The sequence below is a fragment of the Homarus americanus genome, unplaced genomic scaffold, assembly GCF_018991925.1.
Source record: "Homarus americanus isolate GMGI-L3 unplaced genomic scaffold, GMGI_Hamer_2.0 scaffold37032, whole genome shotgun sequence".
Lineage (NCBI taxonomy): Eukaryota > Metazoa > Arthropoda > Malacostraca > Decapoda > Nephropidae > Homarus > Homarus americanus.
In genome coordinates, this window is record NW_024731852.1 from 7,790,632 (window position 1) to 8,068,131 (window position 277,500).

At 38.4% G+C, this 277,500-nt stretch overlaps 7 protein-coding genes across 31 annotated transcripts in view; 6 read left to right on the plus strand and 1 right to left on the minus strand.

The window, feature by feature from the left end:
- Window positions 1-25,974: 25,974 nt before the first annotated feature.
- On the plus strand, window positions 25,975-35,317 carry LOC121868009 (keratin-associated protein 5-3-like). The gene is made up of 7 exons (XM_042368220.1): window positions 25,975-26,339; window positions 26,516-26,612; window positions 30,006-30,041; window positions 30,441-30,584; window positions 31,153-31,281; window positions 32,387-34,286; window positions 34,700-35,317. Exons 1-6 carry the CDS (start codon window positions 26,112-26,114, stop codon window positions 32,620-32,622), a joined length of 870 nt encoding a protein of 289 aa, XP_042224154.1. The 5' UTR covers window positions 25,975-26,111; the 3' UTR covers window positions 32,623-34,286; window positions 34,700-35,317.
- Window positions 35,318-48,585: 13,268 nt separating this feature from the next.
- LOC121868010 (protein O-linked-mannose beta-1,2-N-acetylglucosaminyltransferase 1-like) lies at window positions 48,586-63,176 on the minus strand. The gene is made up of 17 exons (XM_042368221.1): window positions 63,057-63,176; window positions 60,354-60,449; window positions 60,001-60,146; window positions 58,449-58,525; window positions 58,045-58,230; window positions 57,353-57,590; window positions 57,004-57,134; window positions 56,592-56,662; window positions 55,193-55,348; window positions 53,769-53,879; window positions 52,522-52,717; window positions 52,130-52,323; window positions 51,195-51,303; window positions 51,031-51,105; window positions 50,399-50,637; window positions 49,593-49,703; window positions 48,586-48,842 (listed from the first exon to the last, which is right to left on the minus strand). The coding sequence occupies exons 3-17, from the start codon at window positions 60,104-60,106 to the stop codon at window positions 48,764-48,766; spliced, it is 2,079 nt and encodes a 692-aa protein (XP_042224155.1). The 5' UTR covers window positions 60,107-60,146; window positions 60,354-60,449; window positions 63,057-63,176; the 3' UTR covers window positions 48,586-48,763.
- Window positions 63,177-63,906: 730 nt separating this feature from the next.
- LOC121868011 (eukaryotic translation initiation factor 2 subunit 3-like) lies at window positions 63,907-83,001 on the plus strand. Its single transcript, XM_042368222.1, has 10 exons — window positions 63,907-64,012; window positions 65,928-66,102; window positions 68,627-68,750; window positions 71,130-71,239; window positions 72,365-72,523; window positions 74,099-74,328; window positions 75,724-75,871; window positions 79,042-79,211; window positions 81,948-82,120; window positions 82,549-83,001. Exons 1-10 carry the CDS (start codon window positions 63,977-63,979, stop codon window positions 82,598-82,600), a joined length of 1,377 nt encoding a protein of 458 aa, XP_042224156.1. The 5' UTR covers window positions 63,907-63,976; the 3' UTR covers window positions 82,601-83,001.
- Window positions 83,002-92,398: 9,397 nt separating this feature from the next.
- Window positions 92,399-103,387, plus strand: LOC121868012 (carbohydrate sulfotransferase 11-like). The gene is made up of 7 exons (XM_042368223.1): window positions 92,399-93,403; window positions 94,610-94,770; window positions 95,946-96,045; window positions 98,180-98,310; window positions 98,884-99,000; window positions 100,261-100,437; window positions 102,576-103,387. The coding sequence occupies exons 1-7, from the start codon at window positions 92,780-92,782 to the stop codon at window positions 102,685-102,687; spliced, it is 1,422 nt and encodes a 473-aa protein (XP_042224157.1). The 5' UTR covers window positions 92,399-92,779; the 3' UTR covers window positions 102,688-103,387.
- A 1,754-nt stretch (window positions 103,388-105,141) lies between these two features.
- On the plus strand, window positions 105,142-175,186 carry LOC121868013 (SWI/SNF-related matrix-associated actin-dependent regulator of chromatin subfamily E member 1-like). Of its 24 annotated transcripts, none has more exons than XM_042368229.1 (14): window positions 105,142-105,457; window positions 115,802-115,880; window positions 119,545-119,574; window positions 127,919-127,978; window positions 132,862-133,022; window positions 133,758-133,838; window positions 139,838-139,969; window positions 153,847-153,922; window positions 158,850-158,978; window positions 159,725-159,897; window positions 160,097-160,204; window positions 162,202-162,456; window positions 167,022-167,061; window positions 173,748-175,186. In XM_042368229.1, exons 1-14 carry the CDS (start codon window positions 105,398-105,400, stop codon window positions 174,353-174,355), a joined length of 1,992 nt encoding a protein of 663 aa, XP_042224163.1. In that variant the 5' UTR covers window positions 105,142-105,397; the 3' UTR covers window positions 174,356-175,186. The 24 variants fall into 24 exon arrangements, with proteins under 24 accessions (XP_042224163.1, XP_042224167.1, XP_042224158.1 ...); XM_042368233.1 differs by having other exon boundaries at window positions 132,874-133,022; XM_042368224.1 differs by lacking the exon at window positions 119,545-119,574 and adding an exon at window positions 122,844-122,888.
- Window positions 175,187-184,419: 9,233 nt separating this feature from the next.
- Window positions 184,420-192,358, plus strand: LOC121868014 (zinc finger protein 239-like). 2 transcript variants are annotated; one of them, XM_042368252.1, is made up of 3 exons: window positions 184,420-184,464; window positions 187,675-187,779; window positions 190,626-192,358. In XM_042368252.1, the coding sequence occupies exon 3, from the start codon at window positions 191,064-191,066 to the stop codon at window positions 192,252-192,254; it is 1,191 nt and encodes a 396-aa protein (XP_042224186.1). In that variant the 5' UTR covers window positions 184,420-184,464; window positions 187,675-187,779; window positions 190,626-191,063; the 3' UTR covers window positions 192,255-192,358. The 2 variants fall into 2 exon arrangements, with proteins under 2 accessions (XP_042224186.1, XP_042224185.1); XM_042368251.1 differs by having other exon boundaries at window positions 184,425-184,486.
- A 13,091-nt stretch (window positions 192,359-205,449) lies between these two features.
- LOC121868015 overlaps window positions 205,450-277,500 on the plus strand; it is a 119,942-nt gene continuing 47,891 nt past the window's right edge. The window contains exon 1 of the mRNA XM_042368253.1: window positions 205,450-207,916. Within this exon, the coding sequence (XP_042224187.1) occupies window positions 205,512-207,916 (2,405 nt within the window). The 5' untranslated portion in view covers window positions 205,450-205,511. The remainder of the gene's footprint in view (window positions 207,917-277,500) is intronic.

Sequence of the window (277,500 nt, forward strand, 5' to 3'; positions counted from 1 at the left end):
CTAACATATACACAACATCACAGCTGAAGTCATGTAGGTGAGTAATCAGAACTTTTAACCCTTTCAAGACAATAAATTAAGCAAAATAACTTGAAGGACGACAGTTTAAGCCACATCATCATCAAAGGGTTAAACCATCTACTTCAAAAGGTTAAACCATCGTCCTCAGAGGGTCGGGAACGAACCAGTGATGCTATGGTGTTCTTGTCTGCATAAAAAGTTTAGATACTTCAGTGCTGAGAAAAAACAAGTCACATTCTTAATTTCACTTTTAGATTAATATTCAGATGTTTTGAATTCGTGTAGTTTAAGGTTAACTGAATGTGTGATTACGATCTGAAAAACAGGAACGTATCGTCAATTGTTTATTGTTGGAATAATAGCCTGAAGTGAGTTGAATGTTATACCACCCAAACATTCTCCCAGTAGTTGGCAGGAGGAAACATTTACAAACATTTCCTAGTGTTTTGGTTAATTACTTTCTATCGAGGACTTTAGAGCCAAGAACTTTCCCAAACGTTTTGTCAATAATAAATTTAGTTGTGTTTCTTGAGGACACAAATGAACAGCAGGGATTTTACGTCAAAATTCACCAGTACCGTCGATTTTTAACTGTGTTTGCTACGTGTGATGTGTTTACTGTTTATCAGAGAGTTGATGGTGAAGATAAGAGTCCTGTAACATTATAGTCGAAGTTCCCAGTCGATTGTATCATAAAGCTAACTGAAGACTCCTGTTCATGTACCTCAGGCAGCATGTATAAAGGCTCTGCTCTCAAACTTGGAATATAAACGTATCTGAAATCTGTTACACGACGACACCTTTAAAATAATAATAAAAAAAAATTAGTTTGTCATCCAACGTCACAAAATGATCCAGAAGAATATATTCTGTCTGTTGGCTGATATTATAATAAGTTTATCGTTATTCTCCCTGACACAATTTCTAGTCTAACGTAAACATACAAGGGAGAAAAGAACTACTGATACTGGGTTAAACATCTTTAGTAATTTTCACCAATATTAGTCTCTCTTGTACAGTGATTAAAACCATTAGATAAATTATATAGATAAACCTGAGTTTTTGTTTGAAAAGTTAAATACAGATATGTCATGACATACTTAAACACTTTATATAAATAGTCACTTTTGCATGTTTCAGTTAATTTCAACTACCTGATCCTTTTGAATTATTGTTGTTATTATTATTATTATTATTATTATTATTATTATTATTATTATTATTATTATTATTATTATTATTATCATCTTATACATAAAAATCTTAGGCACTAAAAACATCTGACCCTGATTCCTGTTTACATGTTGCGTCGCTTGCACTGGCATGACCATTGACATGACAGAAAACGGGAAATTAAAATGGCCAATATCGTTATCAGAGTAGTTCAATGTCAGCCGAGACCAAATAATTATTGAAATCGGTTTTTCTTTCCAAATCCACAGCCTTTCCAATATACACAAGTTAGAGAAGTCGAAAATCAATGCTTGTTGTTGATGATGTGGTTATCTACCCCAACGTATTGCTTTAAGTGAAATGACCATTGCTTAAATTCCGACATGTTATAAGTACGAATTCATCGATAATCACAAGTCTTTAATGCCGAGGATGAGAAGTAACATTGAGTCACACGTGTATATATTTAACTAATATGTTAATTAAGCATGGCGAGTCAAAAGAGTATTTGTTCCCGCGCTTGGTGTCGAAATCTGACCGGTGACGTAGAACACAGTGAGAGCTGTATACACACCCAGAGGAATAACAAGTCCAACAGAATTCAAGATATTGTGGTTTGATTATATCCGTTCCGGCTATTAACCTCAACGCAACAAGGGATAAGCTAATTGAAGTCTCCCTAAAACTTCATTAAAGACACCGTAAACCCTTCCTACGATAAGTCATGTATCTGAGAGTACTGTTAGGAGAAAGATGTACTGTATTGGGTGAAGCAGGAGATAAGTCTTCAGTTTACTCTCAACAAATTACTTAATAATTGTTTGTGTTAGCAATACTTACCATAAATAATAAAATGGTCTAATTCATGGATCTGTAGAACCAAGGAAATTCTTATCATTGTCACCGTCAACTAGAAGTCTCTATCCTCTATCACCATGTGTCTATCCATCTATCTATCCTACATTTTCTCTTTCTTCCTCATTCCCTTTTATTCTACTTTCTCTTTTCTTCCCTCTCCTTCTCCTCCTTTCTTCTTACCTCCCCAATCCTCCTTTCTCTCCTTCATTCTCTCCAACCCTTCTCTCCCCCTCTCCAACTCTCCTTCCTCTCCCTCTCTCCCTCTCTCCCTCACTTTCCAACAACATAATTTTCTCTCCCATCCAACTCAGATTTTCATTTCAAGCTACAAGATAGACAAATCCCATAAGCCGAGACAAAAGGATTACACAGGATTACAGGCGATTACCCTTAGTTCCCAGCTGACAATCCGCCCTGTTGTACGAGGGTAAAAAGGGGATTAGGTATAGTGTTACGTTAATCCCTCAATATGGCAATTTTAGGATTAAGTAGAATTAGGATTTTCTTTGGGGAATTTTAATGAAATCACTTGAGTTAATTTTGTTATATTTTGTTAATGAGTCAAGTTGAAAGATTAATTATTGTGTGATGTTATGTTACTGTGTTATCTGATGTAATTATGGTTTAGTTATTATATTTGTTATTGTTATTATTGTTGTTATTATTAGTTTTGCTAATTTATCACTGTTACCGTTACTAGTCATTACATGGTTTTCATCTACTACTACTACTACTACTACTACTAATACTATTACTGCTACTATTACTACGACTACTACCCTCCTACCACTCACTACCATGCCGCCAATACCATTACCACTCAACACTACCACCACTACCCACCACCACTCCACCACCCACCACCACCCACCCACACCCACCACCACCCACCACCCACCCTACTTACCACACTAATCTCTCACATTTATCCCTCCCTCCTCCCTCCAACTACCACCTCCTAGCCCGGTCGCACATCCACGGTTGACTGACCTACCCCAAGCAGGTCGGCCAGGCGTGAGGAACACAGTATTTCCAGGAGGTGTGGCACTGATGCTGGTGTGTGCCTCCCAGATTAAGATTTAGACGTGGCACTGTTTGCATAAATCTAATGTCAATTTATGTAGAGCGTTATTTTTATTTTTTTGGTGGGTCTGTGGTAAGGGATGTATAATATGGTATTCAATTGTAAACGTATTTATTTATTAATGTAAATCCGATAGACAAAGGGGATACTGGGTTAAATGTAGTCTCGTGTGCGATTCAGTTAGCGGAAGAGTAAAATAAATGTGTGAAAAATTTGACGTGAATAAAATGGTATTATTTATTTTTATACAAGTACTACGCTTGGTCATGAAATATGTATGTTCCCCTCCTGAACAATACACTAAATTATGAACGGTCAAGTGCTCTCAGCGGTGTGAAACTCGAACGCAAAATATAAGCGACCCGCGAAGCATTACAACCACAACACCTAAATCCTGTTTTTCCCCCTAAAGTTTTTATACTGTGTCAACAATCCCGCCCTCCGTGGTCGTACTTGGGTCCAGATCCTCAAAAACGGCTTCATCTGTCTTTTCCGGGAAGTCAGTATAAGAGAGCGTGTGAAGTTACATCTGAGTCTGAGAGGGGGGGGGTATTTTGTAGTAATTTTAGCCGTAATTATCACGTCCCATCTCATAGTTCGTCAGAAATATACATAACTCTTAAAATAAAACCCAGAGCACCAACACTTCAATTAATGGCCATAAATTTGACGTCTGATGTTAATGCTATTTTCGAGGTAAAAAAAAAAGCTGTTTTGGAATTAATTAAAGAAGAAAACGAAAAGCTGTCCCATGATGCACCCCGAAATGCCTGGGTTGCCAATGACGTCATGAAAGGCATTAGTGTTGAAGTTAGATTAGGTTAGATTAGAGAGAGAGAGACACACACATCCTGAAGTGACGCTTAGTGTGACTCAGCTCGTGGTCGTGGCTTCATTCTCACACTTCAAGCTTCATCTACCTCCGAGCTACAGGTAGACATGAATTCCTAGACAATCCTGAGTCAACCTGTGCAAAGACACACATACACACACACACACACACACACACACTCACATAGATTGAAAGAGAAAGAAAACAATGAGTGAAGAGAGAGAGAGAGAGAGAGAGAGAGAGAGGATAAACAGTGGCAGTAGAGAAGTAATGACCCGGGGCTGATGTTAAGCTGTAGTAGTAATGGTGCGTCAAGGGGGATTTTCTGCATGGACCCACACCTAGCCTGGAGGGTGTAGGTCGGCCTCTGTCCCTGGAGTGTGAGAGGGAAGGTGAGAGGGAGAGAGAGAGAGAGAGAGAAGGTGTGAGAGAGAGAGAGGGGAAAGGTGTGAGAGTGACAGGGAATGTGAAAGAGTGAGAGAGGGTGAGTAGGAACGCCTCTGTCTCTGGAGTGCGTGAGAGAGAGAGATAGAGTGTGTGTGTGTGTGTAGATCGGTCTCTTGTTACTCCTCACCCCTCATCTCAACACTGCGGTAAAAAGTAATATATGTGTAAATGAATCAATAAAATGAAGGAGATACAATTAATTTACTTTATGTATGAGTGAGTGTTGTTGTTGTTGTTGTTGTTGTTGTTGTTGTTGTTTGACTTTTTTTGCTTTTGTTACTTTATTCATAGATCCTCTTTTTTATTTATTATTTTTGTGGTTGTTGTTGTTCTTCTTCTTCTCCTTATTATTATTATTATTATTATTATTATTATTATTATTATTATTATTATTATTATTATTATTATTATTATTATTATTATTATTATTATTATTATTATTATTATTATTATTATTATTATTATTATTATTATTATTATTATTATTATTATTATTATTATTATTATTATTATTTATTATTATTATTTAGACGTATTTTTCACCTATATTATTGCCATTTAATCCTATTTTCGAACATTTAAATTCATCTTTATTTTCTTTGTCTTATTTATTATTATTTAATATTGGGAAAACAAAGAATTGGTTTATTTATTTAAGTCATTTCATGTTTGTATTTAAATTTCTGGAATGGAGATGAGGAAGACAAGGTAGATGAGGAAGACAAGGTAGATGAGGAAGACAAGGTAGATGAGGAAGACAGGGTAGATGAGGAAGACAAGGTAGATGAGGAAGACAAGGTAGATGAGGAAGACAAGGTAGATGAGGAAGACAAGGTAGATGAGGAAGACAAGGTAGATGAGGAAGACAAGGTAGATGAGGAAGACAAGGTAGATGAGGAAGACAAGCAGATGAGGAAGACAGGGCAGGATAGAGGAAGACAAGGTGTAGAGTTGAGGAAGACAAGGTAGATGAGGAAGACAGAGATGGAGGAAGACAAGGAGATGAGGAAACATGTAGAAGAGGGAAAGACAGATGAGAAATATGTAGAGGAGGAAGACAAGGTAGATGATAAGACAAGGTAGATGAGGAAGACAAGCAAGATGATAAAGATGGCAGAGATGAGGCATATGTAGATGAGGGGAAGACAAGGGATATAAAGACAAGGTGGAAGGAGGAAAGACAAGGTAGACAGAGGGAAGAAGGATGAGGAAGACAGGGGATAGAGGAAGACAAGGGACAGAGGAAGATGTTGGTAGAAGAGGAAAAGACAAGGTAGATGAGGAAGACAAGGTAGATGAGGAAGACAGGGTAGATGAGGAAGACAAGGTAGATAGAGGAAGGTAGATGAGGGAAGACAAGGTATAGAGGAAGATAGGGAAGTGAGAAAAGGTATGAGAAGACAAGGAAGGAGGGAAGACAAGGAAGGAGGAAGACAAGGAGAGGAAGAAGGGGGATGAGAGCAAGGAGATGAGGGGAAAGATGGGGTAGAGAGGAAGATGTAGATGAGGAAGACAAGGAGATGAGGAAGATGTAGATGAGGAAGACAAGGTAGATGAGAAGACAGGGTGGGAGCACAGAGGAAGACAAAGGTAGATGGAGGGGAAGAAGGTAGATAGACAAGGGAGGAGGAAGACAGGGTGGGGAGGAGGGAAGACAAGGTAGATGAGGAAGACAAGGTAGATGAGGAAGACAAGGTAGATGAGGAAGACAAGGTAGATGAGGAAGACAAGGTAGATGAGATAGACGAGAGACGATGCTCCTCTGATAGATGGTGAAGGGGTTAGAGTTGATGGATTGGCGGATGCGGGGTGATTGATAGAGCGAGGAGGAAGGGCGAGAGAAAGAGAGAGAGAGGAGGTAAGATAAAGTGAGAGGGTAGAGAATAAGAAAAGGATATCGGTAAAGAGAGAGAGAGTGAAATAACAGCTGTTGTTATGGTCGAGGTTTCTCCAGGAGATCACTAAAGATCTCCTCTATAGACAAGCATCATCTCCTAGCAGGTGAGGGGACGCTGGCGGTGAAGTGAGGTGAGGAGAGGTGAGGGAATGAGGCGGGAGGAAGACGGAAGGGGTAAGGAGGTGAAGTGACAGAACGGGAGGAAGAAGGAAAGGAAAGGTTAGAGAGGAAGGGGGAAGTGTTATGGAGGCAGAGATGGGATGAAAGATTATGGGAAAGGGAGGGGAGGATAGGAGGGAAGGGGGGTTAGGAGGGAGTAAGAAAGGGAGGGGAGTGGTGTGAGGGAGGAAGGTAAGTAGGGAGATATCGGATAGGAGTCAATGGGAGGGAAAAGGTAGGTAGTGGGAGGGAAGGAGGGAATCAGGGAGGGAGGGAGTGTGAGGGAAAGGATAAATAGGAAGCAAAGGAGAGGAGAGGAATAAATGGAATTGGAGATTGAAAGAGAGGAAGGCAAGGGGAAGCATAAGGTAGGAGGAGGAAGAGAAGGTGGAAGAAAAGGGGATAGAGGCAATGAGAAAGGAGTAAGAAAACAAAAAGAGAGAGAGAGAGAGAGAGAGAGAGAGAGAGAGAGAGAGAGAGAGAGAGAGAATACAGACAAACAGACGATTGAAAGAAAGAGAAAAGGGCAGACAGACAGATAGAGAGACAAATGGTACCCTATGCCCTCTGCATGCACCTCCTCGTACAAAATCTCCCTTTTCCCTGTACAATATCTCCCTCCTCCCTATACAAGATCTCCCTTCTCCCTCTACAAGATCTCCCTCCTGCATAAGGGACAGGAGAGAGTTATCAGCGCGTCAGGGAGCTTCTTACTGGTCGTTTATTATATCAGTCTCTTATGATCCTCACACCCTCTTGGGGAAACAAAGAAAACGGCATAAAACGCGTGAAGTTTTGGGGTAACTGAGATAAGAAAAATAAAGCTGTAATAATAAAAATAAAGCTGTAATAATAATAATAATAATAATAATAATAATAATAATAATAATAATAATAATAATAATAATAATAATAATAATAATAATAATAATAATAATAATAATAATAATAATAATAATAATAATAATAATAATAACAATAATAATAATAATAATAATAATAATAATAATAATAATGATAATAATAATAATAATAATAAGAAGAAGAAGAAGAAGAAGAAGATTTCAGTAAAATTACCATACAAGTTTACAAGTTGATCGGCCGTAATGACCCAGGCGTTGACGGCCAGCAAGTCAACTCATAAATCAAACAATTGGTTAAGCAAGTTTATAAACTACTGTATGCAGCTATACAGTTCAGCATGACTACAGACACTGTAGGTATATGGTGCACGTAGGCCGTGGGGGGTATACAATTACCTGTGTGCCGAGACAGTGCAGGTAAACGACAATGATAAACAGTAAGGCAACTTGACCAAGGATAGCCGACAATGCTATCAGGTGTTTATTTCCAGTTGGGTCCTTTACTTAGGCTTACGCTTGGTCTTTAATCAGTAATAGTTTGTTTACAGGAGTATTAGTTGAAGGTTTACTTGACAGAATTCGACAAGCGTTACATTGCTCTTGGACCATTGGAGGCTGGCGGATCACTGCCACAGTTTTACCTTCTGTGTTTTAATAATTAGAAACTCATTCTCTTCTCTTGCTGTAGCCTCATCAATTATGTAGACATGCCTTGGTTAAACTTTGAATTGTTCAATACCATAACTGGTTTTGATTTGATCTATGACATCATTAAAGAAGAAAGTGTTTTTTGCTTGGCTGTAGACACCAGATACCATAAAATTATGTTCATTCCCTCTAGTGCCCCCCGGTTCATATCACTAGTCTTTGCAAAGTTTGTGAGATACTCTGGGCACAGTCAGTTGAAAATCCTGTTTGCATGATTTAGTCTCAGCTGCTTCACTCTATCCACCACAGTTAACATGGTCAGTGATTGAAGAACTTCGTGACCAACCAACGTGATCCCCTGTATTCATGCCAAGAATGAACCTCACCGAATTGTTTTGAATAATTTGTAGCTTTGATTTTAGCTTCTGTGCTAAGGCAGAGTACCATAACGAACAAGAAAAATCTAAGATAGGAAACGTAAACATAGAAAAAAGCGAATATGTAATGTTATCTACTGAAGCAAAATGATATGTGAGCAAGAATATGTTAAAAAAATAGAAAAATGGAGAAAATGAAGTTTAACCAAGAAAGGAAATTAAAGAAAAATGTAAAACAATAGAGCGACAAAAGGGTAACTGTGTGTATAAAGAAACAGAAAGAGAGAAAGGGGTAACTGGGGGGGAGGGGGAGAGAAATGTGGTGAGATATAGATATAAAACGAGGAAGGAAAAGGAAAGGGAAAACTAGCAGAGGGAAAAGAAGAATGACAAAAAGTTAGTGATAAGTGTAATTAGGGGAAACAGAGGGTGACTGGACTGATTAACTGAACTGACTGACTTGGCTGATTGACTGGATCGACTGACTGGGTTGACTGTTGAAAAGAAGTGTGGTATTCCGTAAGTCAGGGTTAAACCCTTTACGATGTGTGTGTGTGTGTGTGTGTGTCTGTGTGTGTGTGTGTGTGTGTGTGCTTCTTTGCCATGTGCATAAGTCCATCGGTTTTGCTAATCAGCTCTTGCAGACAGACTGACAAACAGACAGACAAACAACCTAGAGAAGAAAAAGCAGTTCAACTCAAACATTATATCAGTCAATTAACAATCATGGAGCTTCTGATGCATCATAAAACAGCTCGGCGCTAAAAAGACCTTAAAAGAAAAAAATCTTGTACGTATTTCGGGTCGAAGTTTAAGGAAATCTTGTGAGCCATGAGCTTCCTCCTTGAGAAAATCTGAGGCGATGTTGTGGGTCATATATCCACATAACAGTGATGCCCCGAGGCCAATATTTCTACATGATATTGATCGTGAAGTATAGAGAGGCGATAAACCTTTATAAAGTGACCCGTAAAAATCCTCGTTTTTAGCCCAAGTCGACCCATTTGTGGGAGTTAGCGGCGTGATGTTGAGGCTGGTGAGGGTGGGTAAATTGCTCTCTCTCTCTCTCTCTCTCTCTCTCTCTCAATATATATATATATATATATATATATATATATATATATATATATATATATATATATATATATATATATATATATATATATATATATATATATATGTTTATTTATTTATTTATTTATTTATTTATTTATCTATCTATTTATTAACTCCTTCATCAAACAATTTTTTTTTCTTTTATAATTACAAGCTTTTGTTTACTGTATTTGGGTCCTGTGTAGTTAATACTCGTGACCCCTTCAATAGGATACCAACCACACAATATATTTTGGAATCTTAATATTTTGAGTGCGATGATTTTCTCCCTTAAATACGAAGCCTTATTTCTTTGAGTAAGAAGATTTTTGCCCTTTGAGTACGATGACGTTATCACTTGAGTACAATCACTTAATCTTCTTGAGTACGATGTCTTACCAATTTGCATACGATCAACTGTTCACTTAATATGTACGATGATTTTGTACTCTTGGGGATTTTCATCGTACTGAAAGGGGATTAAAAGCGAACATTTATTACTATTATTATTATTATTATTATTATTATTATTATTATTATTATTATTATTATTATTATTATTATACAAAAATATCTCCAAGTTTAATGCTCTATAAACTATGATTGTGTCCGATTGTATGTCTGTTTACTCTTGGGTGTGTTAAGGTGTTAAAGTGTTAAGAAGAGAATAATGAACGGGTGGAAAAAAGAATACCAATAATGAAAATAATTATGATAACAATAAATCAGGCGAATCTGGAGCAGAGAGCGAGAAGGGCAGATGGTTTCCTTCTTGCCAATCATGAAGCAGTTGTTTTTTTTATCGGGCCAAAAAATAGCCAATCAGGCGCCTGAATACAGCCATTTTTAACAAGACGGACTAAGATTCTATATTTTTTCCCAATTTATATCTAAACAATAACCAGTGGGTCGCACAGAGCTGCATGAGAGAGGAAGAATGCAGCAATTTCTACCAACCCGTCGCACACACTAATTTTTTTCGTTCAGTGTCAGTCAAGTAGAGTGGTTGAACTGTGTCCCTGTTAGGAAAATGATACGGAGAAACTTAATTTAAATATAAATGTGAACGCTAATTACTCTTATTATTATTATTATTATTATTATTATTATTATTATTATTATTATTATTATTATTATTATTATTATTATTATTATTATTATTTGTTACACACACACATACTCGATCTCCATGAATATCCTATACCTACACAACCACCCCAAGAGTCCCCAGAGAACTACATTCACCCCCAACCCCTGACAGTTGCGCCCCCAGAGATCCCCGCGCCGTCAGCTAACTCCTGGCTGCCCCTCTGACAGCCACCTCGTCGGCGCCTCCTCCGGGAGTTTTACCGTCGGTGTCGTTGCTAATGAGTTTGTAGGTGAGTGTCGGGGAGTATACATATTGCACGACTCCCGGCCACAGGGACCTTTCCTCACCTGCAGGCTGTGCTGGAGGTGGTGAAGGGTGGTGTTGGTTATGGTGAGGTGGTGGAGGGTGGTGTTGGTTATGGTGAGGTGGTGAAGGGTGGTGTTGGTTATGGTGAGGTGGTGAAGGGTGGTGTTGGTTATGGTGAGGTGGTGGAGGGTGGTGTTGGTTATGGTGAGGTGGTGAAGGGTAGTGTTGGTTGGTGGTGAGGTGGTGAAGGGTGGTGTTGGTTAAGTGAGGTGGTGAAGGGTAGTGTTGGATGGTGGTGGTGGTGAACGGTGGTGTTGGTTATGGTGAGGGTGAAGGGTGGTGATGGTGAGGTGGTGAAGGGTGGTGTTGGATATGGTGAGGTGGTGAAGGGTAGTGTTGGCTGTGGTGAGGTGGTGAAGGGTGTTGGTTATGGTGAGGGGTGAAGGGTGGTGTTGGTTAAGGTGAGGTGGTGAAGGGTAGTGTTGGTGATGGTGAGGTGGTGGAGGGTGGTGTTGGTGATGGTGAGGTGGTGAAGGATAGTTTGGTGATGGTGTGGTGATGGAGGGTGGTATTGGTGATAATGAGGCGGTGAAGAGTGGTAAAAAGGGGCGTACTGATGATGAATAAGGGTGGTAAGAGGGAAAGATGATGGAGTGTTGGTGAAAATAGAGTCGATGGTGATGAGTAGGTGCTAGTGGTGATAGGTAGGTGCTAGTGGTGATGGGTAGGTGCTAGTGGTGATGAGTAGGTGCTAGGTGGTGATAGGTAGGTGCTAGTGGTGATAGGTAGGTGCTAGTGGTGATATGTAGGTGCTAGTGGTGATAGGTAGGTGCTAGTGGTGAAGGTAGTGCTAGTGGTGATAGGTAGGTGCTAGTGGTGATGGGTAGGTGTTGGTGGTTATGGATAGGTGCCAGTGGTGATAGGTAAGTGCTAGTGGTGATGGGTAGGTGTTGGTGGTTGTGGATAGGTGCTAGTGGTGATAGGTAGGTGCTAGTGGTGATAAGTAGGTGCTAGTGGTGATAGGTAGGTGCTAGTGGTGATAGGTAGATGCTAGTGGTGATGGGTAGGTGTTGGTGGTTGTGGATAGGTGCTAGTGGTGATAGGTAGGTGCTGGTGGTGTGGGTAGGTGCTAGTGGTGAAGAGGCAGGTGCTGGTGATGGGTAGGTGCTGGTGGTGATAGGTAGGTGCTAGTGGTGATGTAGGTGCTGGTGGTGATAGGTAGCAGTGCTGGTAGGTGCTAGTGGTGATGGGTAGGTGCTAGTGGTGATGAGTGTTGGTGGTGATGGGTAGGTGCTAGTGGTGATGAGGTGCTGGTGGTGATGGGTAGGTGCTGGTGGTGATAGGTAGGTGCTAGTGGTGATGGGTAGGTGCTGGTGGTGATAGGTAGGTGCTGTGGTGATGGGTAGGTGCTGGTGATGGGTAGGTGCTAGTGGTGATGAGTAGGTGCTGGTGATGGGTAGGTGCTGGTGATAGGGTAGGTGCTGGTGGTGATGGGTAGGTGCTAGTGGTGATGAGTAGGTGCTGGTGAGATAGGTAGGTGCTAGTGGTGATGAGCAGGTGCTGGTTGATGGCAGGTGCTAGTGGTGATGAGTAGGTGCTGGTGGTGATGGGGTGCTGGTGGTGATAGGTAGGTGCTGGTGGTGATGGGCAGGTGCTAGTGGTGATGGTAGGTGCTGGTGGTGATGGGTAGGTGCTAGTGGTGATGAGAGGTGCTGGTGGTGATGGCAGGTGCTGGTGGTGATAAGTAGGTGCTAGTGGTGATAGGTAGGTGCTAGTGTGATAGGTAGGTGCTAGGTGATAGGTCTGGGTGATGGGTAGATGCTAGTGGTGATAGGTAGTGCTAGTGGTGATAGGGTAGGTGCTAGTGGTGTGAGCAGTGCGGTGGTGATGGGTAGGTGCTGGTGGTGATGGGTAGGTGCTAGTGGTGAGTGAGTAGGTGCTGGTGGTGATGGGTAGGTGCTGGTGGTGATAGGTAGGTGCTGGTGTGGTGATGGGTAGGTGCTAGTGGTGATGAGGGTGCTGGGTGATGAGTAGGTGCTGGTGGTGATAGGTAGGTGCTGTGGTGATGGGTAGGTGCTGGTGGTGAGGCAGGGTAGGTTAGTGGTGATGAGTAGGTGCTGGTGGTGATGGGTAGGTGCTAGTGGTGATGGGTAGGTGCTGGTGGTGAGGGTAGGTGCTGGTGGTGATGGTAGGCTGGAGGTGATGGGTAGGTGCAGTGGTGATGGGTAGGTGCTAGTGGTGATGAGTAGGTGCTGGTGGTGATGGGTAGGTGCTAGTGGTGATGAGTAGGTGCTGGTGATGGGTAGGTGCTGGTGGTGATAGGTAGGTGCTAGTGGTGATGAGTAGGTGCTGGTGGTGATAGGTAGGTGCTGGTGGTGATGGGTAGGTGCTAGTGGTGATGGGTAGGTGCTAGTGGTGATGAGTAGGTGCTGGTGGTGATGGGTAGGTGCTAGTGGTGATGAGTAGGTGCTGGTGGTGATGGGTAGGTGCTGGTGGTGATAGGTAGGTGCTAGTGGTGATGAGTAGGTGCTGGTGGTGATAGGTAGGTGCTGGTGGTGAGGATGAGTGTGCTGGTGGTGATGGGTAGGTGCTGTGGTGATAGGTAGGTGCTAGTGGTGATGGGTAGGTGCTGGTGGGTAGGTAGGTGCTGGTGGTGATAGGTAGGTGCTGGTGGTGATGGGTAGGTGCTAGTGGTGATGAGTAGGTGCTGGTGGTGATGGGTAGGTGCTGGTGGTGATAGGTAGGTGCTAGTGGTGATGGGTAGGTGCTGGTGGTGATGGGTAGGTGCTAGTGGTGATGGGTAAGTGCTAGTGGTGATGGGTAGGTGCTGGTGGTGATAGGCAGGTGCTAGTGGTGATGGGTAGGTGCTGGTGGTGATAGGTAGGTGCTGGTGGTGATAGGTAGGTGCTAGTGATCGGTAGGTTAGTGGTGATGGGTAGGTGCTAGTGGTGATGGGTAGGTGCTAGTGGTGATAGGTAGATGCTAGTGGTGATAGGTAGGTGTTGGTGGTTGATGGATAGGTGCTAGTGGTGATGGGTAAGTGCTGGTGGTGATAGGTAGGTGCTAGTGGTGAAGAGATAGATGCTAGTGGTGATAGGTAGGTGTTGGTGGTTATGGATAGGTGCTAGTGGTGATGGGTAGGTGCTAGTGGTGATGGGTAGGTGCTAGTGGTGATGGGTAGGTGCTAGTGGTGATAGGTAGATGCTAGTGGTGATAGGTAGGTGTTGGTGGTTGGGGATAGGTGCTAGTGGTGATGGGTAAGTGCTGGTGGTGATAGGTAGGTGCTAGTGGTGATAGGTAGATGCTAGTGTGATAGGCAGGTGTTGGTGGTTATGGATAGGTGCTAGTGGTAATGGATAGGTGCTAGTGGTGATAGGTAGGTGCTAGTGGTGATAGGTAGGCGCTAGTGGTGATGGACAGGGACGGCACAGGTGATGGGCACTTTTCTACCTACATTATCAACATCACCTTAAAAGACAAATTCAGACATTTACAAGACGAACGTGAAAATTTATATTACAAGATCACTTTGTTCTGTAAACCATAAATTACTTATTATACCATAACATAAAACAATCGACTCTTAGAAATATTTGTAAACCATTTTGGACGCCACTTTTTTTTTTCTCATTGGTTAAGAGAGCCTGTTAGATATATTCTCAGTCATAAAGTGGCAGCCCTATATACCGTCAGAAGGATAGATGAACGGGTTTATACTGAGGGTCCATATTTACGCTGTTTATCCGTGTGTTCCTACTGCCACATGTCGTTATAATTATTTACAGGTGATAAGTTTGTGTATGATGTTCAATTTTCTGAGATTAAAATTAAAAATACAATTTGGTAAGCTGCTTATCAATTTTGCGCCGTATTTAGCCACGATCGACCTCACAAAACATTAGTAGTCGAGAAAAAAAAAGGGCAGGACAGCATTACCGGGAAGGGAAAAAGAAGAGCCTAAGCGTACCAGCCGTAACAAAGAGTCGCCCAGAGCTTTTCGGATAGTCGCTACTGTTGTTTTAATGTAAAAGTTATAATGTGAGAGAGTAGAGAGAGAGTGTAAATATGAAGGGGTCAGGTGTGTAACTTGGTGTAATTCGTAGACATATGCGCTAGTAGTGTGAGAAGTATCGCCAGGGGTCCTCAGTGTAAAGGTTTGCTCGTTAATGACCTCTACAAAGTGACTGGGAACACACTTAACTGGCTCTCTTAAGTGAAGACACAGAATTTGTAGCTAAAATAACGATGAGTTTGTCTGGAGCCTGGAGAGTGGTGTTTTAGAGAGATTATTCGTAATGTTCACTCGCCATAAACGTTTGCCAGCGACGTTCGTTTGGTGGGTGATCGCAACACTTTCTTCTATGTATTTATCTTAGCAGAAATTTCAATATTTTCAATCCAGGGAACAAATAGATCACATCACGAGGGACCCAATTTGTTTTAGAAATACATGAATGATGCTCTATGCTGTTTCATCTCTTATATATTAGATTAATTTAATATAAACTACGGTTGAGTTTGTTACCAAGTTGTTTGATAGTATCGTTTATCATGTCTTGATATCACCGTTTCGGGGACAGATTTCTCGCCCTACACACTCTTCTTATACTCCTCCTCTTCCATGCTCTTCTTATACTGTTCCTCTCCTTCTCCTCCACTTCCCCCTCCTCTCGCCTCCTGCCTATTCCCTCCATACTCTTATTATACTGTTCCTCTCCCCCCCTCCCCTCCTCCTGCCTACTCTTCCTCCTTCTCCATACTCTTCTTACACTCCTCCCCCCCCCCCTCCACTCCTTCCTCAGCTCACGTCTTGTACCCAGTGATCATCAGGCGCAGGAAACTCCGCCATCCATCACCCCGGCCTACGCTTTGCCCCCCTCATTTGTTTTGGTAAGTTGTAAACAAACTATATTCCGTCATTCTCTCTAACTCAGTTGGGATTTCTCACTCTCCCTTGGTACATTTAGGCTCGTGCGTGTGCCAACGGCCCTTTTATCTGTTCCAGAAGAGCGCTGGTCCAGGTCGGGTCGTTTTGCCTGCCTCTCACATGTAAACAAACAAACAGATGAAGGGAGATATACGTAGAGTCTGCCTCGGCTGAACTCGGCTCATCTTATAGATTGACTCCAGTTTTTTAAGAGCCAACTCAGGCTGTAATTGAGTGCAAAAACAGGACTAGAAAGATGTCCATCACAGCATGAGACTGCGACCTGGACCTAATATTAACAGCTATATTGTTGTTCCTTGGTCAAAATTCATTCCAGGTGTCTTGTAAGCCATTCAAGTTGTATGTGTTTTTAACACACACACACACACACACACACACACACACACACACACACACACACACACATCCTTTACATGTATCTTTTGAATTATTCCTCTCTCTCTCTCTCTCTCTCTCTCCTTTTTAAGCCCATCAGACACTGAGCAGCCGACTTGCTGGCACAGTTCCTGCTCAGTTCCAACAATCTCCTCACGATTTTTTTTTTCACATCCACGACGCTTCCTGCACCCGGGGAATACACGCAGTCTTTTAAAATGTCTCTGGGGAAGAAATCAGACCAGTCACAGTTTACTGATGTTCTAGAATAAATTTATGCACAACATTAGCATTTTGATATAAGCAAAAATACCCTCTCCTTTCTCCCCCTACCCATACTCCGTTCTTCATTCGCTCTCTCTCTCTCTCAATTATCTTCTTTTTCTTTCTCTCTCCATTCCTCTTTTCTAATCTCGTTCCTTCGTTCACTTATATTCATTATTTTAAATCCTCTCATCTCTAACCCCCCTCCTCTCTCTCTCTCTCTCTCTCTCTCTCTCTCTCTCTCTCTCTCTCTCTCTCTCTCTCTCTCTAAATTAACTTGAACACAGATGATTGCTGGATTCCAACTACAATAACGATAGCCATTTACACACACACACACACACACACACACACACATACACACCCACACGGATCTGAGCCAAGGCATCTCTTCATAGCTCTATCTTGGCCCGTATGGCAAGAGCCTTCATGAGTGTTATAAGGATGAAAGTCTTGCGTTTTGCAGATCTAATTAAGTCTTTATGAATTATGAATAGAGGAGAATGGGTTGTTAATGTTTTCTTTTTATTTTGTTTTTGTTTACGTGATTATCATTTGCTTCATCATCTTAACTTTTTCTTCTTCTTCTTCATACTTATTATTTCTTCTTCTTCTTCTTTCAGGCTCTGTATTTGTACCGTTAGGGTTCTATATTTGTACCACCCAGGCTCTCTCTCTCTCTCTCTCTCTCTCTCTCTCTCTCTCTCTCTCTCTCTCTCTCTCTCTCTCACAATAGACACTGTTGTCAGGTACATTACTGGGCATGTACTGACTCCAGACTGTATCCGAACCAGCTCCAGTGTTGATAAGTCTGATTTTGAATAAGGTCACACTCGGTGCTGTCCCAACACTGGTAGATTTCTCCAAGAGTTCACAATTCTCACTCCTAAAAAGTTTGTCCTGATAGTTTTCTTAAGTTGTGGCTTCTCCCAGGTATGAACACCTAACTGAGTAATGTCCTCTTGAGGTATTTATGGACTTCTCTTCTGTCGCCCCTTGCCCGCCTATAGTATAAGCTAGGCAACTGCAGGCGTTCCAGTCTCTGCCATTATCCTACTTCAGTTTGATTATCACTGTAGGAGTAAAATATTTAAGGTTTGAAAATAGATCTAGGTTCTCATGAATCTTGTTTTGTTACTCCTACACTAATACCATTTTCTATGTTAAATACAATTTTCTCTGAGTACCTAGGAGGGGGGGTTCATTTATTTATCTGTAGGACATGTTAACCGGAATTATACGAAATAATCTTTATATTTATTTGTGTGAGAGGTTTAAATAATATACCAGGTTCTTTGGAAACTTTAGTCTTGTAGCGTCAGACAGTGATTGGCACAGACAAGCTCCCGCCTTCACACATGGAAAAACATATCTTACGATGATACTCCATCTTACACTCACAATTTGTTATCTATATCTAGAAGTATCATCAGTAGAATATTTATCTAGATGATATTTTGTGTCTAAATCGAAGGTCTCCGACAACGATGTGGGAGACCTCGCACATCAACATGTGAGGACAATGATGCTGCTGTAATGCAATCACCACGAACATTTGTTAGGTAGTGTATTTATACCGTGTGTGTGTGTGTGTGTGTGTGTTTCACGTCCAATGGAGAATTATTTATTGTTTCATCATTAGATAAACAAGAAGAATAACACCATTAAGATGTTCATACTTTCACGGTTCTAGGTCGATAGGGGTCATCTTTGATAGGTCCTAGACTTAAGAGACTGTGTACGTATATACTGTACAGTATGTTCCGCTGATGGTGAAGAGTCAACTAGCGTTTTACAGTGGCTAGAGGAGACAAGTCCAGGACCATAGGGGGCGGGTTAAGAAAAGGTGAGGTTCTGGGGCAACAAGGGCCCATCCAATACATTAGACTGTTAATGTATACTTACACACCAAAATAGCAAACTGTTTTATATTTGTATATCATATAAAATAAATGTAAAATCGTAAATTTAGCATGAAAATTTAGGGTAATAGCTGAAGATCATGTACACATTACCCTATTAAGTTAGTAATTAATGAAGGTATATTTGTTCAAATTAATATTGTGGTGTGTTATTGGGCATTACAAACAAGCACAACGATCACCCATGATGTCATGCTCAAGACCTAACGAAGCGCCAAGGATTCGAATCTCTTCATGAACGAAGCTACAAATCAGGAGTCATGGTGCTGTGAATCCAGTTTGTCAGAATCTTTATTTATGTAAACCAACTCGTGAAATTTGTCTTAGTAAACATAACTCAGGGTGTTATAGTCCTATTAGACATTTACACGTTGTAATATTTCTTCTTTGATAAAAATTTGTTTTTTTTTACGAATGATGTTTCAAATGGAAATGCTTCAGTTTATTATGAGTGAGTGAATGAGTGAGTGAGTGAGTCATTGAGTGAGAGAGTGAATCATTGACTGAGTGAGGTGGCTGTAGGGGCCGCTTAAGACTTAGTAAACTTGAAAATATGGGCGGCGTAAGTTGGTGCAGTCGCGCGTGCTCATAGTTCACCCTGCCGATATCCTGCCGGGCCGGACTACGTCACACCTAGAGTCTATTGGCCGTCTGTTGCAGATAAGTAAATGGGATTGTGTAGTGCTGGGGAAATAATTGTGGTAGTAATGGGAAAGTGATTGTGGTGGTGTTGGTGCTTGGAAGTGATTGTGGTGGTGCTGGTGCTTGGAAGTGATTGTGGTGGTGCTGGTGCTTGGAAGTGATTGTGGTGGTGGAGTGTGTTGTGGTGCACTGGAGGAGGAGTGTGCGTGTTGTGGAGTGCTGGAGGAGTGTGTGTGCGTGCGCATGCATTATGGAGTGCTGGGGGAGTGCATGCGTTGTGGTGTGCTGGAGTAAGAGTGCGTAGTAGTGTAACTTCCCCGTAGCTTCATTGTAACTACTTCTGAAGACTCGCATTTAATTAGAGAAGTACCAGATATTGTTCACAAAACCCACCGTCTTAGTTCACTTCTCCGAGATGGGTGGACGGATACAAGTCGTTATATGTACAGATATATATTTATACTTGTATCTACAGAGAGGCTGGCCACTTGATCTGAGACTGAGGACTGTGGGCTTGAGAGCAGAGTTAGAGATGCTATTTAGATCTGCTAGGACTGAAGGTGTGTCTCAGTTTACTGCTCAGTGGTAGATCAGTAATGTGTGGTGTCCAGCTAAAGACTGCTTAGCTCTTCCAGGGCGAACCTACCCCGGGGCTAATTGACAATGACGTCACGAAGGGTGATGCATGGGTTCAAGCTTCTAGAAGCTTTACCAGCAGGGAGGGTCGGTATGAGTCAATTCCTTGGCATGAACACCTGAATCAGTGTCAGCAGCGTTACTGAAATAGCTGTTTGGAAATGATCTCGTTAGAGCCGTGAATCATCCTTAATTGACGTTGCAAATATCTAACTGATCTGACTAATAATTTACATCAAATACTCGGAGGTCTACCAGTGATAATAACTGTACCTGGTTATCAAGTAGGGGTCATTAATTTAATAAGTAATGAGCTTCAAAGGTGATATCGTCATACTGAGACATCTCTGGTGGACACACTGTCGCCAGACCGTGTACGCGACTAAAGCAACTGCGTCTGAGCAGGCTAAATAAATGCTTACTACAGATTTAGATTGCACCCCCTTACATCCTGTGCAAGGTGAAGCGCAGAAGCGCTTACAGTGCCCATCTGGGAAGCATGCGGAGTTCATGCTTGCCTTTATGACTCGTGCATTAAGGGCGTAAAAGCCTGAAGGGTCATGGGTTTTGTCAGCAAGTTACATAAAGTGACAGAATGATGAGTGTGTGGGAGGAAATTTCCTGGGATATTGATTGTGGTGTTGGAATAGTATTGATTGTATGGTGGTGGTGGTAGGATAGGGATTTTGTGGTTGGTGGTGGAAGAAAGGGATTATGTGGTTTGGGGTAGTGGTGGTGGTAGTGGTTTGTGGTGGGGAAGGAATTATGTCAATAATTGCTCTAAAAATTCAAAACAGTGAAGATATTAGTAAAAATTTAATGTCTTTGTCACCTGTATATGTCAAATGCAAATTGACTACAGGTTTAAGGTCAGCTGCGTGAGATATTTGTACAGCTGACGTGACCCCTGTAATGACATCACTGACCAACCTCAGTGCCTAGAGTGAATGTTGGGTCATTACATGGATGTATAGATAAGAAATAAGTTCATCGAGAGGTCAAGATTACTCCTGAAGGTCAATGTTTGTGACCTGTTAAAATTTTTTAGTATATAGGGGTGTTTTATGGTGCATGGGGGTGTTTTATGGTGTATAGAGGTGTTTTATGGTGTATGGGGGTGTTTTGATGGTTTATGGAAGTGTTTTATGGTGTATGGGAATGTTTTAATGGTGTATGGGGGTGTTTTATGGTATATGGGGGTGTTTTATGGTGTGTTTTTGCTATGTATGGGAGTGTTTTATGGTGTATGGAGGTGTTTTAATAGTGTATAAGTGTTTTATAGTACTTGAGGTGTTTATAGTGCATAGAATGTTTTTTTATGGTATATAAGTGTTTTTATAGTGTATAAAAGTGTTTTATAGGTGTATAGAATGTTTTAATGGTGTATAGAGGTGTTTATGGTATATAAGTGCTTTTATGTAGTATATAGAGGGTGTTTTGAACATAGAGTGTTTATATGTTTCTAGAGGTGTTTATGTTATATAGGGTGTTTATAATTGTAGTGTTTATAGTGTGTATAGAGGTGTTTGATGGTTTATAGAAGTGTTTTATAATTGTATTGAGGTATTTTATATGGTGTATGGGGGGTGTTTTATGGTATATGAGGGTGCTTTTATAATTGTATAGGGGGTGTTTATGGTGTATAGAGGTGTTTATGGTGTATAGAAATTGTTTTTATGGTGTATGGGGGTGTTTTGATGGTTTATAGGAAGTGTTTATGGTGTATAGAATGTTTTAATAGTATATAGGGGTGTTTTATGGTGCATGGGGGTGTTTTATGGTGTATAGGGTGTTTTATGGTGCATGGGGGTGTTTTATGGTGTATAGAGGTGTTTTATGGTGTATGGGGGTGTTTTGATGGTTTATGGAAGTGTTTTATGGTGTATGGGAATGTTTTAATGGTGTATGGGGGTGTTTTATGGTATATGGGGGTGTTTTATGGTGTATGGGGGTATTTTATGGTGTATAGAGGTGTTTTATGGTGTATGGAGGTGTTTTAATGGTTTATGGGAGTGTTTTATGGTGTATGGGAGTGTTTTATGGTATATGGGGGTGTTTTATGGTGTATGGAGGTGTTTTAATGGTTTATGGGAGTGTTTTATGGTGTATGGGGGTGTTTTGATGGTTTATGGAAGTGTTTTATGGTGTATGGGAGTGTTTTATGGTGCATGGGAGTGTTTTAATGGTTTATGGGGGTGTTTTCTGTCGCCCGCCAGCGTTACGTTTGCCATTCGCTAGGTGCCTGTAAAGTAGCTGCTTTGGCAGTCAACTGTCGTCCAGTAATGGAAGCTACCAACACCTTTGTTCCATCCTGGAGTCGTCGAATGTTGAAAAGTCGTTTCATCGGCCAAGAAAATGGAAAAGATCGTTGGTGCCAGTACACATACACACACAGAAACACACAAATATACGAGTCTATGCACACACACACACACACACACACATACATACATACATACATACATACATACAGACACACACGCGGATACACACACACACACAACACGCGGATACACACACACACACACACACACGCGGATACACACACACACACACACACACACCTACCTACCTACTGGGTCGCGTGGGTGCAGGCAGTATTCTATAGGGAACAGGAGGATGAGTGTGAGAAATATTAAAAGAAATAAATTATGGCCAAAATAAAAAAAAATCATATCACTTAACGTTTCACTTTCTGTGTGTTTACGTCTCTTTCTCTCTCTGTCTTTCATCATGTTTAGTTATTTATTTTTGTCTCCGTCTGTCTACCTGTCTGTCTGTGTGTTTTTCATTATTACATATCGGTATAGAGAGAGACAGAGTGTAGTGTATTGTTACAGCCTGTTACTGTCTATGATTGTTTTGATACGCTTTTCCTTACCATTTCCTTCCCTACCACCCCTCCCCTACCATTTCCTTCCCTACCACCCCTCCTCTACCATTTCCTTCCCTACCATTCCCTCCCCCCACCATTTCCTTCCCTACCATTTCCTTCCCTACCACTTCCTTCCCTACCACTTCCTTCCCTACCATTCATCCCCTACCATTCTCTTAAGTCATCCCGCGCAGAATGTGGAAGATGAGGAAACATAAATAAAATAAATAAATGGAAGGGAAAAAACCAGTTGGTATGATCAAAGGCAAGTGTCAAAGCTAAATAAGGTAACGAGATAATTGTGTAGTTTCGTGTTACTGTGGTGTTGTGAGGGACACCTGAGCTCCAACTGCTGGGGTAAATAGCCTCACACCTGCCTGCCACCCCACCCCCTCCCCACCATACTTCTCGCTTTGATGTGCTGTTGCACGTGTGTGTGTGTGTGTGTGTGAAAACAAAACATGATTATATATTATCATATATGCGTGCTTGTGTGTGGGTGTGTGTGGGTGTGTGTGTGTACAATATAGTATATCAACTCCAACACGTGTCGACTGTAAACACCATTACACCTGTACAACACACAGACACACACTAACACAAACAGGCACACACACACAAACACACACATACACACACACAACACACACACACACAGACACACACTAACACAAACAGGCACACACACACACACACACACACACACACACACACACACACACACACACACACACACATACACACACACACAAACACACACACACACAGACACACACTAACACAAACAGGCACACACTAACACAAACACACACACACACACACACACACACACACACACACACACACACACAAACACACACACACACAGACACACACTAACACAAACAGGCACACACACACACACACACACAAACACACACACAGACACACACACACAAACACACACACACACACACACACACACACACACATTGCCCTGTGCCCTGCCATGTGTCAATGAAGGTAACAAAATATCTAGACGAAGATACAGTAAACACAACCATGACTTCATCTATCATGTGGGACGCTGCTACACCTCAGACTTAATGTATTCACACAGTTGTTCATACTCATGAATACGAGGTCAACCACCGCGCTCTTCTTGTAAGGTTCTGCCACGTGTATGGTGAATCTTTCTCTCCTCTATAAGGTCCAGAATATAACTTTCTAACATAGTCTGTTCACCCTCCCTAACCAACAGGTATACAGGATCTCTAAGCCAATCATAACACACGCAATGATCATTAGCGCCACACAGGTGTTCCCTGTTATCTGCTGTACAGGTAAACACTCTTATTATTCCTCTTATCTATTTTTCTGCCGGATATTCTGTATTTATTTTTTCACTCTTTTCCGACCGAGAGGATAGAGTAACCGGTGTAAACGTCTATCTGTTTGTCTGTGTCAATTCATTAAATGGATTTTCTCATTTCTTGGTACAGTACATTTGTGGTTTAACTATATGTTGATGCCCAAATAACTCTGTTTCAGAAATTTTAGGAGTAGTGATGACCCTCTGTTGTGTTATGGGGGGAGGAGGGAGGCTTGTCACTTTTATAATACTTGTTAACTTGGCGAATAACCTAAAGGTGATAGTCTAACGTTATTTCACCTTCCCGTGGACCATACAACATGTTTGTTTGTTTGTTTTTGTTACGCTCAACTCACACGGGCTCAGAACTGCGTGAGGAATGACATTAGTGTTCACCCACGTATTGAAAACTTCCAATCAACAGTTTAAATTTTACTCAGAACTTCCCAGGAATACTTAGTGAAATATTTATGTCAGATGTTAACTAGAAATTCCCAGTGAATTTATGTATCAGTAGAGTAATAGTCAGTAAATTTTAGATATTAGATTTGGGGAAGGTAGATAAACACAGGTATACAAATTACATCAATAAAGTAAGTTAGGTCTTGACAAAAAGCCAGCCCTACGCCTGGTATATTCAAATGCACAAAATGATAAAATCGAAACAGTGATAAGAGCACTGGGGGGGTCTCGTATAATGGCCCTCATAAAGTACTTAAGTAAGAATCTCGAACTTGGTATAACTAATAAATGAAACTTAATGGTAAAGGTTCACTGGCAAGAGAACGTACGTCACATAATAAGCATATGAGTATCACCTAAATACCACATACTGCTGAAAAGGTCACTAAGACGACAAAGGTAAAATACATAAAGATCATTAAGCCGTAACGTAGCTGACACGAGACAGATACGAGCGTGGAGTAAGTCTGAGGATTCCATAAACAGGCTGTTGAAGGAGGGAAGAGGAGAGCAGAGAGTAAATGAGGGAGTGTGTGCTTGAGAAGCAGACTGACAAGGCCAGTCATGTGTGCGCGTACGACCTGTGTTGTAATGGTCAACATGCTCGCCTTGCAAGCGAGTGAACACACAGGCTCGATCTCCGGGCAGGGTGAAACTATGGGCAAGTGTCATTACACCATTTGTCTCTGTCTATATGTCTACCCAACACACACACTCATAACTTTGATGACGTGGAGGCGGATTCTGTAATCTATATTCCCGAGTATATCTTAAAACTTACATTCTATCGTATTTTTTTAATATTTATTTCTCAACGATTTACAGAGGGCTATGGATACACAAGATAGAAATAAAAAGTTATTTGACTGGTAATCATAAAACATGTGAAATTATCGTACACACATTGTATAGCCACCAGAATACAAGTGTTGTGAGTGGAGGTTCTGTGTTCGTCTTGGTACCTCCAAAATGTTCTATACTACTGAAGGTATACACAAACACTTGTTCTCTTAAAAGTAGGTTCTTATTCTCGTACGGGAGATATATATACAAGAGACCAAGAAGCTCACTTCCGCATCACAAGGACTGGCTGTCTTCACTCTCTATGTATTACTGCGTGCTTGCATGTACAGATGCCAGCATTCACAAGTTGAATACATACAATGTAAATATGATAATTTATATACATAACATGGTGCATAATAAATGGGAATATTACATAGAATTAATACATGTTCTGTAATACTTACTATACATAATTAATTGAGTAATATAAGAGTAATATAATAATACACAGCTTAAGGTATTACTTTGTGTACATATCATACAGAGGTGATGGCAGGAGTGTGGGGATGGAGGGGCCTAGGGATGAGGGAGGGACAGCGGGAGGGATACCAGGAAAAGAAATGAGGGTGAAAGGGACACGGAACTTAACAGGAACAATGAACAGGGAGAAGATGGGGGTTAGTAAACAGGTGAAGTGAGCGAAAATTAGAGGGTGCAGGGTGGAGGGGAGGTGGGGGATCGGGAGGGTGGAGGGGAGGTGGAGGGTCGGGAGGGTGAAGGGGAGGTGGATTCTCGTAGAGGGGTGTGGGAGGGATCTGTGGGGGTCGTAACAATATCATATCAGTGAGAGATCAGAGCTGTACCTTCTCACCGCCAGTATATAAGGAACGGCTGTCATCATCACACACACACGAGGACCTCCCTGACTCTCCTTCTCTTTCCTCCTCCTGTGTGTGTATCTCTCTACTTTACTTCGTTCACGCCTCCTACACGATCCATCATGAGGCTTTGTGTCATGTTCTCGTGTTGCCTCATCGTCTTGTTGGCTTTTGTCTATTTCTCCGACGCCGCCAGCAACGACAAACCACGCTACTCTGAGACCGAGGAGGTTCGACGACCCAAGACCCCAAGGAACTCGAAAAAGTCCGAGGGCGCTAAGACCAAGAAAAGGCCCGGCAGTCCCAAGTCCGGTTTATCTTCACATAAGGTCGCCAAGGCCAAATCTAAGGTTAAGCTTTTTTCCAATCAAAACTCTTTCTCTCTCTCTCCCTCTCCATCCATCCATCCATCCATCCATCCATCCACTCATCCACTCGTTTATTTATATGCATATACCTATATTTCATACTCTTTCTCTCTTTCTCTCTCTTCCTCTCTCTCTCTCACTCACTCACTCTCACACAGGGATGTCCCGGCCAGTGCATCGAGTCCTCAGCAAAGTGTTCGAGTAAGAAGGTCCTGAAGAATAAGTGTGACGAAGGCTACAAGTGCTGTCTATCGGGTGAGTAGATGGTAGATGAGAGGGTAGAGTAGATAGTGAGCAGTGTGAGAGTAGATGAGAGAGTCGAGTATATGGTAGAGGAGAGGATAGAGTAAATAATGAGTAGTGTAAAGAGTAGATGGTAGATGACTTGAAGTAGAGTAGATCGTAGACGATTGGATAGGGAATGGGTTTGACTCTAGATGATTTTATGGGGGGTAGATATGAGTTGATGAAGAGTAGATGGTAGTTGAAATAATGGAGGGTAATGGTAGATGGGTGGAGGGAGAGATAAAGATCGATCGGTTGAAGGGTGGAAGACCTAAAGTAGATGCGAGAGTAGATGAAGTAGATAACGGTAGGTGGTCGGTAGAGGGTAGACTTAATCCCAGAGAATACATAACAAAGTTGTAGTGTCGGGCGGGTCGGGTCGGGTCGGGTCGTGTCGTGTCGTGTCGTGTCGTGTCTCTGTAACAAAGAGATTGTAGATAACTTTAAGTGAATACAAACTGGCAAACAAGCTGGTAAGGCGCCACTGCCAGCAAAGACCAAGTCGTGTCATAGGTGCCACAGAGACTTTAAATTTTATTTATTTTTTGTGCTTTCTCAAGGACTGAAACTGTGTCTATAATACATCATTCACAGGGAGATACAGTGTACGCAGTGATAGCAGAAGACAACTCTATAGGTAACAGGGGAGGTGGTTAAATCCAGCAGTGAGCAGTTAAGTACTGTTCTTTTTTTTAAATAGGTGTAGATCTATACACAGTCTGCACCCCCCTCCACACAACAGCAACAACCATGAGTATGATATGTGATTACTGCAGGGGGACGTCGGATATGGAGGATACAGGCCTGACTAATGCTACGTTTAGGAAGATGCTAACTGTCGTAAAGCATGAAGGCTGTTGCTGGTATTGCCCTGACTGCAGAGTCAAGGTGAAAGAGGCGATTGCAATCCATAAGGGAACGAGTTCCCTAGGGACGAAAATAGATGAAGCTGGAGCCCTGCTGGTTGCCAAACTAGAGCAAGTTGGGAAAGAGATCCTTCTGAGGAAGTAGCCAATAGAATGGAGGTGGTTGCTAAGAGGAATTATGCTGAGGCATTAGCAGGGCCACGGGGGGGGGGGTGGCGGAGAGTAATGCAGGATCGGAACAGGTTCTACAGCAGCTAGGTATTCTGAAGAAGTGTGTCTCAGAACTAAAAATTAATGGACCTACTGTTAGGGGAGAGGAGGAACAACGGGAAAGTTTCCAGCGCAGGAACAATGTAATAGTTTTTGGAGTCCCCGAGAGCCAGGCGGAGAGAACTGAGAGTAAGTAAGGTAACACACGATAAGATGCAGTTTCAAAATATTTGTACAGAGGTTCTGAAGATGCCATCAACCCCACAGGATGTGAGGAGGCTGGGACAAAAGCAGGGGAATAAGCTTCACCCCCTCAGGATCACACTAGTGAGCGAGGAGAAATAGGGAGTTATTCGGCAGGCAAAAAACTTAGCAAGGAGCGAGGCATCTCGGGGTGTATTCATTCACCCAGATCGCACGGTAATGCAGAGGGAACAGCACAAGAAGCTCCTGCAGGACTTGAAGCAGAAGAGGGAGGAGTCAAGGAGGAACGGGGACGGGTGTACATGGGTTATATTCAGGGGGAGGGTAGTGGAAGCAAGTGTGCCGACACAGGGCCAGGGGGCAGCAGTGCACCCTCCACTCGCTCTACCCCCCACCCGGGAGGCGGCACCAACTCCGCCTACCAGACAGGAGGAGGCGAGTGCCGTGTAAACAATGACATTTCTAAACACACCCTGCAAAATACAGTGTACTTAGCAAATGCTGCAGCTTCTGAGAATTGGGGAGTGGGGTTACTACTAAGAGCAGAGACGTTACCGAGAACAAATTCTGGCTTGAATATCATGTACACTAATACTGACACGTTCCTTGATAAGGGAAAGGGGTTTGAAAAACTACTGAAGGTACACCAACCAGGTATTGTAGGAGTTGTAGAACTGTTGTACAAGAACAGGAGACTAGACCCAGAGGAATGTTCGTTCAGTATTGCTGGATATGACTCATTTGCGAACCTTTCTCAAGAAACTTTGCAAGAGGGGTGTGGCTATCTATGCTAGGCAAGACCTAAGGGCCAGCCAGGCGAGGGTACAGGGAGAGGGTGTTTTTGAGGAGTCCAAGACTTAACGTGACGTAAATAACACAAGAGAAAAACATGACTAAACCATAAGAATCACCGAACGTTAAGCAATTTGGCGATACATACACAAGATTTATACACACCAGTTAAATTGCCCATGTACAGAACACATACAGTAGATAAAACACAGGGGAAAGCTAACGTAAAGACTATTTCATTTACTAATAGTTGTACTACTTGTAATTTTTGGTGTTAATGTGTTTACTATGGTCTTTGAGTGCTAGCAAATACACTGTTCTAACAGCATTTAAACAAAGTATATGAGAAATAAAACTTCTAATAATCCTAAAATCGGTTTGTTTTGTTATGACTTCATCACCAAATGTTTGCTATGACATCATCACCAGCTGTGGCTATGACATCATCACCAGCTGTTGGCTATGACATCATCACCAGCTGTTGGCTATGACATCATCACCAGCTGTTCTCTCCAAACAAAGAAAACATCATCAGCTGGTTACTCTCACAGTACAGTGAGACATACCTATTAACCACACCTGTCTCCTGCCACATAATTCATTCGCCACACCCACGTGCCAACCACAGCTGTTACCGGCCACACCTATTATTGACCACACCTGTTACCGGCTACACCTTTTACCGGCTACACCTGTCGCCTGCGAGCCACACCTGTCACCTGCGAGCCTCACCTGTCACTTGCGAGCCACACCTGTCTACGAATACTATAATACCTACCCCATTATTTACCACACCACCTATCACACCACCTACCACATTACCTACCACACCACCTACCACACCACCTACCACACCACCTACCACACCACCTACCACATTACCTACCACACCACCTACCACATTACCTACCACACCACCTACCACATTACCTACCACACCACCTACCACACCACCATACCACACACCACCTACCACACCACCACCACACACACCTACCACACCACCACCTACCACACCACCTACCACACCACTACCACACCACCTACCACACACCACCTACCACACCACCTACCACACCACCTACCACACCACCTACCACACCACCTACCACACCACCTACCACACCATCTACCGTACCTACCATACTACCTACCACACGTCATACTAAATAGCTATATAGATAGATATAGCTACTATGTACGTGAATCAACAACTCAAAGTTTTAACTAAAATTTAGAAGAAAAAAAAGGAGACATTTCTAAATTCTTGTTTCACTGTTTCCGTCAACAGATCAAGCTCGGGTGGAGAAGACCTACGCCAAGAGAAGTAAGTTCATTTACTTTGTGTGTGTGTGTGTGTGTGTGTGTGTGTGTCCTATGTACTGTATACCTGTGTAAACAATTCTATACTGCATAATTATTAATATAGTCTATTTCTCAGCATTCAGTAAGAATTTTTATTACCTACTGTACTATTCTTTACCGTCCTTAAATACCTCAATAAACTACTGAACTACTGTCCTTAAATACCTCAATAAACTACTGAACTACCTCCCCCTCTCTTTACCCGTCCTTAAATACCTCAATAAACTACTGTACTACCTCACCCCCACCTCTTTACCCGTCCTTAAATACCTCAATAAACTACTGTACTACCTCACCCCCACGTCTTTACCCGTCCTTAAATACCTCAATAAACTACTGTACTACCCCTCCTCTTGTACAGAATGTCAGACCCTCGAAACCTGCAATAAATTGGTCGGGAATTGTGAGGGAAAGAAGAAAGGATGCGGAAGTAACCAAACCACTTACAAGAATTCAAAGAAATTGAAATATTGTTCCAACAAATCCTGCGTCTGCTGTGTCGATTGTAAGTACTGTCTGTGTGTTGAGGGAAGTACTTTTTGTGTGTTGATGGAAGTACTTTTTGTGTTGATGGAAGTACTTTTTCTGTGTAGAGGGATGACTTTTTTACGAGTTAAGGAAAGCACTTCTTGTGTGTTAGGGGAAGTATTATATGATAAGAAAAGTACTGTTTTTCTGTTAAGGGAAGTACTTTCTGTATGTTAAGGGAAGTTGTTACGCTGTGTTGTGTGTAGTACCACTGTGTTGGGGAAAGTACTGTATGTTCAGGATAGTACATCTGTATATGATAGGAGAAGAACTATCTATCTTAAGAGAAGTAATAATATATGTTAAATAGTAAATGACAAATTAAAAGGAATATCACAGGAGTTGAAAAAGGAGAACTATTGTATCTCAGCTGAAGTAGAGAGCCATAATGAGTGCCAGAACAAAAGTGCCAATAGGTGAAGTGGTACTATGGCACTATGTAATATACTTTATAAGATAATTAAAACATCCACTGAACGATATATTATGTTTTCTGTGTAAATTATAATTATAGTCTATGTTTAGCTTTATTTTCCTGGTTCCAGCTACATGTCCTACCAAATGTACTAAGAAAGGAGGCGTCTGTCAATCTCAGTCCAGTTTATGTAATGGTAATCTGAAGAAGGGTAAATCTTGGTGTGGAGGCAAGACCTGTGGGTGCTGCCTAGCTAAAGGTGAGTTATATACGGTTAAAGTTGAGTTATATACGGTTAAAGGGGAGTTATACACGGTTAAAGGGGGCTATATAGTTACAGTTGGATTGTATGTTTCTTACAAGTGTACGATCAAATGAATAGATAGCCAGTCACTTTTGGTTTGCTTATTCCTACTTGACAAAAAAAAACACATCCTCATTGTGAATTAAACTGCTAAACCTTGACTTTAAACAAATGAATTACTGTTGCAAAAAAATGGAATATAACAAATAATAGGAATCAAAATCTTTTGATATTCAGCCAAAGGAAAATGGGTTAGAATCCCTTATGTGTCTATTAGCAAAGATATCAGAAACCCAGACTCGTGTTTGAGTAACCAATGCGTTTTTGTTTTGTATTGTTTATCCATTCCAATTATTATTATGGGCTTGTATTTTCCTTTTCAGTCACCATTATTGGCTTTTATCACTTTGATCATATGGCAATATTGACTACTTTCTCTACACAAACACATTAAAGATTTTTCCTCTTGGGCTCCCTTCACAGGAGCATTCTTTCACGCCGTGTGAAAATATACGCTGTTTAGAAGTACATAGAGTTCAATAGTGCCCTTCACACGGGTATAAGGAAGAAAATGCCGTCACAACACTCCTATGCTGCCAACGCTCGGCGTGAAAAAACACGCCGAGCGTGCTAGAAGTGTTCATATTGATTTAACACCCAACAGTCACCAATATTGATTTAACACCCAACAGTCATCAATATAGATTTAACACCCAACAGTCACCAATATTGATTTAACACCCAATAGTCACCAATATTGATTTAACACCCTACAGTCACCAATATTGATTTAACACCCAACAGTCACCAATATAGATTTAACACCCAACAGTCACCAATATTGATTTAACACCCTACAGTCACCAATATTGATTTTAACATCCTTACAGTCACCAATATTAATTTTAACACCCCAAAACTCACTAATGCTTTTTTAACACCCCTTGCAGTTACAAATATTGATTTAACACCAATAATAGCATTTTCACCATACAGTTATCAAAACAAGTGTCCTTTCCCCCTTATATTCACCAATCCAAATTCTTTCCCCCCAACACAGGGGCGTGCACTGCCAAGAACACATGTAAAAAGGAGGGAGGTGTGTGCCAGCCGGCCTCCAGCGAGTGTGATGGAGAACTGAAGAAGGACAGGAAGTACTGTAAGGGCAAGTCGTGTGGATGCTGCGTGCCTAAGAAAGGTGAGGTGATGCCCGCAGGTCATCTTATCTCTCAAGATTTAAATTTTATTTCCTCTCTTTTTTGTTTTAGCATCTTAACTTACGACTTTTTAGCCTAAGTATTTTGTTTTTTAAGTAGAAGGTAAAGTATTGTTTTCTATTAAGTGGAAGTTTTAGTGATACTTAGAATGATTGGTTTATTTAAGGTTTAATTAGTATTTAGTTTTAGGTTTATGTTACAAATGATAATACAGGAGTTCAAATTGTCCATCTACAATACATTTACGCTACTGATAATATTACATATGACTGCTACTAACGACAATTTAGTGGTTAATGCAAGATACTAATGGATTTTTTTTTCATATTTCAGGGCATAGTCTCGAAGCTGGGGTTTTTCCCGCTTAATATTTAAAGAAAAAAAGTTTGGGGTCGTCTTTCACATTCAGCTGTTAACTGAAATACGATTTTATTTTCTCCAGCGAGCCGTGTGTCATAACTGAGCGTAATTGGTTCCTTGACGCTTAAATACGATGGTTCATTCTTTCGATTTTTTTTTATTCAGAAAATACGTTCGTTTATTATCACTGGTCGAGACACCGATTCAACTTTTTTTTTTTAAGGTCACAAACTGTAAAGATTTTGTTTGTGTCTGTCTCAGTTGTTTGTGTCCTTGTCTGCAGTCTGCTTGTGTTTGTGTCCGTCCTTGTCCGTCTTGAGTTGCCTGTGTCCCTTGTCTGCCGTTCATCATTTGCTACATAAGTCTGCGGCTGTTTTGGTTTCAGTGCGAGTGCTAACGCTGGTTAAGAGACCAGAGTGAGGGGTTATCCAGTGTCTTGCATATGAACACAGTAAGACATGAAACTTCATAATCTGGAGAGGAGGTAACACTAGATTCTTCCTAAGACAGTTTCTTCCCCCTTCACCGCTTCTCGAGGTCTTCACAGCTTCTTACACTGGTTCTTTTCACTACTAAGGCTACTGGATAATTTCTAATCGGGTTTCAACGCTTTTTTTTTCGCGGCTTCATTTGCTTCCTACTTTCTTCTTTATTTATTTTTCTTTAAGTTCTTCTGATCTTCTTCGCGTTCTTTGCTCATCCTTCGATTTTCCTTCAGTTGTTTTCGGGTTCTTGTGGTCCTTTCTTGGGTTTTATTTTATGCTCTAATAGCCCTTGATTTCTATTCGTATTCTATTGCCCTTCTTGATTTAGCCCTTGGGGTTTCTTTCTTCATATTCTGATGATCTTTGCTGAGTTTTTTCCTCTAGTGCTCCAACGTTCTTTTTTATCACTTCCTTCTCCCTTCTATGAGTTCTGTTTTATTCCTACTGTCCTTTCTCGAGTTCTAAACGCTAATAATTATTTTTCTTCAGTTATCTTCTTTTCTTCCAGAGTTCTTTGCGTACCACCTACGACCCATGAGAGTTATTTTCAGGTTTATAAGTTATTTTGAGTTTTTTTTAGTTCTGTTCAACCCCCTACACCCCTAAAGGAGTTCTTTTCAGGTTTCTAAGTCCTACATGAGTTCTTTTCAGCTTCCTACACTCCATGAGAGTTCTTTTCAGGTTTAACGGTTCTTTTGAGTTCTTTTCAGGCCCCTTAAACCCCTAAGAGAGTTCTACCCAGGTTCCTAGGCCCCTTGGTTCACCCCGTGACTCCCTGAACCACCTGTAACAAGTAATGAGGCCCTCACGACGGTATGACGTCACCCATATGGATGCGTTCGAGCACGATTGAAGGCGTATCAGCCTCCGTCGGACTATCGCGTAACATGAATAAAAAGTAAAGTAAAAAGTAAATTAAGTAAAAATATTTAAGTAAAAAGTAAATTAAGTAAAAGTTAAGTAAAAATTAATTAAGTAAAAAAAGGGATAAAGTAAGAATAATAACAAATGGAATCTATTCCCAACAGCACCCGAGTTAACCCCACCTAACCAAGCCTACACACACACACACACACACACACACACACACACACACACCCATTCTCAAAATAAAAACATAACTATACCCTCCTTTTTAGTTCAAGCAAACAATATATCAGATTACACAACGGGGCCCAAATACGTATAGATACTGCCATCAAAACACTATAGGGTCTACATGTTGTGCTACATGTTGATTATATGTTGACGTTAAGTTATAAGGTTATGTATTCAGTATAATATAAAAGCAATTACTTGTTTGTCTTACAGTTTAAATAACGTCTGTATTGGGGTGTCCAGGCGCTCTACTTAAGAATATAAGATTGGAGGAAACTGCAGCGGGCCTATTGACCCATACTGGGCAGTCCCGTATGCACCCAACCCCTATCGCTCATATATCCATCCAACCTACATTTGAAGCAACCCAGCAACAACTAGTAGAGTACAACAGCGATTGAAACCACAACAACCGTAAAGAAACAACCATTGGAACTACTGTAACCACAACTACCAGTACCGGAATAACGTTTATTGAAACAATAACCATTCGAACTGATACAACAACTATCATAACAATCATCACTCTAACTACAATTAATACAACACACAACCATAACTAGAACCACTGTAACTATACACCACAAAAACAACAACCGCTACAACAATCCAACTATCAAAACAATATCTAGTACCATAACTACAACAAAAACAACATCAACATCTTTCACTAGAACTACAACGACCATAACAACCATTAGTAAATCTACTACAACTACCATGACTACAATCAATACTACAATTACGACAACTACCATAATAACTACAACAACCATCACTAGAACCACTATAACTCCCACAACACAACCATTAATAGAGTTAGTACAGCTACCACCACTGCTACCTTAACTACAACTACCACAACTACCACCATAACAACCATCACCAGTATTACTGCAGCTACCACAACTACAACGATCACTATAACTACAACTATCACAACAACAACCATCACTAGAACTACAACAACCACCACAAGAACTACAGCAACCACCACAACAACCATGACAACTATTTCAGTAACAACCATTTCTTGGAAGTACCACCACAATAACCATCACAACTATTGCAACAATAGAGTTTGATTGCCAATTAATAAATATATATAACAGGTAATTAGTGTAATAGAGGAAATTACGTAATACACTTAAATCCTAACACTGTAATTCCACTGTAGAAGATAAGTTACAGTGTTCACGTTTTTTCAGTATTTTCTCTTCTACAATACTATAGTGGAACTTCTGCATTATACTGTATAATCATAATAAAAAATTTATATATTTTTTTACTCATTTTTTTTTCTGTAGCGAATTTTTATTGGTGGGAATATTGAAGTAACATCGATATTCTGTGCCGCCATATTGGTCGTTGTTGTATGTCTGTCTAAGGTTCACTATCCCTTGTCCTATTCTGCCGCGTGGCTGTGGCTGTGCGTGTGGCTGTGTGTGTGTGTTTGTGTACTAACAATAGAGACCCTGAGTGTAAGCCATATTCATAAATCGAAGATAAACACCAGAGTAAAAAAATTCTAATATTTGTCATTTATTTTTTGCTAACATTTTTCAACCTTAAGTTTCATCCTCCGGGATTTGACATTAGGAATACTAGTAGAACCAGATCGTCAGGTTTCTAATGTTGGGCTTCTCGGTGTAGGAGTGAAACCACAACACGAGACGCAGGTTCAGCCCACATGGGAGCTTGTGGTTGTGACGGGATGGTCGGTCTCATGTGAGGTGACCGGAGAGATACCCACAGGACAAATAGTCACAAAAAAAAATTGGCTACATTAGGTCAGATTAGATGAGTTTTTGCGACTTTCAATACTTTTACTTTTTATTTACTTTTATCCGCTTCACCGCTTGGGCGATCGGTCACGTCTCTGTTGTGCACTGTTGGCAAGTACTGGACATGCACTGTCTCCTGAATGTATCTGAACCTGCTCCAGTGCTTGTCAAGTCTGGTCTTGAAAGAACTCACACTCGGTGCCATAACAACACTCTCTGGCAGATTGTTCCAAGAGTTCATAACTCTCACTCCGAAAAAGTTACCCCTCACAGTTTTCTGGACCTGCGGCTTCTTCAACCTTGAGCTGTGACCCCTTGTGGGGCGAGCATCTGCTAGCTCCAGGTAAAGACACTCTACTGAGTAGTGCCGTTTGAGATGTTTATACACCTCAATTCGGTCCCCCTTTGCCCGTCTGTAGTATAAGCTAAGCAATTGTAAGCGCTCTAATCTCTCAGGGTAGCTGAGGTGCTGAAGTGCTGCCCCTGGTGGCCCTTATTTGGACATTTTCAATCAACTGACAGTCCCTAGCATGCCTCGGGAACCAGACCAGGCGGGGATGCACCTCACTCGTGAAGATAGTCACGAGGGATACCTGGACGACCTTATAAGACCCAATAATTTAGTTGCCTGATTCACCTTCTTCTCACACTGGCCAGAGAACTTCAGTTCTTTGTCAACATACACACCTGGGTCCTTTTCACATTCAGTCTAAATTAATGCAGTTAATTCGTCCCGTTACTAGACTATCCTTTGAGAGAACAAAACAAGAGGCTAGTGTAAGGTATTCGTGTCTTCGTCTAAATAAATTCAACACTAAACATAGTTCTAACACTACTACATACAAGTATTCCTGATACAGTGCAGTATTGACACACACGGGAGTCGACGCTGATCACAGAGCACTATAGTTAAATTGCTTTACTAACACATCGTAAGCAGAATTATGGTAGCTAACTCGGGTGTGCAAATAAGTGTAAATATATTTTATCTGAATGCAACATTATAAAAGACATTTGCAAAGTGTTACAGCGGTACAGCAGTCGAGTGTTACAGCGGTACAGCAGTCGAGTGTTACAGCGGTACAGCAGTCGAGTGTTACAGCGGTACAGCAGTCGAGTGTTACAGGGGTACAGCAGTCGAGTGTTACGGGGGTACAGCAGTCGAGTGTTACGGGGGTACAGCAACCGAGTGTTACAGGGGTACAGCAACCGAGTGTTACAGGGGTACAGCAACCGAGTGTTACAGGGGTGCAGCAACCGAATGTTACAGGGGTACAGCAGCCGAGTGTTACAGGGGTACAGCAGTCGAGTGTTACAGGGGTATAGCAACCGAGTGTTACAGGGGTACAGCAGTCGAGTGTTACAGGGGTACAGCAACCGAATGTTACAGGGGTACAGCAGCCGAGTGTTACAGGGGTACAGCAGTCGAGTGTTACAGGGGTACAGCAACAGAGTGTTACAGGGGTACAGCTACTGAGTCGGTACAGTGCTTGCCTCATGTTCTGGAGCTCGCTGGTATGTGCCCATCTGTGAATGGCTCCTAAACTTTACATTTGGAAAAGTGAACACGATAAAGTGCAGTGCCGGCCACATTGTTTGTAGTGTATCGAAGGCTTACACTACAGCTTCTCGCCCACACACACTCCCCCGACACTCATCACAAGGTGTTAACAAAAGCCAGGAATATACCCACCCCTTGCTTCAGTTTCTTAGTTACTCATTGAATTAATCTGTGTGCTCAGGGAGGCTGGTTATGAGACACGAGTTTGAGAATGGTGATGATTAGATAACGAATACGAGTGTAGACCGTCAGACCAACAAAAAGACGAATGAAAGGATTTCTTATCAGGCTACGGAGTAAATTATTTAATGGACTTTGTACTGTACAATACATGTAATTTACGCCCCATTTGTGAAATTGCCCTGTTCATGAATAAGCAATTTTGCAAATGGGGAGTAACGTACACACACACATGTGCTTGGCCATCAACATGCGAACATAATCACATACGTACATATATATTAGTACAATATTCGTATACAAACTCGGTGATGTACAGTACTGTACACTCTTCCCCCCGGCCCCGATGGGTTTCAAAATGAACACTATTGACTCTTGTTGTCTAGGTATAGGGTTAGTTGGTATTCCTGATTGTGAGATGATGGACTTCTTAATAATTACGATATCGGTTCAGTATAGCTCTTCTTTATTAAATAAAGAAATGGAAAATTATGAAATATACTAACCTTTCGAAAAAGAAATACAAAAGTGTTAATGACGATGTTTTATTCACAATTGAAATTATTTCCGTCCCAAGGGTTGAGTTGTCTTATAAGACTAATACCTACTATGAGAGGCTTGAGAGGCTTTAGTGTAAATACAATACAATGATGAGAGAGGAGCTGCTTCACGCCTCGGAGGCTCAATGGTGTCTTTGAAGCAGTGTTCCCGCCTACATTAAACATTGGCGGAAATAAATGACTTTGAATATTGTTTCCCTTTTCTATAAATGATTACCAAACTAACTTCGATACACATGAATATAAGGGCTATGAGACTGGAGTTTTGTCGTTTACTTATTTTCTTTGCAGGAACCTTAGGTAAACGTGTCTCCCCGTCCATCATGACACACAGCCCTGCTCTCCACTCCCTAAAATGTTCATTTCCATTCACTTACTTTAATATAGTGTGATAACGACCATCACCACCCCCGAACCTTCTAGAGTCTAATGTTTCGTAATTTCATAATATTATTCGTCTTACATCATGACTGACAGACGAATAAGATTACAGCTACTATCCTAATATTAAGATAAACATGAATGGGAATGTGTGTTTAACAATGCCACTTAACTTGTCAATGATCATAGGATATTTTTTCACTTGTATATTCATTTAGTATCTTACGTGTTTTGTTTTGTTTTTTGTTTTTTCATATAATCTTGAACACATTTTGTAAGCGGCAGGAAAGATAAACTAATTGCCCAAATTTCCTCGTAGTCGTTGGCATATCAGGAAAGTATTGAAAACAATTTGTCCGTTGTGTAATATTATAGCACACTGAAAACGTGAACGTGCACACCTACGTCCATTCCTGTGCACAAATACGCACACTTCACACAAATACATATTCACACAAGTACACATAAAATCAAACTCATATGTCGATAAACACACGTACATACAAATACATACATACATGCTGTAACATACAAAGGTCACTTTCCCCTGCATATACCCGGCAATATCACCTCTACCTACTCGGCACACTACACCTTATCATGAGCTGCTAGTTAGCAGTGCTAACTAGGTGAAGGCAGGCACGAGTCGGAGATGGCTGCCTATTGGTGGAAACACATCACCAGCTGTTGTGAGCGCCCTCTAGGGTAGGTGAAGACTACTCTAACCCTGGGTCCTGTGACAGTCTCCTTGACATTAGTGGCTCTCACTCTCGCCCGCGACCCTTTGTGTGTGGTGAGCATACTGTGGGACTGCACCCTGCTGACGTGCTATCGGGATCTACCGGCCAGCTGCATTTTTAAAGAGTATCAGTGCAGCTGAGTATAATTTTTCACCCCTGTACTAATCCTGTTATTTTGATGATTGATAACAGATTGTTAGACGAAGAGGAAGAAAGGAAAAGAGAAGAAGAACAATGTCTTCATGTGGGGTCACCAGGGTCATGTACAGTACGTACACCTCTTGTTTGTGGCTACCTGTTCCTCCCAGGTGTACTTCTGTGTGTTCATCACACTCTCCTAACTTGTAGATGTTGAGGGACCAGAGGCAGTACATTAACTTAGACACAGAGAGGCGCTGCTTTTTCTCCTCCAGTCTCTTCATTTCGTCCAGTTTATTTTGGCTTTGCTGTCCAATAAAGACAGTCTCCTCCCTCCAGCAGTCGATATGTTGAATCTTTAAGTGACGCAAATGCAACAGAAATGACCCGAGAATCTTTAAAGTGCCTTTCCATAGTTGTTCTGGGGCAAGGGTCGAACTTCATCGAGACAGGAAGTCAACTGTCTTTCGTCACCAGAAGAATGTTATTAAATGGAAACAGTTAGGAATGAGCTATGAAGGAGAGGAATCGCTCAAGCCTCACTCTGATAAAGGAAAAGCTCTCCACAAATTTAACATTACATACGGAAGCCAACGAAAGCTTAGAATGTAGAAGTACACAGACGGACAACAGACCTGCCTCTTGGTAACTGAGTGACATTGGCAGACATCTTTAGAGAAGTAAATAGTATCCTTAGGACTGTAATATGAAACTTGTGTATATAAAGAAAGGAAGTGTGTGTGTGTGTGTGTGTGTGTGTGTGTGTGTGTGTATGTACTGTTAAATAAAACCTTCTCCGTAAACTTAACCGGAGTCCTCGTTCTCTTTTATTACGTTTATGTTAAACAATCATGAATTAACATTTATAATTTTATTCCTGAAACTTAATAACAGTGTTGACGTAGTTACTATAAGGTGTTCCTTGTCTGGGAGTACTTTACAGACTTAGAGCCCGTTCACACTGAGGCCAGAACCAGACATATTCTGACGCAAATTGTCTAGAGACAGACGATATGTGACGCCGCGGTGGGTATTATGATTTTTCTCGTTTACAACACTCGCTGTCTTTCTAGGTAGAGGGAAACTGTCTTCCTTCTATGATAAAATTTGAAAGATGCGATTTACGGTAAATGTGATTCGATTATACTGTAGTGTGAGATATGTGTTGTGTTGTTAACTTGACTTGCTCGTACGGACAATTTGCACCAAATAATGCCCGTTCCCGCTTTGGTGTGAGTGCACCCTTAGTTTTAATAAGAGTGTGTGCGTCAAGCAAACAACAAATTGCCCTAAACATTTGTGGTCTAGAGATCCTTTTTAGAACATGAATACATTATACCGAACTTTGCCTCCTGTAGTCAATTCGCACAAGTTGGATGCCTTACTAATATTTTACAACAAAATATAAACTTCAAAATGCTGAAACTCTTAAAATGATTGGGTATTTATTTCTTATAAAAACTGTACAGGGTGGACAAACATGGAAACATACATACCTGCCCGGTACTGTACTTCAAAACCCACCACTGACGCCCACTTCCACAACCTTAGTGTTTAAATTAATGATACAACAAAAGTTGCTCTAAATATTGTTTTACTTCTCAATTAAATTTTATATTTGACTGAAATGATGAGAAAAGTTGTTTAACTCGACGCTTTTGTGATGACGGAGAACCATGTGTCAGCGTTTCTTGGCCAGCTATTCACACTCTAACGCTCAATTTACAAAAGTAATTTCCAGAAATCTTCTGGGGAAAAGTTTATATATATATATATATATATATTTATATATATATATATATATATATATATATATATATATATATGTATATATATATGTATATGTATATATATGTATATGTATATGTATATATATGTATATGTATATATATGTATATGTATATGTATATATATGTATATATATATATATGTATATGTATATATATGTATATATATATATGTATATGTATATATATATATGTATATATATATATATATGTATATGTATATATATATATATATATATATATATATATATATATATATATATATATATATATATATATATATATATATATATATATATATATATATATATATATATATATATATATATATATATATCACACAGGAAAAGGGGAAACAATGGAGCACCTTAGCTTTCGTCTTTATTCAAGACATCTTCAGAGGCAACTGAATTACAAGGACCGAGAGAGGCTTAAGACGATAAAATATAATGTGAATAAAATACAAAATACTTAACATGTCCGATTGTCCTATATTTTTTTAAATAAATAATGTTCTATAAGTGCATTATACTGCTAAGCTTATCTGTGCATTATTCTCCAATGTTAATAGCCCTAGAGATATAAATTACATGATTTCTGAGACCCTTATTAACATCATCTCCCATCTACTGGACACCTGTGAATTCGCAATTTACCCTCATCTCTAGACGCCGAGTTTAAATGTTCAGAACACAGGTTTCCGCAAAGTTGATTGTGGCTGAATTTCTTTTGCAATACCAAGACAAAAAAATTTGCTTGTTATGCCAAAAGTCCGGGTGAGGCCATTGGTGTCAATTTCTACTGGAATATTCCTCTAATTTCTTTGTCGCCTCGTTCGTATTGTCTTGTTTCTTAGGGATTTTTAGAAGAGGTTGAAGAGTTTCGAATTTTTAAGTCGTTTTTGTGAGCACAAAATAGTCATTCAGTCGCTATGTGAGGACTTGATAGTCGTTCAGTCGCTGTGTGAGGACATGATAGTCGTATAGTCGTTGTGTGAGGACATGATAATCGTTCGGTCGTTGTGTGAGGACATGATAGTCGTCTCCTTTCTTACTTGTTTTCATTATTTTTATTTTGAATTATTGTTGCTTTTGTTTCAAACATTCAATTTTATATTCTTTTGATAACTTCTTTATCGTTATTTAACGTTAACAATCTCTTCTTATTTTTACTAATCATCAATCTTGTTAGGAGAAGAGAAAGATGTACAAAATTACCTTTATACAGATATTTTATTTATGAACAAGAGAGACAAATTATACAGTATATAATGTAATTACAGTGTATCATAATTCGTGCATTAAGCTTATCTTCTATGAAACAGCACAACACAAAAATAGAGAAGGTGGCAGTTTGAACACAAATTAAATAGGTAAGTGTTCAGGTGGGCCCCAGTCCTCATAGGCACCAACGTAACTTAACCTAACCTAACCAGGTATTGGGCCCCAGTCTTAACAGTCAAGCTTCTTTGCTTCCCCCGGAGGCACTAAATTAACACAAAAAATCGACAGAGGAACTTATAAAAAAACATTTAAACTTTGTCTTCTATTCTGTGTTTTCTCCTATACAAGATTAATCTAAATATGCTTAACAAACTCTACAATAATCATTGATTAATATACAAAATTAATTATAGTTACTTAAACATCCTACACATAAACTTCGGCAGTTTAGTTATAATGTCAATCACATCTCTCCCTCATCCAGCACAATCTGAATTAACACACCCATATGCTCTCATGTAATATGTAATCTGGGGTTACAGTTCCACATAAAGCGGTGCATAACAAAAAGATGCGCCAAAACCTGAAAAGCTGTGACGGTGTTAGATGGTTAAAAGTTCTCTGCATGAGTTACTAAGTGGTTGGTAAAGTGAGCCTACAGTCCATTAGATAAATTGGTATTAACTCGGCAGACTAGCGTATTTATAAATGCTTAGTTATTGTATGAATGCAAGATGGCAGCAGCTGGTGCAGAGAATAATTATTCCTGTATAAAGTCACAAGTGCTTCTTCAACAAACTTATAGACGAGTTACTTTTTTGTTTACGTCTTTGTATAACATATCATTACCTCGTTAAACCCAGTCATTTATAGCAATATTATATTGCTCTATGATGTAACTCGTAATGAGTGTGTGGGATAAAACTATCTGAGGAAGCTGTAGTGTACACCTTAATTCATTAACGGTGACCAACTAGACAAGTGTTTTCCTTAACACTTTCCTTCAGATTGTTAATACTCCCGAAGGAGACGCGCTTTTGGCTGGGAAGTGAAGGAGTTAATACACCTCCACATGACAAAGTTGGAGTGTACCGGAGTCAGGCGACACCTCTCCCGAGATGAACCTGGCTGATACAGCCTTAGGAGACTGTATAAGGATTTCTTGACTTTCGTACGCTCTCCCGGGAAACTCTCCAAACTCATCGTAGGCACTGAACCCTGTATAAGACTCCAAAGGCGATGTTCCCACTCGCAACTTTAAGCCATACATGTTGTTATAAGCATTGGAATTTGGCTGTGCGACGACCATAATGTGACTGAAGGTTACTACTGCTCCCAAATCTAACACAAACCATTTTTCTTCGTCGGCTGAATCGGACTGGAAACAAGTTTTTATATCAAAATAATATATGCCATCAACTAAGTTCTCTTTTGTTTTACTTGCAACAGCATATTGTAGACCAGCTATGATGTTTGCATTGGTGGCATAGTCCTTGGGACGTTTGGTGTAGCAGAGGATAGCATCGCCATTGTAGGTCTCCCTGTAGGTGGGCATCACGAAGGTGTTGTAGAAGGTGCACGTCCTGGCGGAAAAGTCAGGGTACCAAAGGTTACACCATCCCAGTTTTATGCAGGTGTTGCCGCAGGTCCATATCACAGTGGAGTTAGTAGACAAGGTAATTTTTTCAACCTTCTTATATGAAGACACCTTGGCGAGGGACACCAAAACTTGGTGCCATAGATGCAGCTCGCCACCGTCCACAGATGACAGTGGCAGAAGGAGCACCATAGACAGCGTCATAACCCACACGGAATACAATAACATGACGAGATCCAACACCTCAATGGTTTGTGTATGGTGAAACAACAAAGTCTGGAGAACGACTGTGTAGATACAGTACGTAGTGTCGGTGATAAAGTAGCAACACCCAGACAACCGCTGTGCAGACAGGCAAGGTGGGGTGGTGTTGCACCAACGGAGTCCTAGCTGCTACTAAAACATATTGGTTTACAGACAATAGTGTTCGTCAGTCACAATGTTTTCTCTATCATACGGAATTTTCTATTGATCCCATCTGTGTGCATGATAAGTGAGTTAGTGCGAACCCATGCCGTGTGTGAAATCATGCTTTTATGCTTTTTATTAATGTGTGTGTGTGTGCTAGGTTGGAAGGGTCTTGTTTACATACTTCATATTTATTCTATTTATTCTTCTTTTCTACTTCTATTCTTAGTCTTTTCTTATATAAGTATCTGTCTTATATTTCTTGGCTCATATTTTCTAAGTCAATATTCTTTTCTTTACTTCATTTTTTCTTTCATATATATTAAGGCATTTTCTGAATTCTATGTCCTTACTTTCTCTCAATTATATCCTGTTTTAGTTATATTCTAAACCATGAATTAGTCTGGGAAACCATGTCATTCTTATTATAACACTTATTATACTTACAACGGTAGCCTGCCACCACCCAGACTGTTATTAGAACATAACATATCTTAGTGAACTGTTAGGTAGCGTGCTAGCGAGCTTCTAGGCACGTAAGTTAAGGTTATTTTCTGAGAACCAATGGGTAGAAGAAATAGAGCGGTGAGACTTGAAGTTTACTTATCCAATATTTATTAACATATGGAGTGAACAAGATGTTAATTAATTACACTCAGACAAGCCTGGACCACTTAGGTCTTACTTTACATTAATAGCAAAATAGATCTTCATTTCTTGATCACAACATTACACTCTCATTATATTACTTCATTGTCATTACAGATGATTATATAACACACTCAACAAGATCCAAAATTAAGATATTATTAAACACATCCTGTTAGTTCGGGATGAACAACATGGCACCCTGGTTGGTGGACTCATCTCCTATAACAACGGTATCACTAGTAACACCAACATTCATGGGTGTAATGCTCAACCTGGGATAACTATATTTCTGCTAATTATCCCCAATCATAGATACCAATACTGCTAAATACATATAACCAAGGTCGTTGGAGAGGACAAGACTGAGTCCACTGGTCGCCGCAACACAAACAGCCGAAGCTCGTTTGCTAGTCGTGCCCTGGGGTATACTCGGTGCAGTATCTTCACTGTGTTCCCTGAGTAGTCCTGTCCTAAGAATTTTAATCTCGTCATATTAAAGACATCCTTCAAGAATCATCTTGCCCATAGGCGGCTAGGTAGTGGTGCCAACACAGACAGTGCCTGGAGATGCGTTCAGGAAAAGTCACGAGCGTGTAAATTTCTAACTCAAATACTCATAACTATACGTCTGGCAGCAATACAGACGACCTTTACTTTACTCGAATTACTTGGCACATGATTATTTTACTGTTGAAACCTGAGCGCTGATACTCACAAAATCGACTAAGTTAAACTGACTTAACATGGCGGCAGGAAACAATCGTTCACATACCTGGATATGCGTTGAGGAAGAGTCACGAGTATGTGATTCTTCCTTGTGCATTCGTATATATGTGAGCCTGGGGCAATTCCGGCCTACGCATACATACCAGAAAGGCTAATCTCACCAGCAACATAAATTCTATTCAACTCTGTTGCTGTACACTCAACTAAGAAAATCAGTGTCACGGGTCAGGTGAATTTCCCACGTCCATTTTTATAATCTAATACGAGATTGAGTTTGTCAGGAAAAAGTGAAATGGACGTTAAACATGCACTAACAACTCTACTTTCCAAACAACAACAAACCGCAGTCAAGGAATTTTCCCTGGGGAGGCGTTAGGTCTTGGAGATTTTGAGTTTGACAGAATCTTTTTAGGAGATTAATGACTTACTTAAATAGACAACTGACACTAACTAAACTACAAACATCCGATTCTCCGATGTTTGGGCATCAAAATAATCTAACTTCAGTAGCACTTGGAAACTCATGGCTATCCCCAAGGACGATATAAGGATATGCCACTCATACTGACAGACTCGGCACTCACTTACTTGACAAGTTTTACCAACAATAAAGACAGTTGAATCCTTAAACATCACTCACAATGGATCTTGAATGTCCCAACTGTAATCAGACATATCTAAGTTGCCTCAACATATGAAACCACAGTTGCAATTTCAAATTCTGTGTTATTATACTAAGGAATAACGAAGTCTCGGGTGCACTCTACGATTGACAGAAAACGAAGGACTCAGGCGTCCTGAATCGATGAGAAAATGGACTCCTCAGACGGGGGACTCAAATAAAGAAAGCATAGCTGCATGTTTTGTGGGCTGTTGAGCGTAATGTGAATCGTCTGATTTTACGTTAACTGACGTGTACGACCGTGGTCATTACAAGGTGAGGGACGAGATAAAGCGGTTATTGTAGATGCACAGAATAGCTAACGCGTTAGCTATTCTGTCTGAGCAAACGCTTCTGCTGAGTTCTGCGCATGACACCTTGAGAGGGAAAAGCAACCACCTTGATCGGGCTTTAGTGTGTGCAGCTACCGAATAGCTAACAACCAATCAACGAGTTTCTCCAGTTGGTAAATAGGAGGGACACGTGGTTGTAGGCCGCCACACTGCTGGTGTTGTGGGAGGGACACGTGGTTGTGGGCCGCCACACTGCCGGTGTTGTAGGAGGAACAAGTGGTTGCATGCCGCCACACTGCTCTTGTTGTAGGAGGAACACGTGGTTGTAGGCCTTTTTTGCCATTTATAGCGGCTAGTTCATTGTGCACCCAATACCCATCCTGTGAGCGGTAGCGCAAAAGGATTACAGAGCCCAATTCACAAAGGGTCTGTATAACTAACCCCGGTGGTCAAGATATTACGGCGTTGAATGTCACAGAGTATTTCGAATAAATTCTTTGTTTAGTTCCATACGTCATAGAGGGTAACTTATTTGCAACTGCGTGAGTACAGCAGTGTGTCTGGCCTCACACTTTGTTATTCACATTTGCGTGAGAGGTATTCATTCACAGTGTGTGTTGTGTTCCATACATGGAAACTGATATAGCTACTTAGTGCACAAAAGTGGATACAATCTTAATATGTCGGCTATTTTACCATTAGAGATAAAGTGTTGCGCCATTTCACACACAGTGTGCTTGTTCCTGTCCCTAAAAGGTTCTATCTTCGCACAGTCGAGGACGTAGTGTTGGGAGTGTGTGTGGCCATATGTATGGCCACACACTTTACATTTAGTCTTGCTCACATCTGCTTGAGGAACATACTGCCAGATGTACTTATATCCTTACCTTACTTTAACGGTTACAACATTTTGTAATCTAGTGATCTTGTTACTTACTCCATATGCATGTTTCACTTGATACATCTCATTATGGTAAACACTGGATTGACTAGTGCCTGTTTGCACTTGTCTGCTTGCGTCAAATTCATCAACTAGTTCCTTCTTAATTACAGTTTTAAGGGTTGTTTTTGACAGACCCAGATTGTATTCAAATGTCTTTGTTAGGCGCGAGTTTGGTGAGGGCATCAACTCTGTCATGTTCTCCGAGGCCTATGTGAGAGGGGATCCACAATAGCTGCAATATCAAATGCAGCTTTTAAGTCAAGAAATGTGGTGTATCTGTGCTTTTCATCCCCATGCACATTTAGGAATGTATTGAAGCAGTTATGTCCAGGCCTTAGAGTCTAAGGCCTCGACATCGTCTAAGGCCTGACACAGTCTTAGGCTTAGACTGTATCAGGTCACCGAGCTTCAAACTCACGCTAATGGATAAAAGATCTGGAGGATTAAAAGGTAGAATGAGGGTCAGTTGGTTCTCACAGCCCCAAGCAGTGGCTTTATTTACACTTTGTTGTCAGACAGAGATCACCAGACAATCATCATCTGCCTTCCAATGAAAACTTTTTAGTGTTGCAATACACAACAATATATTCACTGCTTGACGGTTGTATCTCTTCTGTACCACGCTGACTGTGTCAGCCAGGACGTCAGCCTCTTAGGGGAGTCGGTTCACTGAAGTTGTTTAGCATAAGTTCCTCTTCGGAAGTCTCCGCTGGTACCCTCACCCTGTAGACCAATAATATATCACCTGGTTTATGCAGCTAATGTAAATACTGACTATCAAAATAAATTGATATACTGTACAAATATAATAATGATAATATTTATCATTGTAATAATTACAATAGCAAATATAATATTAATAGATAACCGAGATAAATTTTAATCCATTGATTGGTAGGGATTTCTCTCAGCTGAATAAAATTGTTTGACGTTTAACCAGAGTGCGCCATTACTCCTTAAGGAGTTAAGCCAAAATCATATAAACAAATTTGAGTAAAATTCATCTTGACAGAATTCCAGACGAGGAGCAAGTTGTTTATTGTTCAGGTGTTCTGGGGAGTTGGATACTTACCCACTACATACTAAGAGGTACAGTAGATCAAACTCACATTACAGTAAAACATGGTTTCTATATACACCATTATATATGTCCGTACACCATCCTCGCCACCGTCTCCTGCAAGATGCTATTCGACACTACAAGCTCAGACTGATCGCTATAAGAACAGCCCCATTCCAACCATTGTAAAAACCATCAACAACTCATAGATGACTTGTTTGTTACCGTCCTGCCCTGCCAGTCTCACTTTTGTACTGTAACTGTGCTGAAAGTTTTTGTCATTATATATATATATATATATATATATATATATATATATATATATATATATATATATATATATATATATATATATATATATATATATATATATATATATAACACGGAATAGGTAAGGGGTGGCCACTCATTACCTCTGTATCCTGGACGTGTCAGCCATTCTCCTCTGTTGCGCCACCTTAATCGCCTCCAGCACCATGGGCATCGCTGGCACTGCCCAGTCACTAGTCCCAGCTGAGTACCGACTGTCAACACAAAATATTGACTCATAAATATATCTGCATGTGCAGTTGTGGCTGTGCTAATACTTGTGCCTCTACCTCCATGTGTATCTGTATCTTTCCCGATACAGTATCTGTACATGTATCTGTATTTGCACCAGTAGCCGTAGTTGCATCTATATTTAAAACAGTGCCTGTAACTGTACAGCTGGCTGTATTCGCATTTGCACCAGTACTTGTACCTACAGTTATACCTATACCTGTATCTGCACTTATCTTTATATTTTTATCTGTACGTGTATTTATGTCCTATGTGTGCTTTATTTTTATATGTACCTACACTCCTATCTGTATCTTCACATTTATTTGTATCTTACCTGCACCTGTACCTGAACTGTCGCTTGTGATTTTATAAAATTATATGAAGTCGCCTCATTATCTAGAGATCATCTTCTCTAAAACAGCAGTTTCTAAAACTGAATATGGGAGAACACTAAGTTATAATAATGGTCATATTCTGGAAGACAGAAATATATATATATATATATATATATATATATATATATATATATATATATATATATATATATATATATATATATTCTCTTTCCAGTGTACTAGCATTATAATCCAGCGAGGACGTACCGGAACTTTTTTAATAATACTGCGCTTTAAAATGCTATCACTGTGAGATATATAATGTACTGTATATCCCTCACCAGTACTTAGATAGTGGACATCCCACCAGGTACAACACCTGCCATGCCTCCTCCGTCTGCATCGTGAGGGTGAAGTCTTGACGGGTGAGGGTATGAACCTGTCGGACGTTGTGGGCATGAAGGTCGCGGAGGTTGTAGGTGCGGGCCTGGTGGGTAAGGTGGTGAGAGTAAGGGTGAATCCTAAGCCGTATCACGCCCTCATACAGCTCCTTCACCTCCTGGTCGTCGGTGCCCAGACACTGTGAGGCAAGAACCACCAGTTGAAGCATAGTAACGAGGAATTCCTTGATACTGTGGTAGACGTCACGTCTGTTTACCTGTGATAACAAGAGCGACACCCGACTCGGCTTCTTTTTAAAGAAGGTTAAACAAGAGTGACTGAGAATAAAGCTGGGTCAGCCAGGGAAGGACAAATGGTTTTGTTTAGTCAGCCAGTTAACTATATTAGGTTGATATTGTTAAGTTGACTTGCACATCAAGGACTTCACAAGACAATAGTCCACTAGAAGGGTCAAAAGGACCCTTCTAGTTTCTCTCAGTAAGATAAAAGTATATGAGTAGTTAGTGGATGTGTAGAGAACAGATACTAAGGGCATCTAAAGAGTCACTCAGCGTACCAGAGCGCCACTCACCGCCTGCATGAGGTAGAAGCTGAGATATTGGTCTGAGCGGCTCACCACACCCAGGTACAAGACGAAGGGTCCAGTCTGTGGGAGAAACAGAGTTAGTATTGCTCTCTCTCTCTCTCTCTCTCTCTCTCTCTCTCTCTCTCTCTCTCTCTCTCTCTCTCTCTTACCTTGTTTTTTGGGATGACGTGGACGTGGCAGGGGTGGTCGAGGAGGTGAATCTTGGTGGCGTGACGTATCTCATCCTCGAACCAATGAGAGTAGTTCTTGGCCACCAGTCTACAGATATATAAATACATATATATATATATATATATATATATATATATATATATATATATATATATATATATATATATATATATATATATATATATATATATGCAAGTAAATCACTGTAGGTGCGCGTGATCTAGGTATATGCTGATAACCACAAGGAAAGAAGAAAACACGAAGTTCCCAAGCGCTTTCGTGTAATTCACATCTTCAGGGGTGAGGACAGACTAAAGAGAAGTACAAAACAAGGTGTATATATACAGAGGAGGGTGAGGAGCGCTTGGGAATCCAATGCTCTGTTTGTTCATTTAAGGGATAACAAGCATTGCATTGACTGGGATAATGCTTCCTCAATATTACCTTGCAATTCAATTGATAGTAGGAACATCATAGAATCTAGTCTTATTAAACATACCGAAGCATTCAACATGAATTTGAGTAATGGCCTGTACAAACTGGACAATTTTGTAATTAAGAAGATTTGTAACCAGGTGAGAAAGTTGGGTCACCTTACCCTCAGACCTGACCACCAACCGTTGTGTGCTATTTAAAGATTAGTAGGGTCATTACCTAATACCTGACCATTGTGGACCTGGTCTCACCCTCCTCTGTATATATACACCTTGGTTTGTATTTCTCTTTAGTCTGTGCTCACCCCTGAAGATGTGAATTACACGAAAGCGCTTGGGAACTTCGTGTTTTCTTCTTTCCTTGTGGTTATCAGCATATACCTGATCACGCATACAGTATATTATATATATATATATATATATATATATATATATATATATATATATATATATATATATATATAACCATGCACACACACCTGTGAACGTGCTTCAGTTCTACGTCAGGTCGACGGTTTAGTAATCTGGTGCTGAAGAAGAGGTGCTGCTCCCAGCCCGTTACGTGGACCCCAGCCGACCCCCCGTGAGCCGTCCTAGACACCTCCGGCACCACCGCCTCCATACCAGCACGGGCGCCCTCGGTGTACAGCCACCAGTCCCAGTCGCGGCCGGGCTACAGCGAAATAATGTAAGAGAGAGAAAATGAGGAGGAGAGACAGAGTAATTACGAAAACAGAAAAAGAGAGAATGACTATAATCTACAGTAATCAGAACAGACGCCCTCAGAGTACGCCCGCCAGTGAATGTGACAAAGAAAAAGTTAGAGAGAATGGGAGACTATTAGAAAAACTAAAAGCCAAGTGCTACTAACCCCGGGAGGCACCCAGAGAGGAAGTATATTCTCGACCCAGCGCCTGCAGGTCATCCAGCCGTACTGTGGGTACATCTCGGCCCGCAGCACGGTTGAGGAGTCGCGAGCAGTATTTGGATACGAGTTCTGGCCGAAGGCGCTGACAAAGTTAAGTGTCGGGTCGAGATTCAGCGCCAGCGCCGCCTGGTGGAAGTATCTGAGGGCGAGGAGGACGGGGAATTAAAGATGAGAGGACAGGACACACAGGCGCAAGAGACACTTTCATCAAATTATATCACCTGTTAACCAAGACAGGTGATATATTCTTAAAGTGGGTTTTTTCACATATTTTTTACTCTTACAACTTTTAGTTTTTTTTTTTAGGTATGTAAAAGGACACAGAATAAGGACAGTAAAAATTACAAGAAGCTTTAAGTGAAATTATATAATAGTAAAAAAAACGTGGCACTATATTTTCGTCCAAAAAAATAAAATTTATGAGAATAGAAAATTCAAAGACCAAGGGTCCAGGATATAAAATGTATGACAGGATGGAAGAAATGTATACAGAAAAGAACATCGGAATGATAGTGGACTGTAGGATGAGTTTCTCGACCATCTGGCAGAAAAATATATTAAATCAACAGTATTGTGGGGCTTATAAGAAGAACCTTCCCATGTCTGGACGAAGAGGTATTAAGTCTGGTGTCCATACCTAATAAAAGTTACCGAGACCATAGAGAATACGCCAAGACGAGCAACCAGACGAGGACAGTACCAAGACTGGAGCAGTTGTCTTATAAGGATAGATCAAAGAAGCGAAATTGACCCACATCGGCTTACAGAAGATCTGGAAGTGATATGTTGGAAACCTGTAAGACCTTGTGTGGTGATGATATATCTATTCTGCGGGGAGAGTCATCAACCAGGCCACATTTGTCAACGAAGTACTCGATTTCATATAATGAAAAATCTTTCTGCGGTACAATTATAAATAATTTGAATGTTTTGTTCCCATACATCATACATTCAGTACACTGAGAAGTTTTATGATTTTTTTATAAAGCGCTGGAAAATTGGGAGTAAAATATATAGTAATGGAGTAAAAACTCATTGTATGATAACAGCCTCGACCACCGACACGCTATAATCGGTTATCAGTGATGTATCAGGAGCCGAAGCCTCGCCTTAGGGCCTCTTTCAGAAAACACATCTGTAAGTATCTGTAATAAATAAAATAAAATTCTGTTCTTTGTAAACAGGCTGACCTTAGTAAGTCCGGGGCCAAGATGAGGTCGTCCTCGAGCAAAATGACCTTGTCGACGTGAGGCCATCTGTTCAGCCCGCTGTACAAGGCGAAGGCGATGTTCATGTTGATCCTACAGGGAGAAGTGATGGTTAGTATACAGTAGCTGAAAAGTTTTTCAAATCAATTTTAATTTGCTGTCCTTCAAAAGGTACAGTTATCAGTTGTTTGTAAAAATAAATACAATCGGTGTAAAATATTGTAAACTGGCAAAACGAGCGTCTTTGACCACCTTGAATGATTACTTCCTGTATGTTACCCATTAGAAAAGTTTATGTAAATCATTTTGCGTGCATGCATACCTTCCTGGCTGTTCAAAAAATTACCATAGATTTTTATATTGTCTACAAACTTGATTATATAGTTCTCTATCTCTTCATCAATATACTGATACAGTATATTGTACTGCATCAGCAGGGTTGGTTCCAGAATAGATTCTTGAGGCACTCCACTGGGAACTCCTTTCCATTCCGATTTTAATCCATTTTTTGACCATTTTCATGTTCCTGTCTATGAGTAATTCACTCCAACATTTTACCTCTAATGTCATGTGTATAAACCCGTAAAGCCAACCGTGTCAGTGCAACTTTGTCAAACGCCATCTACAACGCATTCACTGGTAAACCTGGTCCACGTAGTCTGTTACTGTTTTAAGGACTGTGATACGACTGTTCACTGTCAAGTGTTCGATAAGAGCGATTTGTGATCCATCCACTCCTGGAATTGTGAATTAATTTAAGCTGGCTATCTTTTTCTTGACGATTTCATCTGTGATTGCTGCACCTCTTAATTCATTTTCAACCCCTGAAGTATCTCTCTTCTTAAGTGTTGAATGTGATCGAGTATCTTCTGTGTGAACATTGATGTAACATATTCATTTAGAGAAAGAAGGCCAAAGGTATCTTTCGTCAGCATTCTCTCTCTGGTATATATACATAAAAGAACTAAGGATCTTTCTAAATATTTTGGGCCAGCTTCCTCAGGACAAATAATGTTGTTGATCTTATTTCTTGACTGGTCACATCCAGAGGTCTTTATTGTACACTATATTGTCCCCGTAAACTGTTGTGACTCGGTTTTTCTTCCGTCGATGGTATTTTCTTGTAATGACTCGCTTGATCACCTTGAAATTTCTGTCATGCCTCCCCTCTGTCTGATTCTTCAATATCCCCCCCATTTTATGCTTTATAGTGTTACTATAATATCTAGACTCATATATAACCAAACTAACTAATCTTATCTAGTAGGTTACAATCTATTGCATTAGTGAAAAATTATCAGCATATTCCTCCACTCATTTGTGCGTGTGACTGTGCAAACTTGGAAAAGACCAACAGTAATTCTGCATACAGGTACCTAAGTGTAAATGAGGGCAAGTTGACTCACCTGGTGTTATGGCTGGGTTGGCCCTGTGGGATGTGGGTGACAGTTTCTACCTGGAAGACGTTGGTCAGCTCCAGTGTCTCCCGGTGTGGCCCGTCTACCACCACCAGTACTCTAGTCTCCTTTGAACCAGCCAAGGATTTCAGATTTTTTAAAATCCTGTTGGAAAAAGGAAAAACAATTTTAATATTAAAGTAAATGTATGAAAAGGTCGATAATTCGAGGAAGAGCATATGCCGCATTTTTACTTGTTATCTTAGTTGTTTCTTGTCATTTTTTAGAATTGTCTTCGAGGTACAGATCCTCTTCTGACTTTTAACCAATATAGAAGCTTCTATTGTCGGCTCCTCACTATCCCAATAATAACTAACGTCGCCATATCCAGTTTTGGTTAGAGTTTCACGATAACAACTGTAAAACGTCTAGTCTGCTCTATAGTTGTCCACGTAGAGGAAATCCACAAACAGCAACTAACGAGGATCACCAACAATGTGGCAAGAACAAGATCAAACAGACTCGCCACTTATCTCAACAAACACCAGCTACCTCTCTTGGCATTTCACTTGAGTGGGTGCTAATCTTGGGTACAGAAGTGTGTGCACGATGATCTCCCAGAACGCTAACAGATGCAATGAAGGAGAGGCAGATGGAAGCTCCTGGGTGTTGTTGTTGAGAGATGAACAGGAAGGCAGCGAATTCTTATGCAGCATTGTGACAGACTATGAAAACAGAGTGCGCCATTGTGACCTACAAGGCAAAAGACATTATGATTCAGAAGACAGGATTCGTTAAATTCGCTCCGACATTCAGATACAATAATTCTCCTCCAATGTGACAATGCACGGGGCCTCATAAGAGTGCACTGAAGACTGAATCAATTCGCCGCTTTCGTTTCACTATCTTGAACCATCCACAATACAGTATAACCTGGGCATTACTTCTCATCACGCCTCGTAAAGTTTATAGTGACTATTATTATTAAATATCCTTTTCACTGTTATATTTTAGGGAAGCAGAAATTAATTCATGGTTTACTCCCACCTGCTGGTGTCTGAGCTTGACCTGGGTTTACATCCCTTGAAATCTCGTGTGAGTCGCGGCGGTCGAGCGGATTCAGAAGTCTGTGGTTCGATTCCCAGGCGCTCCCAGTTTACCCAGCTGCAAATCGGTACTATCTAAGTTTACAGCTTGGGGAAGTGAAGGCGGTTGAGTACAGTACCGGCCATGCTGCCTCCTTGTATACCGAAAGGCTTAGTATACAGTGTGCTGTATCCACACTGTCCCTAACGAGCAGTCATGCCTATGAGACCCACGTTCGCATCCCGTGTATTTGGTGAATAAATGCCCAATGCATTACATTATAAAAAATACAAACTATATCTTACTATATGACTTGGCTTACCGGTAGAGGTAATAAGGTTTGTTGGCCGTCACAATCACTACCGGTATCTCCTCACTCATGGGTATACTGGGCTGGAAAAACATTTATTTTATTAGAGGGATATATATATATATATATATATATATATATATATATATATATATATATATATATATATATATATATATATATATATATATATATATATATATATATACAGTATGTTTTATATCCCAAGAAAGACTATTCTTATACACTTCATTAATACTGATTTTTTACTTTACTTTTCATACTTCTGCTTTCTAGTAGTTAAGTGCATATTATATGATTCACGTGTTGTGTGTGTGTGTGTGTGTAACGATAAATAATTACTCTGGTTACATTCAAGTTAAGTTCCAAAAACACTACAGCAGGCATCACAAGGTGTACTCACGGGCGTAGTGGGTAGGGTGGTAGGGGTATAAGGTCCCTCACACCTACACAGTTCTCCATAACCCTCATAGGTGTCACAGAACCTCCACTGGGCCTCTTGCTGCGCCGCCCACGACCCGCCGCACCACCCATCTGCACCACGACACAAACAACCACGATTTAGTACATAAACCGCACCCCCATTGTATACCACCAAACAGTTCATGGGTGTACAGCATCTCATGAACAATACCCATCAACACCACCACCCACTGTCAGTACATGGACCAGTCAACCACCCACACGATCCGCCTACACCACCACCCAAGAGAGTCAAACAACAGAAATAAGGGTGTGAGGCAAGGACCTACCTGACGAGGCCTTGGGGAGGTCCACCTGCAGTTGAAGGTTTGTTGAGGATCTGCCAATCTCCTTCGTGGCCACTGCTTCCACTAGTACCTTGCCGGGAACCAGAGTGAGGCCCCTGGGGTGCCCCGTGATGGTGATCATTCCCCAGGGCTCTCCGTCGGCTACCCGGGGAACCAGCATCGACCCCACCCCCACGAGGACCTCCACGCCCTTCCTTTCCAGGAATGTCATGAAGTTTGGCTGTAACCAAAATTTTAAAGTGTACATTGAACGTGTCACTATTTTTCTTCTTTGCCACAAGTTGGCTCCATCTTAATCTGCAGAGTATTCTTATGAGATTTTTTTCCCACCAAAATGAATAATTTCGACCCTGTAAATCTTTAATCGAAATTCATTTTGGTGGGTTCTGGGGGGCCAATGATCCCTCTCTACACAATATTTTTTTTACGATGATTTGGAGCTAACGAGAAAATATTTCAGAACTATTTGGACGCCAGGAGCTAAGTTTTTCCAAACATTTGGACCTCAAGAACATGTATTTCAGAATGAAATCATCAGGAAAAAAATCTAAATATATTAAACTCTATGGATCAATATTTCATATCTATTTAAACCCCCACAACTAATAATTTTAAACTTCACTGAACTCAAAAGCAAATATTTTGTAACTCTCTGGATCCTAGGAACTAGTTACCTGACCCACGAGTATGAGGGCACGGCCGGACTGAAGGGAAACTAGGCAGGCGTGCAGGTTGTGGCGCTCGGCTGGCTGGTAGGTACGAAATCGACGTGCCAGCATCAATTTACCGGTCCGGGAGTGCAACACCACCACGTGAACGCCCCCGCCCCATCCATTCTCCAAGCCTTCATGTTCGTACACCTGTGAACACAAGACATCTGAGAAGCGCACGACTGACACACGAAGGTAAATGTGTAGTTAATCTCTGGTCCTGCATTTTCGTGATATATTTTGATGCAGTAACAAGCTCCCTCCCCAAAAAAATACGAGTGTCCCCTCATTGATGAGTGGGCTTCCTATTAATGAGTGGGCTCTCTTTAATAAGTGTTTCCCCCTCTGACCTGTCGCCGAGTACTCACAATGGTGTTCTCTCGTAGAACCAGGACTTGGTTGTGGTTGGCCTTCACCGTCAGCGACATAGTGTCCTCCTGCAGCTCTAAGGATTAGTCACGATAAAAATATGAAACGTCCATTAGGCATAAATAATTTAAAAGCAATGTTACATGATTAACTTTGTTACTTTTATTACTGTGGTTGTCATTACTATCTATCTCAACTTTGGTATTATTATTCATGTGTAATACTTAGAATGATAACAGTAATGAATTATACGAAATTTGATAACTAGAATAATACAGATCTCGGCATAAGTCATAACAAGTAATGTATCTTTATCAATAATAAGTCACAAGGTTTTCCTCAATCGCGTAGTCTATAATTTATTTCTGAGTCATATACTGTATAATACTACTCCAAGAAACTTTGCTACACACACACACACACACACACACACACACACACACACACAGTAATACCCCCATCACCCAACCGGCCTGTTACGTGAGGGGGCACAGAGCGGTGATTTTATCGTCACGAATACCATCAAAAAGTTTCCTCACAAACGCCACCCTGAAATGCTGTCGTTTTGACGTCGTCACGAATACCATCAAAAAGTTTCCTCACAAACGCCACCCTGAAATGCTGTCGTTTTGACGTGAAATTAATTGAACAGTGAACACCTGCCTGCCTAGAGGATCAGAAATGGACCACATAACTTAAGAACTATGTTACAGAAACAATAAACATGTTTACATATTTTGTTGAAAAGTACACAATGATATCATGATGTTTTAGGGAGCTAGCATTTTTCTTCCAACCTCCATCAACTCTTATTGAAGAACCAAAGGGAATATGTTCCGTTAAGTAAGCAAATAATTATATTTTTCTACTAAATAATCACTGTGTTACTTCGAGAAATTATTCATCTGTATCTAAAGTTGGATGTCAATAATCTACTGACAATATATAAATAGTTTTCTTTTAATAATCTGGCGTTATCTCACAATATCATGTAAGGCGCAATGGGCTTAATGGGCTTAAATGTGCTTTATACTGTGCTTTATACTGTGCTTTATACTGTACTTTATACTGTGCTTTATACTGTGCTTTATACTGTGCTTTATACTGTGCTTTATACTGTGCTTTATATCCGCTTGGCGACGCCACCGTCCAGTAAGCCATCATCCTAGAACACAATCTTTTTGCATAGAGGGTCACAATAAAATCATATGATGCATGATGGGCCTACACTCATTAGCTATACAGTATTGTTTTTAAAATTCTAATTTAATGAAAAATTTAAAGGAACGGAAGTCATGAACTGTACTAGAGCTCTGTAAATTAATCAAGAGTGAATGTAAACGCTTCTCTAAGACCGCTGACCTACCCGCAAAAAAAAAAACGAACAGTAGACGACGCCTCCAGAGAAAACCATAGCATTTCGCTTGTTTTAAAACCAGCTGAATTATAGGAAAAGGAATCTAAATTTCCAATGACTTTACTATAATAGCTGCTCTGGTGTGACGGCCAAAACTAATAAGAGTAATTACCTGTATTAAGTAACCATCTCACCTTTCATTTTTCTCCATCTTTGTAATGAAATATCAGATGCCTCCCACCTTAATGACGTCACACCCCCTATTGCCACCATCATCACCAGCAGGTAGATCATCTTCATCACCTCAGCACCACCAGGCACATCATCACGTCGTCAACTTCTGTTAATCATAAAAAATAACTGTAATGTTTGTGTTTCTGTGATACTGACATGTTATTTACTGTGCTCCAACAACTAAGGTCTCAGTCCGTAACGAGGTTAGTAATACACTCGTCCAAAAACATTAAAAATTATGAGAGATATGTGTATGTGCAAGTGTATGATGTTTCTTCAATGACAATAAAGTCAACACACTATGCATACTTACACACGGTAAAGAGGTGGAAAGATGTAAAACTCTTTCCTTGCATTTTTGACGAGGTCTTCACTGATATGTTCTTTTTATTGCATTGAGTTATTTCTGCTGTGGAAACAAGGAACAAGGCGAATTTAATCTCACGATAACCAAATTTTAAATCTCCATACGAAGCGTATACTTGTCTGCGGTCAAGCGAAAAACACTTTCTTCTTTAATGCTATGACAGACTGAAACAAGTTACCAAACCACATCAAAACCAGTTTCGGTATTATGCAATTCAAAGCCAAAACAAGGCTTGTCTACATAATTGATGAGGCTACAGCAAGAGAAGAGAGTGAGTTTGTAATTATTAAACCACAGAAGGTAAAACTAGTAAACGAAGACTGTGCTCATTAGAAGCATTTTAGTGAAAAGCTAAATCATGAGTCATCAATTGAACACGTGTTCACTTAAACCAAATGGATTGAGGTGAAAAGAAGGTTGTGCTCAATGAATACCATAGATACACGCATGTTACAAGACTTGAATAAAGAAAAGGAACATTGACGATCGGTTCTAACACGTATTATAGCAGTTGTGCAGTACCTTGCTGAGCACAACTCTGCTTTGGACAAGTCACTGGATGTTGGAAATTCTCACGTTATTGACGAAGCAGAGTTGATTTCATAAAACAAAACATGTACTTCAAGTCCTTCAGTTTTTAAAATCTCCCAGTGGTTCCTTCCTTAATGCAGAAATAGTGTACAGGATTTTGTTGACAGTTCCAGTCGCAGTGGCATCAGGGGAGCGAAGTTTTTCTAAACTCAAATTGATAAAAGCTAGTATATCTATGGACAACTATGTCTCAAGAGAGGTTGAGTGGACTGGCTATGCACTCCTTCGAATGTTTGCCGATGACGCCAAGTTATTTCGGGAAATAAAGAACCAAGCGGACTGTGAAGAGCTGCAGAAGGACCTCTGTGGGCATCAGGAATGGTCGAAGAAATGGCTGCTGAGATTCAATGTCACGAAGTGTAAGAGGATGCACCTGGGGCATACCAACGGTAAGGAGGCGTATCATATGTCCCAACAGGATGAAGAAACTGCACTAGTTGAGACTGAATGTGAGAAGGACCTAGGTGTGTATGTTGACAATGAGCTGAAGTTCTCGGGCCATTGCGAGAAGAAGGTAAATCAGGCAAATAAATTATTGGGTCTTATAAGAAGGTCGTTCAGATATCCAGACGGTCCGTCCCTCGTAACGATCTTCAGGAGTGAAGTGCTTCCCCATCTGGAGTACTGTCACCCGTCTGGTCCCCGAGATATGCTAGGGACTGTCAGTTGGTTGAAAATGTTCAAAGGAGGACCACCAGACTGGTGCCTGCACTTCGGCACCTCAGCTACCCTGAGAGATTAGAGTTCCTGAACTTGCCTAGCTTATACTACAGACGGGCAAGGGGGGACCTAGTTGAGGTGTATAAGCATCTCAGGGGGCACTACTCAGTTGAGTGTCCTTACTTGGAGCTGGCGGACGCTCGCCCCACAAGGGGTCACAGCTCAAGATTGAAGAAGCAGCAATTCCAGAAAACTGTGAGAGCAAACTTTTTCGGAGTGAGGGTTGTAAACTCTTGGAACAATCTACCAGAGAGTGTTGTGACGGCACCGAGTGTGAGCTCTTTCAAGACAAGACTCGACCAACACTGGAGCGGGTTCAGGTACATTCAGGAGCCGGTGCATGCCCAGTATTTGCCAACAGTGCGTGACAGAGACGTGACCGATCGCCCGGGCGGCTAGCGAGCCAATCTTTTGGTGAAGAAGATAAATGAAAAGGAAAAGTAATCAGAGACGTGGCCGATCGCCCAAGCGGCTAAAGAGCCGAACAGTGGCGAAGAGGATAAAAGTAAAAGTAACTGACAGAGTGGCACCGAAGAGCAAGTATGTGCGATCGTAAACTGATAGAAGAGTTTGCTGGAAAAAAAGCGAGGAAGGTTAATTTCGAAAGTAGGCTGTTTCTGTTACTTCGCAAATGTTTTACAGTATGAGCTGCAATAGTAAATTAAATTAGTTTTCTTTTAGTTATTAATTATGTTACCAAGAAATTTTTCAGTACAGTGCATACAGACTATCTTATGACATTTGTCTTGTTTATATTACAACATATATAAAAAAATAACGTTTTACTTCCCGTGTTTTTTTAATATAATCTTTGCCGTTTATTTTTAATTTATTGTTACTCTTATTTTATCGCCCCCCCCCCAGGCCTCGTTGTGGGTCAGTGACCTATGCCGGGCGGCTCTTCCCCGTAGAAATATATATATATATATATATATATATATATATATATATATATATATATATATATATATATATATATATATATGCAATAATATCACCAGGTAATAAATTTCATGTTTTTCTTGTGTACTTCCGAATCTCATTTTAAATATTTTCACAACTTCCAGAGAACAGTTATCACATACGGTCTCAGGGTCGCAGATCTCTTTCGTTTTCTTTCCATATTTTGTGGGTAATACTATAAAATTATTACCTGTATCCATTACTTTAGTTTTGTAAATATCAAAATAAGCCAGGATATTTTTTTCTTAATTTCACGACTGCAAGCTACGTACACCGTATACCTACAGGTGTATTGTCTGTGAGTACAGTAATCCTGAACTGTCTAACTGCATGACAACTTTACTGAATAAATATTATTGTTACTATTTTCACTACCAGTTCTATCACAGCACCGTGGTTGTATCTTCCTTCATGCCAGGGAACAAACTACGTGTACGAGCCAAGGATTTATTGCTGTGTTTTCCTTATAGTCTCCCCATGGCTTTTGGCAATACACGTCGCTCTCTCGTTGTAGCATCTTTCATATTAACTTGTGTAAATTATCTTTTCATTTTGTTTAATTTGTGTGATAGTGATGTTCCTTCATAAATGTATGAATTATTTTCAGGCAGAAAAAATTCTTTCGTTTCATTTATTTCGTTTAAACATGTCAGAAACTTAGAAGAATTAATTAAGCGTAAGTTTAGCACGAGGGGACATAAATTTTCATTATAATGCATTTTATATTGAATATTTATTTATTTTATCTCACAATAGATTCTTCTTCAGATATCAAACTAAATTTGTTGATACGTTTTACCTGATTTGCGTTTCATACTTTAAAGTGCTGGTGTTGCGTCAGACAGATGTTTATCAAGCAGAATATGGTAACAACATTTTATTTATCCCAACAAGTGTGCTGTCTTAAATACTTCTTGCACAAACATTGCATATTTTCTCCCATTTATATGATGCAGCATATAGATGTCACATATGTCATTGCGCTTCTCACCCTTCTCCTTTATTAAAGCTCATGTGCTAGCAATGGGCGAGATGTGCGTTTAACAAAATATATTAATTCGACGATTTATTGTGTAAAAAAGTAAATTTTCTATCAAAATTGTTTCAACTGTTAAACTTTAATATAGTATAAGTATATAGAATGTTTTTTGAATCACTGTAATGTTTTAAACCTCATTAAGGTTCTCTGCTTCATATTTGGCCATTCAGTAAGGGTTTAAACGAGTCTTCACCCGGTCTGTACACACTGTGACTGTTCTCATGGACGTGTGGGAGACACTACAACAATATTAACTATGGCAAACTTAGCGGTCCAGGACTTGAAAACTTTGGTGCGTATAAAGTGTCAATGTGATGTTGATATATGAATCTAAAACGTAAAATAGGCTCTCTTGTTATAAAGATTGTGTGAAAGTGAGACATTTACTCTCCGCCCAGCTGTCATGTGTAACTTTATTTCATTATGTTATACCAGGCCTGAGGTGCAGTGTTGTGGTGTAGCTTCAGTGAGTGATAGACAGTGGCGAAATTAAGGGTCAATTTATAGGAGAGGACCTAAGTTCAGACAAAAACATACAATTTTCATCTCTAACACTGGCGCATTTTAATCATAACTGAGATATCGGGAGTTGAAAGTCGGAAAACCACTAGAAAAGCTATTTATGTATTTGTTGTCAAATTAAATAAGGGATTTTTCTTTGCAAATATTAGTTTAGACAATTCTAAGACACCTTTCCTCGATGACGTTTCCTCGCAAACGACTTAAAACTGAGATATTTAATGTGCTGGGGAGGGGTGGGGGCAAACTATACAATGATAGTTACTAAAGTGGTCTAAGTAGTTAGGTAGGTTTCTTCTGTTGGTTAAGTCAAGTTGTATGGGAGGGGGATAAGTCCAAAGCAACTCATTTTTTTTACGGAAATGAAGGTCAAATTCAAATGAATCACACCAGATACCATGAGAAAAACTAAATTTTGTGGTCGAACAGTAGTTGTGGCTGAAACTGTAAATTTACCAAGAAACCTACCTAATCGAACCTAACTTCATAGCTGGGAGGCAACACACCCCCCCCATCCCCCTCCCTCATATTAAACAGAAAGTACTTCGCCAATCAGAGCACACGCATGGTAAAATATCCACTTCATGTCCAGGATGATTTTTCTTAAGGTCTTTTTTTTTCTATCCAATTATGATAACCATTTCATTTGCCAATGCTTCATTATTGAGACATGGCCCCTGTCTGCCTCCCTCGGCCCTAGTAGGTACCAGTAAGTTTACTACGTAAAGGTTGTTTTGGTTTGCTATGCTTTTTTTTTTTTTAAGTTAGGCTAGGTAGTTTAGGTTAGTATTTGGAACACTGCTGCAGTTTACCTTAGAATTAGATGTTCATACCACTATTACCAACTGCCAAGCACAGTGAAAGAAACACGATAACCTTAAAAATTAATGTAAATAAGTTAAGTACAGTATTATGTTTTTTATGTTTTTAATCCCACATTTTCCCTCCTCTTCAAAGCCAAGCCCACATTGTTATCATTCATTTGTGTGCCAGCTATAGTGGCTTTAATTTTTATGATGAGGCTAACACCTGGAGTTTTAATCACCCTCTTCCATTGATGGTGGTCATTGTATTTACAACCAATTTATAAAAAATGAGTTATGAAGGACACTGCACTTCAGTGCTTAACGGGAAGGTGTGGTGGTAAAATTAACTACTCGGTAATACCAATATTATAAGTTAATTTTACCACCACACCTCCCATCAAGCACTGTAATGCAATGTCCTTCATAACTCAGTTTTTTTACAACTCTGGTTGTAAACACAATGACCACCGTCAATGGAAGAGGGTGATTAAAACTCCGGGCATAAGTCGTAATGTTTAGATAACTTTTTTCTTGAATAGTTGGTACAGTACAACCTGTTAACCTGTTACTGTAATATTGCATTAAATTTTTAGGTTAACCATGGATTACTGTAAAATAACAGTGCTTGTATCTGTATGCTGTATATTTGTTGGCAAAATACCTCACTTTTTAAAAAACAGTGATTTCATTCAGTTTCAGACTAATAGTTACTACTCTGCCTTCAGTGGATGATTTTGATTTACAGGAGGCAGTTTGGTAATGGAGAAAAAGTAGCCAGTGCAGAAATTACTGTATCCTTTGAAATATATCAGCTGCCAACTTATTTGAAGCACATGGTATCTTAGCATAAAAATAGATGAGAGTATATATTCTGTATTTCAGGACATCAGCAAATTAACGGCACTTTCACCTGAGGTCATCAGTCGGCAGGCCACAATCAACATTGGTACCATTGGTCATGTGGCTCATGGAAAGTCTACAGTTGTCAAAGCAATCTCGGGAGTCCAGACTGTTAGATTCAAAAATGAGCTCGAAAGGAACATCACTATTAAATTAGGTAATATTCTTGTGTACAGAACTGTGCTAGATATGTACAGTATACCTTTATTTTAAGGACAATGTTTAGAGAACAATCTAGTGAACCATATTATCAACACAGTACAGGCAAGTCCTGAGATTCAACTATTTGAGGTTTGTCCAGTTAACCTTTTTGACCATTATCACTTAATACTGTATCTATTGCCCAAGTTTCAACTGTGTGAACTCACCAATTCAACAGTGTTTTTTGCAGTTGTTTTTATACATCTGCAGCATCATTTTCAGTCTTTCCAGTAGTACAGCTATTCCTCGACTTACGGCATACTTGACTTAAGACCACCTGGATGTACTACCGCCTCGGTCGTACCAAAATTTTGTCAAATTACATATTTTCGAGTCCCAACATTAGTGATTGCGCTGTGTACTGACAAAATTTTCGTTTGTAATTCACTGTAAAATGGCTGGCAAGCTTAAAAGTGAGAGGTTTGTGGTGCTGAGAAGAAAAAGAGACGCCCATTTTAGATTTTCTATGTATTATTTAAGCATTTTCGACTTACGACCAATTCGACTTACGACCTGGATTTGGGTCCCTAACCCCTTCTTAAGTCGAGGAGCAGCTGTACTTGTGTTCAGTGACTACATTGATTTTTATATTGTAAAATTTATACTACAAATCTAAGTCATCCACTCTATTCATCATGGCCATTAATACTGTTGATATTTAAATAAAATAGAACTCATACAGGCCATAGTTATGAAATAAAATTATACTGTATATAATAAAGCAAATTGAGAGTGGTGAATAACTTGCCTCCATTTCTCTATCTCTGGGAATCTATCCAGCTCTTTTTAAGCCTTGTCACAGAAGATGTCTGGTGAGTACTGTACGTGTACTTTATCTATTTTTTCCACAGTAATACAGTATATGTAATTTGCCTGGGGGGATGAGAACACATCTGTCGTAATTATATTATTTCATATGGGGAAAATTAGTTTGACAGTTCAACTGCATTTTTTGGAACGAATTTTGGTTGAATCTCTGGACTTGCCTGTGCTGCTAATGAACTTTTGTTTTATACAGCAATTAAGCCTTAGACGACATCAAAACTTTATATAGATTGTCCTAAAATGCGGCGAGGCTGCAGTACTGTATACAGATGCCTTTTCAAATAATGTTGCCTTTAACTATTTCTTAGTGAAGTCTTTGTATAGTCACCCATTTATTTAGAATAGGATGTTGATGAATTTATGGATGATATTAGAGTTGATGCTGAATCTGAAAAGAACAGTAATGGCATTGTTAATGAACCGCAGCTTACGATTACAAAGGATTTAGAAGATATACGGTCTAGTAATCACGTGAGGAAGCTGATGATGACCGTATTCAGATTAGATAGATGTGCAGTTATCCTGGAAGTAAAGACAGATTTTCATTTACTGTACTGGAGACAATGTAGCTAAGTTAGTGTTGCAGGATCCTGAACACAGCTTCACCTGTGGGGGCATGAGTGACTCCAGATACCTACCTTACTTGTGAATAATAATTATATAAAAAAATGCATAATTTATTGCAAAAAGTGCCTTTGCTATTTTGATAAAATGTTATATGTATTTATATATACTGTACACAGGCACTTAACAGAAAGGGTTCTGGATTCTTTCAGACCATTTTAACTAAAATTGGGTCCATTAGGCCATGGTATTTTTATTTTTTTAATTTTGAAATAATTTATAAAATTTTAGGAGCATTATCATGGGAAGCATAGATGTACTACCGTGCACAAAAGTCCTTTCCATTAATCAGATCTGTGCGAGTCTTACTCACATTAAGTTGAATCAACAGAGCAGCTGAAGGAAGTGCCTTGAGCTGCTTAACTACTCGTAATTCAACCTCAGGTGATTCAGACACTGAGTGATTACTGGAAAGGACTTTTGTGTGCAATAGTACATAAGTCCATATGTCTTAAGGACTCAACACTCGCTTTGTACATAAATGATTATCTATTAAATTCCCAATTAAAATGGATGACAAGGATTCCACCTCGCATATTGCAGTACCCTTGCACACAATGCAACCAGATGAGTACAGTATTGCACATTACTGAATATACTTGCTGATGGTGAAACAACACTCGTGGCTATCATCTTGTGTAGGGGATGGAAAAACACGCAAGCAGCTGAATAATAGAATCATGGGATCAGTACCTACCAGCTGTTATCAAGAAAAGTCTTGTATGCACGAAAACTATTAGTCCAAGGTTTTCATAACATTTATTTAGATAATGACAACGATCTTCTAGTTTCTATAGAAATCTAATGTAAAATTTTTTTCATGGAACAGTGAGGGATATACAGTACTGTGTTTTACATGCTTGTCAAATCTCCTTCTCATGATTTTTGCACAAACTTTGTCATGGAATATATTTTTTTTTTTAATGCATTAAGCAAAAATTTTGTCAGTCAAGAAGGATTCTGCTATATTGATTTCTGTAAACCATGTCAAAGTCATCAGAAGCATAGCAACACCTGCTTCATCTCCTCAGGTTATGCCAATGCCAAAATCTACAAATGTGACAATCCTAAGTGTCCACGGCCTGCGTGCTTTATCTCTGCCAGTTCCCACAAGGAGGATACCTTCCCCTGTGGTAGAGCCAACTGCCTAGGAAGGTAAGCAAAACTACACTCCATCATTGTGTGACATTTCTCTTCTTTATCTTCCTTTTTTCCTTGTTTTCCACCTTAGTTATTTATTTACGTACCCATCTCATGGAAAACATTCTTATTGTATCACATTCTCTTCACTTTACTGTCTCTGAGTATTTTTTTTATTTTTCAATTAGCTGATTATTCTGTCCTGCAGTCCCTTTATTTCTCCAAGTAAAAAAAAAAAGTCGTTTGGATTACCTGACTGACCCTATTCCTGACTGGAGGTTTTTACGAAATTTAAAAAATCAGGTGAAGGAACAATATCAAAAAGGCATACGGGTGAAGCTTACTGTACAGTATTTACTTATGGGGAGCATCCGGCTGAAGCACGAAATTCGTTAATAATTGATCAATCAATATCAATTTCCTGTCGGCAATTAAGGATACCAGATTCATTGTTACTATACCCCTGAATCAGTTCTGCCTAATCCCTGATACAGTATCTGATTTAATCCTTACATTCTTATCAGTTTTCAAAATCCTACTTCTCCATAACTTCTCTCTAAATTACATTGAAATCCATGTGGAATATAGTTAATTTACTCTTCTTGAACGTGACATATAGATATTTTTTATTATCGCTTTCTTATTGGGTGAATGAATTTTTTTCCAAACAACGCTTTTTCCTCCAAATATTTATAAAGATAAATCAGCAAATAATAAACCGAGCCAAATATTCAGAAAATCTATATATGTTGTGCCATACACAGTATGTTATTCTACTACTATACTTGGTTTCATTTTATTAGAGTGAGCCTTAGGGATTTGAAGGTTAGATAAACTCGTTCTGAGATACGGGCCGATAAAGGTGGCGTGAAAGCAACTCGCAATCATGCCTCACTCTCACCTGTTTGATGTGTCGGTGACTCTTGATGATGGTCTCCTGTGGTTAGCTAGCTAAGAAAGGTGCCAGATCCTGATTTTTACCAAGTGATTGGTATTACTTTTCACCAAAGTACAGTATTATTAAAATATTTTTCTACAGCTTTTCCTATGTAAACAGAAGGGCCCTCTAAATGAAGGGGGGTAGAACAGTATGCATAGCTACATAAATATACAAATTACGCAATAAAAATACTTCGGCATATAGCAATAGAACAGCTTTCCTCGGGAATTTTTCTGAATATTTTCGAAATTTTCCAATTTTCATCATATTTTCAGTCGGACGCTCCCCTTAATGGCCACTCACTAGAGGTGACCATGCCAAGGGAAATAGGCCAGTGGCCTGTGTAGGGTCCTTCCATTTTTATTTATTTATTTTTTCTCCCAGTACAGGTACTGTTAGTGATTCCACAGCTTGGGCTGGTAGACCATTTCATAGGTCTACCAGCCTCTATGTGAAGAAGTATTTCCTTATGTTCATTCTCCATGATAACTGGGTGAACTTGTAGTTGTATCCCCTTGTGATGGTGGTGCATGACATTACAAGGAAATGGCCTGGGTTCGCATTTTCCATCCCTTTCAGGCAGGGTTGTTATGATTTAAAAGAAACTCGTACAAGAATTTGTTTTATTATCATTCCTTGTGTTGTGTGTTTTTACTCTTACACAATGAAATTTATCTAAGGGACCGTATTTTCAAAGGTTTAATATAAAAGTGGATGATATTAGTCAAACTAGTAGACTTACTGAACCAAATGAAATGTCAAAAAAATATCTGTCCACATTGTGTGAAACATTAGGAGACCACAGATGATAGATATTGGGACATGCATTGACTTTGGTATATAGTTTAACATGAGTAATGCAATGTCATTTATTTCAGCGTAATTTATATGATGTTTGGTTGCCAAATGTAGTAGGATCTGTATGCCACAGAACCACACTTAACAACCCTCCCGGGACATCACGAATTACATGTAGTATTTCGGAAGTCATTGAACCCATCCTGGCAAATGCTTTTTTGAGATATTGTACTTAAATATATAATCCTGTACTGTATATTACTATTGTCTTATGTTTTCCTGTTATACTTTGTCCTGAATCAAGGGCTGTTGGAAGGATAGCAGTTATTTATTTAATTATTATTAGTATGAAAATGTCCAATTACATTAGTAATTAGTAGGGATATTAGAAAATCTAGAAGATAAAATAAAAAATCTAGAGATGCTGCATCCTCAATATGTTAGAGAGAGAGCACATTGGGGGTGAGTGAGTCATATCATTCATTGAGTTACACGTGGTTACATATAAAGAGATGATTACCTTTTCTGATGAACTCTTTTTTTTCAACCTTAGGGTGTATTGTGCTTCATTTATAGAGAGAGGGAATAGGGGAGTCCAAGTGACATCTCTGAAATAAATAATAATAATCTGTATTATAATATATCCTTTTTTTCAGGTTCCGGATAGTGAGACACGTATCTTTTGTAGATTGTCCAGGCCACGACATTTTGATGGCCACTATGTTGAACGGTGCCGCTGTAATGGATGCTGCACTTTTATTAATTGGTATGTTGCAAATTACCGTATTTAATGCAAAACAACACCTTCAAGTAAGGGGTTTTCATTACTTTTTTAAGATTATATAATTTTAAATAGTACAAAATTAAGGAAAGCATGGGAATTTGGGCAGTAAAAATACAAATAAAACTTTGGCTACAGACAAGTTTAGCATTCATTTAACTTTCGCTAGAGAGCTGGACTAGCTTAATTCACAGTATTGACAACAGGCACTTAGCTGATGAACAACTTGTTGGACATCACAACAGAATAATGCCCCACCGTCCTTTTCTGGCACGTGGGTTGGAAGATTGTTGTGCTACTAACTGAATCATGGTGACCTCTAAGCTGAATAACTAATTTATCAAACACATTTTACGTCCTCTTTAGAGATTGCCGTCATATTCTTTGGGTTGTATCCATCAGTTTTATGAGAGAAACAATAATTGTTTTTAATTTTAAATCAGCTCCACTTAAATTTGATGCGAGTCAGTTCCTTGTTTATGCATGGTATGGGCAGCAAGATGCAGACCCTGGATCACTTCCATGCTTTGGTTCATTGTTAAGACTTGAGGTTTTCAGCCCTGAAATGAAGTCTCTTCATTGATTGAGAAGGAGAGTTGAGCATTGGAGACCAGGGTATTAATTGATTAAAAAGTTACATTAAGGGAAGTGTACAGAGTGAGAACTGTGTGAAAGAGGTGAAGTTGATGAAAAAGGAATTGTTGTGTTGAGTGATTGCTGTGTAAGAGTGAATTTTGGGCTCTAGGTGCAAGAGGAAGAAGCTTGTTAGAAGCACCAGAGATAAGTCTTGAGAGCAGTATATGAATAGATTACAAAGTAGGAGAGATGATGTACAGTAATTAGAATAAAAATTTAAAATTCACTTGAGAAAGAGTTAACCAGGGTTTGCTAAAATAGAATGGACATACTGAGAGAATGCAAAAAAAAAAAAGATTAAACCGCATAATGCTGAGTCGAGTGGCAGGAGGGAAAGTTTTTAAGACCAAGAATATGGAACGATTGGGTTTAGGAACTACAATAAATAAAGGTTGCAGGAAACTTTACGAAGAGTGAAAAAAATAATTAAAAAAAGAAAATTTTTTATTGATTGTTCTGTGAATTTCCTTACAGCTGCAAATGAGACTTGTCCTCAGCCACAAACCTCGGAGCACTTGGCAGCTATCGAGATCATGAAGCTCAAGCATATCCTCATTCTTCAGAACAAAATTGATCTCTGTAGAGAGTCACAGCTTCGAGAACAGTACGACCAGATTCTTAGATTTATTCAAGGTAAGATTGCATAGCTGTTTATGGGTAATCCATTACAGTAGTTGTTCTATGTTCTTTCAAGCATGCATTAACCACAGTAGAAGACCAATTGCCTTTCCTCATATTGGTATGTCTCTATCTACATTTGGCTTTTTACTATATTATATGCCTGATTACTTCCTTGTAGTCTGAAAGATTAGATATAATATATGCCCTTCTGTAGTTTATAATCATTTGTAGCTATTCTGTAATATATAATTATGAGGGCAGAGGTTGCGTGGATACAGCACTCGCCTCCTATTCCAGTTCAATTCTAGGTCACTCCCGGTTCACCCAGCTGTAAATGGGTACCTAAATTTACAACTTGGTGAAGTTAATGCGGTCGAGAGCAATACCAGCCATGCTGCCTCCTTGTGTACCGAAGGCTTAGTACACAGCGTGTAGTATCCACACTGTCCCTGATGGCCAGTCATGCTTATGGGACCCACTTTCACTTTTCAGTATATAATTAGATAAAATATTTACCCTTCTGTAATATATAATTGGACATCTGTAATATACTGTATAATCAGGTGTAATATGAAATTCTCCCATTGTAAGTTAGATATACAATAGTTCCTGCTTGTAAAATCTTTAAGGAATAACACTGTACTTACCTTCTGTAAGAGAACTAGGTACAGTAGTCCCCAAATATAAGATAATGAGGTAGGATATTCCCGCTCTGTATGGTGAGGTTTAAGATTCTTTTTAAACAGTGTAATGAAGAATAATACTCTCCTTTGTGTAGGATGAGATGTAATGCATTCCTTTTGTATAATGAGGTATTACACTCAATTGTAAAATGAATGATAATACTTCCCCTATTCTTAAGTGAGTTATAATACTTCCCTTATTATTCATTGAACTATAATACTGTACTTCCCCTATTCTTCAATGAGCTATAATACTTCCCCTATTCTTCATTGAGTTGTAATACTTCCCCTATTCTTCAATGAGCTATAATACTTCCCCTATTCTTCAATGAGCTATAATACTTCACCTATTCTTCAATGAGCTATAATACTTCCCCTATTCTTCAATGAGCTATAATACTTCCCCTATTCTTCAATGAGCTGTAATACTTCCCCTATTCTTCTATGAGTTATGATAGAGTAATGCCCTTCTGTAGGACAATATATAATACTACAGTACCCCTTTTATATGGTTTTTAGGTTCCAGTCAGACATGTTGGTACCCAAGGGCCTAGGGATTGAACTCCCTAAACTTGCTAGCTATAGAGTTGCTCAATTCCAACTGTCATGAAAGTGTCCTGTAGTCTCCCTAAATAGCTCTAGTGTTAGATGGGTAAGGAATTAGAGAATACTGTACTGTAATTCCCATTTCCAGTATCACTAATCTTAACTTAATTTGGCAACTAACTCCCTTAGTCATTTTATTTAGTCAAGTCACTGCTCTAGTGGACATATATACAGTAATGTCTTCATTACATTTTAGCTTTTTATACAGAAATTCTAATTATCAGTAGAGAGGAGTGCAGTATAGTTAGAGAATGATATCAGTAGTAAACTCAACTCTATGACTAAATTTTCCTGACAGGCACAGTGGCAGAAGGTGCACCAGTTATCCCCATTTCTGCACAGCTCAAGTTGAACATCGATGTTGTGTGCGAGTACATCATGAAGAAGATTCCTATCCCAGATCGTGACTTTATGACAGAACCGCGACTCATTGTCATTAGGTCTTTTGATGTCAACAAACCTGGGTGTGAGGTTGAAGACCTGAAGGGTGGTGTGGCTGGCGGCTCCATTTTAAAGGGAGTACTCAAGGTGAGCTCATGTTTTTGACTGGCTGTTTATAATATTAATGATGCTTCAGGTCTCAGAATTAAGCTTCATAATTGCTTTTTTTATCGAGGTCAATGTGACATGGCTGGCTGACATCCCAATTGCAGCCCTATTAGAGAAAAAAGAGTAGTCAACCAACAGTGTACAGCATTATATGTACTTGAATTTTTCATATTCCAGCTTGTCTCGGACTCACATTCATTATTGTTTAATGTGTCCACTAAGTACCAAAACTGTTGTGCCACCTTTCCATCAGCCACCAATAAATCAAACTTGATTTATATTACAGTGGTCCCTCGGTTAACGAACACAATCCGTTCCAGCAGGTTGTTCGTTAACCGAAAAATTCGATAACCGAAACCATTGTTTCAATGGGTTTTTGGGTAATTGGTTCCAGCTCACTGAAAATTGCCTAAATTCAACAAAAAAGGGAGAAAAGTTCACTTACTTTGAGGTGTGTATGTAGAAGGCTCCTGGATGATGATGATGATGATGGGAATTAGAATGGGGGTGGAGGAGAAGGAAGAAGAGAAGGCATTGGGGTGGAAGAGAAGTCACCCCATGGCACCATTTCACCCATAAAATTTTAGTTCTCTTGGTGTATTTCAAGATTATTTTCTTTAAATCAACACTGCACTGCATTATATATTATCAATATGTAAAATATATTTCAAAATGACCAATAATTTGCTTGGAAACACAGAAAAAAGCGTTAAGTTGAAGAGAGTCTCAAGCAAGATGTTACCTCCAGTGAAAACAGAGAGAGACTAACGCCTGTTTGCTGTGTTAAGAGGCTGGATGCCGCGCATTAAACTAGTCACTTTACCTTCAATTATGTTCAATAATTGTTAAAATGACTTGATATTTACTAAAATAGTAAGGAATTTAAGCCCTAGAACCGATTAATGTATTGGCGGACTAATACTAAAGCTGGTTGACCGGCCAGTGCAAGCGAAAACATGTTGAGGTCGGTTCGTAAGAAATTCGTTAACCGAATTTTTGTTCATTAACCGAATTTAAGAATCTTATGGGAGGCAGTTCGTTAACCGAAATTTCGTTAACTGAGGCGTTCGTTAACCAAGGGACCACTGTACTTTTAGTTACTTCAAGGTGTAGTGATTAGAATATAGAGCTAAAGTCTTAGCTGCTCACCATCCAGATCTTCAATAATTACAGGCATCCCTCAGGTTGTGCAAGGGTTTCATTACTTAAACAATCTCCTTAACTCAAAATCCAGTGACTGAAATTTTTTTTTTTCATTGACTTTTATTGTAGAATTGGAGATGCATTTATATGGAAAAAATACCCCCCCCCCCACACACACACAAACAAAAATTAAATGTCTTTGAGACTAATTTTACATACTTTTTTGTCCAGATTGGTCAGGAAATAGAGGTGCGTCCAGGAATCATTTCTCGTGACCCAGAATCTGGCCGTGTCGTTTGTAAGCCAATCCGATCCAGAATCATATCCCTCTTTGCCGAGACCAACGAGCTTCAATTTGCCGTACCTGGTGGTCTTATTGGTAAGTACGGATGTCTGTGCAGATCTTTGTGTAGATAAGTTATGTATTATGGACGAATAAAAATTACAAAATACAGTATATGGACACTTCGCGGGTTTTGTTCCTGGAGGCTATCCATAAGCCAAAAGTGGCCTTTCCATAAGTAATCATTGAACACACATGGTACACATAATGTATATACAAATACCGGTGCTATCTAGGTATGGGAAAATTTATCCTTGATGCTTGGGACCTGGGGGTTGCCAATAGAGAGTTACTTGGGAATTTGGAGTGCCAGACCTAAAAATGAAGCATCATAGTAGGTGGCAGAGGCATGGTAGGTGACACAGAGGCATGGTAGGTGGCCAGATATGCCGAGATTTTCCCAGATAAGTTTATAAATCTCGGCATCTCCCGAGTTATACAATAATACATTCCGAGACTATATCCACGCTGAGTTATATGAAATTCCAAGTTATCAGATGCCAAGTTACCAAGGGTTTACCGTATATACACACACACACACACACAGTAAAACCTCATTAAGGCGAACCCAGCTGAGGCGGATATCGCTTAAGCCGGACAAAATTATTTGCCAAAAATTTATTCAAAAGTTTAAAAAATCTAACAAAATTTGTCCTCAGATAACATGTCCACCTTGAGCCATAATTTCAAGGGATCAGTGCACAGAACACAGTGCCAGAGAGTTGTCAATTGTTGTTTGTGGGAATATTATTTCATTCACTCTAGCAATGATACATTGTTTCTTATTATGTTATTGTAGATAAGTGCATGGTTTATAGAAAAAATATCACTGTGCCTGTCAACATTCTCAAATTAGACTACAAGATATGTATTTGATATGTATTTTTCCCTTACGTGTTTTGATCGTACTCCTGGCAACGGGAGCAAGTGAGTGACCACTAGTTAGTGTCGTCTGCTCATGTAACTCCTCACTCCCTGCCATATTTCACTGAATTTACTGTTATTATTAGTGTTTACTAATATAATAGTGCTAATAGTGATTACTCATGGCATTGTAGCCAGGTTAAACTCATCGCTGTAACCACCAGGCAACTGGGCCATGCTGTGAGGTGTTATGGTTACTTTTCAACTTCTGTTTTTGAGTCGATATGTGTAACTGTCTATTTGTTTTTACTCGCATACACACCATTCTACATACATACATATTGTGAAAAAAGTAAAAGAAATAATTGTCCTAAGGGCAAACATGTAAAGAGAATGTACATTTCTTTGCACACAAGTTAGCTGGCTCAGTGAGGGAGGGGGGTGGGGAGCGTTGCTAGAGAATCGGCGTCCCAGCTGATATCTGTTACCATGGTGAAGCAGGGAGTGTATGCAAATGGTGACTGTGTTAAACTTTCATTTGGCTTTTATTTACTGATTTGACAAAACAGTATTTTTTGTTGTAACTTATCTATTGGTATTATTTTTATATATTCCTCACATTTCCTGCTACTGTATATATTATTTTAATAAAACTATGGCTGCAGCAGGAAAACACACTCAAAATTTTTTTCCAAAATACTCCCTGCCATTAAGTACAGTACAGGAATGTATTTACTGTACGATGTTTTTTAAATCATTATTTATAATTTTTTTAGATACAGTATACTGTAGTACATTCACCGTGGGCTGAAATAGCATTCATAGTTTTTGCATTATTATTGAAAAATTAAACAATAACATGGTCCCTAAGAAAACGTTTAGCATCCATAAGGGTGGTGAGAAGGTTCAGTCTAAAACCTTATTAGTGAACTGGAAGTAAGTGTTCAGTACTTTTTGTACATTACTATTTTTAATTAATTTTTATTAAAAAACGTGTATTTCTTTTAAAAAATTGGATATATTGGTGTTGTAGTACTGGTTTTTTTTTTTTTTTTTTTTTAATATGGTGGTCTTTTTGGAAAAATTTCCGCTAAGGTGAACAACTTCTTATCCCGGACACCCCTTCCCCCCAATTAGTTCGCCTTAGCTAGATTTTACTTTTTTTCTGCAGGTAAGATTGAGTGTATGCAACTAAAATAAGAAAATTACGTATATCTACCCAAAATATGAGTTAAAAAATAACCATAGCATAACATAGAGCTCACACATGGGGTATGGTAGGAAATATCCCTGCTCAATCCAGGAATTACTTGGCGCTCATTCTAAATAAAACTTAGAGAAAGTGTCCATAACCTGGGGAGTGTCTATATACAGTCATCCCCTTATATTTGGAAGGTAAAGTTCCATACTGTTTATTGAACCCATTTTTCCAATATGCTCCCATTATATATATGGAGATAGGATCCTACATAACAAAACATTGACTCTACAATGTAACAAATAAACATCCAGGTAATAACATAACATAACAAACTTTTTTATACTCTCTGAACATAAACAAACATATTAATGCAGCAATTAAACCAGTGGAAGAGAGAGGAGGTGCGTGTGTGAGTACATGAGTAATAATGCTATAAATATCCCCGTAATCCCTCTAACACATCGCCAGTCAGCTGTGAGGTGGCTACACAGATTACCATTATTTTCATATAATGAAACTATAGAAGTTGTGGAAACATTACTGTTCTTCAATACTTTACTGTGACTAAAAAACAAAGAAAATACAGTACATGTACAATTTAAAACTATAAATAAGAAAAATGAAGAACATGGGTGTGTATGTGTGGGAAGTTAAAGTAATGTGTGCGTACAAGGAGTGGGCTGTACTGTAACTACAATGCCAGCCTAGCCACACTCCCTCACCTGGGGCCCGATGTGACATCACAGTTCACTGTAATTTTGCAACTAGTTTTGATCAATACCCAAGTGAAACTAACAACAGAACATAACAAAGAGCGTTAGTGAGCATGTGGCGGTGAACAGGTTCAGCACCGATACTATGTATATACTGTATCTGCAGACATATTTACCGTTATAAAATGTAATTATCTGCAGATGTACGTTGGGGACAAATAAACCTTGGCTGATGGTACCTGTCAACCCTGATTTAGTAAGGTGTGGAATTCTATGAATAAACTCTTCCACCCCAGTTTAATATTCTTGCACAGTTCATTTTAACATTGAATGTGCTTCCTATTTAAGATTCATCAGTTGTTCTATTGTTATCATGAAATTCAATTAATCAGATTTTTTGTGATGTTAATTTCTTATAATGTCAACAGGTGTGGGCACAAAGATCGATCCAACCCTTTGTCGAGCGGATCGTATGGTGGGACAGGTGCTGGGAGCTGTGGGTTCTCTTCCTGAGATCTTCACTGAGCTTGAGATTTCTTACTTCCTTCTCAGGCGATTGCTTGGTGTTCGCACAGAAGGTGATAAGAAAGGGGCTAAGGTAAGATGTGTAATATTGTATATTAGGTCTCTTTGTCTCTCTCTCTCTCTCAGAAAAAAATCATTTTCATGCAGTCTTGAGTGTTTAGGCACAGGGTGGGTGGTGAAGGTGATTCACATGCACTGTATTTGAAGAATATTACTGGAATGATAATGTTCACTGTTACTGTAATGTGAATAAGATTTGATTGTGGATACCATACATTCCAAATAACGGACATCTTTTTGCCTGGATATTTCTAACATTATTACAGTATTACCTTTGAGTGATACATAATGGCTCAAGTTTGCTACTTGTGCACTTAGACTGCTGTTTAATGTTTTATCAGATGAATTTGCAGATACATAATCAGAGTCGTAAAAAGTTCCGGACTATATTACTTAAGTAAAGGTATTGTTACATTGGCAAAATGTTACTTATGTAGAAGTAAAAGTATTCAAAGTTCAATGTACTCAAGTAGAAGTAGAAAAGTATCTCATCCATAAATTACTAAGTACTGAAAGTAAGCAGTAACAACAAAATTATTAATCATCTCAAATATTAAAATAAATCTGCAGTAAATCTTTCTGTTGAAATTTATCAGTAGCCGATTCTCAAAATTATGGCTGTCCAATTGGGATCTTTTAGGCCTAAACATAAGCCCGACATAACTAAACAGGCACTCGGAAGTAGCAGATGTGAAGAAACGCTTTTGATTGGCTAGCTTCTAAGTTTGTCTTAGAAAACCAGACTAATAAAAGTACTGAAAATTTTTAAGTACGTACTTATTAAAAAATACCCCAAAAGTTACTTGAGTACAGTACTCGGGTAAATTTACTTCGTTACTTTACAACTCTGTACATAATACCTGTACACAATATTTTTTACTAAGTGCTGAAGATGTGTTGTGGTAAGCATGAGAGAAGGAGAGCACTGGCAACATGGTGAGAGAGGGTTAAAACAATCGGCTGTTCATGCTTTGTAAACAAGGACCAGGAATTTAATACAACGCAATGACTCATAATAATATATCAACCCAACACCAAATGAACCTAAATATAAGAATTGTGGTGAACTTGCATAAAGGCGTGTTGAAGGGGTCCTGTACTCTCATTTCAGGATTTTTATTACTAATATTTTTATTATCATTCATAAAGCACACATAAATTCTGCGGTTACCAGTATTTACACAACACTTTACCAAACAAAACGGTCATATCAGTGAAATCGGTGGTCTACAATCAGACTTATGACTGATTTCTTTGAAATAGTCCAGGTGCTGTAAGCAGGGTTATTGCTCACTCCCCTCCATATCAATTCTCCCCTTTTTTCGCTTTTTCCAGACCGAGGTCTGCCTCAATTATTCCGGTGTATTAAGGTACTACTGTATAGCAAGATATTATAAAATAATTTTCCCATTCAAACCCACGTGATACAATAATGAGTTAGTATTTAAATATAAATCGGTACACTACTGATAATGCAGGTGATTTGCTTGTCTTGGACACTAGATATTCCTTATGTAGATAAAATAGACGTGAATAAGTACAGGTATTGTTCGATCCTGTTTAAAGAGCTACAAGTTGTGGGTTTACTGTATTATTTTTATTATTATTATTTAAAGTATATTATATATTTAGTAATATTATCAGTACAGTGGTCCCTTGGTTACCGAGCCCAATTCGTTCCAGAAGGTTGCTCGTTAACCGAAACCATTGTTTCAATGGGTTTTGGGGTAATTGGTTCCAGCTCACCGAAAATTACATACAAACTAAAAATAAATGCAGTGAAGTACATTTACTTTGAGGTGTGCATGTAGAAGACTCTTGGTTGATGATGATGGGAATTAGAATGGGGTGGAGGAGAAGGGAGAAGAGAGGGCAGTGGGGGTGGAAGAGAAGTCACCCCATGCCGCCATTTCACCCATAAAATTTTAGTTCACTTGGTGTAATTCAAGATTATTTTCTTTAAATCAACCCTGCACTGCGCTATATATTATCAATATGTAAAATATATTTCAAAATTACCAATAATTTGACTGGAAACACAGAAAAAAGCATTTATGTTCAAGAGTCTCAAACAAGATGTTCCTTCCTCTGAACTGGTAAACAAACTGACGCCAAGCTTGGTGTGTTGAGTGGCTGTTTGGCGCGCAAAAAAATAGTTTCCTGTTATATAAATTATATAAAACTTTTAAAATTATTGAATAGTACAACCTTCTTGATATTTACTAAAATGGTAAGGAATTTAAGCCCTAAAACCGATTTCTGTATTGGCGGACTAATACTACAGCTGGTGGGCAGCCAAATGCAGCCGAAAACATGTTGGGAAAAATTTGTAAGGAATTCGTTAACCGAGGGTTTGCTCGTTAACCGAAGTGGAGAATCTTATGGAAGGTAATTCATTAACCGAGGCGCTCGTTAACCAAGGGATCACTGTATTAAGCATCTACCAATATGTAGTGTACAATGGGTCGGTAAGTGGGTAGTGTTTGATTACCTCAGGGAGTTACAACCCTGCCTTGTCAGCTGTTCTCACCTTGTGGGTTGGTGATACGATGGGCATCCAGCCATAAAACTGCTTCAACATGCCAGATGGCAAATTTTACAAAATTCTTGAATCCAGAACACCCCCAAAATTGAGTATCTACTGTATTAAGCTTTTAGAGTTGAAACTAGTCTAGGGGAGTTTACCGAAAGTAAAATTTAGTCCAAAAAAAGGCAGAAATACACTAACTGTACTGTTTTAATTTTCTAGGTTCAAAAACTGACAAAGAATGAAATGTTGATGGTGAATATTGGATCTTTATCAACTGGTGGACGAGTTTTGGCTGTTAAAGCAGATTTGGCCAAGATCACTCTCACACAGCCTGTATGTACTGAAGAAGGAGAAAAAATCGCCTTATCCCGCAGGATTGATAAACATTGGCGGTGAGTACCAAAATCTCCATAGTAAGACAGTTCTAATATTTGTTAATTTTTTCTTTAATTTGAATAAATTCCCCAGTGAAAAAATATATATAATAAATAAGGTGAGAAAATAATGAACCTACCTATAGATCTTTCATCTAAAGTGCCATTCTTTTTAAATGACTCTTCTACTGTTTCATTTACTGTATAGCATTTGTAACCTCACATCAGATGTTCATGGCTGATACTAATCTGGTTATTACCAGTATTTCTCTCGTAATCATTGCTCTTAAAAAAGGGATAAATGTCATCCCATAGACATGGTGGATACAATACATGATTCTCCTTCCCTAACTATGTTGTAAAATGGAACATCCTAAAACAACCAGCCATTTTGTGAGTTCTATCGTAGGATGAGAACGGTAATCTTTACTTTCTTTTCTTTTCAGTCTAATTGGTTGGGGTCAAATCCGACGAGGTGTCACCATAAAACCTGAGTAACCTGTAATCACCAATAAAAGGGGGATTTGGTTCAAGGAATATTTTTGCCTTGCAAAATTAGGTAAATTAACAATTGAAGGTTAAGTAAGTCGATGTAGGATATATTACTATTCTAAAGAAAAGAACTAAAGGGCGTAGATTATAAAAATTTTTGGCTTTATCATCATATTTCAACAGTGCTCTTGTAGCTGAGTCCCTATATATTGACTGGATTTTAAGAAATTGTTTAGTGTTTTTTATATAATATTTTATAGGGCCTCAGGGAAGATACACCTATCCTTGGCAACCAGGTTTTGTCATGTTCTCAATTATTTAAAGAAATACACTAAGAGAGGAAAACATCTTTCAGGTTCTGTATGGTACCTTGTCATCTAAATTTCTAATAAAATATTTACAAGTTGTATAAATGTTTTTCAACCAAAAATTTATGTAGCAAGTTTATAAGTGTCTGAAACCCAAATTAGACAATAATTTTCAGTATAATTTTTTCATACAGTATAATGCTAGCCAGTGTTGGTTTTTTCCCTTTAACGCCACTCATATCTGGTTGTTATGCCTAGTATACATTTGTCGACGTGCCATCTGAAACTGGAAGTCTGTCTGACAGTATTGGTCAGGCTTGCCAGATGAGCTGTACACACCAGCAACTATCGTTCATTGTCTGACCACGGTGTTGCAAGCAATAATTTCGCCCATTGATCCTTAACCCTTTCAGTGTGGTAATTAAACATTATGATGGCTCTCCATATGCTTTGTTAATTTGAGAAATTAGAATTAAATAATAATATTAACCAATGTATGTCAGATAATTTATCCCAATTATCCTGATTCTCCCAGAAACACCAAAAAAAAATTATACCATCTAATATACTATAGGAATAGCCATGTGTCTGTCTGGGCAGTCGAAACAGCACAATCGTTTTTCATCAAACTTGTGGAAAAATCACAAAAAATTTGTAGAGTGGAACAAACCTGGTCCCATGTCGATGGTTTCTTTAGGAAGGCATTAATTAACCATTTTATTAACGCTGGAAAACGATGCAAGTCTACGGACTTGGCGCACCCTCATTCTCTGTACGCTGTCAGCCGGACGGCAGTTGCGCGCTAGCCAAGCACGGGCGTTCAAACTTTCACCGGGCACGAAGGGCCCGCGATCACTTGTGTATGAACTATACTACAGAGTTTTCAAGTTCCGAAAATGTCTACCAAGTGCTGTGCGCCGCGCTGCCAGACGTATGATACACACGTCTGGCAGTGCACAGCATTTGGTAGACATTTTGGAAACTTAAAAACCCTGTAGTATAGTTCATACATGGTATAAATTTTTGGGGGTTTCTGCCAGCCATATGATAAACACGCATACCTCTTGCAATTTCTTATTGTACAAAATATCAATTACATTTTCAGTGTCAAATTGCTCCGAGAACTTACAAAAAATGTACTATTAGCCAGACGTAAATTGTCTGAATCTTACTTTCCAGTATAGTCCAATACGTGGTTCCTGATTGGTGACTTGTGTCAATGTGATGTACATATATGCATATACGGGTACATAATAATAATAATAATAATGGCAAGAGAGAAATATAGGATTGTAATATCAGGGAGGGAGGAAATGGTATGGTAATTTACTGTAAGAAAGAGAAGGAAAGTGTAGTATATGACGAAGTATGAGGAAGCGAGGCATTGGGGAGGAAAGAAAGACATAGAGGAGAAGACAGAAGGGAGGGTGGGATAATGTGTTTGAATGTGTATGTGTGTATGTTTGAATGTGGGTGTGTGTGTTTGAATATGTGTGTGTTTGAATGTGTGTGTATGTGATGTTTGCAAAATCAAATTCTGTTGAAAGACAAATGAATACAAAATTGAATACAGTATCATAATTTTTATCTCAATTCCTACGTTTTTACCCCTTTGATTTTTCTTTCATTCTTCAAAAGTTGTCATTTGTATGGTACTCTATGAAACAATCTGGGAGGCAGAGACCAACATCACACTCAGTACACATCTAACGAGTGGTTTGGTGGCGTCTGTTACGCCTTACAGTGTGTGCATATACATGACACCTGCAATCTGCATGGCAGGGACTTCTGCCGGGAAGTGCCGTGGATACACTGGTTTATTACAATAACTTGTAATAAACCAGTGTATTCACTCCCAGTAAATACTACTACTTGCACTGTCACTATGTTGAAAAGCCCTGTAGTTTGAGCTTTTCCCCATGTAGTTATTATATATCTTATTTATATCACTTTTTATGTTATTTGTAATTCGAAAACCATTCCCCAATTATGTAACTGTTTATTTTCAGCCTTCTGGCTGCCAAGCTCTTTCAATAAACTGTTAATTATTATTATTATTATTATTATTATTATTTAGTCTTATGGGGTTTGACAGCAGTTGAACTCCTACCAGGCCTTGTGGTATGAATAGGCAAACTAAATTTTGCAATCATTTGCCTTATAACTGCTTTACTGAAGTCTAGCAGTGGTGGCTTTTTGCCTGTTGTCACAAGAAAGGTGTAGTAAGTATTTAGTACTGACAAATCAAGGATATGAAAAAAAAAGATTTTGTACCACTTTAGAGATTTCCTCATGCAATCGACACTGGTGAGCATCATGTCAACTTTATCAACAGGTCCAGCTTTGCATGTACAGTGATCCCTCGGTTAACGAATTACCTGCCATAAGAATCTTCAATTCGGTTAACGAACAAAAATTCGGTTCACGAAATTTTTATGAAATCATGTCAACATTTTTTCGCTTGCTCACCAGCTTGAATATTAGTCCGCCAATACAGTAATCGGTTCTAGGGCTTAAATTCGTTCCCATTTGAGTAAATATCAAGAAGGTTGTACCATTCAATAATTTTCCAAGTTTTATATTAAATTTTTTAGTCATTTTAACACTTATTTAACATAATTGCAGTACAGGAAACAAGATTTTGGTGTGCCAATCAGCCACTTGACTCACCCAGCAAGGCGTCAGTTTGTATCTGGTCAGTGGAGGTAACATCTTGCTTGTGGCTCTCTTGAACATAAACTATTTTTACGTTTTTACAGTACAGTTATTGGTCATTCTGAAATTTATTTTATATATTGACAATATATAGTGCAGTGCAGTGTTGATTTAAAGAAAATAATCTTGAATTACACCTAGTGAACTTAAAATTTTATGGGTGAAATGACGGCATGAATCATGGGGTGATTTCTCTTCCACTTCCTTCTCCACCCCCACTTCTAATTCCCATCATCATCAACCAGGAGCCTTCTACATACACACCTCAAAGTAAGTGTACTTTACTGCATTTATTTTTACTTTGTATGTAATTTTCAGTGAGCTGGAACCAATTACCCAAAATCTCATTGAAACAATGGTTTCGGTTAACGAACGACCTTCTGGAACGAATTGTGTTCGTTAACCGAGGGACCACTGCAGCAGGTTTCTGTATTACTTCTCCACTGACACCATTTCTTTTGGCTGTGTTCACCATTTTGTCCTCATGTATTGATGTACATGGACATCACGCGTGTCACGCCACTTTATACACATTATTTTATTATTGTGATATGACACTACCTCACCACGATTGACAGGTGGTAATTTTAGCATGTTTTTTCTATTTACTTGAACTGTCCCACATGTTCCACTGTAGTTGAGATGAAGAAAATCAAACAATTTTGGACTGGTATACCAACTATCAATGTAAAGGTTGTGTCCCTTACCCAGATAAGGTGCCAGCATTCTCTTCACTATTGACCTAGAAAAGCCAAGTTCGTGGTCAAATTTTAATTCTGTCTCAGTACCAGTACAGTACACAAAATGTAATTAAAAATATAGCCAATCTTTACATCACAAACTTAAAAAAGTTTCTTACCAAATTTATGGCATTTCTGAGGCATGCACTGGAGAAAGGATAATCTGCCTCGCCATAACACAGGACTTTCATCAATTCAAACCTCTTGATATGGTTTGAAATTTGAAGAAAAATTTTCCCTAATATCATCAAAAACCATTCTAATCTTTCCCATTTTGTCACCTGGCAGTTGTGTTCTGTTATCACCTAAATGTAAGTGTTTCATTGTTAGCAGAAACCTGTCATAGGTCATCAGCTTTACAAATCCTGGAGTTGAAAATGTTGTATCCTTCGTCCAGTAGTCCTTCATGTGGTGCTTTTTTAGATGAACCATAGCCATGGCTATACAGAAACAAATACATTTCGTTTTTATTTGTTGGAATCCATTTGTGTATTCTACTAAATGTTGGAAATATTTGTGTCTGAATGAGAAAATCATTATAACTTAGTTTCCTGCACAATTTTGTTCACGAGGTCGTCATCAAAAAATTCCACTGCATGTATCACATATCCCTACATCCTCGTGAAAAGGGAACAACTTAGGAGTGAAAGTACTGCTACTCCAGCATGATTCATCCTGTCTTGTGATCAGCTTCCTCGACTTACCCATAAAACCTCTTGCTCCTCCACTTCTTCAGGTACCTGGCTGGACTTCATTGTGCTCGTCTATAAATAAAAAAATAGCTGATACCAAGCCATACTAGCCCTTAAAAAATATGTTAACAAAAATTATGAAAAGATCACGACGCTAGAGTTTGGAAAATTAGGAATACAGAATTGATCAAAAGCCAAGATATATACAGTAATTCATTATGAGAAAAGGACTTGAATGATTTTAAATAAAATATTACATTATTTTGTTGCTATAGAACTTCAGTCTAGTTGCATTTATTACACAAACCTGAAAAAAAAACATAAATTGTAAAATAGATATACGAATATATTAAGACAAAAGAGTTTAAAAAATCTGTATCATAGTTCTATTATCATTTCTTTTCCAACATAATGTACAGTCTCGTTCAAGATTCTTCAAACACTGCTGGAGACAGCTGGCAACTCAAGGCCGTTTGTTTACTATAGTATGTCGTAAAATTATGAATAAATGTAAAAGTGATCGGTGATTGGTTACTTGGTTCCGTGTTGCTTAATTTACTGGTTGGGCTTTGTTGTTTCATATTATATTATACTACGTACTATAGTAAACAAACGGCCTTGAGTTGCCAGCTGTCTCCAGCAGTGTCCGAAGAAACTTGAACAAGACTGTACCTTATTGAGTTTAAGAATAATTTCATTTACAACATCCAGTATAAAACTCTATTCTACCAACAGTGTAGAGCAGTTGTTTCTGTTGTTTTTTGTGTAAGAACATAACTAGTTGAGGGATATGTGAATGGTGTGGATTGAGCAGTGTGAAAAGTGAAAGATGAAGAAAAAGTGAGTAGGGAAAACGGTAAATTTGCATAAGTGCACACAACTCTGTTAGAAATTCAAAAATATGTTTTCTAGTGTATTTATGTGTATTTAGATCGGTTATGACCTTCATTTCCGTCAGAAATTGGCTGTTTTTTTCTTGTTTTTTTTTTTGGGGGGGGGGCATTTTCCGACAAAAATTACAGCCAAGGGAATACACAAAAAAATACTAGAAAAACATAAACCTGACCTGACCTGACCTAACCTAACTGACTCTCACCATATGATGGAATCACTTATTTCTTACCTTATTGGCCTGGTTCTCGTTCGTTGTTGGAGTTAGCACAATGCCATGTTGGTCTTGACGATATTTACATTCGTTCTTGCACTTAAGACACTTTACTGAGGTCAGGAGAACACCATGAGATCGAAAAAATGCTATAGTTTCTTCATTTTTTTCCTAAAAACTCGCAATCAGCTCCATATAATTGAAGTGCCACCCATCGCAGACTTCCATGGTTGGAAATTAATTTTAATTTCAAAATATGTGACCCAAAATAAAAGTCGAATTTGATTGGGCCAAAAATACCACAAATCATTTTCATTGGTTGCCCCCAAAAAACGCTTTTGATTGACAGCGTGATGTGTACGGGATTGCATGGCATGATGATTTATGAAGGAGACGCAGTGAGGCAGGCGATAATGGCGGAAGATTAATGGAAGAAAATAGAGAACATTTTGGATACGCTATCTCCGTTATTATACATTTGCGACGGCAATTTAATAGAAGAAATTTGTATTATAATTAGACGTCTTATTCGAATATGAAAATAGATTAGGGGTAGGAATATTGTGCGCGGAAGTGCAATAATACCGAGGAAACTATGAATGTTGAAGTGTACTGTGTTATATAAATGGTAGTGTTGAAAAATGTTAGTGGCACATATAAAGTGAGTGGTAAGGACTGAGTGATGATAACTGTGAGTGTAGGAGTGAGGACAGTGATGCTTATCACTGGCTAATTGTGGCTCTTGTGAGCCAAAGTCTGACCTTCGCTTTGAAGAATACACTGGGAGAGAGAGAGAGTCTATCTACCTATCTATCCAACTATCTATATTTATATCTATCTATCTATCTCTATCTACAGTATTATATATATATATATATATATATATATATATATATATATATATATATATATATATATATATATATATATATATATATATATATATATATATATATATATATATATATAAAATCACAGTGAAAAGGGAAACAACGGAGCACCTTAGTTTTCGTCCTTATTCAAGACATCTTCAGAGGCAACTGGATTACATGGACAGAGATAGGCTTAAATATACAGGGTGACCTTATTAAACATGAGGTCAGGTCATAATGATGTTGTGGGGTACTGTTGTTTGGGTTCACACTCAGGATGGGATGGAGAAAGGAAACTCACAATGTGCTCTCTGTATACATATTGTATTGGGTGTACAATGCAGCTTGGTGCTGGGAAGGCAGCATGGTTACAAGCGTGATGTAGAGAGAACTGGTTGGTGAGGATGCTCAGAGGAGGACCAGCTTGTGGGTCGCCAAGCTGGCAAGCTCGCCGGAAGGAGCGAGGGCCGCCAGGCAGCGGCGGAGGAGGTGGTGTTGCTTGCTGCGGCTGTAACTAGAAGAAGAGAGATAGGTCACATGACATGAAATGCTAGTGACAGGGGGGAAGGAGGTTCAGGGGAAGAATAAAGGGAGGATTGAAGTGAGTTTTAGGAGGAGAGAATAGATGCATTGACTAAACACCGCTTGCGTGAGGGAGTATAAGATGGAGGCAGCAGCAACGCGGCCGGGAGGCGACAAGACAGAGCCAGGCTAGCGTCAGGTCAAGCGTCAGGTGCGTGTTGGGTTGGGCAATGGATTTTCAGTGCTTGGTCGGCTTGATTGTGTGTGTTGGTTTCTTGTGTGGAGGGAATGTCTTGGTCTTCTTAGCTTGATGTCGATTTTCTTCTCACTCTCCTCCTCTTCTTGCTCTCTTGAAGTGTCCATTCATTTGTGTTTGGGTCTTGTTGTTCGTCTTCCTCGTGTTTTAAGTCCTCATAGGTGTGGAAGAAGTCAGAGACGGTGAGGTTGACCACGTGGGCTTCAGCTCCACGGGCCTCGTGGTGTTCTTGGTTCTGTGTGGTGGGTGTCTTCTCTTGAGTTTTCTTTTCTTGGTTTTTCTTTTCTTCTGGTTTTTTTTTGTCTTGGGAGCGTACAGCAAGGAGGGCCTCTTTGTAGCTCAGTTTCTTGTCAAGACGAGCCTTGGCAATCCTGCATTCCTCCTTCCATTTCGGGCAGGTACGATCGGCGGAGGAGTGTGGGCCACCACAAGCAGCGCATTTTTTTACAGTGTTGGGGCAGACCGTGTAGCGGTGTCCGGGGCTGCTACACATGGAGCAGGTGTCCTCCTGCGCCTCACACTTGTTTACAGTGTGTCCGTAGTGCTGGCATTTGTAACACCGTTTCGGTCTGCAGTAGAGCTTGACTGGCGCAGTTACCCACGCCAGTTGAGCCTCCTTGGGTAAGGTGGAGTGGTGTCCGATGAGGGCAGTGGTGTCGGACAGCTTCTTCACAACTTGGAGTTGCCCCTTGAGGAGCTCACTCAGCTCTGCTTGGTCCACGTGGGCAATTTCGGCGTGGGAGATTACTCCCAGCTTCAGGTTGTCCCACATGTAGGCAATCATTTTAAATGGAATGCCGTTGATGTCTGGGATCTCCGCGAGCTGTACGGGCATGCCCTTCTCGGCGAAGGTGATCTTGATGTCTCCATGGAGCTTTAGACGTTCCACCTTGGTGACCCCCACGATCCCATTAGTTTCAAAGAACTTCTGGAGAACTAGGAGGTTTAATTTCTTGGGGCAGGTCGGCGTATCCGGACGTATCCGCGCCACGTTATCAAACTCGTAACCGTTCATGGTGAGAGAGGGTTAGAGAGTGTGCTGCTGTTGAAAGGTCACCACGAGGTCAGGTCTTATATAGCGGAGGTAGGCTTGGCTTAATAGTTGACCTCCGTCATGTAAGGCGGCGCTGGTTGACCTAGACCACGAGGCATACACTGGGGAATTTGCGGGGTTGGCTACTCAGCGACAAAAGCGTTTGTAGGGGAGGGATCCACTACAATGTCATCCACTAATCCCCACTCCAACAAACAAACTTTTTAATTCTAGCGATAAGGGACAATCCTTGAAAAACTATGAGAAATATATCGAAGACTGTAATTACTACCCTCATGGGACTTGGCCAGCAAAACCAGTAACGAAAAAGAAAAAATCTGTGGCACATACGGGGTAACGTAACCACCTCAATCATGAGTTGACAGTCGACACAAGCGTGCCGCAGCTGTGAAAGGGTTGAGCCTTCCACCTGGTTGATGGGTCATAGGTGATGCACCTGTGACTTATTAAATAAATGTTCATATGCCTTCAATGTGAACTACCCACACATCTGAATAATAAAGCGTCTCAGAACTTAGTGTATATTCCTATATTTAAGTTAGGTCCGTTTACGTATCATCAGTACATATATTCGTCAATGTTAAAATTGAATTTTCTAAAATTCAAGTTTCTTTCATCGAATAAGTTATTATTTCTTTCATTTGTTCCTATTTCAGAGAACAACTAATTAGTTAGTTGCTTATTGACATTTCCTGTGTGTAATTCTATAATGCAAGAATCATTAAACAAATATAAATACATATAATACTTATAATAAATTGAAGGCAGAGAAGATATATAACCATGTCTACATAAACAAGTGATAAACAAGTGTAAATTTTCTTCTCAAGTCAATTTTGCGAAGGTTACTCATTTGATTTTACACCCCTTTCAACATCAATCCAAATTTGGCATTACCGCAGCCAAAACATTTTCGCCCTGAAAATAGTTATCATCAGTGTTTTCAGGAAGGGGTCGCGACACTATCATCAAAAGAAACAGATGTGGCGCTTGGTGTGTGTATGACTAGTTCCTATGACACCATTTTGATGAAGATTGCCATTAAACCTCTGCTACACACCTGTCTTCCCCACACTTGTAACTACTGTATAACTTCCCAGCTTGCAAATATTAACATTCGTAACATTTTTCGCTGAACTAATACTGAATAATTTATATTCTTCTGAAGATAATAAAATCATTGATTTATATACTTCTTATTTTTTTCATTTAATTTTATATTAAAGAACAACTATAATATGTACACTGACAAGTTATATTCTTTGAGTCGTTGTCTGTCTATTTGTCTCTTAATCGGTGTACTGTATTGACTTGTCTCCTGTCTGTATAGTCGTGTAGGGGTAATTGTAGTGGATGTCTCCTCTACAGTCGAGTGTCTGGGTGTCTATAAACTTTTTCCTATCTGTAACACCAATCTTGTGTCACTAATTATATTTTGATGAAGCTTCGTGTTAATATGTATCGTCACCAGATAAACTACAACGCACACTTTTTTCCTAAATGCCCCCGAGTCACCCTCATTTAGAAATCGAGAAGCAGAGGCCAGCGTTCACAGAGAGAAAACCGTCACCTGCCTGTCACTACTCTCGTGCACCCTACACCTGTCGCTGCAGAAGCTCCGCAGCACTCAATACAAAAAGAGCGCCGCGCTACCTCGACCACCAGATGAGAGCAATCGTATCATCACAGCCTTTATAGGTGGACGTCTCCGATTACTTACTGACCGGTGACACTGGTTTTACCTTCACTTGTTGTGTGACGTACTGGATTTTGCTTTACAATACGTGAAGTGATGTAGTGTAGCTGACAAGATTTATCTGTAGGATGTAAAGAGTTCATAAACGCAGAGATAAGACGTATTTACAGCCGTATATGGACTATTAGATGTTTGCTTGTTAGCACATCCACTTCTCAGGCCAACATGACCAAGGTGAAGACGAAGGTCCTGGTGGTCCTCCTGGTACAATCTATAGCAGTTGTTACACTGTGGTTCTGGACCAAGGACTCGGGCACGGACCTGAAGGTTGGGGACTCAGCTAGAGAACTAAATTATGAACTGTGGACGAGAGACACGAGCAGAGTACTGAACCTGCAGGATGACGACGGAACGAAGACCATCCGTGAGGAGGTGACGGAGAGAAACGAGGAAGGAGAGTCACATTCATGGTTGCGAGTGTCCGAGTATGGACAAGAAAGCTCTTACGTAAACCATGAAGGGTCACAGTCAGAGCAACACGACAGCCCGAGTTATGTCAACGATAACCAAGAAGTCGTTGTCTCTGTAGAAAGTGAACAAAATGAAACCTACAACCAGGAGACCTTGATCATGAACAGTATACAAAACGGAAAGTCTGTACCAGGAAATGCGAGGGAACTAGGAGCAGATCAGGAGGAGCTGTATGTGGCTAGATATCTCAGACAACGACGAGAGCTGATCAAAACCACTTGTGAGAGGCTTCACCCAAGCTGCTCCCTGAACTCACCGCTCGTGAGCAGGAACTACTACTTCCACAACTATAGTACCACTGTGTGTACAATAGCCAAGGTAGGCCAGGTGGAAAATGCTGCACTCTCTCTCTCTCTCTCTCTCTCTCTCTCTCTCTCTCTCTCTCTCTCTCTCTGCTTCTCTGACAAGAGACGTCGAGGCTGAGTATGTGGTGTTCTTGTCCACAGCTACGTGAGCAAGAGAAACAGAGAAAGGAAGAATATGAACAGGAGACGATAATATGAAGATAAAGGTATAAAACAGGGACGTCATAAAACTAAGTGTCTTTTTATATTCTTTATATAACATTTCTTATTTTAATGTACAATACGTGCACTGCAATTAAGGATCCGACGTCGAAACATAATAGAAAACAACAAATTTCACTTTTCGTCTCTGAAAATGTCTTCCGTGGTGCTGTCTGAGAAATCATAACACAGTACAGTACTTCTTTTAATACAGGCAATACGAAACAACCTAACCTGACCGTATGTAACTTGACCGAAAAAGATTCTAGGATCCTTAGGTGAAGTTAGGTTAGGTTGGTTCTTTGGCCTGTTTTAAAAAAGAACAACGGTGGTCGAAAATTTATTCTTTTTTTTAGATCCGACACAGGTTAGGTTAGATTAGGTTAGGTCGGTTCGTTGGCCTATTTTAAAAAAGAACAACTGTGGTCGATTTTTTGTTCGTTTAGATCCGACACTGGCTAGGCAAACTACAAATACAGTACATTCAAGTTGACAAAAACACCCAAAATTTGAGCAAGGAGAACTGAAGATTTATAGAAAACACACGAACTGTAGTTTCATTTGTGCTCGTGTCTACTTGTTTCCGAACTGGTACTTATTCATACAGTACATTCACCAATCCTTGTACATGAACCTGTCCTTGTATCGGTATTTGTACTTGTAATTGTAACTCTACTCGTAATTATGTCATTATCTGCCCAAGTACCTCTACCTGTCATTGTACTTGTTTACTGTACCTGTCGTTGTACCTCTACCTGTCGTTGTACCTCCTGTACCTCTACCTGCCCCTGCCGTTGTACCTCTACTTGCCCTTGTACCTCTACCTGGCCTTGTACCTCTACCTGGCCTTGTACCTCTACCTGGCCTTGTACCTATACCTATCCTTGTACAGCTACCTAAGCTTGTATTTGTGCTATACATGTATCTATACCTACACATATACCTAAACAGTATATATGCATTTATGCTTATATACCTGCACCTATACACGAGTTTATACCTGCACTCATTGTTACAGGCCGGGTCGTCCACCTGGAGGGCACACCTGCGGAGGATCAACAAGGGACCACCATCTCACCTGCCCATCTTCCAGGACCCCCTCAGGGATGAATTCCTCGCCCGACCCCGCCCTGACGTTATCAGGGATATCCAGGCCTCAGCCAAGATTATAACTGTCAGGTAGGTCATCCGAGGTCCTTACCATCAGTTCGGTGAGACAAGGTCATCGCCATGAGGTACGTGAGACATGGTCATTACTATCAAGCAGGGAGAACAATAAGCATACAAGAGTAGTGTCGTGTAGAGATCAACAATGTCATCAGTGTTTTGTCTTGACATAAACAAGCTAAATCACTTCAGAATGCAAATCGTATAAATCTAATAATTTTTCATTTGTTTTATGTTGAAAAATTGTAGCTCTTTCTTTATACACAGTAAGTGGCCACTACTCTTTATAGCTCCAGTAGCGGAGTGGTTTTTATATTGGCCTTTAGTCCTGTCACGGGTACGAATCTGCATCACTGATATCATGTGTGAGTTATTATTAATAACATAACTATTCCCCACTTAAATGTTGTAAATAACCCAAGTGATTCACAGATATCCGGGTGTCAGGGGTGGAAATAAATGTCTTGTCTCACCGTGTACTGTATGTGGGTGGTTATGTGACACTCGACATATGTCTCACGCCCTGGGTTGACTGGTAAATGTTCACAGTATGACTATGGACCTTCCCTCTCCCTTCAGTCCACCATGAAAAGAAAAACTGTCTTCGGTACCTTGTTAGTGATCTGGGCATGAAAAAGTACAATGTAGTCCTAAAGCCGGCAGGACATACGTCTAGGTTTGGTTTGGTTATGCTTATTGGATAATAAAGTCAATTTAAGTAAGGCTTGGTAGACTAAAGTTTTGCTAAGGCTAAGGAACACTTAATTGTGAAATACATTACGTTAGGTTATATTTAAGTTAGATTAGATTAATTTAGGTTTAAGAGAAGGTTTATTTGGATTATATTTATCTTAAGCTAGGATATGATTAAAATTAACCTTCAGGTTTAGGATGTACTAAGTTTCGAGTTAGCTTGGCTTTTATTGGTTGTCCCTCGTAGTCAGTGTGATTCGACACCTTACAACCAAGATTAATATACAGTAGGTGGCTTTACGTTGTCCGTAAACTGTTGTATTGTAGTGTAGTGAATTCATCTTGTACTGTATTATACCAAATTGTATTTCACTGTATTGTATTTTGTGTTGTAAAGTGTTAGTATATTATAGTATACTGCATTTATATTAATACATCGCATTGTGATATTTGTGATATATTTATTTTATTTGATGAATTTTGACGCCCCACAGACATCCCCTGACGCGCCTGGTGTCCTGCTATCGCCAGAAATACAAAGATGGCAAGAAGCTGCCCTACCACCACACCAACCTCGAGAAGCTCTACCATAAGGTGAGAATCTCCATCACAGAGATGGGCAGTAATGTACAGTACATTACTTGGTAACTACTTAAATAAGTATTTGAATACAATTTCAATTTCAATTCTGTATTAATAAATATTTTTCAGATATCTAAATACGTCTTTAAATTAATTAATAATTGTATTTTGTAACTATAAATACATATTTTCAAATTCATCTGCAAAAAAAAATAATTTTATGCGACGTGGAGGAATTTTTTCTACTATTGGGAATACAGTATTTTAGTCTCATTGAGAATTTAATTATTTAACTGTTCCAAACGTTACTGTGTTATGTTTATATGATTTATTTGGTCTCTTTTGCTGGTGTTGGGAAACAAATGAAAGGGGGAAGAAATGCCAGGTGTGAGCCGAAGAAAAACTGAAGATGGGAAATAAATGTAAAGGGGTCAAAAAGGTTAAAAAGCGCACTGTACTACTTTCGTCTGATGGTGGACCCTCAAATATGCATCTAACTCTTACGAAACATTTACTCATTAATATTATTTATATACTGTATTTCATTTCATCCTGGGGGAATGTGGGAATGTTTGCCGTGTGTTTGTGTCGTCCACAAACACCTTTTTCCTCGAGTTGATTCAACGCAATCAACTGTTTGCATTGAATTTGAATGCTTTCACTAACAATCTAACCTTGACGAGAGCGATGCAGGAATAACTGCCGAATTGATTAACGATTGTTGGAATGACACTGGTTGTATACCGTCGACACAACACGAGAGACAGCTCCCAGCCAGGCCACAGTACCGTCTCCAGGACAGGTACCACTGTTCCAGCACACTCGTTAACTGCAAAAACCAGTCAACCCTACTTAATACCTAGCAACAACCACCATGCCCTTTTGATTCGAAATAATGCTATGTCCACAACTTAAATACCACACTGGAGACATACCTCTTTAGTAACGTTGTCAGACAAAATACAGCAGTAACAGTTTCCTTCCATACACGATTATCGATGGCGATCCATGCTGCCTCGACCGCATTTTTTTTTTTCTTTTACGTGGATTAGCCCACCCGGACACAGGTCAATGACCCACATCGGGGCCGGGGGAGGGGACGGGGATGTAATAATAATAATAATTGAAAAATAAAATTCATATTAAATAAAAATAATGAAATAATAATAATAATAATAATAATAATAATAATAATAATAATAATAATAATAATAATAATAAAGACATCAAAAATGTAAAAAAAATCAAGAGTGAGAAACAATATATGTATGTTGTATTGTCATAGTAAAAGAAACATTGAGACCCTGCAATTGTGTGTAAATGAGGCAGAAAGACAGATCAGCAACCTGGGACTTGGTCACAATTTCGTGATGCCATATAGCAGCAGAGTCTACCATTAAACAACACATTATGCTTCCAATATCTTCCCAGGCAGTAGTACCTCCCAGTTTGGTAGCTGCCTATTACCTACTACCTGCTGCGTGACTCGCGCTACTGTAGGCAGCTACCAAGCAGGGAGGTACCACCACCTGCGAAGATACTGGAAGCATAATGGTAGACCCTGCTGCTATATGGCATCACGAAATTGTGACCAAGTCCCAGGTTGCTGATCTGACTTTCTGCCTCATATACACACAATTGCAGGGTCTCAATGTTTCTCTTACTATTGACAACACAACATACATTTTTGCATTTATTTATTATTATTATTATTATTATTATTATTATTATTATTATTTATTGTATTAATTATTATTATTATTATTATTATTATTATTATTATTATTATTATTATTATTTATTGTATTAATTATTATTATTATTATTATTATTATTATTATTATTATTATTATTATTATTATTATCATTATTATTATTATATTTCGCACTCCAGGCCCTGATGTGGGTCAGTGACCTGTGCCCGGGTGGGCTAATCCCCGTAAAAAAAAAATCGACTAAACTCAGCGACCAACTCCAACCTAACCCGAAACACTAACCAAACCCAAATGAACCACCACCAAACCAACGAAGTCTCAAAGTTGCTACTCGTCCTGACAAGCATGTATTGTTTTATTTATATTTTAAAAATATAATATTAAACTTGGTGTATGCATTGACTCACACACATTTGTCTTTTTGTCGACAGACACACGCTGGTGCGTATTGGTCTGACAAGGTGCACCAGTTCTGGGTGCCCGCCCTCCACAACAATGGTCTTATACCTCACGACTTACACCTGCGTCTCGGCCTCCAACAACCCTTTGACCCAAAGACCAAGTAAGTTCCTGTGAATTTTAATATTTGACCCCAAGACCAGGTGAATCACCAAGGTTGCTGCTGACATTTGACCTCAAGATTCAAGAACAACAACAAGTGCAACATCTGTGGACGACTCTGCCGGTCCCGTATCGGCCTCTCTATTCACTTCAGAGCTCACCAACGAAGGTGACATCCTTAATGACTCATATCATGTTATTATAGATAGATGATTGTCATACTTGATTCCGCGTGACAGCAAAGTAGCAGTGTGTGTGTGTGTGTGTGGACAGCGGTGAATCGTGGTGGCTACAAAGTGTTGGGATGAGCCTCAAGACTAAGACAGTGATATGCAAGTATTACATCCACTAAAAAATTATAGGGCACCCGTGTCATATTGTATCACGCTGTAAGAGTGCCGAATAATTTTTTAGTGGGTATACATTGGCGTGGATATGTGCCTGGATGTTAATATAAGTTGTTGGATCTATGTACACCCACTAAAAATTATTCGGCACCCTTACGGTGTGATACAATATGACACAGGTGCCGAATAATTTTTAGTGGGTGTACACCAGAACCCTTTTCACACAGGTACACGACGGAGGTGTATGAGAAGCTTCAGAAAATCCTGCAGCCGCGTATCTCCTTCACACAGTTCCTGAGACACGTGATAGTCACTTACAGGGACAACAAGCCCGACGCCCACTGGTGAGCTCCTCCAACACTAAATTGGCCCCTTTTCTTTTTTCTTTTTTTTTTTACGTGGATTAGCTCACCCGGGCACATGTCACTGACCCACATCAGGGCCTGGGGGGCGAAAATATAACAATAATAATAATAATAATAATAATAATAATAATAATAATAATAATAATAATAATAAATAGAATTTAATAAAATTATAATAAATAAAATAATAGCAATAATAAAAATAAAAACCATAAATAATACAAAAATAAAAAATAAATCAAGAGTGAGAATCGACATGCAATATGTATATTGTGTTGTCAACAATAATAAAAACAATGAGACCCTGCAATTGGCAATTGTGTGTAAATGAGGCAGAAAGTCAGATCAGCAACCTGGGACTTGGTCACAGTTTTTGTTGTGTCATGGCAGGAGGGTGTGTCATTAGACAACGCATTAGGCTTCCAATAACTTGTCGTACACATTAGGTTAATTTCGTTTTCTAACTGGTGTAAAGTTAAAGTAACTAAATGAGATAAGAGTGTCAGTGTAATTCTAATGGCATTTTACTCTATAGCTTAAGTCAGCCAGTAATAGAAGTTTTGATATTTTCTGTCAAGAGGAAAATTTAACTAACGAACCACTGAAATTTTTATCCAATATTCATAAAGTGAACAAAAGCAGATACATAAACTTTTTCAGGGATATCAACAATAGTCTACACATCTGAGTTTGAGGTACAGTGTAATGTTCGTTTAGTAACAATGTCAAGAAAGTGGTGCTTTTAGCTACTTACAGTATACAGTATGTGGCTGAAACTAATTATGTTGTTGTCTATGTCGTTATTGTACACGTTTTGTACAGTATATAATAAACAGAAACGGTCAGAGTACATTTACTGAGCTTCGGGGTACACAGCACTTGTGACGTTTACCCTAGTTAGATTTTATGCCGTTAATGCCATTTACCGTTACTTTCCTTATAAATTTATAATGAGGGACCTTATCAACGGGTTGTTAGTCTAGTTGTAGGTATGCCACATCATAGTAATGTCCATCGTACACAGATTCGAAAAATCTTGAAAAAATTATACTGAAATAAATTTGTCAAGACATAAACGCCCTCTTTAGTAAAAGCCTCGCTGAGTCATTAATGAATTTGTAACTACTTCGAGATCATATTTAGATCTTCCTTAGTAAAAACTGATAGAAAATATTTATTTATTGGAGGTGGCAAGAATTGTGTTGTGTGTGTGTTGTGTAAATCACCTCTTTGCTGCAGGGCAGACTACAACAGTCAGTGTTGTCCCTGTTATTTCGACTACGCGTATGTGACCAAGGTGGAGACGCTCACGGAGGACCTACAGTACGTCTTCAGGGTGCTGGGACTTCCATCTGACCCATCCGTCTCCATGAACCAACTACGTAGAAATCTTGACAAACCGTATAGTGATTTTTGGTTAGTGGTCACCCAGTACTGTCGTTACCTAAAATTAAAATAAAAGTAGTTCAAAATAAGTTATTTAGTATAGGTATATAATAATAATAATAATAATAATAATTTAATTTTGGCCGCAGTGTGATACTCATGTTATTTACAAATATTTTAATAAAACTTAAGTGAACATGTATTATCACTATTATGGGGAGAGTGAAGAACACAAAACTGAAATACTAATAAGAAGTCAAGAGCCATCGGTGAAGGTATAGAACATGGGAAACAATATAACTGATATACAGTAGGTATAGTATTTTGATTAGGTGTTTCGTCACTGATAAAATATAGAATATCACATTAAAGTCTTTGTGACACAGGTTAAGGTCACAGAAAGGACAAACGTCAATACCCTGTCTAGAGGATAATACTTTTATCAATGAAGATATTTTCATGAAATGCCACCTGTATGGTTATCACGAGGACATTGTGCAGAGCCAAGGTTAACTTTTGAAGATCCTCAGCATAACTCTTCGTGTCCAGTAAATATTTTGATGAATTTCAGATGAATATTTATTATCATTAGACAAAGTGCAAACATTAAACTCAGATCCCTTCGTCAAATTCAGCGTTACAGTCCAATGTAGTGCCATATTTTGCATATTCTATTTCTGATAGAATTATGCATTTTAACACATTATATCTTTGTTTTTCAATCCTACCTTTTAATCTTTTTTTTTCTGAAGACAAAAACCATTTCACTCTGTAAGTTACAGCTCGGAGAAAATATTTTTTTTGTGAAATGCATGTTACATCTCTCCCCTCCTTTCACCGCTTAACCAGCTTCCACCACTGATACCAGCGGCCAGGGTCGTATGTACAGAAGCAGTAGAAATCTCACAAGAGTTGTCGAATTGCCACTGGTTGTCCCGTCAGTCCCCGGTAACTTCCCGACGATCGGTATCAGTGTACAGACAAACAATAGGCAGGTAAATTTCCACCAGGTCACTGAAACACACTTGTGCACTGTAATCTTCTTTAATAAAAACAAATTCTTCACAACACTGGTGACAGTCTTCACAGCTTGACTCCACACTTCGAATATATAGTCAGCACACTACCAGTGTACAATTCCTTAGTCTTCTCACTTTATATTAATTACAACACTTCCACAATACTTGCACAACAATTGTCTTCAGTTGTTTGTTAGACTTATTCTTTACACTATGAACAGAAGTGATTGACTAACTCTACTAGGTTTTTAGTTACAAGTTTAGAAGCTCCAAAAACTTTTTGGTAGCGAAAGGCAGAGCGGGGAAGATGACAGAGGAAGGAGCAGGAGGTTAGGACGGGAATTGTAGTGGGAGAGATAGTGCCGTGGCTTTACACGACTGCGTTTATTTGGTTAGCGCATAGCGCACGTATTGGGTTTTTGTCTGTGTTTTGGTGTGTGATCCTCGGGTCACCTCCCCTCCGGATTGTGTTATCCACTCGTCAGGCTTTTCTCGAACATTCTAGAATAACCCAGAGACGCCTTGGAGATTCTACAACGTTTTACTCTGATCGAGGCTTATAATAATAAGTAAATTGTAACAAAAATGATGCAATGCATTCTAAAATATTCTTACATAAGTAATACAGCACGTATATACACGAAAATTTCACTAAATTTGCCAAAATAACTGCTGCATGGGACAGAAAACAATCAAAACACCTAGTTTATAAAATAATAATACGAAATTATGACGGCATAACATTCTTTTTTTTTTATTTGAAGAAATGAATTCGTATCTGCACCATCCCATTTAGGCTGAATTCAAAATTAATTTTTTATTTACTTTCTAAATGTGAGATTCGTATTACTGAACGACAATATTTAATTCATAGTCATTTTTGGTGGAACAGTACCTGCATTTGTAAACTTTTTTATTACACTCCTGCCCGTCTCATATTTCACGTCCAATCAGTCTTACCGATTCTTCTTCTTCTTCTTCTACTTCTTCTTATTATTATTATTATTATTATTATTATTATTATTATTATTATTATTATTATTATTATTATTATTACAGTATTATTATATGATGATGATGATAAAAATTATTGATGTGATGATATTTTTGTGTACTGATTCAATATTTTTTATTATATATATTTTTAAGGTATTATAGAAAAGTTCCTGTTTACTTGAAGCGCCAAATTTATGAGATCTTCAAGTTGGACCTGGAAATGTTTGGGTACCAGTTGCCGCAGAATTTCTTACCTGACGACTGACACACACACACATTTAGTAAGTAATGTGGGTGTCTAGATGAAATACCGCTGTCATCTGTGGACTAGTAATGATGTTGTAGCACTCCGCTTCTTCGATTTGGCGCAGAAAAAATATTAAAACAATCAACAGTAATGAAATTAACAGAAAACTTTCAAGACTAGTGTAGTGGCTAATAACTCTTCCTACAAATGCTCTGCCTACTCGCACAAGAACCTGGCTAGAGGTCGTCACCCCTTCCTTGAAACAATGGCTACTGCAAAAATAAACATATTTTTAACTAAATGAAAAAGGCTTGAGAGCTAGAACCTTATCACGCAAGATGTAAGTTCAAATATAATTATCATGACCTCAGCATATCTAGTTGAGCCCGGATACTGTCAATCTCTTACTTTCCTTCAAGTTTCCTCCCTCTTTTCCTTGATCCTAAACCAATCCCCCCCCTCCCCCAAACTGCCACCAAAGAACTTCCAATCCTAATCCCGGCCCTCCCACCCAGCATTACAAGCAATAGCCTTCTACCTTATCTACAGACGTCAAGTCAAGTCTGCGTTCTCCGCCCGACAACACCAACTCTCCTGAAGCTCCTCAACCACACAGCAACTCTCCAGCAATCTACAGCATTTTATATACAATATACTGTACGTGGAGTTAACGCAATTTTGAGTTTCCTTTCTCACCTCCATCCTGAGTACGAGATCTCCCTTGAGTTACGTGTATATGTGGACCCAATAAAGAGAAAGTGGAATAAACTGCACCACACACACGCTACACTAGGCATTCAATTCAATAGTTTAACGCTTTCCTTAATCTATAGATGGTAACACGAGCAGTGTTCTGACAAGTTGCGCTCAAAGGGGCAACCACCATCCACCCTCAATTTGCTTACAAGCGCATCTGGGAGGCCCCATGACTTTTCTGTTAAATTTTCAATTTTATAGAACCTCCACTTACCAAAACTAAATTTTATCTCAGACTAAAATTCTTTGGAACTCCCTGCCTATGTACTTTCTTTAAATTACAAATTATTTAAAAATTAAATAAAATATATCCTGAACACTTTGCTCAACGGGTGAGAAACTAGCAGAAGACACAGTGAAGAACTGACAACTTAAGTGAACAAAATGACAACTTCATTAAGCATCCACCAGAGAGTGAGTAGCGTCCAAAAAATTAGCCTGTGACAATAGGTCCCTGACAGTAGAACAATTGAAGCAATAGAGTAGGCCCGCGGTGCCCACCGTTTCCGTGTGGATGTCGGTCACACTAGATTCTAGAATAACCCGTTATAGTAGCCTCTATCCTTTTTTCCTGACAGCCAAAACTGTAGAATGCTCTGCCTTCTGTGTTTCCATACTCTTACAATGTCACACTTCAGAAAGCTGGTTTTCTGGCATCTTCGTGGTGTAGATTAATATAGTCTTTTTCTTTTCTATTTCTATTTTATTTTTACTCTGATTTTTTCGCCCCCCAAGACCCGTTGTGGGTCGATGACCTGTGCCCGGGTAGGCACAGGTAGGCTTTTACTTGCTGTTAAGTCAAAATACTGCGATGAACAGGAAGAATTTAACAAATTAAATTAAGTGTATGAAAGCTAAGTTAGGCAGTGAAGAAAAAACTTAAGAACAATAAAAGGGGATTACAAAAATAATTCGCTTCCTTCTGCAAAGACTAAAAATAATTTGAAGTCGTTCGACTTTAACAAGGATTCACATACATGAGATTAGAATCCTCTTTACCTTTACTAAGGGTATCCATTTATTTACTTTTTAATTTATTATTTATCAGACTGTACACACCCCATAACAATTATTTTACTTCTTTCAGGATGTACTAGTTTAAATTATTTATTACTCTTATTTTAAATATAAGGTGTGCTAATCCAAGAGAGGATAAAACCTTATAATGCTAAATCAATAACTGAAAGAGGGAGAGATTTGGCACCATTAAAGCAGGGTGATGACACTCTATTGGTCTAGTGATTCCGGTTACTGTACTCCTGAGATTTGGTATTTCAAATTTAATATATGATAAGATCAATCTTGATAAAATCACACAGGAAAAAGGGGAAACAATGGAGCACCTTTGAGATAGATGTAGGATAGATGATTAGTGGGTCTATAGTTAATTCACCCTTTCTTATAAGCTCCTCTTGTGTTTGCGGTGGTGGTGGTGTGAGGATTAGTGGATGTCATGTTTTTGACCTAACCTCATGCTTTGTAAGGTCACCCTGTGTACAACCACTAAAAAATTATTCAGCACTCATGTCATATTATATCACGCAGTAAGGATGCGAAAATTTTTTTTAGGGGGATGTGCTTAAAAAAAAAACTACCTTGTGAGCTGGTTATTCTACATTAGCTTTTCAAATCCTTATATTAATTTATTATTATATGTGATATTTTATTTGTTATTTTAATATATAGTTTATGATTGTTTTCTCAATTGTAAGTTGTAATAGGTATAGAGCATCACCAGCGACGCCATATCTCGTTTGTTTAGTCCCCCAGTTGGCGTCCCATTCCTTTATTTAGTCTTTTGCTCCTGTGAGTATTCTAACTTATTCCATTCTCTCCATGTTGATTTCAAAATTAACGGTTTGACCCCTTAATCAACTGGATCTCTTAAAAAGCTCATTTAGGGTCCCGGAACAAGACGTGGTGAAGTACAGAACGGCAAAAGTCCCGTTCTGAGGTAAGCCCCGGCAAGACAATGACAGCTGATATCAATAGCTCCAATATAAGACCTAGGCCTGTTCCAGACGCTTTTGCTGTAGGTGAACTTCCGTGTTTCGTTTTAGACCCAAGGCTCCACAATCTGAGTGTAACGCAGTGGTTATTACTAGTGTACATAGTATTGCGGCAAATGAAGTATGTTGTATAAATTTTAAGATTCCCCGATGTATGTGTAGTTGTTGAGGACTTGTGATATTTGTAGGGTCATTGATAAAGTAAGAGTGTTTTAAGATTTAGATTATAGAACATTTGGAACGGTTAATTTATAATAGTGCACCGTTCTTACCCTCTATGTTAGTTCACCGTAGTATCTCTTGGTGTTAGAAGTATGTTTTACGGAATGTTTAGACAATTCTTCACTATTTTATCTTCTATGATATTTCCAATACCGAAAGAAATATAGCCTAACTTAACCTACCCCTTTTTCTGTGTAAAAAAAAAAACTTAGAAAATCACCCAAAACCAACCAAACTAACCTAACCTAACCTTCATTTCCGACGAAAATATCATAGAAGAAAAATGTTGTAGTATTGTCTAAAAATTTGGAAAGACATATTTCTAACACCGAGACATAGAATGGTGCAGTTATATAAAAAGACCTTTGCAACTTGAATGGGTCAAGTTGTAGAAGGCCTGCATTATTTTTCTTTATTTTCACAGAAATTTCACCAATGATTGATTTAGTGTATATATATATATATATATATATATATATATATATATATATATATATATATATATATATATATATATATATATATATATATATATATATATATATATAAAGCAAATCTGGTGGCCAGGCAAGAGGAGTACTGATTTACTGAAGTGGCCAGTATGCTGTGGCATCTAGGCCTTCAGTGCTTCTGCAATTTACAAATAAAAAAACTTAAAGCTTTTTCTCATTTTAGCCAGAGCAAACCATTACTGAGATTGTAATAAAGTTTGGGTATTACTTTACAACAGTTGTGTGCCTTAACTAGCAATTTGAGGAAATTGCTATTATTGCAATTTCACTCCCACTTGGCTTAGAGCAATTTAGGGGGGGGGGGGTTGATAACTATAAACGACTTCGATGTAAATGAAGGTAAAATTAGAATGTATCACACTAAATACCACGGGATAAAACAAAATTTTTCGTCAAAAAACAATTGGTAGTGAAACTGCAATTTTACCAGGAAATTTTTGGGTTAAGATTCAGTAAACGACAACCATGGAACTCTATATTGATTTGTATGTAATTATTGACAACTGAACTGCCGGCAATTTTGCAAAGTAAACACTTATGAAAATACAGCAATTTCACTTTGTTTTATAGAAGACACTTTAGTTTGTGCAAATGTTTTCTTCTTTTTATTATAACCCAACACCAACCTAATCTAACCTAACGCAACCCAACCTAACCTAACCTATTTTATTCTAACCTTTATCTTAACCTAAATAAACTAAACTAACCTAACTTAACTTAACTTAACCTAACCTAGCATAACTTAACACCTGCCGTGGGCTAACTTACTGTTTCTGAGACAGGGTGGAAGCGGTGAGCCACGGCGTTGAGGAAGTGGTGAAGGATTGTGCTCTGGTCTCGGTGAATGTGGCAGAATAGGTGCTGTTGCTTGTTACACTGGAACAAATTCCTCTCTGGCTGTAAAACACAGGGATACCCGCTGTCTGAACAGTCTTTTGGAAGGAAAGCTGCCGTGGTCTTTGAAAAACTGGAGGGCGAGATCGTGTTTCCCCCTGAATTCGCAAATTACGGCCATAAAAGACCAGCAACACCCTTCATATACCATGGTGAAAATGAAACTGGCGCAGGAAAGCACAGCAGGGAGTACGGCGGCATGTTTTGAAATACATCAATATGATTGGCTGCTTACATAATGGGGATGAGACGTCACCGCCAGATTACCACCGAGAAGATAAAGTAGTGCACACCTTAGGCCCCTAAATATCTACCAAACGAAGCATTTGCATCCGAAATGGTTATAATATCGGTACTCACTGATGAAAATATAGTAAGAAAATAAACACCAACACAAATAACTCGTCGGCGGGTCAATTGTCAATATTAGCCAATTTGTATAAGGGAGGTTGACAGAAAAAAAAAATTATAGATGGCACTTTTGTTGGAAATTTATATTTTTTTATTTTCTTTGGCTTTTCGATCTTAGGTTTGTTTGTTCAGGTTCCTTTGGTTTTTCTTTTGTCTTATTGGGAAAGGTTAGGTTGACATGGTGGGGGGTTAGGCTAGACATGTATACAGATATTCGAGAATTGTTAGGTTAGGACTTGATCTTTTTGTTTGGCGAAAGTTAATCTCAACCATTTTGGGGATGTTCTTGATAAACAAGTACTTTTCTTTTATTGGAAAGATTCTTAATTTGGTTCCTTAACTTGTGCACCTTGTTTAAAAAAATTACTCTTTTTAAATTTTGATGTAGTACAGTCCTGTAATTAGGTTAGATTTCATAAGTTTTTTGAGTGGTTTTACCCCACAATTTCCCTCTACTTCAAAGTCCTGCACACTGTGTTTGGTAAAAAATGCATATTTTAAAGTTAAATTGAAAAGTATAAAAAGAATGGGAAAAAAAATGCTATGGAGTAAAGTATTATTGTTTTTTGTTGTCGCCTTATATACAAATCAGTGTAGAGTTCCGTGGTTGTCCTCTTCTGAATCTTGACCAATTTTTCTATAGAAGTATAATACTGTACAGTACTGTACTATTTTACCTCAAGAAAAAGTGCTTAAGGGGGATGGAATAAGTTTTTTGTAATATTTTACAGCATTTTCTGTCCTGAATGTAAGTACAGTATTGCCTAACCTAACATAAATAATGAACTTTTTTTTAGTAGAGGTAGCGTAAATAATGAACTTTTTTTTTTTAGTTTAGGTATCTTAGGTTGGTTCATCTTATCAATAATAAAGTATATAATATAGCGGTTGCTGGAAGTGTTTTTACTTTTTATGTATGGAACGTTTGCTGGAAGTCTTCATTTCCAATATGAAATGATTGCCTTGTAACCAGAGAAAATTACATCTTTGGAGTCTACATAAATTAGTGTACAGGTACAGGAAAAAATTCAAAGATTATACAGTATTACATAATTTTTTAATCTTATAATTTTGGGTGGTTATGAGCATACAAAAATGTCCCTTGTTTTGTATTAACCCTTTCACAGCGGGAGGTTACCCTAAGCTGAATAAAATCATCTGGCGGTAGCCAGAATAAAATGGCAAGTGCTTGACATGCGGTGAAAGGGTTAAGTTGCATTGTTTGTTTTCCACTTAAGTTAAAGTAGTTTTTCCATGCCTCTCACTGGATTTACATTTTAACAAAGACTTGTAAGTAAGATGAAGTAAATTAGCATAAAAAAAAACATTTTACCTCTGATGATATGGTAGTACAGTACTGCACTGTATTCAGTTGTGTTTTCAACTAAAATCAGATATAGTTACTATTATTTTGCTGAATTGACGAAGATAGTGAAACCAAGGTGTACAAACTGATTTAAAATTAAAATAGATACCAGTATGTTTCTTCCGTCTCTTGACTGGGTTTACTTTTTATGCATTAAAACAGATTTTAAAGGAAAATTTGTAGATTTTTTTTATTAATGGTGCAAACCTGAAAGACACATACCATTAATAGGTCCTAGTAAGATAGAAGTTTTGGGTAAACTTGAGGGAAAGGGGGCTAATTTTGTGGAGTGTAATTTATATAGCGACGGTAAGAGACATTGCACGAATATTGACTTTGTGGTTTGAATCATAACCAGGTGATGAACAGATGATATCTCCCCTAAACCTTAGAGCACATGGTAGTGGGGAAAGATACCAGTACAGTATGTACCACAAGGAAATTATGGATTGAAATGAAAGAAAAAACTCAAATTTTCCTTAACTTTACCGACTTTTATTAACCCAATACTGTGTACAGTATTGTACTGTATACTTTTCCTCATCTCACATAAAGACACATGAACTAGTGAAAAGCAGGCCACTGTTTATGTCTGCTATGGTTTGTTGATAAAAGCCACCAATGAACATTATCTAATTTTAACAAGAACCAAATAATTTTTGAAACCATGCAAGTACTTTTTGTTTAAGTCATGAATGCACCTTTCTTTTCTTATTATTGTAGTAGAAAAAGTGCTGCTTTATGTCCATTGGCTTTCCATTAGGCCTATGCTCCATAGCAAACTGTATTGACAAAGAACTTTGATGATGTTGATTCTCCAGCTTCATTAAAGTACATTGTCCAAACCCAATTTTGGTTGGTGCACCTGGCATTTTCAACCAGAAAGCGCTTGAGATTTGGATGACAACTTGCATCATCGGTCAGCAAGAGGGTGAGATTTGTCCAACTGTTGATAATGCGAAAGAGTAAATTGCAGGATGGAAATTGACAACTTTGATTGAGGGGAAGTTTGGGATTATGTTAATAAAGGAAGAGAAGAACAAGTTATAGTTTATGGTAACTGAAAAGATACTTACCCAATAAATAACACAATCCAATGTCATGGTCTCAGTGCTTCCAGTCCATGGAAGTGGTATAAGGGATATTACAAGCCATGTCTTCCGTATTTGTTTCTTGAATGGGCGTATTTACTTCATAGAAAGCAATTGACTGAGACCAATTTAGATTTTTGTTATCAGTTCCCCTTGTAGTCTCAGACTTCTTTCTGAAAGATTCAGAGTTGATAGTTGCACTACTGCACATGTAGAATTACCAAGATGACAGCAGGGGCTCCATATACAGTATTGTTTGTTGAAAATTTGGTTATTTGCTTCATATGTAGCTACAGCATTTTATTCTCAACTGTAATCATGAACATAGGACTGGAGTTTTTGATGTATATACACATTGCAAAAACATGATTACTCATTGCCCTAACCCTGCCTTGCAGATTAAAAACAAAAACAGGCATGCAAAGAAATATGCTTCATTTATGACTTGCATTGCTTGCTTCCCACCTTTCCAGCTTTATCTCTACATTTTAATTATATGTTGCCCCTCATACATACCCCACATTATTGATGATAACTTACTTTAACTGGTTTTCAATTTCTTTGAAAATATATTAAAAGCATGCCTATTATTATGTATAACTTCTAATGATAAGTATGGAGTAATTTTGAGGGAGAAATCTATTGCATTTATGAGCATTCTTTTCATTTGCAGCTATTTATATTTCATAATGCACAGCTTCATTGCCTTTAAAAAGATTGTACAGTTTTTCCTTCAAAAATTTTCTTAGTTTGCAACACATTTTTTGCTTGCTATCTGTCCATTATGCAGTTACTTGTCATGTTTCTATTACTCAGTGCCATCATAAAAAACTGCAGTTCCACACTTTTTCAGCAAATTAATTTGTGTAATATTAACCACTGCGTTATTAATGTGTAGCCTACTTTGTATAAGATTAGTAAAGCAGTAGTAGTATTTTTATAAGATATTATACTTGTGTATACTGTAGTACTGTATATATTTTATTTGTGATGCTTACTTTCAGTTATTTTATATTGAGTTACTGTGGCAGGGGCAGTTCATACTAGACCTCTTGTTGATGCAGGAAAAGGTTCATACAAGTACTGTACAGTACTGTATTGGGTGTTCACTTCATGTATGGGTACTGTATTTCACTGTATTGGTCAATCTGTAATACAGTATCTTGCTCTTCACAGAATTTGTTAGGAATAGTATTATTTTTTTTTATTTAAGAAAGCTGGTTCACTTGGGTTTTGTTAATTAACTTGGCCAGACCTACATGAACCCTGAGATAAAATTGATGCAATGTGATTTTGAGATTCGGTACATGTACAGCACCTTTCTTGGTGTGCTTTCTAATTTCTAATACTGTATTAATGTATACATGTACAACCATTCTAAGTTGAAACAGTGGTCATTTATATTCATGTTCATCTAACTACCACCTGCTGACATTTTTAGGACTTATGCAGTGGATTGGGTGACTCATGTACATTACAGGCAATAAATCAACAATTTGACATGGGGGATTCCCAAGACCACTAACATGTGACCAAGACTGAATTTCAGAATAATCATCCTATCCCATCCAACACAACCATAGCCCCCCACCTCATGAAAGAGGTTCTTAGAAGCATCCGTTGCCAATCTGGCTGAAGGCTGAGAATCTATACTGCTGCACTGACACACAGTACATGCACTTTGCCATTTGCTTTTGCTATTAGCTACAAAATAGACAGCACAATAAATATTTCTTCTGTGTTTCCATACTCTTACAATCTGTCTCACTTCAAAAAGCAGGTTTTGCAGCATCTTTGTGGTGTAGATTAATATAGTAGTCTTTTTCTCTTCTATTTTTAATTGCTTTTTACTCTTTATTTTTTCGCCACCTAGGTCCCATTGTGGGTCGATGGCCTGTGCTCGGGTAGCTATTACTTGCCACCTTCCTGGCAGTGCTGAGGGAATCTTCTCCTGGCTTCCTTTATGTTTCGTTAGCTAAGTGTCTCCTGGCATATTTTGGACACTTATCTCCAGGTAGACTGTTTGCTGTGCACTAATATGCTGGGAGTAGTGTTTCTATAAAAGACCTGTACAATACAGTATAGGTTAAGATGGGTTTCCATAGTAAAAGGGGGGGTTCCATTGCCTGTTACATCCAATTCCCTTGTCTATGAATTATTTTGATTACTATACATTATACTGTATATAGTTTCATCATTTGTGGTCTGAAATGTAATACAGAATCAATGTTGTAAGGTGCTGTTTAATTGAATGATGTCACAATTTTCAGAAACTTTCAATCAGAAAGTGGTATCTGGCAGCTACCTGTACCAGACTCGTTTTATTTTTGCTTTTAATTACTCGAGGCGGAACACAATTTTGTTAAATAGTAACAGAAATTAATTAATAAATGCTGAAGCTGTTTTTCATAAGATTATGTAAAAACAAACCTTAGAGTTAAAATATTTGTATATTTTGAAAAGAAATAATATGACATTAGAGATTATTGCTCAAGAACGTTCAGGAAAAAATTTTGGAGTTATAATTGGACTTGAAAATGAAAAGGTATATATTGTGTTAATTGAGTAAAGCTGAAATGAATATTGGATGAAAAGTATGATTTAAAATACAGATACTTATACCTGTACTACGTTTATGCCATGTCTTTCTTTATGAATACTATGTGAACAAATAATCCATATTCATCACCTCAGTGGACTATGACAAAAGCCAGGAAACATCAACAAAACAAAATTTTGAGCTTAATATAAACTATATGCTTAAATAAATGTTTCTTGATACCTTTTCCCCTAGTAATTATAATTATAATAAATTTAATTGTCATTTATATTATAAAGGAATTGTATTATTTAGCACCCAAGAATAATATATAAAACTTTAACATTCCTATTCAACAGTCATTGTTACAGATGAAAAAATAAAATGGTTAAATTGCTAACTTCTGTAAAACCCTATTCAACTCAGTAATAATAAGTTTAGTGTAACAAATACCTTTCATATTAGTCTAAAAATAAAGGAACTTCTAAACAAGGAAATAAGCCATGTGCAGAATATTCTACACTGGAAGTAAGTGTTATCGAATTGTGTTACTGTATAATCTTGGACTGGCTGTCTTTTTTTTCTTCCCCTTCATGCATTTTCTTCATCTTTGAAGCATGGGATTGGGATATAGCTATTTCACTTTTGTTACTCATCTTGAACCCTTTTACTTGCCAAAATATGAGGGAATTACACATATTAAGGTCATTGAATTCTAAATGCTGGGTTGTATGCTTCTCACACACATGACCTTAAGGAAATTGTGGCATCCTGAAGCTTTAAGTTATGGCATTACTGTAGGTACATCTTTTGGAGGGATGCATGCGCATTGGCAAAGGTTATTATTGCATGTTATCCAGACAAGACTCTTTGATGATTGGATTTTGTAGCTCTTGGGAACATGCAAATTCCACAATTGTTTTAACTTAGATTCTGATTAGGAGTGTGATGGCTGCTAATTCCTGGAGCTCTTTGCAACCATCTTTCTCTTATACTAGCTGGCTTTGTGTATGAGAGTTTTCTGATCCCTGACAAATGTTATAAATGAAAGAATGCTCTTTTAATCCTTTTATTCAGTACAGCCAAGTAATGGTCCTCCCTTTGGGTGCTGAGATGAGCTGGAACTGAATGTGTTTTTTTTTATTGTCTTTATTGTAACCAATGATAAAATTGGATCATGTAGCACATACATGATAGCAAAGTTACAAAGGCTCTCAGCTTTCAGCCTGACTGGGAACTATTGCTTCCAAGTTTCCAAATAATTTTAAGGGAAGTTTTTCTTTCTATTTTTATTTTTTAATTATTTTTATTTTCTTTTTCTTTCTCCGTTTCACCATTTCACCATTTATCAGCTTACCAATCCTTTGGGTGAGTGGTCTGTTCTTGTTATTTTGTTATGAGCTTAATTTTCCATTGTTAGTACAGGAGGAAACTGGAGCACCTGAAGGACGCCTGTGATGTATGGTAGGTTAACACTGGATAACACCCTTCTTACATCAGTCCTGGGCTAGGACTCGAGGCCAAGACACAGTGTGTTACCATTGTACCACCTACCACCAACATCCTAATTTGTGTTGGAAAAGCTAGAATATTTTAGGGGACCTTGGTTGCCAAACTGTTGACTCATTGACCTTGCATTAGCTCCCACATCCGTGCTTAGTTTTGAAATTGATTTTCAGAAACATTTTTCAGTTAAGTCACAAGCATTTGGTAAACCTCACAGACACTCCCTTCATGTGTTACTTCTCTTGGTTTAGTTAAAATGCCTCTTCTGATATTTGATCATGTTTAATTAGATATATCTCTTCTATTTCTAACAAATTCTACTTTTTTTTATTCCATTGACGTCCATGATTGGCACTATGCTTGTTCCTCATTGGCAGTACAGTACAATAAATGTAGCTGATGCTTCCTGTGGCTCTATGTCCAGTTCATCATATGTGCTACATGTATTGCTTACTGCTACTTTTATTTTATGCCACCTTTTATAAATTTGGGTCATCTGTAGTAAAGTAGTGCTGTACAGTACTTTGTTATATAATTTTTTATTTATTTATTTTTTTTTGCATAATTTTCCCCAATTGCTTAAAATTTAGATTATTTTCTTTTTCATTTACTGAATCAATAATGCTAATTTTTACAGAAACATGAGAGAATGTCTCCCACATTAGGTGCACTCTCTAATCTTAAATTGGTCATTTTTTTTTAGCTTAAAATGCAGTGAGTTTTATTTTATCCCTTCATTCAACATATAACTCTCTACATCATGGCCAGAATAATTTCATTCTTGTTTCATCTCATGACAGTGTCAGGTGCCCAAGTATGAACCTCCAACTTAACGACACCCAGACACACGAACTGGGTCTAGGAACAGCATCCTCTGCCCTGTTACTAGATATTACCAGGGCCGTACTTGAGGCAAAAGGGGTCCAGGGCAAGGGTTTAATTTTAGGAGCATTTTTGATAATTTTATATGTACTGTACAGTAGTACTTATCTTATGTTACTACAGTACCCATATGATCTTCTTTGCCCAAATTTCTTAGCTCATTATATTTTTTTTCCCAAGATGTATAGGTGTGATAAAAAAGTGAAACTCAAACAAGAACTGTATACATTACAGTATTATTCATTATACAGTTTATTCTAACTCCAGATTTGATAAAGTTTTATCCTATACTTTAAGAAAGAAAAATTGATTAATACTGTACATTTTCTTTATTTATTTTTCATCTAATTTAATGTTACTGTATTTTTTATTTTTTTTTAGTCCTGAGCAGCTAACCTGTTTGTCTTGCCTTTAATTGGGCTGTACATACAGTACAGTATTACAAATTATTTTGTTCAATTACAGTATACCCATGACCTTGTCAATTCAGTACCAAGAACTTATCGACTTTTGACTGTGACCATTAAGGTATCTTTTGGCATTTTTGCATAATTGGTAATAGTAAACCACACATTCACAATGTTCACCACAGGAAATCCCAGACTTTGCACAATGTACCTGTATCAATCATCACAAGAGTACAGTACACCTGTACTGTACTGTATTTTAGTTTATTTGTGGGTTAAATAGGGTTTTGTGGGCTGGTTTGATAAACTAAACACCATGTAAAACATTTTGTCAATGGGCATTGTGTTTTGAGCTTTGAACAAATGACTACGAACAAAATTTTTGGAATGTGACCTGTTTGTACCTCAGAGACTTCATGTACTGTATTTTGTGGATTAAGGTTATGGAGTTCTTTTGACTACTGTACTACTGTAGTTTCAACTTCTTACTAGTATGTCTCATAAGAATTCACCTGTAATGTGAAAACAAAATTTCAGCCTGGCCTCAGGATGTCCTTGCCGACCAACTACCGGCAAGTAGCCATGATGGGCCCGACTCCTACGCCAGGCCCTACACGTAAGTTTCCTGGGTGATTCAGATGTTGAGTCATTGGATAAAGCTACTACATGTACAGAATTTCACTCAGGAATTTTATAGTGAAATCTGATTTTGCTTATTATTGAATTTACTGTACAGTAGTGTATTCAAATCATATTGAAGTGTTATGATAATGAGAGTACTACTTGCAGTATGTTATGAAATATATATTGTGATAGTGTTTGATAACATGATTTAAAGTTTAAATATACAGTATAGAAGTACTGTATTGTCAATTGATGACGTTTAATTCAACTTCAGCATGCAGTTGAGTAAAACTGTACTACAGTATATTATAATGGTTATAGCAAAGCTTACTGGGGATAAGTACAAGAGGGGAGTGAAGGGTAGTTATAGAAAAGTGTGCGTGATATGACAAATGGAAATTGTATGAAAGACTTGGATTTGCGATTCGATGAGATTTGTATCTTGAATCCATTTTTGTGGACTTAAATAGACACACATGTGTTGAGTGAAGATTTGTATATCACCCATTAAGTATGTACTCTGGAGAGTATAGTAGTGATGTTTGATGCTGCTGAGATGGGATGTGAATGGGTTAGTGTTCTGTCATATACTGTAGGTGCTTAGTGAGAACTATAATTAGATTCTTTTTAGCCTGACATGGATAGTCACAAAAAAGGGAGACAAAATTGCTTATAAGTAACAACTCAAAAGGTTTGGTTATAAGTTGAGTGATTTAAAAGATGGGAAACATTGATACTGTGTTCTATCCAAGAAATTTTTAGAGGTTATTAGGTACTAGAAGCTCTTGAAAGGTTATACTGTACAGCATTAGCATAATATGGAGACCTAAGGTCTAATGCACTACCTCAGTTCAGTTAAGTTCTTACATTGTCTTTCATGCAATTAGCAAAACTAATTAGTGACCACTGTTGTTGTAGGAGTCATTTGATGTTGGTTTCTTGAAAATATATCTGATACAGTGAGCAAATATTGTCACACAGTCTGACACATGTTTACAGTATTTGATGAAAATAAATTTACACAATGCCGAGCTGGTTATAATTTTGCTGTACGTATATTAATTCCATTTTGGTTTTACTAAAAAAATGATGATATGAATTATGTCTAAATACGAGAACAATACTGTTTTGCTTCCTTGATTGCAAGTGTGGTAATCAAATACATCTTACCAGATAAATACATTATGTATATACTGTATTAACAGTCTCTATGAAGTCACTCTCATTCCAGCAAATAAGTACAGTACAGTATCTGATTTGATATACACAGTACAGTAGGGTCTCAAAGTATGCCAGGGTTATGTTCTGGGAACATTACATAAAAGCAAATTTTGCATACCGGTATACAGTACTGTACTGTATTCAGGTCCCCCTGTACATATACTGTACTGTATATGTAAAACCCATTTTCTATACTAAAGTAACCCCTACTCAAGGTAAAGAACTGTGTGAACTCCCACAAGCCATGTACTGTAGCCTGTACAGTATAGAAACAGCTTAAATGATCAATAAATGTACAGAAATATTATAAATAGAGATTTTATTAAATCCAAATCAAAGGGGTTTTCGTATCTCGCTTTCACAATGTTTGATGGAGCATACTGATGACTCGTTCATGTGGAATCTCCGTGGAACTTCTCACGGTATGGGCTTTTTTATATTTCTCGCACCATCACTCTTCATTGCTGCCTCGCATCAGCTGTTGTTTTTTGTGTTATGATTATTTAAATGGTGATATTTAGGAATTGCTTGTATTTGATAATAGCTGCCACATTACTGAATCTAAAATCACTCTTACAAAAGTTTTGTCTGTATAGTATGCCCTCACAATTCGCAGACCTCAATTATTCGCGGATGCACCCAAGAATGTCTTAATGGTAGTTTTAAAGTTGCTGGCATTTTTGCAGCCGGTACACACATACATGTACAGTATACAATATACAGGTAAAATAAATACTTGTCCTAAGGGCAAACACGTAAAGGGAATATACATTTCTTTGCACATGAGTAAAAAAAAAATTAAATAAAAATAAATAAAACCATACCTTTCAAGCTTTGACATGAAAATGGCAGCCAATGTAGTACAGTACAGTGTAGTATTGACATTGTACTGTACAGGTACTGAGGTTTTGTGCTATGGGCCTTGAGATTTCAAACCCAGGTCTTCAGTGAATAATGTAGATGCTAGTGCCTAGCGTCGCAGTGATTAGAAAGGCATTCAGATATAATATTATTGGTAATTTCAGTGGGGTAGTCTGTAAAGTATGGAAGGATGAATGAGAAAGGTATGTCAAAGAAATTGTGTAAGTGTGTGTGTACCTTGTGTGACTTAGGTAGGATAAGTAGAAGAGGCTATAAGAATGTTAGGAAGAAGAGTGAACCAAAGGATTGTGCGTGTGCTTGCATATGGAACATGACATGAAGATTATTATTGTGCTCTTCTGTTGTATTTACTTATTTTGTTTGAATGGTGTTGCTGTCACATTGTCAGGCATGTGAGTATTTGTAAGTTAGTGGAGCAAATACTAGTGTTTAGTACCCCTGTAGGGTTTTTATTTTATATACAGTAGTGTACTGAAAATAGTTTCCCAAGAGCCGAGTGACAATGTAGTATACAGTATGTGATACTCTTTCTGTCACAGTGTTGGATCCAGATTTCAAATTTGACTGATGTAATCTTTCAGTTTTTGTAGTTGCAGCCAGCCCTGATTTCAAATAGTCTATAGAATAGTACACCTCATTCTGCAACACCGTATTTTTAATCAATACTATACTGTGATTAACTAATATTTACTTGGATAAATGTATGTTAAGCCAGATATTTCAGCCTATATTTTTTCATGAAATAAAACAAAGTGGTATCTGGCATAGCGTGGTCCGCCTTAATGAGGTTTTACTGTAGTAATTCATATTTTATTCCTATAATTCATCTTAATATTAATTCATATTTTATTGCTTTACAGTAATTCATTCGTCTTAATATAATTCATAATATAATCCTATAATAAACACAGTATTTCTTATAAAATTTGAGGTGTATGGGTGATTTTTTGTTATAATTGTCCATGTGGAAATCTTTTTTCTGGGAATCATCCAAGTGGGATGACAACATTTGCACTGAAAAAATTATTTTTTGAGTGATGTAAGTGCATTGATTACATTGGCCTGGATCCAACCCTCTGTCATGTATCACTTCCTAAATCTTAACAAAATTTACTTTTGTAAGAGGAAGATCATAGGTCCATTGATACTATTTGTCTTGGGGCACAGGTAAAGAGCTAAATTTAAATTTGAAGAAGGGGATCTAGTGCCTAGTTTAGTATGATCTAAAAATTTATTGATTTGAGTGAATGTTCAATAAAGGTTTCAGTGAGTGTGATACAGTAATTAAAGAAAACAATGAACTAGAGACTTAGAGGTGTAAAAGGACAAGCCAGAAAGGAATTGTTTATTGGTCTTCTCAAAATGTTTGAATACTGTATATCATAAACTTTTTCAAGAAAACTATAACAGGTACAGCACATGGTTTATTTAATCATTTATTTAATCATGAAGGGAAATTTTGCAGTTATTAAATTTTCATATTAGGAATTAGATGTACAGTAGAGGAAACACCAAGAAAATATTTCTAACTGATTGTTTTTCCTTTGTCTTAGAATCAGTTGTGCCAGGGGGAAGAGTTAAGGGTTTGACATTTTACCATTTGCATTTGATTCATTAATAAAAACTTTTTTAGTCATTATTCAGAATGGATCACCTTTTGGTGATAAGTTACCTACAGTACGGTATTCTCAAATTCTGTGTTATCCTTCAAATATAGCAGTTTTTTATTCATATAGCTTTCATTTCTTATTTTTCTGCCTCTGTCTTTATCTTGTGTACGTCTATGTTCCTTGTCTTTGATATGACTGAGTGGCATCAGCTTGGCATATATGAGAGTAGAGATATCATTAATTTGGTGTTTATTGCTTATAAAGAGATTTTTCAGTTGAAGCTTCATGATCAAGAAGACTTGTAAAATACTCCTTTGAGGGCTTGTCACTTAACATCTTCAGATATATATTGTATCTTATTACACTTAAGTACCCTAAGTGTTGAAAGTGTTGAGAAATGTTATACTGTAAAATGTCATTTAAGTAATTTTGAAATTATCTTTTATCAAGGAAAGTATTTTTAAAAGGTTTTTGTAGAATATTGTTAAAGTCAAAACAACTAGAAATAATTAGTGTGTCTAGAACAAGCTTATATTTATTAATGTTCCATTTTGTGAATCAATACTGTAGTAGTTATTGCATACTGTTTCAGTTGAGCCCCCCCTTTAATTACTGGGTAACTTTAAGCATTCGTGGTTCTGTGGATTAACTAATGATCAAAGAAAGATGATACGAGTAGGCCTCACATCTAAACCCCCTGAGTGAGCCTTTTTAGCACGTGTAGGTGTAATACATAGTGAGTATACCGTCTTAGCTCCTCCCCCTACCTATTATACACCATGATTCCCCAGGTTAGTGGTTTTTATGTAAGTAATTCCAGCTGCTTTTCTTGAATCCCACCCCCTTATAACTGGCAAAAGAAAATTTTTTCAAGCATATGAATCACAAGGTATTGCTAAGTTACTAACATCTTGGAGGGAAATTTTGATGGTGTGAACAACATCCAGTAGCAGCTGATGTGGTCAGTCTTTTGACCATGTATTGGATGTTGGGTGAAAGTACTTGACAGGACATTACTCTTTTGACATTATACAATTTTATTATTAACATGATGGTAAAATATAGAAGTAGAAGCTCAATTATACTTAGAAACAGAGTTGAAACTTAACTTCATGATGAAACAACACGAGGTCTTTTTGGAGAATTATTCCATTTACTCTTCCAGCACTGACGTTACAGGAAGAGGACAGTTTACAGCACCAATTACTTCAAGTTAAAATGGTACCATTAAACGAACCATGAATGAAACTGAAGAATGACATTAGATCCAAGTTCTATTGCTATTGTTCTTTAAGAAAATATACTTTGCTGACCTAGAAAATATGTTATCAAATATCTTAATATTTCTCACAAAAACTAGTGTAGCATTTCAAGTAAATGCTCTTGATTGTTACTGGTTTCAATTATGTATACTGTACAGTACAGTACAGTATTAATAACTTGCATGATGTATAGCACGTATAAAAATATATAAAAATAATTGTAAAGTTATGTGACTTGCAAATAAGTAGTAACAATGTTTCTTCTTAACCAGAAGTAAGATCTGATATCTTGACCTATTTGGGAGAGCTGGATGAGTGAATAATTTTTTGGCTTTTACATATGTACTGTACTGTACAACACTTTACAGTTTCAGAAAAACATGACATTAAACCTTTTTTAGAGTATGTTATAGAATTTAAAAATCTGTTAGAGAGCCCACATGAGTTGGAATGTTGAATAGAAAAGGGGCAATGCTTTAACATTTCACAGAGTTATACTGTGCTTCCCTGTTAGTGAAAAATAATTTGTTGCCTTTATAATGTTCCCTCTCCACTAAATAAGTGACAGTGTCCGAGGCAAGAATTTAGTCACGGTTTTTGACCTGCCGTGTACATATCAAGGCTAGTAACACTTAGCTGACTCAATTTATGATTAAATTATCTTGATGAATTTAGACCTGTCTCTTATTTTATTATATTTGGTGCATAGTTCCCCCTCATTGTAATGCAATTTAATAAACAAAGAATTCCATACAAAAGTGGAGTAGGTGCTAAAGTTGACTGGTGAGTCTTTCTATAAGAAATACCACATCCTTGAAGTACTGTACTAGTCAAATGATGTGTGAATACTTGCAACCATTAAGCGTGCAGTATACTTATTATAATGTAAATGATTATGCATTGGCGAGACTTGAATCTACTTTCGGCACAGAAAGCGTTTGTTGTGTAATGTTTTTTGTTTTTGTTTTTTTTAGTAAGTACAGTAGTACAATATTATTAGTAGTTGAACAAATATTTGACTTAGCAGTATTTTTTTTTAATTTGAACTATAGTACAGTATCCATCGTTCTGAAGAAAAAAAGAAAAGCAAGTGAGCTTATGTTCTTTTGGAAAATTATCCATATAGAGTAAAGTTAATTGAGCTTCTACTGATTTTGTTTTAATCACTGAAAACTTAATTTGCAGAGAAATATTAGACCCATATTAGTTAACCTTGTTGTTCACCCATCATCCAGACACATGTAGATACTAAAGCCACAGGCTGACTGTTTCATTGCAGCTAACATGGTCTCTTGCCGTTTTGCTTATGTCACCAGTCATCATGTTTTGGAGTTTTCAGTCAGTTGACCATTTTGCTTTATGTGTAGAAGCATTTCAAAGATGACAATAATTGCTTTACAGTATAGAGTAATCACTTTTCAACATTTGCATGATATGGTATTATATTTTGCAAGGTACTGCAGACTTCACATTTTTTTGTAAGCAAAAACCCACGAAGTGCAGAATATAATGCATGGAAGGGGAAAAGAGTTAATGCATGAGGAAGACATCAATCCCCTGCAGGACAGAAGTACAGTGTGCCATTGCTATCCAGGTGCTAAAGAAACCAGAATTTTGATAATGCTAAATATTTACATTAAGAAATTTCCTATAATCAAAATTCTGGTTAACATGATCCCATTTGAATGAGATATTTGCTCAGAATACCTAAAACTTGCATGGTGTACTATATCATTTGCTTTTAATTTGCTTATATCTATATGCATCACAATTAACATAACTTACCATACTGATAACAACATGACTTACTTACCTGTCCTGCAACAATGTTCCAAGTTTGATCTAAACAAAAGTCAGGTATATTTTTCCTGATTTGCGGATGTACTGTATGTGAAATCTTGCACCCTTGCCCATCTCACCTTATTTGTTATGTTGCGAGCTTATTTATACCATTGACCGCTTGCCTGTCTGTTCCTGTAGATGTTTACATGCCCGCGTCACCATTGATGAGCAACATACTGAAAGGTTAGTTGGTTTCCTGCAAGTTTCTTTTTTATATAAGTACATTAATCAAGTTGTTATTACTTATAGTTTAAGTATTGTATATTTATATGTAAGGTGTGTGCTTGTATATTGGGCCATTGATAGGCTGAGGTAATTTTTAAAAACTTCCATTCCAGGACATTTCTCTATATTTTGTTCATAAAAATACTTTTCTTTGTCGTATTTCATTTTCTTTTAAACACAAATTACTGGCAGCAAGTCTGCTTGTATTATGCACCTTCTTTTGATTTGACCCAAATGAGTGGATGTGTTGTGTGATGCTTTTGGACCTTTTTGGCTGTCTTGTGTGTTTCCCTAGCTAAAAGAGGTGTTGTAAGGTCAGCTTTTGTGAGTGTCCTAGCCTTTTGTCTTGAGTCAAGCATCTCTTAATACAGCCAGCCCAAGGCCCCTGACTTGTGTGACTCATAATAGTTAAGATTCAAATAAACTTGAGAATTAGGAAATCGTTCACCTTCATACCTTGTCCCTGGAGGTACCCTGCAAGTACTGTATGCTAAAAATGGAAAAGGCTAAGAGTTTTAGTGCTCAGCATAAGCACAGGTAATTTCATGTGTTCATTTGTTGACATTAAAAGAAAATGAATATCAGGAACAGCTTCAAATCGAGTTGTTCCTCAGTTCTGTGTGGATGTTGTATGCCTTCTTTAACATTACATATATCTATGTAGTTTCATATGCTTTTGGGACACTTACATATGGTGTGTATTGCTACCATCGAATTCAAGGGGTTAGGTTATAAATTTATGGATTTATATTGTGCTGGGAGGGAGTTTACTTTGTTAAACAAACCCAGTTGGCAGATTTATTATGAGGCCATTTCCACCTTATGGTTAGATACTTCTCAGTGTGTTGATCAGCTCATCTATTGTAAGGTAATTGTGTCTCGTATGTGGGGCTGGTCTGGGGCTAATAGTTAAAGAGGATATTCCACTTTCTGAGAGGATTTTTTTTTTGGTGCTGAATTTCAGGAGTTTTCATGTCAAGTGTTTACATTAGGAATCCTGGTTAGGGAGAGATCATATCTACACATACACATTTTTGGGATTTATTGCATATTCCAATGTGTTTATTATTGAAAATATTGGAGTCTTTTAGAGTATTTGAAAGCCTGCTGCCTGGAACTGGTTTGTTCATTGGGAGCAGTTTAATAAGTTTCAGGGTAATAAGTCATTTATTGGCAACCTGTGGTGCAATGGTCATCATACTCGCCTTACAAGTGTATGATCCCAGGTTCAATCCTTTGGCAGGAAGAAACTGTTGGGAAGTTTCTTTAAGCCATTTGCCTCAGTTTATCCAACAGCTATTGGGAACCCTGATGTTCATTGATTTGCGAATTGTATTTTGGCGTAATGGGTTATGCCCCGATAATGGATCATGCAGTGAGTTAGGTTAGGGTGTTGTTAACAGCTCCACCTTAAACAAATTGGGTGCCTCAGGTGGCCTTAGGGCTGGTCACCTTTCAAACATGAGGGGATACATCTTCCTCTATTTAAAGGCCATTGTCCACACTTGTGTGGGTTAGCTACAATTACCTGATAGTGGCTGTAAGGTAAAAACTGAATGGGATGTGTCCCACTGCAAGTCCAGGAAATGTAGCAGATACCAACTCCGGTGACGTGGTTGCCATCAGGCATGCTGGAGCAAAGTTTTATGGCTGGATTCCCTTCATAATGCCAACACACACACAGGGTGGGAACAACTGGTAAGGTAGTATCACAACTCCTTGAGGTAATCAAAGATTACCTCATTGTGGATGGTAGTTATTTATGCAAAGATGCAGAATTTTAATCTTTTTAGCCTTAAGTGCCATGCAGTTCTTAGTTTAGATATGGGTGCTTCTTACTCTGGATATATATTATACTATGTATTGTGTATCTTTAAATTTAAATTGAGTTGATAGAATTGTGGAGTAGCTTTGGTATCCAGGTATTAGACTAGATTAGATGAATGATTGCCTCCATGCAATGACTTGGGTGGTTGTCCTGGGTTGCACTGGGAATGTAAAGAGTCTTTCAGGACCAGTGTTATATCTTGGTTTGTGACTATTTTTTGAATGATGAGGTTCTCTAATTTACAGTTCAAAATTGAAATTAAGGAAATGATTACTGATTAGAGCAGCACTTGCCTCCTGTGTTCAAGGTCACTAGTTTTTGCTTGATCTTTGCATTGGGTAGCTGACTTAGTTAGGGAAGTGCAAGGCTGACCACTTCACCTCATTGTGTGATGAAGGCTTAACCACACTGCCCCTTTGGAAAGTTTGAGTTTTGAATGCCCACATTTAGATAATCTTGTAATATTTAACCTGGGTTATTCTTCTGATTTTCTCACAGTGGGGGGTAAAATTTGATGATAGGGGATGGATATCTAACAGTAGGTGACATGTTGACTCATTTTAAACAATTCTGGAGTAGGATCTTTTTGTAGTTTGTGCTTTCAGGTGTATCAAGGTAGGAAAAGCCTCATGGTGACTTGGCCATGAATGGGAGGCATTTAGATATCCTGCAGGGTTATACAGCTTAAAAAACTGCTAAAGTACTTTCAGATTTTTTTTATATATCTTATTGCCTTTGAATTGAATCTAAAGTGAATTTTGTTCTCTTGTTTTACTTCATAAACTTTTTTTTTTAATTTTATGCTATACGTACTTTCTTGGTGTTATGAAGGGATGCTGTCCTGTTTGTCACTTGCAAATACATAGGGCATAATCTAAATCTATTTACTTATAATATTAAAGAAAAACAGTTTATGAAGTAAAACAAGAAAGTATTTTCCTTAGGTTATGCTCTGACCTGTTAGGTATAATATCATGTCGCTAACACAGAGGATGCCTCATACATACCTGAGAGTCAATAAAGGGTTCACAATGGGTATACATGGTGCATGTTTGTAGCAAGATATAGTTCTCATGATTTTGGACAAAGCTTCAGTGTTAAGTGTCTGAAATCTACTCCTCTTCCTATGATATTTTTTTTTATGCTTGTTTGCCTCTCTTACTCAGAGCTGGGAATGGCTGGGATAAGACAGTGCGTCACCTAATATATTCTTTCATCTAATGTTTATAGTAGTGCACCCCGTAGAAGTTACATGCATTACTTGTTAGTCGAGATTTCTGTTACAATTGCACTGTTACTAAATCTGAAACATTTAACGGTTGATTGTGGTAGTTACATCCCTGACAACGCAACAGCTTAGATCATATGTCCCCGACATTTAATGATGAGCTAAACTTGAGCATATCTGAGCTTTTCATGTTTGTCTGTTTCATCACACATCCTAGGGTGTTTAGTCTTGTGTATGAATATTATATAGATTAAAAGAAGAAAAGCATCAGGTTCAAATAAGTTTAGTTGTCATGCATCAATATCAGTACCACCAGGCGCTAGTGTCTTTCAGTTTCTGAGAGGTGAATTTAAAAAGAAAAAAGGAGTTTGGTAATGCCTTTTGCATCTTTAAGTTGAAGAAATGCAAGGCAATGATAATAGTGATGTACAGTATTGCCATTTATTTTGCCCCCTATCTTTCTTTGGTCTTGCACACTTCAAATTACCATAGTCAGTGATTCAATGATTAGCATACACAATATTAACAATATTTTGTTTTTTTCGTAAATTCATGGATACGTTCCCAACAGTTGGAAATGAGTTTGAAGGAATGATGTTAGGGCAGCATCAGTTAATAACAAGGTAAATGATGAGCTATGGAAACTACTGTACGGTAGTTTACTTTCTTAGGTGTACTTGGTGAATTTTGTAGATTTTCTCAATTTGGGCATGAAGAAGTCATGAGTATTTCACCACTTTGGTAGGTAGGAGCTTAGGAAAGCGGAAGTTCAGTTTACTTTCAAGCATTTTAGCATAACATCTGCTCTTGTGATGATAAGAAGATGACTCCATAGGCACTGATTGATGCAACTTTTAATGCCTCATGTAATATTGTTGATTCTAGTGTTAACTTGTATCTTATTTTATTATTTTAGTGACTGCATTTGTAACAGAAACTTGACTTTGTTAATAGGACTGATATTTGCATTATTGTAGGTAGTTAAAAAGGGTTTTTTTGTTTTGCAATGGAATACTCTTTAAAAAACTATGTTTTTTTGTGTATGAAGATTGATTAGTAAAAAGTGAAATTTTTTATTAAAGTAGCTGTAGCTCTCAGTAGGAGTATACATTAATTTAACTCTCCTAATTCTTGTGAAATCTTTCACCTTAGTGTTGTTCTTTCCCTGTCACATTTCTTCCAACCTCAACTTTAATTCTTTGCTTCTGCAAATACTAAAATAGCCAGCAATTGCTTGGATTAATCTTGTTTTGCAAATTCCATTTGTTTTGGTTTTCCCATCAGATGAAACATCAGCAAATTAGCACATTTTCATGTGCAGTGAACAGCATACTGTACTTTAGTGTTGTGCCTTACAGGCCAGTCATCACAGTTTACTAAAAATCAAGCATTCATTCTAATATTAGATTATTATCATTCATTCTAATATTAGATTATTATCATTCATTCTAATATTAGATTTATAATAAAGTTCCTTAGTTGATTTCCTACAAATGTTCCTGGTTTTCTAAATCAATTATGCAATGCAGATATAGAGTACTGTACTGTACTTGCCAATTTTGAGTGAAAACTACAATTGCGAGACATGCATATATTATTGAAATAACCACTGCCCAAAAGGTATATCTAAGGATATGGTGAACTATACATCAATATACCCTTTGTCATTATGTTGGTTAGTCAGTTATTTCTACGTACTGTATATGGTTATAAATTATATTATGTCCAAGCATAAGCTACCGGGTCAGGTTTTGTCCTTATCCAGTCTCTGCATAGTATACTCTGTTCATCCTCCTCCCAAGCGCAGGTATTACGTCTTATAAAATATCCTTGGGCATGCAACAACCTGCCAGCATTAACTGGTGCTTGATGACACTCCCCCCGTTAGGGACAATTTAATCATCCTCCCCTATTTTTCTCTCTCCCCCCAAGCCACCACGACCTCATCCTCCTCCACCTCTTCTGGAAATGGAGGCTCAGGGAGTTCAAAAGGTAACATTGACAGTCCCATGAAAGCAGCAGCTAGCCCGTCTCGAGCTTATCTTACCTTGAATGTCACCTGTGGTCCCTCTTCTGAATGTTGCAAACTTACTATGAATCCCTTGTGAATGTTATTGCCATTTGCTGGCCACTAGTCATTATTGTGCTGCAACAGTGTCCCCGACCTGTTACCTCTGCCTTTGCTCATTCGGTTGCAAGCACTACCTCGCTGATGATAAGACTAATGATACTACCCCACCATCCAGGAACATGTACAAGTATTATGTGGTACAGTAGAAAAAAGAGGTATTGATTGCATATACTAATTGTTGATTGTGTAGTCAAGCAAAATGTATACATTACATTGTGTAGGAAATACAAGCCTAGCTTGTCTTGCATGTTGCTGTCAGTGCATGACTGCATTTGACCTAGAAAGCAAGAGATCTCATTCATATGGCATGTATTTGTAGTTTAGCTACCATGTATGTTGGTATGTTTTGTGTGTTTTCACATGTCTTTATGCATGTATCTTTATATGCCTTTGTATGCACACACACTTGCATGTTTGTGTGCATCACAAAACACCTTTCAAGCAGGCTTCTTTGTTACTTACTAATTAAACAACTAGTACAGTACAACTTTGCAGTTGCGCACAAGTTTTCAAGAGGGGTCTGGGAAGTGAATATTTATCACTTAAGGCTGAGAGCTAAGTGCATCATGCTGCCACAGCAGCTTGTGCATGCAAACCTTCCCTTGTTAATTGTCACTCCCATTGGATTTTCAGTATCAAACCAGTCTTGCTGTCATCCTGCTTAAAGCAGGGTATATCTGGCTAGCTTTGTTTTAAAACAAAGTTCGTTGTGCTCATCCCCCTTAAATTTTCCCAGGGGATATATACACTAAATAACTCCTGTATTACTTAAATAGTAAGATGAATTCCAACCATTGCTTAATTTTGGTTGGAAAAGTTACTGGCACTGACCTTGTCCAGTGGATAAATCTGAGCTTCACAGTGTAAGTCCTGGAACTCATCTTATCACCTGGTCAGTATTTTTTTAGCCAGATGGGCATTTAATCTGTATGTTGAAAATAACCAATCTGATGGTGAAGCTGAGTTAAAAGAAGCTCTATTATGAATATTGGTTAGAGGCTGGCAGGTATTATTCTCAAGGGTATGTGGCCTTTGCAAAATATTTGCTATTCATTGGGTATAGTATTCTGTGCATTTTATTTCCTAGTGGAACTCCAGAAAATTCGTAACCCTTTGGATGCTCTGTATCTGCAGAGAAAAGAGTCATGTATACTAATAAATGCAGGGCTCAACTTTTCTCTCTGTCTTTTAAAGAGTGCATCCCTCTCCTGCTCTTGTGTGGTAGATGGCCGTTTCAGTAGTTGTTGCCTTAGGGTGACAACCTCACCTATAAACAGTGATCCACTTCGTTGATTGCCACCGTCCATACTGTGATGCATTTATCTTTTTGTCCTCATTTTTACTTTGTTTTCACTGTTATTTAGATACAGTATGGGTGTTAAGGTGTTTAATTATCATAATGCAAAAATAAAGATATAATGTATAAGAATGTAAATGTTCATGAGTTTGCGGCACGTGGCTGTATATGCACATTTAAGTTTTTCCTCTATACATTACCTACCAGTGTCTTTCATACATCATAATACAGTACTAATATAGTTAGTAAATGTACTGTTTTATTTTCTTTACCAGAAATCAAAGGACATGACACAATATTTTTTGATGAAATTTACCTCAAGTCTAGTGTGAAAACTATTATATTTTTGATTTACTGTATAGAGTAAATTATATTGCATGTAGTGCCATAGTATTGCTTTAACATATTTTGACAATATTTGATATAATGTTGGCTAATTTTTAGCATAAAATGAGGAATACATAAATACTGAATTAAAATCTGTTCTTAACATTTCTTCCCTCCTTTGTTGCTTTTAAGAAATGTTAGTGCCAAATATAGAAACTTTATGGTTTTGCCTTGATAAAAAAAGCTAAAAAGAACCAGTTGTCAGTTTTATATTTGACAGGTGAATTGGCACTCCTTGGGAATGCATTTTGGAAGCAAATTACGTGTCAAATATTCAGCTGAAAGTGTTTAGATTATTTTTAATGGGAACAATAAGGTTTTGAGTGATATAAAAAATAACTTGTTGAAGCCTTGTTTGTCATATGTAAGTACCAAAACAATCTGTGTAATGTAGGATGAAAGAATCTAAACTTTACGACTTAATACACCCTCTAATAAAAGTGTTTTTTTACCAGCAGGTACCGTACAAAAACTGAGCGATATATGTTTTGGTAAAAGTTCTTTTTGGTTGAATTCTTATTCAGTGGGACCCATTTGGCTATAGGATCCCATATTAAAAGTTGAGATACATTCCAGCCAAAAATTTTCAACCCAAAACCTTATGGTACAAACTTAGGTAGATGTGATACAGCCCAAAAATATTTGACCCTGAAGCCTAACCTAACAGGATTAAACATTGTCAACATTGTCATAGTATATACTGTACAGTGCATGAATTGGGCTAACATTGTTGGTTGAAGGTGTGATGAACTTCTCTTAAATGTTGTGAAAGTGGAGAAGATGTTTGACAAAAATATCTTGTGATGTCGGTCTGTACAAGTATTTTCTGTTTCTTTCTAAACACATTGTTGTAGCACTCATTGCCTCACATTCTTCATGAATTACACTAGTTGTATGGACTCATTTGGGGTCTTGCCAATTATAGATGTTTTGGGCACTCCCAATGTGCTTCTGTGCCTCAGAAGGGCTGATTTGGTGGCCAGGTCTGCTGTGTCTTGTCCTGCTCCTTTGTGCTTCCTCCCTCACAGAGATTTCTTCCCTGTGGTCGGGTCGGCTATCCAGGCCACCTGGCAGCTGCAGTGGGACAATGTGTCTGTTCCCAACAAGTTGTGGGAGAACATGGTAAATATCTTTCCGTGAGAATGCCACAGATGCCCTGCCACTGTGAGACTGCCCTTGATTGCCTGCATATTGGCCACACTCACCTCACACAGTTTTCTTATGGCTGGAGAACCACAGCCTTATTGTGATGACTGCCTGGTGACTGTAACACTTATTGGTAGTGCCCCGGTCATGTGGGCTTGAAATATCATGGGTGAGTGCCTGCAATAGGATGGCTTCTTTATCTCATTAGTGCTGAGAGGGAGAAGTTCAGTACCTGAAGGTGGACTTCTTAAAATATTAACTGCAATAGGGGTGCTCACACACTTGTAATTTATATGACTTTTAAATTGAATTACAGTGCTGTATTTACCTTATTTATATCATAGTTTTAACAGGCTGCAATGTATCAGACATTTTACCCAATTAATCAGTCACTCTTTCCATTAGTATCATTCTCACCCAACAATTCTCGGTGTTCTTCCAGCTGTACCAATTCATCATATCCTCTACATCTGTTTTGGTGACCATCCGCAAGATAATGAGCTGTAAAGGCTGCAGTTATCCTTTGATCCTTTCCACCACATGAATTTGTGCCAGAATGCCAGCACTGACACTTCCCCTTCCCCCCTACTTCCCGGGAGGGGGGGTCGGCAAATGTTACTCGTGGATTTGGATATTCGCTGCCATTTTGAGAACCTAACCCCCCCGCGAATTTTAAGGGCATGCTGTATTAACAAATTTCGTGCTTCAGCTGGACGCTCCCCTTAAGTTTTGACATAAAATATACAATTATAAAAAAAAAAAAAAGACTACGTGTAATATAATGCAGTATGTACAGTACAGTGAAAAGAATTAACACTATCCTCTTGGTAGGGGTATGTGGTTGTGTCAAAAAACTTACTTTCACTAGATGGCAGTGAAGTGGTGTGGGTTTGTGAGGTTGGCAGTGAGTGGTGGTCTCTTGGTGTATTAACTACTGTATCTTGTACAGTCTGTGTGTACAGGAGTAAGTTAGTAAAATAATAAAGTAAATATAGTGGTAAGTATGTGTATAGAAGTGCTGAGAAGTGTGCATACCCGGTATGTGATGTGATGAGGTGGCTGTGACTGATACATTACCAGGTGCTTGAGAATTTAACTATACCCTGTACTGAAATGACCTATAACTCTGAAATATTTTTTTATTTTCTTTTATTTTCTCCTTTTCAAATCTTATTTAAATCAGCTTAAATTAAAAACTTCAATATCTGTTGTAAATTGGCCTTTTTGTCAGCATTTAACCTTACTGAAGTTATTAAAAAAAAAAGTTTTGTCTATATCTTATAAGCTACTGTACTGTCTACTGTATTCTTTTATGTTATGGCTGTGCAACTGCTTGATGTTTGGCCATTTCCCTCTTCTACTGTGTATTTCTTAACACATAAGTGGTTCCTCTGTATTGACCACTATTTTTTTTTTTTTTTTTTTTTGATATTTACTGGTTTTCCCTCAAATGATACCAATATATCAGTAGAGTATTTATTTGTTTGTGTTTGTTGGAAGTGGAGTTGTTGTGGTGGAGCATGTAAAATTAACATACTTTACATCTGGATTAATAGCCTGAGGTGTTTTTTTTTTTTTATGCCATTTTTTTATTATTATTATTATTATTATTATTGATGCTTTCGTAGAAAAGGAATATAAGTCAGTATACTCTTACCTTCTGTCAAATTAGGTTTTGATATAAGGGTGTAGACATCTGTTGCTTTATTGGCCTTGATGAAAGACATCTCTTTTTGTCTATCACAAGAATCTTGATGAAAATTTAAATAAACAGAACTCAAATACTGTTTTTGATGGTTCATACGTCTTGTATGTCTAGGATAATGGAGTCATTCACATTTTGTATAGTACTTGGTGTGTCTAGCAAGAATAGCAACACCTGTGAATTATTATGTTTGTTTGATTCCCCCATTGGACGTCCTACAGACCGGCTGGCTCGCACTCCCAGCACCCCCTCGTCTACCTCGAAGGGGGTGGGGGAGGCTAATGTTCCCAGTCCATTCACACCGCCCGTTCACGGAAACCCAGCCTTCAACCCGCAGAAGATGGGGACGGGGAAGGGAGGGGTGAGTAAGGTAACTTAAGCCATCGGTGCGTCACTAATGCTTCTAACTGACAGACATGATGAATGCTTATAGTGTTAAATATTTTTAACTTATGCTATATTTGAATATGCTGGTTATATCTTTTGATTTATGTCTTGAATATAAAAGTGTTATTGTGTGAGAACAAATATATACTTCAGAATAATACAGTACAGGGTATATGGGAAATTATAATTTTATGGTACACTGTTGATTGTCAGAGAAAGATGATTACTGTATTCTCAAAACTAGTGTACAGTACTGTATACCTGATGCACCTGATAAAAAAATATTTTTAATTAAAGTGTTCTTAAATAAGATTTTTTTTAAATAATGGGTTTTTAAATAAGAATTTTTTTTTAAATGAAGGGTTCTTAAATATGAAGAAAAGCTCTTGAAATAAAATGTTCTTAAATCAGAAAATCTTGAAATAAAATATTAAAAAAAAAAGTATTAATTGATAAGTTTAGCCGTCTCCTGTACTGCGGTAAGTACACAATTTAAAATTGTGGAAAAGTAAATACAGTACAGTATTTGAAACTTAACCTTAATTAATTTTTTCAAAATAACTTTCTGTAATTCATCAAATTTATATGCTTACTGATCAGAACATACTGCTGGAAGAAAAAAATAAATATGAAGGAGACACTCAAGTACATTTGTTCTTGTTCAATAAGTTGTCAGGGTGTGAACTAAACTGACTGTCTTCACGACTCTTACTTCTAGCAAAGCGGCGAAGGGCGAATCCCGAAACCACCAAAGGCACCAGACAAGCCCCTCATGCCGTATATGCGGTACTCTCGCAAGGTAGGTTTTATGATATGTATCTTACAATTTTGACATACTTAGATATTTTTAATTCGGTATATTGAGTGCAGTACAGTATTCCTGTTAATGGTATTATAGTTTTAATAATTTGCTTTAAGTTACTAATTACTATACACTGTACAGTGGTCCCTCGGTTAACGAGCACAATTCGTTCCAGAAGGTTGCTCGTTAACCGAAAAATTCGTTAACCGAAACCATTGTTTCAATGGGTTTTTTGGTAATTGGTTCCAGCTCACCGAAAATTACATACAAACTAACAATAAATGCAGTAAAGTACACTTACTTTGGGGTGTGCATGTAGAAGGCTCCTGGTTGATGATGATGGGAATTAGAAGTGGGGGTGGAGGAGAAGGGAGAAGAGAAGGCAGTGGGGGTGGAAGAGAAGTCACCCCATGCCACCATTTCACCCATAAAATTTTAGTTCACTTGGTGTTATTCAAGATTGTTTTCTTTAAATTAACACTGCACTGCGCTATATAATATCAATATGTAAAATATATTTGAAAATGACCAATAATTTGACTATTTGGCGTGCAAAAACCTAGTTTCCTGTACTTCAATTATGTTCAATAATTGTTAAAATGACTAAAAAATTAAATATAACACTTTTAAAATTATTGAATAGTACACCCTTCTTGATATTTACAAAATGGTAAGGAATTTAAGCCCTAGAACCGATTACTGTATTGGCGGACTAATACTACAGCTGGTGGGCAGCCAAATGCAGGCGAAAACATGTTGGGAAAAATTCTTAAGGAATTTGTTAACCGAGGGTTTGCTCGTTAACCGAAGTGAAGAGTCTTATGGAAGGTAATTCGTTGACCAAAATTTCATTAACCGAGGGATCACTGTATTTCAGATTTTTACCTTTACTTCTGCAAATCATCTTTACATCCACTCATACAGAATCCTTGCCAAACAGGTTGTTGTTATACATTACGTACTGAATATCTTTATGCAGGTATTTTGTGTATCTTTGAAATAGTACATTTTTCTTCTTTAACTATAAGGACACAAGACCTTTCATTTCTGTATAGTAGAGAAAACAGCATTCAAACAAAGGCTCCCTTGAACATCATGGTGGTTCTGGCTACAATTACAGTAGTTTCCCATCTTACACCGCACTCCTATACCTCATCACTATATGTAGCTCTTCTTATTATCTTGTTCATCTGTCTGTACCTGTCATCACACACACAGTTGTTATTATTTTCATATATGTACTGTACTTTGTATAACGTGTGATACTGTACCACGGAGATGTGCCATTTCTTCATATGGGAGCCATCATATGATATTTTTTACTTCATAACAAAATTATTGGCTGTTTTGAATACAAATATTTATGGGCAATGGATACAGAGGTATATAATTTTGTAATTGTCATTACAGTACAGTACTGTATCTGGGTTTAAATTTTGCAAGATTTTATTCAATGATGGTGATGGTTTTATTTGACAGTACAGTAATTGTAAAAAGTACCCCAAAATTACTGTTACATAATATCTTTAAGTAGTTAATTTGTAAGATATATAGAAAAAATAATAAAGATAACATTATATGATATGTATCTGATATTGTATGGACATACTGTACTGACCACAAACTTTTGATGGATTATATGCAATAAAACCTGATGACTATTGTTGTTGTATTTCCTGTTACTGCTATTGAAATATTTACTTTATTGTTGATGTTTTGGAGTTAGGTGGCAGTGTTACTGTTCCTGTAAATTGTCCCAAGTTTCCAGAATTTTATTAATAGAAGGCAACATCCTGTATGCTCTCTTCTTTTATTTTTGAGGATTACATCCTTGAAGATGGAAGGTTTAGCAGGCCTGGGTATGACATAATAGCTTGATCACACATGGTAGTAAGTTAGGAAGTCCAAGAAAAAGCAATGAGAATGTATGGGTGAGGAGGTCTCAAGACAAAATATTGCTGATTTATATTGGTTAGACATACTGTATGTTGGTGTGTGTAAAGAATTTTTATCCTAATACACTTTATATATATATATATATATATATATATATATATATATATATATATATATATATATATATATATATATATATATATATATATATATATATATATATATATATATATATATATATATATAACTATGCAGGGTGGCCAGAAAAAAAGAAAGAGCCAATACTCTCACTGATCTTACCTACACTTACTATCATTCATCCATTCATACCACTGTTAAGGAGTGTGTTCTGCTATGTTATTACCATTATCAATCAAGTTACTAAAATATGGTTTTCCCCAGTTTGTTTACTCAAGCCAGCATTATATGTTGGCAATACATCCTATATCCTTTCCCCAATCTTTCACAGTGCCATACTCACACACTGTTTCTTGCTGGGTATTTATCCCCCTTACTTATATAGCATCCTTCAACTTATTCTTTCATCTCCTTGGTCATCCTTCTTGGTCTTTCTCTTTCCCTCTTTTTCTCCTTCTTGGTCTTTCTCTTTCCCTCTTTTTCTCCTTGGTCTTCTTATCTCCCTCTTATCTCCTTCTTGGTCTTCCTCTCTCCCTCTTATCTCCTTCTTGGTCTTCCTCTCTCCCTCTTATCTCCTTCTTGGTCTTCCTCTGTCCCTCTTATCTCCTTGGTCTTCCTCTCTCCCTATTTTTCTCCTTCTTGGCCTTCCTAGCTCCCTCTTATCTCCTTCTTGGTCTTCCTCTCTCCCTCTTATCTCCTTCTTGGTCTTGGTCTTTCCTTCCTCTCTCCTCTTATCTCCTTCTTGGTCTTCCTCTGTCCCTCTTATCTCCTTCTTGGTCTTCCTCTCTCCCTCTTATCTCTCTCTCTCTGGGTCTTCTCTCTCTCTTATCCCTTCTTCTTCCTCTCTCTCCCTCTTATCTCCTTCTTGGTCTTCCTCTCTCTCCCTCTCATCTCCTTCTTGGTCTTCCTCTCTCTTCCTCTTATCTCCTTCTTGGTATTCTTTGCAGCCTATTCATTTTACATTCTTCTCTCAGGCTTTTCATTTCTAATACTAATCCTAATTTGCTCCTTTTCTCTTGCATCCAGTCTCCATGTTTCAAAACTGTCCCGCTATATATCCATTTTGCCTTATTTTGACATATTTTCCTCTCACTCAATCCACCTGTTACTTTCTTTACATCTACTACTGTACTCATCATTCCATCCTCCGACACATCCTCTCAATTTCTGCTTAAATTATCTCCCTTCTAGCAATAAGGTGTTAATCTATTTCTCTTTTCTATGTTTTTCATATCCTCTTTCAGCTATCTTATAGTTCACACGTTCACTTTTCATTGAACTCATTAACAGACATTTGTTGTTTTTACCCACTAGAGCAGTGTCGTCTGGTAACAGCAACTGACTCGTCTCCCATTTACTGTACCATCCTCTACCATTATTCACTAAACTTTAAATTTTCTCAGTCACACTTAATTTTACCTCTAACTATCCTATCCATGAAAATATTTTACAACCATGGTGACATTACTCATTCTTGATGATGTCCTGCCTACACAGGGATCCAGTTTTCCCTCTTTCTGTCAAATACTGACTCATGCTTTACCCTTGTCCAAACATTTTCATTAACTACTGCTCTACAGAGCTTTTCTATTGACTCACCATATGCTTTTTGCAGTCCTAAAATGCCACAAACTAACTCTTTCATATTTGGAAAGTTTTTCACTTGTGTTCTTTATCACAAACATTTGATTCAAATATCCTCTTTTTTTTTTCTTTTAACCCACAATGCTCTTTCAAAAATATTCTCTCTTGTTGGTACAGTTTTTTCAGGAATTACTCAACCGTATCCTAAATAGGTACAGTATTCTCAGCAGCCTTATTTGCTAATAATTTATATATACTGTATTCTAAAATTCCTTTACTTTTATTCACAGTCTCTTTCATTCTTTTGGTTCCTTTTTCTCTGTCATACATAGCCTGTATGCTCATTTAATCCATTCTTTCACAATTCTACCTCCCATCCTTAGTATTTCAGTGGTGAGTCCATTCATTCGTGGTGCTTTAATTCAGGTGAGTTGGGGACAAATGAGTGAAGTAAAGTCAGTAGTGTTCAAAAATGTAAAAGAAGAAATGGCACTCTTTTTGAGTAATAAAATTTTGGGATTTTAACCCTTAAACCACATCTAAGAATTCACCGATCTGCTCCTGTATGTGCAAAAACTGGAATACAGGGAACATGAAACCTCTGCTGATGTTGGCCTGTGTTTAAGGGTTAAAGGATTCTGTACCTAAGCTACCTAATTGGCTTAACTAAGTAATTAATATTTATCAATAGTAGTATATAAAAAACAGTTGATCAAGATAAAACAGTAAATTATATGTTGGCATGATCAGTTTGCAGTTGCCTCCACTTCCGCCTTTAACAGTAAACTTGATCTCCCCGAGCATTCTTTCAATGCTGAAAAGATTCCCAGCCGAGCGAAGGGTATCAATGAGAGTGAATCAGCAAACCTCATGGTATTCAGTTGAGCTCATTTTGAGAGTCTAAATCAGTGTAGAGAAGTTCTAAATTGTCGCCTGGCAGTGAAAGGGATATATACACCAACTGACATTTGTCACATACTTTATGTGAAACGTGCATTTTGTTATTAAGTAATATTGTTGTCTAAAGCTATTTGAAACCAACAATGTTTGTTTCAAAGCAGTATTGTGAGATGGATGGACCCTGACTCACAGTCCACTCCTCCCAACTGCTTGCTCATCTGCTCTCTAACCATCACCCCCGCACTGCATAGTTTGCATCGAGTTTTATTATATAGTCTCCTCATTTTGGTAGTGCGATTATCATTATAACAAAGAATCAGTTGAGGTTTGGTGATTCACTGTCATTGATATGCCTCACTCAGCTGGGAATCTTTTACAGTGTGACAAATTTCTTGGGAAACCAAGCTCATTGTTGGAGGTGAGACTGGAGGCAACTGTATGTAATTTATTATAAAACCAAAACCATATTTCAACATTGGTCAAGCCATATTCCAAATTCTGGAAGTTTTACTGTATGTTAGTGATGATGTCTAAACAAGGAGATCACACAAAATGACTGTGGTTATGTATGTATTATCTTTCCTGGTGGGTTGCTTACCACATAACAGTAGGAAATTTAGTTTGCTTCATGTTCCTAGACAGGCTGGCTTCAAAATAACGTGGGCTGCTCAGGATGGTTGTAAAGTTATAAATGATAGATTGATCCGGAAATTCCAATGTGTAACTGAGACTGGACTGTGAGTGCTCTTTTACCCTCTGTCCTCCCAAGGTTGTTATGATAGTAGACTGACACAGAAGCATGGTTTATTGTGGTGGACCCATGTTATGACAATAAAGAAATGGAGTGATGTAACTGCTTTCCTTACAATAAAGTCCATGTCTTCTTAGTTCAGTCTCACTTGTACAGTAGGATTTCAGGATCATTCTATTACATGTATTATGTCAAATTGAATATGCAAATTTAAAGGCCCTTTTCAGGGTGAAGACACTAGTGGGAACATGTATTTTGTGTACTACTTCATCATCTTGTATATTTTAGGCTGATTTTTTATATGTATTCATTTTCCTAATGCTTTTATTCTTGATTTTGTTTTCTGTCTTTTATTTCTCTTATTTAGAGAATATTGTAATCCATGAGGGCTTAAAGGGGATCATAGTGATGCAGACAAGGGTAATGATGCAGTTCCATCACATTTAGCATTATCAAGATAACTTCCGTTACCTCAGCCTTGCTATGATGACATTACATGTCTTTGTGAAGTTAAACAGGATATAAAGTAGTTTTATGGCTACATTTTTGGGGGATATCCTCTTTTGTTATGATTTCCCCTCCTGTAGAGATGCTCATTGTTTATCATGATGTAATTTTCATGAGCTATTGTTGAATTTCTGTCTATACAGTTATTCACCTTTTCTCCATGAGCTCACTCTTGACAGCATCCTGCTTTCCACATAATCATGTGTTCCTTGTGTTTCAGGTGTGGGATCAAGTGAAAGCTGCAAACAATGATCTCAAATTGTGGGAAATTGGGAAAATAATTGGGTCTATGTGGCGAGACCTACCTGAAGCGGACAAGCAGGATTTTGTTGATGAGTACGAGTCGGAGAAGGTAAATTCCTTCAATATGAGATTTATTAATTGTGATTAAGATTTTGTGGAGGATTGGAGAAGATAGCATTCAATCTGATATTGTAACAACCTGGTGGTTTCTTGAAAGGGATAGTAATTTATCTCTTAAAATTTGTTGCTTTTGGAAACTAAGCAATTACAGTTGGGGAAATATTATTATTATAGATGCAGATAACAAGAATGCAGTAAAACTCATTTTTTCTTCATGGTTCTTTAGTTTTCTCATGTAAATTTGTAGTAAGCTGAGGGAAGTTTATTTCTAAATGTGGATGCATGATACCCTAATACCATGATTTAATTTAAGAGTCTTGTTGCCAATTCATATGCGTAAGATGACATCTTGGCAAAAAAAAAAGATGAGGTGAAATATTACAAGGTATAGGATTATGAACTTACAAGTTTCGAAGTTTTATTATTATAGTTACGGGTACTACGGATTGTACCTGGGCCTCATTGAATTGCTCAAGTAGTGCTAATATGTTTCTCATAATCTTTCTTTATTTATAGCTTATCATTGGTCCAAAGAGGTTCGTGTATTTACAACACTGATCTTTTTGTAGATTTTGCAACCCCAGCTATTACTGCTGGCACTAAGCAAACAATTAGCACAGTCACTCCCATTATATCCCTAGACCACAGTGAAGGGTGTGGAAGGTGACAGTCACCACTCAGGCTGAGAGCTAAACAAATATTGGTGCTACAGTAGCTTTTGGATATCAGTCTTTCCATATGTCATCGGCCATTTTGGATTTCCAGTAACAGCCACGGTCTAGTTGCTCCATGGTGCAAGGTGTTCCCTGGATAACTGTGCATTATAAACAGATTTAAGTTGTACTTGCATCTTATAAGCAGATGGTTGTCAGGCCCTTGGAATTGGAAGAACTGGTTTAAGACTTAACTTTGGGTTATAGGAAACGCAATAAATTTTTTCGGTTTAAAGTTTGGAAGGAATTTTCCTCTTGGGATCACAGTCCTGCACACAATATTTGTGACTTTGATTGCCTTGTGCTGTTCTGTGTATTAGATTGGTATGTAAGAAAACCTTTCTGAGGGATACTTATTTTAATGGATAGGGTTGGATTATTGAATGATAGTAATGATATTTTTAATATGTAATATATGTGCATAAAGCTTGACTGGGTTTAACTAAGTTGGCTATGTTAAGTGTTGGAAACATTAATTTGAACCTATGCCATAAAACTGTGTTACATCCTCCATCAAAAGTGCTTTAACCAGTAGATCCATAACACTGAGCCTTTCCCCAGGTAGTGCACTCTAGAGGGAAAGTGGAATTTTAGTTTATGCCCTGGGGCTTGTGCAAACAAGGGAAAGCCTTAAATGGGTCCTCCTCTGCCTCACTTCGTAAGATATATAGGAAAAAGGCTCAGAGTAACACCCCCAATGAATCCTTGAATTGTGCAGAGGAGTTTGGGTATTAAGTGTAGAAACTTTTCCTGTAGGACTTCATCTCAGTAAGGAAAGGGTGGATCTGGATCTTCCCAGTCATAGTAGTAGTGTGATACCTCTTTGGTGTCAGTGGAGGCACTATCATAAACTATCATTTGATGTTAAAGAAAAATTGGAAAACGACATTGCTGCCCGTGGCTATTTTAAGTTCCATGATCGGCATTCTTATTTTGGGGGATTTTCTGGGTAAGTCTTAGTGTTTTGATAGGATTAGTCCTGTTTTAGTGATAAGAGATTGCATTCCCATTCCCAAGTGATCTTCAAGGAATCTGAAAGAGTTCTGCCAGATTTCTCAGAAAATAGACCTGTAGTGTTTGATCAGAAGAGGATTTCTTCTTTTGATTTAGAAGACTCATTTAGGATTTGAGTTGGTTACAGGGGAGGGGGGGGGGTTGATAATTTTCTGTCAGTCTATTGTATTATGGAGTTTTAGGATGGACTTTTTGGAATTAATCTCCATGGCTAAGTTTGGTACTTATATTGCAAGCTTCTTAAGTAGAATCCATAAGGCATTCTAATGGATAGTTTGAATCATTATGAAATCATATCCAAGTGTACATTTGATTTCAGCTTATTTTGTTATGAATTAAGTTTGATAAATGACCAATTGTTTGGTAGCACATTATTGGCATATGCTGTAAGTGTGCCATAACCAGGTTACTATTTGAGGCTTTTTTTTTTTTTAATTTATTTGTTAAGTGATTTAGTACTACCCTTGATTCTTCACTTTGAACTGATCCTCAAGGTTATTGCATGTCGGGTGATCCATACTGTAGAACATCTTGTCAAGTTTCTGGAGTCAAATAGGGAGAGGAGTTGAAAGAGAGTTGATAATTTCCTCAGTGGATGTTTTTAGTATGTTCTTCCATCAGGTAGATTGGTACTGGAGATTCATGGCAATAGAAAGGGATCTAGTTTTATGTGGTTTGGGGCTTCTCTTAGTTGGGCTAACCTTAAGCTGAATTTTTTTCTCTTACCTTGCACTGAGCTCCTAGTTTTAGGCTTAAAGACATTTACTTTTTGGCATGGAAGAAGGATGATTGATCTCATTTTCTATGACTAGTTAAGGGAGTTAGTTATTATCATAGGATTGCAAAGTAGCTCAATCAACAATCACTGCCTTGTTTGCAAAACTAAAGGAGTTGGAGCTTCTAAAGTCTGTACTGTATTTAAAGATCAACATTTAAGATGATAAGATTTACAAAATGGGGCTGCACTCCAAAAAGTGTGTGATCTTGGGCTTCATAGCAACATTAACACTTCTGAGAGGAATTTCCCATAAGCTGATTCTACAGAGGGGTGCCTGGTGTCTGGCTGTTACCTCTGAGTGACTTTCTGGATGAGAAAAGGATGCAGGGGTAATAATGTGTGTGGCAATGGGAAGTTTGTAAGGTTAGTTTACATTTTTTTGGAAGGGAAATTCATATCCCTGCATGGTGTTTGGTGCTTAATAGAACTGGAAATATATTTTTTACCACATGTGATTGGTTATAGATCGGTGCCCGATTCAGTAAATTTCATTTTATAGTAGTCAGGACACTCACTACAGTGATCCCTCGGTTAACGAACGCCTTGATTAACGAAATTTCGGTTAACGAATTACCTTCTATAAGATTCTTCACTTCGGTTAACGAAAAAATTTTGGTTAACGAATTCCTTACGAATTTTTCCCAACATGTTTTCTCTTGCATTTGGCTGTTCACTAGCTGTAGTATTAGTCCGCCAATACAGTAATCGGTTCTAGGGCTTAAATTCGTTACCATTTTAGTAAATATCAAGAAGGTTGTACTATTCAATCATTTTAAAAGTTTTATATTCAATTTTTTAGCCATTTTAACAATTATTGAACATAATTGAAGTACAGGAAACTATTTTTTTGCGCGCCAAACAGCCACTCAACACACCAAGCTTGGCGTCAGTTTGTTTAACGGTTCAGAGGAAGGAACATCTTGTTTGAGATTCTTCAACATAAATGCTTTTTTCTGTGTTTCCAGTAAAATTTTTGGTCATTCTGAAGTTTATTTTACATATTGACAATATGTATTGCAGTGCAGCCACTCAACACACCAAGCTTGGCGTCAGTTTGTTTAACGGTTCAGAGGAAGGAACATCTTGTTTGAGATTCTTCAACATAAATGCTTTTTTCTGTGTTTCCAGTAAAATTTTTGGTCATTCTGAAGTTTATTTTACATATTGACAATATGTATTGCAGTGCAGTGTTGATTTAAAGAAAATAATCTTGAATTACACCAAGTGAACTAAAATTTTATGGATGAAATGGCAGCATAGGGTGACTTCTCTTCCACCCCAATGCCTTCTCTTCTCCCTTCTCCTCCACTCCCACTTCCTTCTCTTCTCCCTTCTCCTCCTCCACCTCCCACTTCAAATTCACATCAGCATCATCATCCAGGAGCCTTCTACATACACACCTCAAAGTACAGTAAGTGTACCTTACTGCATTTTTTTTTTTACTTTAGGTAATTTTCAGTGAGCTGGAACCAATTAACCAAAAACCCATTGAGACAATGGTTTCGGTTCACAAAATTTTTGGTAAACGAACAACCTTCTGGAAAGAATTGTATTCGTTAACTGAGGGACCACTGTACTGGAAATCTGAGGTGGCTGATGATGGATAGGGAGGAGTTCTAATGTACAGGCTGATGTAGCACAACACAGTGGCTCTATTACCTATAAGCTTTAGGTTAGGTGGTAACTGTTGTCTCCTAAACCCCACTGTGAAGGTTAGTGTTGTGATGGAAGAAATTATACAAAGAATTTGTGATTTGTGCTAATCATTAATGTCTGAGGTTGTAAACTCCAAGACATGATGAGTTCTTACAGGATAATGTATGTTATTACACATGAGAAGAAAATAAAAACTATCTAATATGTTGACATACATTAAATTAAGTATATAATTATATATGTGTGTGTGTGCGCTCATGCGTGCTTGCATGTGCGTATGTGTGCACCTGGAAATTGTGTGTGTGCGCACCTGGAAATTATGTGTGTGTGTGCATGTGTGCACGCTCTATCACCTGGAAATTGCGACACTACTCAGACCAAAATGTATCTACAACTGCTCTTTTGGAAAAGTGTGCATTACCATTACCTGTACAACTACTTTTGTACAGCATTACCTTAGATGAGCCAAAGTAACACGATCTAAAATAAACCTTAAAAGTAAGAGCCCTGTTCCTCGGCCATACTAACACTTTTATTAATATTTGTGATATAAGAAATACTGTACAGGTGTAATATTATTCTGAGTTATGTTGCTGAAATGCTATATGGACAATGTTAAAGTATGTAATTATGTGTACAGCATACATTACTGGACAGTACTTCATAAATTTTGAGAGGTATAGCTGCAGCATGTGATGTCACATTCTCATTTGCATATTTGAAGAGGCATTTAGAGAATTATCATTGACATTACTGAAGCTCATAGTAAAACTCATACTTAAAATTTGTGCAGTGATATAATCCAAAAGTGTTTTAATAAAAATAGTACAATGTGATACATACACCAAAATTTGCTCTTACGTGGACAAATGCGTTGCAAAAACCCAGATGTAGTGGACAAGGAGTAGCAACTTGGTTGTCAACAGGGAAATGTGGGATCAAAATACACCATGCGTCCTCATAGTTCATAGACTGCAGAGCTGGGGCAGACAAGCTCGTGCAAATTTTTGTGTTGCTTTCTAAAGGCTGCACTGCCACAAATAAAGCGCTGTAAAAGTAGTGGGTAGCGGTTGGAGTTCCTCTGAAATGTAGCTCTGCTTTTGCTACTTTTCCTCAAAAGAGCGACGTTACGGTAACCGCTACTAGAAAAGTAGCACTGCTATATAGTGCTGCTATTCCTATCGCTGGTATGGTAATTGCAAACGATAGAGTTTCAGATTTTTATTTAAGTTATAGGGGTTGTTTAATGCACCATTGTCATATGAAATATAACCATATCTCTGTATGTATTCTAGCATTTTCAGCATATACTGTACAGTACCAGCACTCATACCGGCATGCGCACACGCACGCACACTCATTCAGCTCCACACACTCATTCAGCTTCACACACTCGTCCAGCTTCACACATTCATTCAGCTCCACACACTCATCCAGCTCCACACACTCATCCAGCTCCACACACTCATCCAGCTCCACACACTCATCCAGCTCCACACACTCATCCAGCTCCACACACTCATTCAGCTTCACACACTCATCCAGCTTCACACATTCATTCAGCTCCAAACACTCATTCAGCTCCACACACTCATTCAGCTTCACACACTCATCCAGCTCCACACACTCATCCAGCTCCACACACTCATCCAGCTCCACACACTCATTTAGCTCCCACACTCATCCAGCTCCACACACTCATTTAGCTCCCACACTCATCCAGCTCCACACACTTATTCACCTTCCTTCAGCTCATTTAATCTTCATTTTGTGTATCTTAACTTCATAGTCATCTTACTTTATCTTCAGTCTTTACATTGCTGTCCTCCCTCTCATTGAGCTCTTTCAAATTTCCAGTGCAATATATTCCTGTATGATTTTCTCATTTCATTGGCTTTTAAACTTTTGCAATTTTCAGATTTTTTTAAAGTCTTTTTTTATTTATAATTGGTTTGTTTTATAATATTTTTGTTATGCATCTGCTATTATTATTATTATTGTTGTTGTTGTTTTTGGTGTTGCTGTTGTTGTTGTTATTATAATGTAAAGTACAGTATTTCACCTTTTATTGGTTTCATTTTAAAATTTTCATTATTTTTATTTTATTTTTTATATTATTACCTTCCAGTAGCTCTGTGTTCCACAGTCCTTTCTGTTTAGTAATCTATTCACAATTGTAACCTTTCATTTTGAAGAAAACATCACAGTTTCTTGTGGCTTTGCTGTTTCCAATATTTTATCTTGTATTTGGAATTTTTAGCTAGGTATGCTACTTAGTGCTGAGAGAATTATATTATTATTTGGTATCTGCTTATCAGTCTGCAATAATTTAGTGTGTGACACCCCTTTTGTCTCTTATCCAACTTCCTTGGCTTTGTAAGTTTTCCAGTCTTGTAAGCCTATTCCCACTTTGGCATAGGTTGGCAAGAATGAAAACTAAGACATTTTCTGCTATTCATTTATCCAAGTAGTTCCCTTTCATACCGAGGCTTCAAGCTTGCATTTACACCCATTATTTGGTGGTCTCCCTTTAAAGTCAAAAATTGAAGCTGGTAATAGTGTTCTCATCCTTTTTCATGATCATCCTCTCTGTCTTATCATTATCTGTCTGTTTTCCAATGCAGCTGTCTCTGTATTCATCTCCAGAAATAATGAAGGCCATTCACTGATTAAAACAATATTTATGAAGAAAAAAAAGCCATGAGATTAGAAACTTATACAGTAGACCTCCTCAAAACATGTTGATAATCATGCCTGTTAAAATACAGTAAAACCTGGTATTTTAAGAGAGAATTTTGATATTACTTTGGTTAAAAACAGAAAATACTGTATGTAATTGCTGTTTGTTTACCGTATTTTACGACATATAAGATACTGTACACGGTAGGGATTATTGAGGAAAAAACTTGTGTGTATTTTCCTCTGGTAGCCATAGTAGCCATAATTTTCTTAAAACAATATACAGTGTACAATACCAGTAAAGGTGAGGAATGAATAAAAGTAATACCAATAAAGAAGTTGCACCAAAAAATACTGTATTGCCAAACCAGTAAATAAAAACAAATTGAAAGTTTAATACAGTCGCCATTTGCATATACGTCTGTACGCCTGTTCACCATAGCACGGAGACGCTCCCACGGTGAGTCCCATGGCAACATCCCCCTCCCCTCCTCCCCTCCCCACCAACTGCTGCGTTGTCCTCCCTTTACCCCACTGAGCCAGCTAACTCGTGTGCAAAGAAATTTATATTTCTTTATGTTTTTCCTAAGGACAATTATTTATTTTACAGTATTCCCTTAAAGCTGGCTGGGATTAGGTAAAATTGGCCCCGTGAGAAAGCAAAATCCGAGAGTTTTTCATGCTGGTTCCAGGAGTGTGCAAAATACATACCCATAAATAGCTATATAACAACATTATGTATGCATAAGACAATATAATAAATATGAAATAACATAAATAAATAAACATAAACATGAAATAACACTGTATGGACATTAGGTCAACACAGTGATAGTTAGTTGTGGAAGTGAAAGTGCAAAGACAATACCTCTGAAACATCAGCTGATCTGGTGCACAGGATGTAAACAATCCCTGTACTGTACTGGACAGTTCCTAGTGAACATGCCCGGTACCAATAAGTATTTGTAATGTGTATATCGTAGGTACCTATACGTATACTTAGATCCTTTTGTATTAAATTAGGTAAATTTTATTAATAGTATTAACAAATGTTTGATAATAGGACCATAAAGTGATAGTGAGCTGTGGTAGTGAGAAACATGATAGCATATCATATAGCCTCAGATTTATTTTATTTATTTTCCATGGCAATCCATGAGTTCCGAGAGACGCAAGCTTTATACCACGAGCTTTAAGAGAATACTGTGCTGTGCTTTCTTCACAGTATGTATGTAGGATGGTCTGCGCATGTAACCAAGTAAAAATAAATGAAGTAAGTTACTTATATCGACCCGAAAATACGAGTTGAAAAACAACCCCAACACCTTACAGCTTGGCCCAGTAGGCTGATGGTTACAGTGATGAGTCTTACTTGGCTACAATGCCCCCAGCGATGTTAACAGATGCAAATGTGAAAAGAAAGTTATCTGTATATCTTCATTTGTGTCAGGTATTTTTAGATTGAAAAATAAATGCTGCAGGTGCAGTATATCGCGAGATAGGGTCCAACGATGTTCGCTATATATAATTACCCCCATACATGTAATCAATGGGGAAAATAGGGTTAGGTTCTGGAGGCCCCCAAAAAAAAAGGGACTAAACTCGACTTAACGAGTTCATTTTCTTCGTAACTAAAGCACCAATGAACACTAGACTTGGGAACAATAGGCTATTTCAATGTCAGTGTCAATATCAAGGAACACCAGACTCGGCAGCTGAAGCACCATCCTGGGAACACCAGACTCGGCAGTAGACGCCACACTGCCACCCTCACTTGACAATCCCACACCTACATAAACAAACAAACCAAAAATATTAGTTACAGTATTAAATCTTTTCCATTATCTTCACTTTACTTTTCACATCACTAGCAACCCATTTACACTCACCTTAGAAGTCTTAATCTGCAGCAGAGTCGGCTGCTTTCTCGTCACTCGCTCAGAAAGACTGAGCGGGCGAGCGTGATTGATGCGTGAGTGAACAGCCACGGTGGCGCCTCTGGTGAGCAAATAACGCATTTGTTTGCCATGGCGGTACATTTGACATATTTCCTGCCTGATATCCCTTGCGAAATAAAAAAAATTATCGCTCTATATAGGAAAATGTTGCGATATATCCCGACCCTACTGTATGGCATTAATAGATTGTAATGCTTGTAATAGTTCAAAAATGGTTACTTCTTAGCTACTTCTGAAGAGTGTGGATGGGTTAGAATTCTGGCAGCAGAATTTTTTTTTGCTCATCAAGGATTTATGTCAAAGTTTGGGATAACCATGAAAGCATCTGTTCACTTAAAGTAACAAGTTATTTTTTGGAGAGCAATGAGGTACCCTGACACTCATGACTGCCTGTTCCTGTATTGGAGACTACTGTACTGTACTGTACTGTACTGTACTGTACTGTACTGTACTGTGTCTTTCTCTGATGGTGATACTGGAATGAGAGTTTCTCTGTTTGACTCCTGACTCCATTTCTGTGTAACTCCTGACTTTTAGATTCTAGTGTGAGAGATGGCTTCATTTCTAAACTTAAGAATCCCGCCCCTCAGTGATATCTGTATTTGACTCCTTACAAAAACTGATGTTTCTGTACTGGACATTCCATAATTCTCTATCACACTCCTGACTCAGTTTCTACTGGGTAGTGAGATGTTGGACTGTCATTTGTGTAGCTGAGATTCCTGATTGTAAGTTTCTTGTGCCAATTCCAAGCTCATTACTATAACAGGCTCCTAACTCTGTGTCTAATACTGACTCCTTTGTGTCACTGTATAGCTGAGATTCTGGACTGTTACTGTTAATTTCTAGATTTGATTCCTTGCAGTCCATTTATGTGTTGCTCAATCTCATTTCCTCCTCCCTTTTTGTGTCTGTGTGTCTCAGTCTGTCCATGTTTCCTTGTGACTTAATGATACAAATTTGGAGTTAGTTAATTAATTTTTATAAGGTGGTATTAAATTGACTTATACTCTTAATAATTGACCTTTCTACTTTGCAAAATTAGCTGGTGGACTTGCTAATTAATTGTTGAACTTCATAAAGTAACTTGTGGACTTAATACAGTAACCAATGGACTTCTTATTTTAACTTATGGACTCCCTGAATCAATAAAAGACCCCTAATTTTTTTTTTTAATTGTGGAATTAACTTTAGAACTTAATGAATTAATTTTGAGGTTAATTTATGAACTTACTGAATTAACAGATGGACATATTAAATTAACTTTTGAATATAATGAATTTACTGTTGGACTTATTAATCAGTATATATATTTAAAAATTTTAACTTTCTGAACTATTGAGAAAGTATTAATTATCTGTACTTGTGTGGGATAAAGTGCATTATTAATTATTATTAATTTAACTTATGGATTTACTTAAATAATTTCAGACATGCCAATTTGCTGTGTTCAATTCATAATAATAAAAAAAAAATAGGTTGTTTCTTGAAAGTACATTTAAGAGATGATGGGAGATATATTTGGGGAAGACCTTACAGTATATTTGTCATGTTTTAGATGTGGGAAAGTTTTAGGTAATTTTAAAGAAAGTTCTGAAAACTTATTAACATAAAAAACATTTTTTTCAGCTCATTAATTTATAAACAAATTTGTAAAAGAATTGTGGAAAGCATTATGGAATATGTTTATTATCAAATAGAAATACAGTCGGTTATTTATCTGCCATCCTTGGCACACCTTCACCAATCACACCTTGATTTTTTGTATTATTATTAGTAAAGCAGTACTGTATTTTAACTTGATGGAAACTGCATGTATAAAGTACAATATGGTGGAGGGAATAGATGTAGTAGTTGTTGTACATCTTGTGCTGACAGACGTAACCTGTGGTAGTAGAAGTTCACAGGTGATGCCACCAATATTATGGGATTGCAGGGCTTCCTGAAACTGGGTTAAGAAGGAATTATTTGGTCATTAACTAAATGCTTCATTCTGGATTTATAATACAGATAAAAATATAAGACTTCCAACACATGCACACACACATATACACAGAGTAAGAGAGCAGAAGACTGAGTTTGGAGGTTACTTCACCTCACCACAGTTCACGCTCTCACTGAAGGGAACCAGATGGGCCTTGATACCCAGTTCCATCCACATGCAGTTGCCCACTGTCTCACCCCCAAGGCTCAGTGTAATTTTTATATTATTTTTGGATGATATTTTTGAGATGCAGCATAAGTTAAACAGTTAGGTACATTTTATGTCTACAGTAACAAAGAGTATCCATCATAAAAATCACTGAGAACCTGGCATCAGATAGCCTGTGATTACTTGTTCCCCAAACTTGCCACAGACAATGTTTTGACTTAATTATGTCTCTCAGCTGGCATGCTTGACCTATGTACATCAGCTCAAGAGTTAGCAAAACCCGTTGTTTAAGAAAAGAAAAAATTTTGTGAGGGGGTTAATGCTCTTATATTGGTTTTTAAAAGGTTAAATTTAAGTTTGATTAAAATTTGATTGAATTCTGTTCCAAGTTGCAGGTAGCAATATAATTTTCATTGCTAGAAATACAAGAATATGTTGATATTGTTTTGTATTTTTCCAATCAATTATTATTTATTTAAAGGCCTAGAACAATGGCATTGGTGAAAAACAGCAGTAGGGGCTGAACAAATTTGACACAGCAGGAGGCAGGGGTCGGACTGGTAGGAGCATTAAAATATTCGAGAATTCATTTTTCATCTGGGTACATGACTTCAAGATGTAGTGTTAAGAAGTTAACCATATTTGGAATTAAGATGTATCCATATCCTTGATCATGGCTTCAAAATTAATTTTAAAATTTAATAGTGACTCCATTTAATATCAGTGGTGATGGAAGTCTTCTAAAAATCATTAAAACTACTGTACAGTATATAGAAATAATAAAAACTAACCAAAAACTTAATAAACCCAATGAAAAAGGCAGAGATGTAAAAACAAAACAATGGATTTTATGTTTGGTTTAAAGTGGCCAACCCTGTCTCAACTGTTAGCATATTTCACTGTATATGATCATTTTCAAATACTGTACGTGTGAGATGTGGCACCAACGCCCACCAGACAAGAGATAGGAGCCATTGATGTTCTACTTGGTAATCTGTATGAAAACTATTACCATGCAGGAAATGTGCACATTCACAGATAGAAGGGGAGGGGGGGGGTTGCTTTTTTAGCATCCTTGGTTTGGTTACTATAGTGAGGGTAGTTTTTCCCAAACTGCAAGTTTTTCTATGAAGTAAACAAACAGTTGTACCAAATCTCTAAAAACATGCCAGCCACTGTACCCATTGTAAATGGAGACAACTGTACAGTTTACATGGAATTCTGAGAAAACTTTAATTGAATGAGCAAGTACATGTTTAAACAAAAAATCACAACAATATTAAATATGTTGATTTGATTTTTGCAATTGGTAAATTAGAGAACAAGATAAACTGATGTTTCAGTTTATATGAGCTACTGTGTACTTAAACTAGAAGGTAAATTAAAATTTATTACAGTATTGCATATTGAAATTGAAATTTTAAATTTTCATTGTACAGGTAATTAGAATTTAAGATGAGGGGCCGGTGGTTTCGTGATCTGTGCCCACTGGTAACTATGACTGAAATGTTCATAACTTGGTGGATGGCCACAGGCTTTGTTGATCTGCCAAGACCACCATTGTTTGAAAACCAGTTTACCACAATAGTACTGTATATGTACAACAAACAAAAATAAAAGCATGGTTTATTCTTATAAAGTTATAAGACATGCATACAGAAAAATACAAAGGAAATATTGATCCTTTACTGAGCCATGGGGGAGTGTTTAAGTGAGCATGTGGGGACCAAGCAACTAGGGGGAGGATGAAGAGCTTGGGGTGGTGGTGGTCAGACTGCTACTACTGTAACAGTGATGAATATATGTTTTCTATGGTGACAGAGCCCTGCTAAGGTGTTACAAGTTTTACTGGAACATGTGGCATATTTTTTTTATGCCAAATTTGGTATGCAATTAAAAATAGCTTTTCTCATATGGGGGATATTTCAGTAGTGTAAGTGGCTCATACTAAGGGTAAGAATTCATTCAAAATATAAATGTACACTCTGGAATTAATTTGTTGCAAGATAGTGTATTAAGGTGCTGTATTTATGGCTGCAGTGTATATAGTGAGGGTTTACTTTCTACCATAGTGTGTGTGCATACATACATATGCACATACATACATACATACATACATACATACATATATATACATATACATACATACATACACCGGTGATTTTTTTATCACTTGGCTTGATGATTTTTTTTTTATATATAATAATAGTAATTAGGTTAGGGGAAAATTCTTATCAATAATTTTATGCCACATAAAACTTTTCATATTTATTTATTTATTTAAGAGGAAGCCTTGTCAATTTCATGGTACATATATAAACAGTAATTTGTTTCTAACAATGGTAATTTAATTTTTTCTCTTAAGTGCTTTGATCTTCTCTTACTGCCTATCTATTTCATTGTTAAAGATAATATAAATAAATTAAATTGTTAAAGGAAATTCATTTTGGGGTTCCCATGAACCCTGTGTGGCAGTTTCAGAAGATATTGCAGTTATTTTTTAACATTTATCAGTGTCATGCCTTGCACTTGTAATTTAGATTTTAGTTTCATATTTTGGAATGTCTTATTGCCTTCTCAGTGTAAAATTTCTTTTATTTTCTCAATTTTAGGATGTTGTAGATCTTATCAGTGCAGTACTGTATTTATAAACAAATGTAGGAGAGCTGTAAGATTCACTTAAGGTATAACAAGTGCTGGATATGGATGCATGAAGCACTAATAGTATAATTAATTTGTTGTTAAAATCTTTAATGACTATGATTCAAAGCAATTATGAGAACCATGAATATGCAACTTAGTGCTGCAAAAAGAGTACCCCATTACCAGCCAAGCTCGAGACTGGCTGTGAGTAAGTTACGTGCTGAAAGACTGTAGCAGTGGGTAAGTTGCGTGCTGACACCCTCTGATTTGCAGGCGGATTACACTAAGGCTCTTGAGGCGTATCACAGTTCTCCCGCTTACCAGCAGTATCTGGCAGCCAAGTCGAAAGGTAGGTGGTAGGAGGTCTGGTTGGGGCGAGGCACTGCATAATATGGCTCAGCCATACTCCTGTTGAAGGTTTTAGCACTGTAGGGTTATTGTTGTGTGTGATGGAAGAAGCAGAAGCATCTTGTAATATTCGCTGGTCTGATCTTGAGCATGATCTTTGTATTTATAGACTAGCATGATCATTCTCAAATTCTGCTTTGAATGAGATGTTTTGCATCAACATATAAATGAGGTTTTAATATTGATCAAATTTATTGTAACACTGCCCTCAGAATTTGGAAATGAGTGCTAGGGTTTTCTTCCTTCTAACAAGAGTACTTCCTCTGGTTAAGTGGTGATATTCATACCTGAATGTTTAATAAGGTATGTCATGACTTCAATAACCTGAAGCAAGATTCAGCAGATGTTGATTATTGTTCCTTGTGATTAGTGTGATGAACAGTTTACAGTAGTGTCCGTCTTCATGATAAAAGCTGTTAGCCCAGCTAGGAGAAATTTGTGTTTTAAGTTTTAAGAGTTATTGCTAACATAACATAAGAAAATGAAGAACATACATATTGGGGTAAACAAGCTCCAAACATTATGTAGTAGTGTATTGCTACACACTTGCTGAAATTTTATTGCAAGAGCAATCTTGAAGTGGTTCTGTGGACCTGCTGTGGATATTGACCAAAAACAGATGAAACTATATACACATTGACCAAATAAGATGGAACTCTTAAAATAGTTCTATGTTCGTCAACTGAATCCAGTCTAACAATATTAGTATATGGATTTTATTTGTTGTGTAAAAGTATTGTATATGAGAATAGATCACCCAGTGCTGTAGGTAGCAGGTAATTAAGTAGTAAAGTTTATTGGAAATGGTAGTTATTTGTTTGATTCCAAGAGCAGGGTCAGGTTGGGCTATATGTTGTGGTGACCTTGGTGTTTTATGGTATTCTCTTTCTCTTGTTTGTCATATAAGAGTAAGAAGGACTGGAACAGAAGAGATAATTTTGCATAATTTCAAGATTTTGCAGTGACAATGAATTACTCTACACACCTGAAAATCAGGGTACTGTAGATGCCAAAGAAAATTATATATTGGTTGCAGGTTTTAGGGATAATACCATCCAGAATATAACTTATTGTACAGTATCTCAAAAAAGTATCTGTCAGGATGGGTCCGATGACTTCCGAAATGGTACTTTCAACTGTGATGTCCCGGGAGGGTTGGTATGTGTGGCTCTGTGGCATACTGATCCTACTTATTTTGTCACCGGACATTATGTTAGTTACGTTGAAGTAAATAAACATTGCATGACTTATGTTAAACTATATACCAAAGTAAATGCATGTCCCAATATCTATCATTCATGGTCTTATAATGTTTCACAGTGTGTGGAGAGAGATTTTTTGATTGTGTTGATAATAGGTGATGAGTTGTATTTTTGTGGTTGGATGTTGTTCTTTGTTAAGCCTTTAAGGAATTATCGGTGTGTTTTGTGTTCTGTTTCCTGGACAATACGTCACCATTTCATCTGATTTTCTTTAAATTTGCCTCTGGTTGTGCTGTTTGGAACTAAGGCAAAAGAGAAAAAAATTGTTGCGACACCACAAGATCTGAAATGGAGAATTTTCAGTGAGGTTGATAATCTCCATTTGCTGAATCTTGATGTATTGCAGGAGAACACAAGGTATGCATCTTTTTGGTTATCTCTAACATCTAACTTGCATGCAGTTATTTGGGGTAGAAGGTAGTTGCTTATCATCAGTGTCTCTCCACCAAATCCTCTTTCCTCTTCATGGTCATCATGCTCTTTTTTCTTACAACTTTTTTGTTTTACTATGGTGTACTACTGAGCTGCACCACAGACCGGGGCCAGCGTTTTTTATTTATTTATTTATTATTATTATTTTTATTTTTTTTTTTAGATCTTTTTCTGTAACACTCTACTTCTACTCACAGCACCTTGATGACAGTTCTCTACACTGTATACTACTTGCATTTGTGGTTTTGTTTTACAGCTTGAATATGAAAAGGCAATGAAAAGCTATCATGCTTCCCCGAGCTATCAGGCGTACTTGAATGCCAAAACAAAGGGTGAGTTGGAATTAACTTTCTTGTGTACAGTATGTATTTGTTTCCTGATATTCTCATCCATTTTTATTGTCTGCATAAGTTACCGTTTAACTTATAGTACAGTATACTGTATGTATTTTTTTTTCTATTCATTAAAAAATTTTGTTTTATTAGAAATAGCTAGTTTAATATCTTCAAAGTAGTGCTATGTTTTCATAGATCATCCGGGTTGTTAGTTAATACCAGATTAATTTGAGATGTCACTAAAGATGATTAGTTACAGAAATAATATATACATAGTAATGTGATGATTTCTTATTGTTCTACCCACAAGATGAATGAAAATTGAAACATCTATTTCTCAAATTTACTTTGGAAACTTTATTTACAGAACATGAGTATAAAATTTTATATTGTATAGTTCATATGTTAAACAATAGAGTAGATTGTCAAGTCATTTGACATGTAACAAAAATCTTGGATTATTGACATTCACTCCTGGTCCTCTGTGCTCCTTAGTTTTAGGCATTTTTTTATATTGGTTGTAATTAGTGAAGACATTTTAAATTAGTTTAACATCAATTATGATTGAATTCAGGGATATTCAGTAAAAACAAAAATCAATCTATTATGAAAGAAAATATATTCAGTAGAACTAAACATCATGAGAAATGTAGGTAGATTAAATAGATTGTGTAGAGCAATATCTCGAGCAGGCTTCTATTACAGGATGTTCAGAGATTCAATGGATCAATGTTGAATATATTTAACTAAGGATAAAACCCTTTAGGGTTTGAGTTAACACTATAGGTCACTCGGGACAAGAGACACTAAAATTTTCAAATGTTCTCAACATGCTTTCCTGGATTGATTCCATCCTGTAAGTCGTATGTTGAGTAGTCATCGTATAAAGTTTAAAATATGTGGGAGGAGGAAATACTTAGGATGTAGATCTTTCTTATTAGAGGGAGAGTAGTCTCTCTTTTAAGATGTAATTATGATTGTTTCAAAAACTGAACATACCCTTAGCAATCATTTACTATAAAGTTAAAAGCTACCTGAGGATTTTGTGTTACATTAAGTTTCAAAGCATTTAAGTGTGTCTTCTCAGACTCATCAAGGAATAGGTCTGGGTCACTGCTTTCTCATGAGGGGTCTTTTATTTTGGGGGGGGGGGGTATTCATAGTGAATTTATATATTTTCTAAGGGCCATGATTTGCTGCATACATACATATATACTGGCAAGACTGGCAGACAGACAATTATTAATTTATGCTTTTAAGGAAATAATTTGGAGCTAGGGTGAATTTACAATGATACAGGGCAGTAGAATCGAAAGGAAATGTTAAATTAAAATAAGATAAAAAATTTAGGAAAATGGAAAAATTTAGATATTACAGGAACAATACAATACCCTGTACTAATATTTATTGTAATAAATCTTAATATAATAATCTCCCACAAACCACAGAAGTAATATTCTAGACTACTTCAGCAGTTGGCAAAGTTGTGATTGGCAAGGGGTGGATTTAATGGGAAACAAAGGGCTTGGGGAAGTGACCCTTGAGAGACATACTTGAAGTCCTATGATGTGCACCTGGCCTTGACACATTACCCAGCAAAGGTTTTCATAGCCTTTTTTCCAGTTCTGATTTTAAGAGCTCAGAGTGGTTTAGTTGATGTGAGAGGTTATTAAGGGGTAAATAAAGAAGTGTTTGAAAAGAATGCAAAACTGGAAGGAAAATGGAGCATTGTAGTGGACTGGTGTGATATATGAAGTATGTGCTGGAAGTGTGCTCTTCTGTATGTGTTGTACAAGTAGGATCCATTAGCTGATATAGTGTACACTTGGTAATTGATGTAGTACTGTATATGTGAGGGAAATAGTTTGAGTAACTTAATCAACATGAAATTATATATTATCTAAAAAATAGGAAAATAGGTTGCATGTTAATGCTAAGCTACTAACAGAGATGGCTGAACTTCTTATGGGAATGATATTTGAATGATGTATTATTTTAATTTATGCATAGTTGAAAGAAAAATGCTAGACTGTTAAATATAAAGTTTGATGCAAAGTTATATAGAAAACCTTTGCTGCCATATACATTTCAGTATACACATGAATATACTATACAGTACATACAAACAAATGAAATAGGACCTTCGAAATTTGGAATTAAAGTTTGGAAAAATGTAAAATTCAGTTGATTTCTTGCTTAGGCCTCAAGTCAAATTGAAAATTTTTGAAAATGCTCCAAAATTTGGAAATTATATACTTACTGTAAGTACTGTACATTAAATATGTACTTACTTTGTCTTTTCCTTATTTTTTTTCATACATTTTCAGTGTATAGTGTATTTATATACAGTACTGCATTAATTATTTATCTTTGTTAATTTGAAGTTGGTGTGTTTACAATACTGTGCCATACTTATGCACTGTCATGTACACTGTAGTAACTGTACACATCATTGATGTTGGTTTATTACAAAATTCAGAAAGGACCAGGTCCCAATTTATTCAAATTTTAAAGGTTCCACCATACTACATGCCTTACACAGGTAGAGACAATAACAAGGTGATATGGAACATGACCCATGACTACTTACCCTGTACTGTATACATTACAACAAACATCATTTGGGTGACGTCATCTTATGCTGCTTATTTCTGTTCTTGGATAAGTTACTTTTTGTTATTGATATTGATTTTATTGGTGGTTATAAAGAAATTGTAATTTTTTTTTTTTTTTTTTTTTTTTTTTTTTTATAAATAATACCTGTACTGTACTTTAAAAATTTACTTAAATAATTGTTGTGCATACTGACAACAGAAACAAACGTTTCTGGGCTCACCAGGGTCTCTCCCACCAGCAGGAACGGCAGCCACAGAAGAAAAAGAAATATTGGACAGATCCTCCAGTACTGTCACCACTGGTACCAAACTTGACCGGCGCATCGACATCCAGCCGGCTGAAGATGAGGATGGTGAGCCACTACTTTTTAAGGGTTTGAAGTTAATGATGTCAGGAATGAGCCAGTTTAAGTGTGGAATTTTGTGATCATATATTTGGTTCTAAACTTAAATTGACTTCAGGTTTAATTTATTCTGTTTTACTGAAGATCAGTTGCAAAAATTTTGTTACAATGTTCAGATTTCGGATTGAAGATATGTATTATAATTTAAGACATGTAAATATAGGTATATTGTATTAGCATTCTTAATTATTTCATAAAATGGAAGTAAACTTTCTGTTGACACGAGTTTTAGTAAACAGATGTGATTTCTCCGTGTTTTTCCGGTTTTCTGTTTTTTCCCATCGTTTTATGTGACCCACATGAATCGTGTAGATTCGTTAAGAAAATTTTGAGGTGAAGGGGGGGGGGGTTGGTATGGCCACAACGAATGAAATGTTTGTCAGTTAATAATAATTGACACACTACGGTCAATAGGTCTGCCTCACAAGGACAATGAGCCAGTATACTGTACTGAGTATAGTGGCCACATTCTACAGGTTCATGCATTACATTATATACTGTTTTAGGCACTCACGAAATGAGTAACAATGTGAGAAATTAAGTTAAATATGGTAAAAACTTCCGGGGTAGGTGTTTCCTCGGACCCCCAGCTTTTTTTTTTTTTTCTTCCCCAAGACCCAATCACATACCTGAGTAAAGCATTCAATATGACAAAATGTTTTTTTGGTATATCAGCTTTTAACAATATCCCACAGATTATGATGATGGACTAAGTGTGAAACATGTGGCCCATTCCCGGTATGTGCGTAATCATCGCCTCATCAATGAAATATTTTCTGACACTGTTGTACCGGATGTAAGATCTGTGGTCACCAGCCAGCGATTGACAGTATTGAGGCGACAGGTTCAATCTTTGACTATGCACCAGGTGAGTTTTTTCTTTTTCTTATGTTTAATGTTTATGATGGCAAGTTGTTAAAGTAAGATGGAAATGCTTTATGGGAAATATTTTTGAACAATTTGAGAGTTGCATATAAATTGCATGGAGTGTTTAGTCCGATGGTGAAGAGTTGAGTTGATATATGCAGGACATTAAAAGGCTTTTAAGTAAATAATTTATTTTGCAGAAAAAGCTAGAAACAGAGCTGCAACAAATAGAAGAAAAATTTGAGGCTAAGAAACGGAAGTTTGTGGAAGCAGGTGACAGCTTCCAGGGAGAGCTAAAGAAAGTCAAGGTAATATATGCTATACATACAACTGGCAGAAACAATATGAAGCATGTCAATGATTCTGTGTATACATGTTAACCAAAATTTGTCATACTGTATTTTGAACAGGAAAAGGCATATTTCCCCACTCTTATACTTCATAGTTAATCAATTGTTTGGCCTCTTAGGTGTTGCACTCTAAATGATAGTTGGAATCATAGTTTGTTTTGTTTAATTAAAAATAGCTTCAGCCCACAAAAAAGTATTACAACATCTTAAAATTGATACAGTCAACCCTCGCTTTACGCGGTCCCACTTTACGCGTTTCCACGTTTATGCGGTACCCTGCCAAACACGGAATGCTCACTTTCCGCGGTGTGTGTACCCTTTTACGCGGAGAGCGGCGCGAGCAGGGTGCGCACAAGGTCGCCCAGTCATCAAAACATGACCGAGTTCTTCACCCGCCACCCACCACAGCCGGCCCAAGTCAGTGATAGTGATAATGATAGTGAGGATATGGACTTATATGGACTTTGAGGGGTTTGACAAAGAGGCCCTGCAAGCCTCTGTGGTGGATAGTGATACAATTGATACAAGTGATACAGGTGAGGGCCAATAATCTGCCCTCTGTCTCGGAACCAACCCCCCCATCCCCGTGTGCCCAGCCATCTTTTCTACTAATGTAAGTGTTAAAAAACCTAATATTATTGATATTTCTCTTAATTATTAATTATGTGTGCATACCATCATAAAATTAAGAAGTTATTTTTACTACAACGTAGGTATTGTGTCTGAAAAAGTGGAGTTTGGGGGTCGGCCCAGTCTCTATTTCAATTAATCCCATATGTTATGTTGTTCACTTTACGCATTTCTCACTTTACGCGGACCACCGTGGGTTCAATTGATCGCGTAAAGTGAGGGTTCACTGTATTATACACTACTGTGTACAGATATGAAGCACAAATGAATTTGAAATACTGAGTTTGTATTGTGAATGAACTGGTAGCCCTGCAGTGTTTGACCCATTGTTAAAATCATGCCTTTATACTTATCAGATTTCAGAAAGTTGTAATAATTGTATTAATGGGCAGATCACTTCCCCTCTTCATCAGAAAATTCCAATACATTTTCTTTAATGCAGTGTTGTACTGGGGCTTTTTTGTATAGTAAAAAGTAATTTCTGTACTATTGACCTCAATATCTCCTAATATCAAGTGCACATGGCTTCAAAGTGGCCTCAAAATGCCCATAATATTGGTCAAATTTAAAAAAAATTCTAGGGGGCTTACAGCCCAGCCCAGCCTCCCGAAAAAAAAAAACTTCTGGGTGGGCAGGTTTGCTGTGATTGCACTCCACAAATTTTCTGTTTCTCAATCCATATTTCTGTGTCAACCATCTAACATAAACCCTTTCCTTTGCAAAATTTTCTGGCTACTGGAGCACATTTCAGTGTTATCTTACTTTTTAAATGAATAATAATATACATGCTACAGTAAATAGGCCTATACTGTGCTTTCCAGAGCTTTCACTAGCCTACCACCTCCAGAACAGTGACTATCAGTGCTGTATTACTGCAGGCACAAGTTTTATTAGCAAGTGTGCTAGTACCCAGGTTTGCAGTGGTGAGTGGGGGTGGGACTCCCAACTTTGGTTGTTACCCAACTCTTAATACCAATTAAGATGAACAATAAAATGAAAAATCATAAACTTACCTCACTACAACCACCCACACACCACATAAGTCACAGCTGCAAGAAACTGCATGGGATAAAAGAGAAGGAACCAGACGTAGTTGGGTTTAGAGCTGGTAGTGTGAATGTGTAGTATGTATGATGCGTGAAAGAACAGGTGAGATTTTGGAGACATTCCTAAATGCAACACTACCCCATAAAGGTCTAAGATACTGTACTTTAATATAAATCTACAGTATACTGTACACTACCTATTGCTAGCTCGAGTGTTTGTTCATCTAAGACACTTAGTATATGTACTATATTTTTTCTTATCATCTCCATACCTTATAGGCGATGGCCCCGAAATTGGATGAAGCATCCTTTGTTGCCATGGTAGAACGACAAAAAGAAATACTGAGACGAGAAGCTGAAGAGAGGCAGCGTACGGCACAAGGCTTGCCTCCTCGGCCCTCCTCAACTTCTTCCTCCCAAGCAACACCAGCTGGCAACTCGTCTGCACGAGAAGACAGCAATGAAGCTGCTGGACCTGCTCCTCAGAACACTGCTACTCCTGTTGATGCTGCACCATCTCCTGCACCAATGCAGGTCAGTTAGATGAAATTACAAGGACTCAACATGTTCAGCTCTTATAAGGCAAATTGGGGCAATTGAAGTTGACCAAGAGTGTAGTAGTATTAGTTAACTCCCTCTTATATTAATGTTTTTTGTTTCATTACTAGTATCATTGAAACTATGCTATTGGAAGCTTTTTCTTTCTCAAATTTTGAACAGAATTTTTAGCTACCTTATTGAATGATAATTACATGCTTCATAAATACATTGTGGTGTTGTGTGCTGTTTATGAGCCTCCTTGAGATATGGGTCATTGCTTCAGTCGAGATTTATCTAATTATGTAGTTTTTTTTTATTACTCCTTTGGGTGGTTCTTATGCTGAGAAGTTTTAGATGGTACTTGTATCATGTAGAGAGTTTCCTCTGTAAGTGGCTACTCTAATTATGTACAGTATTGGTAACCAGCTGAGTGTAGATTTCCAGATATGAGACTATGTGAATATTGCTAGACTAAAACTATTATATGAAGGGAAATACCATCTTGCTCAAATTTGGCAATATGCTCAAAATTCCCAACAGTACCAATTGGTTGGCTGCCATATGTCTTATGATCACAATCCTTGTAACAGTTAAGTAACTGTAGCTAATAGATATGGCTTTCAGAATGGATTTCTCTTTATACAGTACTATCTATATATCTATATATATATATATATATATATATATATATATATATATATATATATATATATATATATATATATATATATATATATATATATATATATATATATATATATATATATATATATATAATTTTGAAAATGTAAAAGTATTTTGCTAACAGCATTTACTCAGTAGAAGTTTCAAAATGTAGACAAATACCGTATATACTCGTGTGTAGTTCGAGCTTTTAAGACCAAATTTTTAGGCAAAAAATTGGGGGTCAACCTCTACATGCGTAATAGTTTTGTTAGGTTGAACCTGTGCATGATGGGAAGGGTGAGGAGCAACTTATAGCTTCAGACATGAAAAATATTTACCATTTACTGCCAGTAAACAATGGAAACGTAAAATATGTACCAATTAGTAATGAAAAGTTGTGCAGTTCCTTCAGCAGATGAAGCTCGCCAACTTACAATTACAATAGGCTAAATTACCTTACAACGTGCTTTCAGTAGTCTATGTTGAAGTTCTTAGCACAGGCTAACTTATCATATCATATACGGTATCACAGTACTCATTGATCTACAAAAAATACCGGTAATAAAAACCTTTTTGATATTTCACACTTAATATAATACCCGGTAATCTACTTCAACCTCCTATTGTTTACAACGATGCATGATGCACCACCAGCTGTTGCGTATCAGCTAGAGCTGCTAGATAGTACAAGTGTTTTTCGAATCGTTCTCAGTTAAAAAACTGTTACATCACATGTATATTTTACCTTAACTGTGCCTGAATGAATATATTCTCGGAAATAAATAGTTGTTTTGCTGAAACGTGATGTATTTTAATGTAAAATAGGATAAAATACATGACGAAAACAAAAGATTTTACCTAACCTTCCGATGCTCAAGAGAAGTTACTCGTTTTTTTAATAGTTTTCGGTTAAAATACTGTTATATTACAAAGATATTCTATTCATACTATGCTTGATATAATGCATTCATGGAAATGTAATATTTTTTCTGAAATGACGTAAGTATTACAGTGGAAAGTGGGATAAAATCATGACGAAAACAATGACTTTCGCTTTCTTTCGTTCAAAAGATGTTACCATAATCGCTTTTTGAATGGTTTTCAGTTAGAAAACTGTTGTATTACAATAATATTCTATCCTAATTGACTTGAATAAATACTACGATACCATATTTCTGAATTTTCATTAAAATCCATAAAAATCATTTTCCTTGTCATCGTCTGCAGCACCAAACAGCTTCTCCCAGTCCTCTCCTTGAACAGGGCTAGAGGGTACGTGTTTTTCGAATCGTTTTTAGTTAAAAACTGTTACATCACACGTATATTTTACCTAAACTGCGCCTGAATGAATATATTCTCGGAAATAAATAGTAGTTTTGCTGAAACGTGATGTATTTCAATGTAAAATAGGATAAAATACATGACGAAAACAAAAGACTTTACCCAAGCTTCCAATGTTCTTGAGATGTTACTCGTTTTTTAATAGTTTTCGGTTAAAATGCTGTTATATTACAATGATATTCTATTCATACTGTGCTTGATATAATACATTCACGAAAATGTAATATTTTTGCTGAAATGACGTACGTATTACAGTGGAAACTGGGATAACATCGTGACGAAAACAATGACTTGCTTTCTTTCGTTCAAAAGATGTTACCGTAATCACTTTTTGAATGGTTTACAGTTAAAAAACTTTTGTATTACAATAATATTCCCTCCTAATTGACTTGAATAAATACTTGAATGGAAATATACAATATTTTTGTTGAAACTACCCGCGTTTCAGTGTAAAGTGTCGTAATAATAAATGATAAACAATTTGCCTTCGGCACTCAGTGTTTCAGGCACGGCGAGCCTCAGTTTATTGGATGTAGAGTGTTTTTACTGAAGGATTTGTTGTTCCATTACCCTCAAAAACGTGGGTCGACCTATAAACAAGGAATATCATAAATTAACGATTTATTGGTCAAAAAATCAGGGTCGGCCTATAAACGAGGGGGGATTATAGACGAGTATATACGGTAGAATAAATTAAAAAAAAAATTTTTGTTAGGAAGCAAATTTTCAGCTTACCATAATGATAGTAACTACAGTTGTGAGTTGCGTGGTCATAAATCTTCCCAATTAGTAAAATAGATTAAACTCGGTAGTAGACACACACACACACACACACAAGTAATCCCTCATCAACCATGGTTTTGAATATTCATGTTTGTACACTGTTTACCAACCATGGTATCCAGTTTTAAGTATACTTCTACTCTCATCTTTCTTATTATTTTTATTATTTCCTTTGGGCTTAGACCCTGACTGCTCTGTACAGGTAAAATTTCCTTCACCTGGCTATTCTTCTTAAACATATCTTTTATTGCTTTACCAAATGTTTATTGCAGAGTACCAAATATATTTTTACTTGGCTAACACCTCACTGTTATCTTTAACCATTTACCATAAGATCCACTGCAAGTATTTGTATGGTACTAATTATTCTATTGTTACACATGTATTTCACCAGGACACATGGGTTAGTGTGGTGTGGTGTGGTTTAGGTGCTACAACTTCTTTGTACACTGATTTTGGTGGATTTATTTCACATTACAGTTTTCCATTTATATAAAGTATAACAATTTCCTCAAATCTATTGCTGGTCATAGTTTCTAATTCTTACCATTGACTTTAATACCACATTTTTCAGTGTTTGAAAACAGTGTCACATTTTAATTAAATTGCACCTTTAATTGTCCATCTATTAAAGTAACTAAATAAATGAATATTCCTGAATTTTCCTTTGTAACTAGCCTTCTGTGAACTATAAACAAAATGTACATTTGCATTATTCCTGCCTCTCCTCCACACGCAGCCTACCTCTCTTCTCATGGCTAACAAAAATATCATCATATGCACCAATTGCACCATGCCACTATACTGTATATTTATGGCATTTGACAAATTGCACCAAATATTTTAGCTAATGATAATATGGAGTGGTCATCAGTCAGTGATTGTGATATGAAAAATATGGTTTTATATATATATATATATATATATATATATATATATATATATATATATATATATATATATATATATATATATATATATATATATATATATATATATATATATATATATATATATATATATATATATATATATATATATTTTTTATTTATTTATTTTTTTTAACCATAGACTTAAGTGAACTCTAGGAAATTATTGAAAATCAGAACTATATATATAATTCTTTTATACTGTATATATATATATATATATATATATATATATATATATATATATATATATATATATATATATATATATATATATATATATTCTATATATTAAATATATATATATATATGTATTCAGATTTCAACATTATATACTGTATATATATATATATATATATATATATACAGTATATAATGTTGAAATCTGAATACATAGTTTGCTAGAATTGTCCTAGGAATACACCCTCAAATTTAATGTACATCTTTGTGAATCACCCTGTATATGTAGGTGTTAAACATTCAATAGAATTGTATGCTAATAAATAGTATACTATATACATAATGGTTACTGAAAACATTTTTTTATACAAGTAATACAGTCTTCTAAAAACCTCAGTTATGGATAATTTCCTATTTTTTTATTTGGTTATTAATATGGTAAATAAAACCATCCTTCAGAATTTCACATTTTGTTCTCTTGTAAACGTTCTTATACCATAGCAGTCATGTAAAAAATCATGAACAACTCTTAAGACCTCTTATGTATTAATATTTTAAGGTATTAAAAATAGCAACAGAAGTTTATGCTTTACTTAGATATAAGTTGTTACAGTATTAAGCTGAACATATAATCCTCTTCACCTACATTTTGAACTCCAGGAGAACGACATGGGTGGTGATGACGAAAACAAGATGGAAGGTGAGAATACCCGACGACTGTCTTAAATATTAATATTAGTTCTTCCTTAAGTCATAGTTTTTTGTATTCAAGTGTTAAAAGTATTATTTTAAATGTTAATCATATTTAAGTTTATTGAAGTCATTAAGGTGACAATTATTAGCCTTGGTAACTCACTTGTTTATTATGGAAAGTGCTTATTCCCTTCAAGAGTGAGCTCCCAAATAGTGCTGTGGTAGACTGGAATATCTTAACACTCAGAATAGTACAGTACTGTAGTATTTAGAATTAGTCAGTATGCATTGCCTTTGCAACAGTTGAAAATTGCACGTTTTGTTTCAAAATACATTTAAAGTAATTTTGTATGAATGTTGTTGTAGCCATTGTAATGTATAGGTGAATAGTATACAGTACAGCTTCTTTTTTTTTTTTTTTTTTTAAGAAAAGAATGTCTGACAATGAACTCCACTACCAAGCCCAGATCACTAGAGACACCTTAGTTTACCATGGAAAAATTTGATTGTTACACACGAAATTTGAGTTTATTAAAGTTGTACAGAAATTGTTACAGTACTTTAGTGTCATTATAATATACAGGTAGTTCCTTATATATTGAGCTTCGATTTATGAAAATTTTAGGTTATTTTTTTTTCACTACATGTTTTTATTAACAAACAAAAGCTCTGTACAGTAGGGTCTCAGAGTACGCGTATCCATAGTACGCTACCCTGCTTATACGAGTCTGACCTCTGAACTGCCCTTACGTTCAGGTCCCACTCACACCAACCCACCCAGCATCTCTCGCTAGTTCAGTGTGTTTATCTCTTGTCCGTGCTGGATTTGGGAGGGGGTCAATATCTTGTACTCTAATATGGCTTTGAAACAAAGAAAATATTTTGTATTTTAGGGCTTATAAAACGCAGGCACTGCCCATTTCAGCAGGGTATATTTAGGAATAGAACTTTTGTGAGTATTTTTCTCCTGTAGCCATAGTTTTCTTAACCCTTAACCGGCAATTCTCCTCATATGAGAGTGTCTAGATTTGGGCGATTGTACTCCTTATGACTATCGAATATTTCCCGCATCAGATTTGAAATTTGCAGATGTATGGGGTTCATGAGCCTTGAGGGTACCTACGCTGCCACCTCCACAGCTTAGTGCATCGTTAGCAGAAGCATAGTGTCTCAGTTCCCTCGAGACAATGAAAGGTCCACACACATCTACATACACATATGTACCATCCCCTACCCCCCTCAGCATCTCCATCACACCACAGACTAGAAAATGTCCTAGAACCGATGATAATAATCTTCCCGTGATTTTTTATGATAAATTGATTATGGATAGTGTTAGTGATGGTGAAGTGGAATTATCTATCCACGAATTCGAAAGTGGTGATGAAAGCAACGTTGATCATGGCATACCCCAGGCTGCTCCGGCTACACAGTTTTCATGGTGTGGTGGTGATAATTTCGTGTCACCTACTTACGTGTTTGACAGCACTGAAAGTGGTGTTTCTGATGCTGCTAACATGATGAAAAGGGTAGTGAATTAGATTATTTTATGCAATTTTCAACACCCAACCATCCACGAACAAGTGAGTGTAAAATATTCTCATATTTTTTTTCCATTATCTATGCCATATTATCCAATCCCAACATATAAGTTTCATTGGATTATTTTTAAAAATCCTCAAATTTAGTCCTCTGGGGTGCACTGTTTGTTGACATATATGACACCGGTTAAGGGTTAAAATTATATTGTATACCAGTAAATGTGAGGAGTAAATAAGAATACAGGGGGGCCCCCAAATTCGCGGATTTTCTTTTAGCGGCCCTCTATTATTTGCGGATTACACGCTGGCTGTACCCAAGAATGTCTGTGGGTAGTTTTATAGTTGCCAGCATTTTTGCAACTGAGACAGGGAGCCATTCGTTCTAGAGACAGTAATTTCCTTTACCTGTACTGTATTGTAAATAATAATAATAATAATTAACGGTTTATTGAAAGAGCATGGCAGCCGGAAAGCTGAAAATATACAGTTGCATAATTGGGGAATGGGTCTCTTGATTTACAAATAATATACAAGTAACATAAATATGATACAAATATGATATATAATACTAGGTGGGGAGAAGGTCATACTACAGGGCATCTCAACATAGTGACAGTGCAAAAAGGTAAGATTGACTGGGAGTGAATACACTGGTTGATTACAAGTTATTGATAATTTTTACAATGGTTGGGACGTGGCTGTTCTTATAGCGATCAGTACGTGCTCGTATGGGCTGGATGCGGTTGTGGTGTCGAACAGCAATTCTCAGACGAGGGATCTCTATGTGTGTGTGTGTATGTAGACACATACACACAAAACACATACAAATAAATAATAATGGGAAAATCCTCTCACAAATAATCAGAAACAAATTTATTAGAAATGTGACAGTCTACCCAAAACATAACTCTGGCATCCTCTCTCTTGCACTGGTTCTGTGCCGGTAAGTTTCTCTCTCCTGGTGAATTTTGCTGCACTCATGGCAGTGCTCGTGGTGGTGAGAGTGAGAGAAAGAAAAAAGTACATAATGTGGGAAATTTTGAAGAAAGGGTCAAGATATTGGATATACTAAGGAGTGATGTATCGAACTCTGAAGTTTGTGACTGTTACCTTAGTATAAAAAAGGGGTTATACATATAGTATGTATACAGGAGAACCAGAATATAAGCTAATTTGCACATATGCAGGGATCCCAGGAACGTAACCCTTGCGTACTCTTAGACCCTACTGTAGGTATAATTTTTCTTCACAATTTTCTTATAAAATTTCCTAAGTAATAATGAATACATGCTTCTTTCATTCCAGTATGTTTACTTACTTCACTCAAATATTTTTTGTTATTGTTCCCAAACATTCGTAAATATTAGCAGGTCTCCAAATAAGCTTTCAGCATATTGTCAGTCTCCTACATTCACCATATAACTTAGGGTATTCCTCAAATTCACTAAAGGCAAATAGATTCAACTCCTCCACACACAGTCATTCAGCTAGTTGCCTGATTTCCCAATTTCCCCTTATGAAAAATTAATTGAAAGAAATTTAGTCTTTAATTACATATACTAAGTATGTACACTCTGAAAAAAGTATTGGCCCATTTTCTCATCGATACAATGTGTCACAATGGACGAATATTTCTGATCACTAATTGTGATTCCTGCATTATGTTGGTAGGCCTGTCTTCCTAGTATCTGTGAGGTTGCCCATTATTATATCTGGCATTTGTTGTAATTATGGTGAATCACTGTGCTCCATCTTTAGTAGAATAATATAATGATATTAATGTAGTGAAAATATATCAACAGCAGTCAAATACAGTAGTGGGTGTTTTCTTCTGGAAGTCCATGACCAACACTACTACCTGAGACTCGTTGGAAAACACAGCTTGGACCAACAGACATCGTCTCGTAGTGTGTATCGTAATGTTATGGTTCTGGCACGAATCATGAGATGATACGTTATATTCATAATTATTACCTCATCAATTGAGGTAGAAATAATATCAAAATGCAATAAATCATAATGTTATTGTAATTGGATGTGGCATTATAATACACTGTAATTACTTTATTTGCGAATGAATGCAATACTGGATTATATTGGTTCATATTTCGTTTGAAGCGATTCCATTGTAACCCTGGTTCAAGAAAACATAGTAACGTTATACGTATTCCTATTTGACAACCCATCCCCTGGGCCTGAAATAGTATCTAAGGTGCATAAATCAGCGGGGTTACTCATGACATTATTGGTTTTCCATATGGTATCACAAGCCATCCTATTTCATTACGTTAGGTAGAAAATAGGTGGTATACTGCAGATATCATGGTGATTAACGGGTGCAAGAAGAAAGAACGAAAGGTGCAACTCACAATCAGAAATACCAACCGAACCGAGACTGCTGTACACATATTGTGTCTATTTTCAAATACATCAGGCCCAAGAGAGCCGATACTTTTTTGGCAGAGTGTACAATAAAGGTATAGTGTGCTGTTCTGTAAAATTTTGTGGTTTTTTTATTTTTTTTTATTGGAACTTATCTTGGCTTCTATAATGGGAATCTACGGGAAACTGTGGTTTGATTTAAGAAAGATTTTCAGGAATGAAATACTTGGTAAATTGGGAAATATCTTTAAAGAATATTTATATTACCGTGGATAAAACCAATAAAAAAGAAAAGTTTTGCCAAAATATACTGTATTCTCTTAGATGGTAAGTAAATGATGGTTTGTCTCCAGCCATAATATTTAGTACTGTATGTCCCTTAATGTTGCCACCGTGGCCTGGCATATAGACACGTGTGGAAAAGGTACCACACATGCATACATATATATACATGTAAAGTGGACCAAAGGTTAAAGGCATTCAAATTTCCTGATCCACTAATATTTACATTTACAAAGAAAATTCTCACAATTAGATAATTTTGCTAGTTAATATAATTATTTTAAGTACTGTACAGTACAGAAATATCTCCGTTAGCTGGAACTCTTCAATGCCTGGAATTGAAATCGGCTTGTAATTTTACCGGGAAAGGACTCTCCTTTCTGGGTCTGTGAATCAGTTTCTGATGTTGAAAGTCAGGCACATTTTCTGAGAAAATAACAGAAAATCTCTCCAAATCTTTTTTTCCGGGTTTGGGAGCAAATTCCGAAGCTAAAATAAGGCTTACTTTCTGCGGAAAACGGCACGAATATCTTTCCAAACTTTTCTGCTCTGGCCCTTGGGACAAAGGTTCCCGGAGAATGATGAAAGATTGTATCAGGCTCCTGGGTCCCCAGTGCTGGGTGTGAAGACTGCTTAGATAATACTGCACATGGCTAATGCTGTCATGTGATCATGTGTGATGCCTGTGATAGGCTGATGCATCTCCCAGATTATCACGCCAAGGCTAGCATCAGGGCACGCTTAGTTCATTGTCCACATACAATTTGTGTTGTGCAGAACTGTATATTACTGCACCAGTACTCAATCAACCAAGAATACAGTGTTAAAGCAGTGTTAAGATGTAAACAGTGATTACATTCTGCAATTTTACTGTAATTTAACATTGTTTGTGTAAACACCGTACATACACTTCCACACATAGCAGTGGACAGTGTTTGTGTGTTGTACATTACATTACTGTACCAGGACACAATCGGCCAGGAATACAGTATTAAAGCAGTGTTAAGTTGTGTCACTCCTGATTTGCCTGTCCTTCATGGAGGGAGAGGACAGTGACAGCATCACCTGCCACAGCAGATGGTACAGGACAAAGCAGGCATTTCTATACAGTATCATCATATCACCATTTGGTCTGCCTGCATCATAAGTTTAAAGTGACAGCATCTGCTGGTGTGTTCTCTGTACATTTTATTTTGTTTATTTTTATGGTGTAATGGTTTTTGTTTACAGTATTTACAATATATTGTATGTATACAGTGGTGTTTGCGTAAATAAATACAATGCTGTGTCTGTCCGTGTTAGATGCGTATAGTAGTTTAGACTCTCAGAAAACATTCCCAGGATTGATGCATAGTTTAGAATGTTGAAAAACTTTCCCCAGAACTCAGAGACATTCCAGATATGTGCGATAGTGTCTGTCTGTGCAAGATACTTAATTCAGAATCTCGGAAACTTTTACCAGTAATTGGAAAAATTCTTAGGATATGTGATTTTTCCAGGTTTGAGAGAGTTGACTCGTTACCCGGAAGAGTTGTAGACCAATTGTTCCGACTAACGGGGATATCACTACTGTACATGTATTAACAAATCGGTTTCACATTACTATAATGTACTTTTATCATGTGGGTTATTTACATAAGAGGTTCAGTGGTGGCTGTACACCTGAGCTGTTCTAAATTCAGAAAACAGATTATCTGGTTTTAATATTATGATGAAAGTGCTTGTTTATATTTAGCTTGTTTTTTTTGTTTGTTTTTTTGAGAGGTGTTTATGATTGTATACCTGGTTTGATAAGCTCATTTTATGGGGAATGATACCCGGTAGTATTTGATGGTATTTTATTATTATTATTATTATTATTATTATTATATATATATATATATATATATATATATATATATATATATATATATATATATATATATATATATATATATATATATATATATATATATATATATATATATATATTTATATTTATATATTTATATAGTTTTCGTATAAATGAAGCTGTCATATTATGGTTACAGACAGATATTGAACAGTAAATTTAATTAAAAAAATACATTATTTATAATGTTCAATGGCTCTGCTTTGATGAAACCTGATATTTAAAGAAAGGTCAAAGAGGATTTTCTGAATTTATCTATAATTCCTGATATTTCGTACATGATAAATCATGTTGTAGAACACAACCATGGTATTGCATGGAGAGTCAAAGGTGACATAGTGGACTCTCACCAATGCATAGATCTGGTCATATAATATTCAAAGCTTCTAAATAGGTGCATTCTAGAAAAGAACTATGAAATATCGTATGCTACCTTATTTATTTTAAAGAATTACGGTAGACATTGTAAAGATATGCATTTTCTGAATTGCATATGCTATATTTTGCCCATGCTTTTATTTTTAGTTTTATAAATTTTTTCTTTGTTTTGCATGTTTATGTTTGTTCCCAGCCCTAACAATGTCCATTATTGCCTAGCTTCCACTGGTGTGACGTCTGCTGCTGCTACATCTGCACCAAATGTTCCGGTTCCTAGCAATGCCACTCCTGCTGCTCCTGCTGTTAATGGCCCGATCTCTGCTGCCCCATCCAATGCCCAACCCACAGTTAGTGGTGCCCCAGTCCAACAACCCTCAGTCCCAACTACCTCAGTTCATGCTACGCCGACACAGATAAACCCTACAGGCACTACCCATACCAATATGATCCCATCAATTCACCAAGGTCATACCCAGGTGACACCTACCAATGCTGCCCCTGTTAGTATGGTTCCCTCTAATCCACCCCAAATGGGCTCAGTCCATGCTGGCCCTCCCCAAGTGCCCCCAAGTAATGCAGCTGCTGGGAATTTGGCTCCTCCCCACCCACCCCAAATGAGCTCAGTTCATAGTGGACCTCCTCAAATGGCACCAAATAATCAAACCCCTGGAAATATGGTCCCTCCGCTCCCAGGTCATATGGGCACAGTCCATGGTGGTCCTCCCCAAATGGCCTCTGCTGGTACCCAACTAGGTAACATGGTACCCTCTCATCCTGCACCTTCCCAAGCAGTCCCTTCTCCTCAACCATCAACCCCTTCCTCTTAGTGTTTACATGCAACATGGAAGCCTAATTCTACCGGCAAAATGCTTGAGGGTTCTAGTGAAATTCCACATTTTGACCTGGAATTTGCAACAATTAAGATTGTTCACTACATATGTAGTAAGAAAATGAATAGGACAGAATGTTGTAGGTCCATTATGTATACTTTCAAGCAGTGTACCAGTGAATTAGGCTGAACTGCATGCCAGTGTGCTGGATTGATTTTTTGATTAGTCATGTTTTTAATCTTTTTCATTTCACTTTCGGACAAGTGTAGCAAATGGCGAGCTTGTATTTTTAAGGGGATAGACACTTTTCAAATTGTAAGCAGGGTAGCTTTTAACTCCCTAATTGGGTTTTAAATAAATTATCATACACCAAGTTATGTCATATCTGGAATAGAAGTTGTATTTGTGACTGAAAGACTGCCAAATTTCTCACCATTGGCTGCATTGAGAAAAAAGGTTTGGTTAATCTTATGGATGCAGGTTGTCAATAGACATTCCCAATGCTGTTATAGAGGACATCAGTTTTACAGTATGTATTTCAGTCTATTTTTATATTTTAAATTTTATCTTTGTGGTTGTCATGTGTATTATAAACAAACTGAAATACAGTATGTTGCTTTATTTGGACATGTCAGTTAGTTGACAGATAACTGTGAGGCTGGTTATTTAATGTTAAATTTAAAAGAGCATTTGTCAGTGACCCATTGAAGTAGGTGAAGCACCTAGAATATTTCCATTTTTGTAGTTTTAATATGAATAAGGTTTAGAAACTTAAGTTATGAAATGTATTTCATTATATAAATGCATTTTAATAAACCTTTTTTCTAATTAAGTTCTTCATTGTCTAAATGACAACAAACCCAGATCCATACACAGGTAATAATTAATTACTATTGTACAGTATAGTATCTCAAAAAAGTATCTGCCAAGATGGGTCCGATGACTTCCGAAATGCGACATGCAACTCGTGATGTTCCATGAGAGATGGTATGTGTGGCTCTATGGTATACTGATCCTACTTCATTTGGTAACTGAACATCATATTAATTACGCCTTAATAAATACACATTGCTCACTTATGTTAAACTCTACAAGGCAGGAATGTACATATTCCAATATCTATCATCCGTGGTCTCATAATGTTTCGCACAAGAGTGTGGACAGATACTTTTTTTGAGATACTGTTGTGATGTCCTTCCTTACTACCCATAGCATTGAGGAAAGGCAAGGTTGACAAGTAAAAATACAGAGTGAATAATCTAGGGGTTGAAATACGTGGATGCAGCAAGTAAGGAGCCCACACACAAGAATCACTGTTTTTGACAGACAAATTTAAGTGATGAAAGGAATAAGATGATTATCATGTAAACTAAGTAATTTAATAACATTTATATAAAGTATTGATTAAAGTTAGTTAATTAGGTACATTAAGTAACAAGTAAAATACAAAATATGCAATTATCAAAACAAAAGTGACAACTATGCATCTACCAAAACACATCACCCAATTATTCTACTTTAAACATTAAATACACCTATTATATACAACAACACAAAAACCTGATAGAAATGGCAGCTCAGGTAGCAAGTCTAGGTTGTGATGGCGAACCACAAGGAACCAGGGATTAACGCCGTAGTCCACTACCATCAAACCATCACGACACCATCAGCAGTAGTCCTTAATATAATTCGTCGTCCACACCCCAGGAGACGAGGAACACCGTAGGCTGCAGAGAAGAGACTTGGCTTACCAGGCAGACACACTTGCCTCAGTCTCATAGTCAGATGGGAAACTGGTTCTGAAACGGTGCTCACTGAGGTCGAGTAGATTAATGAAGCAGTTTCTTCTCTTGGTGTCAAGGTGGACCAAGTGATGGTTATGGTGGTACAGTGAGGAAGGGACAGTCTTCACACTGTACATATATGTAATTGTAAATAATTCTCTATAATAAGTATTAGAATATTAAGTATTATATATTCTTATAATCCTGGTTATTCCGACGAACAAACAAAATAAATATTCTTATGCCGAGGCATAATTTGGTCTAATAGTTTTTGTGAACTAGGTGTTTTAATTATTTTCTATTTCAAGCAGCAGTAATTTTGGTGGAGTCCCCCCCTCCCCCCCGGTTAGGAGGTTAGGTTAGGTAATTTGCGAGGGAAAACGTCATAGAAGAAAAGTGCCTTGAAATTGTCTAAACTATCGGAAAAACACATTACTCAATTCGAGAGCCGTGGTTGGTCGAAACTACAAATTGACCAAACACAATTATAGGCCTAATTTATAGTTCAGAAGATAATTAAAATTAAGCCTAAGGCCACTACACACGCTAAAATTTTCACTCCAGATTAACTGGGCAGATCAAAACTGTACAGTTAATCCGGAGCGATATCTGTCGGTGACAGAAAAGTTAACTGTCTGTACTGATTTGAACTGTGCAGTTAAACTGGAGCATGTGGAGGCATTTCCAAAAATTTGCTCAGTCTACATGTAATGTCTGTGTCGGCAGGAAATCGGACATGCGGAACTACTCGAGAGTTTGTAGTAGAATTTATTGAGTTTTATCGAAGCCATGAATGTCTATGGAAAATTAAAAGCAAAAGCTACAATGACAGAAATAAGAAAACATCAGCTTACAAAAAACTTGTTGAAAAGGCATAAGAAATGGATCAGGTGGCAGAGCGAGATCCAATCGTGAAGAAAAGAACAACCTGGGAAGTGCATACTGGGAAGAATTGAAGAAACAGTCAGAATCAAAGAAGTCTGGGGCAGGTACTGACAACATCTATACTCCTCGGCTATGGTATTTCAACCTACTGAACTATTTATTGGACCAAGAGACTGTGTGCATCAACTTCTAACTTCGACAACTTTGAAAATCAGGAGCCTGAAGTAAGCTAAACATTTTGTTGACTATCTACTGTTTTAATCATTGATAATAATAACAATACATCACATTATATGTAAATGTGTAGGTAGCTAGCAAATTCATAACTTGTGTCTTCCCACTCAACACACACAAACTTACATAGCCAAGCAAGCAAAAGAATATGCAAATAATTGTCACAGAAACAGAACATCCACCACAGCATAATACAGAAAATGTTCTATACAGTATACTAACTCAAGATATCCGAGGCTCTGTCTGCATTCTGGTGCCATTCCATTCTCCCTTCCTTGTTGAAGTAATTATAAAATGCTTCTCGAATCTGAGTTGCATCTCCAGAATCCCGGCTGTGACTTTGATTCAGATCAAATAAATTACTTTAATGTGTTCTTACACCCAGAGAATTTGTACCAGTGGCGAAGAGGATAAAAGTAAAAATTATCGTCTTCTTGATCCAAACAGTCTGGTGGTGTGTAATGATTAGGAGTACCGGTAGTTTTTCATAAGGAATTATGCAAGATGCAGCATGCAATAACAACACTGGTAATGTTAGATGGTTGCAAGTTTATTTTTGTATGAAAAATTCTGAATCGTGCTGCCAGTATGCCAAATATGTTTTCAACAACTGTACGAGCTGTAGATAGCCTATATTGTACAGTAATTAAATACTCTGTGCTCGTCGGTCACGTCTCTTAGGCTAAATGGTTTGATAAGATCCTAATGTAGAGCAAAAGCTTCTCCACTAATGAATACAAACGGAAGCTCAATATCAGTATTATCAATTTTTTTCAGCCGGTGGAATATTTAAGCTACAGTAGTCAAGTTTATCATTGAATTCGGTATAATCTAATACTCCACCATCAGAAACACCCATTTATGCCAAAATCACACAAAATAAATTCGTAATTTGCATTTGCCATTGCCATGATACCCTTTGTAATTATAATAGAAGGAGCCGCTTCCAGTTGGCAGAGTGACCTGCATGTTTCCCAGACAGTCCGGAAAGTTCCATTTCTCATCAAATTGTTTGGCAATGTATTTCCATTCTTGCTCAGATGTAGGGGACTGAAATAAGAGATATATAATGCATGAATATTTGAAATATAACCATTACAGATAGTAATATGCAAAGTCGTGTGTGGTGTAATGCACTGCTTGCTTCCTTTCGCTTTCAGCTACCGCCGTTGGCTAGCCCTCGTGGCAAACAGAAGCAACTCGCATAAGTCTTCCCCTGCCAGTACACAGCCTCTTTACCATCAAGACTCCTGCTGTGCCTCCCCGTGGCAACACACGGTAACTGGGTGCCTAGTGAATCAACCTATAGGCACATATACTTATTTTACAATACACAAGGCACCAGCTGGTCACTTAGTTCCTGACTCCCCCGCTTGGCTGCTTGATGCGCTGCGTATACCCATGGAGAAACCTAATTAGTCAGATAGGCATGAAGGATGGGGTACTATGGGGAGAGACAGCCTGTCAACAAGGAAGAGACCTTTACCTTTGACCCGAGTGACCACTGCCCGTGACCCCACTTGGACTTACCTAATCTTAGTTAATTCCCAAGTGACCCACTGCCAAGTGACTCACACAAGTTAAAATGTTTATATTGTTGACTATTTATACTTATTGGGCTGATACATTTTCATAGTTACTTATTCTTAGGTGATGAAACAGTAACGAATTCTGTCTCACGATTGTTCCTTTATTAATAAATAATGGTTGCCCCTCGTGTAACGAGGATGCCCGGTCCAAGGGCCACCTAGGTGTGAATTTATTTAAGGTGTAGAAGCTGTTGCCAACACAACAACCACACTGAGTTAATGAGTTGCGTGTCAAGGAATAGTCCAAGAAGACCGGACAACTCGCCAACTGCACTGGCTAACCATTCCCGGAATACGATCCGCAAATCGATTAACATCCAGGTTCCCAATTACTGCTGGGTAGACAGAGGCAAATGGCTTAGAGAAACTTGCCCATAGTTTCACCCTGCCTAGGGATCAAACCCGGGATCGCTCACTTGCGAGGTGAGCATGCTGATCATTACACCACATAAGCTGGCTGCATCTACCTGAACTATGGGCCACATTAAATAGAATTTCTCAATCACTCCACAGGCTGCACAAAGAAATGGTTCGGGCCCCAGGCTGCGGGTTGCCCATGCCTGCACAATGCAATGGTATGCATCTCGTAATGGAACCCTATAGAATTCATAGTTAACTTTATGCATTTGCAACATGCAACGAATATGCCTCTGAAGATGTCTTGAATAAAGACGAAAGCTAAGGTGCTCCGTTGTTTCCCTTTTCCCGTGTGATTTTATCAAGATCTGGCATTTAATGCATTTTTTTGTATCCGACATGAATACCTGGTAGAAAATAATGTATACAGAATATTTTAAGTATTACAAGAGGTATCCAGAACCCAAAACATGCTTTTACAGTTTCAGTGCAACTACTTATTGAAAACTGCACATCATATCCAATTTTTTATAGTGGTGTTATGAATGCCCAAACCTGTTTATCTTAAGAATTCTATTTTTGTTAAATTTGCTTATTTGGGGCTTGGGCCAGATTTTCTGGGTTTAGGACCACTGTGCAACACAGTGTGATGCAAAATGCCTCTTTTCTTGGAGGAAAGTGCCCAGTGGATGTGTGCTGTCTTGCTGCTTCCATAGAAAATGGTCCGTATCGCAAAACCCAAGTAATGATCATTTGAAAATTATTTCCACCCTCTACTATAAATTGACCATTTTTTTTTTTTTTTTTACAGGATTAACCCACCAGAGCACAGGTCAATGACCCACATCAGAGCCTGGGGGCGAAAATGTAATAGTAATAAAGGACTATAAATAAACTTTTTACTTTACTTTTATCCTCTTCACCACTGATCGGCTCATTAGCCACTTGGGCGATCAGTCACGTCTCTGTTATGCACTGTTGGCAAGTACTGGGCATGCACTGGTTCCTGAATGTATCTGAACCTGCACCAGTGCTTGTCAAGTCTGGTCTTGAAAGAGCTCACACTCGGTGCCATCACAACACACTGGCAGATTGTTCCAAGAGTTCACAACTTTCACTCCAAAAAAGTTACCCCTCACAGTTTTCTGGGCTTGCTGCTTCTTCAACCTTGAGCTGTGACCCCTTGTGGGGAGAGCATCTGCCAGCTCCAGGTAAGGACACTTGACTGAGTAGTGCCCTTTGAGATGTTTATACACCTCAATTAGGTCTCCCCTTGCCCGTCTGTAGTGTAACACTCGCCTTGCCCGCGGTGCCCACCATCTCTGTGTGGATGTCGGTCACACTAGAATAACCCGTTATAGTACATCCTGCTTTCCTCACACAGCCAAACTGTGGAATGCTCTGCCTTCTTCTGTGTTTCCATACTCATACAATCTATCTCACTTCAAAAAGCTGGTTTTCCAGCATCTTCTTGGTGTAGATTAATATAATCGTTTTCTTTTCTATTTTTAATTTCTTTTTACTCTTATTTTTTTCACTCCCTATAAAGACCTGTGCCCAGGTGGGCCATTCCCTGTATTAAAAAAAAAAAAATTGCAGGCACTCTAATCTCTCTGGGTAGCTGAGGTGCTTAACTGCAGGCACCAGCCTGATGGTGCTCCTTTGGACATTTTCAATCTACTGACAGTCCCTAGCATATCTCGCGGACCAGATGGGGGTGACAGTACTCCAGGCGGGGAAGCAACTCACTCTTGAAGATTGTTACGATATCTGAACGACCTTCTTATACAGTAAGACCTTATAATTTAGTTGCCTGATAACACCTTCTTTCACAATGGCCCGAGAACTTCAGCTCACTGTCTACATACACAGCTAGGTCCTTTTCACATTCAGTCTCAATTAATGCAGTCCCTTCGTCCCATTAGGACATGATATGCCTCCTTACCGTTGGTACGTCCCAGGTGCAGCCTCTTACACTTCGTGACATCAAATCTTAGCAGCCATTTCTTTAACCATTCTTGAAGCCAGTGCTGGATTTAGACCTGTGGAGGCCCATTGGCAGCCTCTTTGTGGAGGCCCCCCTCATTATAACTACCCAAGAGGGTGGGGGGGCGAGTGAAGTGAGCCTAAACATCTGGGAGTTCCAAGGGGCGCTGTAAGCCCCCCAGGAAAATTTTGAAATTTGAGCACTTCTTTGGAGAATTTTGAAGCCATATGCAGTTATATTGAGGAAATTAGAACATTGAGAAATATTTAATTAACTGTATATTTATTGATAGTGTACAAATTCCCAACACACACACACACACACAAAAGTGATAGATAAACTTGAATTTTAAAGAATGAAAATAAAAATAATCCAAATGAATAAACAAATAAATAAAATATTGTAATATGTGGAGGCCCCTGGGCAGCTGCCCACTTTGCCCACTCCTGAATCCGGCCCTGCTTGAAGCTCACAGAGGTCTTTCTGCAACACTTCGCAGCCTGCTTGGTTCTTAATTTCCCTAAATAACTTGGCATCATCTGCAAACATTTGTATCGGAATGTACAGCTCCTGGCATGTCATTTATAAAGCAAACAAACAACAGCGGGCCCAATACACTACCCTGTGGTACCCCGCTTGTCATAGGTATACGTGGTAATTTCATGCCATTAATCACGACACGCTGCTTGCGATCAGGGAGGAAGTCTCCGACCAACGCTAGGACACTTCCCTGAATCCCGTACCCTTCCAGTTTAATTTTCAGCCTTTCGTGGGGTACGCTGTCGAAAGCCTTGGCAAAATGCTGGGACGGCATAAATCCGTGTTGGCAATCCTTTACAAGGCTGTTTTGTAGTAGACGTTCCATCATGGCAGCTCTTATAATGCTCTCAAGTACTTTATATATTATGCTGGTCAGGCTCACTGGTCTATAATTATTCGTGGAGTGACGATCGCCCTTCTTGAAAATAGGACTCGCATTAGCAATTTTAAAGAGTGGAATGTTATCTGTACTAAATGCATAAATTAAAGCCTCATATAACTAAATGAACAGTCAACATTGACAGAAATAGGTGTACGACTTACTTCTCCTTATCTTTCGGAAATCGAAAGAAAGGAGTTCCCAGAGCAATTGCTTTCTGCACTGCCTGCACCGTACCAGGGCCCCATTGGAACTTCTATAAAGAAATGCACACAACAAAAGAAAATTGTGATTTTGACGAATTTTTCCTCCTCCCTTTATTCCATGCTTGGTAATTATTTAGTTTGCTTGTACAGTATATCGTGGCACAAGGCGCCCACACACTATCATATATGTTTTGTCAAACATGATGTTTGATCATGCATCATACATCGCCACACTTTACAACTTGAATGAGCAAACTTCAGTTGGCGTCTGGTACCCGCTGCCTCAACACTGGGTGACAGCATGAGTAAGGAGGCAGCCTGTATTGCTATTATACTTGCTCTTGAAACAGAGACTTTAAAGAAAAAACGAAAAAGAAAATTATGGGTGAAGGAATGGCACAGAGAAAGACCCAAATTGTCTTACGACTCCTTATTAAAGGAGCTAGTGGTGTCACCTCCAAGATTATAAGAACTTTTTGAGAATGGATAATGTAACTTTCGTTGGACTGTTGGAGAAAGTATGGCCATAAAAAAAAGAGGACTATCTTGAGAGATACCATACCAGCAAGTCAGACTCTAGTACACTGCAGTTCCTAGCATTACCACACACTATCCAACATGTTTGACATACGTCATGTTGGACGAGAAAATATCAAACTTGTTGGTCATACCTTCAAACTTGACAACACACTTTCAAATTGTATGATCGAATACCATGCTTGACAAACATATTTGATAGTGTGTGGGCGCCTTCACTCTTGATTTTTTTTATTGTTCTACATTATAATTATTATTATTATTATATTTTATATTTTTTTAAATTTTATAATTAAATTTTTTATTAATTACTATTATTATTATTAAAATATTTTTGCCCCCAGGCCCCGATGTGGGTCTGTGGGGTTCAGGATGTTTGGTTCACACTCAGGATGGGATGGAGAAAGGAAACTCACAATGTGCTCTCTGTATACATGTTGTATTGGATGTACAATGCAGCTTGGTGCTGGGAAGGCAGCATGGTTACAAGCGTGATGTAGAGAGAGCTGGTTGGTGAGGGTGCTCAGAGGAGGACCAGCCTGTGGGTCGCCATGCCCGCCGGCGGGAGCGAGGGCCGCCAGGCAGCGGCGGAGGAGGAGGAGGTGTTGCTGGCTGGTTGGTGTAGGTAGAAAGAGACAGGTCACCACGAGGTCAGGTCTTAAATAGCGAGGGGTAGGCGTGGCTTAGTAGTTGACCCCCGCTCCGTGATGTATGGCGGCGCTGGTTGACCTAGACCACGAGGCACACACTGTGGAATTCGTGGGGTCGGCTACGCAGCGACAAACAGCGTTTGTAGGGGAGAAATCCACTACAGGTCAATGACTTGTGCCCTGGTGGGCTAATCCCGTAAGAAAAAAATATCTATCCTTCTCTAGTACAGTATATAGAGAATCCTTCCCTTGTCCCCAGTGTTGTGCCTTCAGATGTGATATAGAAATAAATGGACCCCTTTCATTTCTTGATATGTTTATCATGAGAAATGAATACAACTATAAATTCAAGGTGTACAGAAAGACGAGACAGGTAGACAGTTTTATACAGTTCTTAAAGAACTGAGAAGAATTTATACAAATTGGGTGACCTTATATAGTTTATAGTCAGGTGAATAACATGAGACCCATTATTTACCTTCCCTACCATGTTGAAACACTGCTTATTTCCAGTGGTACGTGAGCAATAAAACGTAATATTTAAAATATTTAACAAATAAGGTAACGCGATAACTCTCAGTAATATGTCAAAGGTTCGAGCCTCGTTTGGACACACGTGAGAAGAGTGTTGTCCAGTGTGACCCTCACTACCAAACACCACAGGTTCCCGGTTCCCGGTTTCCTCCTGTACTAACACTGGATAGACCGCCGAAACGGCTAGTAAGCTGATAAGTGGCGAATATGATTACAACATGGGAAGAATTTACTAGATACTACTATTAGTTCAATGATGGTGCATTTAATTACTAATTATATTTTAACAATTAAAACATAAACAACAGATGAATTATGTACAGTTGTAAAAAAAACTCTGATTATGTTTAATACAACTGTCAGCCCGTGGTGGTGATTGGTCGGCTGGTGTCACGTGACCCGCCATCACAACAAGGGCTGCCATGTGTGTTTGTTGACATATAATTGTGGGTGTTGCACATTTATCTCACTTCCTCTCGCTTTGTAAATCTTCCCAAGTTGATTTTTATATATTCTAGGTGTTTAGTAATGCTATAGTCTGACTTGGGGGGGAGGTGTGTAGTCAGTAGGGTGGAGTTTGTGTCAGTAAGGAGGTTGAGTGAGAGAGGTGCGGTAATTTACTGTAGTAGGACAGGGTTTTTGTGCCTCTGGTGCTTGATTGTTAATTATGTATAATACCTGTACACTAGTTACCTATATTACATTCGGTATACTTGTTGTATGTTGTATTATTGTATTTACAGATATCTCAGCGCAACAGTTTAATCTTCACTTGTAGCTCTGGGCAGTAGACATACATATCCTACCACACAACACCACACATCATCCTACCACTGGTTATAGGCATGGCCGGACTTATTTTCTTTCATAAGTGAGCAGATCTCTTATATCTTTGCACCTTGATAATGAAGATCTGTATCATTATTTATGTCCGTCATGGGATATATAATGTCATATGCACATCTTTTTGAACAGGTAGAGTGAGCCATCCAAACCTAGCCCAGCCTAACCTTAGCTTAATTAACTAAATTGTATTGGAATATAATTTGGTTTTGTTGTTTTAAATGATAAATTGTTTGTGCAGTTTTCATAAAAATATGAGAATTGGTAAATACAAACTTGAAATCATTATGTGATTAAACATCAGCACAATTAGACTTCAATTTTAGGCATTTGTGAAAAAAACATATCGTGGGACTAATTGAACCACAGTACTTATCATCATAATTACATCCATATCAGCTGTAAGTTTAGCTAAGTACGGTATATTGACTAGACGGACTTATTTATCAAAAGAATTAATGGCCATTTATTTACATTTTTCAAAGTAACCTGACAGTTAATGTTAGGGGGAGCAAAAATATATAAATTTTAACACATCAGAAAACGAATTTGGAGTCACAATACGTCTATGATAAATCTCAGTTGGGAAAGACTGAGCATGATGAAGTATTGCAGTTTATCCATACAGTAAGGAGACAACTTGAACTAAGTAACCTCTCCCAACAAATTCCATTTTTTTAGGTTAGGATTTTTGGTTTTGGTGTAGGATTTGGACTCAAGTTTGAAGATAAGATTAAAGTTTTGAGCTAGAAGCCTGCCTTGTATTTAGAGTTTACAGTGCTGTTGCCTTTAGTGTGCAAATATTAGTCGACCATTTTATCGCTCAGTTCATCGGTAAACTCTATACTGTAGTAGTATGGCACTGTATACATAAGTCGTTCATAACTCACTGGACTATCAGTTTGTTCTTAGAGTTCACTGATGACACCCAAAAAATTTAATTTATTTAAAAACAAATTAATGGAGCCACTTTGCTTGAAATTGAATTACAGATAATTCTTAAGTTAGTGATGTCATGAGAATATCATGGCTCTTTTATACCTACATCAGGATGTCTTACATTTTGATGCCATAGGTATTTTGCATGTAATTGTAATTAAAGCTTCATTCATATTCTTCAATATTGATCGTTGAACATTTCATCTCATCGGAGATTTAGAATGTCATTCTCTTCTCTTCTTTGTCATGGTTGTTAACTCTGTATGTTACACACAGGCAATCCTTGATTTTTTAGCATCCGGCAAATGAATTCAGTATCCGTTCATACGGGCTTTATACTTTTTGACCATGTTTCAGCTTTCAAACATTCATTCCACTCATACAAACTCAGCCATTTTTAACATAATCATCATTGATCAGTGAAATGCAGGAATTCTGTACATGAATGTGGGAAAACATATCAGCAGCTTTGTTTTTTACAGGTGCTGTACCAATATCAGTGTTTTTAATATCAATTAAATCATTTATGTTAATATAATTGTCTTTATTAATGTTTTTACAGTATTTAGAAAATGTGGTTTTTACTTGCTGAGGACCAATTAATTATTTATACAATACCATTGTTTCAATGGGATTATTGATCTGGTTTATAAACACATTTTCAGGAACACATAAGCTTGTAAATCAAGGACTACCTTTATATATCTTTTCATGAAATGAGCTCCATAATTATCAAGTACAGTATGTGTATTTTTAGTACTGTATCAAAACACTGTACTGTACAGGTATCCCTTGCTGAAAGAATGGGTTAGGTTCCTGGAAAACCATTCGTTAATTGAATTTTCATAAAGTATCTCAAATAACAACAAATGGAAAAAGTAGGGTTCAGTTCCCCAACAAAAGAAAACCACCAATACAATAACCCAAAATCATTAAATCAGTTGATGAACAATAAACAACCTACTTAACTAATAAAAAATAGTACCCATCTACAGTCACCTCTCAATTTACACGGATTTAGGTTGCACATATTTTAAATAATACTAGGAGTAAATGAATACCTATTGTTAAAATAACACAATTTTTTTTAAACAGCACGGGTTTGAAAAGAGTGCCATTGCGCCAGGCAGCGTAGTTCATTACCTCATTGCTTTCCTACTTTACGAAAAATTCAAAAGTACGGTAGCATCACCTGCTCTGTCATCTGATTCAGATGACTCCCTTCCCCAGTACCCCCCACCTCTGCTCCACCACTACCAGTTCCCACACGCTTTGAAGAACCAAATTAGATTTTTATTTGAATTGGCAAATTTGGGATTTGGCATGTCTTGGTCAACCACCTCAGGTGCCATCACTGGCACATTTACCTAAGGTTGCCAACCCTTGCTCTACAGTATCTATTGTCACAATGTGGAGTGCCAGGGACAACAGTGCAGGTCCTCTTCATTTAACAATGGTTTTGTGTTCCTGAAAACCTATCGTTAAGCAAAAGGAGGGATAACAAGGAATAATATCCGTGGAGATGCCAATAAGTCTGGACTTTGGCAGTTTCTGTTTATAAAAAACTGACAACTAATACTGATTAATTTTCCTGTTATATATATTTGCACGTATGTATAACAGTATCAAAATGATGTTATCATAGAAAATCAGGAATATATGTGGTTGAGGGACTGGGCACTATTGGAGGGAAGCCCTGGGAGGGCTGTCTAAGGAATGGGGCCCCTCAGAAGCTAGAGTTGGCCTTGGCCCCAAAGAAGTTGTATTTTATTAAGAGAATAGTCTACTTATGGGCTCTGCTAAAATTGACATTTCAAGATCATATTTTTTAATGCTATGCAATCTTTTGCAGAGACAATGTGACCTATTGCTGAGAATCACATGCAGCGATCTTTTACTCTTTGAGGAAGGTCTCTTATTGGAGGCTTCTGAAGATGCCTAAAGCAGAAGAGGATCTGTAAGTGCTGTACACTGCCTGTAATTGTGTTTTATTGGTTTCAAGTATGTACAGTGATAGCAAATATTGTAGAACACTGAGCACTGAAATAACCTATTACTGTAGTTGGTTATTGCATTTATCTTGTCCTGTCTTGTTAATGGTAAATCCAAAGTAATCTGGACTAGCTGGGAGAAGGTCTATGTGAAGTATTTCCAAGGGCATGTACTGTATACATTTATAGTCATATTTACAAACATTTGCAATATTTTGTTGTATCAGTGTTGCACCAAGTATAAAAAACGAATAGAAATCCATTAACATAACTTGATAATAGATGAGAACTTCAAATCTTTTAGCTGACCTGTTTCACCCTCTAGGGCTATTTTGAAACTAAGTACTGTTTCCACTTCCACAGCATTTTTTCATCGACTGAAGAAACAAGAATACACCTAATAGGTTGTTCTAAACTAAAGAACAAAAATAAAATAATTGTGACTGCCTTCACTAGATACAATTTCTTAACACCAGTACAAGGGTAGGCAGGTCGTCTTTCATTACTTCAGGGAGTTGAGATCCTGCCTTGCTAACTGTTCCCACCTGTGGGTTGGCAATAAGATGGGCATCCAGTCATAAAACTTTGCCCCAACATACCTAATGGCAACCTGGACACCAGAGCTGTATTCTTCCCCTGGTCCCTGCAGCAATTTTGTATGGGCTGGTGCACTGCCTGTACAGAGGGTACTGGCACTTCCACTTGACAGTATTGGAGCCCAAACTCAAGGTTTTTTTTTTTTTTACGGGGATTAGTCCCACCCGGGCACAGGTCATTGACCCACATCAGCGCCTGGGGGGCGAAAATATTATAATAATAATAATAATAATAATAATAACTATTATTATTATTATAATAATTCATAAAGATTAATAACAAAATACTAAAGATACAAATAAAATACTAAAAATAATAATAATAACCATAAATACTGTAAATACAAAAACAAAAAAATAAATCAAGAATGAGAAACGATTTTTTTTTTTACGGGGATTAGCCCACCTGGGCACAGGTCACTGACCCACATCAGGGCCTGGGAGGCGAAAATGTAATAATAATAATAATAATAATTCATAGTAAATAAAATTTATAATAAAAAGTCATGGTGGGTCACCCTGAGGTCACTGGACTGCTTTTACTGGCATCAGTTTTGCAAGATGCCAGTATTGTACCTGGATTTGTAGGGGTGTGGGGAGGGGGTGTATCCTGTTCTGGTTGTTGGAAGCATGCCTCAGTTCAGCTCATCCCGAAGAAGGGTGACCATTCGAATCCCTCTAACTATCGCCCCATTGCCTTAACTTCATCCCTCTATAAGATTTTTGAAACTCTTAAACTCTCATTTTCTCTGTCACCTTGAAAGCCTTTCTCTTTGGTCGGATCACCAATATGGCTTTTGCCAGGCGAGATCTACTGGTGATCTGCTCTCTTACTGTACCCAGCATTGGTCATCCTCTCTTAGGGATTATGGGGAAACTTTCGTCATGGCCCTCGACATCTCCAAAGCATTTGACAGGGTATGGTACAAGTCTCTGCTTTCTAAACTTCCCTCTTATGGTGTCTCCTACTTTGTTCTCTAATTTCTAGCTTCCTCGAGAACTGATCCATGGCAGTTGTTGTCGAGGGATCGATATCTCGCTCTTTCTCTACCAAAAGTGGTGTCCCACAGGGTTCTGTTCTTTTACCTACTCTCTTCCTTCTCTTTATCATTGATTTACTTCACACTACGACTAATTCTATCCATTCTTACGCTGATGATTCTACTCTTCACTTTTCTTCACATTTTTCCCTTCCCCTAATCCTCAAACTAGATCTGTTTCTAGAGCTGATATCATCTCATCTATCAATGTGGATCAGTGCAGCATCTCCGATTGGGGAGGCAGAAACTTGGTTAAATTCAATCTTAATGAAACACAGGACAGTGGACCCTCCATTAACGAGCGGTTCAATTTACGAGATTTCAGTTAACGAGTTGCCTCCAGTAAGGACTTTCAGTTCTATTAACGAGTACAAATTCTATTAATGGCGGGACCACTTTATTTACCAATTACACTTTCCAAATTAGATGATCTCCCACCAATCTCATTTCAGGGTGCAATCATTCTGTCAAATTCTAAAATAGATATGCTAGGCCTCACCATTTCCTCTCATATGTCATGGAAGCCACACATCCACAACATTGCTAAAGCTGCCTCCCGAGCAGTTGCTTCAAGTTTATAAGGGATTCATTCATCCTAACTTGGAGTACTGCTCTCATATCTTTAGGTACATTGATTTACCATGTTTATGTGATACAGTACTGTAATAGACAAAGGCAAATGGCAGTGAAAACTTCTCATGCTTGTGGCTGTTACCCCAAATTTATAAGACATAACAAAGGGGTTAAACATATGTACATTGGATATATTGGTAGTGAGAAAATACACGTTAATAAGAGTATCTGGATATGTTTGTATGATCAAATGATTTTGTAGAATATTATGGAATTTCTCTCTCCATTATATGTATAGCTTATACTTGGTGTGAACCTGAACACAAGGGGTAGTAGACTGATTTTCTGGAAACTTACCAGGGATATTGATCTTTCCAGCAGCCCAAATGACTTGATAATTTGATGCCATAATTTTAACCTGAATGTTGATGTGTTTCAGGAAAATATCTTTTGTTTAACAAAAGTTCAGCACAAACAAGTCTTTACTGTATTACTATACTTCATAAGTGGTATTGTTATATTTTCTACTACATACCTTTCATTTCTGTGGATTTGGTTATAAATACTACTGTATAGTATTTAATACCCATTCTCATGTTCCAGGCTCTTCTGTGGAGGCAAACTCATTGTGCTGAAAATATTGTTTTAATGGTTAATTAATGTGTTTACCATTGACAAAGAAAACTGCCAAATTCACTTGCAGCAAAGTTGAAATTATTCCTTTGAAGCATTGCCAAGGAACTGTTGTACTGTAGTACTGTATAGTGTTTCATATTTTTAGAAAAAGAGTAAAGTATTTAGTGTACATATATATTTATGGAACATTAGTTGAAAGAAATTTAATATTATTATATGTGACTCCCCCATTTTGATACCATTTAGCATTTTAAAAACCTCACCTGAATCACAAACATGTAAAAATAAGATAATTATTGTGTCAGCAAACTTTGATAAGGAAATGTATTTGTTTAGTTAACGGATCATGAAATCTGTTGAAAGGAAACAGAAAGTGCTTCATTTTAACACCCTGTGAATAACAAAATGGAGAATTTGGATATGAATAATGCACCGGAAAAGTTTGTTATCAAACAGTTCCTTAACATGCATGTAATTCTGCATAATGGTAGTGAGTATTTTCAGTGTGGGGATTGTGGTGAATTAATTGCAGAAAAAGATAATTTGCAGGCACATATGCTCTTGCACACTAGTGAGAAAAAGAACGTGTGCAACTCATGTGGGAAGCAGTTCACACGTAAAAGTGACTTAAGTAGACACCATCTGATACACAGCGGTGAGAAGAAATGTAAGTGTAATGAATGTGGAAAGCTGTTTACCCGCACTAGTGATTTAAACAGACACATACTAATGCATAGTGGTGAAAAGAAGCATTTATGTAATGAGTGTGGCAAACGATTTACCCGCAAAAGTGACCTCAACAGACACATTCTTGTACATAACAGTGATAAAAGATGTGAATGTGAAGAATGCGGTAAATTTTTTAGTCAGGAGGATAGCCTGAAAATACACATGCTCGTGCATACAGAAACAAAGACATTTCAGTGTGAGGAGTGTGGTGAACTGTTCAGAGATAGCAGTAGTCTAAAAGTACATAAGTTTTTGCACACTGGGGAGAAGCCACATAAGTGCAGCGAGTGTGAAAAACAGTTCACACGTAAAAGCGATCTAAATAGACATTCGCTGGTGCACAGTGGTGAGAAAAAATTTAAATGCAATGAGTGTGATAAGCAGTTTATCTTTAAAAATGAACTTAATAGCCACATGCTTGTGCATTGTGCTGAAAGAGAATACAAGTGTGAAGAGTGTAGTAAACGTTTCGTTTGTAACTCCAAGTTGAAAAGGCACATGCTCGTACACACTGGGGAGCGAAACTACAAATGTGATTTATGTGAGAAACGATTCAATTGCAATTCAAAACTCAAGAGACACATGTTGATCCACAGTGGAGAGAAGAACTATAAATGTGAAGAGTGCGGCAAACGATTTAGTTGTAATTCCAAGCTGAAGAGACATGTGTTTGTGCACAGAGGTGACAAACCTTACAAGGCAAGGGGAAAGAAATTTTGTGATAACTTTTCTCCTAACTGTTCATTCATAATGCCAGAAACAGTTAATGAAGTATTTGTCATGCCAGAAACAATTAATTCTGAAGTTTTTGTAAAGAAAGAGAAATTAGATGACTGTGTATTTGTGAATAAAATGGAGTTTCATTAGGTATAGTACCAGTTGCTTGCAAAAAAAAAAATAATGGAAATACTGTACAGTACCGAATGAGGATGTTTGAAAAGTAAAGGCAGTTCAGAGATGAAACACTTGACCAGAAGATCATTAACTTTAGATTTCATCATTTGTGAACGTTGTACCCCTTGTGTTGCAACACAGTCTTGCAACTTTAATGTTTTTGATATTGTTGTGATAGAAGCTCTTTAGTTGCTATGTAAGCCACAGTTTCATCACTGTTGGACCTTGTGATCTATAACAAATATCTCCCTCAGTGTACAGTAGATTTCAGCCTCATATATTACTCACATTTTTAATCTCTCTAAAGGAGAATGTCTGTGCTTGAAGATTTGTCATTGATTACAAGGTCTAAGCAGCAGTGCATTTTGGCTTACATGCAAACTAAAAGATTTAGACCAAGACAGCATTGCAAAAATTGTCAGTCATTAGAAGGTACATGTTGCTGAACACGGGACAATATTGTGAAGTGCTGCAGCCCTACGAAGGATACATGGTCACTTGCTGATTGTAATTATGAATAATCTTTACTTTCAGAGACATCCTTTTCCAGTACAGTACTATATATTGTTTTATGTGTAGTAAGTCTAAAGATGTATGAGTATAATAATTTACACCCTAGTACAGTAGTGACTAATAGCAGAAACAAAATATAATGAGTGAGAATGGCAGATTATTCTTTTGAGTACAGGTATTTATGTGATCAGAGGAATTTATTATAAAGGGTGTACTGTACAAGTCAAAGGTATGAGGAAGTGTGAGTGAAGTGTTCCTTGCTACTTATTGTTTCAGCCCTTACTCTCACTTTCTATACTTCTTGCACCTTTGTCCTTGCCATTTTCTCCTTCCATCAAGGTTTGTGTTTCCTTGATGTACTTATGGAAGCAGAGGCAGGATAATAGGATAGAAAATAGCAAGATACAATACTGTACAGTATTCTGAAATATTGATGAATCTACTCTGGTACAATGTAATTTACTTCATGGAAATTACCTAAATTCCTCTATGGTTTACTTATTAGAATAGTATTTATTTTAATGTTAATATACTGGTATGAAGTATTTTTACAAAAATAACATTTAACTGGTTTTAAAGGAGGACATACTGTATGCTGAAAGTTTTACTTCTACCAAAAGCTTTTTTTTTTTCCATTATACTGTATACGGACCATCCCATATACAGTACTGTACTGTAGTGGAAAACATTGCATGGAATCTCAGAAGGCACAAGTTATTACAAGTCCTTCATTGGTGTAAGGTCAGTTCCTTATATAGTTGAATCTTCTTTTACCCTCAAACTTAATTGTGAATTGAGTCATGAATCATTGGAGACTTCATGAATACATCTTCGATGATGGCTATGACTTTATTTGATTATGTTTTTAGATGTGTCATTGATATTTAACCATGAAGTGCCTTTGGTGTCAGAAACTACTGTTGTTTAGGGACATAGCAAACATATTACTGTGGACTGTAAGCTGAGAACATCAGAATTTTAGCAGTTATTGGGGTCATTACAAGTTACTGTGGACAGTAAACAGATAAATGTATCATAATCATTTACCATAAATCTAGTGAACTTGATAATCTGTCAAAGACTAACTCCAGTACTAATTATTTTCCAGGAAGAGAAATTTAAGCTTGGGCATTTGACATTTCTTCATCTCTAGCAGCACACTGCAGTAGCTACTCATTGTAGATATCACACTTGCCCAACTTCCTTCTGTTCATCACATATTATCTCCAAGCAACACACTATATTCCTCCCTGAAATTCCCCTTCCTTTAAAGAATGGCAACTTCTAGCATGTTTTTCAATTTTTCTAACCATTGTATATGCTGTGCCAGGCATAAGGGACTACCCAGACTGATAATTTCTAGCCTGAAAGTTCTGGAGGATAATTTCCTAGAAAACATACTGAAATCAAAGATGAATTTACTTAATTTTTCATAGTGTTTACGCAGCTGCCCTGGACAGGATTCTGTGCTATTTTGAACATGCAAAATTGTGTCTGGAACTTGCCACTTAATGTCCTATAACAAAAGGAACTACATTGACTCACATAGACCATATCCACATGTTTAAGGCTACAATCTGTTTTGACTACGTATTATGTAAATTAAGTGGTAATCATTAGTTTGTATTGAGAAACAGGAATGGAAAGGATAAGGTGTGCTTCAGCAAGAACATACAACTGTGACAGTATTCAAAGGCAGGAAAAAGCTGAATGGTGCAAGTTAGTGAACAAAGGAATTAGAGATTGAGAAATTGATAGTAATATAAAGGTTGTGTGTAGCTGAAGAAAGTGTAGCAGACTAACAAATGATGCTACAGCATATAATTGTCAAAAGAAAAATGCCCTTTACTTTCCCCAGTACTGTACTTCCATGGGTGACTGAACCAAACCAGTCAACTGTGTACACCCAACATAGAAAATATCTGTACTGATAGATTCAATGTATTTCAAATTGAACATGGTAAGCATAGTATGAGAGATGATTTTCTAATACTATAATTATGATAGCTCCACCTTTTGTCTCCAATTGCATCTGAAATAAACAATAAATAAATTGCAGTATAGCAGTTTGGAAACAGTATACTGTACATACTTTACATTGCATACATACAGTACTTTGGTTTATGCACGTTGAGAAATACAGCATCCACATCAGAGGATGAGTTGCCATTTAGGATTATAACAAGTCACAGGAAGCAAAGAATAAAATTATGACTTACATATTTTATATATACATTACAGGTATACATTTGTATTTATACAGTATCTGTATTTAATTTAATTATTGCATCCCTGATATCCTGAAACAATACATGCCATTTTACTCATCCTTTGTGTTAGATACATACAATACATGTGATAGCTCTAAAGTTTGCAAACTTCACTTTTGAGAATTGAGAAAACTTGCTCTCGTCCATTTACAGTACTTCAAAAGGTAATTTTTTGCTGAATCTCAGTTATAGAGTTTGTTATTGAAAACAATTTAGCTGTACATATGGAAAACTCAGTCAAAATCTTAAATTCCTGGCTGATGTTGGGTTGGGATGGTTCAGTGGCCTCATGTACAGCACCTGTATGAGTATGTTGAGATTTTGGAGGAAGTTCTGCATCTGTTACCGAGGGCATTGCTCTTCCCTGAGCCAGAATCCTTTTACCTCCTCCAGGATAACAGCCTCATCCACACTTCTCAGGCTTTAAAAGTGTGGTTTATGCATCACCCCCTAACACCTTTGCCACATACTGTATAGTACACCCAAATCCCTGGACATCATCCCTATTGAGCTTGTCTGGGCAGCCATGACGCAAAAATTATGTACCTGGATCACTGTCGTAGCCATGCTAGTGCCATTGATAGTGCATTAGAGGCATGGGAACAGCTACGAAGCCCCACTGGACAATACCTTATAGCTAAGTTGGTGGCATCCATGCCTTGAAGGCTTAATAGCATCATAGAGGCTGGTGGCGCTGACACCAGTTATTAATATAATAACAGTTATCTCTCAATATAGTTTTCCTTTTCAAGAATGAAATTACCATATACAGCATCCAATTATTGAGTTATTCAGAAATTATAAGATAGACTTCATTGAAATTAACTATTTCATGCTTTCAAGGCAATGAAAATAAGTCCTGCATGAATTATGGCAACTATGTTTGCACATCTTTGTTGTCTGCTCCCTGAAATATGAATTTAAGGACATTTATTTCATTTCATGTCACTATAATCACCCTGAAACATCTGCCTTTTGGTCAGTAATATTCTATCACTTTATTTTATAACTCTTGACTGCTTGTGATGTCCCACCTAGAACTCATCTTATTCATGACCACTGTGTTGTAATCCTCTTTTATGAATCTCTATGGCCGATATTACACCTTCATCATCTAGTGATTGTCTTACAAAGAACCTGCTTCAGCTCAGAATGTATGACATATTTCAACATTTTCTGTCAGACATTTCTTAACTAGTTTCAGGTATTGCCATTTTAGATCATAATGGATACAGTATAGTGCAGGTGCTCTCTACTTTCAAACATTCGACTTAAAAACTTTCAGAGATACGAACAAACCTATTTATATGTACTGCCCATGGATCATTTACGGTGAATGATTACTACCCAGTACATGCTCACGGTAGGCTATCCTTATCATTAACTCTTTTATCCTGGGCTTGCCTATCATACTCCTAGATCTTTCTTTATGTTGCTACATGAAAAGCAGAACCTCATTCATTATACTGTATAAGTATATAACACTTTAAATCTACAAATGAAGATTTATAGATAATTTATTTATTTATTTTTTTGTGTGTTTGCATCTGTTAACATCGCTGGTGGCATTGTTGCTAAGTTAGACATGTCACTACAACTGCCTCCCCCTAGCCTTCTCGCTACCCGAGCTGTGAGCTATGTTAGGGTTGTTTTTCAACTCATAATTTCAGGCAGATATACAGTATGTAACTTTCTTCAATTTTTTTCTCTGTTATATGTACACATTATTCTTCATACATAATGTGCAAAAAAAAAGGTTAAAGAAATAACTATCTTAAGATAAAAAACAAAGGGAATAAAAATTTCTTTGTGTGCGAGAGCAGGCTGAGCAGGGGAGTGGAGTGTGAGAGTTCCGTTGCTAGAGGCCGCGTCCCAGCTGGGCTATGTTGCTATGACAAGCTTTAAGGCCATGCAGCTAGTGTCTATGCAAATGGCAATTGTGTTAAACTTTCGTTTAGCTTTTCCTTAATTGTTTTAGCTGTTTTTGGTTTTTTTCTAGATACACGTAGTATACAAATGTTGTTTGAAGTAGCACAATTGTTAAATGGTATAAGAAAGGTAGGCAGTATGGCTTATGAATGCTGGGAAAGGGGGTACAAGTAGTTGTGAGCTTACTGAGTAGGCCATTTCTTTCTATCTGTGATAATATTCCTTACCTTTTCTTTTTTTTTTACGTGTTCGGTATCTACGATAGTAAAGTTGGACTTAGGAACAAGCCTCAGGAACGTAATTTGTTCGTAAGTAGAGGAGTACCTGTACTGCATTGTGTTACCCTGCGTTCTGTGGTGTACTATGTGAGTGTTTGACTTAATATTAATGAAAACTAGTATATAATATTTTGTACCAGACTATGTACAGTACATGTACTATAATGGTATATTGACTCATCGTGCTACCTGATCATGTAATTGTAATGGATTAAGAGATTAGGACAAAATATATATATATATATATATATATATATATATATATATATATATATATATATATATATATATTTTATATATATATATATATATATATATATATATATATATATATATATATATATATATATATATATATATATATATATATATATATATACTGTATATATATATATATTTTTTTTTCACTATTGAGTGTATGTATTATGTAAGTGTTGTAGTGTTCAGAAGGTAGTGTAAGTTCTTAATGAAGAACTGCTAAGTAAGAAAGCACATTAGATTTACTGCATTTTACACCAATAATCTCACACTAAACATTTATTGTATAACTGGTATTGCATGTAAAGAAAACTAAGCAATTAAAATGAATATTGTACAGTATTGTAGTAAACACAGTACAGTACTCTTATGTCATTTGGCAACTAATATGAAAGGTAATTGCTATGGATTTATAATGTATACCGGTATGTAATAGTGTGTAAAGTGCTGTACATTTATACTGTAGTTAAAATTTTACATCTTGTACCCTAACCAGCCACTGTATATTAAAGGTATTGCTCTATTACAGAACTGTACGAGTATTTTTGTCATGTTTGCCATAATTTAATACTTGTTCCCGTACAATATTAACCCCCACAATATAGTCAGTTAATACATATTATAACCTTATTGTCATGTCATCTGCAATTTTTCTAGCTACACTCTAATGCCAGGTGGTTTTCCTAATACAAACTCTTCTCTGTACTTAAAGATTAGAATTTATATTTTGACTCTCTTATAAGCAAGCCAGGGTAATTTATAAGCTGATTTTGGATACTGTATACAAGTCACCCCTCTCTCCTCAACACTATCATTAGCTTCAAATGAGGGGACTAAGTGCAACAGCTGTTCCAAAATATCACATAAGAAGAGAGACTCAGGCTGTAGCTTCACTCCTGATGGCAATAGTAACCAGTACAGTAACAGGAAACTGAATTACAAGTGATATGTTAAATGCAATTGCAAACATTAGTGAAGCTTTAGCCCGACCTTCCCTTGGGTACATCTATAAAAGCTAAGTGTCAAAGCTTTTATGTGATACTTAAGATGACTGGAACAAGTTGCGTTAGACATTAGTGCAATTTGGGTAGGGAATGTCCCTACTCCAGCAAATTATCAGAAGTACCACCAGGAATCCCTACATGATACAGTAGCTCCAAGGTTTTGTGCATCCTATGGAAACATACTGTAAGTCATGTTCATGCTAAAGAAAATGCAATCATTAGGACAATCAAGTGAGCAACTTGCCAAACTTGATAAATTGAGAAACTTAGAATAATCAAGTTGCAAACTATAGTAAGTTCTTGACTGCACATGAACTAGGTTATATTTAGTCCCAGCTAGTGATTTTCTGATTTGTAGAATTCTGGCTTTGGAATTTGGGAACAAGCCAGTGCTTTGCTACAAATATTACAATGTTTTGGTGACTGCATAAGAGTACAAGTGCCTATGAGATCTTTTGATAAGGTCTTGTAACTAAAAAAATTACATGGTATACAGCATTCTAAACTACTGTACTGTAATAGCTACTGGGAGCTACTCTGGGTTCATTTGATTATTCTGAGTCCAGTGAGGCAAAGTGATATGGTGATTTTGTACTTTTTTTTTATAGTACCGTAGTTGTTATACAAGGGGTTTTCAATGACATATCTGCTTCATATAATTTCTCGTACTGTGTAAACTTAGAATGAAGTCACTGTTAAGTATCCATGCTATACAGGTGTTTAAAAAAGTTCAGAGAAAATGAAAACACCCTCAGGAGTTGTGACATAACCCAGGCATTTTAGGTTGTATTATAAGTGAAATTAGGATCCTAAGGTTCCAAATGACACTGAATGTTCGACAGTACAGTTGAAGGAAAATTAAAATAAATTGTCTCATCACTGACCTCCAGATTAATGGGAATGCAAGGCTGCTTTGAACCTTATCTCTGGGTGATGGATGTAAGGAAGATGTCTTTTTAGCTTTACAGTCACTTGCTGAAATTAGAGTGACCTAATGCAAGTACAGTATTGTGCTTAAATACTAGTTCGTGCAACAAACAAATAGAGTACTATACAATAGTAATCTACCTAGATGTCGGTATTATAAATTAGATGCTGAATACATTAAAGATTCACACAAGTCCCTGTTACCTGGACACTTCTGGCCAACCTATCACCTCTCTGTCTCACTGTGTAAGACCTAGATTCCACCTAAATTTAACCATGGCAGGAGTCGACGATGGGCGGCACCCTGCACGAAGGAGATGATGAGGACAGTCATTAGGACAAGTTGACTTTCAGAAGGCTATGATGTATCGGAAGAAATGCAAAATGTGGAAAAGCCCTGCTGAAAGGACCCAGGGAAGGAAGCAGAGAAGAGCCAATGGGTGCATCCCTCCCATCGTCCCCCGGGCTAAATATAAGTGCCTTGCCTTTCCTGAGGACACAACTAATTGGATGGAGGTTAAATGGTTGATAACCCTGAATGAGGAATATCACACGACTACGCTGAATGTTGTCATCCCAGGTAGCACCCCTCGTTTTGTCTATGTAGGCCGAGAGGAGACGGTTGCTATCCAACGCTTCATTGATGGAAAGGTAGGCTCACTACATGTTATTAAGCGAGATGAACCTGTCCGACCCAAAAGAGTGAAGGAATATCTTGTCACCCACCTCCCCAAGGATATTTCCATCAGTGACGCTTTGTTACATCCAGGCGTCCACAGAGCAAGAAGAATTTATAATGATGATGCACCACTTAAAAGGATCATCATTGTATGGAACAGGAAGGAACCACCTCCTAAGCAATATTACTTCTTCAGCGAGTATGGTGCCCCTAGTAATATCAGACGGTGGATTCCTCCCCCTGTGGTGTGCTACAACTGCTTCAGAGACAACCATGTGGCGAAGTACTCCCACAAGCCAGCCACCTGCGGTATCTGCACAGGAATGCATAACACGAGGAGTTGCCCCACCAAGGAAACTGCCTCTCGGAAGGGGGGAGAGCAGGCCTCCCCTACCAGGAGGCAGTATCCCAGGTATGGGGAGGAGGGTGTGATGGCCTGGTTGTCCTGGGAGACCCCCTCCACCCACAACAGCAGTCACACTCAGTAATGACAATGCCAATGCTGCCGGGTCGCCTTCACCACCTGAAGTCAACATCCACAGTGAGTTTCCTTCATTAGCCAATGCAGGGCAGGTTAAAGCCTGCCAAATAAGTGTACCAGTGAAGAATGGTAGTGATAGTGTCAGTCGAGCTTCTGTAGTAGCTGGTGTCTCCTCTCATGGTGTAGAAAACCTGCCTGATGTGAGTATGAGTGAGGTCCATAATGATGTGAGTATTGAGGCCCATAATGATGTGAATGTGAGTGAGGAGAGTGAGACCGGTAATGATGGAAGTATGAATGGGGAGAATGAGGCCCAGACTGCCAGCGTGGTCACTACCATAACCCCAGGTCTAAAAACTGTCCTTCCTCCATCATTCTCGGAGGAGGAACTCGTGGAACTAATGAGGGAATCTGTGTATAAAAAGCCTATTGGAATAAAGGTGGCAAGGCGCATTCTCAAGAATTCCAAGGGTGGCGAATATGAAAGGGATAACTTTTTGATCAGGGTGATCTATGAAACCAGCTCAACTCTTACAACTCGGTTCAAGATGGCAGGAGTAACACGAACACAGGTTTATATCATGGAAAATCTGGAGTGTTAACCGCAGAATTAATGACTTTTTTTTTACGGGAATTAGCCCACCCGGGCACAGGTCAAACGACCCACAACGGGGCCTGGGGGGGGGGGGGGACGAGAAAATAAGAACAAAAAAATTGAATACTGTATAGAGAAGAAAAAGGTTATCCTGTATTAATCTACACCACGAAGATGCTGGAAAACCAGCTTTTTAAAGTGAGACAGATTGTATAAGCATGGAAACACAGAAGAAGGCAGAGCATTCTACAGTTTGGCTCTGTGAGGAAAGATGGAGGCACTATAACAGGTTATTTTCGTGTGACCGACATCCACAGAGAAACGGTGGACACCACGGGCAAGACGTGTGTTACGAGCCCACGGCCTTGCCGGCGGTACACAGGATGCCAAATCCACCAAACATTACCCGTTGAAGTACCTGTAAAAGAGAGAGAGTGAAGCAACATTGTGGCGAAGAGAAAGGGAAGAGAGATTGATGACTAAAGGAGGAGAGTTAATAAGACGAAATGCCTTTGATTCCACCCTATCTAGCAGTTGGACAGAAGAAGAGCCACCCCAGATATGAGAGCAGTACTCCAAGTTAGGACGAATGAATCCCTTATATACTTGGAGCAACTGCTCAGGAGTGAAGTAGCTACGGCATCTGTACAGCATTCCCAATTTTCGAGAGGCAGCTTTAGCTGTATAAAGGATGTGTGATTTCCAGGACATATTGGAGGAAATGGTGAGGCCTAACATTTATTTCAGATTTTGGCAGGATGATAGCGTCCTGAAATGTAATTGGTGGGAGATCGTCTAATTTAGAAAGTGTAATTGGTAAATATTGAGTTTTATTACTATTAAATTTAACCAAGTTTGTACCTCTCCGTTCAGAGATGCTGCACAGATCTGCATTGATAGAAGTAATGATATCAGCTCTAGAAACAGATCTAACTTGAGAGTTAGGAGGAAGGGGAAAATGTGAAGAAGAGTGAAGAGTAGATTCATCAGTGTAAGAATGGATAGAATTAGTTGTAATGTGAAGTAAATCATTGATAAAAAGAATGAAGAGTTGGTGAAAGAACAGAACTCTGTGGGACACCACTATTGGTAGAAAAAGAGCGAGATCAATCCCTTGACATCAACTGCCATGGATCGGTTCTCAAGGAAGGAAGAGATTAGAAAACAAAGTGGGGGAGAGAAACCAAAAGATGGAAGTTTAGTTAGCAAAGACTTGTGCCATACCCTGTCAAATGCTTTGGAGATGTCGAGGGCCATGACGAAAGTTTCCTCATAATTCCTAGGAGAGGATGACCAAAGATGGGTGCAATAGGAGAGCAGATCACCAGTAGATCTCGCCTGGCGAAAGCCATACTGGTGATACGACAAAAGAAAAAGGCGTTCAAGGTGACGGAGAAAATGGGAGTTCAAGATAGTTTTGAAAATCTTAGAGAGGGATGAAGTTAGGGCAATGGGGCGATAGTTAGAGGGAATGGAATGGTCACCCTTCGGGATGGGCTGAACCAAGGCATGCTTCCAAGAAGAAAGAAAAGTTTGGGTTTTGAGGCAGAGGTGAGCAAACACGGGCCAGAGCTTCAGCACACTCCCTCAGAACACGAGGGGGTATTCCGTCCAGTCCATGCGCCTTACTCACATCCAACCTGGATAACACACCAGCAACCCTGCGAGTGGAGATTATAGGAAAGTGCATAGGTTCAGTAGGAGGAGCACGGGTAGGAGGGATAGCGTGGGAATCGTTTAAGGTGGAGTTGGAGGAGAATAAGGTGCCAAAGAGATTGACTTTGTCAGGGGGACAGTTGGCTATAGAGTTATCAGGTCGGAAGAGAGGAGGAAAAGAAGGAGTGCAGAAGTTGTTAAAGATGTTTTTGGTTAAGGACCAGAAGGATTTACTAGAGGAAGAATTAGTCAGGACAGCATTCCTGGTTTGTAATTTTTTTTACCTTGATGTACTTGGCTTACAAGAACCTTACACGTCCAGCACCAAGAAAAAAGTTGCACCCAGGATAGCAGGGTTCACAGCATACAATAGTGGAGGAGGAAGTGGCCTGCTCACTTATGTAAATAATGGTCTGGTCTGTATATGGATCAAAACCCACAATGATGAAAGTATTCACTATCAACAATTTACAGTAACGACAGCAAACAGTCAATTTTCGCTGTACAGCATAACATTTATGTTCAGTGTAAAGAGCTGCGAGTGCACGTGCTACCAAAGCCATCAGGTAACAATGCTATGCTGTGTATGGGTGACTTTAACTCTCATCACTGTCCTCGGTGATGTCCAGTGTAACTCTAATGTGAGTTACACTATACGACACAGACAAAGTGACACATCTGATGGGGGGCAGACTTGATTGTGACTGGGTATAACCTAGTAGACAGTAATGTCGAGGCTCGGGTCATTGCAGGTCACTTAGTCAGTGATCACTATGCAATACTTACTGAATACACTTGCTCAGAATTAACATCCCAGATAAACTTAAACTGCACTTCAAGGCCTCCATCCACAGATGGTATTCTGAATACACACCTAGGTCAGTTGATGAATTTTGTTGTGATGTTGTAATTGTCATTACCACATATACCACCTTCGTTAAGTCAAGGAGGAAGGGGGGCAGCACTAAACCACTTCTATGGATACAAGACCCCCACCCTCTTCAAAGGAGAGAAGGTAAAACAGTCTGTCAACACTCACAAGCAAAATAAAATACTAGTACATATTAACTAAACTTCTATTACATGTATTCAACTCAAGTACTACATGTTAACTTCAATACTACTACTAATGTTAACCACAACTCTTGTATTACATTTTCACCTCAACACTAGTACTACATGTCATTAAACTTCTCTAATACAAATAAGTAACCTTTATTCTCACCAATATAATCTCAACTAACGTTTGGGGTTAACGAACGTAACATAACCTGACGATACATGTTACCACACCATCCCTTCTAATTAATCACGATCACAACTCGATGCCGACAACAGCAAAATCATATCATGCATGGGCAGCATTGATAAATGACCGCGGGTCTATTTTTTGCCCCGTGTTTACATGAATAATTTGCTCGCTATTTCCCGTATATTCTGTGTAAGTGGCAGTTGGGTTTATATGCAAACTTTGGATTTTTTTAAATATCGGGGGAATGAGACCTGTTTTTGATGGATACTTGAAATCAAAATTTGTTTGGAGTGAAGGTAGTGATCGCCAACCCTCAGGCATGAAGATTGCACATACTGCAGGTCACCACACTGTCTAGGGACCTCAATGGAAATGAGCATATGAAGGCTATATCGGCTATCCAAATTTGTATGATGAATTTACTGATTTATTATCAATATTAATATTATAGAAAGGTCACGAAACACGAGTGGTTTAAACACGGAGTTTGATACAGGAGCGAAAAACACATTGGAAACAGTTAATCCAATAAACTGTTTCCCAGTGAGCTTGGCATCAAAGGCCGACTTTGGGAACTAAATTAAGTAGCTATTGTACTCCGTCCACGCAAAGCTAATCTCTGCTAATACTGTACAGACTACAATAAAAGATAAAATGAAGTAATGGCAATATAAGCACACTTTAACTAGCTGAAAGGTTAAGAGACATGTAGATTTGACTGTTGTTATCTTCATTTATGTGTGCAACTAATAGAAACAAGATGTAATTTGTGTGAATCCACTTTATGTATTACAGCATGCATTAAATGGGCGGTCAGTCATTCTTTACGTTCTGTTGTCACACGTGCTGTTGGTCGCCCGGGGCAACGATGAGGTTTCAGCTAGTATATTATTTATCATAGTAATAGTAATTAAGCTTCGTTTATTTGCAAGAAAATACCATCTACATGGTTTTATTTATGAATAATTTATTAATAATCGGGAATAATAAGATATATATTTCATTCTATCATTGAACAGAGTGATTGCTAGGAGTAATAAGAATTGAAAATTTTGGCAATGAGCAAGTCACCACTGAACTCGGTCAGGTGATTGCCGGGCGTACGATATTCCCCACTCTAAACTTATTTCTTTATTTTTTCTTTTGTAATATCTATACATTTAAGAGTAAAATATAAATATAGAAACAAACTAAAGGAACGCGAAACATGAGGATTATGCACATACTGGATATTTAACACGAAGGGAAATGGGTCGCTGTACGAGAATGACAGTCCCTGAACAGATCTAGGGAGCCTCAGTGCCTCACACGTTAGTTGTGTATTAGCAGGTGAAGCGTTGGTGGGTACCAACTCCCATGTGTGCCTCATTGTAAATAACACTAGCACTATGGCAAGCGCCGTAGATGCAGTGGTGGATGAGGTGGAGGCGTTGGGTGGTGTTGTAGATGAATACTTCTCCTTTATCTACGAAGAACCCACGGACGACGCCTTCAGTGATGTGGAGGAGAGCGTGGTTGACTCTGCCGTCGGCCACGGCTCTTTCATGGAAGACACCGTCGTTACCACCAGCCCAGATGACCCTATATACCAGAATGTCTTGCATAAAGAGGATCGAACTGTAGAAGCTGACGTAAATCTATATCAGACAGATAATAAAGGCGATAGTGGTGCTGTGAAGGTAAATGCACTCGTCGATGTTTTTGGGTCTGAGAATCTCCCGGGAAATGCCCCCGAAGGTTGCAATAATCAAGCCTCTAAACATGTGACCAGCAAAGACACATTGGACAAGGAAGCTGCAGCAGTACACAGCCATGATTCTAAGAGGTTTAAGAAAGACAGTGGGATTACGGACGCGAATGAAAGCGAGACAACATATTCCGACATTCTGGAGAGTTGTGGTACTGTTCCTACTCCCAACACTCCTCCTATGTCTGTCACCATCACCTCCCCATCCATAACCCAACCAGTGGTCACAATGGATTTCCAATCGAACACTCAATTGAACCCAAAAGCAAACCCACAGTCAAGCCCTAGGTGCGGGTACGTTGCGGAACCTCTACACGGGAGGTCGGTGATCAGCTTGTCATCCAACCTTCCCATCAAAACCAAACCGGAAGTTGACGACCTCTCGAAACCACGTCCTGAACTTAGCACCGTTACTCCCGTCCTGGTGGACAACGCTCACTCCATATACGTGAACGGCGATGCCCAGGAACGGAGCACGAGAGCTACCTCGGTGTACCTGAACGCCGAAGACGACCCAAGTAGTTACATGATACCTCCCCACGACAACCCCGCAGTTACCATAAAGATCACCCCAGAGTCTGAGAGTTCCATAGACGACGGGTTTACGAAGAAAAGTGAAGATATTTTAGTGAATAATGTGAATGAATTGGGGCCAGATGATTTCGGGAAGTTTCTTGAGGAAATGCAGAAGCCTTTCACGAGTGCTGACTTCGGAAAGTATGATCATAATGGTGCTAGAGTTAATTTATTTGGGGATATGCAAACGCCTTTTGCGACTGGTGACTTTGGCGAAGTGGAGGGTGAGGGAGGTGGTAGGGGGAGGTACGATAGTTTTGATGTGTTTGGTGATGGTGCTGTGCTCGATATAGGCGCGATAGAGTGTGATATTTTGGACGAACTGTTTGAAGGCATTATCAAGAACGAGGCGAAATCTGCCTCGAAATTGTCAACACCAGTGGATATTTTGTTACCCGGCAGTAGAGAGAAGGTTGAAGGTCAGGATGCGGCGGATGGCAGGGCTGTTAGTGCATCTGAGCCTCCAGAAGATGACATGGAATACGGCAGGGGAGGTGAGACAGCCTCGACAAAGGATGAGCAACTGCCCATCACCTCAGAGGCCGAGCTCGCTTTAGAGTTCATGGTGCCCGTCAGCACACCTCGACCACATTCGCCATCGTCTAATATTTCTGATCAAGTGTATAAAGAATCACCGCAGGACCTTGCGAGCGAGGACTCAATAGTTAATGACCAGAGTCCAGAGGAGGCTGGGGCGAAGCTGTCCGGGGGGAGGGGGGAGGGACCTGTTGCGCCCGGGCTGGCTATTGAAAGTGATGACGTGAGTCTGGCCGGTAATTCAGATCATGTGAACACAGTGGGGGAACGTGGCGACTCTTGTTCTTACATGTGTGTGTCGGAGGGCGATACAGGTGAGCAGCGTCACGCCCTTCCTGATGACCCACCTCCCACCCTGGCCGACGTAGGTATCACTCTGGACTTGATTGATGATAGTGTGGCCATCCCCACCGAATCAGCGGCGCCCTCTGGCCACCTTGCCCCGCCAAGCTTCCTTACAGCGTGTAGCGAGAGTGAGGACTGCGCCTGGCACGAGATAGGAGCGGTAGGTGGCCCAGGCGTTTGGCGTCATGACCAGGCAGACTCTGCTGCCGCCCCTACCCAGGACACTGACATCCGAGATTTCGACGCCGATTGTGAATCCGAAGAGGATACCAGAACGGGACTCGCGGCGGCCGTGTCAAGAGTCGTACGGCGGAGTATGAGACGCATGCGACGTCTCAGGCTGTCTGGACGTCGGTCACCCCGTCGTAGCCAGGATGGGAGTGAGGAAGTGGGCGGTGACGCGGGTGTAAGCGAAGAGACAGAGGTGCGCCGTGCTTTGCCGGCTGCCCCGCCCATAGGTCTCTCAACCGTGCGCTCCCCTGCCGCTGCTTCCATCATCGTCACCTCCCTCATGGCCGCCCTTGCTCCTCCACCCCTCCAAGCCCCCAGAGAGATGCTCGATCCCCCGCCAGTCGACGATACACGCAGGTGAGACCATGATGCGCGTTTTAGTAACTTGGGGAAATGGTGTAAATCAGTAATAAAGAAGCACCCTGTAGTGGTCAAGTTGAATATTATAGATTATAAGGCCAGCGCACCTCCACTGGGCTTGGTGAGGGCGATGTACCCCTGCTGTAGGATGGCCGTCATGGCACAATCCTGCAAGGCCAAATGTTTTGTTCCTAGGATGATACCGCTTTCACTTCCTGTGTTGAGTGGGCCAAGCAGTGTCCTTGTGCACAAGGATATGTTTTTCACTGTTCATAAGTCTAAGTGGTATTAGGCACACCTATATTGTCAGGGATGTGGTAAGGTTTACGATATGACTAGGCTAGGATCTTCGAGGTTTAATTGTAAGTTGGCCTTTTTTTTCGAGGCTTTAGCCGGGCCGTGTGCGTGCTTGTACAATATATTCAATACGGTATCCTTCAGCAGTGATAGAAACTTTACCCTGCAACAGATGGGTGGGGTCTGTGATGTAAGGGGTGGGGCCCATATCACCCCACCTGAAATATTAACTATAGTGCCAACAGTATTAGCTCTGCTGCTAACTCTATTCTTCATATAGTGTATTATGGTATATCAAAAGAGGCATGTACAAGGGAGTAATTAAAAAAATATCACATAAGATTCAACCTTCTGACACTAAAGTAGCCAGCCCCTTTCCATTGTGTATCATCTCTTAGTGCACGTCCACTGGGGTCCCGACAAAACCCCGTTGGGTTAGGTTAGGTTATGAAATTAGGCTAGGTTAGGTTTGTTCAAGGTGATTTTGTTCTACACACGTCCATCGATCTGGCATGACGAACGGAACTAAATATTTACGTTCCTGGGGTTCCTCATGCTGATGGCTGCATGGATGGACATTCACTTGGAGAGGTGATACACACAATGGGCAGAAGGTGGCTACTTTTTTGTCATGATCGTTGCACCAAGATCACAAGTGTGACACTGTCACATTAGTGATCTTAGTGCAACGATCAAGGGTATGGTGTGTGCGCGAATAGCAAGAAATAAAGTTACCCCCAAATTTCTATCTTGGGATAAAGAGCCACATCATGTAGCTCAGGTGTATTTAAGGTCTAACAAAACAATGTAAATTTAATGGCTTTATATGGTGACTCAAACAATACGCCGTTTTGCTGGGCGGCATAAATACCGGCACCCATATGGGGGTAATCATTTTCTCCATATGCTGTTTGAGTTGTTTTTATTTTTATATTTGTTGGTGCTCGTTGGACTTATTTCGTCGTGAAGTTTCATTGCGTTAAGGATAATTATTCTCGTAGCGATCCCTTGGAGTCACTACCTTCATTCTACGTCGTATAAAACTGATGTTTAAAATATCAAAGTAACCTCAGTTTCTTTGTAACATTTCGGAAATTTTGAAAACAACCTAACAGCCTATTAAATAATGATTTGTATGAATTTAGAAAGGAGATTATATATATACTGTATATATATATATATATATATATATATATATATATATATATATATATATATGTATATATATATATGTGAGGGAGTTAGCTTTCGTCTTGAATAAAGACGAAAGCTAAGGTGTTCCGTTGTTTCCCTTTTCCCGTGTGATTTTATCAAGATTTATCTTATCCACGTTTTCATTGTGGATCTACATGATATATATATATATATATATATATATATATATATATATATATATATATATATATGGTAACTGGAGAAGGAAATATTTAAATGTTGGCTTACTCTGATAATGTGGCCACTTTAGTATGTAATATATAAATTTGCGTGGAACTTTTATGAAGAGCCCAGTTAGAATAGGCCTGCAAAGTAAAGTTAAATTACAATAATGCATGAAAAAAAATTTATCTATAGATCCAGAAGAAAACGAGTTATTGTATAGAAAACAGGTGAGTAGGAACTTTTGCCCATCGTGGTCCACTTGTATTACCTATAATAATATGGACGTAGAATTGGAGACAAGAATTGTTGTAGTCACAGAGCAGCCCCAGCACTCGACGGCCAGTTAACACCCAGTATCCTCTGTAAGATGAAATATTGGTAGGTAATGAATGATACGCTCCATTTTGATACACGCTTCCGAAATGTGAAGTTTGTTCGTAACATCAGAAAGAAGATTATTAGTTGTGAAAATAAATTGTTAAAAATAATTTGTTGGTGCAGTATATGATCTAGACGGAGATTTGTGGGAGACATGACCCAGCTCTCCCTTGTAATGAACAAGGGTGTGCCAGCTAACGTGGCAGGGGCATTTCTTTCCTTCTCATCCAGAAAAAATTATGTGTAAATCGATCGCTGAGATGGTTGGAGAGCTATATTAAGAAGTAGACCTCGAACCATGTGGTGGGCGGTGGCCAGGCTCTCGGGGGGGAAAGAACCAGCAAATTAAAACTGACGGGATCGTCAAAGATGAGAGGTAGTGAATTTAGGGCATCGATTCTGAGTGACAGCCAAAAAGAGAGCCAATGCTGTTAGGTTACCCGAAAGAAATACTGTATATACTGTAGTTGATCCGTCGGGTTAGTATTAAATAATTTTTTTGCTTGATTTTACAAGAAAATGCATCTTTCATAGTCTTTTCTCCACAGACACACACACACACACACACACACACACACACACACGTACGTGCGCGAGATACAATGTATACTAAGTTGAAAATGTGGGATATGTGACTATTGGATAACTTATTTTCTCACTTGTAATCAAGTGCATGGTTGGTGGTAGCACGGTGTTGCTATGCACAGGTCAACTGTTAAATACAGTAGACGTTTGACAGCGTTACGCCCACGTTAATTTTTCATGAGCTGCTGTAGTGATTCAGTAGACTATCTGAGCTTCCCCCGTTTAATATATACACAATACGTGATTTGCGGATGATTTGCTTACTGGTCTTTGACATTAAGATTAATAGTTTAAGTTTAGGAGGTACTGTGGCTGGTATTCAGTATTCAGGTATCACGGTGCAGTTGTTCAGTAATAGAGGGATAGTTAGTCTTTGATTATCGTCAATGAATTAGATCAATTACTCTATTAATTTTTATTTGAAATTATATTTTATAGAAGGATGATTATGGATGAGGCACTAGGAAATTAATGTCCTTAGAGGAATTTAGTTGATTGCGTCTTCTGTAGATGCTGTAGAGTGTAGAACGACTTCTCATAAAAAAAATATGTTGACATGTAAGTGAATATCACACCACTGAAGTTTTCTATTACGGTATTGTACTCTATTTTCATAGTACTGAATCTGTAAGCAGCTTCCAGTCGTTATTATGTAACATTTGTAGAAATTATATTTTGTGTTTTAAGTGTACACACTGTCAAAAGGGTACCTATGCACATGAGTCAGGATTTCCTAAATGATCAATACACATGTGCCGCAACGTAACCACCAACATGAACCCATGCTACAGTGTTCGCAAGAGTAATAGATATTCTTCTGAAATTGCATATAATAACAAAACTTACTATGGGTAAAACAGGAAATGTCGCTTGCAAGCGATATATGACATTTTACAATATTTGTCGTTTCATTCGTCTGTGGTGTCAGATTGTTTCGCGCAAACTGTGCACAGCTACTTTTTTTATTGTGTTCATGTTAGGTAGGCCTATATTTTCGAAATTGTGCGTATGTTGTGTGCACGTGTGTTCATGTTAGGGTGTGTCCGCACCAGCGCAACGATGTCGGTAACGTGTTGGTAGCAGTAGTGTTGAGAACATTGTGGGCAACAGTAATGTGTCCCGCCGTTGTTGGTAACACTGGAAGGCAACATGTTGGTAGCGGTGATGTGTACTACATGTGGTAGGTGTGAAACTAGTTAACCAACACACAACTACCACTGTGCCTTATTTGTTTATAAATCTGTCAGTCACTTGATTGACAATAATTATTTCCAGTTCAAGAATAATCAGAGATACAAGACACCCAGAGCTACTACGACCACCCCATGCGTTCCTCTCAGTCCCAGACTTCCATAAAGTATCATGTGTGAAGATGCGAAACAACTTAACCCCACCCATCCGAGCAAAGGCTACGTCCCCTCCTTTTAAAAAAAAATATCTATTGTCAAAATATTAATATTTTTGTAATACCTACTTTATGTTCTTACCTTTATTGTACCACTAAAACCATTATATTTTATATTGTCATGTATATAGATAGCAATTAATATTGCAAAAATTATATAATTGCCCCCAAGACATGATACTGACAGTTTGTCCTCTTGTTTCGCCTTAATACAACCTATGTTGTATTGCTTCCCTCCCTTATCATATTAATGTTCATTACCTCCCCTGTAGAATATGTATATACTTATAATATACCGGGTAAATGTAAAAAAAATAAAAACATCGAAGTGATAACCGTGGTAACATTCTGATATGTTCTTCCTAATACTATGTTACGTGTTCTATTCCAGATGATACTAAATGTAACATAACACTTCCTTGATATAAATATACAGTATATATCAGGTGCCACTAAGATAGCTCAGGCTCTCAATTGGCTCAGCCATGTCAATATTTTTATTAGTATCCACTCTGTATTCTTCTGGCTAAATAAATTGTTTCAATATCAATACCAGATACATACACACACATTGTAGTAGATTGTGCCGTACTCCACTTGACATTAATCCGAGGGCTAAGTGTTTTTTTTTCTTCACTTATTTCTATTACTATTGGTTTCTTTTACCCAGATTTTTGCCAACATTTATTACCAGCAATGTTGCATTCGTGTGACTAACTTTGTTGTCAACATTGTTGAACAGCTGTTGTCCAAAGATGATGTCGATAATGTTTCCTGCAGAGTTGCGTTGGTGTGGACACACCCTTAGGTAGGCCTATTTGTATTTGGAATTTGTGAATTTACAGCACCTCAGTTTCAGTATAAAACGTTGTATCAAGACAGATCATGGAGTATTTTGGTTCACGGTCAACGAGTTATGTCTGGTCACGTCATGCACAATCAGATCAGAGAACCTCCTCCTGACCATTTACTTCGTGAAGTTTGCATGTAGAATGTGATGAAAGCAAACTTTTAAAGAAAGGGATTATTAAATATGTTCTTGACACCCTTCTTACGTCAAAAAGGTAAAAAGTATGAGAGAAAAATAATTATTTATCCACGGGAACTTAAAAAGAAGGAAATTGTCAACCTTCGCAGTAAGAGTAAGAGTGTGATGAGTGAAATAGAGCATTGTTAACTAAGCCTTGGTCCTCATCAGAACAATAGGGTTGCAACAACCCAGGCTGTGGTCTCTGACTCGACCTTTTCTCTTTATTCACCTCTTATCGAGTATTTTAATTTGGAAAGGTACTTGAGGACCAGGCACTTTTATTGTCTTATCCATTAGCTGTTTCCCATAATCACACAACGCCAGCGCATTGACAAAGGAAAACTTGAATGTCATGTAATTTTTCCCCGTGTTGTTAACCTTGAGGAACCGACCAATAGCAAGCAACGATTACCCCGCCAAAAGTTCTCACGCCTCCAGAACCTGAGATTTTGTTACCATAAGACTATACGTTGTGCTGTTTTTGTTTCAATTTTGAAAGCATAACATAAGTTAGAATAAATATTTGTATTTTTATCTGTAAATTAGTTTTTAATAATCTTCTTAGTTGATCAAAAGGCGTTATAACGTGCATAAAGAGTATGTTTCCGGAGAATCGGATAACGGCTTCATGGCCTGGCCTTGAAACAAGAGGTCGACAACGGCCAGTAGCCACGTAACGTCTTGGTTATTTTAGCTGCCTTTGTCATTGTTGGCACATTAATAACGTTTTGGGGAGTACGTTAAACAGCAGTAATAGCTACTGACTTAACATTGTGTGCGAGAGAAAATTACCTTGACTTACATTAGTCAGGTCGCATAAGGGAAAGGTTTATCAATTAGTGACGGGGAGATCTGATGTATATATATATATATATATATATATATATATATATATATATATATATATATATATATATATATATATATATATATATATATATATATATATATATATACACAAGTAAATCACTGTAGGTGTGTGTGATCCAGGTATATGCTGATAACCACAAGGAAAAAGAAAACGCGAAGAGGACCACCCGTTCTTACACTGGAAACAAAGAGTGAAATAATATAAGAAACACTGAGGGACAGACGAAGCCTTGGTATGAAGTTTTGTACAGTACTGTAGTCGCCGTCACCAGCACTGGCGATGAATAGAGGGGAGACCCTTTTGGGTAGAGGAATATTGTTACCTTTTACTGGTAGTAAATGGGTTCAGCCTTTACTGATATGTCATTGGCGATGCGGAAAGTTGGGTCTTTAGTTTTTTACACTGGCGGTATAAAGAGGTCAGCCCATAGTACCTGATGCTGGCGATGGTTGTAGGTCAACCCCATACCCCATACCCGATTGGCTACCGTCAATTAACACACTTCAACCATCTAGTTCGTGATATTGTCCATATTTTAAGGTCAAGTTCCATGTGTGTGGGGGTGTGTGTGGAAAGGATAGTGTATGGATGGATTGGTATGTACCGGTAAGGGGTATGGTATGAATGTCACGATGGATACGGTGGAGTGGATAGGGAGGTATGGGGTGGATAAGGAGGTATGGAGTGGATATGAAGGTATGGAGTGGATAAGGAGGTATGGGGTGGATAAGGAAGTATGGAGTGGATAAGGAAGTATGGAGTGGATAAGGAGGTTGGGGTGGATAAGGGGATATGGGATGGATAGGTGAAGCATCGAGTTTATATTATTTTTAGACATTTTAATTTTCACATCCCTGTTTGCATAGAAACTCATCATTATTATTATTATTATTATTATTATTATTATTATTGTTGTTGTTGTTGTTGTTGTTGTTGTTGTTGTTGTTAACGGACACCATTAAGTTGCTACAGTCATTGTAGTTCACGGCGTGATCCTCCAAACTGTGGCACTGCAGTAAGTGTCCCGAGTACAGTACAGTATTATACAGTTTATACTGATTTAAAGTATTCCAAGCTTCTTTTGATCAATATACTTGGTCAAAACTACGTTCATACCAGACTGGTCGTGCAGTACTGATCGATGTAAATAATGAGAACTTGAATAAAAAAAAACTTACTCCTTCGAAAGAAACATTGCAGGCAAGTCAGTCAGGAAATGCGGCGGGCATTGAACTGACAAAGGCAGCCAACAATAACGTTGGAACCTTTGAGTGTGCGGGTGGTGACCGACATAGCAGCAGCAGCAGGACACAGTTAGCGGGCGACTCTCCCCGCGGCCAACACAAGTTAAGTATATTGTGCCCCTCCGCCACCAACCACTAAGCTGGTTGGCGTCTTACGGTACTGTTGCTGGGTGGCTTACCGCATTAACCATCACCATTATTCCTTTTTATTAACGATGATATTATTTTTTCCTGGGTGTTATGATTGTTATTAGCTGTACCACCAAATATAAAGGACCATACTGGAAATAAACACCTGGTAGCATTGTCGGCTATCCTTGGTCAAGTTGCCTTACTGTTTATCATTGTCGTTTACCTGCACTGTCTCGGCACACAGGAAATTGTATACTCCCACGGCCTACGTGCACCGTATACCCACAGTACATTGTCTACATTTATGTTGAACTGTATGACTGCATAGTTTATAAACATGCTTATCCAATTGTAAAACTGTATGACAACGTTACTGAATAAATATTATTATTAAATATTACGAACACTACGGCTGCTTACTGTATGTATTTTGTTGTGTTCTGGACGAATCCGTCAAGCCTGTTTCTTCCTGTCTTCATTCGTTTTTCTGATGTTAATGGTCGGGCTAGTTGTGCTAGTAACATTGCCGGTGCTCTCCCAGTACTACTTTTGGCGGGAACAATAACACTACAGTTCTGTTATTATTGTCACTTTATTATCAATATTATTATCATTATTTTCTGTTTTATTATTATTGTTAAATTTTCATCGTTCTTTTCCGCATTATTGTTATTAGTATTTTTTTTTCATAATACGTATACAGTAAACACGCCACAAGACATCCAGTATTAAAACCCTCGCCCTCACCCATGGCTCAGGTAAAACAGTAGTATTATACGATTTCAATACATTACGTAACTTTGTGAATAGAGAAACGGCTTGAGCCTCAGGATAATAAGCTGGTTATATCGATTGGCCTATATATCTCCATTGTTGAGTGTTTTAATATTGTATTCAATATTGATTATAAATTCCTGCGTGAGGTGCAGGTATTGACCATGACCTTCCTGGGAGTGGTATGGAAGAAACGGGTGGGGGTGGATGGGTAGTGGTAGAGGGTGGAGGAAAGAGATTGGGGTTGGAGGGAAGGGGTGGATGGATGGAAGTGGTAGAAGATGGATGGAAGGGATGGTAGCTGGAGGAAAGGGGTTGGGGTAGTGCAGGGGAAGTTTGGGAAGGGGGGGGGGTGGTTGAGATATGGCGAACGGGGAAGTAGGGGAGATTGTAGATGAAGGGAGAATAGAAGGAAGACGAAGTGAAAAATGGAGGACAGGAGGGGTGTTATAGATGAGGGGGATGCAAGGGGTAAGGATAAATCAGAAATCGAAGAGATAGAGATGAGAATGGCAGAGAGGGAGGGAGAAAGGAAGACTTAGGAACATTCATAAGGGAGGAAGGTCTACAAAGGGAAGGAAGGAGTTAATAAAGGAAGAGAGTAACGTACAGACAGAGCTATAAGATATAAACAGAAAGACACAGACATACACAGATAAACATAAAGACACAGACACACACAGATAGACACAGACGCAGATAACCAAAGACAGACAATAGACTATAAATAAACAATAAGACCTAGTATACTGTATACCTCGGCTCCAGCAACACTCCCTCTCCACGACAAGTAATCAAAGGACTACAACACTTGTATTTGGTGTGGTCAGCTGCGTCGGACACCTGTGGCAGTGAACACCTGCTTGGGGTAATTAGAGCTATCTGGTATACACGCGTGTCTATATTTGTCAGGTCTTGGTATATACTCACGTGTAGGTGTGTCTGGGATATACAGGTTATCTACGGGTTGTTGATAATCTTTACAATGGTGGTGTGGGCTGGATGCTGTTATAGTGTCAACAGGATTCGAGGACGTGGATCTCAGGTGGTAACGGTGAGAAGGATGATATAGAAGATTCATCCCAAACTTACAGATGAGGTCGTGGTGATGATCAGAGAGAGTTTAGAGGGCCAGTATACTGAGCGCCTCTTACAGTAAGTGGTGTGTGAGAGTGAAAGAATAGTCTTGCACGCCCTCTTCTGTACTCTGTCTAGGAGTCCTCGTTGTGTAGTATTTAAGGAAGAAGACCAGACAGGGGAAGCAAAGGTGAGCTTAGGAAGTATGAATATTGTGTAAACATTCAAGAGCTCAAACGCGGGACCTCCGAGTGACTTAAGACGACGAAGGAGGTGGAGACGATAGTTGGAAGATTTTACGGTTGTACTAACGTGTGCTATCCAGTTGAGTTTGTTATCTACAGTGACGCCGAGGAGCTTGATTGAATCCACAACCTGGAATGTGACGGAGGGAGGTGGGACAGGGTCGGAGGAGAGGTTAATGTGCATAACCATGGTCTTGGTATGTTTGATGGTGGTCCAATCTTGGAGGCTAACCAGTATACTCTGGAGGGCGCTGTAGTCGGGAGCAGAGTTGTTCACACTGATGCCAACGGTGGAGTCGTCGATATACTTCCAGCGGGCAAGAGTATCTTTCAGGGAGAGAAAACATAAGTGGATAAATGGATAGAGTGGATGATTGATGTAGAAGGAAACATAGATAGATAGACAGCAGACATAGAAGGTACACAAAGAGAGAAGTAGGGAGGAAGGACACTCACCTGCTGTTCACCGCCTCCCACACACAGACATACACACACACACACATACACACAGTATAGACGACGCTGGTCGCCTACCCCTCACAACGGAAATTCCTGCGTCGAGCCTACAGGGGCGATTTGGTCCTGTTGGTGAGGACTCCGAGCTGTGTTGTTGACTTCTATTGACCTCCCTTATGTGTACTTAGGCAGAATAGATGGGTTGATGGCTATAGAGATGTGATCAGTGGGCCTCAACACCTACTGGGTCTCTTGTTTACCACCAAGTACACAACCTCCTGATTACCTGGCTTGCATCTGTTTTTCTTCTGTGATTTTGTTTGCAAGCATTTGTGTGTGTGTGTGTTGGAGGCGTGAAAGAAGAAATGTGCTGTAAGGTATTGAAATTAGGTAGGGTGAGTTGAGGGGCTGGTAGCTAGGGGGTACCTCAATAAGAGGGTGATTGAGGGGGGTACCTCGGTAAGGGGGAAGGAGGAGGGTACCTCAGTAAGAGGATGAAAGGGGTACCTCAGTAAAGGGAAGGGGGAAGGAGGGGGGTACCTCATTTAGGGGGAAGGGAGGTACCCCAGTAAGGGGGTTGCTGGAGGTATCTCATTATTGAGTCAATATGACCTCCAGCCGTGGTATTAGAATTGTCCCTCTGTACGTCTGTTTCTTACCTCTTTCTGTCTCCCACCCTGTCTGTTTACCTGTCCTCGTCTATCAACCTTCCCGTCAATTTGCGTGTTTACCAATCTTAGTCAAATTTGTCTAATTTCCTTCTATCCATCACTCTGTCTGTATGTCTATTCACTTGGATGTGTCTGGTGCAAGGGTAACTTTGCTAATAAACGCCTCTAACTTCCTAACCTAAATAAGCCAAACGTAACCTAAGCCAAAACAAACCAAAGCTAATCCAAGCCAAGCCAAGTCAAGCCAAGCCTAACCTAACCTAACCTAAATACGACCATTCGTACACATCCTTTCAGAAAATTCGAAGAGAAAAAAAATATATTGAATTTTTCGCTGTATGGTAAGTATTCAGTGTGTACTCGTCAGTCACATGGTACAAACAGGATCCTTTTACATGATAGACACGTGCAAGGTCATACAATACATGCTCAAGTTTTTCCCCACCTCTTGATCTTTGTATTGAAGGTTACATCGTTAGACCGCCTAGTATAATGTCGTATACATATTTGTTTTTCTTATTGACAAAGATGAAAGTTCACAAGTTGTATTTACGTCGTTGAATAGATTTTATATTTAACATTGTAGGATCGGATTCCACTGTGGATGTGTGAACACCTTCAACTTCTCACTTAACCTGTGGTGTAAGACTCTACCTTTTACTGGGGTAGGTTCAGTATCTCGTGAGGGCAAGACACGGGGTTAAATATATGAAGTAAGTGTTGATATGCACGCGTTGGAGGTCTTGAGTACACATGGTTATGATCCAGTGTAACGCGTGTAAAACTGGTGAATTTAGTTAATTTTTCAGATGTCTTACCGAGATTGTGTTTTTAGTGACGTCAGTGAAGAAAGAGAAAAAAAAACCTTGACGGTTTTAATTATATTCTTGTGTGCAGTTATTACCTTCGTTGGTGGTGATAACTTAGACCTTATGGGGAGAATGGGGTTAGGGGGTCCACCGACTGTGAATGGGTACGTTTATTTTACAGTTCAGTTTAGAGAAATGGTGGTGGGCGAATGTCTTCATTACGCCTGTGGGTACCCTCTTATAAGTCGCTCTGGCCAAGTCAGGATGTGATCTAATAATCTATATTGTATACCTGTAAAGTTGTCTGCTGTTACGTAAAAATAAATAAAAATAAAACAATAAAATGTGAACGAATCGGGTGGGTTTTGAGGGTGGAGGAGGCGTCCAGTCTGATAAAAAGTTGATTATACAGTTAGTCTTGTCGCTAGTTAGTATTATTATTATACTTCTCGACTTACTCTACTGACCAAACTGTTACTTTTTCTTTTGTATTAATGAAGAGTGAATCATGGAAAGTCATCTGTTTGTCACGAAATAAGTCAAGGAAAATCGTCAGTTTCTCACGGAATAGTCAAGGAAAGTCATCTATTTACCACTGAATAGTCAAGGAAAATTATTAGTTTTCCACGGAATGGTCATGGAGAAGTAATTCCAGATGTGTGTAGGAACCCTGAATCAACGACTTTGAATTGTTGTAATGGTCAGTTAATGGCTCGTACAGAATGATGAATGGCTGTGTATTAAACTTAGGCTAGCAGTGCAGTCACGTTTGCTTATTTATCTGGAGTGGAAATTGGATATTCTCTCGATAGTTTGAGAGAAAATAATGTGCTTTAGTAGACACTGAAATTATTATTATTACTATTTATTGGTGTTGTTTTTATTAATGTTTGTTATTGTTATTATTACGGTGTTATTGCTGATTATTATTATTTTTACGATATTTGTATTACTATTATTGTTATTATTACTTGTACTACTTATTTAAAAGAATGAACGATAAATCACCTCTTGTTGTGAAGCTTTTAAGATGTGGTTGATTTCGACAAGAAGTTCATTTTTTCCCGCGCGACAAACATAAGTTACATCATAAACCGTGAAAGTTTGCCGCTTACCACCATGAATATAAATTACTTGATAAATACTCTCTTTAAAGTCTTTCAAAGGCATGGAACAGAACATGTACAGGCAATGTGAGTCGACATTTTACACAACTCAGAATTATCGGAGACGAAGAAGAGCCGAGAACCGCAGACATTTTATAGCCAGAGAATGAAGTTACGATATTAGACGTCTGGGATGGAGGCCAAAACTCGTCGCTTATTATTGATATTTCAAGCTAATTATCATAACCAACAAAATACTATACCGATCTCCTAACGTTAACCACTTTCTATTTAAGTAGAGCGTTTATGTGTGATTTAGATGGAGGTAAAGTTTTTGTTTTACCAAAGTGTATGTGATTAAAAAAAGATGGATGAGTTTGAAGAAAGTAAGTGTCGAGTATGAGTGGTGGTGATGGACGGGTGTGGTGGTGGCTGTGTGTGTTAGAGCATAAACCGCTAACCACTAGAAAGCAGCGCCGCCTTCCCTCTCATGGTCACTCACTCACCTATTGACTGCTGTTGGGTGTCGTACTACCACATGTATTTATATAGAAAACACGCGTTTTATTATGTTTTTCCAGGTATCATGAGAGAGAGAGTATTCTTGATTTTAACCAATCTCTCTCTCTCTCTCTCTCTCTCTCTCACACACACACACACACACACACACACACACACACACACACACACACACACACACACACACACACACACACACTATAACCATTTCGGTCATGTAATTTCAGTAACAAAAAACAAGATTACAGAATTAAATGTATCAAAATATACAATCACGCAACAAATACTGTTACAAAAATTATATATATATATATATATATATATATATATATATATATATATATATATATATATATATATATATATATATATATATATATATATATATATATATATATGCAAGTAAATCACTGTACTCACCCCTGAAGATGTGAATTACACGAAAGCGCTTGGGAACTTCGTGTTTTCTTCCTTGTGGTTATCAGCATATATATATATATATATATATATATATATATATATATATATATATATATATATATATATATATATATATATATATATATATTACTGCCTATCAGCGGCCAGGCAGTATAGCTTTAACTACCCAATTACTCTGAAGACGTCGTAAACACCTCCAACACCTGTTACAGACTTACATCAACTCATTATATACCTGTTCTTCGTTAACAACAACTCTATAGCTAACTACACTGTTCATATACTGTACTACCCAACAAGTTTATTTATTGTCACTTATTCATAAATCAGTAATATTTATAACACAAATACTTTCATAAATTTAACTTCAACTACCTAACTACGGTATTGAGGTCGTTATCACCCCCCAACACATTTTAACACTAATAACCTAATTAACTAACTTCTTTGCCCACGTCTACAGTAGTCCACCAACAAAACAGAATTCTGTCAAAAACAACACCTAACTACCCCGGCTACACTAACATGGTAAGGAGCGAGACCATCTGTCAGCTGGTAATATCCTCAGGCTGTCATCGCTTTCATTATCAAACAGCTGACAGACTCGATCTCTATATACAACATATTTTCCGAGAAACTGTCATCATCCACCCCATCTGTACCACACCATCTGATTATACCTGCCAGCAGTCATCATCCACACCATCTGCCATATCTCTAAGCTTCCTTGCTCCCAGTGCTTCCAACACTGGTGGTAGTTGTGTGGTAAGGTCACAACACTGGTGGTAGTTGTGTGGTAAGGTCACAACACTGGTGGTAGTTGTGTGGTAAGGTCACAACACTGGTGGTAGTTGTGTGGTAAGGTCACAGTAAGGTTATAACAACCACCTAGCGTTAATGGCACTTGAAAAATGGCATAAATTATTCTTTACAACCGGTAATCAGCCGTAACGATCGACCAATAGGCAATTACCTAGTTATCTCATATCGGTCGTTAAGACTTTACTCTAATCACCGAGAAAATGAGTGTAATATTTTTTCTTGAAGCAAATCTCTCTTTTGCAGCTTAATTAAAGATAATTTTTAAGTTTTATTATGGATAATATGTGATAAATTTTATTAATATTTTTGTTAATGTATCTGTATTACTTGTACGCACAGTATACACATTTGCCTGACTACCGAGGTTATATCAAGGATTGTTTATTATAGGCCGATGGCTCACTCACACGATATTGTGCAATAACACCAGTTTATTCAGTAAAGACAGCTTATATACAGTCAGTAGGTTATTGACATCCAAATTTATATATTTAGGGATAATTTATCAAAGCAACACATTAATTATTTGGCAGTAAATGATAATTATTTGCCTACTTAAGGGAATATACTCACCTCGGTCCTTCTGTACAAGCGGTGGTGGTAGCTACAGTTGTACATAATTTTTACACCATTTAGTATCAACAAAATTATCGTGACAGTTAACCAATACACTTCATTGTAGTTGTTTTGAAGAGGCTAATATTGTATTAGTGATATAATGAACTTCACGATATTTACAAGTTGATAACAGTTGCCAATGACGCCACTTTTTCACATATTATATTTTGCTCGCTAGTTTATTAATGACCAACGTTTTTAGAAAATAAATGCAATACAGTTTCAAAACTTGCAATGTATTCTTGCAAATTTAAAGCTGTAGGTTTTAACATTAGGCTCCTACAGTGGAAAAGGTTTGAATATCAGGCTACATATTCCAAGATGGAATAATAGTAGTTATAATAATATTTATTCAGTGAAATTTTCAAGTATGTCAATTACTCAGGTATACAGTTCAGCATGACTATAGGGTTCTATGTTTAGGCTACGGAATTTCCAGTGCTTTGAAATAGAGACAAATAGTGGGGTAAAAACACACACACACACACACACAAATATATATAAATTGAAACTTAACGAAACCTGACCTAACCTAAAAACTAACATACCAAATGCTGTTTACTCTAAAATTACCATAACTATTGCTGTTCACTCTAAAAACTACCATTAGCTAGGCCTAACGAGTTAACTGAATGGTCATGTTAATTAAATGCAAACGTAATTATATGGTGTAATAACATAATTGGCTGGTAATTGGGGTCTCTGGCATCCCATTGAATTGTATTTGTGTTTTGGTGGGTTACTTTCTACGTTGATTTTTACTTGTTTGTTTTTTGTTTATATGCTTATCTGGAAGAGTGTGTGTGTGTGTGTGTGTGTGTGTGTGTGTGTGTGTGTGTTTGTACTTTTTATATTTAGTTTGAATATTTTTTAAGACCTCGTGCCTGTGTTTGTTTAATTTGTTTTTATCTCGTTTTAATTGTTTTATTATTATTATTGCACAAAAATCAGAACAAATAACTAATGTGATGTTTATTTTTTTTTTTTCAATCTTTTTTTTTTCACTTCTCTCTTTTCGACTCAGCAGTATTGTGATGTAATATTGTGAGAGTATATGCAGGTATATCCAACACGTACCCTGGTCTGCTTACCTGTGCATGTTGAAAGAGAGAAAACAAGGAAAATAGAGAGAGAGAGGAAATAGCGAACAGGAGAGAAATCTGGGAAAGAAAAATTAAAAGCATGGTAAGATTAAGGATAAAGACATAAGAGAGAGAGAGAGAGAGAGAGAGAGAGAGAGAGAGAGAGAGAGAGAGAGAGAGCATCATATGGTGTGTCCGTACAGATCGCTTGTTATCCGTATCCAACCAACAACAAAAAGACACTGAGCAATGGACAGTTGGGCACGTCTCTATACACATCCGCAATGACTGAGGACGGCCGGGTATCCTGCCTTAACCCTGACGATGACCCCGAATGAGGTCACAGGTCACAGGGTGAGTGAGTCAGCCGCGTCGTTCCCACAACCGGATTCTGGGAGGTTCAAACTATTATTATTTTTTATCTTTAACTGAGGACAAATTATAGTGTTTTTAAAGCTTACGTGTTTTGTTTGATTCTGTTTGGTTCTAACATTGGATAACGGAACGTACTCTGAAAACTTTCTACGTGTTTTTATTTGAATTTATAGGATAACTGATCGTGTTTTGTTTTGGTTTTATAAAGGATAACGGAACCATTTATTAAAGGTCTCTTAAATTTTGTTTTGTTTTCAATTAAGATAACATAATTGACTGTATTCTTTAAAATTTCCTACGATTTTGCTATTAATTTGGTGTAGCTACCTAAACATTTTCCGTAAGATAGCAGAACGTATTTTAAAAGAGTTCATGCATGGTTTCTCCCGTAACTTAGGATAACAGGACTTTTTTTTTGTCGTCTCTACTGAGGATGAGAGAACGGTGTCTAGTTAAGGTTTCTACACTGTTATCACCTCCGGTATTGTGTTAAGTGAGTCGGTTAATATGAAATTGGATTCTTTGAGTTCATTGTGTTTTTTTTTTTTTGGTCACATATAAAGATTAACACCCCTAACTTATTTCACCGTAAGCTTAACCGATCTCAAGCTGAAATAAGCTGGTGGGGCTAATCTTCTCTTTATTCATGTGTGTTTTTTTCCTCATAACTTGGGACAAAAGAAGGTTGTGTAGTCATGGTAGATCTCTGCTATATCCCGACTCCGTTCTGTCTTGTGTACGATGACTTTACCCCCTGTGTACGATGACTTTACCCCCTGTGTACGATGACTTTACCCCCTGTGTATGATGACTTAACCCCTTGTGTATGATGACTTAACCCCTTGTGTATGATGACTTAACCCCTTGTGTACGATGACTTAACCCCTTGTGTACGATGACTTTACCCCCTGTGTACGATGACTTAACCCCTTGTGTACGATGACTTACCCCTGTGTACGTGCATGACTTAACCTCTTGTGTACGATGACTTTACCCCTGTGTACGATGACTTAACCCTTGTGTATGATGACTTAACCCCTTGTGTGTACGATGACTTAACCCCTTGTGTATGATGACTTAACCTCTTGTGTGTACGATGACTTACCCCTGTGTATGATGACTTAACCCCTTGTGTATGATGACTTAGTGATGACTTAACGTGTACGATGACCCCTGTGTACGATGACTTAACCTTGTGTACGATGACTGTGTACGATGACTTTACGATGACTTTACCCCCTGTGTACGATGACTTAACCCCTTGTGTATGATGACTTAACCCCTTGTGTACGATGTGTACGATGACTTAACCCCTTGTGTACCCCTTGTGTATGATGACTTAACCCCTTGTGTACGATGACTTAACCCCTTGCGTACGATGACTTTACCCCCTGTGTACGATGACTTAACCTCTTGTGTACGATGACTTTACCCCCTGTGTACGATGACTTAACCCCTTGTGTATGATGACTTAACCCCTTGTGTACGATGACTTTACCCCCTGTGTACGATGACTTAACCTCTTGTGTACGATGACTTTACCCCCTGTGTACGATGACTTAACCCCTTGTGTATGATGACTTAACCCCTTGTGTACGATCACTTTACCCCCTGTGTACGATGACTTAACCCCTTGTGCACGGTCAATTAACCCCTTGTGCACGGTCACTTAACCCCTTGTAACTTGACAATTCAACAATCAATATTATCAACATCTTGCACAGTTTCTTACACAGGACGCGGGAGGTGATTAGGGAGAGTTCTTGGTAATGTCACTTGTAAATACCAGCTGATGAGTCAATTTACCCACGTGACCTTTGACCTTTTTAGTGACCTGTGACCTTTTTAATGACCCCTGATCTATGAGGCATCAGATCATATGAAGATTGGGAACCTCTGCTTATTTCACCTGATGATTGAACACCTTTATGCTATTTTTAACTTTCTAACGTGACCAAGCCTAATTTAATCTAAACAAGACTAATCTAACTTAATCTAACCTTTAACAGGCTATTTTAGTTTTTCGGTCATTAATCTGTTTCAGAGTAATTATTTTTTTTTGTTTAACTGAATTAGACTAGAGAACAGGTACAGTCATTAGCACCTGTAGAATAAGTCCCATCACTCCAGGGTGTGACGTGTTAGCAATGTGGGTGTTTGATGTATCGTTGATCGGGGCAATGTTTACACGGTGCCCGGCCGCCGCTCGTGCTGGCGGTCACGATATAATAGGCCACAGATATTAGACCTTTGGTAGAGTTAATATGATTGTAAAGACCTTGAGAAAATATTTAGAATCAAGTTAAAGTTAACCTCCTCAGCTTATTTCACCTAATGATTAAACACCCTAATTATACCTGAGGGGGGAGGGTTAGGTTATATCAGGTTAAGGTAAGGTTAGGTTAGTGTTAGGGCGGATAATCTAAAGTGAAATAAGCTGGAGGGGTTAATCTTCATGTGGTCCTTTGTTGCATTGATGTGTGATGAAATGTGTAGGATCTCGAGAAAATGTTTATATAATTTAGTCCCTCTGTGTTCTCGCCCTGTTTATACATCACATCTCATGGAGAGTGTCTCAATCTTCCTCCACGATCGATCTTTATCTTCTCAAGCAGTCCACGATACTTCTCACCGCTGTTGTACTCTCTCTCTCTCTCTCCCCAGTTGAGTGATGGCTCAGGATAGCTTGTGACTCGTTGGGAGTTGTTACACCGGCAAGAATATCTGGGGAGTTGGTGTAGCGGGAGATCTCTCAGCTGCTCTTATGCCAAGTTATTTACATTTATACAAGTCTCAAATGAAAGCTCTCTAGGGCAAACGAACCTTAATTTCCGCAAAGGGTAAAGAGTATTAGAATTCAAAGTTGGGGTTTCTAAGCTCACTGTTCCATATTTGGGGATTAATAATAGGTTTATGGGTTCGAAAGTTTGGGGTTTTGAGTTAAGGATTCGAAGTTTGGGGTTTGGAGTTCAAGTTTGGAATTCGGGGCTCGAGGATTCGGTTTTGGCTTTCCTCCTCGCCTCGCCCTACTCTATGCTGGGTGCGCGTTTGGATTGAATCTTCACTGGAGCGCTACTGTGAAGGTTGGAGGAAAGTGTGTAGTGGTATGTATGTGTGTGTATGTATATATATGTAATGTATGTATGTATGTGGCAGCAGCAGCAGGCCACCAGCACCATCTGTCACGGCCAGGTTCATGAGGCGTGTCATTCACCAGCTGTCACTAACATAAGGCGACCATCCACCGTCCGTTACCTGCATACTGTACCACCCTCCCTCCCTCCCTCCCTTGGCTCTCAGTGCAGGCTGGTGAGGGGGTCATGTGAGAGAGAGAGACAGTGCTAATATATATTTGTTTGTTTGTGTGTGTGTGCTAGGGGAGGGAGTGAGTGAAGCCAGTGTTAGAGAGATCGTGTATGTAAGAGAGAGAGACTGTTCAAAGGTGCTAGACTCTGAATCAGAACTTTCACAATAAAATTTTGTTGGAAGTAAACAATTTTATTTCGATTATGACTAGTGAAATAAAAGTAAGAATTAAAAGAACGGCCTAAATTCACATTAAAACTCAAGTGAAACCATGAATACACAATCACTTAAATCTCCCGAATTTAGGACGAGCAGATGTTGGGTGTAGATATACAATACAGATAAACCCGTGGTTCAAATTCATAAACAAATCGAGGTAAAACAAAAATATGAACGAAAGGGGATGAGACTACAAGATATCGACTCATATATAAGAACATTTGTTTATATTCGAATTCTGTTTACAACTAATTAATTATTTAAATAAATAAATCAGATAGGAACAGGAAATGTTTTGTATACAGACGTCCTGAATAATAGCGTTAAAAGTTTGAGTTGAATTCCAAATTTGAACAACAGAACAAGGGTTTATGGTAAATAATTGTGAATATATCATTTGGATATACAAAACAAAACGAGAGTAGATATATAAGAACAATTACAATAGAAGTTGTTGTATGTGTTCAAGCGGTACATTTTTACAATAAAGCGTTAAAGACATAAAGAGATGATGACAGTGTAAACTACCGTATTGTGGTCGTGAAGTTTTGGTTCATTTTTGGAAATAGTGTAAACACGGCCTGGGAGACAACAGGGTGGTGGCTAGCGGGTGGTGGAGGAGGACTTAGAGGTCACTACTGAAAGTTTGCTGACATGAACAGATGGTGTGCGTGCAGTGAGTGATCACATGTTACTAATATAGGTGTGTGAGGACAAGGAGTCATGGTGGTGCTGCGTGAGGCGGTAACCTGCCCGTATGTTCAAAGAGATACCGATCTTTAAATGGTGCGTGAGGTTTCCCGACCGAACATGACAGCCACAACTCGTGAACCACATTGGGTTGAAGGTCATAAGGTAATTGATCGGCATTTTTATGTAGCAAATCAGTGGTATATTACTTGTGAAGAATTACAGTATAAGTTAATGTGAGGAAAGGAAGATGAGAAAATGTCCCGAAGTTCTTTTGTTTCCAAGTTTTCAAAGCTTAGATGTGCTAGTTGTGGCAGTGTGTCTCGGATACCCAATAAAGAATTGTGATTTTCTTGAAATGACTAATTTTAGGGAATTGCCATCATGTTTTAAATAACTGATGAACAGTATATACATGTTCTCGAAAATTAGATTATTTACTATACCATTTTTATTAGATTTCATATATCTTTTACGATATGTTGTGTTCAATCAATTCGTGTTAGTTTAATTTGGTATGTAATAAGTGTAAAGCGTAGATACTTCAATGCTTATAAAATAGCTGAAACTGAACTGGGCGGTAAACCAGTCGAAATGTTTGCAGTGGCTTATCGACCTAAAAAAAAAAAATACTGATACGTTTATTTGAAAACCCCATATTGTAAATCCAGTGAATGAGATAAAGAAGTTGTGTGATCTTACCCCCAAAAAATATTTAACATTTGTAGACAATAATATATGTAGCGTGACGATCTTGTCAACAACACTTCATGAACTTTAGCGATGTTAAATAATGACGATAGACTACGCTAACTAAATCGAACCAAACCAAACATAATATTCCCTTTTTATTATTTAGTTAGAACACTACTTATATATACTTGTAACCTGACTGATCTACTGTACACGTTAAGCTGCGAGTAGCGCTTCACCAAACACCCAACAGTTTATACATTCCATAAAAACCGATCAGCTGTTTGAGTCCGCCCTGTTCCCATACCCTTGTAATGTGTTTGTGTGTCATGATTTATTGTGTTGTGTTATGGTATATTGTGTAGTGTTGTGTTATGGTATGTTGTAGTGTGTAGTGATGGGTTGTGCTATGGTGTGTTATGCATTGTTACGGTATTTGTGCAGTTGTTATCTTGTGTTGCGCTGTGTTAGTCTTCTACGTTGTATCATGTGTTGGTGTTTTTTTTTTTGCTGCATTGTATTGTTTTTATTTATGTTGTGTTAGTGGAGACCTCTCTTAGCAGGAGGTGAGGTGGTCGGCCCAGTTCCCATACAGGGGGTGTGAAGGTGTGGGTGGGTTCAACAGCAAGGTGAAAGTTTAGGGTCACGAGGGTCACCTGGGGGTGGGGGGGGGGGATTAGCACATACTCGGGCTGTTCACAAGACGTTGACAAGCGTTCATGGAGCGTTCTTGAGAACGTTAATAGTCTAGGGATGGGCATGTACTGAGATGGGCGGCCCTTATTTAAACCTTTCACTTGTTAATAAACTCCAGAACGTGTTTTTACTTGGCACTGTTTTGCGTGTTGCTTTTTGTGTTGTAAATTAGTCATGAATAACGTATTTGACTTCAACATCAAGATTGATCACAATGAGTAATGTACTACGATTATTAATACAAAAAAGAATTGGTGCTACTATAGCATGCGGTCTACAAAGTTATCTTTAGTCTAACCTAACCTAAATATCTTGTACTCGTAGACCGCACGCTAAAGTAACACCTAACAATTACTGTACTCTAAAAGACGCTTGAGATATATCTTTCTCTCTGAATGAATACATTTCGTCTCTAAGACTTGTAAATAAAAAAAATAAACGTGTGTGTGTGTGGTGGTGTGATGTAGGTTAATGATCATGGTATGAACATGTAGAAAATGGACAAATAAGATCCAGAGTACCACCGAAATATCCGGGGCGACTTCCTCCGCCTCAAAACCTTGTAACGCAGAGAAAACACTTCAGGCAAACCACCAGCTTATATCACTTCCGTAAGACCGCCAGGAGGGGATCCAGGAGGGTTTCCGAGGCGAGGAGCAGGAAGGAGAAACCAAGGTAATGGTGGTGTCTTGTTGCCAGCAGCGAGCGTCCTTTGTTTTCACCAAGATCATGGTTTGTGGTTTTTATAGTGCCCCCTCCCGCCGACTAACGACTAAAAATGCGAGTTCTTATACTTGTCGTGGCAGAATTTTAAACATGGGTGATTTGTTTATCGTAAATTTGAGTGAGTATCTGCTTTATATGAACAGGTTAATATCAGGGTTTCAAGGCAGACACGATTCTGCTTCCTGTTTATGTACGTGCGCAAAGACGTTTTTATTGCTACATATGGGCTTAAAAATAAATTATTGCTAACTTGGAACCTACGAACGTAAACAAATATTAAATGTAATTGAATGTGTTGAGGAGACTGAGCACATAGACACAGTATGAACTTAACACACACACACACACACGTTCCAAAAGGCAAACTATGTCTCACCAACTTTGAACCTCTGGTAGGCTCCTTGCCCCCCATCTTCATTGGCGTTGTCTCTATTCTGGTCACATCAATACATCTGCCGATTGATTTATAGAATAACGTGGGGGTGACTAAGGTCGATAGGCTATAAATTCCGAGCGTGTGCCGTGAACTATTGTGGTGTACAGTAGAGTTAGAGGATGACGCAACACCCTCCAGCAGTTTGTAAGAAATAAATTAGATGCCCTTGAGTTGCACAACGCCTGAAACTAGTAGAGACAAAGTACGCATTATTTAGCCATTGAGATACTTACAAACACCGACTAACTGGTATAGATAATATTAATGGCGGTATAACTAATATAGGCTGTGACGCAGATAAGAAAAATACATGTCCTCAGGTAAGTAGCCTACCGTAGCATATTTATATAATGATAATAAAGATACATTATTATAAAATTAGGTTAGTTGAGATAGTTATGGTTAAGTCTGACAAAGTTTAGCAATAGTTGATTAGGTGTTATGAAATTATACTTAGTAATTCATGTTTAATGATGTAAGTACAGTATATTATAACTATTATATGCATCACGGCGGGTTCTTTTTGTTTGTTTTTTGTAATTATTACCTTGGTAGGTAAGTGAGACGGCATTGAAGGTTAGATTTTCATAGCGGATCGTTTACGGGTTGGTACAGTCTGCCGTGTTAGGCTTAGCATCCTCTTTTGGTGCCCGGAGATGGTTGTCATGGTGACGGTTTGTTTACACTAGATTTATAGTATGTGGCCTACATCACATCATCAGGGATATTTATAGATATTGTCTACTGTATTTTATAGTTTGAGATTATTTTAAATCATTCTTTCGTGTTTTAAGTTATCCTGTATTACGACATATAGTAAAGGGCTGCAATGCAATATTTTCTTGTATATTTGTTCTAAATTAACAGCACTAATAATAAAGTTATGTAACGGATCTGTTAGATGACATTGTTTGGTGTCGATTGAAGATTTTATTCACACACTGCCTCGTCTACAGGTAGTTCAGAAAGGCTTTGACTCGACCTTTGGTGTAGTAATCGTTGTCCTTGTCGCCAGGTTTAAGCATTTACGTTTGAGTTTTTCTAATTGTTTCATTAGCTTCTTACCTTGTTAATTTTATGTTTGGTATATGACATCAGTGTGTGGCTAGTGGTGTACGGTGCGTTGTTTATTCCCTTTATTTTATATACAGCACTAATGCTCTGGGCTCGTGCTGAGATAACTCCCCGGAATACGAGATTAGGTTAGGTTTTATTTAGTTTGGTTAGTTTTTGATCGAACTGCACATGCCGAGAACATTTTCAACACATGTCACTGGTTTATATGTTTAACTTGTTATGTCTGTATATTTTTGACACTTAAAGGTATACAGTTTCCGTTACTGTCTTGTCAGCGCCTTCTGTCTCACCCACTATTAATATTTTCCATTTTATTGCTCAACTTTTTGTGAAGGTTTGTGATAACTCCCGACTGTTCCCATATATGATCCACCGTTATGGTAACTCCTTATATAGCACCAGTGGAGGCCTCGTACGCCTTACTGACTTCTCTGTGATGTGGTTTGATGAATAATTCACTAAGAGAACTTATTCATATCCATCACCTTATTTTGAGGGTATTTTCAGTTATTCAAAGACTACCGTATACACTCACAACATATACGAGTAACTGGTCACTCAGATTAATTACTAGTAACTAGCCACTCAGAATATTTACGCGTTACTGGCCATTCAGAGAACATCATGAGTTATTAACTACTTAGTGTACCTACGATTTACCACTCAACATAATGAGTTACACGAGGATGCGTGTGTGGTGGTGGTGTGTGCATGTGTGGCGGTGGGTGTGTGGTAGTGTGGGTGTGGTGGTGTGCGGATGTGGTGGTGGTGTGGGTGTGGTGGTGGTGTTAGTGGTATGTGGTGGTGTGGGTGTGTTGTGGTGGTGTGTTCGTGTATGGTGGTGTGGGTGGCGACCTGTGGTGTAATGGTCAGCATGATCGCCTCTGCCTACCCAGCAGTAATTGGGGACCTGGATGTTAATCGATTTGCTTATTGTATTCCGGGGTAATGGTTAGCCAGTGCAGTTGGCGAGTTGTCCGGTCTTCTGGGACTATTCCTTGACACTGGGTATGCAGCTCGTTAACTTATGGTGTGGTTGTTGTGTTGGCGACAGCTTGTACACCTTAAACAAAATCACGCCTAGGTGGCCCTAGGGCTGGCCATCCTCGTTACACGAGGGACAACCATTATTATTATTATGTGTGTGTGTGTGTGTGTGGTGGGGATGTGTAGTGGTGGTGTAGTGGGCGTGGTAGTATGGGTGTGTGCTGGTGGTATGTGGTGGTGGGTGTGATATGTGGTGGTGTTGGTGGGGGTGTGCGGTGTTTCGTTACCGGTGTTTCTTACCTCTCCGTCCTTCTCTTTCTCTCATCTTCTCTTTTCCCACCCTCCCCCTCCTTTTCTCCCGTCCTCTCTCCCTCCCTCCCTCCCTCCCTCTCTCTCCCTGTCTTTCCCTCCTGTCGTGCTCACCATCCTCTTCCTCTCCAAAAACCCAAGTCCTGTTTTACCCCACCACAGTTCAACCACCCTTCCAGCGCCCTCCCTCCCTCCCTTCCAGCACCAGCACCCTTCCTTGCTCCCTCCCCTCCAAACACCGGCCTTCTTACCGTCCACGCCTCTACTACTACTACTACTACTACTACTACTACTACTACTACTACTACTACTAGCACCAGTACCATCACCAACAACAAAAATCGCAACGCCATCACCACCACCTCCACCATCCCGACTACTTCCCTCATTACCACCACCACTTCCATCATTACCACCACCACTTCCATCATTACCACCACCACTTCCATCATTACCACCACCACTTATATCATTACCACCATCACTTCTATCATTACCACCACCACTTCCCTCACCACCACTACTTCCACCAGCACCACTACCACCACCACCACCACCAGTCAGTACCCGGTAGGCTCCCCGGCAGAAAAACTAGACTGGCTGCCCTTGGTGTGTACTGCCCCGGTAACATTGTCCACGCCAGCCACGACTAACCCTCTCTTTCCCCCTACCCTGCCTGCCCCGCCCCGCCCTGCCCCGTGCCCCGCCCCGCCCCGCCCCGTCCCGCCCTGTCCCCCCTCCTCCACATAATACCACTACAGTAACAGTTATTAAGAAGGATATAGTAGTGTCATTGATAATGATGATTTCACATATAACATTATTATTATTATTATTATTATTATTATTATTATTATTATTATTATTATTATTATTATTATTATTATTATTATTATTATTATTATTATTATTATTATTATTGTTGTTGTTGTTGTTGTTGTCATTGCTGTTATATACTGTATCGCATCTTAATTGCTTTGTATCTTTCTTTCAGGTAAGATGACTCTGACGTGTACTGACTCGGCCCAGAGTAAGTCGCACTATATTATCTGCATTACTACCTTAAGTTATCTCAGCGAGGCTCTGGGATTATGTCATACACCAGGCGGCAGGATTTGAGATTTAATTGATTTTAGTTTAAGCAAGTGTACTGGTTGAAGAGGTGAGGATTGTGTATCTGGTGTTATCTTTCATCTCCGCGGGTGGGTGTAGTGTTAGTGCAGGAGGTAACCGGAGTAGAGGATCTGGAGAAAACCTGCCATGTTCGATAAGGTCGCACTGACACGCTCCCTTCTCACATCTGACCCCAAGTGGGAATCGAACCGGTGTCTTAGTGTTCGTATTCTGGATTTAACTAGCTGCCCTAATTTAAAATACAAAAGTAAAAATGAGACCCAAATTACACCGAGACTCTATACCTTAACTATATACGTTCTGTTAACAGTTATAATACAGAATATATACCCCCTTAGTTGTGTCTTCTAATTAGTGTTGCTTTATGTGTCTAGTGAAGTCAAGTCTCAGTGTTTTTTGGGCGTTAATATTTTTTTTTCTCAAGTCAGCCAATTAATTGTATTCTTACGTCAACTAGCATCTGTGTCACTAGGGAGTTTGCTGGGTAAGCCAGTTCTGTACTTGGATTAATATAACAAGTTTAGCTAATATTTTATAGTTACTGGAGTACCCCAAGGCGATATTGTGAACCTTGATCTTTGTAATATGTGATCAGTAATTAAATGATCAGGCGGGATTGATGATTATTTTAAAGGATCACTCAGAAGTGGTCGGTGATGTAACGTCAATAACGATCAACATTAACACATCAAGTGGTAAGGGTTTCTCTTGGCTGAATAAAATTGTCTTGCATTAGCCAGAGTAGAATACATCAGTGCGACATTACTCGTTAGAGGGTTAATGGTGGGTCAGTAGCGAGGTGTGAGGACGGTAATATGAGACCCTGGCTGGAGTACTGCAGGGCGACAACAAGGACCTGTGCCAGTTTTACATGTAACTAGACTGTACTCGAGTAAAGTGCCAACATTCGAGTGAGGTGCCAACATTCGAGTGAGGTGCCAACATTCGAGTGAGATGCCAACACTCGAGTGAGGTGCCAACACTCCTGTGAGGTGCCAACACTCGAGTGAGGTGCCAACACTCGGGTGAGGTGCCAACACTAGAGCGAGGTGCCAACACTAGAGCGAGGTGCCAACACTCGGGTGAGGTGCCAACACTCGAGTGAGGTGCCAACACTCGAGTGAGGTGCCAACACTCGAGTGAGGTGCCAACACTCGAGTGAGGTGCCAACACTCGGATGAGGTGCCAACACTCGAGTGAGGTGCCAACACTCGAGTGAGGTGCCAACACTCGAGTGAGGTGCCAACACTCGGGTGAGGTGCCAACACTAGAGTGAGGTGCCAACACTCGAGTGAGGTGCCAACACTCGGGTGAGGTGCCAACACTCGGGTGAGGTGCCAACACTCGAGTGAGGTGCCAACACTCGAGTGAGGTGCCAACACTCGGGTGAGGTGCCAACACTCGAGTGAGGTGCCAACACTCGGGTGAGGTGCTAACACTCGAGTGAGGTGCCAACACTCGAGTGAGGGGCCAACACTAGAGCGAGGTGTCAACATGCTCTAGAGTCAAGACTATACCAGTCTTGATACCTGGGAGCACGTGACTCTCGATCGTCAGACCACATAACAGGTGCAGGGGCCCTCGTCGTGAATATAAACAGTGAAACACATCAACATCGCAGCTCCTATTCATATTTCATTATACAGACAAGCCAACACGAGGCGCTACAAACTAAAAGAAAAACCAACTGGAAGATTATTCTCAACGTAGATGATTATTGTGAACCGGGGTGTAACATGGAGTTGGTAATGTAAGGCGTCCTTAAGTAGATCTTCGTCAGTCCGTTATCAACCTCTCAGTCACCACCATCACGCTTGTCACTGCTTCCAGACCTTCCAGTTGTGTCGCGTGAATAAGATTTATATATATATTTTTTTACACTAATGAGGTTTTGTTTTATTTCAAGAGTGTTAAACAGGTGGTAAAATGTGTATGATTCTGTAGTTCCGTTACGGTGGCCGGGAAGTCGCCCTCGTTCTTAGAAAATGTTGGTATTCTTACTTAAAGGTTGATTCGTGTGGAGCCCCCAAGCCCCACCAGCGAGCTACAGTGTAATGCCTTCAATTGTTTAGCCTGTACACGTTTCCTTGAGGTAATAGTAAATGTTGTAAGTCAAGAGAGCTCTAATACTAATGCTTCATAACATAAAAACATAAAATAATCTAACCGAGCCTAACTTAGCCTAACCTAACTTAGCCTAACCTAATCTGACGTTACATAATTAAACTCACCTAATGTTAATTTACCTAATCTAACCGGACGTAACCGTACCTGCTATAACTAACCTTATCAAATCCTAATATAATCTTATATTAATCTAACCTAACCAAATCTACCTTAACATATTGTAACTAGCCTAACCATTATGTTTGGGCCTTATTTATAATAGGGTTAAGTCCTGTGAGCACGAGCTTCGTTAAAAACTGAGCTACAATCTTAAATGTTAGTTTAGGTTAGGTTAAATTAGGGTTAGTTAATTTTGCTTAATTCGTTTGTTAGAATTACGTAAGGTCAGGTCAGGTCAGGATAAGTTAGTTTAGATTAGGTTAGGTTTGGTTAGGTTAGGTTAGATAAGATTAGATATATTTAAGTTAGGTCAAGTTAACGTTTGGTTAAGTTAGGTTACATAATGTTAGATTAGGTCAGGTCAGGTTAGAAAATGTTATGTTACTTTATGCCAGGTTGGGTTAGAATAGGTCAGGTCAGGTTATATTTGGTAAAGTTAGGTTAGGTTATGTCAGGTTACATTAGGTTAGATCAGGCTAGGTTAGGTTATGTTAGGTTAGATTAGGTTAGGATTTTTTTCAAAACTGGACCCTCGCTTAACCAGTCAAAGTTACAGTCAGTTATACAGCGAGACGAGATGCTTAGGGCAGACCCGGTGTGATGGGGTGAAGGGGTGGGTCGCCTTATGTAATGGGAGAGGAGGGGGTGGGTCGCCTTATGTGATGGGAGAGGAGGGGGTGGGTCACCTTATGTGATGGGAGAGGAGGGGGTGAGTCACCTTGTAATAAGCATGAAATAGGTAGACATAGGGAAGGCTTAACTAGTAATAAGCATGAATACACAGAAATGGATAAATATTGAGGGGTGTAAACCGAAATAGGTGAACAATTTAGGAATAGGTAAAATAGGGGAAAATAGGAAGATTTGGCTTAAAGAGAGTACCTGTAGTAGCTTAATTGGCTTAGCCTTAGAAAAATGGGTAGAAAGGTAGACGTGGGTAAAAATATATATAAATAGGCATAGAAATAGGCAAAAATGGGCAAAAGTGGATTAGAATGAGTAACATTATGAAGGGAATGTGTAAAAATAGGTAGAAATGGGTTACATATAGATAAAAGTAGCTGGAAATATGTAAGAAGGTAGGTTAAAAGTATACAGGTAAACTAATATACAGGTAATCAACAGGTAAACCAATACACAAGTTAACCAACACAGGTAAACCAAAACGCAGGTAAACAAATAAAGTAGCACAGGTAAACCAACACGAGTAAACTAGTACACAGGTAAACCAACACACAGGTAAACCAATACACATGTAAACTAATACACAAGTATACAGGTTTATTTTGGATGGCAACTGGAAGCTATTTTACCTTTTTTTTAAGATTTAATTGATTGTAAAGTCTAGTTTTATTGCTTTTTTTAAATATTTAGTCGCTGTGGTTTGGTTAAGTTAGATTGGGTTACATTAGGATAAGTTAGGTTAAGTTAGGATGGATTAGGTTAGCTCAGGTTAGATTAGGATAAGTTAGGTTAGGTTAAGTTAGGATGGATTAGGTTAGCTCAGGTTAGATTAGGATAAGTTAGGTTAGGTTAAGTTAGGATGGATTAGGTTAGCTCAGGTTAGATTAGGATAAGTTAGGTTAGGTTAAGTTAGGATGGATTAGGTTAGCTCAGGTTAGATTAGGATAAGTTAGGTTTGGTTAAGTTAGGATGGATTATGTTAGCTTAGCTTAGTTTAGATTAGGATAAGTTAGGTTAGGGTAAGTTAGGTTAAGTTAGCGTTAGCTCTAGATGATAAATTATCAGGTCAAGGGGGTTATATGTGTTAAGAATGACCTCCTCAGTGTCGCCAAGGTCACGTTATGGACCCGTGACCTAACTCTTCTTGACCTATAGACTTGAGCGTTGACGACCACAGCGACCTGATATTTCTTCTTCTATTAATTGGTCTCGTTAGCTATTAGATCATCTCTATTTGCTATTATATAATGACTAATTTACATAGGTACTTGTTTATATATGTACCTCTATATTATTTGTGTTATATCACTTTTTTTTATCAATACTTACCGTCTAGTTATATAATTTCTTGTTCAGTTTTCATATAGCTTTATGTAGATCTTATATTGTTCATCACTGTATATCATTTATTCTTCCTATAACGTTTCATATACGGTAAGACTTTATTGATCAGATACTCCATATCATTTAACTTTCCTCTCAGATAGATAGATACATAGATAGATAGATAGATAGATAGATAGATAGATAGATAGATAGATAGATAGATAGCAGGGCCAGTGGAAGAGCAAAAGGTAGGAGGGTGTGGAGTCTAATGGAACAGCAACATGTGGGAGGGTGTGGAGGTGGAGTAACGGGAACGTGTATCACTCTACCTCACTTTCCCGCTAAGCTAGGAGAGAGGCGTGGGTGATGGGGGAGGGGGGAGGCAAAACATGGGGTGCTAATAGGGGTTTGGATGGAATGGGGTGAAGTGATGGGGGTGGAGGCGGGAGGGAATGGTGATGGAGGAAAGGAAGAAGGGTTTGTGTGGGAGGGGAGGAAGGAGTGGTGATGGAGTTGAAGAGAGTGGTAGTGGGGGAGGGGTTTGGATGGATGATGGAGGGAATGGAAAATGGGAGGGATGGTGAAGTGATGGTGGCTGAGAGGAGAGATGGGGGCTGGGAGGGATGGGGGGGAAGAGGTGATGGAGAGGGTAACAAGAAACTCAGAAAAAATACAACAAATAAAGGAGTTGAGTGCTGATGAAGTTCAACAAGAGGGAACATTTACCAGGATGGAGATGGCTGGAGGTATCAGGATATAGAATAAAACACGCGTCGTAACTCTGACTAACAACAAGACAGATGGAGGGAGGGGCAAGGTGGCTAGTGACGAATATGGCGGTGTTGTCATTGGTGCACTGGCCATGGAAATAATAGTGGTAAATAAAAAAAAACTATGAGTCTGTAGTGTTGGCTCGTCAGGCATGCAGGGGTAAGGAAATAGATCTTGAGGAAGTAAGGAGGAGGAGGGGTGATGGGGAGGTTGGAGTAGGGAGGGAGGGAGAAGATGCAGAAGGGGAATTGGAAAGAGAGAAGAAGGTTGGAGGAGAAGGAGGAGGAAGAAGAAGAAAAAAAGGGGAGGAGATTGGAGGAATTTGGAGATGAGAGAGTGATTTAAGTAAAGGTGAGAGATTAAGGATTGGAAGACGTAGGTGAAGGGAAAGTTTGATTTCATGTGTACCTGAAGGAAGTGACACACACACACACACACACCTCGTAACAATATACCATTACATCATCTTCATTAATTAACAAATACAATAATAAATACCCTACTGTGTGTTAATTATAAAGGTGGTGACCGGTAAATAATTTGGTAGTCGGCCAGGTTCCGGGTTGTGCAACAAAGCTCACTCACCCTGGCAAGGTTGTGTGTATAACCAGGAACTAGTGAACACAGAAGGCGTCTTAATCCTGGGTTACACACACACACACACACACACACACACTGACTCGCCTACTCAAAACGCCAAGTAGAGTTTGTGTTTTTTTGTTTTGTTTTTATGTTTACTGTGTCGCTGTTTGTGCGTCTTTCTCCTTTATTTGTTATTTTAATTTATTTGTTTGTGTTGACGTTTGTGTTAATAGATTCGTGTGTTTATATTTTGTATATTGTACTTATCTTCCCCCCCTCACCCCTCTCTTACCCCTCTCTCTGTTTCTATGTCTATATTTGAGTTTCTTCAGTCGTGTGCTGCAATGTGTTGTGTTGAAAGATTTAAGCAAGCACAACTTTTAGAGCGTGTTTCCCTGCCCGTCTCTTGTTGTGTCACGCGTGTCTGTCGTGGTCTTGTCCGCCATAAAGCCGCCATCACTACTCAGAGAACATGACGATCGCCTCGACCACTCATAGAGCATCAACACTGACATTACCGGCCACTCAGAGCATCAAGAACACCAACACACACGCTCATAACCTAATCTAACCAACCAATGAAGATATTTACAAAAAATGATCAGTTGTGTGTAGAATGTGTCAGTATGTTGTGTATGGGCCTCACTGCTGGCCTGGTAGTAAAACTGGATTGTGTTAAAGGGTCACTTTTTGCCCGCACTTGGTCCGAGTTTTCTCTGACTCACCGAGCTGGCGCTATCATCTCTGGTCTAAGAGGGGATGTGTGGCTATGACGATGTGCTTGTGTGTTTGTGTTGGTTGTGAAAGCAGAGGTCGAGTTAAAGCAAAGAAAGTATTACCTTTTAACCTCAAGCACCGTAAATGTTACGAAAATATTACTCTTCAAACCTCAGAGACGGGACACACGCGTTTCCACTGCGCAACTTCACTGCACAATCCCTCCCCCCGCTGTCGGCCACGCCCTCCTTGGTCGTGACGTAAGACCGGTGTACTCTCATAACGAAAGGGAAACTCCTGGGGTCACAGGTCACTAGTTTTCTTATTTAGGTAATGTGAGGTGAGGCAGTGGACAGGAGGAGGGGAAAAGAGGAAGAGATGAGAGGCCGTGGTAGGAAGCTGTTGTTGTAGGCAAGGGTGGTGAGGGAGGAAGGAGAGGAGGAAGACATGAAAGGCAGTGGTTTAGGAAGCTGTCAGTGTAGGCGGGGTAATGGGGCAGGAAGCAACATGTATACGGTGACTACAAGACAGAACTCTAGTATTGAGGAAGCAAGATTACTTTACTTACATCTGTTACCACGATGACTGATAGTACTACTACATAACATGAATATTCACTACTACTACTATTATTATTATTATTATTATTATTATTATTATTATTATTATTATTATTATTATTATTATTATTATTATTATTATTATTATTATTATTATTATTATTATTATTATTATTATTATAATAATACAGGATTCATCAACAAACATTCTTCCCTCCCTCCCTCCCTCCCTCCCTCCCTCCTTCACACAGGAAGTGACATCACCAACAACCATCCCTCCCTCCCTCCCTCCCTCCCTCCCTCACAAGTAGTAAACGTTCTTGATTAATCATCATAAAAACCAGCTCCTGACTTCCTTCATCATAAAAAACCTGACCTCCTGCATATGATGTATCCCGGGAGAGGGGCGCGGTCTCTCTCTCTCTCTCTGGTCCTTTTGCCTCTGATGATCATCATGTTTGTCTTCATTATTGTCTACATTATTTTCATCATCATTATTATTATTGTCTTTATTATCATCATCGTCGTCTTCATCATTGTTCTCATTATCATCATAAACACTCATCATTATCACCACTACCATCACCACAGCAATCATCATCACCACCATCACCACCTCTACTAGCACCTTCCCAGACTATAGCAACATATACCGAGTTATCTTATAATATATATCGATATTATAGTTACCATATATATAACCTGACTACAGAGGTACTATATATATGTAGTTATGTGTCAGGTGTAGTGTGGACATGTAGCAGGTGTGTGTGGTCATGTAGCAGGTGTATGTGTGGGGTCATGTGTCTGGCTGTCTGTGAATTAATATCAAACGTTAATTTAAGGAGAGGTTAGGTTAGGCTAGGCTAGGTTAGGTTAGGTTAGGTTAGGTTAGGTTAGGCTAGGCTAGGCTAGTCTAGGCTAGGCTAGTGTGATTTGTTGTTCATTTTGCGTGTGTATGCTAATTATTCACTAATTTATTTATTTATTTATTTATTTATTTATTTATTTATGCGTATATATAAGTACTTGTTTGTTTATTTCATTGTTTGTTTTGTCCGGTCTGTCACATATAAGTATAAATCCTTCTCCCTGGACGTGTAGGCAGACGGGTTATGGCGCTGAAACGTTGGCTTAATTAAGGATTGAATATATTAAACGATTCTCTTATCTGTAACCTTAATCTTTGCCCATCGAGATTTCCGGCGACACAGTCCTTGTATTAAGAGGATGTAGTCTTGTCTGAACGGCATATTTTCCAAGGCTTTTGTTGGTGTTATCCGAGAGCAGGAGGTGGATGCTTGGGTCAGGTGGGGAGGGTGAGTTGCGGAGTGTGCTGACGGTGAGGGGTAACGATAGCTCCTACAAGAAACAGATACGATACCATAGCCTCTAATCATCGTTTTAGTTTTCATTGTAAATAGTTTCCATCTATTATGCTTGATTCTCATGTAACAACATTTGATTTATTTAAAAGTAACGGAAAAAAAAAGCTTCTCCCTCTTCCCCCTCCCCACCTCCACCATGACAGATGTTGCTAGGATACAGTCTCGGGTCTCACAAAGGCTTGGTGTCACCCTCGTACTTTCAACTCTCTTTAAATTTCAGTATCATTGTTTCTATATGGAAGTTCAATACGGGTGTCGGGAAGGCTTTTTTATGGGCGTCATGACCTCGACGTCTTTCAGTTAACGTTCAATACGTATCTCTTAAAGGTTATACCACTTACTGATGAAAAAATCGAAACATATTGACAAATGTATAAAAATAAAAATACCAGTATGTTTTTTTGTTTACATTTACTGGGTTTTAGGTAAGGTTTTTTCGTTTTTCTCTTTTAAATAATTTTTGGGGAGCTGTTTAACTGACAATGTATTCCGTGAAAGATGGAACAGGTGGATGAACGTGATAATTTGTGATCGCGTTGGCATGTATATGTGGGCGTTTCATGGGCGTGCTGATAGGTTTGTTGACGTATATGGGTGTAGTATAATATATGTGGGTGTCCTTTGGGCGTGAGTGGGCGTCTCTTGCTGGTGGTAGTGGGCGTGGAAAGACGTGGGAGAAAGGCGTGGGCTAGTTGGTGTCACATTCTTCCTTACGTCACAGGTAAATATCTCCCGCCTTATTTAGCGCGCTTCTTTGTCGTCATTTTTTTTACTCTCATGAACGCGGCCTAGTTTTAATTCATGCTATTTTATTATTCTTTTTAATTAATTATTTATTTATTTTTAACTTTATGTATACTATCTTATTACTGATGACTATTTTTGCTTTCATTCTCGCTCGAACAAAGGGAATTTTCTACCGGAGACTCGAATGTAAACTATGTTTTGATTTATGGCAAAGTTGACCTCTTTTTATATTTAATTTTATTTCTTCTGTTAATTTTTCCCCATTCCCTTCCTTTATCTTTTTTTTTTCATTTATTTCACTTCCTCACGAACGCCATTAGTTAAAAATCTTTTAAATGCGAATGTGACTTTGGTTTGGTTGTTGATGATAAATTATTATTTTTTTATTTTAATTTCTTATATATATATATATATATATATATATATATATATATATATATATATATATATATATATATATATATATATATATATATATATATTTTTTTTTTACTATTTCAGTTTCCACTGTTCGTTGTATCTTTCGCTTTATTTCAGTTATTTCACTTTCCCGTAATCACCATCCGTTAAATAGCTGGAACTTGACAGGAGATTCGAGGGTTCGTGACGTACTAACAAAATGACAGTCGCCAGTACTGTTTCCAGTCCAATAAATTTTGATGCCCAATTGTTTTTTAGAGCATCTAATGCTATTCACAGAGGATTGAGAGAGTAATATATGAGAAAGACAGGGAAAGATATAAAAAGAAAAATTATGTGAGGGAAACAGAGGACGAGAATGAAATGGAGAAAGAGAGAGACTTCAACAAGTAAGAGGTAGTGATCTGGGTGGCGGGGCGTCAGGGAGCGTGAGGATTGCGCCACACACAACTCCGTAAAAACTCTTGTGTGTGTGTCTGTCGTGTGTGTTGTTCTGTATGAAGACACACACACACACACACGCACACACACGCACACACAAAAGAGCTAAAAAAATAACGCAAACTAGATTTTTTTTTCTCTGGTAGTTTTTGGTTCCTTTTAATTACGTTCATTGTTATCATTTGCAAATATTTTTCACTTGATTTTTCATTATTTATTAGTTTTCGCGTTTTTTTGTTTTTGTTTTTGACGAGTTTATATATTTGGTGTTATTTTTGTTTTACTTGATATCTTTTATTATACTTTTGCGTCATTGTAATTTATTTTATACGTATTATTTTCTTTTGATATTAATGTTTACTGTATTTTTATGTATGATTTTCTTTCACTGATGTATTATGTATATTGTATTATATAGGCGATTATGTATTTTCATTATATAATATATTTTTGGTTGAGAATATTTTACATTTATCTTTACTGTATGTGATTTACTTTTTCTTTCATAAATAATTGTTAAATCTATTTTTTAAACTTGTTAGCCACACCTGCTCAAACTTGTTAGCCACACCTGCTCAAACTTGACACCCCACACCTGCCTAACCACACTTAGTCCCAAACCACATCTCCAGTCGTCGTTTTGTGTTTTATTATCGAGTCTCTCTCTCTCTCTCTCTCTCTCTCGTCGAGGTGGACTAGTTTTAGGAGCGACTGGAGAGAGAGAGAGAGAGAGAGAGAGAGATGAGAAAAACTGGCTTATCGACACAGTGAAGTGCTCCAACCCTCAAGTGCTCTCGTCTCAGCCTCCACTTGAACGCTGGACGCACAACAATGGACGAGAAGTCGGTCAGGGGTAGGTCGGGTGACGTCACGCTGTCATGGCGATATCACATCGTTATTGTGACGTCATGGTATCATCTTAACTTGTGACGTCACTTCTTGATGGTATGCTGTAGATTCTGATGTCATGGTGTCGTGTTTCGTTCTATTGACGTCATAGTGACATTCCCCACATTTCATTTAATCTACATAACACTTTATTGATTCAGTAACAATAGGATAAAGGTACAGCTGTAGGTATAAATGAAGATACAAATGTAAATACACAAACACAGATACAGACACAGGTACAGTTACAGACACGGGAACCTGTACAGACACAGGTATAGGTAGGTACAGTAAATGTGCTGAAGAATCACAGTAATCCAAGTGAAGGTGATCCCACAGGCATGGCGGCCCGTTAGAGACAGTGTGGACATAAGAACATAAGAAAATAAGGAGTCTGCAATAGGTCGGTTGGCCTGTGCATGGCAGCTCCTGTCGAGAGTTACTACCACTCTCTATCATCCATGAATCTATCTAGCCTCCTTTTAAAATTTTCCAGCGTTCCAGCACTTACTACAAAGTTGCTAAGCTTGTTCCACTCGTCCACCACCCTATTTGTGAACCAGTGTGTAGCCTACTGAGCCTTAGGTACGAAAGAGAGCACCTTCCTTGGCACCACACACACACACACACACACACACACACACACAGTACACGGCGTTTTATTGGCGTCTCCAAATATGAGTTGAAATGTGAATCTCAATATAAACAAATAGGTCAAAGAGACGTGTTGATGGTGATTTAAAGAAGTGACCCCTTGTAACAGATCGTGAGGAGTTGTGAATGTTACATGATTAAATTGCTTACTGCTCTTATCTTAATGCCCGGTACACTAAGTTAGGTCGTATTAAATTATATATTTTTAAAATTTATTACAAAAGTTTACTAAATTTGGTTATTTTTAATTATATATATATATATATTTTTTTGATGCAAAGGTTAACTGTACCTGGTCAGAAACCTCGAAATTCAGTTGTATTGTTATTTGAGCAATAGGATTACAACACGTCTTTAGGATTTCTTTCGCAGGCAAGATCATAATTAGGTCAGAGGAGCCCCCGAGATTGTCATTAAACTTTTCAAATGGTTAAAATTTTCTACATGGTCGAGAACTCCTTACAGTCAAGATCCATTGGGCTGAAGTTCTCACAAGATGTTTCCCAAGATTTCTAAAATAAAAATAAAGTTTCTAATGAGCCCAAATTTTCACACAGTTTCACATGTTTTTAAAGTTTCTTAAAAATCTCGACGAAAGTTAGATTTTTGTGAGGGCAAGTTAAGCACAACCGAGTACATTAAACCCCTTTGTGCAAAATAGCTTAAACCTTTGAGTACAAGGTCATCTGTACTCGTACTCATGGTGTTTTAGTAATTGTACTCGTGGTGATTCAGTTATTGTACTCAAAGTGAGTGTCATAATACTCAAGGAACCTAAATAATGATAATTAGGCGGTACGAATTTAATGGACAACTCCCAGGGCAGCATATGGGTCTTGTTGGTGATGAAATTCTTCTGTAATAGATCAGTACGTATAGCATCTGGCATTTCTTATGTGAATATTAATTTATCATCCATTGTCATTGGTATGTTATGATTCCCACACCCGGAAAAAAAAGAAAGATTTTCTTATGGCGCGCAACCTATGGGACAGCCTTTACATAGTTCAGATCTCCACTAAGGGATTGCTATATAATTATTATTAAAGTCTTTCCTCATCACGATCTCCTCATTCAGCCTCTGAACAAGGCCTCTCCGTACACTGACCGCCCCAACAACTCTTCTCGTCATGCTCGGGCAAGGTCAGGCAGGCTTGCCAACCCTCCCGACCACCTGACGTCTACTCAAGATTTGGCACCCTGTGTAAACGGACCCTCACTTGATCAATATTTTTCCTTCCGTGTTGGTTGGATATATAGGTTTTTGTTATTTTGTTTATTAATTTTTGTTAAGCACAAAGGGATTGTGGGTTTTGAGTATTCGATGGATGAGAGGGACTTGGGATTATGTAAATTTTGTTATGTAAATGAGCTGTGGGGTAGCTGAGCAGCGTAGGCTTACTGTAGTGTGTGTGTGTGTGTAATAAAAAGGTGCATGTTATTAAGAGTTCTTTAAAACAAACAGACGGACACGTTATTAACATTTATAAAATACATGACCGCACAAACAAAGAGATACAAGGAAAACTTACAGCCAAAATGACGAAACAAAACGATTTCTACAACAGGAACACCAAGCGAGTTTCTAACAAGGAAAATAAGTTCTCAGTTGAAAAAACCCAAATATTGTCTGGATAATTCCCAGGACCTTTCTGACCTACTGGAGGCGAATGATATGGTGTTGTGAGTACGGGAGGTAGGGGAGAGGAGGGGAGGAGAAGGGGTTGAAAGGAAGAGAGGAAGACGTGGGAGAAAAGAAGAGGGAGAGAGGAAGAAGTGGGAGAAAGGAATAGGAAGGAAAGAGGGAGGAAGAGAGGAAAAAGTGGGAGATAGAAAGAGATGAAAGGGAGGAAGAGAGGACAAAGTGGTGGGAGGGAGAAAGAAAGAAAGGAAGAAGTGAGAGGAAGACATGACAAAGATTGATAGTGCTGGAAGGAAGTTGAATGGCAGAAGAGAACGTGGATAGGATGAGAGAGAGAGCAATAAAAATAATGATAAGTTAAGTAATTAGTATATTTCTATGGCTTCCCTCATTAAAAAAAAAAAAAAGCACACTCACAGACCAAGGACGAAACAATTACAACCTGTCACTCACCGCCTTTCGTGTTAGTTATCACGGTACACATCTAAATTAACGCAAATATTTACACTGGCATTTATGAGGCGAAAATGTACCCAACTGACTGACTTAATCCCAGCCCCCAAAATGGCATGAGAACTGTGCTGTGACTGTACTCTAACTAGAAACAATTACTTGACACGAGTTAGGAGACAGAGTAAATGCACTGAAACACACCGACAGTTTTTTTTATTCTGGTTGTGTTTACTAATTGGTGTTAAGTGAATGTATTTAGTGAAGGTATAGTCTCAGCACAGGTTTAAGGCCATTGTTAGATTATATTATAGTTTTGTGTTCTGGATTAAAGTGAATCAGTTAAGTGTATTCAGTAACCGCTTCACTTAGGAGGAATATTTACCGTAAGAAGTTTGGAGAATCTGAATTAGACTAGAAAGAGTTGTTGCAATCTTTGTCTTGGCCAGCTAGAGTCTTTTTACACGTAGCTACTGGATGTGTTACTTGTTGTGTACAGGTAGTGTTGATTGTTGCGTGTTACCTGTGTGTTGTGTTGAAGATAATAATAATGATAATAAAAGGAGAATTGGCTGTTCATTATTATTATTACTACTACTACTGTTTCTACTACTACTGCTTCTACTACTACTACTTCTACTACTACTACTATTGGCAGCAGCAGTAGTGGTATTTAGATAATAGTAACCTAAACATTCCTGTGGGAGTATCAACATGGACCTCCACACGTTATGCACGCTGAATAGTCATGTAGTGAGAGTGGTGAAGCTTTAGTGTGTGTGTGTGTGTGTGGTATGTGGTGTGGTGTGTGTGTGTGTGTGTGTGTGTGTGTGTGTGTGTGTGTGTGTGTGTGTGTGTGTGTGTGTGTGTGTGTGTGTGTGTGTGTGTGTGTGTGTGTGGTGTGTGTGTGTTGTGGTGTGTGTGTGTGTGTGTGTGTGTGTGTGTGTGCGCGCGTGTGGGTGTGTGTGTGTGCGCGTGTGGTGTGTGTGTGTTGTGGTGTGTGTGTGTGTGTGTTGTGGGGTGTGTGTGTGTGTGTGTGTGTGTGTGTGTGGTGTGGTGTGGTGTGTGTGTGTGTGTGTGTGTGTGGTGTGTGTGTGTGTGTGTGTGGAAGAATGATGATATGAACGAGTGTATGTTACGTGTGAGAGGTGAGATGAGTCACTGTCAGGTGAGGGCATTCGCCAGTGTGTTTGTTGTGTGTAATTCTCTTGTTATTTTTAACGTTCCTTTCTTCACTTCTCTTGTATCTTTCTCCTTGTGTTGTTGCTCTCCACCCGTGTTCTCACCTTCTATTGTTTCTTCCTTTATTGCGGTGTTTCTCTGCCTGCCTTCATCGCTCAGCACAGGTGGTTAAGGATCACACGTAATACATATATAGAATTCTTGCATTTTAGCTTTTAATTTAGTTTAGACTTAATGATAAAGAAATGGATAACCTGAGGATTAAACCTAACTTAATCTAACCTAACCTAAACACGGAAGGGAATCGACCTACAGTATATTAAACTTCACAAGGAATATTATAAGAATTGACTACTGTAATATGTCGTGAATGGCATAGTTTAAACATAAGTGACGGGAGCGCCTAGTTTACAGCTGTGATAAAGTTGTCAGATGTCAGATTTGGGTCAGGTGGCACGTGTCTGTGGAGGCCGGATCACTACTTAACGGTGAAGGAAGATCGACTCTATAGTGACTGGCTGGGAGTTGTCAGACTGCTAGATGGCTGGGTGGGGTGTTGGGTGCACGTTCATATCTATTATTTATTAATGGGAGAATAATATTGATATTATAATATATCAATCCTCAATTAAGGTCTTTAAGGGCGTAATTTAGGTGAGAATATATACTAGTCACCAACATTAATAATCGCATAGTTGTTTTTTTTTATATAAGACCGACCTTATAGTGAGCAACAGCAGCAGTTATCAGGTGTCGCTGGACTGATCATCTGCCTCGGGTACACAAAGTTTAGATTTCTCTTATAAAGGAAAATAAATTCGTCCTTAAAACATCCATTATTAACACCGCTTATTTTTTTTTTAACACAGCTTATTTAGGTTATTGTTGGATTATTAGTTTGTGTACAATGGGGTAATTTTCAGAGTTGTATGGCAATGTTGCTTGTACCACTCGAGTATTGTACAATGAACGCTAGACATATTATTAATTGTAACAGATACCAACCTAGCGTCCGTTTATTGTGTGAAAAATAAATCACAATGTGTTAGTAACTTAATATATCGGTGTAACTGAAGATTCGTCCCCGCTCGCCAGCTAATCTCACATGATGTTTAACTACCCTGACTCTACCTAGGGGGTTAGGTTAGGTTAGCATTATGGTAGGTTAATCTTCTGGTGATATAAACTTGGGGGCTAATCTTCACATGGTCCGCCTTTTGGAAGAATGGTGACTTAGCTGAACTGGAAATTGACAATATCATGTTTAAAGTGGTGAGTTCTTGTGGTTAATTACTGTGAAGGGTATTGGCGAGTAGGGTTAAAACCGAGATAAGGAAAGCCAAGAGGAATAATGAGGTAAGGATAGCAAGGGAGGCGAAGACAAACCCCAAAGGATTCTACCAAATGTATCAAACTAAACACGAGAAAAGATTGGACCAATACTGTCAGACACCGGCGAGCTCACTGATAACGACAGAGAAATGAGCAATAATTTGAATAAATATTTTTCAACAGTTTTCACCACCGAAAATTTAAACATGATACCCGGGGCACCGACTTTATTCAGAGATAGTGAAGAAAACAAATTAAGCGAGATAGTAGTGACTAGTAACGATGTTAGTAAGCAGTTAGACAAACTAAAGCCTAATAAGTCACCTGGTCCCGATGAGATATTTGCCAGAGTATTAAAGGAATGTAAGGAAGAGCTCAGTATGCCCTTAGCAAAGTTGTTTAACATGTCCTTAAAAACAGGTGTATTACCAGAATCCTGGAGGATAGCGAATGTAATACCGATTTTCAAGGGGGATAGATCACTATCCTCTAACTACCGCCCAATCAGTCTAACGTCAATAGTAGGCAAATTACTGGAAGCAATCATTTCAAACTCTCTTCGAAATCACCTGGAGAAGCACCGATTGATCAATGATTCCCAGCATGGCTTCACAAGCGGACGTTCATGTGTAACTAATCTATCAACATTCTTTTCATCAGTTTTCGAATCGGTGGACGAGGGGCACAATTATGATGTGGTATATCTCGACTTTAGCAAAGCCTTCGACAGAGTCCCCCACGAAAGACTAATTAGAAAGGTAGAAGCACATGGCATCAAAGGTAATATCCTTAAATGGATTAGGGCGTGGTTACAGGACAGGAAACAGCGAGTGAGCATTAATGGCACTAAGTCCCATTGGAGCAACGTCACAAGTGGAGTTCCCCAAGGCTCAGTACTTGGACCATTATTATTTATTATATACATAAACGACATAGATATCGGCATAGACAGCAACATAAGCAAATTTGCTGATGACACTAAAATAGGACGTGTTATTAAATCTGACGAGGACTCGGCAAAACTACAGGAAGATCTAAACAAATTTTTCGAATGGTCTGACAAATGGCAGATGAAATTCAACGTGGACAAATGTAAAGTACTCAGTATAGGAGATGTAAACAGGGAAACCAGATACCAGATGAACAACGATGCCATAGAGAAATCCGACTGCGAGAGAGATTTAGGAGTAATGATAAGTAGGAACCTTAAGCCAAGTAAACAATGTGTTTTTGCTCGTAACAAGGCTAATAAAGTACTTGGGTTCATACAAAGGAGTGTTAGTTACAAGACTAGCGAGGTCATCCTAAAACTATATCTTGCTCTTGTGAGACCACACCTGGATTACGCAGTTCAGTTCTGGTCACCGTATTACAGAATGGATATAGAATCCTTGGAAATAATTCAGAGGAGAATGATAAGACTAATCCCGGGCATTAGGAACCTTGAGTATAGAGACAGGTTAAAGCATCTTAATTTGCACTCCCTCGAGAGACGTAGAGCGAGGGGCGACCTGATAGAGGTGTATAAGTGGAAAGCAGGGCTAAACAAAGGGGACATTACAAAGGTACTCAAACTATCTAACCAGGAGCGAACTCGAAACAATGGTTTTAAATTAGACAAATTTAGATTTAGGCATGAAATAGGTAAACACTGGTTTGGAAACAGAGTAGTGGATAAATGGAACAAGTTACCAAATATCATCATTAACTCGAATACGCTGAATAGCTTCAAACATAGGTTGGATGCTTACATGAGCAATAGGGGTTGGGTGTAAACGGGACTGTCCAGTATGGGCCGATAGGCCCGCTGCAGTTTCCTCCATTCTTATGTTCTTATGAAGATTGTAGCGTGACGGTGAAGTAAGTGTGTGTGTGTGTGTGTGTGTGTGTGTGTGCGTGCGCGCAGACGAGTTTATTGGTATTCTTGTACCCTGAATCCAGAGAGCTCTTTCATCGCCAGTATGTCTGTGGTCTGTCATACCGTGTCTCTCTGTCTCCAATTTTCCGTTGTGCTCACCTCACACCAACCACATAACACATCTTACTCACACTCGACACACATACAGTGGATGACACGACAATAGTGTACACAGTATATGGTTTTAGCTGCAGACAAGCAACCAGATGTCGGACCATTCCTCCGTTACCTTACATCACACACCCCCCACCCACACACAAACTTAACACAGGTTTAGAAGAAAATAAGAACCTTTAAATGTTTCCTAGATTAATGAAAGACAAAAACAGATAAATAACCTATACGAAAAGGTGACATCATTCAACACACATTGTCTATTTTGTTCCATACTTTGGGAAAATAAGTTCTTTTACGGTAGACGAGAGTTGATTATGTAAACAAAAGTGACAAAGATTATTTTACTAATTATTAAAAAAAAATCATCTCACTATACAGGTTTTTAAAGCGAAATATTGACTTGTAAACATTTTTTTTATAATACTTTAACTTGAAATTTTGTAGCTACTGTTTATTGGATTACGTTAAGTTTCCATGGCCAGTTTTAGTTGGTATTTAAAGACTAGTTCTCCTACTCGTTGAACTTGAAATGTCATACTACTATTTATATCAAGTTTAACACATAGCATGACGACCAACTGATAACCGGTTTGGTGAGGCACGTGGGCGGTCAGCTGGCCCACTGCTGTCATCTGTGTGTGGTGGTGTGGTGATGGAGTTGCTGATGGTGCTGATGTTAGTGTGGTGGTATGGTGGTGGTGATGGAGGTGCTGATGGTGTTGTAAGCTGGTATAGTGGTGTGGACAGATGTGATGGTGTGGTATGGGCTGGTGTGGGCAGAAACATATATATATATATAGTATGTGTGTGTGTGTGTGTGTGTGTGTGTGTGTGTGTGTGTGTGTGTGTGTGTGTGTGTGTGTGTGTGTGTGTGTGTGTGTGTGTGTGTGTGTGTGTGTGTGTGTGTGTGTGTGTGTGTGTGTGTGTGTGTGTGTGTGTGTGTGTGTGTGTGTGTGTGTGTGTGTGTGTGTGTGTGTGTGTGTGTGTGTGTATATATATATATATATATATATATATATATATATATATATATATATATATATATATATATATATATATATATATATATATATGGGCTGAGATTTGATGTGGACAGGTTATAATCTCCAGATAACTTACGCCATCAAATATTATCATAAACTACCACACACACGCCACTCACCAACCACTGACTTACGAGGACGTCTGGGATTCTTGCCGGAGTCCAGTGATCCACCCTGCCCGGCCTTTAACTACACACACTGTATGCCGGACGAACACACGAGCGATTTTCCCCACCTAACCTCGAACAGATTATAACATCCTATATCATAGAGCTTCGTATTGTGAACGCTTCCCTGAATTGATTTGACATTCACGCTTGTTAAAAGAAGTAAAAAAAATATATAATTGAATGTTTGTCTATGTTGTGATACTTAATTTATATATTTAGTTCTTACGTCAATATAATGCCTCATACAAAGAGTTTTAAATGGGGTTTCGTTATTTATCTTTACTAATATACATATATGTTTATTAAATCACATTCTTATACAATAAATTTTAATTGATGACGCGTCTCTCTTTAAGGCATCTTCACGCTTTCTTACACCGTGTAATTCCTTATACTCGCGAGTGTTATGTGAGGGCCATGAATACCTGTGTCTTATACAGGAAAAACTAATTCTTACTCTAATTTACATACAAGTTGGGCTTCGTACACACCAGGTCTTAGGTGAGGGTTTTAACCAGTTTTTGCGGTAGTTTAAACCTTAAAGTGTAAGGTCAGGCTGCCCCCCGAGTGTGATAACTGACCCTCATCTGTTACTGTCTAACTTCCGGGTCACCTGTAGGGAGCTGTCATAGGTGGTAGACGGGCGGAAGTGTGTGGTAGTGTACTGTAGTGCTCTTTGGTTGTTTGTAAGTTTGTATCGGTCTTATAATTTTGATTCTTGTGTAGTGTGTGTGTGTGTGTGTGTGTGTGTGTGTGTGTGTGTGTGTGTGTGTGTGTGTGTTCTTGGCTGTCTTCCTTACTCGTGCCAGTGCCAATTTGGCCGGCGGGGTGGACATCCAGTACCAGATGAAAGGTCTTTTCAACAGCAGAAAATTTCAGGCAGGAACAAAGGTGTCGTCGGCAGCTTCTATTACTGAACTTCAGTATGCAGACGATCACACCCTTGTCAGTCACACTGAACGCGACCTGCAGGAGATCCTGAACACCTACGCAGATGCGTATACACACTTCGGCCTGGAGGTGAATGTACCTAAGACTCAGATTCTCTTCCAACCTGCCCCTGGCTCAACCACACCTCCACCATCCATCCAGCTTAACGGTACTACCCTCTCTAATGTTTCCCAATTTCGGTATTTCGGCTCCCACCTGTCCACCACCGCGGACATCGATGAAGAGATTCAACATCGGATCAGATGTGCATCTCAAACCTTTGGCAGACTCCGTTCCCGTGTCTTCAGCTGTATGGAGCTGAAATTATCTACAAAGCTGCACGTATATCGAGCAGTGGTCCTCCCCACCCTGCTGTATAGCAGCGAGACATGGGTCACATGCAGGAGGCACCTCGAGGCACTTGAAAACTTTCACCAAAATAGTCTACGTTCCATTCTCCGAGTTCGCTGCGAAGACAAGAGAACAAATGCCAGTATTCTCTCTGACACCAACTGTAGGATCATCGAGGCTACCATTATCCATGAACAACTACGCTGGACTGGCCATGTTACCTGCATGGACAGCAGTAGACTACCGAAGAAGCTACTTTACAGTTACCTAACGAATAGAAACGTAACGCCAGTGGGCAACTGAAAAGGTATAAGGATAGTCTTAAGACAAACCTGAAAAAGTGCCAAATCGACCCCCTCACTTGGGAGACGATTACTCCACACTGTAACGCTTGGAGGAGCACCACACGAGGTGTCAATATTTTCGAGTTAGCCCTACTACATGCCAAGGCAGACAAGCGCCAACGCAGGAAAGACACGCCGCCTTCGCCCCTCCCGCACTAGATGTAGCCCTCCACACGTGCAACATCTGTGGACAGCCCTGCCGGTCCTGTATCGGCGTCTCTAGTCACCTCAGAGCTCACCAACGAAGGTGACATCCTTAATAACTCATATCATTGTATCATAGCTGGATGATCGTCATACTCGATTCCGAGTGACAGCAAAGTAGTAGTAGTGTGTGTGTGTGACACTGTTATTGCACTAATCTCTCTCTCTCTCTCTCTCTCTCTCTCTCTCTCTCTCTCTCTCTCACGCACACCTAAACTCAATATTTAATTAATTTCCTTACATAACCAAGCAACAGCTGTGTCGCAGGAGGATGTATATGTCACTTGATCAGACCGACAGTCAACTTACTCCTACCTGGCCGTGCTGTGAGAGAGAGAAGTGTCAGTGCAATTACCGGAAAGAAACACACACACACACGCACGCACGCACGCACGCACACACACACACACACACACACACACACACACACACACAGACACTGACACTCGGTTTTTGCTGTGTAGTCAGGCTTTATTAATTACCTCTGTGATTGTGTTTTTGTTATGAATATTTCTTTGTTTCTTTTTTCTTGTTTTAAATGTCACTTTCCAATCTGATTTCTTGGTTGTGTTCTTGTTATTTTTCTTGTTGTTTTGTTCGTTATTCGTAAGTTATTATCTTCTCTTGTTATTTTCATTATTATTATTATTATTATTTATCATTATTTTGGTTCTTTGTTTTGTTATTCTTTTTAAACTTTCTTCGTCTTCTTTCCAACCAATCACATGTAGCCTCTCACGTTTTGGCCAATCACCGTGGTATAATACTATGTATACTTCTCTAATGTACAGTATATGTATGAAGCTGCCTTGATGCATACCGCCCAAACATCTTTTTCATAACAAGACCAAGAACCCTGTTTATTTTTTATTATTTATGATAGTCAAAGATTAAATTTCAAAAAAATAATTTAATAAGTTATAGGTTTAGAACTTCTCGCATTTCACTCATGATTGGTTCCACTGCTCTCAGGGTCATGAAGCACCGTTCACTAAAAGGTGGAGTTAGACTACAGCAGACGATCAAGACACGCTAACACGTTAAGATTAACTGCTCTATCACTAATTCAACTTAATTTATCACTAACTTAACCTAATCTAATTTCACCGAATCTAACTTAACCTATCACTAATCTAACTTAATCTATCACTAACTTAACCTAATCTAACTTAACCGAATCTAACTTAACCTATCACTAACCTAACCTAATCTAACTTAATCTATCACTAACTTAACCTAATCTAACTTAACCGAATCTAACTTAACCTATCACTAACCTAACCCAACCTAACCCAACTTAATCCCACCTAGATAGTGTTTGGGCGCTTATCTATCAGGTGTTATAAGCTGGGAGAGGGAGACTTAATCTTCAGGTGATCTAAATAATATGAATCTTTATCTATAACAGTGAACTAGGAGGAGCAAAATGTCAAGAAATTTTCACCATTTGACAAAAAAAAAAGTTCATCTCGTGATTTTTAACATACTTGTAGTTACTATTTTACAACCTCCAGATAGGTATAGATTAGGCTAAGTTGGGATGGTATTGGAGAGGTTAGGTTAGCTTTGCAGAGGTTAGGTTAGGTTAGGCAAGGATAGTATAGTAGGGGTTAGTGTGTTTTTAGATTGTGTCCTGGGATAAATATTCCTTTTAATGTTGTTTTCTACTGATATAGCTTATAGTTGTGAGGGCAGGTCTGTGTAGTTGTTTTTGTAGTTGTAAGTTATAGTTGTTTTATAGCTCCTGTGGTCCGCTAAAAGATCCCTGTACTTGTGTTCCGTCTGTTGAAATATCACCTAATATCCTAAATATCTTCCGGTGTGTTACGATGCGTTACAATAGGCGCCTCGGTAATCGCAGAGTCATTTTAGAACGGAAGCTCATGAGCGTGAACGTTAGTGGGAACGTCAACACCAATTGCAAATTCTGGGTGTGTATAATATGTACGCTGGGGTGGAGATACCAGTGTCTATTCTTGGTAAATTTCTCGGGTGTTGATATTATTGTTACTCGCCGTTCTTACAACTCGGATCTTATTGGATGTATGCAAAGAATCCGACTCACCAGTTTTGCTAGATTTATGAAAAGATTAGCATTTGTGTAGTTGTTTTTTATTGTTTTTTGATTGGAAGAAATCACCGTTTCTAAAACTAACTGATGGTAACGCGTTCGATGTTCGTCGTGTAAATGTCACTTGAGGTGTAAAAGAATGAAAAAAAAATGGCCAACGAATCCGTGTTTAGGTATTGCAGATACTCGGTAGCTGAACATTATTGAAATAGTAAACATTGATTGTAAAGAGTGAGTTGTGTCACCACTTGTGTTTATGAATCTTTCTCTCTGTTGTAATGTTTTCCTCTCTAATAAACTCTTATATAATCGATAAAAGACGGTGACGGTAGGTATTTAGTGTCAGTATCTTTGAAATTTTAACTTTTATCCCGAATCGGCAACTATGAGGAGAGAAGGGAAATACTGTAGTGATCACGTAAGACACATCGGCTGACTGGTGGCGGCGTTACTGTTCGTCTGCCCGACCGTCAACTGTAACGGGACCGCGCACACAAACACACACGCTAACCTTATCTAACCCAACCAACACCAAGGTAACATTTAGGATGGTTAATCTTCAGGTGAAATAAATTGTAGGGGTAAAATCCTCAGGTGATGCTATTCTTATTTCTGTTAGTATGATCGATGTTGTGAATTGGTTGTTGTAAATCATCATCATTATTATTATTCATACGTCTGTTTGTGATGAGTAGAATTGGGATGTGATATTTTAAGTGTGCGGTGAGCCAGGTTGACGATATCAGACGGTTAAGGGATACATTTTTAAAGACTGGTATTTAAAGGAGTAGCTTTTAAGTACTGGCTCTAAGTTTAACTTTTAAGGGTAGATATTTAAGGTCTAATATTTAATGAGTGACTTCTTAGGTCACCCTTTAAAGGGTAAAATTAGAGCTACAGATTCTTTTCAGCATTGCATTACAGGTGAAGGTAAGGGGACTAATTATCTCTTATTTTATTTCAGGTGAGTCCAGGTGATATGACCAGAACGATACCTTACACCCACCCCTCCTTCCCTCCCACTGGAACCTGCTGCTGATAGGTGAGTGGCGGTGAAGGTGAAGGCAGAGTGTAGGTTGGTAGGAAGGTATACGGTGGAGGTCAACTATAGTCTGTAGGTGAAGATGAAGTTGTAGGAGAAGTCGACAACCTGGTGATGAAGATAAGTGAATGTTTTTCCTGTACAGACTCCAGCAACACGTGTTTACTTTTACTTTGTTATTATCCTGAACTGCGTAAACCATCGTATAAGGCGAGATGGAAGATTGAGAGAAACATATAAACAATAAATTAGGTATATGACAAAAATACGATAATAACATACTTGAATGATATACAAAACTTTGAGATAATACTTTTAATTATAACTTAATATAGCAAGAGTTATACTATTGATGAATTTTATAGACAGGTAAGTTTATTAGGTAAGGCAGGTGTGATAAACAGGTGTGGTTGTGTTGTACTGAGGATACCTGCTAACACCTGCTAACTCCTCTTACCTTCACTTTAATGAAGATTGAACACCTACTTCGAGTCGCCCCCCTCTCTCTCTCTCTCTCTCTCTCTCTCTCTCTCTCTCTCTCTCTCTCTCTCTCTCTCTCTCTCTCTCTCTCTCTCTCTCTCCATTTTTTATTTGTCCAGCCTCCCCCTCAATCCCCTTTCTTTACACCCTTCCCTTCCTCCTGCTTTTCCTCCTCTCCTCTTCTATTCTTCCTCCTCCTTTTCCTCCTCGTCATGACTCTTCTCCACCTCACTTACGCGTCCCTCCTCCCCCATCACCCCGGTAGCCTCCCTCCCCTAGTCTCGTGACCCTCCCTCAGGTTTTATCTTTCCTCCTCCTGCTCTCCCCTTTCCTCCTCTCATTACCTTCTCCAGGGTCTTCCTCTCTCTCTCTCTCGTTTTGTTCCTCCCCCTCTTTCTTTCCATCCCCTTCCTTCGTTTCTCCTCCTGACTTGCGTCTGAATCCTTCCCTTTTCCTTCTGACACATCCTTCCTTCCTGGTTTCCTCCCCTTTTCCTTCTGACACATCCTTCCTTCCTGGTTTCCTCCCCTTTTCCTCCTTCCCTCCCTCCCTCCTTCACTTGTCTCTTTCCCCTTCCCTCCTCCTGCCTGATACCATCCTTCCTTCCCTCCCCTTCTTCCTCGTGTCACCCTCCTTCTGACCTTATCAGGTGCCCTAGGTGACGTGTGTTCTCCGTTGTCTGTGTGACGAGCCGTGACGTAACTACCTGCCTGACGGGCCGCGCGTGACGCTGGGGGAAGTGGAAGTGCCAGCAGCAGTGGGGGAAGTGGAGTTAGTGCTAGCTACAGTGGGGGAAGTGGAGTTAGTGCCAGCATCAGCCCTGGAGAGAGAGAGAGAGAGAGAGAGAGAGAGAGAGAGAGAGAGAGAGAGAGAGAGAGATGACGGATCAAGGTAAGATTAATCATGAGGCAGATGGTGGAGAAAGGCGGGGCGGGGCGGGGCGGGGCGGCTCACCTGTACAACATCCGTGACACACCCTTAAATAACGGGGTCTTATTTCTCCTTCCTTCTTCCTCTTCCTCATTCTCTTCCCTCTTTCTTCTTCGTTTTTGTTGGTCTGTTGGTCTTCTTCTTCTTCTTCTTCTTCTTCTTCTTCTTCTTCTTCTTCTCTTTTATTAATTGGATTCACTTCCTCTTCCCTCTTTTTATTTCTCCTCCTTTTTTCTCCCCTCTTCCTCCTCTTTCTTCTGTCCTCTTTCTCCTCCTCTTCTTCTTTCACCTTTATTTTCCTCCTCGTCTTCTTCTTATTCCTCCTCCTCTTCTTAATCATCTTCCTCCTCCTCCTCTTCTTCTTCTTCTTCTTCTTCCTTAGTTCCAACAATAAGAGGGGGTAATGAGCTGACCCCTTGTTTATCGCCAGTGACAGTAATGGAACCCAAATTATTACCGGTTTAAAGGCACCATTAGCGTAAGGTGCAGCCCTATAAATATCGCCAGGGTTCGTGGGGCTGTCCTCTTAGTGCTCTCAACTCAGGGAACAACTTGGAGGGAACTATTATTTTTTTTTATTTAGTAATTTTCTTTTATTTTTGTTTGGTTTATTATTGTTGTTCTTTTTGTAATTGTTTTGATTATTATTGTGGTGTTTTTTTTTTATGGTTGTTGTTTTGTTATTGTTGTGGTTGTTATTAATATTATTGTGTTTTTTGTTGTGGTTGTTGTAGTTGTTTTTGTTGTTGTGGTGGTTGTTATTGTGGTTGTTGGTGTTGTGGCTTTCTGTTTTAATCTTATTGTTTTTTTTTTATTTTCTATTTGTTAATTTTAATTTATTTATATTTTTATCGTTTTTGTTTCGTTTTCTTTTATTGAACTGTTGTGTTTGTGTTTTTTATTGATCTCTTATTCATATTATTTATTTTGACGATATTAATTAGTACTGCAATTTTTTTTAAACATCTTTCTTTCTTTGTCTTGGTTTTTACATATATTACATATATATTACATATACATATTACATATTATTATTACATATTATTGCTGCTGCATAGTCTAGTGTGAGCTAGTTTAGAGAGAGAGAGAGAGAGAGAGAGAGAGAGATGAGAGAAAGAGAGAGAGAGAGATTTTTGCTTTGTAGTGAGGGAGTGGAGGGTGGGCTAGTAGGGTGTGGAGAGTGGCGGCGAGGAAGACATAGAGGAAGGCGAGGAAGACACGGAGGAAGGCGAGGAAGACACAGAGAGGAGGCGAGGAAGACATAGAGGAATATGAGGAAGACACAGAGGAGGCGAGGAAGACACAGGAGGAGGCGAGGAAGCAGCAGGAGGAGGTTAGAAGACATAGAGGAAGGCGAGGAAGACACAGAGGAGGGGCGAGGAAGACACAGAGGGAGGCGAGGGAAGACACAGAGGTGAGGGGCGAGGAAGACATAGAGGAAGGCGAGGGAAGACACAGAGGGGAGGCGAGGAAGACATAGAGGAAGGCGAGGAAGAAATAGAGGAGTGAGAAGATATAGAGGAAGGCGAGGAAGACATAGAGGAAGGCGAGGAAGACACAGAGGAAGGCGAGGAAGACACAGAGGAAGGCGAGGAAGACACAGAGGAAGGCGAGGAAGACAGCAAGGGAAGCGTCACTGTGTACCGGAAGTGGTGATGGTGGTAATGGTAGCGATGTTGATGGTAGTGGTGATGGTAGTGATGGTAATGATGGCAGTGATGGTGATAGAGGTACAGGTAGTGATGGTGGTGTTAGTGAGTCCTTTCATCATAACAAGAGATAGTGAGTGAGTGTCTTGTGTGTGTGTGTGTGTGTGTGTGTGCAGATGAACCACACACACACACACACACACACACACACACACACATTCTTCCCTTCCCCCTCCTCCCCCTCCTTCCTCGAATTTAACATTTTATTTATCAATTCTTTCCCTCCTTTCGTGTTTAATTATCAACACCTCTCTTCTCTCTCTCTCTCCCCTCACTCTTCTCATTTATCTTCCTCTCCTTTTTCTCATTTATCATCCTCTCCTTTTCCTCCCCCATTTATCACCCTCTTTCCTCCTTCCTCTCATTTATCACCCTCTCCCTCCTCCCTCATTTATCACCCTCTCCCTCCTTCCTCATTTATCACCCTCTCCCTCCTCCCTCATTTATCACCCTCTCCCTCCTTCCACAGTTTCGTCACGGTTGTTGTGAAGGAGGAAGGTTTATCCCTGCCACTTGCCTCCATCACGATCATCTGTCAAGCTTCCTCCACCTTCCCCACCACAACCACGATCACCACAATCACCATCACCTGCCTCCCCTCCACCACTACCATCAGTCTCCCCCACCACCCACAACACGCTTCCTGCTTCTCACTTGCCCTTACCTACTAGAAGAATCTCGCCTTATCCCTCATCTGACTTAAGGCTAAAGAAACTCAAGGTAAAATGGGAAGGGATCGATGTTTATGCTGGTTCTAACTTAAGATTTGGTGTTTGTTTATATATTAACTTGAAAAAAAATGTTTATTGACGTACTAAATGTAAACAAATGCTAAAAAGTTGTTTATTCACATACTAGCTTTCAAAAGAGCTAAAAAAATGAAACACCACTTTACAAATATATTTTAATTACAAACACGCGATATATCTTATTTCAAACTACGAAAAAAAAAACGATCTTCATCTATGTGCTAACTAAAAAAATAAATGCTGTGTATCCACGTACCGACTGAAGAAATGCTGCTTATTCACGCATTTAAAAAAAAATTAGCACTCTATTCATGAACAAGTTAAAAAATATTTAAAAAATAATGTTTTCTATCCACGTACAACTTATAAGTAAAGTCATCCATCCGCGTACTAAGAAAAACGCCATGCAGGATGTTGCTAAATCCCCTCTAGCGCCGCCCTGTGTAGCCAGAGACCTCGCCTTCCTCGTTAGCGGTACAGTATATAGCCAAACAACACGCCAAGTTCTCTACGTAACCTTCACGATGTGATGCTCTGTATAATGTTGTTTGATGACAGCCCAATGGCATATAAATACTCTACGATGCTTATATTTACTAGCAGGTACAAACACACTACCACACTTATATTCTCACGTAGCCACAGCAGAAAATAATCCCTTCCTACATCAGACATCGCTCTTAAAAAAAACCGTATTATTTATGACATTAACAACAAAGTGCGTAACCTTGGCTTGTGTGAAGAACAGTCCCAGAACAAATTATGAAGCATACGGTTTAATGTGACGTAATGGCAACCCGATGACGAATACACTCTTATAATTATTACACGTTGCCTGAGCTCAAGCAAATGTGTAATAATATGTAATGTAACTTGAAATTACTTTAATATTTAAGTTAGAAACCAAACCCGGGTACAATGTGAAGATTTGATTAATTCATAGCCGGAACGAAAACAATTTAAATTAACAGTATACAACTTAAATTTACATGCACAACAAAGACAGTTTTATAAACACACTTAGACGTATTTAATAATCCCAAAACAAACACAATAGGACTTGATATTAACACTTAGCCTTGTCAACAACCAAACTTCAATAGGTAATATGAATGTCGTCAAGAAATATATTATAGCATAACTCAATGTGACAAACACCGCCAGGAAACCTCACTTAGCAGTTAGCACACAGCCTCGACAAGACCACCCTGGTGGATTATGAAGCACACCGTAACATGTATAGCGGAACACGAACATAAACGCGGTTCGAGTATACACAAAATCGTCAAAGACAGTTTCAGGGTAATGTTTACAGTGTGTGTGTGTGTGTGTGTGTGTGTGCGTGCGTGCGTGTTGGATTCAAATCGCACTGTTGTTTTATTAAATATTAAATCGTACGTAACCATGGCCACAGTTAACTCAGGGAATAATACATTATGAAACACGCCCAGAGTCGATGTTTAGATAAATAGAGCAAGACAACACTACGGGACTTGGAGGAAGGCTGACCAAGCGTGGTGAAGTTGGTGGTAGATATTATTGTTTGTTGATAGTGGTTGTTGGGGCGGTGTGTAGTGTAGCAGCTGTCTATCATCACCACTACTACTAATACTACTGCTACCATCATGGCTACTACTTTTACCACCACCACTACTACCATCACTACTACTGTTACCACCAGCACAACCACCAATATTACCAATACTACTACTACTACTACTACCACCACCATCCCCACCTCGTTTGGTCAGTTCCGTTTGTTACCGAATGTGTTTGTTGTTTAAGAAGTTCCTTTTTGTTAATGTCTTTGCTTTTTGTCACTGTGTGTGTGTGTGTGTGTGTGTGTGTGTGTGTGTGTTCCCCCATACTTGACTAAAGGTGAATTTGCCTCTTAACACTTTTTGGTTCCTTATAAGCGACGGTTCTTAATAGACTCCCTCCCCTAACACCTTCACTGTAAGGGTACTCTACAGCCCAGCCCAGCCCAGCACAGCCCAGCACAGCACAGAGGGGTTCCATACACGAGCGGTTGATTAGTAAATATTTTCATGTTGGTTTTTCGTACATTATTAGGAGGAAGGAATGGGAGGTTATATATAAACATAATTCACAACCTTCCCAACACCAGTATGAGCAGAACATAACATAACTCACAACCTTCCCAACACCAGTATGAGCAGAACATAACTCATTATTTCCCCCACAATTCACAACCTTCCCAGCACCAGTATAAACATAAACACAACTTTTCCTTATGAGCGTGAGGAAGAAAGGGAGGAAGGAAGCGATGACACAATACAACTAACAATAATTTCCCTCACTACTCACAACCTCCGGGAACTACACACGACATCATTCACCAACAAAACACAGCATGTCCCCTCCTCCCTCCCCCCTCAGTTAGATATTGTAATCTTTGACTTTTACAACATAAACAAAAATGACAAAAATATCAAATTTGTCTCATCCGTTCACCGTGAATGTTGTGAGAGAAAGATCTTTGCAGAATCATGTCTAGATTGTCTAAAAATTACTATGAGATGTCAAGCGAAAACATCTAATTTGGTGACCGACTTTGACCTCTTAGCTTTCACTCCCATCAAGGTAAGAAAGGAAGTAAAATGTTCACTTAATTTGGCTTGACGTATTGAGGGGTTGTCTCGAGAATTTAATATTTTATCTGTGTGTTAAGTCTAAAGCAAGTCTGTCATAGCGTTGTTGAGGCATCATCTGGTCACGGTGACAAGGAGGAGGAGGAGGCGGAGGCGTCTAGTGTCTTAGTATCCCAGTAATAAGGAGAAATGTCACTGTGGTGGTTGTGCTGAAGTAACGATAACAAGTTTTACCCCTTAATTGACCTTTAGCCCCGTATAAAACCCAAACTCCCCCCACACACAAACACGAAACGATGCAAACAAACAAGAAAGTTAAAAACAGAGAAATTAATCAACCACTGAGTATAACCCATCCCCTATTCCTATTGGAACTTATATACCCTCTGGACACGGTCTTCATGCTGACCCTGGAGACAGAATAGGGGAGGAGGGAGGCGGTGTACCATAAGCAAATTGCTGTGAGGACCAATTTTCAAGACGATCGGCCAAGCTCAGACACTAAGAGGTGACAGACGATTGTAATTATTGAAGGGGGGGGGGGAAAGTCAGAATTATAGCGGAACATGTCTCCGTGTACAGGGTAGGAGATATATGTTGTGTGTGTGTGTTAGAGCGTCAGGGAGGGCAGGTGGTGACCTCGGGGACGACACAGTTTACGAGGTGTGGTTGTCTGCTATACAATACCTGCTGTCTCATCCTGTGTGTTAAGTGCTGTCCATACTGGTGCTGGCTAGGCTGTGAGGAGTTGTATTGTGTCACCTCCTCCTTGGTCCATCACGTTCACAGGTTAAGCTGGATTATGTTTTGTTAATACTGTTGCTGAGAAGATTATGAGTTGTAGAAAGGTTGTTAGTTGCTGGAAGGTTGTGAGTTGTGAGAAAGTTTTGACTTGTGGGGAAATTATGAGTTTTGGGGGAATTTTTTGTGAGTTGTGGAAAAGTTGTGAGTTGTGGAAAAGTTGTGAGTTGTAGAAAAGTTGAGTCGTAGAAAAATTATCACGTGCCTCAAACACTGAATGAGGTGGCTGCATCATGTATGTGATCGGGATTAGGTTGACAATGTAGTTATTTTTACACACACACACACGAGTATACACGAGGCCATGAAGAACTGTAATTTAATGAAGTGAATTATAAGTTGATCTGTATTCTGTAGTGGTGAATAACCCTGACAAGAGCCTGTTATAAGTACAGGTAATAGATACTGGTACATATGTTAAATACAGGTACAGAGATTACAAATTTATTACAGTAGGCTACTTAAACGTTCTGTTGATTATCATTGTATATTTCAGTGACGTAGCCTTATCGTTTACAATACATACAGCAAATAAATGTATATTATTTACTTCCCTCACGGTGAAATAACACGAGTGTAGTCTCAAGTAATCTTCCAAATTCTATCTATAAATACGTACGGTGTTATAGTTTCTGTGGACTCTTGTTCATTCACATACCGTACCTGAAATATTACTTACGATTATTTTTTTTACATTTGTTATATATCGATTTGTCCTTTAGTATTGTTAATGGTACGTATTCTTCTGTCAGGTTTTTCGTTCAGATACCGGAAATGTCAGGTCTTCGTTCATGTACCGGAAATATTACATAATATTTAATTAATCTTATTTATGTTCAGTTAATTACAGAAAATTATTACAAAGTATTTCGAAGTATTTTTACTAACACTCGTCCAGATACATCGAGAGTTGTGAGGAGAGTATTTGAGCATCAGCAACTGCTCACGGGGCTCACATATGTTGTGGATTATAGTTTACAGTATTAAGACAATAGAAAGGTAGAGGAAAAAGTTTGTATTGTGAGGTGAATTGCGTTTCTCTCCCACCATAAGCTGCCGGGGAGCGACATATGGCTTATACACTTTCACCTTCTCTCAAAAAAGACTAATAATGATAATAATAATAAAACAAAGAAACGAAACAATTGCAGGAAGTTATGAATTGTTTTGGAGTTTTTGTTGTTGTTTATTAATTGAAAGTAAATAAGGTTAACTAAATTTGGTTTTAGAAAATAAACGATCTTCGCTTGGTAAGATTTTTATGCTAAATGTAGCGGCGTAGAAATTTTGATTTTATGTATTTCACGTGTAGCCAAATCTAGCATCATTAAGATATATTGTAGTTTAACTTAATCTACGCAATTAATATATATATATATATGTATATATATATATATATATATATATATATATATATATATATATATATATATATATATATATATAGCTTGATTTAACTAAACCGATACATAGCTGAGCCTAACTTAACCAATGTATAGCTTGACCTAACTTAGCAGTGCGTGCATATCCTAACTTCGCTAATACGTAGCGCAACTTAACCCAAACAGATGTTAACTAATCTAAGCTGACCAAAACTAACCTAAGCTGACCAAAACAAACCTAAGCTTATATATACCATAACCCTCCACATTTAAACTTTCTTAATCACACCCAGTTAACACAACCAACCAAGTTTAATCGAAGGTAACCCACCATACTAACCAAAACTAACCTAATCCACTAGACTTAACCTAACCAATCAAATTTAATAGAACGTAGCCCACCAAAATAATCCATCAGACTGAACCATAGCTTAACTTGACCTACGAATCTTAACCTAACTTAACCCACGAAGATTAACCTGACCCACTTAACCTAACTACCGAACCTCTAAACGTAATATCTTCTAACCCATCAAACTTAACCTAACCCAAGGCAAACAGAAATGATATTTTTTTTTTTACAACCAAGTCTCCCCCTTCCACCCCTCTGGCATGTGGTAAACGGAAAAAGTGTGCGGTTCGGCGGTTGTGTAAACGACTCCGCCCGCTTTAAAACTTGATCCGTGACTTTTCGTGAATGTGTGTGTGTGTGTGTGTGTGTGTGTGTGTGTGTGTGTCTGGTCGATGGCCCCTTGGCTTTTATTGCTACCAGGCTCTTACGGAACTCCACTAACAACATAGAATATCCTCACGTAAGATTTCTTCACTCTAAGTCACTTCAAATCTAATGACTTCATGTAATATAACTTTTAGACTAAATTTTACATAAGGTCTGCCACTGTTACCTAATGGTTATGTAATATTATATGTATAGAATTAAATTGAAATAGACTTGGGTGTAATATCACTTAAAATAATCTCAAGGGTTATCACTATGTAACGTAACGTAACACCTTTGAAGATAAGGAAGGCAATAATCCTAGCCTAGTTTACTCGTATAGCCAAGGAACGCTGTATGACTTTTCCTTCCCAAACTGAATTAATCGAACTTTATCGGAATAATATGACTTAAATCTCTTTGCGTGTGTGACAGAAAGGAAAGGGTGAGGTGAAAGGATAATCAAGCCTACGTATAAGGAAATGAATCCACTGGTTGGACTTATGGTATAACTTCCGCCTGTCTCGGTTGCACACCATATGCTACTGGGTGGAATGTCTTGACAGGGAAGATGACGCGTTTGTTTGTTGCTTGTGAAAGGTGTCTGGCAATGACTGGGTTATATTAGGAAACACAGTGACAATAATAGAATCAATAATGACTAATGTAAGCTAAGACTTTTGAATTTTATGAAGAATACCAATCGGATTCAGAAATTTGTACGTTACTATTTTGATTGGAAAAGTTATTTCATATTTGTGACTGGAATTTATACTCAACAAATGCCCAACAATATTATATATGCTGTTTCTTTTTGTTGCATTAAACAGAAAGAGGAGAGAGGGACTTCAGAAGGTTATGTAATACCTGTTATGTTCCGAGGCACGCTGTAGGAGTGGGTGAAGGCGACGGTGGTGGTGGTGGTGAGTGTAAGGGGCGGGTACAGTTAAGTGGTGAGGCAAGGATGTAAAGGGATAAGGAAGGGATGGAAGAAGAGCTGTCGGGATAGAAAGGGGCGTTGTTGTTGGATCAATATGAATAAAACGAATGGATATGAAAGGTTAGAGGTGGTGGAGGAAATAAGGGGGATAGGTTGGAATAAAGAGATAGATAGACTAATTGGAATAAATAGAGAGAATAGAGGGGTGGAAAGGAATATTAAAGGTTATCTATCCCTCTCTTCACCACTATCCAAGGAGGGTTGTGTGGTCGGGCTTGACTTGGCGGTGGATCAGGTATATATAACCTTGGCTGCCTGGGCAAGGTTCCTCGGGTTGTCTTGGAATTAATGTGGCCCCTTTAGGTATACACACACACACGTTTTATATAAACTCCATAGTCAAAAAGTAAGAACAATATAAACATACATTTACCTCGCGGATCCCCATTCGTGTGAAAATTATAATTCTATTCTGGAACTTGTAATGGTTTCCTTTGGACGATTTAATTCTTTATGGGTAAAATGAAGAAGCGACGGAAGTGTACATCTCCCACCCCTCCCCCCCACCCCCCAACCCGTGTCTCTTGTTGTACTGTGAATGTAGTGCGGCGACATTGTGTTATTATGTAGAATTTTATATCCGGTAAATGTAGACGCGATACTGTATTCAGGTTGTGCAGTGCGGCTAGTCTTTATTATTATTATTATTATTATTATTATTATTATAATTATTATTATTATTATTATTATTTTTATTATTTTTATTATTATTATATGGATGAATCCTGTTATTATCATTTCTTGGACATTGAAACACCTAAACTGGTCATTGTTAATAAAATAAAATATCTAGTCAATTATTTGTAATTATGATCGTTCGTAGATGAAACGATGGGTGAAATTTGTATAAGACAGAGATCGTTTGTATTTGCTGTAATTTGTTTTAGTTGATTTTTATTTAATTATATCATGTTTATTTATGACGTCAGATATCATGATTTACGTGAAAAGTGAATGTGTTTGGGGGGAGAGAGAGAGAGAGAGAGAGAGAGAGAGAGAGAGAGAGAGAGAGAGAGAGCATACATGGATGGAACAAGGAATGAATAGACTAGATACACGAAGAGAGACACAGTGGATAAAGAATTAGCGAAGACAGAAGAGGGAGTATAGATTCATCAACTATAGTCTCGCCATTTACATATTGCTAGTAATAGGTGGATAAAAGTGTACATACATCCCAGCGGCATAGTCGACATTATGACCCGATCTCATGTTAGTCATTTGTTTTTATAATGCTCTTGTGATTTATACCAAGAGTGTTACGAGAGCTCTCCCGACATAACTATAAGGACTTTCACAACAGAAAAAATATATGTAATATATCCTGTGGCATGAAAATACATAATAATAAAACGTGCCTGAAAATAGGAAACTAGCATTTGTGTATCTACAGTATATTGCACAAGTCAGTCTGATTGTCACTCAGGTTTAGGATACATTTTGTATGGAAAAAAAAGAAGAATTAACACATGCCGGAATTATATATAAAGTAGTGACTCGGAGAAATAGGCCAACCGTAAACACCGTAACATACGACCGTCATTTGTTTTTGGACGAATCATGCAGTATAAACACATTCAGTTTGACACCTGACACCCCACTACTTATATACATTTTCACTGTCAATATAGTTTACAGTTCACACACACACACACACACACACACACACATATATATATATATATATATATATATATATATATATATATATATATATATATATATATATATATATATATATATATATATATATATATATATATATATATAATAGAACTGTCACGCTGAAGTATTAGACAACAATATTCCTAAATAAATAAGTCACATCGAGCAACAGCGCCATAAAACAGGACTGGAGCAAAGTCTAGATAATTTGGACTGGTGGTTGTTATCCCGCCAGTCACTCGCCTGTGTTAAGGTTTTATAGGCAACTGTTGTTTTTGTACTACTTACAGTTATATTGATGTTTTATTACTATTTTTTATTATTCTCATCGAAAGGGGAAAGATATAACAATGACTTTTTGTTTTAGTATGCTTACAGTAGGCACTTCAGCGGCCATATTTAAAGAGGCAATGGTATACTTATTAAGGAACACAATAGATCTTATACTTCTGCTAGTGAGTATTATAACAGGCCAGAATAATACGAAAGAAACTTCTAACAGACATACAGACAACGTGATAATATGCCAAAGTTTTAAAAGTGTTGTTGTCTAGCGTGGAAACTTGAGCTGTAGTGAGCGTGGCCTGACAGTAGTGGGTCCTGTGGTGGGAAAAAGTGGGTGTTCTAGTGTGCTTCAGGGAGACATTGCTGTTATAATTTATGACTGGTCTTATTGAGGCATTGAAGCTGGTAGTCTAGATTAATATTTACGCTGGTCATTAGCAGTTAGAGATTAATGGAGATAGCTTACTAAAAGATGTCTTGGTAATTATTGTCATTCTGTAAACTCCTTGTTATATTCCCAGCTAAAGACATCGAATAAATTTATTACTTTATCAGAAAAAGGTAAAACAAAAAAATCGTTACTTAACAAAATATGAAACAACATTCTAAAAGATCTCCCCCGAGAAAGGAAATACACAAGACTAGAATAACGTTCGCCTGGTGTCTCTCGAGATTATTATCTGGATAAGTTTAATCATTTGGTTATAAAACACAATCTTCTCTGATTGTTAGGATTTATTATGTAATCAACTCTTTAAATATTGTTCATCTTTTGTAAAACTCTATGATTACGGACGATATTTGCAATGTAATTTTATTAGATTATTATGTATTAAAACGTATTGGATTTAACTTGTGTTCATAAAACAGTCGAATAAGTATCATCATCGTCAAAAAATCAGGAAGTATATGTCGTAAACCTCGTAAGTTGTAGCTGTGTAGTGTATGAGAAATGATGATAAATATGTTGGTACTCTTAATAAACACCAGAATTGTGGGAATACGGGTGATATAATTTTATAAGTATGAGAATACAGTGGAGAAGAAGCCTTCAGGTGGACCGTTATAACAGTGGACCACAAATAAACAGTTCCCGAGCTTGAGTTCGTTGACGGACCACCAGCGTCCTAACTGCATTTTGTGGTTTATCGGGAACCCGTTTCGGAAGCTCTTCTGGTAATGGTAGCGAACATTACTCCGGAAGCTATAAGTCCATTAAATAGCAATTATTGGACAACTCGGAAGTTGAGGAAGTTCAAGCCGTCACAGTTTCAAGAGTAGCAAAACGGAATTTTTCGTCCTTTTAAAAGGGCCGATCATCCGATGGTAAGCCGGTGATTTCAAGTCTGATAATTAATCGTTCATTTATTCTGTCATTTTCATTTTAAGTCATTTTTTTTGGAAGTTAAGTCTTTGTAGGAAGTAATATATTTTGTCATAAACTGGACCGCAGAAGTAGTTTGAGTATACTGGTCGTCTCAAGGAGTGTGACCGTGAGGGTGTGGGGAATTCAAGAGAGGTTCACACGGTTCCAACACTACTTCCTGGTTCAGTGATTGCGGGTTTCCTTGTGTTGCGGGGTGATTGTCCTTCCCTCTGATTATCCCTCCTTCCACTATGGGTTACCCTTGTTCCATTATATTTATTGGCTTATCCTTAACACTAGTGTCTCTTTGTTTATTGATATATTTAGTCTGCTTATCTTGTTCCATTCTCTTTCTGAACACCATTTATTTATATTTAGTCTCTTGTGGTTATCTTTGTTACATTATATTCACAGTATTGTAATGCCCTTCACACCATTTCCTGTATTTATTGTTTTTTATTTCCTAGTAGTTACTCAACTAATCATTAGTATTATATTAGTGTTACCTCACGCACTATATTGTTTTCTTAATCTACTTATTTTTTATTTTATTTTTTTTACAAAACATCACCTGAAGATAAGTCACGCTAGCTGTTTTCACCTTGGGATTAAGCACCCTAACCTAACCTAATACTAGCCTAACCCAACACTAGCCTAACCCAACACTAGCCTAACCCAACACTAGCCTAACCCAATACTAGCCTAACCTAATACTAGCCTAACCCAACAGGTAGCGTTAGGATGTTTAATCATCAGGTGAAATAATCTGGGTAGGGACCAATCTTCAGGTGAGAACTAGCAACTCGCTTCAGGTTTTCACTAAATGGTATTCCCCTGTAAAGAGAACCTTTCATTGTTTTTCGGTGTAGACACCTCCCACCAACTCGCTATAGGAACAGGTTTTCACTACATTTTAAGGTAATTGACCCACAGAGGCAGAGATAAGGGGTGGGCGTGTAGCTTACTGCACTTCCCGAAAACTTTTTTGGACGATAAAATGAAGTGATTTAATTATATTTTATTTGTTTATTTTATTTTACTTTTTTAGTTTTTTAGATTAACGAGGGCGGGTTGATCATTTTCAATAATTAGATGGATCAATTGCAGGTTCCTAATGTAAAGTTAGTGTCAGGAAGTGTATAGTTATTCCTGTGTGTGTGTGTGTGTGTGTGTGTGTGTGTGTGTGTGTGTGTGTGTGTGTGTTTGATCCAGCCTCTTGCCTCAACGCCCTCGCTACCTACAGTAGTACTAATATGGGGAACGGGAACGCCTGTCATGGATCGTACGTAAGCGGGGGAGGATGACTCAAGTGCACGCCCTGTCTGTGGTGTTTATGTAAGATGCTCATTTGTTTATAGTGTTCCTTAAGATTTCATTTAATTATACGAATAATGTTTTATTATTATTAAATTGTGTAATATTTTGTATCCTGTTGAATTTCTTGCATGAAGACATTTTGAAATTGTGATTAATGTATCTACACACAACCATAAATGTTAGAATATTTATCGTGGTTTTTTTTCTGGCTAAATTTTTTCTTTGCTCAACAGGTTAACATTAAATAGTATTGAACTCTTCCTCCTCAGTCAGGCTTCCCACGCCGGTCTTCTTCCGGTGCAGGTAAAGGAGTCAGCTGTCGTCTTATGGACAGTGTAGCCAGATCCTCATTACTCCGTACGTTAGTTTAATGTCCGTTCCTGGGAATTAAGGAACACCTGTTACGAACACTACGCTTAAATACCTGATAAAATGGCGTCGAAATCACACTGAGACTCTGCCATAACTGTGTTCTCCCAACCATTAGTTATGGGGTAAAAGAGAAAATATATTTAGAGGTTATTCACCATAGACCAAATTCTCAAAGGTTGCCACAAGAAAATATTTGTAAGTGAGGTAGAGTTTTAGTGACATATCGACGCGATTTTGTTTTAGTATTGACTCGTCCTAAACCAGGCGTATAAGTGTGTTCCTATTTATCAATCTACGTATGTTGAAGAATTTGAGTTTAGTTAAGATCGCCAGAGATGGGGTACCTGGAGATTAGACTCCCCAGGTTATTTCATTTGATGATTAAACATATTAACGCTCACCTAACCTAATATAACCTAACCTAACCTAATATAACCTAACAACCAGAAGTAGCAGTAGTGTGTTTAATCAAATGAAATAAGCTGGGGAAGCTCATCTTCAAGTGATCCTGCGGTTTTCTTTTTTTTCCTCTTAACTGAGCGGTGATTAGCGGCTCAAGTTGCGGTAAAAGCCCGAGTAAAGATTTGGACGCCGCGTTGGCTAGAGCGTCTTAGGTGTCATGGGGCCAGGCTGGAATACCCGCCCGTACTGTATATCACCAGAAGCGGGATAATAACGTCACTATATAACACTAACACCTTTAAATATAATAACTTGCTTGAGACATTTATTATAACTTAACTATTATATATGAAGTTGGTGTTACCTTTAGTTTATTACACTGTTTAAGACGTCACTCACTGTACGATACCCACAAGTTTGGTCAGTGGCTTCATGACTGAGGGAGGTGGAGGTGTAAAGGTTGCCAGGTAGCGAGTTTGTTGGGACAGGTGTGGAGGAGGCGTCGTAGGTTACTCACTGACTTCCTTGTTGTGTTGTTTCGTATGTTGCGCCAGTCTGGTGTGTTGCGCATGTTTATTTGTGCGTGATTTTGTGTTACTGTTTATTTTTAAGACATTTCCAGACTCATTTTGTCTTAAGTATAGTTTGGCAAACTTAGGATGGTGAAATACTTCTTATATGGAACAGTAAGTTTTACCATATGCGAATTAGTTTCCATTCAGTTGTGGCATTGAAGACGAAAAGTTATCGTTATTTGGCAGAAACGTCAGTTGCTTTTTATAGCTTAATCGGCAATTATCCCTATTTAGCGTACACACACACACACAAGGTCAGTAAACTTGGAGACTACGTAAATAGAGTCATTAGCAGAGGTGATCTTGGGCTGCGCAGTAGGTGTGCGCAGTGGTATCATTCACAACGCGGGTATCTGGGTTGGCTTGGCAGTTGTAGGGCACGGACGGGGGTCAATATTGACGCACTCCCTTTGGGTACATACAAGACTGGGACTCTGTGTACCGTAGTGTTGGCCCGTGGGTGTTGGGGCGTCTTACAGTAGTGCTGAACTGTATACCTGTGTTGTGTATATACATGCTGAACTGTATACCTGTGTTGTGTATATACATGCTGAACTGTATACCTGTGTTGTGTATATACATGCTGAACTGTATACCTGTGTTGTGTATATACATGCTGAAGTGTAAACCTGTGTGGTGGTGGTGACCCTCGGAGTTGTGGTAAAAGTAGTAGTTATGGTCGCTTGTTTTTGACCAACGTCCACACGCTGGGAAACTGTGGTAGCGACCTTGACACATATCTGGTTGAATGACAGGTGTAATGGTGATAGTTGCACACACACACACACACAGGTTACACACACACACACACACACACACACACACAGTAACCTTCAGCAGTAATAATGTAATAACAATAATTATCAGCCATTGTGCGGTGTATTAGTCTCTGTTCACACTTTCTCCAGCCCTGACCTGACCTGGCGTGGGTGTGTCCATGTATAACACGTCACGCCCAAACTGACCTGGCGTGAGTGTGGGCGTGTCCAGATATAGGATGACACGCCCACACTAACCTCGCATTACCAGAGTTGGATCACCTGAAGCGTCTCCACCCCAGCTTATTTCGGAGCTTATAAAAAATTTGGACTATTTTAAATTTTGTTGATTTTTTTCTTCACTAGTACAGTTTTTTATGCTGGTTCTAAGTGTGCATTTTTTTGCGGGTATATATATATGTGTTGGATGGGTACCTGTGTGAGTTTGTGGCATGAGCATCACAAAGGGCAAAATTTATACAAGCGTACAGTATGTTAAGCATGATTGGCCAACACTTGTGACTCATAGACCTGTAAGTCACAAATAAAACATTTCCACAAAACATGAGTTCTACATCTAAAATCAGCACGAAAAACTGTATCTTTAATGTATGTTTAAAAAATTGGGAACACAGTCCAACTTTTAATAAAACCCCTTATTTCACCTAATGGTTAACTACCCTAGCACTATTTGGGTGGGGATGAGGTTAGGTTAGGTTTACATAAGGGTGGTTAATCTGTAGGTGAAATAAGCTGGGGTGGATATTCTTCAGGTGATCCCTAGAATTATATAGGTTAGGTTAGGTTAGTTTCAGCCTTTAATATAGGTTCCTTATAATGGTCATAGGTCCTCCCCTCTCCCACACTCCCCGTCCCATGTTGATACAATCGACGCAAGTGTGCGTAATAACTGACTTGAAACAGGTAATAACACTCAAACAGACAGTAACATCCGGACAGGAAGTAACAGTAACACTCACGTAATATTCAGACAGACAGACAGACACAGACAGACAATAATACTTAGACAGATGGACAGATCTGTCTCGTGGTCTAGGCGAGGAGTAATAATATTGGTACTGTACGCAAAAGTAGGTACAGTATTGTGGTACGTTCTTCTTTTCTGGTAAAATGTTTAACTTTCAACACCAGAATTCCCACACTCTGTATTTTATTATTATTATTATTATTATTATTATTATTATTATTATTACAAAGGATTCGAAAACGCATCTTGTCACGAAAGTCTCTACCATATCGTCGCCATTTACATAATTATATTCTCACGTCTCATAATTATGGTTCATTTTTATTTTACGAGTATCTCCACAAAACTGTCCAGTCTAGGTGGCTAATGGACGTATTTAAGTTAGATTATAGATCCTGTGATATTTTAATGTCATATTGGAGGTTACGAGACGAGGACAACGCAACGGATAATTTCTTGAGAATCCAAGTCTTTGTTACGATGCCTCACTTAAGTCACACTATAGGGCAAGGGAAGTTAATAATTATAGTTTATTTATATGCCGTTAACCTTTAGTGTAAGTTTGAGATCATGTGCGTATCAAGCAAGGTATAAATTGAACAATAAACACAAACCTAACCCA

Coding starts and splice junctions, on each gene's coding strand:
- LOC121868009 (XM_042368220.1), top strand. CDS start 26,112: ATGAGGCTTTGTGTCATGTTCTCGTGTTGCCTCATCGTCTTGTTGGCT. Junction 26,613..30,005: donor CTACAAGTGCTGTCTATCGG/GTGAGTAGATGG, acceptor TTCCGTCAACAG/ATCAAGCTCGGGTGGAGAAG. Junction 30,585..31,152: donor CTGCGTCTGCTGTGTCGATT/GTAAGTACTGTC, acceptor TCCTGGTTCCAG/CTACATGTCCTACCAAATGT.
- LOC121868010 (XM_042368221.1), bottom strand. CDS start 60,106: ATGAAGATGATCTACCTGCTGGTGATGATGGTGGCAATAGGGGGTGTG. Junction 57,591..58,044: donor CCCTCATACTCGTGGGTCAG/GTAACTAGTTCC, acceptor TTTTGGTTACAG/CCAAACTTCATGACATTCCT. Junction 53,880..55,192: donor CAACCCAGCCATAACACCAG/GTGAGTCAACTT, acceptor TTCTCCCTGTAG/GATCAACATGAACATCGCCT.
- LOC121868011 (XM_042368222.1), top strand. CDS start 63,977: ATGGCAAACTTAGCGGTCCAGGACTTGAAAACTTTG. Junction 74,329..75,723: donor TTTTAAAGGGAGTACTCAAG/GTGAGCTCATGT, acceptor TTTTTTGTCCAG/ATTGGTCAGGAAATAGAGGT. Junction 79,212..81,947: donor GTGATAAGAAAGGGGCTAAG/GTAAGATGTGTA, acceptor TTAATTTTCTAG/GTTCAAAAACTGACAAAGAA.
- LOC121868012 (XM_042368223.1), top strand. CDS start 92,780: ATGACCAAGGTGAAGACGAAGGTCCTGGTGGTCCTCCTGGTACAATCT. Junction 93,404..94,609: donor CTGTGTGTACAATAGCCAAG/GTAGGCCAGGTG, acceptor TCATTGTTACAG/GCCGGGTCGTCCACCTGGAG. Junction 98,311..98,883: donor CCCTTTGACCCAAAGACCAA/GTAAGTTCCTGT, acceptor CTTTTCACACAG/GTACACGACGGAGGTGTATG.
- LOC121868013 (XM_042368224.1), top strand. CDS start 105,398: ATGACAGCTGATATCAATAGCTCCAATATAAGACCTAGGCCTGTTCCA. Junction 133,023..133,757: donor GGAAGGGAGGGGTGAGTAAG/GTAACTTAAGCC, acceptor TCTTACTTCTAG/CAAAGCGGCGAAGGGCGAAT. Junction 133,839..139,837: donor ATATGCGGTACTCTCGCAAG/GTAGGTTTTATG, acceptor CTTGTGTTTCAG/GTGTGGGATCAAGTGAAAGC.
- LOC121868014 (XM_042368252.1), top strand. CDS start 191,064: ATGGAGAATTTGGATATGAATAATGCACCGGAAAAGTTTGTTATCAAA.